The sequence below is a fragment of the Lontra canadensis genome, unplaced genomic scaffold, assembly GCF_010015895.1.
Source record: "Lontra canadensis isolate GAN:19392208 unplaced genomic scaffold, GSC_riverotter_1.0 scaffold83, whole genome shotgun sequence".
Taxonomy (NCBI): domain Eukaryota; kingdom Metazoa; phylum Chordata; class Mammalia; order Carnivora; family Mustelidae; genus Lontra; species Lontra canadensis.
The window spans coordinates 895878-1184235 of record NW_022631077.1 but is presented as its reverse complement, the minus strand read 5'-3'; the positions used below and the strand labels follow the sequence as shown (position 1 = coordinate 1184235).

At 40.9% G+C, this 288358-nt stretch overlaps 4 protein-coding genes and 1 non-coding gene across 8 annotated transcripts; 3 read left to right on the top strand and 2 right to left on the bottom strand.

Annotated features, from left to right (window-relative positions):
• The first annotated feature begins 35795 nt into the window (after positions 1–35795).
• MOS (MOS proto-oncogene, serine/threonine kinase) lies at positions 35796–36845 on the top strand. Its single transcript, XM_032882653.1, has one exon. The coding sequence runs from the start codon at positions 35796–35798 to the stop codon at positions 36843–36845; it is 1050 nt and encodes a 349-aa protein (XP_032738544.1).
• A 35682-nt stretch (positions 36846–72527) lies between these two features.
• On the top strand, positions 72528–73872 carry RPS20 (ribosomal protein S20). The gene is made up of 4 exons (XM_032882583.1): positions 72528–72652; positions 72860–72959; positions 73253–73326; positions 73654–73872. The coding sequence occupies exons 1-4, from the start codon at positions 72650–72652 to the stop codon at positions 73834–73836; spliced, it is 360 nt and encodes a 119-aa protein (XP_032738474.1). The 5' UTR covers positions 72528–72649; the 3' UTR covers positions 73837–73872.
• Positions 73119–73185, top strand: LOC116882355. The gene has a single exon (XR_004385635.1). It is a non-coding gene; the product is annotated as a small nucleolar RNA U54 (small nucleolar RNA).
• Positions 73873–126951: 53079 nt separating the features above from the next.
• LYN (LYN proto-oncogene, Src family tyrosine kinase) lies at positions 126952–243899 on the bottom strand. Of its 4 annotated transcripts, none has more exons than XM_032882578.1 (13): positions 243796–243899; positions 188192–188328; positions 185364–185409; positions 184473–184578; positions 182898–182996; positions 182672–182775; positions 181990–182139; positions 180999–181151; positions 166184–166366; positions 164079–164155; positions 139181–139334; positions 136228–136359; positions 126952–127205 (listed from the first exon to the last, which is right to left on the bottom strand). In XM_032882578.1, exons 2-13 carry the CDS (start codon positions 188321–188323, stop codon positions 127003–127005), a joined length of 1539 nt encoding a protein of 512 aa, XP_032738469.1. In that variant the 5' UTR covers positions 188324–188328; positions 243796–243899; the 3' UTR covers positions 126952–127002. The 4 variants fall into 4 exon arrangements, with proteins under 4 accessions (XP_032738469.1, XP_032738471.1, XP_032738470.1 ...); XM_032882580.1 differs by having other exon boundaries at positions 188255–188328; XM_032882579.1 differs by lacking the exon at positions 243796–243899 and adding an exon at positions 211119–211233.
• LOC116882287 (60S ribosomal protein L17-like) lies at positions 237432–238036 on the bottom strand. The gene has a single exon (XM_032882582.1). It carries the CDS (start codon positions 238006–238008, stop codon positions 237454–237456), a length of 555 nt encoding a protein of 184 aa, XP_032738473.1. The 5' UTR covers positions 238009–238036; the 3' UTR covers positions 237432–237453.
• Positions 243900–288358: the final 44459 nt, after the last annotated feature.

Sequence of the window (288358 nt, the reverse complement as noted above, 5' to 3'; positions counted from 1 at the left end):
ATATTGATGAGAAGCAGCTTATTTATACAGGATTAAAATATCTTCCCACAAAATACTTATTAATTACAAAAAAGAATATCTTTGCAATAGAGAAATCAAGTATACACCAATTTCAACAACTGATCAGAGTTAACCTCATCAGTAATGTAACAAATCAACAGTCTGTAATTGATCAAATTTAAGCTCATCAGTAATGGGACAAATCAATAGACTACACTGAGAAGAACACAAGGCATTTTCCTTCACAGATACTCCTGCCACAATTTTATAACTTGAATTTAGTCATGGGGAAATATCAGACAAACCTGAATTGAGGGATGTTCAACAAAATACCCCCCCAAAAGTGTCAAAGTCAAGAAAGACCGAGAAACTCTTTCAGATTAAGAAAAACTAAAGAGACTTGATAACTGGATTAGTTTTCTATGGCTGCTGTAACAAATTACCACAAAATGAGAGAGAATCAAATCCAAAGTAGGACTCCAAGTCCCTTGTTAATACCTCAGAAAGATCGACAACAGTGCCTCTGAAAAAAGACTTAACCAGACTAAATGCCATCTAAGGATCTTGAGGGTATGCCCCCAAAGAACCTCTGCATTAAACCATAGGGTTTCTAAGAATCTTCAGTGTTTTCTCTCAGCAGCCCAAGTGGAAGCCAACTCAATGACACTTGTGACTGTAATATTTTTAATGGACTGAGTTTTGTAGATTGATTCCCAGGAAATCTATAATGTTTTTAAAAGAATTGTATCAGCATGGAATGAAAGGGGGGGGGTAGTGCAAAAGGAAGAAGGATTTTAAGTGTGTGTCTCACAGATTCTCTCCATTAAATTGTAGGATTTCTAAGAATCTTGAGTCTGTTGTCTCTCAGCAGCTTCGTTTGAAGCCCCGTCAATGAGATTTCTGGGGGTAGATTTCTAAAAGTTGATTCAAAAAAAAAAAAAGTTTTTAAAGGAACTATATCAACATGGACTGAAAGGAACAGAGGCAGTACAAAATGAAGAGACCCTTTTACTCTCAAGACTCTTTGGGCAAGAAGCAGGCTGCCAAAATTCCTCGGCTGCCAACATGGCTCTGTTTATGGAGAAGGAAGTCCAACTCAGAAGGCAGAACCACGACCCAGAGCTATGGTGAATCATGCCACATGGTGGGCTGAGTCTAGTCAAGGCACATGTGCCTAGCTGGGCTTCAGAACTGTACAGACCAGTGAGTCCTGTGTGCTCCTTACTATTCCTTGTTAAGAATGAGAATTAGTTTCTCATGCAGCAGTTATTCTATACCTGTCCCACCATTGTATGTGGGGTGTTTAGTTCCCAGATCTCAGACTGATAGAAGGGGTACTTGAGGTGCTGAGTCAGGAGCAGCATTAAAGCCACCATCCCCAAGGAGCCTCCCCCATACCTGAGCCAGATTTAGAAAACAAGACTCTGGACCTCAAACCTGAGTCTCTTCTATAACAGATAAAACTTTTAGGGAATTTGGGGAGATGACACGCAATTTGCACATGGGGAAAAAGTAAATAAATTGAGGCCAGTGAGTTGACTGGCAGATTTAAAACAAACCCACAAAATCTTTGACATATCTTCTGTCAAAAGATGAGATCTAATTCCCCTTCACTTGAACCATAATGACCTTAGTAAGTCTCAGTGAGTCACTAAGAACGCAGCATAAATGTTGCAGGAAGATCTATAAGGCTAGGGCATAAAAATATAGCCTTCCCTTGGTTCAGTCCCCCTCTTAGGACACACACCTTGGGTGTCCTGAGCTGGCTTGTAGAAATCCAGCTGCCTAGAAATTGCCCTGCATAAAAACCACATGAAGACACTGGAGCACAAAGAGCGCCAGACGTTCCAGTCCCAGTTGTTTGTTCCCAATCCAGATACCTGACATGAAAGTAAGTGGACCTCTAGATGGGACCATTCCTCAGTTTTCCAACCACAAACTGGCCCAATTGCAGACTCATGAAGAAAACAAATACATCGTTGCTGCTATTGTTTTCAGCCACTACATTTAAGGATGCAAGAAATAACCAGAAATGTTGACTACCAATCATCCAGTACATTTAAAGTTTTTGCTAGATTGTTCCATAAAAACAATTTTATTTCTTTCTCCATATTCGATTTCTTCATGTGTTTTGTGATTTGACTAACAGTCTCATTTTGAGTGAGATATTTGAGGTTTGTTCATTTTTCTCTACTTCCCCCCCCCCCTTTTAACCCCCACTGCTAGTTTTACAGTTGTCTCCATCTAAGTTCCCTTCCATCTGACCCCTGGTCCACAACAGTTCTTATATAGTCTTATTGAGCTACTGTCACATGATGCTTAATTGGCAACATCACAGGTTCATCTCTTGAACATGATTTGGTTCCTGGTCCCAAAGATGGTTGTGTTTGCCCATCGCTCTAGGCTCCCCAGTTCCATAAACCCATAGCCCTACATGGTAGCAGCCTTTATGGAGGAGGAGTTATCTCCCCTCTAGCTCCTGACTTTAAGCAGGATCCTGACTTTTATCCCCCAATCTAAGTATTAAATTTTCAGATTCATCCCCAATTTACCTAGGATTCAAATGGCTTATAGACACTGCTAATCTCTGAATCCAAGACCCAGACAACATGTGGTTTCAGCGCCACTCACCGCTTTGCGTTTCTTTACTGTGTATGGTTTTCTAGAGACCTTTATTTTGTCTTTGAGTCAGACCATGTCTATTCTCCCATAGTGTTATCCATCATCATTATGTGTTTGTGGCAGACAGAGTGCATCAAACAATGACATCATTGCCCCAGAGGGACTGGTGGTTCCCTTCCTGTTCCTTCAAGGAGAGCTGGGTCTGGGAATTGGATCATTTGCCATTGAGTGGTTCAAGTCAGGAACTTGTTCATCACATGAAGACCCTAGTTGTTAAAGAAATCAAACAAAGGCCTTACTTGGCTCATCTAGTTAATACTTAAAAACTACATAAATAATTAACACAGCCCAGTGTATCTGTGGGACAAATATTTCTGGTTACTCTCTCTACTGTGCCATAAGTTATTGGAAATAACAAGCTGTGACCTTGATAACCTACCATTATTGACATTGGGGAGCCCATTTCAACTGCAGCATCTTGTATTAGAATTTCTGGCTTAGAAGGAACAGCCAGGAAGGCACTTTCTGAAGATGCCAGCACTTCCCTCACTAGCTTGACACATTCTCTAGCCTTGTTCCAATGTGCAAGGATTCAGAAAATACAAGAGCCATGTAACCTATCTGAGGAAAACACTTGAAAAGGCCCTCTAACTCTAAATTCAAACCAGAGCATGAGATGAGGAGCAGAGAAAAACATGGTGAGCAATAGATCCTATTATGGATGATGTCACTCAGAGGTCATAATATAACTTAGGTTAGTATTCTTGAAAAGGAAGAATAATTTTAGCCTGTGCCTAGATATTTTAAACTGTTTCAGCATGGCCAGAAGTCAGTCAGGGAGAGAAGGCACTGGAAAGGCATCTATAGGTTTTGTTGGTGGGAGGAGGTTAAGAAAGTATCTTAGGGTAACATGTATTATTTTGCTCTATTGTTATAATGAGAAAACATTTTGATTATGATTTCAAGATCAGGGTGGCAACTGTTAGGAGCACTGGAAAGGAAAATAGCTTTTGAAATTAGTGAGGGAGAAACTTGACAAAGTAAATAAGAGTAAGGAAGGGAAAAAAGAAAAGGGAGATACATAGCTGATATTAAAATAAGTTAGAAATATTACATTATCCAGTTATGATATTAAATGTGAATTGTATGAATTACTAAACAAAAGACTTCTTAAAAAAGAATATATTTTCTATTAAAACCTAAGAGAAACAGCTAAAGTTTCTTGTCATAGAACGGTGGTGAAATGGGAGTTGATTCTGAGTGTTGGGAAAGGACTGGCTAAATGGAACTAGTTAATGGAAATGAAACAAATTAATAAGTGAAAAAGAAGGAAATTAATCTTAAGTTCATAAAACCTATAAAAATGAGGAATACATACACTGTCACAAGGGAACTTTTAAAACATATGTTGTTTACAAGAAACACACTTAAAGGGAGCCTGGGTGGTGCAGTTGTTAAACATCTGCCTTCAGCTCAGGTCATGAGTCCAGGTTCCTGGAATTGAGCCCCACGCTGCAGGCTCTGCAGGAGCCTGCTTTTCCCTTGCCCACTCCCCCTGCTTGTGTTCCCTCTCTCTCTGTGTCAAATAAATAAATAAATAAACAAACAAACAAATAAATAAATAAAATAAAATCTTAAGAAAGAAACAAACAAACAAACACACTTAAAACCAAGGGATAAAGCAGGATTAGAAATAAATGGATTTTCCTTTTTTTTTTTTTAAAGACTGATTTATTTTAGAGAGAGGGAGAGAACAGGGAGTGGGGGAGAAGCAGAGGGAGTGGAGAAAGAATCTCAGGCAGATTCCCTGCTGAGTGTGGAGCTTAACATGGGCTCAATCCCACGATCCGGAGATCATGACCTGAGCTGAAATCAAGAGTCTGATGCTTAACTAACTGTGCCATCCAGGCACCCCAGGATTTTCCTTTATTAATATCCAGGAGGATACAGGAAACTAAGAAGGATCTAGGCTGATGATGTAGCAAGAAGTGTCTCTCGACAAGATAGAAACACAGCAAGAAAGAAATGACAAATTTTGAGTCTGCAATTTTACTCATTTTCAAAGGCAGGGGGGTGCCAATGGAAGCTGTGCTCAAAAGTGTTTCATCATGTGACTGCTTGTAAATTTATTGTAATTTCCCACATTTAATCCTCTACCTGAGTATTCTTTATTTGGTGTTTCACAGTAGCTGTTTGTTTTTTTTTTAACTCTGTACCTGTTTTTAGACATTAATAGTAGGAAAATAAAAATTAAGTCAATGTATTTTTTATTCATGGGTTCCATAATAATAATAATGATATAAATATTCTTCCTGGTGTCTGGAATGAAAATTGGGAATTGAGTGGTATAGTTATTTATATATGTTGGGACAACCAGCCCACTGCTTAATAACTAAATTGGTTAGAAAGATAATCAGGATGGACAGATAAAAAGACAAGCGAGTAGGTATAGAAATAGATAGATGATGAATGATAAAGCGGATCCGATCCTCCTAGTAATGTACATTCGAAGTCAGACAACAACAAAGTAGGTGGATTAGTAGGCCCACCAGTAGGGGAAATGATACTCCATATATCTGGTGTTCTTTATGGTTTATAAACAATCCCACAACATTATCTTCCTTCATTCTCACAAAAATACGGCATGTTTTATCATCTTCATTTTACAGATTAGAGCTATAACTCTTAGGAAAAAGAAAAAATGGGATGAGAACTAGATATTAAGTACAAGCAAGAAAGTCATCACAAGTGGCATCATTTTTATCAGAACACATAGATTTAAGATTAAAATCTTCAAAAAGGAAAAACAAGGACATACAGTAATAATACATAATTTTAAGAACAAGATATAGTAGTTATAAAGGTGTTACTCCAAAAAAAATGGTGGCTAAATATATAAATGGCAATTAGAAATGCAAGAGCTTCATTCTAAAGGAGTTTTATTATGAATAAATCTTGAATATTTCCGTTTTTTTTCTGCATCAATTAATGTGCTGATTTGACTTCTTATTCAGCCTGTTGATATGATGGATGACATTGCTCGACTTTCAAATATTGAACTAGCCTTGCATTCCTTGAATAAACATCACTTGGTCATGGTGTACAATTATTTTATATGTTGCTGAATTCTATTTGTTAATATTTTGTTAAGGATTTTTACATCAATGTCCATGAGGAATATTGGTCTATAGTTTGCTTTTCTTGTACTGTCTTTGATTTTGGTATCAATGTAATACTGATTTCATAAATGAATTGGAAATTGTTCCCTCCTCTTGTATTTTCTGGTATAGATTATGCAGATTTTGGTGCTAATTCTTCATTAAACCTTTAGGAGAATTCTCCAAAGAAGCCATCTGTGACAAGATTTCTTTTGGGAAAGTCCTTAAATTAAGAGTTCAATTTCCTTAATACTTATAGAGCAATTCAAATTATGCATTTCATATTGGGTGAAATTATGGTAATTTTTTTTTGAGGAATTGGTCTATTCATTTAATTTGCCAAATTTATACATACATGATTGTTTGTAGTATATCTTATTATGTTTTTTATGTTTATAGGATCTGTAGTAATATTCCTTGTTTCAATCTTGATACTGATAAGTTGTATCTTCTTTTTTACATGTCAGTCTTTCTTGTAGTTTGTCGATCTTTTTGAACTCAGAGAGCTTGATTTTGTTCTGTTGATTTTCTATATTACTTTTTTGCTTATAAGTTCATTGTTTTCTATCTTTTTTATTTCTTTCTTAAGCTTCTTTTGGGTTTATTTTGCTCGTCTTTTTCTAAGTTCTTGAGGGGAATATGTAGACCATTGATCTGAGGTTTTTCTTATTTTATAATGTGAGCATTTAGTGTTACAAATTCCTTCTTAGCACTGTGTTACCTGTGTCTCACAAATTTTGAATATGTTGTATGCATATCGATTCATATCGATTGTTATTTTTTTAATTTCCTTTGAGACTTTTGCCTTTGAAACAGGGATTATTTTCAAGTGTGTAATTTGGTTGCCAAGTGCTTGGAGGTTTTACTGTTATCTTTTTGTTATTCTTTTCTAGTTTAATTATATTATGATCAGAGAACATACTCTATTTGGTTTCAACTTTTTTTACATTTGTTGAAGTTTGTTTTCTGGATTTGGTCTCCTTGATATATTCCATAGACACTTGAAGAGAATGTGTATGGTGTTGTTGTTAAGTGGAATATTCTATCAATGTCAATTTGAAATAATTGGAGCACAAAAAAATATGTTGAACTGTACCATCAGTGTGTAATCAGCAAAATCCAGACCAGGGAAAGTCCACAGATAAAATGGGTCACAGGCTTCAACAGATAATTTGTAAAGAAAAAAAAAATGGGATAGAGAGGAAATCTGCAGATTAAAGACCTTAAAATACAGCACGGTAAAAATAAGGTGTGATATTAACCATAGTGTCTAGGGATGGACACTGAGTGATAAAAACCATTAAACACACACACACATAAACACACACACACACACGGAAGTGATTACTATAAAAGTCAGGGTAGTGGTTACTTTTGGATAGAGAGGGTTATGATGGGGCATACAGAGGGGTTACTGGGATGGCTGGCAACATTTTTTTGTATTAGCTTGTGGTTTTACTTCTTGACTTGGGTGGTAGTTGCAAGCAGTGGTGTGCTGGTATTTAACAACTGGATCTCCAGGGGGAAAAGAAAGCCTGGACTTGTAGCATTTCCTGATTTCCATCATGTAAACACTACCACCATGGCCAATTTTCAAGCTACCAACATGATGTCATTGTCTGTGGAGCTGGGAAGAAATTGCACAAACAGCTCTGAGGGGACTGTGCGAGCCAGCTCCGACACAGCACTGGGAGGCTGTGTTCCTTGTAATAACTCGGTGAGCTGTACATTTATTTCTTGAATATTTTAAAGCTAAAAATATAAAAATAAATATAAAACAATAGCTCTGGATAAATAGCTGTTTCTAGGATGGAACAGGAAATATGTAAAACGACCCTTGAACATCTTTTAGTGTCAGAAAGTAAGGAAGTGCTCAAAATAGAAATAAAGGACCCATAATGATAGGGGTATGTCAGAGACACAGTAATTAATTGAAAGGGTTCCCAATGGTCAAAGCTGGAATGATTTGAGCAATAAGATAAAGTAATATTGGATTATAACCCAATGTATAAAGTAAATATCCATGACTGCATACTGATGTAAATAAATGACTGGAAATGGAGGAGAATAGACACATCTGTTGTGCAGAAGAATCCAAATAACTTATGTATATATGCAACCATATAACTTCCTGCCTCTTAAGTAAGGGTTGCACATAGTGACTTCTTTCCAATGAGTACAGTTTGGAAAGGAGGGTGGTTAAAAGCAGTGACTTCACAGTAAAGAAACATGACAAACACTACTGCATCCAGGTGATCAAAGTCAACATCAATAGAGATAAGTCATATTAATGTTTTATACCTTTGATATATGATGAAAATGGCATTTTACTTCTGTAGTCTTCCTTCCAAAAACCCATAACCCTAGTCTAATCATGGGGAAAACATCAGACAAATCCCAAATGGAGGACATTCTACAAAATATTGGATCAAGACTCCTTAAAACTGTCAAGGTCATCAAAGACAAGGAAAGTCTAAGAAAATCCCATAAGCAAGAGGACTTGCTACATAGACATGACAACTAAATGTGATGTAGTCTAGATGGGATCTTGGAACAGAAAACATATATCAGGTAAAATGATAACAATGATGATGATGTTAATAATAATAATGTCATCTGAATAAAGTATGGACTATTGGTAATAATGTATCCATACTGGCCATTAAATGTACCATCCCAGAGTCAACTGTTAGTAACCGTAGAAACTAAGTGTAGGTTATATGGGAACTCTGTAGTATCTTACAATTTTTCTATATATGTAAAACTGTTCTAAAGTTACAAGTCTAAAATTAAATAAAATTTTAAACTCTGTTTACTCCACATCCTTTCCTTATAAAAGCCACACATTCAGGCTAACTCATCTCACCTAAATTTTGTGACCCCGAACCTCAATTGGGTGCTTGGTGTTGCCTGGCAGTCTTACTATCTCATCCTGAACGAATCTGACTGCCTTTCTCTAAGTCACATTTCCTGGATCCTCACATCTCCTCCATACTGCTCCCCAGCCCAGTCCTAGCTGGTAGTCTTGCTTCATATTTGACCAAGAAAATAGAAGCAAACAAAAGAGAATTTCCACATTTTGACCACGGAATCTAACCATCTGCACTTTGCCCTCCCTCCTGTTAAAATAGATGACCTGTCCACACACCTAAGACCAGCTACTCCATTTCTGCACTGGATCCCCTTCCCCCCTCCACCCCCCACTAAAGGAAAGTCATGACTTTCCCCCTTTGTGTAAGATCATTACCATCAGCAGTGTGGCATGCAAACGTGTTGCCACATCTTTTCCGATATTCCCCTTCAGCTTACCTCCCATTTTTCTATTCTTTACACCAAAATGCCCTAAAGGAGTTATCTATATTCACCATCACTATTGTTTTAAAATATATTATATTCAGGAAGAAAATGTGAGGTATGGTAGGGTCAACAGATCAGGAAATGAGTACCATTGAAAAGTTAGTTTGTTACTCATCGTTCCTAAAGGCAGAGAAATGCCACACCATTGGCAAAGGGAGAGGGAGCCACCATGGACAAAAGCTTTACAGTGGCTTCCACAGGAAGGCACAGGCAAGGCAGGGAAAGCAGGCTTAGGATTGACTACTTTGAATCATTCCAGTGGCCTCTGGGGCACAGGGTATCCCTGGTTGTCTGGTACTTGGCCTGGGTGATCAGAGCAGGGTACAGTGGTCCAGAATGTGAAAGCTGGGGTAGGGGTTCTGGACCGGTTGGTCTGTATTTGAAAAGTGTGCTCAGGGGACGCCTGGGTGGCTCAGTTGGTTGGGCGGCTGCCTTCGGCTCAGGTCATGATCCCAGCGTCCTGGGATCGAGTCCCGCATCGGGCTCCTTGCTCGGCAGGGAGCCTGCTTCTCCCTCTGCCTCTGCCTGCCATTCTGTCTGCCTGTGCTCGCTCTCTCTCCCTCTCTCTCTGACAAATAAATAAAATCTTAAAAAAAAAAAAAAAAAAAAAAAAAAACGAAAAGTGTGCTCAGGAGCGGGTTGTTTAGTATCTCTAGGAACTGATAACCCTGAGAAGGGCAGACCATCCAAGATCAGTAATGTCCCAGATTTCAAAGTATCAGCATAAAGAAAACACACTCAACCAGGCTTGCTTCCTACTACTATTGGCTTCCTCATTCTGGTAATGATACCTTAATCTTCCTGGATGTCTTTCCACCTCACTGGCCACTCCTCACTGTCCTCTGGCAGATTCTCCTCCTCAACCCAACCTCTGAAGGTTGAAATAACCTCACGGCTTAATGCTCTTCTCATTTTCGTCTTCACCAGCAGTTCATGAGGTATACTGACATGGACCCCTGTGGCCTCTGAGAGTCCCCCTCAGGAATTCCATGAAAGAAGAATTGAATTTGCATGTCTCCCTCCATTGGTGTTTGTGTTTATGATGCAAAAGTAAAGATGGGCAAAAGTGCTGGTACCTTAGCATGAGTCAAGGTAATAGGACCAAACCACCTAGTAGGTATTTTTTCCTTCATTGCCTAATATTCACACTAGAATTAAAAAAAAAAAAGAGGTAGTTTCACTTATGAATATCTCCAACACAGTACTAAAAAGTTTCATTTTATGAACTCTTAAACCTTTAATACATATTATGTTACTACTCTGTGTGGTTAAATAGGATGCATGCTTAAGGCTGTACACCAACATATAACTGTCCTGGAGAAAAGCATGTGTACAGTTGTTAAAGTTGTAAGCTGACCAAGCCTCTTTTTTCATGGAACCCCATTTTGCTGGAAAGAACAGACAATGCAGCATTATTTATAATAGTCAGGACCTGAAATAACTTAAACGTCCATCAACAAATGAAAGAGTAAAGATGTGATACATAGATATAGTTACAGGTATAAACAATTAAGCCATTAAAGGGAAGTAATCCTGGGGTGCCTGGGTGGTTCAGTCAGTTAAGCATCTGTCTTTGGCTCAGGTCATGATCCCAGAGTCCCAGGATCCCTGCATCGTGCTCCCTGCTCAGCAGGGAGTTTGCTTCTCCCTCTGCCTTTCACCCCATTCATGCTCTCTCTCTCTCTCTTGCTTGCTAGTTTGCTCTCACTCTCTCTCAAATAAATATCTCTAAAAAAAAAAAAAATAAAGAGAAGTAATCTAAATAAATAAATGGATAGATGGATGGATGGAAGTAATCCTGCCTGCCATCTTAGCATTAGATGGACCCTGAGGGCATTATGCTAAGTGAAATAAGTCAGACAGAGAAAGACAAATGCTGTATGATCTCACTAATTAGTGGAATCCAAAGGCAAAAAACAAAACAAAACAAAACAAAACAAAAAGTCATAGAAAATGAGACCAGATTTGTAGTTACCAGAGGCAGGAGGTAGAGGATGGGGAAAGGAGAACTGGAGGAAGGTAGTCAAAGCTACAAACTTCCAGTTATAAGATAAAAAATAAGCATGAGGGGTGTAATGTACAACATGCCACTGCTATATGGTATGTGGGTCATTCAAATAAATCTTGGAAAATGAAAAATACTTTTTTTCCTTTTTTTTGTATCTATATGAGATGATGGATGTTAACTAAACTATTTTGGTAATCACAATATATGTAAGTTGAATCATTACATTGTACTCCTTATACTTACATAGTGCTGTATGCCAACTGTATCTCAATAAAATGGCAGGGGGAGTACATACTGGAAAAAGAAAAGAGTTTAAGTAAGTTATAACATATCAATATAATGGGTAATATATTGATAAAAACCAATCAGTAGCTATCTGTTCACTGACATGGAAATTTCTCCAAGTTATAATGTAAGTAAAAAATAATATTCAGAACAAAATGCATAGTATGCCACCTTTGGTGTAAAAAATAGAGAAAATAATAAGAAGAAAAATTACACTAATAAGGTTCTGTATCAGTGTGGACTTAAATATATATCAACTCTGAAAAGATATTTAGACTCTAGTAACAGTGGTTTCCATGGCAGACAGGAAGAAATGGACAGACACAAGCAGGAAGGGAGGCAGACTTTTCACTGTGTATCATTTGATACTTACCTATTGGAAAATTAAATTTTAAAAAACTCTTATATTATTGGGGGAGGCAATTAGAGTAGATAGATTCTGAGCCCAAAGAATTTGAGAACCTCTGATCTCACTTACACAAATCCCCTGTGAACCCGGAGATGGTTCCAGAACCAGAGTCTGTCATAATCTCCCATCGCAAAAGTGAAAGAATTCTATTCCCATGAGGATGAGAAAACTCTTACCCCTCAGGATGATGTTTTTAAAAAAAAAAAAACACAGTGGAATAGGTACACATCTGCATCAATACCAACAACAAAATAGTAAATAAAATATCAGCTAGGTGGTTATGAGGGACCACTATTATAACAAGCTTTGCAACCCCTAAACCCTGCAATGAACATAAACATAACATTTCAGCTCTTCCTTTTGAATCTGCATCTTCCCTTCTCCTCCTGTCCTCCCAGGAAATTTTCTTTTTCTTGCCCATCTGCTACAAAGTAGTCAAGAAATCCCTGGTCCTGGGGAGCCTGGGTGGCTCAGTCAGTTAAATACTCTGACTCTTGATTTTGGCTCAGGTCATGATCTCAAGGTCCTGGGATCTAGTCCTGTTGGGCTCTGTGCTAAGTGGGGAGTCTGGATGGGCTTCTCTCTCTCCCTCTCTCTGCCTCTGCCCCCTCTGCTCTCTCTCTCTCTCAAATAAATAAATCTTAAAAAAAAAAAAAAAGAGTGAAAGAAACCCAACTGTGAGTCCAACTGTGTCCAAACTGCGAACTGCCATCTGGCCTTCTGGCTGGTGGGGCCTCCCTGACCTCCTTACCAAGTCAAATCAGCCTCCCAGGCATTCCCAGGGCATAGCTTGCACTTTATTCTTGACCGTCTATGTGTCCCATCTGCTGGAGGGCTTAGCGGATGGGAAGACTGCCTCTGTGATCAAGGTCCCCATCTCTCCTTCAGCCCCACTCTTTTCCAGCTGGGCCTAAAACAACAAAGTTCTAAAATCATCCTAAATCTCTATGAGTGCTTCATGGGCCCAGTAGCCCTGGGCAAGGGCCAGTGGGGGTGGGGTGATGTCCTCTAATTCAAAGCTTGGGGTTAATAGAACGCCCTCCCAGTTGGGTTCCTTCCTCCAGGCTTGCTTGTGTCCGTTTTCCACTAACTACCAAAAGAAACTTGATAAAAATGCAAATCTCATCATATCCTGGAGGCCACAGTATAGAGCAGAGGTGGCCCTTGGGAGGGTCTGCTGCTGCACAGCCTTCATGTGATGACTCTGAGTGAATTTCTGAGCAGTTTAAAAATTGGGGAGTGAGACTTCTTAAATCTCTTATAATTGTTATTAAATCATAAATTCCCTGTAATGAATAGAATGAAAGGACCATGGCAGCACTTTTCAAGTCAGTCCGTGGAGTAGCACTAACACCCAGGCATTCTTTAGATGTCTGACAGAATAGGTGTTTGTCTACGGACAGCTATATACCTAGGGACAACTGTATACCTACTCCACCCACTTCCAGGGATCAAGCCAAACCAACAATTCTAAATGATGAATAACCCCAATTCCTTTTCTATTAACTGCTGGAATTTGGCAGGTGCCCCAGAAATATCTTGAGATGTTCACTCAAAATTTTAAACCACAGAGGACACATGAAGGCAGCTCCCATTCTGCCTTCCCTAGTCCTGCCTATACGTTAATATCTACTTATCAAGTCCAGTTCTGAGAACTAATGGATATGGACAATAGATTAATTCTGTTGTTAGTGCAAGGGTCTACACACAGTTTTCATTTTCCTGATTTCTTGCCCATCACTACAGTATAGGGTGAAGAAGATGGATAAAAGTTTCTAAATTTTACCTGTCTTATCATTAATGGTGTACCCTTTAATAAGATTCCATGAGTCTTGAACTGAATATGCTTTCCTAGACCCTTTCAAAAGTTGTTTGAAATTCATTCAAATGACTGTTGAACAACATTGAGAAAACATGCATTCTATTCACAAGGGAGAAGACGATGCTCCCGGCTTAAGAATTTCATTTACAGTCTCTAGCTACTCCTCAGAAACAGAAGATTTTCTAAAATTGAAGCTCTTGGATTTGGACTTCTGCTCAGCCCCTAACATCCCATAGGCATTTGCTTTCAGAACAGGAAGAGTCTGGGTTGCCAGATATTTGGCACCTGCCTGCTGGCCGCATTATTGAACTACCACTATGAAAAAGTTGAGAATTGTTCCAATTGGTGCCAGCACTGTTCAAATGCCCCCCCCAGCTGGATGAGCAATTGTGGTATTATCTTCTCACTGATCCCTGTTATCCCTTTGGGAAATTCCAATCTAATCACATAATCCAGCAGTTAAGCCCCTGAGACCCAACATTCCCAATCATTATAATGAGAGGTGCTGAGATGCTTCTTATAAAATGAATGTTCTCTTAAGAACGCCCTCTATAACCACTGAGTTTCAAACTTCCTGTTTCCCAGTCACCTCCAGCAAGAGCCCTATCAGCCACCATGAATGGATACCAGCCTAAGCAACCCAGCTAAGCCTACTATGTCAACTCCATGAGAAAACTTGGCTCTTGCACACCTTTCCCATTCTCCTACCTGTTCCTTGTGGGCCTGACCTTACAGGTTGAAGTGGAGCCCCATGAGAATTCTGTGTAATTAGCTCTTGCTGGGGCAAGGGCACCATGGAGTCTCCCCCACTCTATTTCCCAAAGGCCCATAGATCTGCCGTCACATTACGGTGGGGGAATTCACTACTAATGCAAATGCTGTTTTCCATAACTAGAGATAGATACAGAGTAGACACAGAGACAGAGAAACACCAATTTTCTCTATAGGGACTGTTAGCATTTGGAGTATCCTAACCAAGATTTCATATCCCAGAGTTAGAGAACTAACATGTCAAAATTAGGATGAAAAAATGTATATATATATACATACATATATATATATATATATCAAAAGGTCTAAGAGATCTAAGAAATCATTGGTGAAATGGTCTTCAAGACATTACCTAGTTATAGATTCTAGGGACCCCATGTTACTTTGAATGAACGAACAGAATTCAGACAACACGGAAGCCAAGAAGTAGTGCTGAAGAATCCTTCCACTTCCTGAGGACTTGGTGGAATGATGTGACAACCAGGGTGAAAAACATGCATCTTCTGAGGAGGAAATCTGCTATGCAAGATGTCAAGGGGACACTGTGAGGGAGTGCTCATAGCCTTCTTCAGGACTCAAGACTTTTTCCAGGTTTTGGAGTGCTCCCAAGAGAGCCCTACATTGTCACCCTTCTTTCAGAATGGCCTCAGTGAAAGAGCACCACCTTGGCTACAGTCAGACACCATTTCCCCAGGGACAGTCTGCATTCAATAACTGATCAGAGTTGGTGTACAAATGCCCCACCCCCTGCTCTCATTTGGAACACTTCTGAATGGCCATCCCAGTTCTGGAGCAACCACGCAACGGCCTCAGAGCCCATACTATATATCTCTGCACAGCCCTGCTTCCATTGGTCCCCAGACCACTCTTTAATGAACACTGTGCACAACAATCTCCACGTCACACTGTTTTTTTTTTTTCCCCCGGGGAAGCCAATCTGCTATAGTTGAGTCAGTAGCGGTCAAGTGGTTAGGGGCACTGACCCACCCCTATTTGTTGGTAGTTAGGGCTCTTGGCATGAGATAGAGACAGGTGGGTTCTGGCACAAAGTAGCAGAGCACGTGTTACAACTTGAGCTGTGATGAAGTGGGATGGGATGGTGCTATGTACCTGCTAGTCATCCTGTCAAAATATAGGGTGAACAGTAGCTGTAAAAATAGCAGGATCATGAAGGGGCACATGCACCCAAATGTTTATAGCAGCAATGTCCACAACAGCCAAACTATGGAAAAAACCTAGGTGTCCATCAACAGATGAATGGATAAAGAAGATGTGGTATATAAATACAATGGAATACTATGCAGCCGTCAAAAAAAATGAAAACTTGCCATTTGCGACGATGTGGATGGAACTAGAGGGTATTATGCTTAGCGAAATAGTCAATCAGAGAAAGACAACTATCATATGATCTCCCTGATATGAGGAAGTGGAGATGCAACGTGGGGGGTTTGGGGGATAGGAAAAGAATAAATAAACCAAGATGGGATCGAGAGGGAGAAAAACCATAAGAGATTCTTAATCTCACAAAACAAACTGAGGGTTGCTGGGGGAAGGGGGGCGGGAGAAGGTGGTGGGGTTATGGACATTGCGGGATGTGTGTGCTGTGGTGAGTGCCGTGAAGTGTGTAAACCTGGGGCTAAAAATACATTATATGTTTATTTTAAAATTTTTTAAAAATGAAAAAAATAATTAAAAAAATCTCAAAAAAAGTAGCAGGATCAGGCCACAATTGCTACATGCAGTGGGCTCTGTGTCAAAAGCTGAAGAAATTCTGTGAGTGATCAATCAGCATATGAATTAACTGTGGAGGGCAGAGGGCTTCCTTGGTGGCATAAAAAAGACACCTCCTAGAGCCAGAAGGATATCGAATATAGCTATTTGAAAAAAATATTTTTTTCCATGCTATGGCTTGCTTTTTTATTTTCTAAATGGTATCATTTGAATTGATTCATAATTTCTGCATCCCACCTAAAAAAATCTTTGCCTAGCCTAAGATTGTGATTTTTTTTCCTGTTGTTTTCGGTTATGCTGACTTACAATCTTCTCTTTACTATTTCTTGCTTTTTCTAGTTTACAGTGGAAGTAAATCAGTAATTTTAAACTTTCCTTTTTTCTAATGTAAACATTTTAAAACAGTAACATTTCCTCTAAACACTCCCTTAGCTGCATATCAAAAAAGGGGATATGCTGAGTTTTCATTTTCATTCAATTAAAATTAATTTATAATTTCTGTCAGATTTCTTTGGGGGCCCATAGATATTTAGAAGTATATTGTTTAATTTCCATATATTTAGGGATTTTCCAAATCTTTCTTTTATAGATTTTTAATTTAACTTCACTGTGATGTGAGAATGTATTCTATTTGCTATTAATCCTTTCAGATTTACTGAGACACATTTCATGACTTGGTGACTATTTTTCCATGCATACTTGAAAATCATGTGTATTTTGGCAGTTTGGGGTCAACTCAGTTGAGAATTGTGATGGTTAATTTTATGTGTTAACTTGGCTGGACCACCACGTCCAGATGTTTGGCCAATCATTATTCTGGATGTTTTTGTGGTGTTTCCTGAATGAGGTTAATATTTAAATTGATGGACTTTAATAAATCAGATTACTCTCCATAATGTGGGCAGACCTCATCCAATCGAAGTTCTAACAGAACAAGGACTGACCTCCTTTGGATTCTTCCAAAGGAAGCAGGAAGGATTCTTCCAACACATTCCCTTTGGATTAGAACTGCAAATCTTACCTGAGTCTTCAATCAGCCAACCTACTCTGCAGATTCTGGACTTGCCAAAGCCTCTATCATTGCATGACAGAGTTCCTTAAAATAAATCTCTAGATAGATAGATAGATAGATAGATAGATAGATAGATAGATAGATGATGATAGACAGACAGACATCTCATCCATTCTGATTCTCTGGAGAACTGTTGTTCAGTTCTTCTGTATTCCTGATAATTTTTTTAATCCACTTGTTTTATTAATCATTGAGAAAAGAGTATTGATCTCTTCAATTATTTATGGATAGTCTATGTCTTTCAGTTGTCTTTTTTGCTTTGTTAATTTTGAAGTTCTATCATACTCATTTAGAATTATTGTGTTCTCTTGATTCCTTTACCATTAATGAAGTATACTTTGCAATTCCTGTTAATAATTCTTTAATCTAAAGTCTACTTTTTCCTATTATTAATATAGCCATTCTGGTATTCTTTTCGTTAGTCCTTACACAGTATTTCATTTTCCATCTTTTTACTCTTATATGTATCTTGATAGTTAAAATAGGTTTCTTATAGATAACATATAGTTTGTTCTTACTACTTTATCCAGTCTGACAATCTGTGCCTTTTAGTTGGAACAATTGCATTTAATGAAACCACTGATAGAATTAAGTTTAATTTTGTCGTTTTACATTTGCTATTTCATAACTATAATTTGTTCCATTTTTCCTGCCTTATTTTGGGTTGAGTAAGTTTTAAGACATGTTAAAAATCTCCTCTAATGGCTTATTAGCTATGTTTCTTTGTCGTATTGTTTCAGTGGTTTCTCTAAGGTTTCAATATACATCCGCGTTATGATTTATCTTCATATAATATATCACTTCAGTTATAATGTAAACCTTACAACAACAGGTTTCCATTCCCCTTCCTCCCTTTGTGCTACTGTTGTCATGCCTTCTAGTTCTACACATGCTTTAAACCCAACAATGTATTATTTCTATTATTTTAAGTACTCGATTGCACTAAAGACACTTTTTTAAATAAGAATAATATTTAGCTACACATTTACAATTTCTGATAGCCTTTATTCCTTCATATATGTTGATGTTTCCATCTACTATCATCTTCCTTTTGCTTAAAGTACTTCCTCTAGCACTTGTGATAAGGCAGGTCTACAGAGAACAAATTCCTTCGTTTTTGTTTGCCCAAAGAAGTCTACTACATATTCATTTTTGAATGATAGTTTTGGTAAAGTTTAATAGATGGATGCCTAATTGTTATTTGTTTTCCTTTCAAAGTTAAAGGCTGTTCCATTATCTTCTAGATTGGATAGTTTCTGATAAGAAGTCCGTGGAAGCAGGAGAACATAGTAACAGACCTTATCGCGGCCCCAGCTGAAACCTTGATTGCATTGGTCTGGGAGCCTCAAAACTAGATAGCCCAGCTTAACTGCACTTAGATTCCTGACCACACAAAAACTGTGAAATAATACATGTGAGGTACAAACCCCACTAAGTCCTGGGGCAATGTGTTATACAACAAAAGATATCTAATTCAGAGGTTATCCTAAAAACTTTCATAAATGAAAAATTAGTTATATGCAAAGCACCCAGAAAAAAACACTGGACAGCTCATCAGCTGCTTTCAAAACTGGGAAAATCTATTTAAAAAAAAAAGATTTTATTTACTTATTTGATGAAGAGAGATACAGTGAGAGAAGGAACACAAGCAGGGGGAGTGGGAGAGAGAGAAGCAGACTCCCCTGCTGAGCAGGGAGCCTGATACAGGGCTTGATCCCAGGAGCCTAGAATCATGACCTGAGCCAAAGGCAGACGCTTAATGACTGAGCCACCCAGGTGCCCTGAAATTCTATTTCAATATACAATTTGGGCCAGCCAAATCATTAATCACAGGTCAGGATAAGATATATTATCAGAAATGTAGGGACTGAAGAAAATGGATCTCTTGCATACCCTTTCTCAGGAAGTGAGATGTGTTCCACCAAAACAAGAAAATAAACCAGACAAGAGGAACGTGGGGAATGCAAGAAAAAGTGGATCTAAACCAAGAGAGAGGCAAAGAATTCTCTTTGCCAAGAGTAGAAATAAAGGGCCAAACCAGGGGCGCCTGGGTGGCTCAGTGGGTTAAAGCCTCTGCCTTCGGCTCGGGTCATGATCCCAGGGTCCTGGGATAGAGCCCCGCATCAAGCCCCGCATTGAGCTCCGCATCGATCTCTCTGCTCAGCAGGGAGCCTACTTACTCCTCTCTGTCTCTTCCTGCCTCTCTGCCTACTTGTGATCTCTACCTGTCAAATAAATAAATAAAAATCTATTAAAAAAAAAAAAAGGGCCAACCCAGAATGGGAAGCTAGTAATAGACTAGAACAACCGCCCACTTGGAAATAGGAAAGTGGCAGAAGTGTGTGCAAGAATAGGTAAATAACCAGATAAACAGCTTGCAAAGTTGGAAGGGGTTGTGTCTGGGTAACAGGTAAGAAAGACTAGTGAGCATGGCTTGAATCTCACCAACCTGTAGGGAAATTCTATCTCAATCAGCAGGGGGAATTCCTCATACCCACCATTTCCCCAAAGGTAGCTTATTTACTACATCATGTAATTTGATGTGTCCAATGCATCTTGCTTCATGCAGAATTAGTTCTAAGAATTCAAACACTGTTACTACATCTGCATCTCTGACCACATCTTTGATCTGCTTTATTCTGCATTCATTTCTCTCTCAGGTAGAAACTTATGCTAAAGGTACTAGTTCTTCATTGGTCCAGAAAATTCCTGGAACTGTGACTCATTGAACCAGTCATTTTGGCCAAGAGAAAGAGGATATGATATGATTAGCTAGGCCCAAAGTTCATAATAAGTGTAAAGCCCCCTTTCACCACTGAAACTCATGGAGAAGTGAGAGTCCAAAATGACTTAGTTGTGCAAACATTTCAAGTGGGCCAGACAGGCCTGGTGATACTGTTAGTTTTTTGCTTTTCAAGTGTACCATATGGATGCCAAGATTCTCAACAAGATCCTAGCTAATAGGATCCAACAGTACATTAAAAAGGTTACCTACCATCACCAGGTGGGATTTATCCCTGGGATGCAAGGGTGGCTCAACCTTCACAAATCAATCAATGTGATAGAACAAATCAATAAAAGAAGAGAGAAGAACCAAATGGTCCTCTCAATTGATGCAGAAAAAGCTTTTGACAAAATACAGCATCCAATCCTGATTAAAACTCTTTAAAGTATAGTGAAAGAGGGCACATTCTTCAACTTCATAAAATCTATCTATGAAAAACCCACAGCAAATATCATTCTCAATGGGGAAAAGCTGACAGGCTTCTCTTTGAGATCAGGAACATGACAAGGATGCCCACTCTTGCCACTGTTGTTCAACATAGTACTAGAAATCCTAGCAACAGCAATCAGACAACAAAAAGAAATAAAAGGTATTCAAACTGGCAAACAGTCAAACTCTCTCTCTTCACAGATGACATGACACTTTATAAGAAAAACCCAAAAGTCTCCACCCCCTCAACTACTAGAACTCATACAGCAATTCAGTAATGTGGTAGGATACAATGTACAGAAATCAGTTGCTTTCTTATACACTAACAATGAAAATATAGAAAAGGAAATTAGAGAATTGACTCCATTTACTATAGCACCAAGAACCATAAGATACCTAGGAATAAACCTAACCAAAGAAGTAAAGGATCTGTACTGAGGAACTACAGAACACTCATGAAAGAAACTGAAGACAGAAAAAGATGGAAAAGCATTCCATGCTAGGAATTGGAAGAATAAACATTGTTAAAATGTCTTTACTACCTAGATCCATCTATACTTTTAATGCCATCCCAATCAAAATTCCATCGGCATTTTTCAAAGTACTGGAACAAACAATCTTAAAATTTGTATGGAAACAGAAAAGACCCCAAATTGCTAAGGAAATGTTGAAAAAGAAAAACAAAACTGGGGGCATCATGTTGCCTGATTTCAAGCTTTACTACAAAGCTGTGATCACCAAGATAGCATGGTACTGGCACAAAAACAGACATATAGTCCAGTGGAACAGAGTAGAGAGCCCAGATATGGACCTTTAACTCTATGGTCAAATAATCTTCAACAAAGCAGGAAAAAATATGGAAAACAGCTTTTGGCTGTGCAGTGGAAAACAGTCTCTTCAATAAATGGTTCTGGGAAAGTTGGACAGTTATGTGTAGAAGAATGAAACTTGACCATTTTCTCACATCATACACAAAGATAAACTCGAAATGGATAAAAGACTCAATGTGAGGCAGGAATCTATCAAAATCCTAGAGAACATAAACAGTAACATCTTTGACATTGGTCACAGCAACTTCTTTCAAGACATGTCTCCAAAGAAAAGGAAACAAAAGCAAAAATGAACTTTTGGGACTTCATCAAAATCAATAGCTTCCACACAGCAAAGAAAACAGTCAACAAAACAAAGAGGCAACCCATGGAATGGGGGAAGATATTTGCAAATGACACTACAGACAAAGAGCTGATATCCAAGATCTATAAAGAACTCCTCAAAATCAACACTCAAAAAAACAGATAATCACATCAAAAAATGTGCAGAAGACATGAACAGACACTTCTCCAGTGAAGACATACAAATGGCTAACAGACACATGAAAAAATGTTTATCATCATTAGCCATCAGGGAGATTCAAATCAAAACCACATTGAGATACCACCTTACATCAGTTAGAGTGGCCAAAATTAACAGGACAGTAAACAAATGTTGGAGAGGATGCAAGAAAGGGGAACACTTTTATACTGTTGGTGGGAATGCAAGTTGGTGCAGCAACTTTGGAAAACTGTTTTCCAGTTTTTTGATTCCTTTAAAAATTAAAAATAGAGCTACCCTATGATCCTGCAATTGCACTATTGGGTATTTACCCCAAAGATAAAGATACAGTGAAAAGAAGGGCCATATGTACCCCAATGTTCATAGTAGCAATGGCCATAATTGCCAAACTGTGGAAAGATGGAAAGAGCCACGATGCCCTTCAACAGACAAATGGATAAAGAAGATGTGGTCCATATATACAGTGGAATATTAGCCATCAGAAAGGATGAATACTCAACTTTTGTATCAACATGGATGGGACTAGAGGAGATATGCTGAGTGAAATAAGTCAAAAAGAGAAAGAGTCAATTATCATATGGTTTCACTTACTTGTGGGGCATAAGGAATAACATGGAGGGCATTAGGAGAAGGAAAGGAAAAGTGAATTGGGGGAAATCGGAGGGGGAGATGAAGCATGAAAGCATGAAAGACTGTGGATTCTGAGAAACAAACTGAGAGTTTTGGAATGGAGGAGGGTTGAGGGATAGGTGAGCCTGGTGGTGGGTATTAAGGAGGGGATGTATTGCATGGAGCACTGGGTGTGGTACATAAACAATGAATCTTGGAACACTGAAAAAATAAAATAAAATGAAAAAAAAGAGAAAGAAAAATATGAAAACACACACACAGAAAAAAAAAAGAGTAGCATAAGAATTGATTTATTATGGTCCTAAAAAAAGGAAACTATCCTTGAAAAGTTTGAATGTGTGGAGAGCACGTTTGAAAGGTACTGTTATGAGGACATGCAAAGCAGGAGTCTTTGGAATCCTCTACCACCACCCAAACTATAAACCTGAAATAGCATAAGGGTTCTTGAGGATGAAAAATCATCACAGCTGAATGCAGAAATTAGAGGCACTCTGGTAGTTCACACCTCCACATCCCCCTTAATACCTTGGTTTTTGCCAGAGATCCATCCCCTGGTGAGTATAGAATGTATTTGTTACCTTTTGGCTACAAAATATCCAGTCCTTCTCTACACACTTTGGCTTCCTTTTGAAAAACTGCTTCTCCCCCAGTGTTTCATGGTCTTGTTGAAATAGTATATCCAGGCATCTGCTTGCTTCCCACAAATGAAGCCAAAGGGTCATGTCCTCTCTTTCCCTACGCTGGTACAACCAGGAGGACAGAAAAGTGAACCAGATTGACCTTTGTCCTATTCCATCATAAGCTAAAGAAATGGCTGGGGGACATTCAGTCCAGTGGTTGTGTCCTGGTCATACTTTTCTATCCAGCCTGTTACAGTGGTTCGTGCTTCCCAGTTCTGAACAAATGTCTTGGTTCTTATCACTTCTGAGGTTCTTCAAACTCCCACTGAGTCTGTGAACCTATAAAATATTTCCAATAAATTTCTTTGTTTAAGGTTGCTTTAGTTGGTTTCTACCATTTTTTGGGGGGGCGGAACCTAAGAAACCTAACATAATGGTTAACTATGGATTACAGTAAACTTAATGAGGCTGCTCCTGCTGTGTCAATGCTATCCCTAATTTTGTTTCTATATTGAAAGATCACCTTAAAGCCCCCTAATTTTTATAAGCTTTTATGAATCAAGCTAGTGTAGTCTTCCACTTACTTATAACACCTACAAGCAATAATTTGATTTATACACTCCCCAGTTTGTGCCATAATGCAATGCTATGGGATTTAAACTTTTGGCCTGAACTAGATTCAAGAATTTATAATCACCCATTGCATTGATAATACATTGATTAGGGTGGGGGGAGGATGCAAACATGGAAGACAACCCATAGGTTAATAATGCAAAACACAAACCAAACAGTAAAGAAGTGTAAGTTGAGAGCACCGGAAACACAAAGCCATTCAAAATGAAAATTTATAGTTATCTCATATCTTCTAATATGCTTCCCTGACCCTGCTTTCTGACTGTAATTGTTGTTGTTTGAAGTTGGAACCACAATTTTGCTTCACCTGGACTAAAGCTCTTATTAATGTGCTAACTCAACACTATTCCTTTCGGTGGAAAAATGACACAAGCTACAGACTGGCTTCCATGGGGTCATCTGGGACAAATTATTGTGTAGCCAACCCCCTTCCTTGGGTTCAGCTGCATGCAGAGACCTATACAGACTCAAATTATTAATAACATCTGGTTACATAATTAAACATTGTCCGTAGGAGAGCTGGGTCATTAGGGATTACACTCAATTGTGGAAGAGACTAAGCTGTTAAGCTGTTCTTTTTTGGTAATTAGTAAATTAAACATTTTTCAAATGTGTCAATAATAATTGGGATCTATGCACCCCAAATCAACCTCCAGTTGACAGGCCTACAGATATAGTTAAAAATTATACAGTAGTAATTTAATAAGTACAAAGCGTAAATCAAATGTTTCTGTGAATAAGGGGATATATATTTCATAAGCGTCTATTGGTCTCCTAATTCATGCTCCATGGGATCAAAGATTCTACTTATCCCTCCCAGAAGCACCTGCAGCTCCCATATGACATAGGGATCCTTTCCCACATGCCTCACAGGAGACATGTGGGAAATGTGGGTCTTCACAGGAGACCCTTGTGTGTGTACACGTGCACACACACACACAAATTCTGAGATGTTCTCAAGTTGCTTAGGTAAATGGGTTGCTGATGTTGCTAAATGTGTTCCATATAAAAATGATTAAAAGAGCAAATAAAACTTAAAGATTCAAAGACAACCAGGAGGTTAAACCATTGATATGTGTATGCTTTTCTATTTCTTCCTTCTGTGTACAGGTTAGTTTTAAATGACAGAAACAATTTAAAGTTTGAGGGGCGCCTGGGTGGCTCAATGTTAAAGCCTCTGCCTTCAGCTCAGGTCATGATCTCAGGATCCTGGGATTAAGCACTGCATCGGGCTCTCTGTTCAGCAGGGAGCCTGTTTCTCCCTCTCTCTCCGCCTGCTGCTCTACTTGTGATCTCTGTCTGTCAAATAAATAAATAAAATATTTTTTTTAATTTATTTGTCAGAGAGAGAGAGAGAGAGAGCGAGCACAGGCAGGCAGAGTGGTAGGCAGAGGCAGAGGGAGAAGCAGGTTCCCTGCCGAGCAAGGAGCCCGATGTGGGACTCGATCCCTGGACGCTGGGATCATGACCTGAGCCGAAGGCAGCTGCTTAACCAACTGAGCCACCCAGGCGTCCCAATAAATAAAATCTTTAAAAAAATATTTTCAAGTTTGAGACCATGATTTTGATGTCTGTAAGAATCTGTCATGGTCTGCAGAATCTGTTGCAACAGGGAACCTCAGCTCAGCAAAGGAAGCTGCAGAATCATTCACTTGATGTTTATAAGCCCCTTGTTTTCCCCTCTTCGTTTGCCCTTTGTTATCCTGGGTTGCCGTGTTTGGACTCCAGTACTCAACTCTGTTTCAGCAACCTCTAGTTTCAGGTAGGAATCAAACATTAAATCTTTTTGCCAAGCCTCTGTTTCTCAAACACACACACACACACACACACACACACACTCTCTCTCTCTCTCTCTCTCACTCTCACTCACTCACTCTCTCTCTCTCCTTGTATCTTTCCTGTAACAGCAAATACAAGGATTTAATGTCCTGCTTTCTTCCCTAGGCTAGAATGACAAAGCATGGCTACCACCATGTCTAAATGTCAGGAAGGCATGTCCAGCTTTCCTCAGTTAGTACTAGACCATTACAGTACATGGTCTGTAAACTGCAATAGGTGTAGTAGAGATGACCCCAAATTTCAATTTCTCCTTTATGGATCCTGGGACTACGATATCTTGAAACATCTGAAGGAAAACCAGGGTAATCACCATGCCAACCAGATTGATTCATGGTGTGTATGGAAGAGGAAATGAGGATCTGACACAAGTTGCCAAGAAAGCAGCTAAAACATCTTTAAAGATGTTGAGAGAAAAACTGAGGGGAACGCCACCAGAAGGTTCTCTTTCCATTGCCTGCCCAAGTATGAGCCACTGAGACTATACCCCAGCCTCCCATCTCAACGACAGCTAAAAACCTTCTAATAATGAGTTCCTCCTCCTCCACAATCATCCAAAATCTGTGTGGAGTTCCAACAAGTATCCTGATGTTCCGTTTCCAAAGATGTGAGCCAGGGATGCCAGGAACTTCACTATAAAATGCTTTTTAATTTCATGCAAGATTAAGCCTTAAAGTATTAGCACTGAAATCCTCAGCTGGCAAGGAGACACACTCTAGAAATAGTTAGAATATTTTTTTGCCCATTAAAGGTAGAACATATGAGTACTTGAGAAGAGATGAAAATGACATAAATCTCTCCTTAGATTAAGCTCAGATTGCCAAAGGCCAGGTGAGAAATAAATTGTTTGTATTTCAAATTTAAAAAGCCTCAGTCTAACTAGAGGCATTAAGAAGATATACTATATAGACATAGGTTTTTTTTCTTTTAAGATTTTCTTTTTTGTTTATTTGACAGACATAGATCATAAGTAGGCAGAGAGGCAGGCAGAGAGAGGGAAGCAGGCTCCCCGCTGAGCAGAGAGCCTGATGTGGGGCTCCATCCCAGGACACTGGGATCATGACCTGAGCCAAAGGCAGAGTCTTTAAACCACTGAGCCATCCAGGCGCCCCTAGACATAGGTTTAAGTCTTAAATTTTACAAGTCAAGTAAGGCAATTTTTTAATCAATAAAAGGAGAACTACTTATAGTTTTATATACAACCTATCTATCCAGACACACGCATAAAACAATTCTCTTTATACCAATTTAAAAAAATGCCTCACTTCCAAAAAGCACTTGGGGTGCTGTAATTGTCAAGTGGTCTGCTTGAAAACTTCTAAGGGTTCTGTTGCTTTGATTATATATACAACTTTGTGTTTACTTCTTTGGTTGAACATGTATAAGTATATATGTATTTGTATAAAGCTAAAACAAGAATGGGTTTTAAGCAAATACAGCTATTTTTTAAAGCATAGCCTTAACCTCAAAAAGAAATATAACTTATCCAAAGGCTTCTTAAAAACTGGAATTCTACACTGTAATTAAAAATTAGGATAATAATAACTATTATGTACAATGTGACATCAGAATTTTGACCCAAATAGAGAGGCTTTCAGACAAAATCTTTAAAACTTTTATTTTATCCATGGTGGCCATGAAAATGTGTCTCTCAGATCCCTGAATGCAGAAGGTATGACTGGCCAGTGGCCCCAGAGTAAGCTGTGCTTTTTCCAGAATCCACTATGATGTCTGTACTAAATGAAGTCATGTTTCCCTGCACTGCTCCCAGCCAGTAACTCTGTGCAGCAGGGACACAAAAGCCAGTCCATCCCCAGGAGACATGGGATTCCTCTAATGGACAACTTTGGCTTGAGGACTCATCCATCACAATGAACCTTCTTTGGACTATACTACAGGGACTACACTGTGGGCTAAAACTCTCCCACCCCGCCTTCCTTTTCTCCCTTCTCTCCTTCACATCATGGGCTGACAGCTCTCCAGCTGCCTCCAGCTCCCTCCTCATTTCTCTTCAGAGATGTTCCCCCTAAGAAGTCTCTTGCACAGCTAATCCTGTCTTGTTATCTGTTCCTCAGAATAGATTTCTCAATAATTTCTTAATTATTTCTAATTTTTCTAAATATTCTAATTAGAAATATTATTTCTTATTATTCTAATCTAAAATTATTTCCAATTATTCTAATCTAAAAATGCTAAGAAAGAATTTCTTAGTTCTTTCTAATTTCTTAATAATATAGAATTCTAAGAAACTATGTACCCATTAAAATCTTCCTAAAGGAAAGACTTTTTTTTTTTAAAGATTTTATTTATTTATTTGACAGAGATCAAAAGTAGGCAGAGAGGCAGGCAGGCAGAAAGAGAGAGGGGGAAGCAGGCTCCCTGTTGAGCAGAGAGCCCGATGTGGGGCTTGATCCCAGGACCCTGGGATCATGACCTGAGCCGAAGGCAGAGGCTTAACTCACTGAGCCACCCAGGCACCCCATGAAGGAAAGATTTTAAAAGAAGATTAAAATCTTCCTGGACCAAAGATTTTGGTACTGGCTTGTGATAAAACTAAACTAGGGAATCATTTGGATTCTATACATTGTAAGTTCGTGTATAATGTGATATTGAGTTGAAAAATGATGGAAAATTGTTACCTTTTGAAAAATTGGTAGGACAATGTTACCTTTTCTATAAGGAAGCTAAGAAAGAATAATGAATTGTAAAGGTTTTAATATCATCTCATATTTACTAAATTAAATATTAATGGGATATATGAAAACATGTAGGTTCTAATATTGCCAGAAAGTGAACAGAAGACAGAATTAAGCTGCCCAACCAGAACTTGGATGCATATAATATTACATTTGGTAATATTTAGCCAGTAGCTAAATGGAACTCTCATACAGAATTTGGGAAATTCATTTGCTTGATTCGCCCTTTACTCCTCATTTATAAGGTTTCTACCACCCTCCAGAGTTTGAAATCACAGAAGAAAACGTCTTGGCCAAAAACTACCACCTTCAAAGAAAATTGCTGATAAATTTCCAGAACTGAAAGCAAATTAAATCATACTAATCACATATTATTCATATATATATATGTGTGTGTGTGTTATATATGATATATATTATATATGATACATGCAATTACAAATACATATATCTATCATATGTATATGATAGATATATATTACATATATCTATCATATGTATATGATAGATATATATTATATATGATACATGCAATTACAAAGGCTCAGAATGAATTATTATGAATGACTCTACCAGAAAATAATTGGGCTGCACATCCTTAGTGGCATTAAGTATAAGGATAAAAATAACTGCAAAAAAAAATCTTAAACTTTATTTAATATTTTTGTAAGACAACATTAGTAAATATATTAATTTTGTTTAGAATCAAGATTTTAAATATAAGGGAAAGGGTAAGGAAATTATCAAAATGTTTTACCTTTTTAAGGACTTTTTATTTATTTATTTGAGAGAGAGAAAGAGAGAAAGAATACACAAGCAGGGGGAGAGGGAGAAGCAGACTCCCAGCTGAGCAGAAAACCTGACATGGGACTTGATTACTAGGACCCTAGGACCCCATAACCTGAGCCAAAGGCAGACGCTTAACCAACTGAGCCACCTAGGTGCCCCTAATATCTAAATGTTTTAATTAAGAACTATAATGTTAGAGCTGAATTAGAAATATCAATAACTGCAAAAAAATTTAAACTTTATTTAATAGTTTTGTCAGATATTAGTAATTATATTAATTTTGTTTGAAATCAAGATTTTAAGTATAAGAGAAAGGGGAAGGATATTATAAAATCAAATGTTTTAATTAGGAACTCTAATGTTAGAACTGAGTTAGAAACATCAATATGAACCCAGGCTTCAAAAAAAAAATGTTTCCCAATTCTCTCAGCTAAAATGAGCTGGGAAGAAAGGCCCAAGAGAATGAAGCTAATGTGTAAACGTCACTATTATGATTTCTATTCCCATCTTTCTAGGATACCCTGGAGAAATGGCTGAATCCATGTCTGGGATAGGGTAGTGTATAAGCCTGGGGCAATTTGTTGTACTAATAGACAAGAAATAATGCAGATCAATGGGACTGTGTCAAAAGAACACAAGTGTTGTAATTCCCAGGGGTGCCTCAATTTGAACAATTAAAGACAATGACTGTTGCAGTTGGTTAAATCACACTGAATCCCTGAAAAGTCATGAATCCATAATGATATACAGGAGAAAAATTAACATAAAGCTGAATAAAGGTGATGAAAGGAATAGCCTGTATTACTTTTGAATCCTTTATTCAAATATGTTGTTTTGATTTGTTTACTTTAGCAATGAAAAATATAGAATTTAATAAATATTAAATACATTAAATTAAATATTAAATACATTAAAAAGTGTTTTCTGGCTTAAGGGAGGATGCCAATTGAATGATCCCATAAGTTGTGACTGTAAGTTGGACAAAGACATTCAAGTTCACCAAATCTCAATCAGGTACCATTTCAAATATCCATAAGTGTTTTATGGTCTTAAGAATATGGAAAAACTGCAAGATACCATTAAACTCAGTGATCTTTTGGGGCAACTGGGTGGCTCAGTGGGTTGAAGCCTCTGCCTTCGGCTCAGGTCATGATCCCAAGGTCCTGGGATTGAGCCCCACATGGGGCTCTCTGCTTAGCAGGGAGCCTGCTTCCTCCTATCTCTCTCTCTGCCTGCCTCTCTGCCTACTTGTGATCTCTGTCTGTCAAATAAATAAATAAAATCTTTAAAAAAAAAAAAACTCAGTGATCTTTCAAACCAGTCTGAAAGGCATTTGCAAGGGTCTTAAAATCTTATTAATTTAAAAGGTAGAGAAGTTAGAAGTTAAGCATTACAAAAGTAAAATATATTTATGTATCTTAAGAGTCAAAATACAAAATCCAAGTACTCGGTCCAGATAAAAGCCACCAACCTCGTGAATGGACAGAAGCAGGTAGTGTGTGCAGATTTCCACCCAAGGACATGGTCCATGCAATCCACAGCATTACTCTCTGACAAGCAGGAACCTGTGTGTATTTCAGATTTTATATACTTGTAACACGTAAGAGAATTTGGCCTATTAGAGTGCTGGCTTGTATCTCCAGTTTAAAATGTATAGTTCAATAACTTGTGTAGATAGGTGATTTTAAATTAAGATATGGCCATGTACAGTACTCAAACTACTATTAGAAAAAAAAAAAAAAAACTAACTTGAGAGGGTACCTCGGTGCTCAGATGGTTAAGCATCTGCCTTTGACTCAGGTCATGATCTCAGGGTCATGATCTCAGGGTCCTGATCTCAGAGTCCCGTGATCAAGCCCCTCATCCCGCTCCCTGCTCAGCAGGGAGTCTGCTTCTCCCTCTGCCCCTCACACTGCTCATGCTCTCTCTCTCAGATAAATAAATAGATAATACTTTTTTAAAAAAACTTAAGATTCATCCCTTTCATTGTTTAGTTTACTAAATTTATAAGTATTTAATAGTCAGGATAGATTAGGGAGAAATTAGTGACAGCTTAGCATATACCTAATAAAGCCCATGAACTTTTATTACTGACCCAAATTATGAGAGGCTATATCCTAGTCAAATAACCCCTATATGTTCCTTTATTTTCATTTGTATTCTTCTACTGTTTTAAGGAAGCAATTTTACAAACAAAAAATACATAAGGTGATAAGTACTACTACTGACCCAAGTTTGTATATGAATGGAAATATACATAAATATAAAATTAACTAACTCTCTCCACATAGAAGTTTGGCCAAGATGCAGTACGGTACCAACCAAGCAATGAATGATGCCCAGTGAAAATGAAGGTCCTTTAATCTTTGTGTTAACGAAAAGCTAAATACTAATAGTAAAAATCTGGAGGTCACACCAACTTTTCCGAGGAACGATGTACAGACCCACATATTTCAGCAAAAATAAGATAACGGCCAAATATTTTAGAGAAGTGGCAGTTGTTTTGACTTGCCTTGATCACCAGAACTAAATACCTCATCTTATTCTATGGGATGTGCTGTTTGACTGATACTGAATAGAATTAAATATAAGCAACTTCTCCCTAGTGCTCTACACTCTTACAAATTTTGGATTGGTTTAATTTTCCATAAAATAAATCCATAATACTTAAAAAAATTGCTTGTGCTGATATTAATTGAAGTTCTACCTCAAATCAATTTTTGACAGATTCCTTGTCATATGAAGTAGTTTTTTTTTTAAAAAGGGTATCACCCCCAAATGCAGGGGAATGCAGTATATATATGTGCTGGATATTATTCATTAATAAAACTGTTATTTCTCTGAGTTTTGTGATGACTCATGTTGTTAGCTTTCCAAAATGTGTAATTTGTTGCGACTGCTCATCTAAGAAATATTCACTTCCATATCTAATTCTTAAATCTTTTTCTTAAAAGGGGTCCCTCTATTTCTGTAAGTTGTAAGCCCCACAAAACCTGTATCTGCCCCTGACCATATTATTTTAGAAAACCCAAGGTAGTTCTCTATGCTTCTGTAATGACACGGAAACAAGTCCATGATAAACTGCTAAGCATAAAATTCAAACTTCGGAATAATATCAATAGTATAATCCCACTTAAATTAAAAAAAAAGTTTTTCAGGTCTGACTCTATAATCTTTATTTTTTAGCAAAGCACGTCTTCGCTTACTAGTTTTTTACTTCAAAAAAAAGCAAAAGTGAATTTTCCACCTTAATCCATGCTTGTAAACCCCAATACACTTCAACTACTCCCAAACGCCCATTCCTTCCCATTTTAGCATTCTGAAATTGGATTGTAACCTGAGATCGCTGGGAAGCCGTGGTCACTCGGCGCGCATGCGCAGACATGGTCGTGGCCGTTCCGACGTGGTCGTCATCAGTGGGGCTGTGTGCGTAGTCGGTACGACCTTGAGTTTAACGGCCTTTTAGAAATGCCTTCCAGAAGATTACGTGATGATTCTGAATTGAAGTGAAAATGAAATTCGGTGTAGGCAGAGGGGCAGGGAAACACAGCCGCGGGGCGCGCACTCGACCCCGGGCAGCGAACCGCCTCGGGCGTGACGGCCTGGTCCACGTGCTTCTGGGCACCCCAGGAAGCGCCCTGGCCGACGCAGCCGCGCTGCGGTGCCTGAGGGGCTGCGCGCTGACTTCAGGGCCGGGGAGGCCTCGGGACCGTACGTGGTGGAGGGGAGGCGCTGACGTCGTCGTCCCCGCTGCCTGCACGCGAGCCGCGCGGGGAGAGCGCCCTCCGGAGCCCAGGGCCTGGGAGGGGAGGCGCTGCGGAACGCCGGCGCTGCCCGGGAGCCGGAGCGCCCGGCCTGGCCACCGGCGCTGACGCCCTTTAGGAAGGGGAACCTTGCGCGAGCCGCGAGAATCTCTCTCGCAGTCGGGGCCCCTCAGTCTCTCCGACTGAAATCGAATTCAGGGTGCTTTCAATTCCGCTGTCGGTTGTCACAGCTGGTGATGAGTACGCTGTTGTTTGCCTGATACCGAAGCAGCTCTAAACAGAAATGCTTAGATCGGAGCGGAAAATGTAAAGCCTGTACTCTAAAAATTTGAAAGCTCCTCAGTGGGTGCACCCAGTGTCTTTCTCTCCTTTGTTTCGTTTGCATTTCTAAGGTAGACAGTGTCTACCGTGCTATCAACAAATGTTATTCTTTGCCTTTATTTGGGATGGCAAGATTATTGCATTTGATCAACTTAATGTTAAAGCTCTGCATTTTTAGTATATAACAGTAAGGCAATATGCTCTCATATCTTCAACCTCAAATAAAATTTAAGTTGGAAAAACAGTCAAACTTTAGATTGAGTTAGCTTATAATGAGTTACTTCAGCCCTGGCAGGGTGCATTTTAAACCAATATTAACCAATCTGTTTCTTACTGGCATGAACCCATATACACTTTTAAAAAATGAGTTTCATAAATAATTCGCAATTAGGTATTACTTATCAGGTCCTGATCTAAGTATCTGGAATTCTGCCAGTCCTGACAGTAGTCCTGAGGTAGTCAGATTTCCCTCAACTTGCAGATGAGGAAACTGAGGGACAGTAAGAAACCCAGGCCTTCTGGCCCCAGCGGCTGTTTTAAAAATGGATATTCACTGAAATACTCTCTTGAGCGGATTGGAGATGATGGATATAATGAACTTGGGGCTTGTGAATGTAAAGTACCACATTTTCATTGATACCTTATATTCTATGTAAGGAATAAAATCAGCCTTTGGAAAATAAATGGTCTATGCTCTTATCTTTTTTTAAAATATTTATTTATTTGACAGAGAGAGAGATCACAAGTAGGCAGAGAGGCAGGCAGAGAGAGAGAGAGGAGGAGGAAGCAGGCTCCCTGCCAAGCAGAGAGCCCGATGCAGGACTTGATCCCAGGACCCTGAGATCACGACCTGAGCGGATGGCAGAGGCTTAACCCGCTGAGCCACCCAGGTGTCCCTTTATGCTCTTATCTTAACAATAAAGATGATATAATAACAAATCACATCATTTTGCCAAGAAGGTTATGGCATTCTATTATTTGACTAATACTCATTCACAGCATTCCTAATACCATAAAACAATTTCAGAAACCTAAATTATACTGCCATGTGATGACTACTAAATAAATTTTGCAGTATAGACTTACTGTAGAATATAATCTTATTTCTTATTTTACTCTCTTCACTGCTATCCTTTTATATTTTGAGTTTGATTCAACTGCCTTCTACTAAAATGTTTCATAGTATACATTTTTTAGACTTTAGTTATTCATTTGTATAGGGTTCCCCAACTTCTATTCCAAAATTTAAAAAGCTTAATAATTATTATCCTAATTTCTTAAGTGAAAAAACTGATGCTCAAACAGGTTAAATATTATATACAATATCACATACCAAGGCAGATGGGTAGTATAGACTAGAAATCCTATCCTAGGGCTCAACAGACTTCTAATGGTTTATGTAAATGGCTTGTGTTTATTCACATATCTTCTCAGAACCAATATATCTCAGAAGCATAGACCTATCATCATAAAAATGTGGTTAAACATCACTTATGTACTCTAAGTACAATTCAGAACAGAACTTTACCATTTGATTTTTTTAAAGACATAGATCCTAACACTTTCTATGTTTTTTTAATTAACAGGTTAATATTATTGATCTTTCCCCCAAAGATATGGAATGAAAATGAGTGGGAGGTTGGGGAGTTTGTTGTTATAAAAACCAGAAAGGGGAAACTTACAGCTGGATAGCAAGACCCTGACTTAATTTGAACATCTGGTTTTCCACATTATATATAGGCAGTGGTGATTCTGTGCCATTTTTATTCAGATTTTTCCTCTCCTAGGATGCTCTCATCTTTGTTATTATCTATAACTCTGATTGTAGCTCTGAATCTGTTTTTTTTTCTCCCCCAACTCTGTTTCAAAACTTCTGTAATTCATTTGCTGTGCAGTCTAGACTCTCTCTTGCAAGTGAGCTTACTGGGTGGGCCAAACTGCCATGGACCAGGATTGTTAGGAAGTCAATAGGTTGCTAAGAAGTCTTACTAATTTGCTATATAAGCTGAATGGAGTGTCAGAGAATTTTCCTTTCCCCTGATGAACTTAGGAGGTGTATGTTTTGACCTGTATCAGTGATTGTATTTGGATCAATTACTTTAAGATTACAATTTTTTATCCATATATGAATGTTGCACCTAATTATCCCCGTAATCAGTTAAACAAATGTCAGCTGTTCGCATTTCAACTCTTTCTGCCAATAACTGCTGGAAGTAATTTAATGCAGCTGGAGAATAACACTGACAATCATTATAGCCTGCAAAGTGTGAAATAATTTCATTGCACTACTGCGGTCTCTTTGGTGTGAGGACTGATCATGTTTAGGGTATGACACTTGGTGGTGGGGAGCCAGTTTTATTATAATTAAGGAAATAATGGAAAAGGGGGGGTGAGTCTATGGGCAGCTCAGTGTTGTTTATCTGGTGAACTCTTCTCCGCGGAGGGTTTGTTTTTATAAGTCACTTTAAGTGTTGAAGGGAAATATTTTCATCTAAACAGGAGGATTGTGCTTCATTCAGATTATTTCCCCTCATCTGATAAAAACCCTTGCTGAGTAACAGCACAGATGTGGCTTATTTGGAGGAAAATGAAGGAAGAGGAGAAAAACGCTGGGTGGAGCAAAGGAGTAGTCAGCGACTTCCCTTTTTTTGCGGGCCCTTTTCTTTTCCTTTCTTTTCTTTTTTTCACTTACCTGAGCCACTCTGGGGACCACTTTGAAGGCGCGATGCCCTCCCCTCTTCCCTGGTGCAGTTACCTCCCCAGCGAGTTTTCTCCCTCGCTGGACTCTCGGCCCTGCAGCAGCCCTTTGGAGCTCCCAGGTAAGGCAGGGAAGCTCTTCCTGGGCACTCCCCCCAGGGCCCCACGGCTACCACGCCGGCTGGCCTGGTGCTCCATCGACTGGGAACAGGTGTGCCTCCTGCAGAGGCTGGGAACTGGCGGGTTTGGCTCCGTGTACAAGGCGACTTACCACGGTGTTCTGGTGGCCATAAAGCAAGTGAAAAAGTGCACCAAGAACCGACTGGCATCCCAGCGCAGTTTCTGGGCTGAGCTCAACGTCGCAGGGCTTCACCATGATAACATCGTGCGGGTGGTGGCTGCCAGCACACACACACCTGCGCGCTTTAACAGCCTAGGCACCATAATCATGGAGTTTGGTGGCAGTGTCACCTTACACCAAGCCATATACGGTGCGGCCAGCTGCCCCGATGAGGAGGATGTGCAGCCTCACTGCTGTGCAGGAGAGCAATTAAATCTGGAAAAGTGTCTCAGGTATTCCCTAGATATTATGAATGGTCTGCTCTTCCTTCACTCGCAAAACATTGTACACTTGGACCTGAAGCCGGCTAACATTCTGATCAGTGAGCAGGGTGTCTGCAAAATTGGTGACTTTGGTTGCTCAGAGAAGCTGGAAGATCTGCTGTGCTTCCGGACTCCTCCTTACCCCCTAGGGGGCACCTACACCCACCGAGCCCCAGAGCTCCTGAAAGGAGAGACCCTAACGCCTAAAGCTGACATCTATTCCTTTGCCATCACTCTCTGGCAAATGGTGACCAAGGAAGCCCCTTACTCAGGGGAGAGGCACTACGTGCTCTATGCCGTAGTGGCCTATAATCTCCGGCCGTCTCTGTCAGCAGCTGTCTTCACTGACTCCATCTCTGGGAAGAGACTTGAGAAGATCATCCAATGCTGCTGGAGGGCCAGTCCTTTGCAGCGGCCAAGTGCAGAACTCCTCCTGGTTGACCTTAGCTCTTTAAGGGCTGAATTTGACTATTAATCTGTATCGACATAAGCTTTGTCTTTATTTCTATTCGTTTTTAAATTAGTGACTGTGTAGGAAAAAAACATATTTGCAGGACAGATTTTTAGAAAATAAAGTTATTAAAAACTGCTTTTGGTCTAAATACTTTTTCTAAGGAAATAGCACAGCTACAAATCTAGTAGACAGCTTAATATTGTTAGTAAGTAAACTTATGTCCTCACAGAGTTATAGGCTTTGCTTTCGCTGCAAGTGTGCTTACTTCAACAGTTCTCTAGTATTGCACTTGTTCTGATTTGTTATTGATGAAGCCAGCTTGTCCAAGACAGAACTGAATTGTAAAATGCCAAGATGTTCTATAAACTCAAATAATAGGCTCCAAACCCACCACCTAAATGTAAACTATCAACAGTTTACTTACTCCCAAACCAAACACGTAAAAATTTTTTGAAAAATACTAATTTTTTTTCTGCCCCTCCACCCAAAACTTGTTTGTAATGACCCTCAAATGTAAAAATTTACCAACTGAGGTACATTTATTTTTAAAGGAATAATATCTTAAATGATTTCTTGTGATATTTTGAACTTGTACATGCCATGAATAGAAAAATTGTATGCTTCTAAACTGGGTCTCTTTTTCTTATTATTTGGACTCAGAAGTAGATGACAAAGGAAAGATTTATGATATGTGAGGAAAAAAATGACAACACTGAGGAACAGTAAAATTTAACATTTGGATGGAGATCAGACAAGTAAAACCAGACTCCCCATTCTAGAAAGCAAGACAATGGCTGACAGTACATAAGATTTAAAAGAATGAGGTGACTAGATTTTGCCATTAGGACCACTGTGACTTCCATTTAGCAACAGTAGTTTCTGTGAGTGGGCCATTGCAATGGACCAGACTGTTACAGCGAGGACTTGCTGTTGAGGAAAAGGGGGGGAGCAGAAATTTTAAAAGGAATAAGATACACATGTTCTTGGATTTGGGGTTTGGTTTTGTTGTCTTGGGATGAAGGAAATGAGTTTATTTGAGTGTGAAGCAAGAAGAGACAAAGATAACTAATAAAATTTAAAAAGTTATAAAAGAAATGAAAAGTGATACTCAGGAAAAGAGGCTATAGCTTCACAAGGAAAGAGCATCTCTCCCTAGATGTGAGCATTGGAAGACGGGACAACTGCCATGGAAGATAAGTTTTTACATAAGAAAAAGAGACACTGGGAAGATTCACATCTGTGGACTTCTATTTTTTCTGTTAAGAGTGATTGAGAGTAGGAGGTCTACATGGAAATCATGGTTTGGAACTGTTCTTGAGGGAAGCAAAAGGGAGCTGTCCATGGCTACATAAAATACTGGTTCAGTGATGCTAGCTCTGTCCGTGCAGCTTAGAGAACAAACCACCCATATACCAATGACTAATTTCCTCCTCTGTTCATTGTAACAACAGGAGTTCGTGTTGGAAAGTTTAAGATACAATGGCTCACAAACAAAATTACAACAAATCTGTTTGTTCCACCAAGTGTGCTGAAATGAGATTCTGATACTTCATAAACAGACTGTCAGTGAGCTACATGAGGATCCTCTACAAAAAGCATTAAGGTCCAGAATTCACTTCCAGAATGAACATGGCCACAACTTAGATTCAAATATTTTCCCTTCTCCTGAATACCAAAGTGGGAGGTGCTCTGTAAACTCCATAATCGGTGACATGAGAAGACAGAGAAAGTGTACAGACTCTGACATGTATGCAGTGATGCCAGATGACTGGACAGAGCCTGTAGGAAAAGAGGGCACAGAGCAGTGAGAGATAGCTCAGGGGAGGACCTGTCAGTGGCAGATCTCAGAAAGTCTTGGCAAACTTAGATGTCCTGATGAACAGATAGACACTGAAGTGCTGAAGGTGAGGAAAAAACTCTTTGAGGACTGGGCTGAGGTCAAACTGAGCAGAGCTTACAGGAGTTGATACAGAAAGAAGGAACAGAGAGTGTTGAGGAGCGTCTAGCCAGGACAGAGCTCAGAAAGTGGAGCAAATAGTCCCTTCTGGGAGCTCCTGGGTGGCTCAGTCCTTAAGCGTCTGCCTTCAGCTCTGATCATGATCACAGGGTCCTGGGATGGAGCTCTACATCGGGCTCCCTACTCACCGAGGAGCCTGCTTCTCCCTCTCCTCCCCACTGATGCTCTCTCTTGCTATCTCTGTCACTGTCTCAAAGAAACAAATAAAATTTGAAAGAAAGAAAGAAAGAAAGAAAGAAAGAAAGAAAGAGAAAAGAAAAGAAAAGAAAAGAAAAGAAAAGAAAAGAAAAGAAAAGAAAAGAAAAGAAAAGAAAAGAAAAGGAAAAAAAAAACCCTCCTTCTACACAGGAGACAGTCAGTCTGTGGGTGGGGCTAGGCAACGTGAGACAGGCACAGAAGCCTCCTAAGAGAGAGAAAAAGGTGTGGTTGCCTGAAGAAACCCACAGAAATGCCATACTTGAAGGAAACAAATATGGTTTTTGGGGTCACAGAGAAAGGAAGTCTTTGAGCTGTGGGAAGACTGCTCTGATGGGAGGTAGAGTAAGCACGTGGGCTACTTCCCCTGTAATAGTTAATAGTCAAAGGCAATGATTTAAAGTAGACAAATCAAGTCAGAGGTAAAGGCATATTTAATAGTACAAAGATAAGTATTAAATATATACTCTGGACTTAAATTGGGGCAGAGGAGGAGAGAGGAAAAAGGATATAAGCTGTCAATATTATTTATTCATAGAAGTAAACTCACAGATATCATCTAGGATTAAGGAAATTATATACAGTTAAATAATTGTACAAAGATTCAAAGACACCCTTCCTCAAAATCAGAACTACCGAAACAAAATAAAAAGGCTAAAGAACCAAGCACAGAATGCAAGACAACAACATACACTATAGAAACAAAATAACATAAAATATGAGAGTTAAGATCAAACTCATCTGTCATTATCAATAAATATGAGTGGCTTCATTCACCTATTAAAGAAAATCTTTGTCCCGTAAGATATAGTTCCTTTTTTAAAGTATGGACAAAAATAAGCAACTAAATGCAAGCCAAAAATAGGAGCCACAATTTTACGAGAGAAAATGGAATTGAAGCCAAAGAAGGATATTGAACAATGTCAAAGAATATAATTCACACTAAAGAAACAAAAGTTACAAATAACTGTGAACCAAATATTTGTTTTCACAGACCAGAAATAACAAGCAGTGTAAGAACAAATTGAAACATTATCCATAGAAGACTAACAGATTAGATGGGCACAAAATAAGGTATGATGTAGAAGACATTGAGGATTAATAGAATACATTTGGTTGTAACACTGACATTCAAGACCGTAAAAAATAAAGATAGCTCTTTTAAAGTACCTGTGGAAAACTAATCTATACCATTTAGTACAAATTCCAAAACCTAAAAATAGTAAAGTCAAATAAAATTGAATTTTTTTTTTTTTTTGAGAGAGAGAGTGAGTGAGAGAGAGAGAGCATGAGAGGGGAGAGGAGAGGGTTAGAGGGAGAAGCAGACCCCCGCTGAGCAGGGAACCCAATGCAGGACTCAATCCCAGGACTCTGGGATTATTACCTGAGATGAAGGCAGTTGTTTAACCAACTGAGTCACCCAGGCACCCTTAAAATTGAAATTTTAACAAAATTTAAAAGACTCCTTTTTCTAGAAATTTTAATACTCTTAAATAACTGTGCATCTGAAAGAAATGCTAGTCAAAATTGCAGGAACTCCAGAGAGCAACAATAATGAAAACACATATATTAGAACCAAAAGAAAACAATAAAGCCAAAGAAAATTTGTAGTCTCAAGTAGTTAAATTATAATGCCCAGAAGAATATACAATATTTTAGAAAACTACAATTTACCAAATCTGACACCAGTGAAGATAGAAAATCTAAACAGGTCAATTTCTACAGAATAGAGAAGGTTGTCCAATCATTCCCCTCCCCACCCCACAAGGCATAAGACCCAAAGTCCACTGGCTTCTAGAAAACCTTAAGAACCAGGTAATCTTGATGAAACTTAAATTAGAAGAAAAACTTCCAAATTCTTTTTGAGAATAACACACTGAAGCCTGATAAAGATTGCTTTAAAAAGAAACTACAGACCAACCTCATTTATAACTATCAGTGTAAAGGTTCTAAATAAAACATTAGCAAACAGAATCCAACAGCTAATTTTATTTGTATTTATTTATTTGGGAGGAGGGGACAGAGGGAAAAGGAGAGAAAAAGATTTTAATCAGGCTCCATGCCCAGGGCAGAGCCTGATGTGGGGTTCAATCTCACAATTCTGAGATCATGACCTGAGCTGAAATCCAGAGGCAGATGCTTAACCAACTGAGCCACCCAGGCACCCCAACAACAGTTAATTTTAAAAACCATGCACATACACATGATAAACATACATGATAAATAAACATAGATTTATTCCAAGATGGAAGAATGGCTCAATATTTAAAAATCTATTAATTCATTATATTCATTGGTCAAAAGAAAAAAATAAGTATACTGAGAAGACATTTGATAAAATTAGACGTTCATTCCCAATTTTTAAAAACAGACTAAAAAAAGAGGACTCCTTAATATTTTTAAAAACACTCTACATATCAATGTTAATTTCTTAGTGTTTATAAATGTATCATGGTTATATAACATGTTAACATTAAGGGAGGCTGGGTGAAAGGCATACAAGAATTGTCTGTACTATCTTTGAAACTTCTATATTTCTAAACTTATTTCAAAAGAAAGAGTTAAAAATCATAACACACACACACACACACACACACACACACACACACACACACTTCAGCCCAACAGTCATTGTCTTAAGGTGGAGGCATTCCCACTAAAGTCAAGAATAGGGGTGCCTGGGAAGCTCATTTGGTTAAGCAGGTCATGATCCTGGGGTCCTGAGCTCAAGCCTCGCATTGGGCTCCCTGCTCAGTGGGAAGCCAGCTTCTCCGTCTCCCACTACTCCACTTGTGTTCCCTCTCTCTCGCTGCCTCTCTCATTATGTATATCATTACCCTACTATTTAACACTCTATTTGTCAATTAAATTAGAAAAATGCTGGAAACTTAGGGTTTAATAATTGTAAAGACAGAAGGAAAACTAACTCTGTTTACAGATTCTATTTTCAGAATGTGTAACTGAAAATAAAAAGAATTAACAGAAAAACTTATGAGCAATGAAAATACTGTGTATAGTAGCACTATATAAAATTACCATGAAGTATGTCAACTGTATTTCAATAATAAAAAAATTAACATGAGTCAATAGACTTCAAATATGTAAACAGTTAAAAAAATACCAGAATTTATAGAAGAGGATTCCTTTTTCAATAGCAATGAAAAAGAGAAAATATCCTTTCTGACATATCCATGACCTGCTTGGTTGGTGATACTAGGACCAGAAGTTGGGTTATTGGCCAGGATGGGAGGAATATTAGTTGTATACCTGGGGGCTGAAGAAGTAAACATATTGAAGATAATGGGAATCATGCTTCACAACTGTTGGAGAAGGGGGCTATAGGTACAGAAAGGAGGAAGTCTGTAATAAATTGTATTCTGCTGGATTGAAATAAGAGGTATCAGTGTGAACTCACTTGTTAATATAGATAGATGGCTAGAGAGATACAGATAGATACAGAAATAGACAAATGTGTATATGTGTTATATGCACATACATGTATTTCCTAGCTCTGTCCTTTGAGAGGATCTAAAATAATGATTTTTTGAAGCAGACTTTAGCACCAGATCTTATTTTGTGAATTCTGAGTTTTAGTTTCTAACTTCTTAATCATTCACAATAGAAGGAATCCAAGGCTTCTTAGAAAAATGACTGATTCTAGAGCAGGAAAACACAAAATGGACCCAGAACATCTTATGCCCCAAATAAGAAAGTGCTCCAGGAATGAGAGGTACATGTCAAAAGGACACAGGACAGGTCTCCACTGGCCAAACCTAAGGCTATGTGAGCATTAAAAAAACAATAGCAAGAAAAGCAGGAACAAATAATCATAGTGAATGAAATAGGATTTCATACTAATATGAATAATTAACTAAGGGAGAAAGTAAAGTCCTACCTTTCAACAGAATTGCTAATTAGTATAAAATACTTATTTTTTTAAATTTTTTAATTTATTTTCAGCGTAACAGTATTCATTGTTTTTGCACCACACCCAGTGCTCCATGCAATCCGTGCCCTCTCCAATACCCACCACCTGGTTCCCCCAACCTCCCACCCCCCCACCCCTTCAAAACCCTTAGATTGTTTTTCAGAGTCCATAGTCTCTCATGGTTCACCTCCCCTTCCAATTTCCCTCAACTCCCTTCTCTTCTCTAACTCCCCTTGTCCTCTAGGCTATCTGTTACGCTCCACAAATAAGTGAAACCATATGATAATTGACTCTCTCTGCTTGACCTATTTCACTCAGCATAATCTCTTCCAGTCCTGTCCATGTTGCCACAAAAGTTGGGTATTCATCCTTTCTGATGGAGGCATAATGCTCCATAGTGTATATGGACCACATCTTCCTTATCCATTCGTCCGTTGAAGGGCATCTTGGTTCTTTCCACATTTTGGCGACCGTGGCCATTGCTGCTATAAACATTGGGGTACAGATGGCCCTTCTTTTCACTACATCTGTATCATACTTATTAATTACTACCCTTAGAGTGGAGAAGACCTGCTGACACTATTTTACAAGTGATATAGATAGATATAAGCTACTTTAATCAAGTTAATATCACCAGCAATGGGATAAATTGACATTATGTGCCTCCTGATATGGTGCACAGAAAAAAGCATAGTACCATATCTGTGATATTCCTGAGAAAGATATATAACCTGATTCAAATCAAGGAACAACATACAAACCCAAATCGGCCAGTGTAGTTCAAAACTATCAAGGAGAGACTGAGAAGGACATGACAATCCAATATAACACATAATCTTGAATTGGATTATGGTCCCATAAAGGACATTATTAGGACAATTGGCAAAATTTGAATGGAGTCTCTGGAGTAGATGCTCGTGTCATATCAATTTCTTGATTTCCATGGTTATACTGCAGTTATATTAGAGTGTGTCCTTGTTTTTAGGAAATACTTGCTGAGATACTAAAAGGGTAATGAGGTGTCCATGTCTGTAACTTACTCTCAATTGGTTCAGAATAAAAAACAATTGTTTCAGAATAAAGAGAATGATAAGGTAAATGTGATCAAATTTAACAATTGGGGGAATGTTGGTTGAAGAGAATTTGGGAGGCTTTTGTGTCATTCTTGCAATTTTTCTGTAAGTTAGAATTATTTCAAAATAAAACAATTAAAATAAAGGGGAAATGTAAGTGTAAGTTTAATAAAAATGTGCAAAATCTTTATGGGGAAGACTTTAAAACACTTAACATAAGAGGCATCCAACAAAATGAAGACTTACTACGAAGGTGGCTATTCTTCCTAAATTAACTTACAATATTAAAATGATTCCAAATGTCAATATATGTGTGTGTTTATCTCCAACTGAAAATCAGACAAGCTGACTGTAAAATTTATATAAAAAATAAAAAAACAAAAAGAGCCAGAAAAATTCAGAAATAGATAAGCAATAAGGAAGAACTAAACCCACTAAACATTAATATCTAGTATAAAATCTAAGTAATAAAAATATTGTGGTATGATGTATGAATACACAGATCGTTCAAACAGAAAGATTGTCCAAACACCTATGGGAATTTGGTACACGATAAAGATGATTTTTTAAATCTGGAGAAAAGATGAACTTTTCAATGAAATTATGTTGGGACACCTATGTGGCCAACTGAAACCAAAATTGGGACTAGATCTCACAACAAACAGATACATTTTCAATGAGTCAAAGCTTTAGAGTGAAAAATGAACTAATGAGAACTATGGGGCAGTGGGGGACGGGGTGAGTAAATTCCTTTATAACATTAGAATAAGAAAGTCTTTCCAAAGTCATGAAAGGAATAGATGGTATTCTCAACTACAAAAAGAAGGAACATATCTACATGGGAAAAAATCAACAATATAGATAAGGTCAAAAGAGAAATAACAAACTGGGGGAAAAGTATTTGTACTTCAAATCACAGCAAAGAGCTAATCTCCCTAACATAAAAGATGTGCTTAGAATTTGATAAGGAAAAAAAAACAACAAACAAACGATGAACAATCAGTTCACAGAAATAGAAACATGAATAGTCCTTAAACATATGATAATTCCTAATTAAAGCTACTCTGAGATACCATTTTCCGTTACAGAAATTGAAAATAGATCACTATGATGTAAAAAATTAGCAAATATCGTTGGTGAGGCATAGGGAACTAGGTCCTCTTAGCTATTGCTAGTGGAAGTACAAATTGCAATAAACTGTGGAAAGTAATTTGGTTACATCTATTAAAATTACAAAATCATTTCCCTATGATCCAGTAATCCTACTCCTGGAAATGTATCCTGTTGATATACTCATAGATATATGAACAAACTTATTCATTATAGGATTTTTATAATAGCAAAAGATTAGAAGCAAGTCAAGCCCCTTTCAATAAGAACTGGTTAGATTATGATACATCCATATACTAAAACACTCTGCTTGTGAACAAAAAGAATAAACCTTTTACTGTTACTGAGAAATCTGCATAGTGTATTTTTAAATTCAAAGCAAGGTGTAAGACACTAACAAAGGCAATATGGCATGCTATGCTTCCTTTTGTGAAAGAAAGAAGGAAAATAAGAATACATATTCATATTTCTTTGTAATTATATAAGAACTCTAGAAGGAAAAACAAAATAAAAGTTATTCTCTGTGGTAGGAAAAGAGATGGATGGAGCAAGAATGGTAATGAGAGTTTTTGCTGCATATCCATTCTATTAATTTAATATTTGAACTATATGAACACATTGCCTATTCAAAAATAGTACCACTTAATAGTAACAATAAACTTTATTTATTTTTTTAAAGATTTTTTTACTTTATTTTGTCAGAGAGAGAGAGAAAGAGAGAGCGCGAGAGTGCACAGGTAGAGGCAGAGAGAAGCAGGCTTCCCGCCAAGCAAGGAGCCCGATGTGGGACTCGATCCCAGGACGCTGAGATCATGACCTGAGCCAAAGGCAGCCGCTCAACCAACTTAGCCACCCAGGCGTCCCAACAATAAACTTTAAAAATAAAGTCAAACGTCAATCTGTACAAGTTTGCCTTAAACCACCTTGAATCCTCTCACCTAATTGCTCCCTTCATCCAGCTTCCCTTGAGCCAATGAAATCATGGTAAACATGCTTTTAAGTGTGCCAGGAAATTCATTTCTTTCTGACCTTTCTCAGATTCAAAGCAGACAGCAGTTTCCAGGGCCATGGCCTCTGAAGGAAAAAGACTAAAGCTCACCCAGGTGAAGTTACATCCTCTGATAAACATTCCCATCACACTCTGCATCTCCACAGCACCCACCACTCTTATAATTACTATCTTTATGGCTCAGAAGAATCATCAACATCAGAGCTAAACTCTATTGAGAGCATTATGTATCAGGAACTGTAAAGTGCTTTACATAGATATCAAATTAAATCCTCACAACTACTCTTAACATATTTACTATTATTATTTCCTATATTTACTGCTATTTTCTTGTTAAATATTGAGGAGACAGACACAGAGAGATTAAGAACTTATCTAGGGTCATACAGCTAAAGGACAGGGCCAGAAGCCATGTCCTCAACCATTTCACTCCAGCACCTGGGATGGCCGTAGGGGCAGGAAATACCCTACTCTTCGTTTCATTATCTCAAATGTTTCAACAATTTGTTTTATCTAATTCACAGAAATCAACCAAGAAAATTACTATTTAAGGCATTCCTTTGTACAAATAGTAGAACAGTGCACTTGAGGATAATTTTTAAAAGGAAACAGAAAAGACATCTAGAAGTATATGGTGCCCAAGGTTGAAAAAAAGAAAAGAAAATGGTTATAGTCTGTACTTATTCCTTTCCTTCACTTAAATCTGCTCATAAAAATCATTCTTACCCATGTATTCACATATTCAGCAAGGCTATATTTCATCATCCAAAATATCCTAGCAGGCACTGCATGAGAAAACCCAGGCACAAAGACAGAACCAGGATTTGATATTGTGTTCCAGCTGAAGAGGTCATGCAATACTATATTTAAATTAAGATTTTTGTGGATACTGACTTCATTATTGGTATATTAAACACATTTCCAAAATTTAAAACTGCCTGACCATCCTGGAAATTTTGGAACTTCCAATGAATGATAAAGGGCAAAGCATACTCATTTATCTCTCTCTTCTCCTTCCTAGAGCAACGAATTGGCAGCCGATGAATTTTTTAAAGAATGAGTTCATAAGGGCAAAGAGAATGAGAAAACAAATTACGGAAACAAAATCTTGGAAGCTGGAAAGTTCAGTATGCCCCAGAAAGCTTAATCCTGAGCCATTAGGAGAAGAAACTGAGATACAACCTGAGTTGTAGCATAGAATGCCCAAAGGTCTTAGCACTGGTTAAGTTCACAGAATCTGGCAACTGAGCTAATACTCCGTAGGCAAAGAAATATGAATAGTCCAGGAAATATGAATAATCCAACAGTGGAGGTTCCCCAGTAAAACAACCAGAATAACCTATGGTGAGGCTTTCATTCTTAATGGTCCATCCACATGTACAGAGTTACCAGGCAGCTTTTTAGTGCCCTACTATTAAATAGGAGAAGATAGTTCAGCATTTTTTTTTTTTTTGGAAGCTCAGCTTATTTTTAAAGAGAGTCTTGAATATAAAAGAGTAAGATCAAAAAACCTTAACTATCCTCAAAAACATATATATAAAAGTAGCTATTAGAAAAATTAAAAAAAAAACAGGGTTTTATTAAAAAAAAAAACACCTGGAAAATAGTAAAGAGCTCTTGGAAGTTAAAACTATGTTAACATAAATGAAAAATTCACTAGAAAAACTGATACACAAAGATAAGTAAATCTTTCAGAAAATACAGAAAAACATAAAAAATAGAGACAAGACAATGGAGGGTCAGCCTGGAAAGTCTAATATCCAAATAGTAGACATCCCAAGAGAAAATATAGAAAACAGGAGAAGATTATCAACACACAATTTAGGAAACAAAAGTTTCCAGACTGAAAAGATGCAGGATTGACTGCCAATACAAGTGAAAACAAACTAACAAAGGCATATTACCATAGAATTTTAGAACAGTAAGAACAATGAGAAAGTCCTAAAAGTACCCCCCCCCCAAAAAATCACATATAAAAGATAAGGATCCTAAAAGATAACAGAGGCTGCCACCTCCAAACTTCTGATGGAAAACCATTTCCAACTTGGAAATCTATATCCAGCCAAAATATCGAGTGACTGTGCATCTGACTGAAATCCTTTCCAGGCAAGCAAGACCTCAAAAATTTACGCCTGTGTACCCTTTCTCAGGAAACTACTCAAGGAGGTATTCCACCAAAGCACAAGTATAAACTAAAAAAGAAAATATGGGATCCAAGAAATAGTTACAGCCCAGTAGACAAAGGGAATCTCCAAAGATGGTGGTGACTGGAGATCACAAGCTGTCTTGTGATGCAGTGATGCAGATTAGAGCAGATCCGAAGACTCAAGAAGATGAAACTAATGAATATCTGAAAGAACAGTTCCACAGTTTGAGGAGAGTTGGGGGTTAACTGATGAGTATGGAGAAAACAAAGCAAATAAAATGAAAAATTTATTAACCAACACAGGTAGTTGGGCAATACAAGAAAAGCAAATATGGCATAACAAATGGTTCGATTCAAAATAGCCTTATGTAGCTACAATAATGCAACACTCTATGTTGATCTAACCGAAGTTAAAACAATAAAGGAAGGACCGGTGGAGGGGAATTGGGGAAAACACTAAATCCTGATCTTCTGAAGACAGAAGTCAATAGGTATTTCCTTAAACTAAGGGGAAAAAAATCAAGAAATGTCCACATAAGTACACTACTTCCAGGCACAGACACAGATACCAAAACCAACACCAAAAGGGAGTCGAAAATGGTTGCAAGACTCCAAGAGTTGGTGTGGCATCCTACAGGTCTTTTTAAAAAATTTTCGCAATAATTCTAGTGCAACCGTTTGACTCTTTAACTGATGTTCATGTATAACTGATGAAAAGTAAAACTAAATTTGAGAAAGAAAAAGAAAATAAGTCTGTGAGTGTGTCTCAGGAAAACGTGGATGATAGGGAAATATTTTACCATGTTTTTCCTATAAACTGAATTTTAAGAAACAAAAAGTAAGCTAAATATTCTCCTTGATTACTTTGATACATGTGAATCGACTTAACTATGTGAAATCCATACTTTCCTTATAATAGCATGATGAAATAGTACAGGCTCCCTCAAAAGGGAAAAAGCCTAAAAAAAGGAACAAGCCACCCATTCAGCTAAGGAAAGCAGAAGCAGCAGACTAAAGTAAAGCAAGACAGCTTCCTGAACACTGCTGAATAGGGCATCAAATTACAAAGAGGGAAAACCTAAAGGTCTATGGAATAATAGAGTACAGCCAGAAGAAATTTAAAGGGAAAGGACAGAAAAACTTGACAGTATAATGGCAGCCAATGCCAGAGCAAGTCCCCTTACAGCGGAGTCAAGTTACAGAATTTCCCTGGCTTCAGAACTGGAAGTAGATTTCCCCCCTTTCAGGAACAGTGAATCATATTAGAACACACTGTACAGTCAGTCTGACCAAACATTTGTCAAACATTGAGTAATCTTTACTGAAGTCCTTAAGAAATTGTGATGCTGCCACAATCTGAAGAATAAACCACTGGGGAAAAAAAGACAGGAAAATAACCTGTTTTCTCTCCTATTTCTCAAATGAATCTCATGACAGGATCACGCCAGTCTACTATAAGTAGATCAGATAACTCATTAATTGTCTACTGAATTTATTGTTCCGTAATTATTTCAGAAATTCCTGCTATTAATTTGAGCGAGAATTACCCATCACAAGGACAATTACGTTTCTGTGATAGAGTCGGCTGACTGAATTCAGGCTTGAGTATATAACTCGTGGATTGTTCAGGATCTGTCTTCTGGATTTCTTGCTGTCTGTATTTTGGCCATTCTGGCACTCCTTAGCTCCCTGACTAGGGTGTAAGAGAGAAAATGATGGAAATACATTCTATGTTTTGTTTTGTTTTTCCTAACAGGTCTGTTATCCAGCATTGGCTTTAATTAGATTTGAGGACGACTTGTGGATTTCATTTATTTGTATCCTCACCACCTCCTTATTTTATGGATTCCTCCTTAGGCAACAAAAATTCAATTTTAAAGAGTTCGTTGCTTTGGGCTTTGGGAGTTGTTTTTGTTTTTGTTTTTGTTTTACTTTTTAATGGGATCCCAGAGTCAGATCTGTAATTGGAACTCACAATTGCAGGCATCGGTGAAGGCAAGGGAAGGGCCAGACTGGGATTTTGTTGGTACAAAGCCTCAGAGTCTTCATGGAAGAGATCTCTAAGAAGTAAGGGCCAATAGCGGGTCCCCACCCATAATCCCTCCATCTCACCCTATCAAAAAGATAAAAAGACAACCAGGAAATAATAGTATCTCCTTAGCTGAGGAGGAGTTTGTTCAAGTGGAAAAGAAATCTATTCTGAAAACAGTATCAGGGCAAGTAGGTTAGGCAACCTTAGGGATCGAGAAGAAGATCGTTTGAGGTGTCTTCCAGGAAAAATTACCAGTGGGGAGGGTGGACGGTTCTATGAAAAATTGAAATCAGAACAATTAAAATAAAAGTAGGCGCTAGGGGGCGCTGCTGGCTAACAGCTGGGGTAACCTTTTCCCTGATTCTGGGAAGGTAGACGTTTGCAAGAGAGGACAAAGGCAGCAGCCCCTGGGGAGCTGTCATGACACCAGCCAGAGACAAGCAGTTGGCGTCTCTGAGCTGAGGGAAGGAGGAGGGAACCCATCTTTCCTGACTGTAGCGTGGCTGCTGCAGCCAGAGGAAACAGAGGCTGTGTTTAGTGAGTCTTCTCTCTCGCAAAGTGGAGGAAACCAAAGAGTGAGTAAGTCATGCTTTCTGTTTTCAAGGAGCTTCTAGCCTACCACCACCAATAGCTTTACTAAAAGTATATATATCTATAGATATAGATATTTTAAAGATTTTATTTATTTATTTGAGAGAGAGACACTGAAAGAGAACATGAGAGGGCAGAAGGTCAGAGGGAGAAGCTGACACCCTGTAGAGCTGGGTGCCCAATGCAGGACTCCATCCCCGGACTTGATGAGCCGAAGGCAGTCGCTTAACCAACTGAGCCACCCAGGCGCCCCTAAAAGTATATATTTTTTTAAATAAATACTTTACATACCACACACCAAAATCACTTCCAGATGGATTGGAGAGCATCTGTAAGACTGGAGGAAGACAGAACTGAATTGTTAATACATATTCGAAGGAGGAAACAATCTCTAAACTTTTCTACAAGCAAGTGTAAAAACTATAGAGATTGCCACATTTAAATACATAAAAATGATAACTTCTGGATAGTAAAATAAAATAAATAAAATGCAAACAATGAGCTGAGAAAAATATTTGGTCAAAATGTGACCGAGAATGGTTAATACTTTTTCTATAACAAACACATAAAAATAAAAATGAAATATCACCATGTTCTAATAGAGAAATGTACAAATCCTGAAAAGTCGATTTACATTTAGGAGACAAATATGAAATACAGGAAAATGTTAATCTCACAAGTCCTTAAAGAAATGCAAAGGGGAAATAGGGTGTATTAAAAATAGACAATGCATGATATTTTTAATGGTAATGAAGTTGCAATAAAACAGAATCTTCTATACATTGCTGGTGACAGTAGAGATTACTGAAATTTTCTGGCAAGCCCTTGCCATTCACTGACTCACTAATAATGCTTCTGGAACTCCATCATAGCAAATGCTACAAAATAAGTATTTTAATTAATAAAATCTTCACTAAGAGCCATTTATTTTGAGCAAAATTTGAAACAAGGTAAATGTCCAAAATGGTTAAATAAATTACAATAGTTGATTTAAAAATGTTACGGTGATTATAGCAACATAAAAATAGCTATACTACAGTGTTAAGTGAATGGCGCGGGATACAAAATTATCAGTTTTTTTTATCACTTTTTAAATAAACAAATCATTTTCAAAACATGTAGAAAAAGAATGAATTTTTTGTTTGGGGCTGGTTGTCTGGGGAACTGTGGCTGTCTCTTTTTTTATTTTTTAAAAGCTTTTCTTATTTTCCAATTTCAAAATTCTTTATAATGAAATACTTATTTAAAAATAAATGGCCACCAAAATCACTTGCATGTGTATATATCAACAATGAACAATATGGAAAGGAAATTAAGAAAACAATTCCAACTTACAATGGTATCAAAAAGAAAATAGGAATAAATCTAACCAAGGAGGTGAAAGGTTTGTACACTGAAAATGACAAAATAGTGCTGAAAGAAATTAAGGAATAAATAAATGGAAAGACATTTTCTGTTCATTAATTGGAAGACTTTAATATTTTTAAGACTGTCCATACTACCCAAAGCAATCTACAAATTCAACACAATACCTATCAAAATCCCAATGATAATTTTCAGAAAGAGAAAATTTCATTCTAACATTCATATAGAATGTCAAGGGACCCCAAATAACCCAAACAATTTTGATTAAAGCAGAACAAAGTTGAAGGCCTCACAACTTTCTGATTCAAAATGTTTTACAAAGCCACAGTAATCCACATCGTGCTAATGGCATAGATCGACAAATAGACCAATAGAATAAAATAGCCCAGAAATTAACCCTCACATATATGGTCAAATGATCTTTGACAAGAGTGCCAAGACCACTCAATGAGACAAGAACAATCTCTTCAAAAATGGTTCTGAGCAAACTGGATATGCAAAAGAATGAAATTAGACTCTTACCTTACTCTTATGCAAATATTAACTTAAAATGGATTAAGGACCTAAACATAAGACCTAGAACTATAAAACAAGGAGGAGAAAAGCTTCATGACATTGAACTTGGCAATGATTTCTTGCATATGACACCAAAGGCACAGGCAACAAGAGTAAAAATGGACAAATGAGACTACATCAAACTTAAAAGGACTTGTTAATAAATACAGAATTTCAAATTTTCAAGATGAAAAAGTTCTGGAGATCCTTTCCTAACAATGTGAATACACGTAACACTACTGAACTGTACACTTAATGCTTTAAATGGTAAATTTTATGTTTTTATCACAAAAAATTAAGAAGTCAAAAAATATAATAAAATGAAATAAATGGTTTATGTACCCATATGCTTCCATTTAAAGCAAAAGTTTTTCAAAGAGCAGTCCCCACTTCAAACCTTACTAATACTGTCTTGAAATATCTTGTTATCAAGGTCATGCCACTGCTTCCACTTTGAGAAATCAATGGTCTATTTTCTATCTTGTTTTTTAAAACCAGCCTTGTTAAGATATAATTCACATATACAATTCACCTATTTAAAGTACATAATTAAATGGTTTTGAGTATATTCACAAACATCATCATAAATGATGCGAGAATATTTTCAACATCCTCATACCCATTAGCAGTCACTCCACTTTTCTTCCCCTCTCAAACCTCAGTGGAATACTAATCTACTTTCTATCTCTACAAACTTGCTTAGTCTTAATATTTCATGTAAGTGGAATCATATACAATGTGGTCTTTTTGACTGGGTTCTTTCACTTGGCCTCATGTTTTCAAGGTAAATTCCTTTGTAATATGTAACAGTACTTAATTTCATTTTATTGCCAAATAACATTATATATATTATACATATACTACTCTATATTATATTAAAATAACATTATAGACACACACACCATTTTATGTATCTGTTCATCTGTTGTTTCCACTTATTGGCTCTTATGAATAATCCTGCTATGAACATTCACATGCAAGTTTTTGCATGGATATGTTTTCATTTATTTAGGGTATAGATCTAGGAGTGTAATTGTTAAGTCAGATAGTAAATAACCTTTTGAGGAACTGATACACTGTCCTCCAAAGTAGCTGAGCCATTTCACATTCCCACCAGCAGTGTAAGAGGGCTCCCAATTTCTCCACATCTTCACTAATACTTGTTATCAATTGTCTTCTTAATTCTTATGTCATTTCATTGATGGCTAATTATGTAGAGCATCTTTTTATATTTTTATTGGCCATTGTATATCTTTAAGAAGTTTCTATTCATATTTCAATTGGGTTATTTGTCTTGTATTATTGAATTATAAGATTTCTTTATACATTATATATATACCTCCCTTATTAGATTTATGATTTGCAAATATTTTCTCACATTACATTAGGTTATCTTTTCACTTTTTCATAGTGTTCTCTGACGTGCAAGAGTGTTTAATTTTGATGAAGTGTAATTTATCTCTTTTTCTCTTGTTGAATGTGCTTTTGCTGTCATATCTCTGAAACCATTGTCAAATCCAGGGTCACAAACATTTATGTTTTCTTCTAAGAGTTTTAAAGTTTAATCTCTTACATTTTGGTCTTAGATACATTTTGAATTAATTTTTTTGTACATGGTATGAGAAGGGGTCCAATTTCATTCTTTTGCATATCAGTACGCAGCTGTCCCCATACCATTTCTGAAAAGACTATTCCTTCTCCCATTGAATTGAAAGTCCTCTTTTCCTCCTTCCCCAGCCCTTATTAATCATATTCTAATTTCTATTTCAAAAATCGATTTTCTAATAAGTGAGAGCTTTTTCCCAGATTCTCAATTCTATTCCACTGGGTTATAGGTCAGTCCTTATGCCAGTACTACACTGTCTTGATTACTATAGCTTTGAAGCAAGTTTTTAAATCAAGAAGTGCGAGTCCCCCAACTTTGTTTTGCTTTTTCAAGATTGTTTTCAAATTTTCATGTGAGTGTCAGGATCAGCCTGACAATTTCTGCAAAGAAGCCAACTGGGATTTTAATAGGAATTACATTGATTTTATATACTGATTTGAGAAGTGTTGATGTCCTGATAATATTAACTATTCCAACTCATGAACACTGAATGTATTTACACTTACTTAGGCCTTACTTAATTTCCTTCAACAATGTTTTATAATTTTCAGATTATAAGTTTTTGACTTCTTTTGTTAAATTTATTCCGAAGTATTTTATCCCTTTTCACACAATTAGAAATGGAATCTTTTTTAAATTTCATTTTTGGATTATTTATTGCTTCAGTTTAGAAATACAGTTGATTTTCTTATTTTTTTTTAATTTTTATTTTTATTTTATTTTTTTATAAACATATAATATATTTTTATTCCCAGGGGTACAGGTCTGTGAATCGCCAGGTTTACACACTTCACAGCACTCACCATAGCACATACCCTCCCCAATGTCCATAACCCCACCCTCCTCTCCCAACCCCTCCCCCCAGCAACCCTCAGTTTGTTTTGTGAGATTAAGAGTCACTTATGGTTTGTCTCCCTCCCAATCCCATCTTGTTTCATTTACTCTTCTCCTACCCCCTTAACGCCCCATGTTGCATCTCCACTTCCTCATATCAGGGACATCATATGATAGTTGTCTTTCTCTGATTGACTTATTTCGCTAAGCATGATACCCTCTAGTTCCATCCACGTCATCGCAAATGGCAAGATTTCATTTCTTTTGATGGCTGCATAGTATTCCATTGTGTATATATACCACATCTTCTTTATCCATTCATCTGGTGATGGACATCTAGGTTCTTTCCATAGTTTGACTATTGTAGACATTGCTGCTATCAACATTCGGATGCACGTGCCCCTTTGGATCACTACATTTGTGTCTTTAGGGTAAATACCCAGTAGTGCAATCGCTGGGTCATAGGGTAGTTCTATTTTCAACATTTTGAGGAACCTCCATGCTGTTTTCCAGAGTGGTTGCACCAGCTTGCATTCCCACCAACGGTGTAGGAGGGTTCCCCTTTCTCCGCATCCTCGCCAGCATCTGTCATTTCCGGACTTGTTAATTTTAGCCATTCTGACTGGTGTGAGGTGGTATCTCATTGTGGTTTTGATTTGTATTTCCCTGATGCCGAGTGATGTGGAACACTTTTTCATGTGTCTGTTGGCCATCTGGATGTCTTCTTTGCAGAAATGTCTGTTCATGTCTTCTGCCCATTTCTTGATTGGATTATTTGTTCTTTGGGTGTTGAGTTTGCTAAGTTCTTTATAGATTTTGGACACTAGCCCTTTACCTGATATGTCATTTGCAAATATCTTCTCCCATTCTGTCAGTTGTCTTTTGGTTTTGTGAACTGTTTCCTTTGCTGTGCAAAAGCTTTTGATCTTGATAATATCCCAATAGTTCATTTTTGCCCTTGCTTCCCTTGCCTTTGGCGATGTTCCTAGGAAGATGTTGCTGCGGCTGAGGTCGAAGAGGTTGCTGCCTGTGTTCTCCTCAAGGATTTTGATGGATTCCTTTCTCACATTGAGGTCCTTCATCCATTTTGAGTCTATTTTCGTGTGTGGTGTAAGGAAATGACCCAATTTCATTTTTCTGCATGTGGCTGTCCAATTTTCCCAACACCATTTATTGAAGAGGCTGTCTTTTTTCCATTGGACATTCTTTCCTGCTTTGTCGAAGATTAGTTGACCATAGAGTTGAGGGTCTATTTCTGGGCTCTCTATTCTGTTCCATTGATCTATGTGTCTGTTTTTGTGCCAGTACCATGCTGTCTTGATGATGACAGCTTTGGAATAGAGCTTGAAGTCCGGAATTGTGATGCCACCAACTTTGGCTTTCTTTTTCAATATCCCTTTGGCTATTCGAGGTCTTTTCTGGTTCCATATAAATTTTAGCATTATTTGTTCCATTTCTTTGAAAAAAAAATGGATGGTATTTTGATAGGAATTGCATTAAATGTGTAGATTGCTTTAGGTAGCATAGACATTTTCACAATATTTATTCTTCCAATACAGGAGCATGGAACATTTTTCCATTTCTTTGTGTCTTCGTCAATATCTTTCATGAGTACTTTATAGTTTTCTGAGTATAGATTCTTAGCCTCTTTGGTTAGGTTTATTCCTAGGTATCTTATAGTTTTGGGTGCAATTGTAAATGGGGTTGACTCTGTAATTTCTGTTTCTTCTGTCTTGTTGTTGGTGTAGAGAAATGCAACTGATTTCTGTGCATTGATTTTATATCCTGACACTTTACTGAATTCCTGTACCAGTTCTAGCAGTTTTGGAGTGGAGTCTTTTGGGTTTTCCACATAGAGTATCATATCATCTGTGAAGAGTGATAGTTTGACTTCTTCTTTGCCAATTTGGATGCCTTTAATTTCTTTTTGTTGTCTGATTGCTGAGGCTAGGACTTCTAGTACTATGTTGAATAGCAGTGGTGATAACGGACATCCCTGCCGTGTTCCTGACCTTAGCGGAAATGGCTTTCAGTTTTTCTCCATTGAGAATGATATTTGCGATGGGTTTTTCATAGATGGCTTTGATAATATTGAGGTATGTGCCCTCTATCCCTACACTTTGAGGAGTTTTGATCAGGAAGGGATGCTGTACTTTGTCAAATGCTTTTTCAGCATCTATGGAGAGTATCATATGGTTCTTGTCCTTTCTTTTATTAATGTGTTGTATCACATTGATTGATTTGTGGATGTTGAACCAACCTTGCAGCCCTGGAATAAATCCCACTTGGTCGTGGTGAATAATCCTTTTAATGTACTGTTGAATCCTAAAGGCTAGTATTTTGGTGAGAAATTTTGCATCTGTGTTCATCAAGGATATTGGTCTGTAGTTCTCTTTTTTGATGGGATCCTTTTCTGGTTTGGGGATCAAGGTGATGCTGGCCTCATAAAATGAGTTTGGAAGTTTTCCTCCCATTTCTATTTTTTGGAACAGTCTCAGGAGAATAGGAATTAGTTCATCTTTAAATGTTTGGTAGAATTCCCCCGGGAAGCCGTCTGGCCCTGGGCTTTTGTTTGTTTGGAGATTTTTGATGACTGTTTCAATCTCCTTACTGGTTATGGGACTGTTCAGGCTTTCTGTTTCTTCCTGGTTCAGTTGTGGTAGTTTATATGTCTCTAGGAATGCATCCATTTCTTCCAGATCGTCAAATTTGTTGGCGTAGAGTTTCTCATAGTATGTTCTTATAATTGTCTGTATTTCTTTGGTGTTAGTTGTGATCTCTCCTCTTTCATTCATGATTTTATTTATTTGGGTCCTTTCTCTTTTCTTTTTGATAAGTCTGGCCAGGGGTTTATCAATCTTATTAATTCTTTCAAAGAACCAGCTCCTAGTTTCGTTGATTTGTTCTATTGTTTTTTGGTTTCTATTTCATTGATTTCTGCTCTGATCTTTATGATTTCTCTTCTTCTGCTGGGTTTAGGGTTTCTTTCTTGTTATTTCTCCAGCTCCTTTAGGTGTAGGGTTAGGTTGTGTACCTGAGACCTTTCTTGTTTCCTGAGAAAGGCTTGTACTGCTATAGATTTTCCTCTCAGGACTGCCTTTGTTGTGTCCCACAGATTTTGAACCGTTGTGTTTTCATTATCATTTGTTTCCATGAATTTTTTCAATTCTTCTTTTATTTCCTGGTTGACCCATTCATTCTTTAGAAGGATGCTGTTTATTTTGGTTCTTTCCAAATTTCCTCTTGTGATTGAGTTCTAGCTTCAGAGCATTGTGGTCTGAAAATATGCAGGGAATGATCCCAATCTTTTGATACCGGTTGAGACCTGATTTAGGACCCAGGATGTGATCTATTCTGGAGAATGTTCCATGGGCACTAGAGAAGAATGTGTATTCCGTTGCTTTGGGATGAAATGTTCTGAATGTATCTGTGATGTCCATCTGGTCCAGTGTGTCATTTAAGGCCTTTATTTCCTTGCTGATCTTTTGCTTGGATGATCTGTCCATTTCAGTAAGGGGAGTGTTAAAGTCCCCTACGATTATTGTATGATTGTTCATGTGTTTCTTGGATTTTGTTATTAATTGGTTTATGTAGTTGGCTGCTCCCACGTTAGGGGCATAGATATTTAAAATTGTTAGATCTTCTTGTTGGTCAGACCTTTTGAGTATGATATAGTGTTCTTCCTCATCTCTTATTATAGTCTTTGGCTTAAAATCTAATTGATCTGATATAAGGATTGCCACTCCTGCTTTCTTCTGATGTCCATTAGCATGGTAAATTCTTTTCCACCCCCTCACTTTAAATCTGAAGGTGTCTTCGGGTTTAAAATGAGTTTCTTGTAGGCAACATATAGATGGGTTTTGTTTTTTTATCCATTCTGATACCCTGTGTCTTTTGATTGGGGCATTTAGCCCATTAACATTCAGGGAAACTGTTGAGAGATATGAATTTAGTGCCATTGTATTGCCTGTGAGGTGACTGTTACTGTATATTGACTCTGTTCCTTTCTGTTCTACTACTTTAGGCTCTCTCTTTGCTTAGAGGACCCCTTTCAACATTTCCTGTAGAGCTGGTTTGGTGTTTGCAAATTCTTTCAGTTTTTGTTTGTCCTGGAAGCTTTTCATCTCTCCTTCTATTTTCAATGATAGCCTAGCTGGATATAGTATTCTTGGCTGCATGTTTTCCTCGTTTAGTGCTCTGAATATATCATGCCAGTTCTTTCTGGCCTGCCAGGTCTCTGTGGATAAGTCTGCTGCCAACCTAATATTTTTGTATGTTACAGACTTCTTTTCCCGGGCTGCTTTCAGGATTTTCTCTTTGTCACTAAGACTTGTAAGTTTTACTATTAGGTGACGGGGTGTGGACCTATTTTTATTGATTTTGAGGGGGGTTCTCTGCACCTCCTGGATTTTGATGCTTCTTCCCTTTGCCATATTGGGGAAATTCTCTCTAATAATTCTCTCCAATATACCTTCTGCTCCCCTCTCTCTTTCTTCTTCTTCTGGAATCCCAATTATTCTAAATGTTGTTTCATCTTACGGTGTTACTTATTTCTCGAATTCTCCCCTCGTGGTCCAGTAGCTGTTTGTCCCTCTTTTGCTCAGCTTCTTTATTCTCTGTCATTTGGTCTTCTATATCGCTAATTCTTTCTTCTGCTTCATTTATCCTAGCAGTGAGAGCCTCCATTTTTTATTGCACCTCATTAATAGCTTTTTTGATTTCAACTTGGTTAGATTTTAGTTCTTTTATTTCTCCAGAAAGGGCTTTTATATCTCCCGAGAGGGTTTCTCTAATATCTTCCATGCCTTTTTCGAGCCCGGCTAGAACCTTGAGAATCGTCATTCTGAACTCTAGATCTGACATATTACCAATGTCTGTATTGATTAGGTCCCTAGCCTTCGGTGCTGCCTCTTGTTCTTTTTTTTGTGGTGAATTTTTCCACCTTGTAATTTTGTCCAGATATGAGTATATGAAGGAGCAAGTAAAATACTAAAAGGGTGGCAAAGACCCCAGGAAAATATGCTTTAACCAAATCAGAAGAGATCCCAAATCATGAGGGGGGGAGAAAGGGGATAAAAAGAGGTTCAGAAAGAAAAAAAAAAGAAAGAAACAAAAAAAGAAAATGAATAAAGAAAAAATATAAAAAAGACAAGAAGATAAACTAGTTAAAAATGTTAAAAAAGAAAAGGGTAAAAGTTAAAAAAAAATTAGCAGAAGAAGAGAGAAAAAAATTGAAAAAGAAAAAAATAAATTAACTGAAAGACTAAAGAATCATGGGGAGAATGCCATGAGTTCTGTGCTTTGCTTTCTCCTCCTCTGGAAATCCGCCGCTCTCCTTGGTATTGAAACTGCGCTCCTTGGTAGATGAACTTGGTCCTGGCTGGATTTCTTGTTGATCTTCTGGGGGAGGGGACTGTTGTAGTGATTCTCAAGTGTCTTTGCCCCAGGCGGAATTGCACCACCCTTACCAGGGGCTGGGCTGAGTAATCAGCTCGGGTTGCTTTCGGGAGCTTTTGTTCCCTGAATGCTTTCTGCTTTCCGTAGAGTTCCGGAAGACGGGAATGAAGATGGCGGCCTCCTGGTCTCCAGCCCGGAGGAGCCGAGAGCTCGGGGCCCCACTCCTCAGTGTGCCCTCACAGAACAGCGCCCATTTACTCCCGTCTGCCTGGCCTCCAGCCGCGCTCCGAGCTGACCGAGCCTGCGACCGGTTCAAGGTAACCCCGAGCTTAGAGCTCACTCCTCGGCTCTGTCTCTGTAGCCGGCTTCCCTGTTCTAAGACCTGCAAGCTCTGCGACTCTCAGACACCCCCGATCCTTCTGTGACCCTGCGGGACCTGAGGCCACGCTGACCCCGCGTGGGCTTCACCCCGGTTTAGTCTCTGGAGCGATGTCCCTCAGCGGAACAGACTTTTAAAAGTCCTGATTTTGTGCTCCATTGCTCCACCGCTTGCCGGGAGCCGGCCCCTCCCCCTGCGGTCTATCTTCCCGTCGCTTTGGATTCATTTCTCCGCAAGTCCTACCTTTCAGAAAGTGGTTGATTTTCTGTTTCTAGAATTGCTATTCTTCTTCTCTTCAATCTCCTATTGGATTTGTAGGTGTTTGCAATCTTTAGATAAGCTATCTAGCTGATCTCCTGCTACCTGAAATAGTCTCAGGTTGCTACTTCTCCGCCATCTTCGATTTTCTTATATTAATCTTGTATCCTGCAATCCTGTTGGTCTTTCATCATTAGGTAGGATGTTGGTTTTGGGTTTTCCATAGAGGTCCTTTATTATGTTGAGTAGTTTACATTCTAGTCCTAGTTTGTTGAGTGTTTTTATCATTAAGGTATGTTGAACTTTGGGCACCTGGGTGGCTCAGTCCTTAAGCCTCTGCTTTTGGCTCAGGTTATGATTCCCAGGGTCCTGGGATGGGGTCCCAGCATCGCATTCCCTGCTTCTCCCTCTCCTGCTTCCACTCCTTGTGTTCCCTCTCTCGCTGTGTCTCTGTCAAATAAATAAATAAAATCTTTTAAAAAAAAGGTATGTTGAACGTTGTCATATTTTTCTCCCATTTCTGTTGAAATGATCATGTGGTTTTTGTCCTTTATTCTAGTGATATAATGTAATAGATACATTGATTGATTTTTGGATTCTCTCTCCATTCCTACTTGATCTCCAAGCAACATTAACACAGTTTGAGCAGTGCTTTATGAAATACTCTAATTTCTCTTGACTTCATTATTCTATTTTTCTCCTACTTCACAGATTCCTTTCCCTCCATCCTGTTCTAAATGCTGAGTGTCCAGGGCTTTTTCCTGAGCCCTCTTCTCTTGTTTGCATCCTCCTTGCATGATTTTTCCAGAACCATGATCATCTCCAAGCTTATGGCCCCCAATTTATATTTCCAGCCTTGATCTCTTTTTTGAGTTCAGAGCAAGATCCTACTGCCTCCTTCATGTCTTCATTTTCTATTAATGATGCAAACTTAACTTGATTAAAACAAAGTGATTATTTTCCACTGCTTTCCAAGTCTCCTTTAGCTCAGTTAAGGTTTCCAAAATGCACCTATTTGCTAGCCAAGAACTAGAAGTTGTCTTAATTCTTTTTCTCCTCCATCTTCCAAACCCAATCTAGTCATGTCTACTTCAAAATATGTCTCAAATTCAATGACTTCTCATCATCTGTACTGCCAAGGCCCAGTCCAAACCACTAATATCTCTTCTCTGGACAATTATATAGGCTTCCTAATATCTTGCATTCCTATTGTCAATTCTCTATGCAGCAGCCTTGTTTAGGTTTTAAAAACCTAAGTCATATCATACCACGTCCTTACTTAAAAATTTACATTGCCTTCCCATTCCTTCACATAGCTTAAGAGATCCAACATGATCTGGGCCTTGACTCCATCTCAGACTTCACTTTTCACTCTTCTCCCACATTTACCATGCCTAGACACAGCATCTTTCATTCTGTCGTGTAATATACTAAGTCTCTTCCTGCCTGAAGGAATGGCTAGTTCTTTGTCATCATTCAGAATTCGGCTTAAATGTTTTCTACCTTGGATATTCTATCCATTTTTAAAGATTTTATTTATTTATTTTAGAGAGAGAATGAGAAACAGCATGAAAGGGTAGAAGGCCAGAGGGAGAAGCAGCCTCCCAATGGAGCTGGGAGCCTGAAGCAGGATTTAATCCTGGGACTCTGGGAACATGACCTAAGCTGAACGCAGTCACTTAACCAACTGAGCCACACAGGCACCCTTGAATGTTCTATCTTAAGGAGAAACAGTCACAACTTACTCCCCAGTCACTTCCTACTATATACCATTTAACTTTTCTTTCTTTTTTTTTTTTTTTAAGATTTTATTTATTTATTTGACAGTGAGAGAGAGAGATCACAAGTAGGCAGAGAGGCAGGCAGAGAGAGGAGGAAGCAGGCTCACTGCTGAGCAGAGAGCCCGATGCGGGGCTCGATCCCAGGACCCTGTGAGCCAAAGGCAGAGGCTTAACCCACTGAGCCACCCAGGTGCCCCTAACTTTTATTTTCTTTAGGAAAAATAATTATTCTATGAAACCATCCTTTTTATTTGCTTACCTTTCAAAAAATAATCCATCCTCCTTCACTATGTAATCTAATGAATGTAGGCTCCAGGAGAGAAAATGTGGCCTCAATAATATCTGCCCTCAAACAGTATCTGACACACAGTAGGTGATCAATTAATATTTGTTGAAGAAATGAATAGGATATGTGAAAGATACAAAAACCATAAAGACAGAGCACATTTCCCAAAATAACTTGCAGTTTAGACAAAGAAATGTGTATTTACTCATTAAAAGTAGTTCTGAATTCTATTATGTTCAAAACCAGTCATTTTGCTAGGAGTTGGGAACACAAAGCTGTCCCACTATCTTTATCTTAGTTTGGTCCTCATCATTACTTGCTTTAACTTCTAAAATAATCTCAAAATGTTTTTTAATGAACATTTTCAAGCATATACAAAAGTAGAGGGACCAGTACAATCAATCTTCAGACTTAACAATTACCACAGCTTTGCTGAACAGGCTTCACTTAGTTATTTTTTCCTACATTTTCTTTGCTGAAGTATCTTAAAGCAAACACAAAAGTCATGTCATTCCATGCCTACATCCTTCAGTAGCATCTCTAAATATATGAATGTTTCTTACATAGCCATATTGCCATTATCACCTTTAATTAACAACTCCTCACTAATATCTAATAATCTGTCAATAATCAAGTTTTCCTAATTGCCTCAAAAATATGTCTTATGATTGTTTTATTTGAATCAGGAATTAAATAAGGTGTACACATTGCATTTAGGTATTCTTTAATCTAGAGAGCCCACCCTCCTTGTTTGTGTATTTTCAGAAACAGGTCAGAGACATTCAATAGAATGTCTCACATACCAGATTTGCCTTGTGGCTTCCTTGTGGTGTCTCTCTCTGCTGTCCTTCATATTGTTTGTAAGTGGAATTTAGTTTTAGAGCCTTGCCTAAATTCAGGTTCAAATTCTTGAGGAGGAATTCTTCCTATTTGGTGTTGTGTACCTTACCCCAGGAGAAGCACATTACTTTTTCCACCTTTAGAGATTCTAAAATGAATAAGTGGGTTCAGTAAACCTCTCCATTGTGAAGTTCTCCTCAACATTTCTCTCCTGTAATAATTCCATCCATTATATGCTGCGTGATTCAATTATTAAATTTGGAATTTTAAAATGATGCTATCCTAATTTTATCATTTCTATCCTACTTATTACTTGAAAGTTCTGTTTGAAAATAGAACTATTTGGTGGAAATACAGTATGTATAAGAAAGTCAAAATAAATGCTTAATCTTTGTTCCTAATTTCCAATTTTCACATGGCATTAGCACTTTTGTTACTTACTAGGCATTCAATGAGTTCTTAGAGTTATTTTTCTCTTTTCTGTCCATATGGTCTTGTTCTTTCTCTCTCTCTCTCTCTGTATCTCTCTCTCTCTTTCTCTCTCTCTCTCTCTCTCTCACACACACACACACACACACTTTCTTGTTCTCTCTCTTTTTGGTATCACTGTACATCTATTTTTCTTTATATATTTCATGTCTATCAACTCTAGTCATTATTATTCTGATGCTCAAATGGCCACATAACTGACTTAATGGAAGCCTCTCCATATTGGCCCTTGTTCTTTTAACATAATCCATTAATCTTCCTTGCTTTGTGACACAAGTTGTCCCAAGTTCATCTTATAAATTCCTGCCATGTCCAGAATCAGGCATTCCTGCAATGAGCCAGGGATTATTGTAGTGGGGGATGGTATTTAAACATCACAACACAGGCATTAGTTGTGTTCATGGTTATTGGATTGTCATTGCCAGGAAATGAGTATTCTTGAAATTAAGAAAAAATTAATAAACATATGCAGTTTACTGTATGTTAGTTACACGTTAACAAAGCTGTTAAAATGAAAAAAAAATAATGCACATCAATAGGCTTTATTTCCACTATCTAAGTCTCAACATTGGTAAGATAGAGATAAAAATACATAGCACATGGCACACTGCTATATACCATTCACAGTTCAGCAAACGAGTGTTAACAAATTATTTTCCATACAAGATGTCTACAACAGAGATCAAGAAATACTAAGTTTATTTAAGTGCAACAACTAAGTACATCTGGAAAAATAATAAATTCACCTAATATCTTAGATCAGAAAAATCTCAGAACAATCAAAGAAATAAACAATGAAACCTCATAACCATCATTAAAAAGGCATGGGAATTTTTAAAAAGGAAGTTGTGAGAGATGAATATGACTCCAAATCCAAAGGAATAAAAGTGTAATTAATTTGACAACAAAAAATAAAATGTCTACATGGTAAAAACATTAGCCAAATTAGAAGACAACTGACAGCTGAAACATAGTATCTGCAACTGGATCACAGATGAAGAGCTAATTTGCATAAGAGAGCTCAGACCAAATATCTGAATAAAAATCAATAACCTAATAGAAAATGTGAGTACAGGAAATGAACAGACTATTCACAGAAAATAAAATACTCTAAATGGCTCTAAAATATATGAATTAGGCTTAATTCATCCAAGGCAAAAAACAAAAACAAAAACAAAAAAACCCACAATTTTAGATGAATGCTAAAAAAGCAAGTAATACCAAAAAATCTTACTAAATCTCAATCCTTTCCTTTTAATATTCTGTGTGATCAAATTGGAAGTTGACAGAAAGTGGTTTTCATACCCACTGAGGCATGATGTCTGTTTTGAGGAAAAGCTTGTGAGATTGAATCTCAGCCAGCCTCTTTCTTCATGAAACATCATTTTTACTGGGGAAAAAAAAACTTGAAAAACAAACTGTGGTTATGCAGACATGTGTATTTGTTAGACATCTCCTGAGAGATGAACAAAGTGAGCCTGTCACTTAAAGGAGAACCATAAACAGCCAATTGCCAATGATAAAATTTGAGCTTTCGAGAAAAAATTAGAATTTTGGAAAATTTGTGTCTGCCACCATGGAGTTCAAACTTTCCTAATACTTAAAGGACTTTTCTGACAAACTGAGTAGTGATGATAAATATAATTTTTAAAGTATTATATAGTAGAATATGTCAACATTAGAAGGTCTGCATAAGTCCGTGAACCAATATTTCCCAAATGATGAATGCATGATGTTATAAAATCATGTATGAGTAGGGGTAAAAAATCCATTCAAAGTACAAGAAAGACAAATAGATTTTATTATAAGAGTATACAAAAAGGCCACTGATATGGTTTCAGAGCCTCATTTTACCTAATCTTAAGAAACTCCTACTTAGCCAGTGTATCAAAGAAGAATATCCACAAATATCTAAACAGGTTATTAAAATCCTCTCCCTTTTCCAACTTCTAATCTGTTCTCACACAGAATGTCTACACATACTTCAACGACAACAACATATTGTGACAGATGGAGTCCAGAAGCAGATATGAAAATTGAGCTTTCTTCTATTAAGTCAGATATTAAAGAGATTTGTGAACATAAAAAAGTAATAAAAATAGCTATTTTAACAAAATATGTTAGCAATGAATAAGTTTGTTATTATTTTTAAATATTAACAAATGTTTTCAAACTTCTCATTTTTAGCTTCTAATACAGCAAATACCAATAGACACAGGGTCACACAAACAAAAGCTCTTTGGGTTCTTCAAATACTTTTAAGCATGTAAAGAGTCACTACGAATGAAAAGTTTGAGAATCACTGTTCTAAAGAATTATAAATTGCTAAAATTGATCCCAGAACAGAGATATTAAGGCAACTTAATTACTATTGAAGAAATTATAGTTTATAGTTACCTCTCAATAAAACATACATTCTACTAAGTCTAAGACACACATAACCACTCTACTGTATAAACTTTTCACAGCATGAAGGAAAGCTTCCAAATTTGTTTCTTTGATGCCAGCCCATTAATACACACACAGAGACACAAACATACACACACACATCTTTAAAACAATCTAACTGAGGGGCACCTGGGTGGCTCAGTTTGTTAAGCATCTGCCTGTGGCTCAGGTCATGATCCCAGGGTCCTAGGCTTGAGCCCCATGTCAGGCTCTCTGCTCAGCTGGGAGTCTGCTTCTCCCTCTCTTGTCCCTCTCCCTCTGCTTGTCCTCTCTCATATAAATAAAATCTTTAAAAAATATGTTTTTAAAAAGTCATTTGTAATATATTTGTCGAGATTTTTTCCAGAAATACAAAAAAGGCTCAATATTAAGAAATTTATTCACCATATTAATAGATTTTAAAAAATCATATGAACACCCACTTAGTTACTACTGCAAAGGCATTTGATAAAATTCTAAATTCATTCCAAAATGAATTCAGAAAATTCTAAAAGAAACCATAGGACAATTTAGAAAAATAATTTCAGAACATGGAGAGTCCTTCTTAGCAATCAGTTAACTTTTGATGAGCCCCATCCAGTGGGATATAAACATGGAAAAGTTTTTTCTTCTAATTACTGGTTTCAACTACATTGTGTCATTCATCTTTTCCCACCCCTTAATTAAAATCTAGGAAAGAGTCAATGACTTTCCAGTAACTTCAGGTTATTAAAACTCAGTCTAACTCAGTTTGAAACCCTAAATTGATCCAATTCAAAGCTTTGTCCTCGCTATCATCAGGTAGACTTGTGCTTGAGTAAAGAAACTATAACATTTATAATCCAAACTTGAGCACTCTTGAGTGAAAGTTAGCACTAGTAATAATAACATCTTGGTTATGTACTGAGGCTATCATGGCTAAATCAGACGAATGGCCACCTGAGATCAAAGTACTTGAAATGGGGAGAGGGGAGTCTCCTCTGCTATTTCAAGCCTCCTCCCCTGTAGATTCTATAGCTTCTTCAGTGTTGGGGAGCAGAAAGGAGAGAAAAAGGAGGTAGAAGCCATCTTGAATGTCTGGTAATATGTTGGTGGTGAAGAAATATTCTTGGATTTATTTTTTATCTGTTTATTCTTTCAAAGTGGGAAGATCACATAGTCCAGCACCCTCTTTTTACAATTAGAAAACTAATGCTCATGTAGATGGGATGACTTCTGAGAGGTGGCCAACCTAGCAGTGGACTTGAGCATGTCCTCACAACCCCCATCAGTGTCCTCTTTGCTGCACTACAGCTGCCTCTCCTACATGTGCCCATCAGAGCCAGGAACAGGTTGCAAGGCCTTGGGAGGTACTCACCTCGGGTGTAATATTTAAGGAGTGCCAGTGCTGAGGTATCGTCTGAAAACTCGACCAAGTAGACATCTGCTTCCAAAGTAACATGGTTGTTGGTAGAATTTCAGTTCTTTGGGGGCTGTTGGACTGAAAGCCTCAATTCATGCTGGGTGTTGGCCACAGGTTACCCTCATTTCCTTGGTCCTCTCCCTATAGCAGCTCCCAATATGGCAGCTTGCTTTATCAAAACTAGCAAGGGGGAGGGGCGCCTGGGTGGCTCAGTTCATTGGTTAAGCCACTGCCTTCAGCTCAGGTCATGATCCCAGAGTCCTGGAATTGAGTCCTATATTGGGCTTCCCTTGCTCTGCAAGGAGCCTGTTTCTCCCTCTCCCTCTGGCCACTCCCCCTGCTTGTGCTCTTTCCCTGTCTCTCTCTCTCTCTGTCAAATAAATGAATAAAATCTTAAAAAAAAAAACTAGCAAGGGAGAGAGTCTGCTATAGAATCTTATTTAATCTATTCATGGAAGTGAATTGCAGCACATTTGCCAAATTCTAGCATTTACAGCAAGTCGCACATTTCCACATTCAAGAGAAGACCCCACAGGAGCATGAATAACAGGTAGTGGAGATCACTGTGGGCCATATTTGAGGCTGTCCACCACACAAGCAATGCAGCAGAATTAGTGTGTGGTGAAAGCGATAGCTTCCATTAAGGGAGGCAAATGGTATTTTCTAAAAAGTGATACCAATTCTATATAATATGAAAAGCACAACCTCAGGGAAAAAAATGATTGATGGGTAAATCTATCCCTGGCTCCTTTACATGATATCAGGATCACAAATGTGTGACTATGGGAGTCCTCTGCTAAAACTAGGAAATGGCACTATGTGACAGAAGTAGACTAATTTGTCAGATTGCATTTCAAGAAATGTTAGAATCTCTAGGCCTGCAGGCCTGAGAACAGGAGAAGGAAAGGGGGAAAAGAAGTACTATGAGGTCTAGTGGATAAGACATTCAGTCTCTACCCCTATAGAGAATTCTGTGAGCTCTGCAGTTAAACATGATTGAAAATTACCAACTCAAGGCAAGTTCTATAGGAATCATTCTCAATGAAAAGATCTGTGTCCCCAGTTCTGTTCCATTGCTCACTTCAGTTTAACAATTTTAATGAGCAAATAGAGTTAACTGGCCTTGAGTATCTACAGAGCTTCAAACCAAAAAAAAGAGTTAAAAAATAAGGATTCCATTTTACAATGGACACATATTAGTAGCTCAATAAAATTTCTAACCTCAACTAAAGTAAAATAGAGAGTGCCCTGCTATGCTATGTTATTTCACAGAATAGGATTTTATATATCACGGGTAAGTACAGCTACTAATGATAATGGTAAGACCAAATATATAGTGAGAGACACCATAGGAGAGAGAGTAAGAGTGCAAACTCTGGAGTTAGACTGCAGAGCTTCAAACACCAGCTCTTCCTGTGACATTGGGCATGCCACCTAACCTTAGTCTTCCCATGCACAAAATACGAATAACAGCACTTACATTCCAGGGTAGATGTGAGGATCAAAAAAATTGATATTAGTACAGTGCTGGCTAATGTCATGTACCCAGTACTGTTCTAAATCCTCGTATGTAATCCTTGTAAACCACCAGGAATTGCCTCCACATTTCACTTTCCTACCAGTACAACATGAGTAACCATGACAGTAAGTTTTAAACTTCCTGGTTTTTATCCTTAAATTTCAGACTTTATTCTTAAATTTGAACACAGTTATTTAGATTAAAAATTCTGCTAATAAAACTGTGTCTAAACAGACACTTAACACATTCATTTGAAAATTTTCTTTACTGTTTTACCAATAATGTGTACCATGAATTAGGTAGTTTTAAACTTCTGTTAATTTCCTTTTGTAAGTAGTATGATGACACTGTCATTGCAGCAAGAGACCAGTAGATGGCTGTCCACAGACAGGAACAAACACCTATAGTAAGAATCTTTACAAGATCATTTTGAAAGAGCTACAAAAATCAGTAAAGGAAGGCTATGGATAGATATGTTGAAAACACAAAGTTTGCAATGGTACTAAGAATTTTTTTTTAAATTTTAAAATGAAACGGATATTTAATTCCACCTTTTCACAGTAAAATCTTCATTAAACTGCTAGAGGAAATACCTATTTGGGTATAACGTTCCCAAAGACCAACTTGGTTAATACCAAAGTACTTATAATCTTATAATATGCATAATTGATCCAAGGCATTAAGGATGGCAACCTGTATTTTCTTCTTTTGGAGAAATTGTCAATTTTTACTTTTTCTCCAATATCTTACATTATGTTAGAACATTACCTTTTTAATGAAAACGTGGGGCCTATAGGAGCAGTTAACTTTCAAGAGAAAAATAAAAAAAAACAAAATGTCTCAACTAAACACAAATTTGAAAAATAGGCTTTCATGACATTTTTCTGTTATCTCAACCAGCTGTTTCCTGAGTTCTAGTCACATCTACAATTCTTCCCTTACATGCTGGGCCACAATTAGCCTTTTTCTATACTGAAATTCTTTTCTAAGGTCAAGGAAGTTAATTTGTTCACCATTTTCTCAAGTACTTGAAGGGGAAGGGAAACCTCAGAATAAATGTACCAGATTTGTTCCTTTAAAAAAAAAAAATCACAAACACAGTTCTCAAGCATTCCTACTGGAATTCCTACTGGAATTAAAGCCCTGAGTTATGAAGTCTCATTTAGGTTACAGCTAGTAAACTAAGACCACAGATTTTCAGATTTTTTGCTGCAAATTCTCCCAATAATGGTTTTTACAGCCAGATGACACTTTAGAATAACTGAACTAGAAATACACAAACTTTAATATTTAAATTAACTGGTAAATGGCAGAAAAATCTATATCCATATATTTATGAGCCAAAGAAAGCCAGCTATTAGCTATGCCCAATTATCACCAAACAAATAAATTTGTGCTATTATTTGATAAAAGCTTTAAGTATGATTTCCCTCCAAGGAACAGAAGGGAAAGGCTCAAGAAGGAGCCCTAATGGGAGGGATCGGAGGTCTGTCCTTCACCAGTTCTGTGTGTCTGAGCACATTAACTCTTCTGCATTCAGCAGTTCACATGTAAAATAATGAGGTTATTTATTCTTCCTTCTGCCCTGTACCAAAACCAGTCTTACCTATTTCCTTCCATTTAACCACTCTGTCATCCTTAAGTATATGTGTCCTCCTTACGCTTTCTCCTGGCTTCCCAAGACAGTTGACCGCTCTTGGTTTTTCCACTGTACTTTGTCCCATAAACTCAGTATAACGGAGATCTTGAAGGGTCTTATCCGACAGAGAGGCGATAGCATGTTTTAGAGTTCGGAAGACGGCCTAGGTCTCCAGGGTGGGCCTCCGGATGCACAGGATAATCCCGGCAGCCAGGCATTTTTGCCCTCAATTTCCTCCGAAGGAAAGAACCCAAATTCAGTGCTTTCTAGAAACGGATTAGATGGATCTGCCGCTCTGGGAAGCTAGAAGGCGAAATATCCCGAAAATGTGTTTCAGGCTATGAAAAAGGTTTGAAACAACACGACCAGGTGGTCAGTCATTTTCCCCAATATCTACGTGAGTTAAACTCAGAGTAAGTTACCCACCTGCTCATAGAAAGAGTGCTTCGGTTTGTATAGGAAGCAACATTTGCAGTGTAAAAACTACACGAGTCTTTGCAGAGGCCAGGGGTAGGTGCATCAGGAAGAGGAGTTTCTCGGATTTTAGGTCATAGTCTCCCTGTCATCTCTTCCAGGTGGCCAGAGGACCATGGTAACTGCAGGGGCGGGGACGCCGCCTCCCGGGGCTCCAAGTCCTCCCGGCCGAAAGGGGGCACCCACAGCCACTCCTTTCCCGCCAACTCCACGAGTGCTCCAGCCCCGACTCGAGCAGCCGTCTCGGGAGCCCTCAGGGAAATTCCTCTTCCGGGGCAGCGCGGAGGCGCGTGCGGGACCCGGATGCAGACGGGAGCGCAGCTATATAAGCGCCACGCAGGCCTCACGGCTTCCTCTTTGAGGAAGACGCGGTCGCAGGTCCAGCGGTGCTTTGGAAGCCCCGCTTCTGCTCCTGACTCACCGCTGTTCGCTCTCGCCGAGGAACAAGTCGGTCAGGAAGCCGCGCCGCAGTCATGGTGAGGCGGGGGTCGGCACTGCGTGGTTGGGGACGCGGAGGGACACGGTCCCTTCTGGGGACGGATTCCGGGATGGGAGGAAGCGGTGGGAATTCGAGCCCCACTTACTCTGTGGAGGAGGTCGTGAGATGGTAGAGTGAGCCTGGGAAGTCCCTTAAGGTCGTTTCCAGGCTTTTAAGTAATCTGTTTTTGTTTGTGTAATGATAGGCTTTTAAAGACACCGGGAAGACACCCGTGGAACCGGAGGTGGCGATTCACCGAATTAGAATTACTCTCACCAGCCGCAACGTAAAATCTTTGGAAAAGGGTCAGTATGGTATCTTCAGGGTGAGACCTTTGGGCAAAAAATAGAACGAATTTGTTTTTGTTGCTGTACAGGATTGACTCAGGGCCAAGTGACAAGTTGCTTAACTTAGAAAAGGCAAAGAACTATGCTTAACTGTTAATGTGTTTCTTAAACCCTTGTTGGCGATGAGGAGACAATTACTGTGTTGAACGATGATGATAGTTTTATACGCTATTCTGAGCCAGCATCAGCTAAAATTACTAACGCTCTGACTGTTTTGAAAGAACTGAAAAGATGCTTTTATTTTTCTGTAGTATGTGCTGATTTGATCAGAGGCGCAAAAGAAAAGAATCTCAAAGTGAAAGGACCAGTTCGGATGCCTACCAAGGTGAAGTAAATCGGGGGGGAGGGGAGGAACACAAACTAAAAGAAAAATTGTTGGTAAAATATGGTTCATGTCCAGTGCCTGATTTTCACAGCTAACTGTTGAAGTCTTTGCTGCTGTTTCTCTTGGGTGGGGTATGGTGTTTTTATAAGGGCACTGTTTTGGCTGAGGAAAACTAATTTGCAGTCATAGATAGATGGTGATTTCCGTAAAAAGGAATGATGCTCTGGGACGTATTTACAAATGAAATAAGGAAGTAGTGGTTTTGTAGGTGTTGTAGGGATAAGCATAAAACCATAAATGCTTGGTTTCCTTTGTCTTTTGTTGCAGACTCTGAGAATCACTACGAGAAAAACTCCTTGTGGTGAAGGCTCTAAGACTTGGGATCGTTTTCAGATGAGGATCCACAAGCGGCTCATTGATTTGCACAGTCCTTCTGAGATTGTTAAGCAGATTACATCCATCAGTATCGAGCCAGGAGTTGAGGTTGAAGTCACCATTGCAGATGCTTAAATCAATCTTTTTAATAAATTGATAATCCGTTGTTAAGGCTTGTTGACTTTTTTCCTAAATACCCACGTATTTTAGGAGCACAGAGTTGTACTACAAAATCCTTGTCCACCTTTTGTGTAGTGAAAATTAGGTTAATATTCTAGGGATGGGTGGTCTGTCCTGTTTTCATTGTATCTCTTAAGAGGCCACTAAAGCAATTGGTTCTTGACATCACCTGAAAACTAAGTTGTATTAACTAAATACATGGAGACCTTAGCGTTGATGAATGTATACAATGTGGTGGTTCATAACTGGCTGCGTATTAGAGCTTTTCCAAAAGACATCTGGGTTTTAATCCCAAAAATTCTGATTTTAAGTAGATACAGGGTGCTTTTGTAGGCCGGTAACTAACATGGGAAATACTAAGTTCTGCCAATTAATACATCCTTTCTCTTGACATTACACTAGAGTAAACTTAGCAAATTGTTAAATATTTTGGAAATATTGGCCTTTATATTAAGCAGTTTTGCAGAGAAATGTTGTAATTAACAGGTCAAAAATAGACCCAGTATTTAGATTATATTTATAGAACTGTATATACAGGCCTTGGAGTTTCTTTTAATGTGGAGCTATACTAATGTGTAGTTTATATATAAACATTTAATAGATGTGTGTTAAGAGAAAAGCGTGTCATTAGTAGAGCAAATTTATTTAGGTGGACCCCTATGACACAGTAATGGATAACATTGTTTAGCTACTAGACTCTGCTTTTTTATATTTTTAAAAATTTAGAGAGCAGGACTGCTTGGGGGGCAGGGTAGGGGGAGAATCCCAAGCAGACCCCACTGAATGTGGGAGTCTGACAGGGCTTAATCTCAACGCCAAGATCTTGACCTGAGGAAAATCAAGAGTCAGACGTTCAGTCGCCTGAGTCACCCAGGCAGTCCACTGTTTATGCTTTATTTTCTTAAATGCTGTTCTTGAGCAAATCTGGAAGCTGGCTGTGAGGTTTGGCTTGCCTGATGACTGGAGCATTATTAGTAGCATAGATGAGATTTAAATGGGCTCATGGAATGAACATCCTCTTGATGTCCCATAAAAGTATTGAAATGTTTGCTTTTTAGGTTGTATAATCCTCTGGATATCCTCAATAGGCCTAATTTTCTACTAGAGAAAATTTTGTAGAAATAACAATTTTTGCAAATTACAAAGTTGACCAGAAAAAGTCATTGTGATTAGAATTAACAGTCATGAAACATGCCTTTTTCCTGGGTTTGGACTTAGATCTTCACTTCTTTGTACTACGTTGTCCACTGTCCTCAGTTACCATGTGTGTTCAGACCAGCTGAGATTGCTCTGTACATCTGCTTGTGTACTAGACAGCCTGCACCTCACGCAGCTCAAACCTGACATGATTAAGATGAAAATCCTCTTCCCTCCTGCAAACTTGGGTTCTTTCTCAATCCATGGTCCACCACACAGCCACGTGGGTCACTGAAACATTGATTTCACATCTATCTCTTCCAGTATCCAAGTCCTTGATTCTACTTGTTTTAGACTTCAAAAAATAATTCAGACATCAGGGATTCGAGTGGGACTGAATCTGGAAAGAACTATGCCAAGTTGATAAACTCAAAATCCCAGGTATTTTTTAACTAATAAATTATAATTTAATGAACCAATTAGCTTGGGAAACTAAAAGATTTTATTGTAACTGTTCAATAAACACTGCCATAAGCATAGTACTTGAAAAATTCCACAATATGAGTCTAGTTAAGGTAAGCATATAGATAAGCTGTATGACGTAAGCAGTGATCCATTCTTAGAAGCTAGTGTTCTTGGTTTACACATAAAAGAATTATTAATCAGAAGCCAGGTAGTGAGCTACTAGCCTGTTTTCCTGTTTTCTAGGCTGAAGAGAGCTGTTCAGGTAGTGTTAAAAGCATTTTAAAACAAGTACCTGGTATGTGGCCCACAGATAGAAGTACTTAAAAGCTTGTTTGATGATCCAAATGTACTCCCAACACAGAAATCTGGAATACACTCAGTACCCAGAGAATTGGTTGAGAAAATGCCAGTCCTGTGAAAACATGGCCACTTAGGACTAAAGAATAGGGAAAGGGGTGCTTCAGTAAATCAGAAAATTTGAACAGTTTTGTGGCCTTAACACTTGTGAATTTTAGCTGATATGTGCCAAAGTAACTAATATATCAGCAATTGTAATTTTCCCCTTAAGATTGTTGGAGTTGTATTTAAACTATAGGTAATATTTAGAGCTTGTAATAAACCCAAAATGTAACACTTAAAATATTAAAACTACTATTATCTTTGATTCTTCAAACATTTAAAAACTACTTGGAAACAAAAGCCCTGCAGGATCTTGGGATACATAGAAAACAACTAAAGGTAGGTTAAATAGTGCTAATGGTGCCAATGATTCAGAGTTAAAGGCCAGCTTGTATGGATTAGAGATGTAAAGAAATATTGGAAGTAATATGGGAGGTCTCCAGTCCTCCCCATGGCTGTGCCATTTGCTGATCCCATTTCCTCACCTGACAGGGATACCTAAGTGCAAATGTGCAAACACTAGATACAGGGCGAACAGGCAAGAGAAGTAAAAATTCATGGCCGTGCTGTCAGATCTGCTCAAAAGGTTATTTGGGTATGTGAGCTTGATACAATACTTCTTTGGGCCTCAGTTCTCGTGTGTAAAATACTTAAAAGTATCCGAGTATATATGCGTGTTCCTTTGTCTGTCTCTGGGACATATTCCTACCAAACCAAGACTGGCTTGCTAAGGGCATAGGTTTCTCACACCAGGACCTCAGTTCCCACAGGATAGGGTACACTGCTAGCCAGTGGTATTAGGTCAAATGACATTTGCAGAAGTATACATGAATCCTTGGGGGCATGGCCTTTCTGTGTCCTTCACCCAAAAAGTGACCATGTAGGTCTAACTATGCTGGAGAACCTGGCAAAGCCAGTTTTATCTTTTGAAAGTAAGATGAATTATTTCCTTCATCCTAGGAATAGTATATTTCACTTTTATAGCAAGTTAAACTCTGAGAGAAGTGAATCCTTCCATATATTTTGTTCTGTAAACTTTTTCTTTACATAGAACCCAACCTAAGAAATAGTTAATATTGTATTATTTGAAACTTCATATACATAAAACTAATTATAGTCTTCCTTTAGCTATATAAAATTTGTATCTTTTTAAATATAATTGAGAATATTCATTCTGTAAATTATTTTTATCATTAATTATGTATCTGGGAGATAGTTTTATATTTGCACACGCTTCATTTCTTTCAGTGAATTTTACCTTACATGGATATACCTGAATTTAAATAACCAGAATTTATTTAGTAATTAGTTAATTTCAAGAATTAGTCATTTATTTAAGAACATTTACTATATGCAGCTCTTATTCTAGGGTAGGTAGAAGAGATTTCAGTCATAGAATATCAATTTTCAATTTTAAGATACTAAAATTGATGCCTTGCATATTTCTGCCCATTTATATTCCTACCAGTAATGAAAGTGCAATAACATCCATCTGATAAAAAATATTTTATCCCTGCCCTCCATTTGTTTATTTTTTCTTTCTGGTGCTCCTATTGATTGGATGACCTGGAGGTCCTGCATGTCTCTTAGCTTTCTTTCACATGCTCTTTTAGTCTTTTTTCATTATTGAATGTGAGATATTTCCTTGAATTTCTCATCTAGCACTTTTATTGATTTAATTTTTCATTTTGATACCCTTTTCTATTTTAACTCCATTCTGGAAAATTTCAAACATACATAGTTGTAGAAGGGATGGTATAATGAACCCACTCAACTTTAAGAATTGTCAACTGATGCCAGTTGACCCAACTTTCACCCTCTCCCCCAAGCAACCTTCAGATTATTTTGAAGTTAATCCCAGACATCATAATATTTCATACACAAATTTTTCACTGTCTAAATTGAAAAGATAGGACTCTATTTTTTTTTCATTTTAGTAGTGTTAAGTATGTTCACAATACTATGCAATAGATCTCCAGAAATTTTCCATCTTGCTTAATAAAATCTATACCCATTGAAAAACTCCTCATTCTCCCCTCCCCCCAGCCCTTGGCAACCACCTTTCTAGTTTGTTCCTAAACTTTGACAACTTTAGGTACCTCATAGAAGTGGAGTCATAGAGTATTTCTTTTTGTGACTGACTGGCTTATTTCATTTAGCATAATGTCCTTACGCTTCATCCTCGTCCCATAGAAGATTTCTTTCTTCTTGAAGTCTGAATAATATTTCATGTATATGCCACATTTATTCATTCTTTATTCATTTATCCCTCCATGAACATTTGAGTGGCTTCTACCTCTTGACTATTGTGAACAATACTGCGGTGAACCACAGGAGTACTACTATCTCTCAAGACCCAGCTTTCAAATTCTTTTAGGTAAACACCCAGAAGTGGGATTGCTGGATCATATGGTATAACTGTATTTTTAATTTTTTGATTTTTCCATAGTGGCAGCACTATTTTACATTCCCACAAGGATTCCAATGTTTCCACCTCCTCAAAAATACATTTACTGGGTTTTTTTTTTTTTTTTGATAGTAGACATCCTAATGGATGTGAGGCAGTATTACACTATGTTTTGATTTGCATTTCTCTAATGATTAGCGAAGTTGAGCAACTTTTCTTAGACTTGTTAGCCATTTCTGTATCTTTTTTGGAGAAATGTCTGTATAAGTTCTTTGCCCATGTTTTCGTCAGGTTATTTTGTTCTTGTTGGGTAGTAGGAGTTTTTTCTATATTCTGAATATTTAACTCATTATTAGATATGTAATTTGCAAATATTTTCCTCCCATTCCGTAGGTTGCCTTTTCACTGTTGATTGTTTCCTTTGATGCGCAGGCCTTTTAAAGTTTGATATAGTCCCATTTGTCTATTTTTACTTTTGTTTCCTATGCTTTTGGTGTCATATCCAAGAAATCATTGCCAAATCCTATGCCATGAAGCTTTTCATTGGTGTTTTCTTCTGGGATTTTTGTTGTTTAGGCATTAGTTTAAGTCTGATCAATTTTGAGTTAGTTTTTGTAAAAAGATATAAGGAAATTTTTGTATATGGCTTCATTCTTTTGCATTTGATATCCAGTTTTTCCACCACCGTTTGTTAAGGAGGCTCTCCTTTCCCCTACTGAAGGGTCTTGGCACCCTGATTGAAAACCATTTGACCCAATATGTGAGGGTCGAGGCATCTTTGCATTCCAGGAAAAAATCCCACTTGTCATAGTGTATAATTCTTTTCATGTGCTGATGAACTTGTATTTTGCTGAGGATTTTTGCATCAATATTTATCAAGGATATTGGTCTATAGTTTTATTTTTTTATTGAGGTATAATTGACCTTTAACTTCTTAAATGTGTTTTAGGTGTACCAGGTAATGATTCAATTTTGTATAGAGTCTGTAGTTTTCTTACGGTGTTTTTGGCTTTGGTATTGGGATGATTCTGTCCTCACAGAAGGAGTATGGAAGTGTTCACTTCTCCAGTTTTTTAGAGAAGTTTAAGAAGGATTGGTGTTAATTCTTTAAATGTTTGATAGCATTCCCCAGTGAAGCCGTCTGATCCTGGGGTTTTGTTTGTTGGCAGATTTTTTATTACAGAGTCAATCTCTTTACTAGTCTGTTCAAATTTTTTATTTCTTCATGATTCAGTCTTAGCAGGTTGTATATTTCTAGGAATTGATCCATTTCTTATAGTTCATTCAATTTGTTGGCATATAAGTGTTTGTAGTATTCTCTTACAATCCTTTTCATTTCTGTGGGATTAGTTGTAATGTCCCATATTTCAATTCTAATTTTAGTTATTGAAGTAGTCTCTTTTTTTTTTTTCAAGTGATCTAGCTCAGGGTTTTTCAATTTTGTTGATCATTTCAACCATCCAACTCTTCTTAGTTTTATCGATATCCCTATTGTTTTGTTTTGTTTTTTCTGTTCTCTATTTTGTTTATGCTCTGATCTTTGGTATTATTTTCCTCATGCTAACTTTGAGTTTCTTCTTCTTTCTCTAGTTGATATAAAATTAGGATACTGATATGAGACTTTCTTATTTCTAAATGTAAGCATTTACACCTATAATATTCCCTGTGGTACTGCATTCACTTCATCTCATAACTTTTGACTTACCGTTTTCCCATTCTCCTTTGTCTCACAATAGTTTCTAATTTCCCCTGTGAATTCCTTGACCAAAGAATTTGGCCAAAATGGTTTTTCTGAATTCCAGAAAGTTGTTGAACTCACAAATCTGTTTCCATTTTCTATTTTGTTATTTATTTATTCCTTGGTTTTCCTCTATGATAATTTTAGTGAGGTCTCTAGGCAGAGTTGAAGCAACTCTCTTTGCTCATTCTGCAATCCTGGCTGAGAGTTAACTGATTCTTAAACTTTCTTGAACATCTATTTTATACAGATAACCCATCTAGGATAGTTCTCATTAAGAAGAAAGAATAGCATTGTGCTGAAGGGTAGGGGCTCCTGAACCAGATCATCTGGGTTCCAAATTTGGCTGAGCTCTTTTCTAACTGAGATTTTGAGTATGTTACTTACACTCTTGTATCTTAATTTTCTCATTAGTCAAATGAGAATAAAAATAATAAATGCCTCACACAGTTATTGGAAGGTGAAATGAGGTAATATTTTTCATGTGCTTAGGTCAGTGCTTGGCATAGCTATTTCAATATTTGGAAATTAATAAATTTGAATTTCAGAAAATGAAATGTATCTGAAAATGTGGCCCCTTGAATTTGTCTCACTCATATCTGCTGCAGAGTACCCTGAATACAACTGCATTTAAGAAATTTTTTTTTCTGCTTAGGAATCGACTAAAATTCAGTGGTGACCACTTTCACAGTTAAGTAGATAGTTAATAAAAAGCAAATATATAAGTTTAAATGACTGTGTGTATGCCTGACAAGATACACAGGCATCATAGTCACAAGTGAAATAAATTCGTAGAAAGTCCAATTCTTGCCTTAGAGGCAAGAGGAACAACTTGGCAAAAGAAACACTCAAGGAAACAGATTCCAAACATTTGTTTCCTTTTATTTTTATTAATTATTGCATTCTCACAGAAAAGCTTGAGGAGAGTAAGATCTCTACCTAGTTAAAGCCCAACCAAAAGACCATAATAAATAGTGAAAAATATAGTTCTACAAAATTGCAGTATTTTTTAGAAAGAACTTTTGACACTGTTTTCCTATAAGCATTTTGACAGGTGTTTTTAATCATATAATATTCATTATCTGTTCACTTACAATTTAGCACATTGTACATTATCAAGTCTCAAGTGTTTTCATTTCTTCAAGAGTCAACACCGTGAGCTTAAGTGTTTTCCAAAGGCAAATCCCATTAAACTTTTCTTTAAAGAAAATGAGGGACGGCCCACAAGAGCAGAAAGTATTTTTGTCTCTTAAAACTGAGAAAGAAGGAAAACAGTACACTGAAACCAGTAAGCCTGATTTATCACAGTTCAGTCAATAGCTGCCATAATGCCAGAAAATGAGGTGGACATATGATTCCTCATCTTGTTTTTCTTTTGAAATAATCTCAAATTTACATAAAATCTACAAGAACAGTACAAAGACCATTTTGTCAACCATTTGGGTAAAAGTCAACAGGACACTCCATCACCCCCAAACACTTCGATGTATTATTTCCCACACAAAAATGCATTCCGCAACACAATCATAATACACCCATCAAAATTAGGATATTCACACTGATACATTAGTTCCATCTAATCCTCATATCTCATTCAAATTTTGTCAGTTGTCCTAGTGTTACAAGGATCCAAAGAGAATCAGGCACCCCCTTGAGTTAAAAAGGTCTTGTTAGTCTCATTTAGACCACGACAGTTCCTTGGTGTTCCCTTGACCTTCATGACCTTGATGTTTCTGAAAGTTACAGGCACTGAAATTAGGATACCTTTCTTACCCAACTCAGGATGCAGCACCACATGCAGAGCTGACTCTACTGAGGACCTTGCACTTGGGCTGGATGCCCTAAGTTGTGCCACTGTTGCCACTGCCACCACAGTGACATTACCTCATCTTGCTTAGGCTTCAACACCCTTGCACTGGGCCCCCCACCCATGCAGGCACCCCTCTCACTCTACTGAGGCACTAGTACCCTGCACTTGGATGTCCCACTACAGATACCCACCTCACCCTGCTCAGGCACTGATACCCTGCAATGGGAGCATTGCAGCTCCCAACCCCCTAGGTGGGGTGGTCTCACACAAATGCTGAATTGCTCAGGGAGAGAGGGATAATGGGAAAAAGAAGAGGAGAGCTTTAGACAGTATTAAGAAACATGTTTTAGGGAGGAGGAGTCAAGATGGCGGAGAAGTAGAAGGCTGAGACTACTTCAGGTAGCAGGAGATCAGCTAGATAGCTTATCTAAAGATTGCAAACACCTACAAATCCAATGGGAGATCAAAGAGAAGAAGAACAGCAATTCTAAAAACAAAAAATCAACCACGTTCTGAAAGGTAGGACTCGCGGAGAAGTGAATCCAAAGCACAGGAAGATAGACCGCAGTGGGGAGGGGCCGGCTCCCGGCAAGGGGCAGAGCAACAGAGCACAAAATCAGGCCTTTTAAAAGTCTGTTCCGTGAGGGACATCGCTCCAGAGGCTTAACTGGGGTGAAGCCCACGCGGGGTCAGCGTGACCTCAGGTCCCGCAGGGTCACAGAAGGATCGGGGCGTCTGAGTGTCTCAGAGCTTACAGGTATTAGAACGGTGAAGCTGGCTAAGAGACAGAGCTGAGGAGTGAGCTCTCAGCTCGGGGTTACCTTGAACCGGTCGCAGGCTCCGTAAGCTCGGAGCGGGGCCGGAGGACAGGGTGACGGGAGTAATTGGGCGCTGTTCTCTGAGGGCGCACTGAGGAGTGGGGCCCCGGGCTCTCGGCTCCTTCAGGCCAGAGACTGGGAGGCCGCCATCTTCATTCCCATCCTCCGGAACTCTACGGAAAGCGCTCAGGGAACAAAAGCTCCAGAAAGCAAACCTGAGCGGATTACTCAGCCCGGCCCCTGGTAAGGCGGTGCAATTCCACCTGGGGCAAAGACACTTGAGAATCACTACAACAGGCCCCTCCCCCAGAAGATCAACAAGACATCCAGCCAGGACCAAGTTCACTTACCAAGGAGTGCAGTTTCAAAACCAAGGAGAGCAGTGGAATTCCAGAGGAGGAGAAAGCAAACCACAGAACTCATGGCTTTCTCCCCATGATTCTTTAGCCTTGCAGTTAATTTATTTTTTTTTTCTTTTTCAATTTTTTTTCTCTTCTTCTGCCACATTTTTTTTAACTTTTACCCTTTTCTTTTTTAACATTTTTAACTAGTTTATCTAATATATATATATATATATATATATATATATATATCTTTCTTATATTTTTTCTTTATTCGTTTTCTTTTCTTTTTTTTTTTTTTTTTCTTTCTGAACCTCTTTTTATCCCCTTTCTCCCCCCTCACAATTTGGGATCTCTTCTGATTGGATTAAAGCGTATTTTCCTGGGGTTGTAGCCACACTTTTAGTATTTTACTTGCTCCTTCATATACTCATATCTGGACAAAATGACAAGGCAGAAAAATTCACCACAAAAAAAAGAACAAGAGGCAGTACCAAAGGCTAGAGACCTAATCAATACAGAAATTCGTAATATGTCAGATCTAGAGTTCAGAATGACGATTCTCAAGGTTCTAGCAGGGCTCGAAAGAGGCATGGAAGAAATTAGAGAAACGCTCTCGGGAGATATAAAAGCCCTTTCTGGAGAAATAAAAGAACTAAAATCTAACCAAGTTGAAATCAAAAAAGCTATTAATGAGGTGCAATCAAAAATGGAGGCTCTCACTGCTAGGATAAATGAGGCAGAAGAAAGAATTAGCGATATAGAAGACCAAATGACAGAGAATAAAGAAGCTGAGCAAAAGAGGGACAAACAGCTACTGGACCACGAGGGGAGAATTGGAGAGATAAGTGACACCGTAAGATGAAACAACATTTAGAATAATTGGGATTCCAGAAGAAGAAGAAAGAGAGAGGGGAGCAGAAGGTATATTGGAGAGAATTATTGGAGAGAATTTCCCCAATATGGCAAAGGGAAGAAGCATCAAAATCCAGGAGGTGCAGAGAACCCCCCTCAAAATCAATAAGAATAGGTCCACACCCCGTCACCTAATAGTAAAACTTACAAGTCTTAGTGACAAAGCAAAATCCTGAAAGCAGCGCGGGAGAAGAAGTCTGTAACATACAATGGTAAAAATATTAGATTGGCAGCAGACTTATCCACAGAGACCTGGCAGGCCAGAAAGAGCTGGCATGATATATTCAGAGCACTAAACGAGAAAAACATGCAGCCAAGAATACTCTATCCAGCTAGGCTATCGTTGAAAATAGAAGGAGAGATTAAAAGATTCCAGGACAAACAAAAACTGAAAGAATTTGCAAACACCAAACCAGCTCTACAGGAAATATTGAAAGGGGTCCTCTAAGCAAAGAGAGAGCCTAAAAGTAGTAGATCAGAAAGGAACAGAGACAATATACAGTAACAGTCACCTTACAGGCAATACAATGGCACTAAATTCATATCTCTCAACAGTTTCCCTGAATGTTAATGGGCTAAATGCCCCAATCAAAAGACACAGGGTACCAGAATGGATAAAAAAACAAAACCCATCTATATGTTGCCTACAAGAAACTCATTTTAAACCCGAAGACACCTTCAGACTTAAAGTGAGGGGGTGGAAAAGAATTTACCATGCTAATGGACATCAGAAGAAAGCAGGAGTGGCAATCCTTATATCAGATCAATTAGATTTTAAGCCAAAGACTATAATAAGAGATGAGGAAGAACACTATATCATACTCAAAAGGTCTGACCAACAAGAAGATCTAACAATTTTAAATATCTATGCCCCTAACGTGGGAGCAGCCAACTACATAAACCAATTAATAACAAAATCCAAGAAACACATGAACAATCATACAATAATCGTAGGGGACTTTAACACTCCCCTCACTGAAATGGACAAATCATCCAAGCAAAAGATCAGCAAGGAAATAAAGGCCTTAAATGACACACTGGACCAGATGGACATCACAGATACATTCAGAACATTTCATCCCAAAGCAATGGAATACACATTCTTCTCTAGTGCACATGGAACATTCTCCAGAATAGATCACATCCTGGGTCCTAAATCAGGTCTCAACCGGCATCAAAAGATTGGGATCATTCCCTGCATATTTTCAGACCACAATGCTCTGAAGCTAGAACTCAATCACAAGAGGAAATTTGGAAAGAACCCAAATACATGGAGACTAAACAGCATCCTTCTAAAGAATGAACGTGTCAACCAGGAAATTAAAGAAGAATTGAAAAAATTCATGGAAACAAATGATAATGAAAACACAACGGTTCAAAATCTGTGGGACACAACAAAGACAGTCCTGAGAGGAAAATCTATAGCGGTACAAGCCTTTCTCAGGAAACAAGAAAGGTCTCAGGTACACAACCTAACCCTACACCTAAAGGAGCTGGAGAAATAACAAGAAAGAAACCCTAAACCCAGCAGAAGAAGAGAAATCATAAAGATCAGAGCAGAAATCAATGAAATAGAAACCAAAAAACAATAGAACAAATCAACGAAACTAGGAGCTGGTTCTTTGAAAGAATTAATAAGATTGATAAACCCCTGGCCAGACTTATCAAAAAGAAAAGAGAAAGGACCCAAATAAATAAAATCATGAATGAAAGAGGAGAGATCACAACTAACACCAAAGAAATACAGACAATTATAAGAACGTACTATGAGCAACTCTACGCCAACAAATTTGACGATCTGGAAGAAATGGATGCATTCCTAGAGACATATAAACTACCACAACTGAACCAGGAAGAAACAGAAAGCCTGAACAGTCCCATAACCAGTAAGGAGATTGAAACAGTCATCAAAAATCTCCCAACAAACAAAAGCCCAGGGCCAGACGGCTTCCCAGGAGAATTCTACCAAACATTTAAAGAAGAACTAATTCCTATTCTCCTGAGACTGTTCCAAAAAATAGAAATGGGAGGAAAACTTCCAAACTCATTTTATGAGGCCAGCATCACCTTGATCCCCAAACCAGACAAGGATCCCATCAAAAAAGAGAACTACAGACCAATATCCTTGATGAACACAGATGCAAAAATTCTCACCAAAATACTAGCCTTTAGGATTCAACAGTACATTAAAAGGATTATTCACCACGACCAAGTGGGATTTATTCCAGGGCTGCAAGGTTGGTTCAACATCCGCAAATCAATCAATGTGATACAACACATTAATAAAAGAAAGAACAAGAACCATATGATACTCTCCATAGATGCTGAAAAAGCATTTGACAAAGTACAGCATCCCTTCCTGATCAAAACTCTTCAAAGTGTAGGGATAGAGGGCACATACCTCAATATTATCAAAGCCATCTATGAAAAACCCATCGCAAATATCATTCTCAACGGAGAAAAACTGAAAGCTTTTCCGCTAAGGTCAGGAACACGGCAGGGATGTCCGTTATCACCACTGCTATTCAACATAGTACTAGAAGTCCTAGCCTCAGCAATCAGACAACAAAAGGAAATTAAAGGCATCCAAATTGGCAAAGAAGAAGTCAAACTATCACTCTTCACAGATGATATGATACTCTATGTGGAAAACCCAAAAGACTCCACTCCAAAACTGCTAGAACTGGTACAGGAATTCAGTAAAGTGTCAGGATATAAAATCAATGCACAGAAATCAGTTGCATTTCTCTACACCAACAACAAGACAGAAGAAACAGAAATTACAGAGTCAACCCCATTTACAATTGCACCCAAAACTATAAGATACCTAGGAATAAACCTAACCAAAGAGGCTAAGAATCTATACTCAGAAAACTATAAAGTACTCATGAAAGAAATTGACGAAGACACAAAGAAATGGAAAAATGTTCCATGCTCCTGGATTGGAAGAATAAATATTGTGAAAATGTCTATGCTACCTAAAGCAATCTACACATTTAATGCAATTCCTATCAAAATACCATCCATTTTTTTTTCAAAGAAATGGAACAAATAATGCTAAAATTTATATGGAACCAGAAAAGACCTCGAATAGCCAAAGGAATATTGAAAAAGAAAGCCAAAGTTGGTGGCATCACAATTCCGGACTTCAAGCTCTATTCCAAAGCTGTCATCATCAAGACAGCATGGTACTGGCACAAAAACAGACACATAGATCAATGGAACAGAATAGAGAGCCCAGAAATAGACCCTCAACTCTATGGTCAACTCATCTTCGACAAAGCAGGAAAGAATGTCCAATGGAAAAAAGACAGCCTCTTCAATAAATGGTGTTGGGAACATTGGACAGCCTCATGCAGAAAAATGAAATTGGGTCATTTCCTTACACCACACACGAAAATAGACTCAAAATGGATGAAGGACCTCAATGTGAGAAAGGAATCCATCAAAATCCTTGAGGAGAACACAGGCAGCAACCTCTTTGACCTCAGCCGCAGCAACATCTTCCTAGGAACATCGCCAAAGGCAAGGGAAGCAAGGGCAAAAATGAACTATTGGGATATTATCAAGATCAAAAGCTTTTGCACAGCAAAGGAAACAGTTCACAAAACCAAAAGACAACTGACAGAATGGGAGAAGATATTTGCAAATGACATATCAGGTAAAGGGCTAGTGTCCAAAATCTATAAAGAACTTAGCAAACTCAACACCCAAAGAACAAAGAATCCAATCAAGAAATGGGCAGAAGACATGAACAGACATTTCTGCAAAGAAGACATCCAGATGGCCAACAGACACATGAAAAAGTGTTCCACATCACTCGGCATCAGGGAAATACAAATCAAAACCACAATGAGATACCACCTCACACCAGTCAGAATGGCTAAAATTAACAAGTCCGGAAATGACAGATGCTGGCGAGGATGCGGAGAAAGGGGAACCCTCCTACACCGTTGGTGGGAATGCAGGCTGGTGCAACCACTCTGGAAAACAGCATGGAGGTTCCTCAAAATGTTGAAAATAGAACTACCCTATGACCCAGCGATTGCACTACTGGGTATTTACCCTAAAGACACAAAAGTAGTGATCCGAAGGGGCACATGCACCCGAATGTTTATAGCAGCAATGTCTACAATAGCCAAACTATGGAAAGAACCTAGATGTCCATCACCAGATGAATGGATAAAGAAGATGTGGTATATATACACAATGTAATACTATGCAGCCATCAAAAGAAATGAAATCTTGCCATTTGCGACGACGTGGATGGAACTAGAGGGTATCATGCTTAGCGAAATAAGTCAATCGGAGAAAGACAAGTATCATATGATGTCCCTGATATGAGGGAGAGGAGATGCAACATGGGGGGTTAAGGGGGTAGGAGAAGAGTAAATGAAACAAGGTGGGATTGGGAGGGAGACAAACCATAAGTGACTCTTAATCTCACAAAACAAACTGAGGGTTGCTGGGAGGAGGGGGGTTTGGAGAAGGGGGGTGGGGTTATGGACATTGGGGAGGGTATGTGCTATGGTGAGTGCTGTGAAGTGTACAAACCTGGTGATTGACAGACCTGTACCCCTGGGGATAAAAATATATTATATGGTTATAAAAAATAAAATTTTAAAAAAAAGAAACATGTTTTAGTATCTGTCTAAAGGTGAATTGTAGTAGACAAAAATCTGAACCAGTTGATGAGCTGAAGTTATTTTACTAAGCAGAAATCACAAATTTTAAAACAAAAATCTTTTAGTTTATATCAGGAATCCCAAAGGATTATTTTGGGATATTAAAATGGATGATTACATTTGACTACAATTATTGTAAGAACATGCACAGAGAATTCACTCAGCCTTAAACATTTTACGTGTATATACAGAAAATGATATTCAATCTACTCGCTCAAACTAAAAAATGAAATCAATAAAAATTATTACATAAACCATTGAAATTAGTATGATATAAAATTTGGTTTCTTGTTTTATAATGACATGTTAGTGTTCTCTAGAGAAACAGAACCAATAACATATATATGTGAAATTTATTGAAATATATGAAATTTACTGTAAGGAATTGGCTCATGTTATTATGAATGCTGAGAAGTCCCAAGATCTGCTATGTGAGTCAGCAAGCACAGACCCAGGAGAGCCAATGGTTTAGTTCTAGTCTTAGTCCAAAGGCCTGAGATCCAGGAGATTCTATGGTATTAGTTCCCGTCTGTAGGCCAACAGGTTCGAAAATAGGCCAGGAAGAGGCTCAAGTCTGAAGGCAGGAAGAAGACAATGTCCGTACTCAAAAGCAGTCAGGAGGGAGGAGGTCCTTCTTACTCCTAGGAAGGTCAGCATTTTTGTTCTATTTGGGCATTCCACTGTTTGGATGAGGCCCACATATATTGGGGTGAGGGGCAATCTGTTTTACTCAGTGTACTGATTTAAATGTTAATCTCATTCAAAACCAGCCTTGTAGGGGCCTGGGTGGCTCAGTGGGTTAAAGCCTCTGCCTTTGGCTTAGGTCATGATCTCAGGGTCCTGGGATGGAGCCCCACATAGGGCTTTCTGCTCAGCTGGGTCCCTGCTTCCCCCTCTCTCTCTGCCTGCCTCTCTGTCTACTTGTGATCTCTCTGTCAAATAAATAAATAAATAAATAAATAAATAAAATCTTTAAAAACAAAGTAATGCAAAACAAAACAAAAAAACAGCCTTGTAGAAGCACCCAGAATAATATTAAGCCAAATATCTGAGCCCCTCATGGTCTAGTCAAGTTGACATATGAAATTAGCCATCACAGGGACACCTGGTTGTTTCAGTCTGATTCTTGATTTCGGTTCAGTCCCAGTCTCAGGGTTGTGAGATCAAAATTAACCAGTAGAAATGGCAACCTGAATGTTCCTACTGGAAGCCCTCTTTCCTACAGGAAACTGCTAGTCCATGCCACCATCACTTCCTTTTTTTCTCTTGCACCTATAACATAAAATTTAACATCTTAACTGCTTTTAAGTGTACAGCTCAGTAGTGTCAAATATATGCACATTGTGGTGAAGCAGATCTCCAGAACTGTCATTTTGCAAAACTGAAATTCTACAGTCCTTAAACAACTCCCTTTTCCCCTGCCCCTAACCTCTTGATCACCATGCTACTTTCTGTTTCTCAGAGTATAACGATGTCACATACCTCACAGTAGTGGAATCATAATACTATTTGTCATTTTGTGACTGGCTTATGTCACTTAACAGAATGTCCTCAAGGTCCACCCATGTTGTAGTATTTGACAGGATTTTCTTTCTTGTTAAGACTGGGTAATATTCCACTGCATACATACCACATTTTCTTTATCTGTTTATCTATTAATGGACATTTAGGTTGTTTCCACCTCTTGGCTATGAACATGCATGTTCAAAACCCTACTTTCAATTCTTTGGGGTAAATTTTCAGAAGTGGGATTGCTGGATTTTGTGGTCTATCATCATTTCTTACCTAGGCTATTGCAAGAGCCTCCCTGCTTTCCCTTTGCCCCAGGCTCATTCTATTTTTTTTCCATAAGTGCCAAAATTATCTTTCAAATATTTAAATCAGGCCATGTCATTTCTTTCTGTTTAAATTTCTCCAAGAGAGACATCTAGTTTCTGCTTAGAATGTACAGAACTAGAAGAAGTGCCATTCCCAATCTTACAACAATAACAAAGAAAAAACCTCAAGTTCATGGCTTTTATTGAACTCATCAAGCTGCTGAGGTCTTAACACAACCAGTTATCTAAGGAGAGACAGGCATTTTCTGGGAGAGACCAGATGCAAGCATTTGCTTATCTGGGGAAAGACACAGCTGCTAAGAAGAATCAAATATTTTTCACCCTTTGTAATTTATCAGTTTCAGAAAAATCTCCTTTAGGGAATATTACATTCTGAAAAATAATTTTACAGATAATTAAAATGTAATGCTTAAGTTATTTTTTAAGATTTTATTTATTTATTTGACAGAGAGAGACAGCCAGAGAGGAAATATAAGGAAGGGAAGTGGGAGAGGAAGAAGCAGGCTTTCTTCCTTCCTGATGGGGGGCTGGATCCCAGGACCCAGGGATCATGACCTGAGCCGAAGGCAGTTGCTTAATGACTGAGCCACCCAGGCACCCCTAATGCTTGAATTTCTAAAGCTCTTCTTTTATCCATTTGCAATGAAACCTTTCTAAAATGTGCTCTACTTTACCCCGCTTTATTAAATAGAGTATACATACCATTATCGGTCTTTTTTTAGGCTAGAGGATCACTCTGAAACTCAGGTGTTACATTGTGCTAGAAGACCATCATGTTCTCAAGGTCCATCACATCAGGAGAGGCCCTTGAGTTCATTTAAAGAGATGCTCCTCTAACTGATCTTCTGTTCCTTCAGGAAAGTCCTTCAAGGCTGTCCTTTCCAGTGGCATAATGCCTACTGAAAAACCTTCTCTTTGGAAAGAGCAAGGCAAATGTCCAATTACCTTAGCTCTCAGATGAAAGCTACCAGTAGACCCAATAGGAATGGAGTGGACTGGAATCTATCTAGGTCCCTGGTCAATCTTATACCCATATGATTGAACTCACCTGCCCTTTCAAGGCTTTGAGAACGTATCTGAGGAGCAACATGCCCACTAAACTCAAGAGAGTGTGCAAGCCTATCCAGATCTAGTTATAATGCTTTACTAGAATTCACACGAGTTATAATGCTCCCCACACAGTGTCCTTCACCTTTCTTTTCTTCACTAGTATATCATGGGCATCATTTTAGACATTTTATTTTTGTGTTTATGGAACTACACTAATCTTTTTAATGATTACGTGGGATTCTGCTGTGTAGCTATACCACAATTTACTTATTTGGCACCCCTTTGATAGATACTTAGATTTTTTTATTCTAGTTTTTGTTGCTGCTGTTGTTGTTGTGAACAATGCAGCACTGTATATCTTTGTACTTTTGACTTTGCATAATGTACCGCAGTGCCTTTTTGCTCATTCCCCTCTTACACAGGGCATTCTTATTATCTTTGGGGCATTTTCCAGAATGAAAGGTGAAAATTGTATCTTGTACTTTTGCTTTTTATTTATTCCCTTAAAGATTTCCATATATTTATGGAGTATTTTTATTTGTTTTTCCATGAAATATATGTTTCCATTTGCCTCAATAAATATATATTTACAGTCTTAAGTGTTATAAAAGTGAGAAGCCCAGAGTGCTAAGGGCTACAGCCCCTACCCGCCAATGGATATGTAATTTGATCCTACTCTAGAATAAATTACTCATGTCTCTATTTTCACTCCTCAATTTTTTTTTAAGATTTATTTGAGAGAGAGTGCACAGGAAAAAAAGTGGGGCTGGGGAAAGGCAGGGGGAGAGGTAGAGAGAATCTCAAGCAAACTCCCCACCAAGTGCAGAACCTGACAGCAGGGCCCCATCTTACAACCCCAAGATCATGACCTGAGCTGAAATCAAAAGTTGGATGCTCAACCATCTGAGCCACCCAGGTGCCTCCCTTTTCAATTATTTTTTGCAGGATCAGTTAAGGGTAGCTAGAAATCTGATAGAAAAGTCATTGCCAAAAAAGTAATGAGGCACTGGATGCACTGAGTAAATGTGTATTAATATCCAAGGTGACATTTCTGGATATACTGGGAACAGAGGAAATTAGGAGATAAAAATTTCTATAAAATGACTTCAACTTAAGTATGAGCCTACTTAAGGAAATATTCATAGTGATTGCCTATTTCTGTTTTCTTTTTTTTAAGGCAAAGAATGCTTTCTTGTACACTTTCATCATTATCTATAGAAAAATAATTTTATGTCCCACACTGAAAACTTATAAAACGTTGAAAAGGTTGTGATTTTTAAATGTAAACTTTGAAGTTTTATTCTCGAAGTAATCTTTCTGCAAGTTTTTGGCAGTTGTACTATTTCTTTTAATATTTTACTTGATTCTTTGAGAGTATATTAAGAATGTGGCTCCATATGCAGGAGACAGTCAAGCTCTGTGATGAAGGCAATGCCCAGTAGATCATGTTTTTCTGCGAATTTCAATATGGTTTTGATAAAATCATGGTTTCGATTCAAGGAGTATTTGTTTTATTATCTGCACAGCTCTAAGCTAGATGTTTCACCTAACTCACTTGGAGTTTGCCAAGGACCCATTACCAATGTGAAATATAAGTAGGAATATATCACATAGAGGGCCTAGAGGTGGGGCCAAGGAGGTGCCAAGGAAGAGGAATTAAACAGGTAAAGGAGTGTTCTAGGCAGAAGGACCAGCTCATAGGTGAGAAAGAGCCTGGCATGTGAAAGGGTCTGAGAGAAGTTGAGAGTAGATGAAATATCTAGCCAGGGATTCATGTGAGAAGAGAGATAGGGCTGGAGAGTTAAGACAGATTGGGTCATGCAGGGGCTTTATTCTATGCTAAGGACTATGGACTATCTTCAGAGAAAGAAGAGAGCATAAGAGGGATCTGGTCAGAGAAGTAAGATGATGAGATACCGTATAAAAATGGATTGGAGGGGAGGGGGAAGCCCAAAGACTGGAAGACCATTTCAAGAGCCCAGATGAGACATGATTGCAACTTTAACTAAAATAGTGGAAATTGGAATGGAGAGAGTTCTATCACTGTGAGAAGTTTTCAGAAGGTAAAATCTACCATATTTGTAAATAGGGTGAGTAGGAGGAAGAAGGTAAGTGAAGAACGATGTGGAGTCTCCAGCATCAGAGAGCTGATAGAGCTTTTACAAAGAATACTAGAGAAGGCTTGGAGGGCTGAACTGACAGGTTTGAGGCGGCCATGTGACATCCATATGCAGATACTCGGTAGAGGCTAGATAAAGTGGATTGGAAGATTAACAGAGAAATCTGGAGTGGAGATCAAACATGGGAGCATCAACGCAAAGATAACTGCAGTCATAGAAACAGATAAGATAGCCCAGGGCATGTGTCAAGTGAGATAAGATGGGCTGGATGGAACCCTGGAGATGCCAAATCCTGATCAAGAAAACCAAGGGACTGTGGAATAAGGGAAGCCAAGGAAACACTGTAAGAATGAGGGAGATACCAACTGGGTCAAATAAGATACAAGTCAAATAAGATGAGTCCATTAGATTTAGCAGAAACTTACACAACAATAGCTTCAAAAAGCTAGTGGAAATGGGAGGGAGGTTGGGGGTGGAGGATGAGAAGTGGGAGGAGGGTGAGACAATGGTGGCAGTGAGCACAAATAGTTCTGGAAAGTCTGAATGTAATGGAGATAAAGGTCTAGAGGCCAGCAGCATGTGGTTGAGCAGGCCTTGTGTTCTTCAGGTGAACTTAGGTGTGTTTAAAGACCAATGGGAAGAGAGACAAGAGTTGAACACATGAGAGAAACGGGCAGCAAGTGAAGGAGAAAGTGATAAAGGATGACATCATCATGGGAGAAGGCGATGGTGCATCGTGAGAAGGTGGGAGGGATGGAATCCAGAGACAGGTAGAGGGATTAGCTTGAAGAAGAGGAGGGGCACCTTACCCTTTTCTATTGTAAGTAGAAGGAAAGAGGTAAGGACAAGGCCTATTGGCTGCTAAGGGCATTTGTTCAGTACATGAAGTTCAGTAATTGCTCATACATCAATTCCTAGTGTCTCTGGGAATAAGAAAGAGTCATGAGCACGTAAGAAGGAAACTGTGGAATCTAAGACTTGAAGAGAGTGGGGAAAGTATGAGAAAGCTTAAAGGAGACCAGGAGAGAGAGAGAGCCTATCAGAAAACAGAATCTGGACATGGTAAAGCTGATTTTGTAATGGCACCAATTCAAGCCATTTTATTACTTTTTCTGTAGTTGCATCCTCAAGATTTAGAAATGGGGAAAGCAAATGGTTGTGTTGATCCAGGATTAGGGTTTTCCAGAACACAACAATGGTGGGAGATATGACAAGAGACTGGAGAATATTATCAAGAATATTACCAATAGTAAAAACACCCCAAAAAATTCCACTAAAAAATAAGCCAAGAACTTAAATAGACATTTTTCCAAAGAATACATATAAATGATCAGCAGGTATATGAAAATATACTCAACATCCTTAATCATCTGGGAAATGTAAGTTAAAACCACAGTAAGACATTATCTCATATCTGTTAGGATGGCTAATGATCAAAAATATCAAAGACACCAGTGTTGGTGAGAGTGTGGAGAATTGATACCTTTATGCACTATTGGTGGGAATGCAAACAGGGAAAGCCACTATGAAAAACAGTATGGAAGCATCTCAAAAAATTAAAAATAAGATTACCATATGATCCAGCAATCCCACTTCTTGATATTTATCTAAAAGAATTGAAATCAGGATCTCAAAGAGATATTGGTACTTACATGTTCATTGTAGCACTGCTTGTAGTAGCCAAGATGAGGAAACATCCTAAATTTTCTTGATGATGAGTGAATGGATTTTTTAAAATGCAGTATATGTACACACAATGGAATATTATTCAGCCTTAAAAAAGAAGGAAATCCTGAGATACGTGACAACATAGCTGAATCTGAAGGATGCTGTGCTAAGTGAAGTAAGCCAGTCATAGAAGGATAAATACTGTATGATTTCACTTATCCTACACAGTCAAACTTGTTAACAGATACATGAAAAAGTGTTCAAGTTCATTAATCATCAGGGAAATGTAAATCAAAACTACAATGAGCTATCACCTCACACCTGTCAGAATGGCAAAAATCAAAAACACAAGGAACAAGTGTTTACAAGGATGTGGAGAAAAAGGAACCCTCGTGTACTGTTGGTGGGAATAGGAACTGGTGCAATTACTATGAAAAACAGTATGGAGTTTCCTCAAAAAGTCAAAAAATGGAGCCACCTTATGATCCAGCACTCACGCTACGGGATATTTACCTAAAAAATCTATAGGAACACTAATTCAAAGGTACCTGCACCCCTTTGTTTAAAGCAGCATTATTTATAATAGGCAAGATATGGAAGCAGCCCATTAACAAATGGATAAAGAAGATGCAGTATATAAATAATGGAATATTATTTAGCCATAAAAGCATAAAATCTTGCCACTTACAAGGACATGGATGGAGTTAGAGAGTATAATGCTAAGTGAAATAAGTCAGAGAAAGACAACATATGATTTAACTCTGTAGAATTTAAGAAACAAAACAATCAGCAAAGGAAAATAGAGAGAAAGACAAATCAAGCAACAGAATCTTAACTATTGGAGAACAAACTTATGGTTACCAGAGGGGAGGAGGTGGGGGGATGGGGTGAATATGTGATGGGGATTAAAGAGGGTGCTTGTGATGAGCACTGGTGATGTCTGGAAGTGGTGAATCACTATATATTACACGTGAAACTAATATAACACCATATTTTTGTTTGTTTGTTTGTTCTTTAAAGATTTTATTTATTTATTTGACAGAGAAACCACAAGTAGGCAGAGAGGCAGGCAGAGAGAAGAAGGGAAGCAGGCTCCCTGCTGAGCAGAGTCTGATGTGGGGCTCGATCCCAGGACCCTGAGATCATGACTTGAGCCGAAGGCAGAGGCTTTAACCCACTGAGCCACCCAGGTGCCCCCACCATATGTTAACTATATTGGAATTAAAATAAAAACTTTAAAAAATTTTAAAAAGGGAAATGCAAATTAAAACCACATAATCTGTCACCTAACACCTGTTAGAATGGCTGTTATCAAAAAGACAAGAAATAACAAGTGTTGGCAAGATTGTTAGAGCAAAAGAATCCTCATACACTGTTGATGGGACTGTAAATTGGTGTAGCTATTATTCAAAAAATTAAAAATAGAACTACCATATTACCCAGAAATTCCACTTCTGGGTATTTATTCCAAGAGTGCAAAAACATTGAGATGGAAACATGTGCACACCCCCACGTTCACTGCAGCATTATCTACAATAGTCAAGACATGGGAACAGCCTAAATTTCCACTGATGGATGAAAGGATAAAGAAAATGAGATATATATATATTATATATAATATATATAAGCTATATATAGCTTTTATTTTATTTTATATATGTAATATGTATATACATTATATATATATATATATATTTATATATATATATATATATATTCCACAATTGAATATTATTCAGCCATTAAAAAGAATGAAATCTTGGCATTTGGGATAAAATGGACAGAACTTGAGGGCATTATGCTAAGTGAAATAAGTCAGACAGAGAAAGATAAATACCATATGATCTTATTTACATGTGAACATAAGTAACAAAGAAGCAAACAAAAACAAAAACCAAACAGAGAATAGATTGGTGGTTGCCAGAGGCAGGGGTAGGGAGTGGGCAAAATGGATGAAGTGGTCAAAAGGTACAAACTTCGAGCTATAAAATAAATAAGTCCTGTGAATGTCATGAGCAGCATGTGACTATAGTTAACAAAACTCTATTGTATATTTGAAAGTTGCTAAGAGAGTAGAACTTGCAAGTTCAAATCACAAGAAAAAAAAATTCTTAACTATGTATGATGATGGATGTTAATAAGACTTGCTGTGATTAGTTTGAGATATTTACATATATTGAATAATTATGTCATACACCTGAAACTAATATAATGTTATAGGTTAATTATATGTCAGTGAAAAAAGAAAATACTTTTGGAATAAAATCGACAAATTCAATTAAACCTTACACTTCATCTGTAGAAGGACTTCTAAAATTTTGCCTTCATAAGTCACATGGTTTGTTTTTACATATGGAAAGTTACATATCAAGTCACAAACATCCCATGTGAGGAAATAATTAGTGAAAAATTCTGTTAGAAGAATAAATGGATTTTCATATTTATAGAGGTGACAAAAGAAATAACATCTGAAGAATACAGTGGTTTAAAATGGAGAAGCTAAAAAATAATAAAAATAAAATTAAAAAAATAAAAATAAAAATAAAATGGAGCAGCTAGGAGCACCTGGATGGCTCAGTCAGTTAAGCGGGTCCCTGCTCAGTGAGGAGCCTCCTTCTCCCTTGCCCTCTCCTTTTGCAGCTCTCCCTGCTTGTGCTCTCTTAAATAAATAAACAAACAAACAAATAAATACAATTTTAAAATGGAAACACTATTCACTCCGCTGAGTTAGAAAGGAGCTCTCTGACCCTTCTTCCTTCCCTGAAACCCTAACCTGCTCTTCTTTCCAAACACCAGTCCCTCACCACCACCCACCCGATCTGTCTCAATAGCCACACATACAAACATACATGCTTCTCCTCTGTGGCAAGTGAGGTCTCAGCTAGGATTCAACTAGGATAGAGGGGGCGGTCTCTCCAGTAGATTATTTTCATCTACTGCTAAGATGTACCACTAAGGTGGGGGAAGGAGAACCCCATCCAAAACCCAGAGCTGGTGCCAGAGAAAAATGATTTTTAAGTACGGCACAGAATTTGATGTTAAGTTTCTCAACTGCCCAGCTTCCTCAAACACCTGGATTGCAGTGAAAAGGGAGATTGCTATAAAAAGCTGAAGAGAAATCTCAGTAGGACATTGAGAACAAAGGGAAGACTTGTTTCCTAAATCAGATAACCATTGGGAGTGAGGCGTGCTCCCCACTTGAGGATACAGCTGCCTTAGTGGCAAGCGAGTCCTGCCCATGTGGGCGCCTCTGATTGGCAGCAGCAGCCTTGGCTGTTGCTCAGCACCTGTGCCAAGTTCTGCAGCATCTGCTTACTCACCTGGCAGCACCAGAGGAGGGAAGAATTTGAAAGCACTGCGGGTCGTAGAACAGTTGATGGGGAGGACAAAAACATATCTATTATTTTGTTATTGTTGTTTTCATCCTATTTTTTTTTCCTAGGCTGGTATATTCTAGGGAACTATGGATTATAAGAACTTCAGACGCCATCCCTTCTATTTCTTTCTCCATGTCACTGCTCAAGACTTCTTGAGCTGTCATTTGGACTATTGCAGTAGCGTCCCAACTGGTCTGCCTGCCTCCCCCATTTCTAACCCACCAAATGCACCTTCACCAGATTGTCTTCCTGACAAATCAGTGTCGCCATGTCACCACATGATCAGATGAAGTACAAACAGCTCCGTCTCCCTGGTAATTTGGTTGCAGCCCACCTCTCCGCCTTGAGCTCTGAATAAACAGCCTCTTTACCAGGCTCCATGTATCCTACCCCTAAGTCTCTGCCTCTTCCCCATCTGGTTGCATTATGATCCTGCCACTTCTTCAAGGTTTGTCTCAAAGAGCACCATGGAGCTCTTCCCGACTCCCAGCATTGCTCTGTTCTCACCCGCTTGCGTCCCCACAGCACATTGCTCACACCTCTCCTCTAGCAATGAGAATTTATAGAGCATCCCCTCTGTGCCAGGCAAGATTGGATAGGAATGACCTCGAGGAGTTTGTGTCTAGAAAAGGAGACAGACACTGCGACAGACATTATGTATAATGATCTGGTAACTGATGCATCAGAACTGAAACACACTTTTTTTCTTTTTTAAAGATTTTATTTATTTATTTGTCAGAGAAAGAGAGAGAGAGAGCAGCTTGGCAGGGAGCCCGAGGCAGGACTCGATCGCAGGACCCCAGGATCACAACCTGAGCAGATGCCCAACTGACTGAGCCACCCAGGCACCCCTGAAACAAACTTTTATCAACACCTGATAACACTTATAGGCAAATGGCAAATTTAGTCTGGTACTGAGTTATCTGTGTATCTCCCACACCTCCCATCACCAATTGATTGCACTTTGCCTAAGAAGGTATCTTACTCTGTCTAGATCCAGAGAAGTAATTCATACACTCCTGGCATACAGACATTTTTTCCCCCACCCAAATGAATTTCAATTTGAAAGAAGAAGCAGAAAGTCTTGTTCATCTCCAGTCCACATCTTTCTGTCATCCTCAATGGATCAGGCCTGGGATACCTACATTCACCTTACTCTCCCAGGAGAAGAAACAATAGAGTTTGACCATTTACAGGGATACTGAGTAACCTCAACCCCCAACTACATCCCTGACTAAATTTGAAAAGCCATTATCAAAATCTTCCCTGGAAACTATTTTCCCCAGTCTCCAATATCTTCAAGGTCTTTGAAATAGGAACAAGAAACAAAACATAAAACATAGCAAACAAGAAACAAAACTAAATAATTACAACAGAGACAGAACATAACCTATTTAAATTCCAGTGCTGGTATTAAGTAAAATAAGAGGATTATAAAAAAGAGTTAAAATAGTTAAGGTCATGGGAGCAAAGAATTTTGGTAGCTAGGGATGGGAGGATGGGGAAATACAGAAGTGCTAATCAATGGGTATAAAAGTTCAATTACACAAGGTAAGTTAGTTCTAGATATCTGTTGTACAACATTGTGTCTATCAATGACAATACTGTGTTGTGCACTTTAAAATCTGGTAAGAGGGTTGATCTCATGTTAAGTGCTTTCACTATAATTAAAAGAAATTACCAAGAGCTACATTATGAAATCCATGAATGAAAGGGAAAGTGTGAAACAAAAGCAGATTCTGATAATTACATTCTGGCAGAAAGAAAGAAAGTCAGAGTATGGCTGATAATCTCACAGCAGCATTCAAGTTATACACACATGTACACAGACACACAGTGTACAGTTGAAAAGGGTACTGGACTTGATGTCAGAAGATGTGGATTCCAATTCCTGTTTTTCCCTCTTTCTTGACCTTGAGCAAGTAATCTGACCTCTCTGGGACTCAGATACCTTCTGTATAAAGTTTTAGACTAAAATGAGCTTAGAAGTCCCCTTCAGCTTTGAAATTCTAGAATTCTGGGATTATATTGAAAAGAAATTATTTTCCCATGATTCTACATGGATGTGATGCTAACTTCCAGCTATGGCTATAAACCACAACTAGTAGGAATGATGTTACACTCCACAATCACTAGAGGACTTTCTGTTGTTTAATTATTTTTTTAAGATTTTATTTATTTATTTGACAGATCACAAGTAGGCAGAGAGACAGGCAGAGAGAGTGGGGGAAGCAGGCTCACTGCTGAGCTGAGAGCCAGATGGGGGGCTCGATCCCAGGACCCTGAGATCATGACCTGAGCCAAAGGTAGAGGCTTAACCCACTGAGCCACCTGGAGCCCCTTTCTGTTGTTTTAATTCAGACTAGAGATCTGAGAATACTGGCATGAGAAGTTTAGAGAAGTATGAGGATTTTTATTTTAAAGTAGCTATAGCAAAGACTCTAGTAACATTCCATAACACAAAGTTTTTTGTTCTAAGGGAGTGCTACAAAATAATAACTGCTAACTCATTTTTCATTTTTAAATAAATGCACGCATCACTGAAAATCCAAGGAGATATGCAAAACTATAAACATAATAAGAAGTCAGTGTGAAGAGAAAAAATAATTATTTTAAACTGATCTCCTGACCTCTATTGTCTTTTATGATATGACTGTGGCTGTTAGTAAGGTTACCCATATAGCATAGCTTGTCTGGGACAGTCCTGGTTTATATTTTTGTTCTTATGTAATTCAGGGTATTTCTCCCTTTTACTCTCGAAAAAGTCCTAGTTTGGATACTAAGTTATAAGGTCACCCTATTGTTAGTAGATTTGTTTCTGCTTTGCTTAATTCCTAAAACCACTTCAAAGATATTCTTCATCTGGTTCTCAAATGTTTCTTCAGATCGGCCTTATGAAAACTGATTGCAGCCAGAAGAGTTGGTTTTCCCCTTTCTTTTTCATTTCCTCACTGCAGCATTATGAAGAGCCACACTTGTCACAGTGATTTAAATTGCTGATGTTATAATGATTTCTCTCTGACATATAAAGAGCTCAGAAGTCATTGCTCCTTGTCTTATGACAAGAAAAAGCTGGTCAAACTGAAAATCAAAGAATTTTCTTGTACCCATTAGAGAACTGAGGTCACAGGGCAAACCACCTCCCCTAAATCTGGAAAGTCATTAACAGCCAGAAAGATACCTGGAGCAGGAGCTGCCAGATGCCAAGCTGGTCAGAATATTTAAATAATAATTTTGGCAAATTTACTGGAGGCTGAGAATAGACTAGCAAAGCAGTGAAAAAACTCCTGGGGCTACAGTTGTGGAGTGGGGCCCACACACTCACAGGCCTCTCCTCCAGGGACCCCACCAGGTTCTCACAAACAGGATTCCAAAAAGCTCCCCAAGTGAATTATTAGGAGTAGAGAAAGAGTTGCCACAATGAAACCCTCTCAGGTTCTTCTCCTTGACAAAAGCCTGACCTCCAAGGGAAGGATTGAAAAGACAATTCTGAAACCTTATCCTCACTGAAGAAGGAAATGAGCCACTCCCACCTACTGCAGCCTTTCCGTCTCACCTAAGGAAAAACAGGCATAAAAACCCATAGTCAAAAGGGCAGAGGATTTCATGGAAAGTACCTGGAGATGCTAAAGCCAAGAAAAGAACAGGGGGCAAAGAAGGGGGAGAGCTCGGCTTGGGAGAAGGGAAAGAAACACTTCTGAGTTGCTCCTGAGCTGAGACAACTAAAACATGGAGACTTAATTACAAAATTAGAGAATGTCCTCTTCCCCACAGCCTCTTATGATGTTAACAGCAATAGTAACTGTAGTCATAATGTAGCTGAGAGAGCTTCAGGACATAGCAGGTCAAAAGAAACCCCCAAAAGCAAGAAGGGAGGAAAAGACAAACCCACTAGCAGAATGTGAAGCCTCTAGTGTTTATAACTGAAACAAACATTAAACCCAGTCTAAATCCTAGCCAGAGTAACATAGATCCTTACCCAAATAGCCTTTACCTCAGTTCTTATTACCAGATAAAACATAGCTAACTTACAAAAAAAATTTTTTGAAGGTGTGCCAAAAGACAAGAAAAACAGGTATAGAGACAAAGCAAGCATCAGAATCAGACTCAGATAGGACCAATTTTCATAAGGGTAAATAAAAATAATTATGATGAATATGTGAAATGCTCAATAGAAAAAGTAGATAACATGTATGAATGGATGGGTAATGTAAACAGAGATATGGAAACCCTAATGAAAAATCAAAAGGAGGTGCCAGAAGTCAAAAGCACAGAAACATAAAATAAAGAATTTCTTTGATGGGCTCATTAGTGGACTAGATACAGCTGATGGAAGAGTGACCTTGCAGGTAGGTCAATGAATAGTTCTTAAGCTGAAATTCAAAGAGAAAAAAAAAAAAAAAAGAAAGAAAAAACAGAGCAGAACATCCAAGAACCATGGGGAAATTATAAAAGGTGTAAGTAACATGCATAATTGGAATATCAGAGATAAAATTAAAGAGTGGATTAGAAGAGATATTTGAGGGAATGTCTGACAATTTTCCAAAATTATTGACAGACACGAAAGCACAAATCCAGTAATTTCAGGAGACACCGTGTCAGTTAAATACCAAGAAATCTAGAGGAAGACATTATCATATTCAAACTGCAGAAAACCAAAAACAAAGAGAAAACTGGAAGACATCATAGTAAGGATAAACATTTTGCCTCTGGAAGAATAAAGATAAGAATGACAGCTGAGGGACACCTGTGTGTCTCAGTCAGTTAAGCATCTGCCTTTGGCTCAGGTCATGATCCCAGGGTCCTGGGATTGGGCCCCACTTCAGGCTCCCTACTCAACAGGGAGTCTGCTTCTCCCTTTCCCTTTGCAGCTTCCCCTGCTTGTGCTCTCTCTCTCTGTCCAATAAATAAATAGAATCTTTTAAAAAATTAAAGAAAAAAAGAATGACAGCTGACTTCTCCTCAGAAACCATGCAAGCAAGAACAGAGTGGAGCAAAATCTTTAAAGTGCTGAAGATTGAATTCTACATCCCGAATATGCAAGAATTCTATATCTAGTAAGATTAGCCTTCAAAAATGAAGGAGAAATAAAGACTTTTGAAGATGAAGAAAAACTGAGGGAACTCACTGCCAACAGGCCTAACCTGTAAAGTCTTCAGGCAGAAGGAAAATGATATAAGTCAGAAACTCAGATCTACAAAAGAAAGGAAGAATATTAGAAAAGGTATAAATAAAGGTAAATAAATCTTTACTTTTTCTTATTTTTAACTGGTATAAAATGGAACTGTTTAAAGGAGTTAAAACAACAAGGTGTTGGTTGTTTATAACATATAGATAAGTAAGATGAATGCTGGTGATGTCATAGGGATGGAGAAAGGACTTGGAATATTCTAATATAAGGTAACCACATTACATGAGGCGATAGAGTATTATATGAGGGTAGACTTAGAGTAATTGTGGCATATGTTGCAAAGTCTAGAACCACCACTAAAATGTGTTTAAAAGAGGTATAAATGATATAAGAGATAAAATGGGATCAAATAAAGTGCTCAGTTAAAACCAGAGAAGGTAAAAAGTGGAACGGAGAAAAAAAAAAAGTGTAAATGCAGCAAATAGAAAATGTTTACAAAGATGGGAGGTTTTCACCCAGCTAAATATTGACAATCAATTTAAATGGGACTGGCCTAAACATACCAGTTAAAAACCAGAGACTGTCAGATTGGATTAAAAAAATAAAAAGATCCAACTCAGTTTAAAAATTAGGACTCAGTATATTAACCATGTTTCTAGCTTCAGTAAACTCTGTGTTTTAACATCTGTTCTACATATATATGTTAACATGTCTTTTTCTAGGCAACCCAGTAATACGCTTTAGTTCCTTTCCTTGACTTCCTGCCTCCCACATTGCCCTCTCCCCAGTGGAGTGTGCTTTTCTTTCTTTTCTTTTCTTTTTTTTTTTTTTGTTGTTTTTTAAGATTTTGTTTATTTATTTGAGAGAAAGACAGAGAGAGAGAGACAGAGAGAGAGAAAGAGCACAAGCAGGAGAAAGGGAGAAGCAGACTCGAGTCTGATGTGGGGCTTAGTCCCAGGATCTTAGGATCATGACCTGAGCCAAAGGCAGATGCTTAACCAACTGAGTGACCCAGGCATCCCTGGAGTGTGCTTTTCAAATACAAGCTAATCAATCCAGAGTCTATACTCCCAACCACACTGAGTCATTAACCTCTGGCTCGAAACTACCAGAGCTGGGGGCCCACTGGAATTACACAAACTAGCCAACCCTAAGCCTACTTGTCTTTCCTTTTCCATCCTGAAGAAAGCACAATAAAGACTCTTGCCAACAGTTGCCCTCTCTCTCTGCCTCCTGACTGACCCTGATGCTTCCCCATGTGGCCCCCTGTGGCATGGTGTGTCTCCACCTCTTAGAAACTGTGAATAATAAACTATCTTTTTAATGACCTTACTATACCTCAGGTTTTCTTTTTTTTTTAATTAAAGATTTTATTTATTTATTTGACAGAGAGAGATCACAAGTAGACAGAGAGGCAGGCAGAGCGAGAGAGAGAGGGAAGCAGGCTCCCTGCTGAGCAGAGAGCCCGATGCGGGACTCGATCCCAGGACCCTGAGATCATGACCTGAGCCGAAGACAGCGGCTTAACCCACTGAGCCACCCAGGCGCCCTATACCTCAGGTTTTCTATCAATGCATTATACCTGAAACAATCAGATACATAAAAAGTAAAAAGATGGAGAAAGGTATATCATACTAACACTAATTTTGAAAAAGCTGGAATTACTATAGGAATTTTAGACAAATTGTAGTTACCTTGCGATACAATGACATTTTCCTAAGCCATTGCACAAGTACCACAATGTGGCAAGTTTTCTGTAATCCCTTGTTATTAAAAAAAAAAAAAAAAACCTTTGTCATTTAAGGTGTCTATCACCAGCATAAGGCATTAGGCTGAAAAGATAATGTGATTCTATTTTGCATTTGGATCTGACAAATGTGCCACACACAGAAGTGTTAAGGGTGAGTGAAGACAGAGACGTTTTGTGGACTTGCTCAGAGACTAATGGGCTCTGGAGGACTAATGATGAGAAAGAACAACAGCTGGAGAAAGGTGGGCACCCAACAAATGGATGGCCTGCTGGGCTGGATGGGAACATACTTGCTTTCATGTGGAAATAGCTGGTAAAAGCAATCCGCACTTCACCACTTCCACGAACAAAGATACAGATATAGAAACAGGATTGGGGATCAGCACTGTCATTTCTGTGCTGTTTTATTGTCCTGAAATGCTATTTGACATCAGGCTGGAATCTGAGCCAGGTTAAGAGGATGTCAAAGAAGAAATATTCTCTTCTGGTGGAAGCTACATATAGAGGAAAGTTTTATGACTTAGAACCCAGGAGTTCTAAATCCTTTATAGAAGATCTGTATCTTGGTGCACCTGGGTGGCTCAGTCATTAGGCTTCTGCCTTTAGCTCAGGTCATGATCCCAGGGTGCTGGGATCAAGCCCCAAATCAGGCTCCCTGCTCAGCAGGAAGTCTGTTTTTTTCTCTTCCTCTCTCCCTGCTTGTATTCCTTCTCTCACTGTCTCTCTCTCTCTTTCTCTCTGTGTCAAATAAAATATAAAATCTTCAAAAAAAATTATAGAAGGTCTATATCCTCTGGACCAGTCCACAAATAACCATGCCATTTGTGATCCACTCCAGTGAGAATAAGAAACTATACATTTTATATAGTGGGTTGTCAAAAAGAAGATTATGTATGTTATGTGCAAGGACACCAGCTGTTGCAATTAATTATTATTCCCATGAAAAATGAGTATTAACCAATGTCTTGACTCCTTACTCCCTTTCCCTTGCATGTGAAGACCCTCAGCCTTCTCAGATCTCTCTTTTCTTGACTTGTTTGGCTTTCTCTGCCTCTCTCTTTGAGTGACAATGATTAGCTCAGCTACTCTTTGACACTGTTTCTATTTTTTTTTTCTACAATTACCCTGAAAAAACTCAACCTTCCTTGAATTGGATCTAAAAATTCTATCATTCATCAGTAGATCCTACTGAATTAATTTGGCCAACACATAGAGGAGCATCAGCACATACTTGCCCTGATAATCTGTAAACTTTATACATGTATAAACACTTATCATTTTTCATTCTCTTCTTACTCTTCTGTTACTTTTCTTTAAAAGATCCCTTTTCTTTTCATTCCCATGTCAGCTTCTCCCTTTTTAAAAAAGACTGGAAAAAAGTTTATAATTTGTTCTTTCTTCTTCATGAGAACATGGATCTAAAGCACTTAACATGGTACCCGACACTGACTGGATGGACGAGAAACACTGACTTTCATGTCCTTCCCTAGGAAAGATTCAAACAAACACCCTCTTACTTTCTGGCTTTCTTTATTGATGCCTTTTTGGAAGAAGGTGCATCTGTAGGAGTCTGAATGATCTGATTTTATCAAGGGAACCTTCTCTCTCCTTTTTTTTAGGCCTTCATGTAGTTCCTTACCTCCAGCCCCTAGGTTGAACCCATCTCAGCCCAGGGATGTTTTGTTCTTTTCTGAGGACCCAACCAGTGGTGCTGAGTATGGGGCCTACACTGGCTGAGTCTGAAGAAATACTCTTGTTCAGATGACATCACTCTTCTCCTCTCCCCCAGTAGCCCCTCACAGACTTAGTCCTAAGCAAGAATTTTCTTTCCACTCTTTTGGTCCAGGACAAGTCTTTGAAAAAGTGTATTATTTGAAGAAAATTCAAGTGACATGGGATTTGGGGGAAAACAAACAAATAAACCCAATTTATTTGGTGGGATTTTATTCTCTCCCCTACCACATACACACACCACAATCTCAACCTTATCATGACTTTCAGTGTCTCTTCCCACCAGTGGGAGACACTTGTGTCAGGACTCTCCCACCTCATGCTTGGTTGGAAAGTGAGACCTTTAAAAGGCATGATGAAGAAATGTCCAAGTTATGCTATGATAGTCCTAGAAACTCTTCTAGTTGCTTCCTTCTGACAAATATGCAAGACCCCCGTCTACTTTCTGGTGCACAGTAAGGGTCCATTACTGACCTTGCAAGATGGTCAGCTGTCAACCTGACCAGAAGGCTTTTGCAGCCACATAGGTGGAGTTGCCAGAAACCCAGTGACTACTGAGGGCAAAAGGGAACCAGGGAGGGACAGGTTAGCCCACAAGGTAATTCATCTTCTGAAAGCAAAGCAAAAAGTCTTTATGCCACATGATTCCATTTATATGAGATGGTAGAAAGGGTGAACCTATGGTGACAGAAGGTGCATTGACAGTTGACTGGGACAGGGGTAGGTGCTGAGGTGCAAAGGAACATGAGGGAACTTTCTGAGATGATAGACATGTTCTACATATTGATTGTGGTGGTAGTTAGATGACGTGTCAAAGCTCATTGAAGTGTACCTTTGAAATTACACTGCAATAAGAAGCTAATAAAAAAAATATTGTAAGATACCCTCATTTAAAATGGGTGAGAAGGCCAAAGGTACAAGCTAAACCAGTCCCCTCCATTTCTTTGTTCCCCGAATCTCCCAGGGGACCTCCTCCATTGGAGATCCATGGTCTGCATGTCCTGATTATTGTCCTGTAGAGAAGGAACCCCACCAAGTGGTACAGATTACCTTACTTATTTTCTCTTTCTCATTCTCCTTGAGGCTCCAAGGGTACTGTGGTGGATGATGGCAGTACATGGTGATAATGAAATAAATCTGGAGTCATGTTCAAATCTTTTCCCCTCCTAACTGGAACTTCTTGAGAACCCAGGGTAATCATGCCTAAATCCCCAGCTTCTATTTCTTCATGTCCATCTCAACAGAGGTGCTATAGCGTTCCTTCTTTGCCGTTATGCTGGGACTGAAGAATATGGCGTTTCCTCTGATACTGCTTGATCCTTTATAGAAAGTGGTACCATTAGACCAGCTCTCAGGACCGTCTTCAGCCTGTAATGCCCAGCTCTTTTCTTTAAGAATGTCTCTTCAGTTCTTCAGGAAGTTCCAGAACTCACAGCATAATATATGTCTATATGGTTTTATTAATCCCAGGGACTCAGGATTAGGCTGAAATTTATAAGAGAAAATTTAAATCATTGCACAATTTAACCGCAACTTTGAAGAGATTCCTGAGGGACGTTTATTTTAACTTTTACTTGAAAATTTAATGAAATAACCCTTTGGTCATTAATCTGCCTGGGTAGTTTGTGGGGAATGTGTTCACACTTGCAGTGACATATACTCTAGACTTCACTCAATTATAAATCTCTGTGACCTCTCACTGAAAGTCATTAAAATATTTTAAATCCACTCAAGCCCAAGGGATATCTTTATATTACAGTTATGTATACAATTTTGTGAAGTAGGTGAAAAATTCTGAAGTCGCTATCCAACAAACATCAAAATGGTGAAGAGGTGCATTAAAACTGAAATCCTATTTCCTTCAATCAACAAGGAAATGCATTTATTGCCTATAACTTTTATTTCTTTTTTTTTAATTTAAAGATTTTTATTTATTTGACAGATCACAAGCAGGCAGAGAGGCAGGCAGAGAGAGAGAGAGAGGAGGAGGCAGGCTCCCTGCTGAGCAGAGAGCCTGACGTGAGGCTCCATCCCAGGACCCCGGGACCATGACCTGAGCCGAAGGCAAAGGCTTTAACCACTGAGCCACCCAGGCGCCCTAACTTTTATTTCTTTTTAAATAAATTTATAACCATTATGAAAAGACATTTCTCAAAGAAAATCCTACCAAATCTATCATCTCTTTTGATATTGAGGGTGGGCATGGTTATTCACCGAAACCTCACTCCCTCAGAAGAAACTGAAGGGAGAGCAGGAGCACATTGGGGCTTCTATTTGTTGAGTCAGGTTTTGGATGCTAGAGGACCAGGTGCCACTATGGCTGGACTTTGTGACTTCTTATCTCATAATGTCTGTTTCTCTCTGAAAAATTCTTGAAGTGGAAGGGGCTTATATTCATCTTTGAAGAGAGCAAGAAAGCGAGAACTGAAGAGAATCCTGTTTTGGAGACAAAAATCCCAACAGATAGGGCCAGCGGTGGCCGCCATTGAGAGGAAAGCATCCTTGGGACCCTCAGCAAAGAAGAAAGGAGTGTATGGGAGCTGGCTTGCCTCTAAGGTAACAGGAGTAGAAAGTGACCCCCATGCCATGGCCTGAGGGCTCCTGGTTGTCCCATAGGGGAGTGGGGAAGTCTTATGTCACTTGGTGGTAGCCCCACCCAATACCTGGAATATGCCTAACGAATGCCCAGCATTTCTTTTTCTTCTTCTTCTTTTTTTTTTAAGATTTTATTTATTTGGCAGCAACAGAGAGAGATCACAGGTAGGCAGATAGGAAGGGATTGGGGGGGGGGAAGCAGGCTCCCTGCTGAGCAGAGAGCCCAATGCAGAGCTTGATCCCAGGACCCTGAAATCATGACCTGAGCTGAAGGCAGAGGCTTAACCCACTGAGCCACTCAGGTGTCCCGAATGCCCAGCATTTCTAACTTGCAAGTATTCTTAATGTTATTTTTGAGAGATGAAAAATAAAATCATTATTGAGTGCTCATTCTGTGTCAGACACTGTGGTAAACATCTTCATGCATATCGACTCATTGATTCTTAAATATAGCCTCGTGAAGCAGATGGCATTTCCCTCAGTTTACAGATGGTGTTTGCCTAATGAAGTCCAGTAGGAACAACTGTCATTTTGCCTTCCATTGACAGCAGGGGGAGAGTCCACAGAGTCTGCAGGTCACTGCAGCTGAGCCCCCTTCCACCAGGGGCTTGTTCCCATGACTCATCCTGATGGGGCAGCTCTCCTGGCTCTTTGTGGGTGCTCCTCTGCTGTCTAGGGGATGAATTCTGCCTTCCTCAGCCAAGGACATATTAATGTTCATGAGAACATATCAGCACAGAAGAAAGCTATTGCTTCCCAGCACCACTAGATTCCACACCCTCCTCATAAGGTTCTGGCTACTGATTTGTTTTGTTTTCTATTTTTGTTGGAATTGGTGGTGGCATATCGCTTCTCCTCACGGTGCTTTGTCTTTGGTAAAACTGCCTCTCCTTCACATGCCTTGGAGGCTAGTTGCCTGTTCTCCTTTCCAAGTACCAATACATTGTGCTAAGAAATCTGAAGATAAAGCTCTAAATCTGTGAAAACTATCACAGTACAGAACATTTATGATACAGACTTGTAAAGAAACGCACCATGTCCCAAGCTTTTTAGACTGATAACAATAATTCCATTCTTTGTCATGTCCTAGATTTTGAGAGGAAAAAAAGTAACATTTGCAGAATCATAAAACCTTCACTGCCGTAAAATAAAAATCTGTCTGTCTTTGGTCATCGTAAAATGCAGGCTTTTCTTCTTCCAGAGCACAGAGGGTCATGTAAGTGATCTCTTGAAACACAGGCTAGTTTCTGTCTATGCTGAACATTTGCTCTAGTTGGTCCTTGCTCTGCTTCAGCTCAGGAAGGAAAGCAACATGATAATTATCCTGGTAAGCTCATGTTGTGAAAGGGAAAATATTTCCAGAGTATCTGACATAATTGTGCCCAGTATATGTTGGCAGGAGGAAGACCCTAGCTAGCTGTCCTGAGGACCTCTCCAACCTTGTGCTTGACCGCTCTGTTGTAGATCATCTACTTCTTGTGCACATCTTCTACAGAAGTTTCCCCATTGTTTAGAGCCTCTGTTTAGAGCCTTGAGGGCAAAGGTTTATGAACTGCTGCTTCTTATTCCCGAAGATTCCTAGCACAGATGAGAGCCACTGTCGGATGACTGTTGACTCTGTCCCAAACTCTTATTTTTCTGTTCCAGTGTCATCATTTCCTTAGATGATTTCTGTTTGTTTTTATCACAGAAAAAGTACTTGTTTTTTTCTCGCTGTACCGGGGCAAACCAATTCTGTTTTATCTCCTAAGCGTCAAGAGGCGACCTGGGAACAACAAAGCATGGCTGAGCCGGGACTGCTGGACGATGGAAAGGCACCTGGCTTACGCCTCTTTGCAGCCATGATCCCAGGTTAGAGCTGCACAGGGCAGGTGTGGTGGTGAATGTGGGGAGGGAGTCACCTGCTCCAGGGAAGAAGGGGTAACCATTTCTGGTTACCACAATGCTTATTGTCAGAATCAATTTTTTCCAAATTCTTGTGCTGTGGTTTATTACCACATAGTTCTCTAGAGGCTAACCCTTGTAGGAGAAAATACCCTACACCTCTCTGTTTTGTGTCTTACATTTCAGACATTTTCTGTTTTCTAGCTGTCACTGCTTTGTTTTATAGCTGGGCAGTTTTGGTATTTCCAGAGCAAAGACGTCAACCAATAAAATGCGGTGAATCCTCTGTAGGCACATCGTAACACAGATATCATCATTGAAGTTGGATAATAATTTGCTTGCTTTCAGGAATACTTTGAAGGCCCAAACCTAAGAGAAGTTCTTATATGAAAAAGCAAACCAAAGCACTAGAAAAAAATTCTCACCTAGCCAAGTTGTTATCAGTGCTTTATGCTTTCTACTAACTATGAAGTCTGAAAAACAAAACCCAGAACCAATCTTACCTGAGAGGTGACTTCTTCTTACAAGGACACACCTCTTAATTCAAGGGATGTTGGAGATAATTGCTTTTTAGGCCTATCTTAATATGTTTCCATGGCTAGAAGAGAATAAGAAGCATCATTCAAATTAATAACTTGAGTGGGATTTTGCCCCCCACCTATCCTATATGTCAAGCACAGAGGAAATTAAGGGTGGAAAGTAAATTTTTGCCATTTATATAATAGACAACCTACCTTTTAGGTTATTTGCAATTGGAAGGTGCCAGTTATTTCAGCTGTGTTCCTTTTTTTTTGTGACACATTTTGAAAAATCATTCAGGCTCAAAAAATATATATACTAACTAATCATTTGAGTCTTTTCACTTGAGACATTTAAGACCTTAATTGATCCCATTTTTCCTTTGTTACTGCTTATTCTTAATTAAGACATAACAGTATGAAAAACAGTCTCATTAAAATAGGCATGGACTTATTAAGCAAGGGGACTTGATGTAAGGGTTGGATTAAAGTTAACACAATAGGAATTTGTCACAGCTTTGCAGTTTTTAGAACTAACAGCTGGAAAGGAGATCTGTTGTTTTATAAGGCATAAGTCATTTTATAACTTTTAAACAGTGACTACATTAGTAGACACTTTCATTAGTTTGTACTTCTGATAAAATCTCTTTCATACACATTATTTTTGGACTGTCTGGAAATAGCTGTACACATTTTATAAACTGAAAGATTCAAGGCTGAAGTTGTAAATGTAACCAGGTTATTTCAGTTGGATTACTCAGGTCATTTGAGCTTATGAACACTCTCTGGGAGTGTGGGGTAGAAATATATTTCCAGTTCATTGTTCCTTTCAGCTTTGAAATAGGACTTAAGGTTAATGTATAGCCTCCCACAGAGAAAGAACCAGAACCGCGATTGGTTCATTTATATAACTAAACACTAGATGGCGCTGTCCTCCGAAGGAATTAACTGGAATAGTAATTTTTTAAAAAGTCTACACTGTTAGGGGTTGGTTTGTTATTTTGTTTTCCAGAAGTCAGATAAAAAATTCTCTTTCCTTTTTGTTCTTAATGAAGCTTTAACTTTATGAATAAGCATCTACACTTGAAATAAACATGGACTTCTTGAGCAATGGAACTCTAAGTAAGGTGTTAGGTATAGGTAAATGACAGGATGGTAACTCTTACAGCTTCACGGGACCAATAACACACTCAAGGAAATTACTTATCTTTCTGTTGATGTTATTAATAAAATTTTTAAAAAATTAAAAATTTTATTTACTTGAGAGAGAGCATGAGCGGGGTGAGGGGCAGTGGGAAAAGCGACTCTCCTCTGAGTGGGGAGCCAGACATGGAGCTTTATCCCAGGACCCTTTGAATCATGACCTGAGACCAAGGCAGATGCTTAACTGACTGAGCCACCCAGACACACCACAAACTTCATTTGTAGAACAGTTTTAGATTTACAGAAAAATTTCATAGTTAGTACAACAATGGGTTCCCATATTCCTTGCATCCAGTTTCCCCTACTATGGTACATTAGTTACAACTAATGAATTGATATTGACACATTATTATTAAGCTGAGTCTGCACTTTATTCAGATTTCCTTAGTTTTTACGTAATGTCCTTTTTCTGCTCCAGGATCCCATTCAGGATACCGTGTTAGATTTAGACCTCATGTCTCCGTAGGCTCCTTGGCTGTGACAGTTTCTCCGGCTGTCTTCATTTTTGATGACCATGAAATTTTGAAGTGTTACTGGTTGGGTATCTTATAAGATGCTCCTGCATTGGAATGTGCCCAATGTTTCCTAAAGATTAGTTTGGAGTGATATTTGGGGGAGGAAGACCATAGACGTTAAGTGCCATTTTATCCTATCAAGGATACATACTATCAAAGAGACTAATCACTGTTGCTAATGTTGACTTTATCACCTGGCTGAGGCAGTCTTTGTCAGGTTTCTTCACTCTCAAATTACCTTTTCCCTCTCTTTCTATACTGTCCTCCTTGGAAGGAAGTTGCTTTGTACAGTGGCCACTTCAAAAGTGAGGTGCAATGCCTCACCTCTTTGAAGGTGAAATAGTTACATAAATTATTTGGAATTCTTCTGCATGGGAAAATTTTCTCTTCTCCACTTATTTGTTGAATTGTTTATTTATCCCAGTATAGACTCATGAAGTTTTATTTTACCATCTGGTTTATAATCCAATATTTCTTGATTTATTTGGTACTCAAATTGTTCCAGCGTCGACCCCTGGGAGCTCTTTCAGTTGGCTCCTGTGTCCCTTTAACATGTCCCCATTCCTGTGGGTTTTGTTTTGTTTTGTTTTTAAGCAATCTGTTTGCTTTTTAATAGATTTTGTTTGGTCTACAAATAGTATTTAGCTCCATTATTCTTTGAGCATTTCTCTCTCCCATTATTAATAATAATAATAATAATAATAGATGATAATGAAAATTGAGAGGTAAAAGAAAAAACAAAGCACAATTCAATCTTTATTACTTGAGTGTATTCTCCTGAAGAGCCTTCTTTTCCTTCTTTCTTACTTTACATACCTTTCACCATTTCTTTTATTACAAACAGGTCTAATCGTTCTTTGTAAATAATTCATCCTTAGGTTATTTCTAGTTGACATACATTACGAACATTTTCCTACCTCATTAATATATATCACTTAAAGTGTTCTACATAGATCAATTAACCTTTCTTTTTAATTGATTAAAATTGGCCCATAAATATCCTCAGTGTATTGCATAATTCTGGATACATAGCAGGTCTTTAATACATGGGGACTGAATAAATTAGCTCTTTAGAGAGTTTCGATACTTTTGAACTATAAATAGTGCTGAAAGGAGTGTGTTTGAGTCTATGAGTTACTTAAGTACTTTTACATATTTAAGAATTCTAGAAGTGGAGCTTAGTCCAATCATAGCATCAATATTTTTGAAGCTCTTAATTCACGATTAGATTTTGCAAACTGGGCAAATTGCATGAGGCTAATCATTGAAAGAAAGGGAAAAATATTGTCAAGACTATCCCAATAAGCAAGGGGTCACTGGTTGAGAATCTCAACATAACGGGCTGACTAATGAGACAGAAGACTTAGCATGTCTATGATGTCTAATTCAGAGTCCGGGAGCTGCCCTTTTCTACACATACTCTCATTGCTATGCTGAAACTCAGGGAAGTTGCGTAATCAGCTTTTTTTTTCAACTTTCAACAGAAGGCAGTAGGAGAGGAATCCATATCCTGGATAGCACTGGCCACATAACCCTCTCAGCACCCTCGTAAGTGGGCAGACCACTGAGAATTTGTATTTCTCCTTAAGGTCTCTATTTATACACTACGGTGCTACCCACAGTGTTCATTAAGAAGTTAACACAGTAGCCTGAAAACCCCAGAAAATACCAGAAACCAGACTCTTACATTTGATCCATTAAAAGAATGAAACGAGATTTCCTTCTGTCCTTTTAAAAAAGTTTTACAATTATTATTTTTATTTCCACAGGACAGAGTTCAGTCCTTGTTTTGCATCACTGGGTGCAATAACACGGGAGTTTCTTTGTGGGGTTGCACATTCAGCATTTTTTTTTTTTTTAAGATCTTATTTATTTATTTGAGAGAGAGAGAGAGAGAGACTAGGGAGGAGCAGAGGGAGAGGGACAAGCTGACTCTCCACTGAGCACAGAGCCCAATGTAGGGCTTGATCCCAGAAGCCTGAGATCATGACCTGAGCTGAAAACCAGAGTCGGACGCTTCACTGTCTGAGTCACCCGGATGCCCCTACACACTCAGATTTTAAGCCTCATGCCTATTGTTGAATGTTGGTTTGGGGATATGTGTCTGGTGCGGATTCACCATTTCCAAGTTCTGCTCTGTGAGGAGCCTGAGGTGCTCTCACATCTTCCTTTGCTGCGAGTTTAGTCTTCTGGACAGAGAACGTTATTTTCTAATCCACAGCACGCCTCCCAGAGGCTTGCATATGGGGGAATTCTCTCCTTAAAGGGACTCTTTGTTACATTATTAATAAAGACAGAAAGTCTTTCTTTCTTTTTTTTTTTTTTAAGATTTTATTTATCCATTTGACAGAGATCACAAGTAGGCAGAGAGGCAGGCAGAGAGAGAGGGGGAAGCAGGCTCCCTGCTGAGCAGAGAGCCTGATGTAGGGCTCGAACCCAGGACCCTGAGATCATGACCTGAGCCGAAGGCAGAGGCTTTAACACACTGAGCCACCCAGGCACCCCAAGTCTTTCTTTTTTATCTGACTCTTTGGAGTTGAAAGTTTTAAGCTGATTCTTAAGTTTTTCATTCTCTTCTTTTCTTCATCTCCTCTTCAGCTCTCTGCAATATGGTTTGGCTATTTTTAAAGCTGTTGACAGATGGGAAGCTGCTGTTGAGAGAGAAAAGTGATAACAGAATCGCTCTGGGGTGTGTGTGTGCACGCGTGTGTGTGTGCAATGGGGGTGAGGTGTGTGTCTAGGTGTTCTTTAATATGAACTACACTCTAGCTAGTCCAGCACCTAGCATAGCCTGTGATCCATAATATTAGTGGTTGGAATACATGGGTGAACAGCTGGTATCTTATTGTTACACATTTTCCATAGTTGAGATCAACTCCTATTTCTTAACTGCAAGTTCTGGTTTCTTTAGGGATAAACGTCATTTAAAATGACATTGACAACAAAATACCACAACCGTTGAAGATTCTGGCAAGTAATAATAGGAAAGCATCCTGTCTCTGAAATAATTTTATGTTTAAAAACATCAAAGCTTGGCACACGTACATGTCCCTTGGAATAAAGATATGGTGGAAGATGAACGCCACTGATGATGATTACCACCTGTGCACGTGTGCGTGTGCCTACCCCGGACTGTGGCTGCAATCACACCGCCCAACATGTTTTCCCATCCTAAGAATCAGAGATTACTCTGGCCTGCTGCTGCTCCAGAGCTCTCCATCCAGTGCAATCCCCCTTCTGGTGCAGCCTTCAGAAGCTTGGGGTGGGGGGGTTGAGAGTAGGGAGTTGGTCCCAGAGGCAGGTTCAGCAAGGCCATTGCTCTGTGCTCCCGGTGGGGCGCTTCTTTGCAGCCCTGACAAGTCATTGAAGCATGGCAGCTTTTCACTGCTTATGCTCCAATTCTCACCTCTCCTTTTTCTCTCTGGCTCCCACTGTCCTTCTTTTAAGCACCATCCAGCCGCCATTTGGAAACCACACCCTGCACCTCATGTCTCAGTAAACTCAGCTTCCAGCACAAGGTCTGTTTCTGCACAAGGCAGCCTTCCCCACCTCCCAGCCCGGGTCATCTGCTGCAGACAGGGAGGCACTTCCAAATAGATTTCTTCCCTGATTACTTAACCACCATGTGCACTGGGCACAGGAGGCTTGAGCAAACTAAGGCTGGGGAGGTTCAAAGGGTCTTAGGGTGGGGCAAGCCAAGGCCTGGGCCAGGGAGTGGGGCCCCTGTCTGGAGCCCTGAGGCTGCAAGAAGGGGCCGGAAGCAGTGTGTGGGCTTTGATGCTTTCTATAAGGGAACGGGGACATCATAACTGCTCTCCGCCCTTGATGCAGCTTGATGTCATCTGGTTACCTCCTTACTCCATATTCTCCACGAACAGACTGAGTGTTGCAGTTGAATTGTGTCCCCCTCAAAGTACATTGACTATAACCTCCAGTAACTCAAAACCGGAGTGTTATTGGAGAGAAGGTCTTTACCGAAGAAATTAAGGTATGATGAGCTCATGAGGTGGGCCCTATTCCAATATAACTAGTATCTTTATAAGCAAAGGAGATTGGGTCACAGACGCATGCAGAGAAAGACTGCTTAAGGACACAGGGAGAAGACGGGCATCTGCCAGCCAAGGAGAGGGGCCTCAGAAGGAACCAGACCTACAACACCTTGATCTTGGATGTTTAGCCTCCAGAATGGTAAGCCATAAATTTCTGTTGCTCAAGCCCCCAGTTGGTGGTGCTTTGTGATGGCAGCTCTCGCGGACTCATGCATACAGCTTTAACAACAGTCCTCAGTTGCTTTGCATTCTTTAGACCAGAAGCATACCTTGGGCTGGAGCAGGAGCTCTGTCTTGTAGGTGGAGCAGAGCACAGCAGCCAGGATCCGAGGGCCAGGTGGCTCAGAGTGCTGCGGGGCTTTCTCCTGGGTGAGCCAGGATGCATGGCGGCTCTGTAGGGCAGGACATCCTCTTGGCCCTCTCCTTCTTTGCACTCACCTCAGCTCTTCTGAACCCTGCTTACTGTCTTCATCGCTCACTTGCATCAGCCAGGACATTGCACTGCTGCCTCTTTGGCTGGATTAACCAAGCCATGAGCTGGGCCCCTACCACATGCCCCAGCTGCTTCACCCTCTGTCTCCTTCCCTGTTAGCTCATGGGGAACATCCTTTCACCCCTTCTCTTTAACTCTTTGCAATCCTTTCTCCCCCACCACTTTCCAGATGAAGCTGGAGTTTAAAAGGGCTCTTCTGGGCACTCGGGATGGGGTACCAGTGGGGCATGAGTCTTGCACTCAGGGAGCTTCTGCTCCTGTTGAGACAAAACACCTACCTGCTCTGTCCTCTTTTTTTATCTTCCTCCATTTTTTTTTAAAAAGATATATTTATTTATTTGATAGAGAGCGTGAGAATGTGTGAGTTGGGGGAGGGGCAGAGGGGAAGAATCTCAAGCAGATTCTGCACTGAATGTGGAGCCTGACATGGGGCTCGATATCACATCCCTGAGCAGAAACCCAGAGTCGACGCTCAACCAACTGAGACCCCACCCCAACTATCTTTTCAATGGCAATTGTCTCCTCATCTGTTGGCCTCACTACACTGGAGTACACTAACTAAAAAACCTACATTTTGAAACAAACTGCTGCTGGGTTTCTGGACTCTGGACGGCATACCAGGTTAACTCTCCTACTTCCTGCCTTAGCAGACACTTCTTTGTCTGGTTTGCTGGCCTAGCTCTCCTCTCCCTGACTACAGATTTTCCCCATTTATGTTTTCCAGTTTTCCCTTTTATCAGCCACTCTTATAATTTCACAAGACTGATACATTAATTTTCTAGGGTTGTGATAACAAGGGGCCACAGACTGGGTTTCGACAAGAGAAAGGTATCACCTCCCAGTGCTGGAGGTCAGAATTCTGAGATTAAGGTGTTGGCAGGTGGGTTCCTTCAGACAGTGTGAGGGGAGGAGCTGTTCCAGGCCTCTCTCCTGGGCTTCTGGATGGTCTTATCCCCCAGGCTGCTGACACAATCCTCCCTCTATGTGTGATCTATTTCTTCCCAGGATGTTCTTTTTGTAAGGATGGCTATTCTATTGATTTAGGGACCTACCGATAAAGCCCTCTTGGCTTGACTAACTACGCCTGTAACAACCCTATTTTTTAATCAGATCGGGTTCTGAGGTACTGGAAGTTAGGACTTTGACACACCAGTTTGGAAGGACACAATTCGACCCGTAACAGTTACCACCTCCAAAATCCAAATCCCTACTTGAGTTGATCAAGGTTATAATTTGAATGCTGAAATCAGATCTCACAGTTGAGGGAGGTTGTTAAAAAATAAGAGCCACATGAACAGATCCCTGCACCCCATTCCACATCAGAAACCCAGTCTCAGGGTGCCAGGCAAGGCCCTCAGAGGGTCTGCATCTGCATTGTCTTCCAAAGCACACCAGTCATAGCCAGCGAGGTTTATTCCCCACCACTGGGACAGCCATACCAGCCTCCTCGTTGGTTTCCCATCCACCCGTCCCCCACTGGATTTCATGCTCTGCTTTTCTGACATTGCATTTTATTTAACATCTTTTTTTAAAAAATTATTATTTATTTGAGAGAGAAAGCAGAGCAAGCAAGAGAGAACAGGAGTGCGGGGGAGGGGTAGAGGGAGAGGGACAAGCAGACTCCCTGCAGAGCAGGGAGCCTGATGAAGATGTGGGACTCGATCCCAGGACTCAGGGATCATGACCTGAGCTAAAGGCAGACGCTCAACCGACTGAGCCACCCAGGTGCTCCTTTATTTAATGTCTTGATCACCAACCATCTTGACTTCATATTGTATTTTCACAAACATATCGGCTTGACTCGGTGCCTCACTCATAAAGAAATATTACATCATTTATTCCCCATAACAACCCTACACAATAAACAGAGCTGGGCTAGGAAGCCAGGCAATGTGGCTCCGCAGTCTCTGGGCCACCGGCTCCGTGCTGCTCTGCCTCCTGTGAGGCTCCCCCAAATGTGTAGGGCAGCCACAAGCATGCTCAAGTAAAAGCCATACTCCTCACCTGGGACTCCGTATGTTCTCCACATTGTGGCCTCGTCCTGATTCACCAGGTTCCCCAGCAGCTGAGAACCTGCATTTCCAGTGGGTCTCAAAGAGTGGTCCAGACCCAGGTAGATCAGCTGCTGTTCTTGGGTCTCTCTCCAGATCTACCAAGACCCCAGAATCAGAAACTCAGGCGGAGGGCAGTGATCTGTTATGGGGAACCTTCCAGGTGACTCTGATGCAATCTCAAGTTTGAGTATGAGCTCCCAACTGTTACCAGTCTGGGGGGCTCTGTCATTCGCTGCTTCCCACGCTGCTCTCGCCCTGCTGCACCCTCTCTCTGAAACTTCTCCCTGCAGACTCTTTTCCACCTGCCAGCACCCTGCAGCACTCCCCACAAAGCCCCTCTCAGAGGTTGCTTATTTAAAGAACGAAGGCTTCTTTTCTTTACCTCCATGCCTGTTCCTGTAACCAGCTTTGCCATCTCTCCTCAGAATGATCCTCTTCCTATTCTGAACCTATTTTTCCCTCTTATGATGGTTTTCTTGCACTCCCTGTATCATCCCTGTACTTGCCCCCTTAAAGCTGTCAATCTGAGACTAACAGTCTGTGTCCCGCGCACGTCTACTACCTTCTCTGTCCTCAGGGAAGTGTTCAGTAAAGCGCTGTATTGAATGACTACTATTAACCCACAAAACATCTTACTTAAGGTGAAGTACGTTGACAAAAAAGAGAGGAGGAGTGATGAGTTCCTTTCAGAATGTCTTACAAAGTAGGATTCAAAATATAATTCTTGGACAGAGCAAATGTTTTAAAATGACTCCATTTCTCTCTCCCATCAAAACATCTGTGCTGTGGCTTCCCCTCCCCCGACTGCCCGAAGACTTCCACACTTGACATGCTCCCAGTTCTTTCACGCATACCCCTTTGCCCACATCAAAATGACTTTTCCAGAGCAGTGAGGATTTGAGAATTTGCCATCAGGCATTCAGAATTAAATGTAATGCTTCCACATGGTCTCAGTTGTGTATGATGAAGAAAGAACATCTTTCTTTTTTTGTTGTTGTTTGGAGCTCTTTTTGAGCTCCCAACAGAACTCACTCCTACACTCCTTAACTAGTTTAGCCACCACACCACCTTTGGTAGCTCTTGTGGTCAACTAAAACCACTAGGTATTTTTCCTCCCTGGAACTGCTAAGTGTCAGACCTCCCTGAGGTGAATTGGAGCAGAGATTATTTTCATAACTGTATTGTTTCAAAGAGACTCAAAATTATGCTGCATCTTGGAACATGGCTGCAGGAAATGGGCTCTGAGTACCCACAGTCCCAAAGTCCTCCATCCAAATGGGACATACCACTGATACTCAAAGGTCCTGTGGTCTTATACATTCTTTAAGATCTCGGAGTACAGGACTATCCCCTACCTACAATTCCAAAGTCCAAAAAACTCTGAAAACCAAATTGGTTCTTTTTGTTTTTGTTGTTTGATTTTCTTTTCTTAAGAAATCATTTGATGGCAGAACTTGACCTGAAGCTATTTACAGTCTATATTCTTCCCACCTAGTGTGAGTTCAGGCATTTTTCTGCAGAAATGTTTTATTTGACTAAAGGTTTTTTCTCCAATGTTCATTGAAGGTTTACTGCCAAATATTCAATCTGTTTATTGCAGTAAACTTTTTTTAAAAGGTTTTATTTATTTGAGAGAGAGAGAGAGCATGAGAGAGAGAGATATCTTGAGCAGGGGGGAGGGGTAGAGGGAGAAGCAGACTTCCCACTGAGCAGGGAGCCCAATGTGGTACTCAACCCCAGGACTCCTGGTTCATGATCTGTGCTGAAGGCAGATACTTAACTGACTGAGCCACCCAGGTGCCCCATTGCATTAACCTTTTAAATAAAAAACAAAATCAAATCTGAAATCAGAAACACATCTGACCTTAAGGGTAGCAGATGAGGGATTAAGAACTTTTGTCCAAGCCCTACATAAATGTGAAAACAAAACAAAACAAAACAATTTGGGTATTGTTTTTCTGTTTTGTGACATGGTATCTACTTTGAGTGCTGTAAATAAAGCCACCTTTGATTGGAGAAGTCTTGTGTTAACATTGAACACTGCCAATCCCGATTATTTCTAACTAATCTTTCCAATGACCTAGAGACGGAGGCGACCAAGAGTGCCCCTATTATTTCCAAATGTAAGTGAAATCCCCAAGATCACGTCGTGGCCATCTTGGGAACCTGGTGACGCTTCTGGCACTTACTTCCATCTAAAGTATTTAGATTCATAAAAACACAGGAAATTAAATTAGAAGGCTTTCCTCTTATACATCTGTCACATTAGAACTTTCTGGAGTAAAATTTTACCCGTTTAATACAACTTCATGTTATAAAATGAAGCATAAATGATATCAAAGCCTTTTTATTCTAAAGTGTGGTCTCAGGGGGCCTGGCTGGTTCAGGTGGTATAGCATGCAATCTTGATCTCAGGGTCATGAGTTTGAGCTCCACATTGGGCACAGAGATTACTTAAAAAAAAAAAAAAAGAAAAGAAAAGGAAAAAAGGTATAGTCTCTACAAATTGTCTTTTTATTTTTTATTTTTAAATTATTTGACAGAGTTAGAGAGAGGGAGAGAGAGAGTGCAAGAGCACACAAGTGGGGCAGAGAGAGAGGGAGAAGCGACTCACCACTGAGCAGGGAGCCCAAGGTGGGGCTTGATCCCAGGACTCTGGGATCATGACCTGAGCTGAAAGCAGACGCTGAACCGACTGAGCCATCCAGGGGCCCTATACATTGTCTTTTTAAAACGTGTGAGTGGTGAGTTGAATTCTTACATGACTTTTTTTCCAAAATTAAAATTATATCTGATTTTTCAGCCATGAAATAGTCGTAGCACTGTCCATACCTTCAAGGGTTGTGGTGTGCATTACAGTTTCAGGTTTTTTTTTAAGATTTTTTCTTTTTAATTTGACAGAGAGAGAGAGATCACAAGTAGGTAGAGAGGCGGGCAGAGAGGGAGGGAGGAAGCAGGATCCCTGCTGAGCAGAAAGCCTGATGCGGGACTCGACCCCAGGACCCTGAGATCATGACCTGAGCCGAAGGCAGAGGCTTAACCCACTGAGTCACCTGGCGCCCCTACAGGTTCAGTTTTATAAAGTGCCGAAGTGCAAAAGAGAGCACTGAGCAAATGGTGGGTGTGTAGTTGGCTTTATGTATTTATAACCACCGGTTCCATCAGGAAAAATGTCACGGCTCTTCTCTTAATCTAGTAACTTCAGGTAGTCAAAATGTAGTTAGTAGAGAACTGGAACCTCCATCCAACCAGGCAGACGTAGAAAACAAAGACACAGAGAGGAGAGGTGGGTCGGGTGATCACCTCTGAGAAGGCAGGAAGCTAACTGGCCATGGAGGGTTGCCATTATAATGGTGAAGGTTGCCTGAGCTCAGCGAGGGGAAGAGCATCTGCTTTACTTCCATCCAGAGTACTAGATGCTGGTGTTTCAGGGCTGACTGCTTTTCCAGCAGCTACTTCCCCAATGAGGCAGTTTCAGCAAAGGGAACTGCCTTTGGCAACATTGGAAAGGAGTTTATACTTAGATTTCAGTGCCCTTAATCTGTCCCACTGTGTAAGTAAATAAATACGGTCCCTTCTTCTATTGACATCTTTTATGTTTTGGGGACAGGAATTGAAGTTTCTGCAGTATAATATCTTCCATAGGAGAAGGCCTGGACTTTCTCGGTGTGATTCTGACAGAACTCAGGGAGGTCTGCATAGAGGGGCTGTGGAGTGTCCCTCCTACTGAGGACACCTTGTCAAGCCTATGAGTTTTACCTCAGATTTAGTGAGCTTCATGGTTGTAAGAAAGGAAAAAGGCAACTTTTCTCCTTTTCCTTCCTCCTGGACTCTTCCACCTTCCAGTGGCAACCAAACCATCTGAGGAAAGAGAGGACTGGCCTTTCCTTGAGCAGTTAACTTTGCAATGTTGGGTCAAAGCGAGGAAGTGACTCTCAAGCCTGGGCACACAGTATATCCATGGGAAAGCTTTTTCGTAGTGACACAAACACCTCACAGCAGAACCACAAAGGCAGGGAGGGTCTGAGAGGGTAGAGGAGCAGCCATTCTACCTTTCAACTCCTCCATAACGATCAGGGATGTGACAATATCAAGCATTCTGCACTCCACTGGCGACCCTATTGTGACACAAACACCTACCCAGCCTCTCATTCTGACCACCAGTCATGAGGAAGCTGGAATCCTCCTGATGAGGAAAGAGACTGAGCTTGCTGTCCCTTGGGTATGACGTGGCTGGAACACATCCTGGGAGTGACGAGGCCCAAGGTGACAGAGGAAAGGCTCACAGACTTGAGAGGAAAAGCTGAATGAAAATGGCAGGGGCGCCTGGGTGGCTCAGTGGGTTAAGCCTCTGCCTTCGGCTTAGGTCCTGGGATCGAGCTCCGCATCGGGCTCTGCTCAGTGGTGAGCCTGCTTCCCCCTCTCTCTGCCTGCCTCTCTGCCTACTTGTGATCTCTCTCTCTCTCTGTGTCAAAATAAATAAATAAATAAATAAATAAATATGGCAAAAGAAAGCAGAATTGAGAGAAGAAAAACAAGGTGAAGATAAACTTACTAATTTTCTACAGACTTCTTTTTGCCTTAGGGATTCTTTACACTCTCTCTCCACATAACATGCTGGGTCATATGCGTGATTCTGAAATGAAATGTGAGCAGGTGGGTGTGTGCAGAAGACTGACTGTTGTGAATCAAGTTAGCAGCTGTGCAGACATCATATGGTGATAATATTCCACCTTCGTGAGCGTGGCACTTGTGAATCAAGTACTTCAGAATATTTTAAGGAAGGGCATTTTAAAAAATGCACAGGAAAATAGGTGAAAATCTAGGGAACAGTAGAATATTTTATCCCTTCCTCTAGGTACCCACACCTAGGCAACACACATAAAATGAAATCCTAATGATGCCTGCTAAGCCTATTTGAAAACAAATCCTATTTGGCCCTATTAAGGGATATTCAGGCTGTCAACTCCTGGTTTTCACTTTTGTTCTTTCTTTCTTTCTTTCTTTCTTTTTTTTATCAAAGGATGGAGGTAGAACTTGTACAAGTTCTTTAAACAGTGTAACAGTGTAACTATATGGAATCTCCTCCCATTTCCCCCCAAACGATATTCATTTTTATGATGATGATAACTGAAAATGTTAAACACAAGGAAAAAGCTCGAGATGTTATTGGGCCAGGTGTATTAAAATAAAATCAAAAAATAGAAATATTAGGCATATACACAAGAGCATAAGTGAAACATTATGAGGTGACATAGCATTTTCTATTCAAAACTTACAGTAGAAAACTTTAGTAAACAGAACCTCTCGTATCCTGTGTTACGGGGGCTCTTTCCAGCTTCATTAGTCACTTATTCTGCTTTCATATCTTTGTATAAATAATCTCACACATGCCTTACACAATTTAGAAAAGATTGCTGAATCACAAAAATAGACCCAAAGATCGCATTTTTACTTTTCTCAAGTACAACTAAAATTAACATTTCATCATTAAAATAACGTTCAAATCATTGGAAGCAATAAAGAAAATTCTTACATTTTTAAGGACCCAAGAGGCCCTGCAGAGATTAAAATCTTATTACTCTCCCAAAGTGAACTGTCAAGAAAGTGTCTATATAAGAAGTTGTGGAATTGAAAAGGTGGACTGTTAAAGATATTCCTTCTTAGGGTAGAGCCGTACCCGAGGCCCTGGTCCCTGTCCTGAGAGATCTGGGCCAGCCCTGGCCGTCGGTGGGGTCCACGCTGGGACACACAGCAGCTCTGCATGCTCACAAGGGACATTTCTACAAGGACAGACCAGAAAGAGCCCTGTGGCTGTTCTGCTTCATGTGTGGGGGTCCTGAGCAGTCTCCACGGAAGGAAAATGTTTAACAGTCTCAGATTTCAGGGGGAGGGGACCTCACCGAAATCTGGGAGAGACCATTTTAAGGTTCGGACTTCATCTGCAAAATTAACAGATTGGATTAGTAATTTTTTTAACAGATAAGCCAAAGCATAGAGAAAATGCAAAGAAGGGTCATGATTTGCATCTGGTTATTTGACTTTTATAAATGAGTTTAAGTCTGTTACTATTTGAGATTCACTGCAATGGCCTCTGAACCTCAGAGTCACACATTGAGCTGTAAACAAGATGCCAGAGTGGATGCATTTTGGACAGAACAAGTGTTTTCTTCTCAGAAGGCTGTCTGCAGATGTGGTCGAGAAAAGCAAGATTGCCAGCTGGGACGGGTCCAAGTGGCAATCAGTGGGCATCAGCCAATGAGAACGAGAATACTTTTCTTCCATGTCGAGAGTGTCCTTCCTGAGTAACCTAGCCTCACTTTCAGGAAGCAGGGACGGTGTGTGAGATCCTAGCGCAACCAGGGATTGTCCTGTCTTCTTTTTGTAGGAGGCAGCCGTCCCAGCGAATGGCCATGAGTCTTCCTGTGCTTTAAGGCTGCTGCTGATACTGCCCTTCCGTGGCGGTGTAGAAATCATCCAGGACGCTCTGCAAGTAATCGAATGTTGGCCTCTCTTCTGCCTTTTCCTTCCAGCACATTTTCATGATGTCATAGAGCTCGTCTGGGCAGTTCTCCATGCGGGGCATCCTGTAGCCCTGGGACAGGGCGGTCATCACATCGGCATTAGTTCTCCCTAAAGCAAAAGAAATGTACATTGAGAAATCTGACCCAATCTGAGAAATCAGAGCGTTGCAGTGGGCTTTCTGATCCTCACATCCCGAATTTTTTTTTTTTTTTTATTTTACTTATTTGAGAGAGAGCGAGAGTGAGCACAGAAGGAGAAGCAGACTCTCTGAGGAGGGACTCAATCCCAGGACCCTGAGATCAGGGCCAAAGCTGACAGCAGACGCTTAACCAACTGAGCCACTCAGGCACCCCATCTGGCATCCATACTTGAAGCAAGCTTTAGAGGTGGTTATGGGCTGAATGGTGCTCCGCCCCCCATAAATTCATTTGTTGGGAGTCCTCAGAACTGTGAACTCCTCAGTCCTCAGCCTTGGAGCATGACTGCCTGTAGAGATAGGGTTTTTTAAGAGGTAATCAAGTTAAAATGAGGCCTTGAGGGTGGACCCTAACCCAATCTGACTGATGTCCATAGAAGAAGAGATTAGGACACAGAGACCTGGGATGTGTGGGCATTGTGTGGGCACCGAGGAAATGCCCGTGTGAAGACACAGACAGAAGGTGGCCATCTATAGGCCAACAAGGAGCCTCAGGAAAAGCCAAACTTGCCAACAACTTGTCGCAGATGTCTGGCCTCCAAAACTGTGAGAAAATTAATTTCAACTTTTCAGTCTGTGGTATTTTGTTATGACAGTCCTCACAAATGGATAGGGAGGCTAAGGAGACATCTGTGAGCAACTAAATAATGTAAATTTTAGTATGAAGGGGATCAAGACAGTATTGTTTGTCTGAGTGAGAACAGGCCAAATGGGAAGTAGAAGACAGAGCAGGTTCGTAATGGCAGAAGCATAATGAACTTGACTGACTCAGATGAACTACTCAAACCCAATCCTAACCCTCAGTCTAATTCTTTTTGTAGTATTGTTTCCAGCTTCTACCTGCAATACATATACCAAAAAATCATCTTCACATACGTTATCTCATACAAATATATATATATTTTAAATCAGCTTCTCCCTGTAAGTTTACTAGAAGAAGTCAAAATATTTAAATCAGCTAGTCCAATGGATTATGTCCCAATCATTAAACTGTCCCCTACAAAGTCTTCAATACAGGCCAGAGTCAGAGCTCACACTGATTCTGGATATGAGTGTTCTCAACACCCAGTGAGGGAAGTAGGGTGTTCATTATTCTTACTGAGCTCTACAAGAGGACTGGTAATGAAGGGCAGCTTTTAATATGGTCAAATGACTCAGGGTAGTTCAGAAGCTGAAATGTCCACCTTTGATATCAAGAACAGGTTTAAGGGGAAAAAAAGATCATTTTCCTCCATGATTAAAATGGGACAGAGGAATATGCTCATTTAGTGGTTCAGCAGGACCTATCCACATCTGCATGTTTTGTGGATACCTCATTCTGTAGGGAAAAAGGTATTACATGCAGCGTATTTTCAGGCAGAATATGTCTGATGCCTGGCACATGGAGAATTCCATTTATCACAATCAATTTCCTTTCCACAGCCGTAGATTTTTACTACTGGTGGTCACTGGGAAGATTCTAAAAGATAGCTATTTTACTAGATTTGAAACAGAGCCTTCTTTTGAATTTATCCTCTAATCTGTGTTTCTCAAATTGTGGGTCACTACCCATTTGAGATCAACAAATTGATTTTTTAGGCAGCCACCAGTATTCTTTTTCTTTTTTTTAATATTTCATTCATTTATTTGATAGAGAGAGAGATCATGAGTAGGCAGAGTGGCAGGCAGAGAGAGAGGGAAGAAGCAGGCTCCCCACTGAGCAGAGAGGCCGATGCGGGGCTCGATCCCAGGACCCTGAGATCATGACCTGAGCTGAAGGCAGAGGCTTTAACCCACTGAGCCACCCAGGTGCCCCAGCTACCAGTATTCTTAAAAATAAATCAAAACAAAATGAAATAGCAAAGACCAGAATGCACCGCACATAGTGAGAGTTAGTGAGATTTTGTGAAACTTTTATTCTATTTGTGGAGTGGGGTTTCTGTTTATTTCTTAACCATGGGGCATGATCAGTGACCTTTGAACTCCTCTGCCCTTAACTAAGCTTTCTTTTTCTAAGAACAGGGACTGAAGGCCCTGCCTAGATTTAAACCCTTGAAAGAAGACCTGATTACTTCTGTCTTGGAAGAGTCCTTCTTTTTTGAAATGGAAAGTTCCAAGCAAACTTGATAAATGAGGAAATCTCTTGAAAGTTGTTTACATGGTGAATTAATTTTGCTGAAGTCTTCTGAACCACAATCTTCAGATATTTGTGTAACTGGAATGTTCTAATGAAAAGACTTCAATTTACTCTCATAAAGAGAATAAATTGAATAATAAATCTTGAAGCCAAGAGACTGATTTGCAGCCCTTTCTTCATTTGGGGTTCCAGTCTCCAGAAAGTATGTGGTTTCAGCATAGCTCTGGCTCTTGCCATGAACCCTGCTCACTTGGATAAATGTCAGGTGAAATCCCTCTATTTGCTTTTACATGGGCACTGGGTGAAGCTCTGGGATCCTGGGAGGAGGACTAACATTCAGGATGACAGAAAATGGCAGCTCGATGGCCAACTTCTGGAATATCTCTTTCACTTTCTGCCTGGAGAACCCCCAGCTGAGATGATTTTTCTAGCCCCATCCCGGCCTTGTCCCACTGCAGATTTCTTCTTCCTCATTCTCATATGTTTTCCTAACTCTGCAGGACTCTCCATGGTGCAGATAAAGGCCAGGTGTGCTCCATCCTGTCTGGGGGAATCTGACTTGGTAAGAGGACTAGAAAGAAAGAAATCTGAATGCCTGAGTAAATAAGGCTATTAAGTGACAAGTCTTATGGAAGAAAGAAAGAGAAGGGGAGGGAGACCTCAACCAAACCCTAAGATTAAACCTGATACTTGGTCATTGCTCTGTTGCTAGATTAAAGAAAGCAAACACCCACTGGCCAGTGATCAGAAAAGCAAGCAGTTTCATGTTCCAGCCCCCGTTCTCTCCACAAGCATTTCCTGAGCGTTTACTATGGGACACAGGCTAACACTAAGCTCTGACAGATACAAAGACAATGAAGACTGAGCGTTGTCCACAAATGGCTCACAGCCCAATGGGGGAGATACCCCAGAAGAGGGAGGTTGGTGGGGAGCAGGAAGTGAAATCTGGAGTGGATAGGAATTAGCAGAGACTAGAGGTTGGTGACGGAGCACAGGGAGGAGAAAAGTGCAGTCCGGCAGAGAAGAGAAAAGAAATAGAGAGTGAGCAACTCTCCTCTGGATGGGAATCCAGCAGCTCCAGAAAGAAAGTCTTTAGAGACAAGGGGCCTTTTTGTGTGTGAGAGCAAGAAGTAGGGGCTGCCATGAGACATAGTCTCCCATCTGGTAGTACTTCCAAAAAGGTGATTTTTTCAATGTTGTTTTGAGTACTGCCTGTGATCAAAGTAAGCATTTACAGAAGATGAGTTCCCTGATTCCAATTTACACGTGTTACTAAGATGCTGGACACGTCTGGGAAGAAACAGCCAGAGAAGACCTGAAGCTTCAGAAAATTGTGTCACTTTCAAGCCTCCTTTTTCTCTGTAAGAGCAAAGCAAAACAAACCCCCAACCACAAAGATCCCCTCTATAGTCCTCAGAAAATTCATATATGGACATTATCATAGTTTGCTTTTAAGCTAGTGAGGTAAGGATCTTTGGCCTCCCCTCCTTTTCCCCCTTTAATTCATCCTAAAACAATGAGAACAAAAATCAAAAACTTAAACTCCATCTTTGGTGTCATGCAGAGGTAGAAGTGGGTTGAGCCAAGAAGAGGAACGTGAAACTGAAGTGCCATTAAGAGAGGAACCCAGCAACGGGCCGCATGTTTCACCCCGCCCTGGGAAGGGTCCCCATGAAGCCACACCATGGAGTGAAGGGAGAGGTTGGTGGCTGCAGACAGACTGTACCCAGAACCCACCTGGCAGGTGCCCCAGGTTAACGCCGGGGAACCTGCAGGAGACGAACCCCACCCCCCCACCCCACCCCCGCTCAGGAATGCCAGTGGAGGGTGGAGTCAAGTGTGGGATGGAAAAAAGTCAAATGTGGGATGGAGAAAGGCAGAACATGGAAAAAATGAGACCCTTCTAACACACACCACAACCTGAATGAACCTTGAGGACACCACCTTCAGGGACAGAAGTCAAACATGAAAGGACAAATACTGTATGATTCCACTTAGAGGAGCTGCCTAGAGTTGTCAAATTCACAGAAGCAAAAAATAAAATAGAAGGTACCAGCGGCTGGAGGGTAAGGAATGGGGAGTAATTGATTTATGGTTATAGTTTAAGGTTGTGATGATGAGAAAGTTGGGGAAACTAGGGGTGAGGATGGTTGTGTACCAATGTGAGTATGTTTACTGCTACTGAACCATACATTTTACTCTGTGTATATTTTACAATAAAAAAATACAATGACAACAACGAAAGACACCGACGCCCCTTCCCTAGTGCACCTCCAGATTGCTGACAGCCAGGTTCGTCCCCCCACAGGCAGGACCTGGAAGACGCTGACCCAGGAGGGTGCTAACAAGGATGCCAGGAACCACCACAGACCCTCATTCCCATAAAACATCTCATCAAAGGAAGGGTGAGGAGATAAGCCTTCGAGCAGTACTAAGGGCAGAGTGAGAGAAACAGAAGAGCAGACAGGAGACTCAGAGCGGCTTCCACCTTCCAGCATGGGACTCAGAGAACAGAAAATGGAGAAGAAGATATCTTCAAACTTCCCAGAATTCATGGCTACAGGTTTCCAAACAGAAGGGACAAAACAAGTACCCAGCCTAACATAACAACGACCAGTGAAAGTTCAGGCATAAAGAGAGATGCTGAGTTCTTCCACAGAAGAAACAGGATCCAAGACACAGGACAGGATTCAGAAGCCATCCGCTTTGGCCCAGCTGCACAAGAAGCCAGATCCAGGGCAGGAATTTATTTAAAATTCTAGGCGAAAGGTTGGTGTACTAGTATTCACAACATAAGCAAAATTGATAATGGTACCTACTTAGCAATTTAATTTTATCTAGGTCATGAGTCTCTCAAGAAAAATTCCTATTTGGACAAAGTCCCAAGTATGAATTAGAAGCAGAATACTAACTCTGATGCCTCAAATTTTCATGAGGACCAACTCCAAAGTCATGTACAGCAGCAACCATGATGAACTGTCTTTACTCATTCTGTGCTCACTTATCAGTGAGAACAAGAGAAGCCTTAAGGATTCCTCATAGCTTTGAGCCTGGGTGGGGGAAAACTAAAGATTTTAAAACTCAACAGAAAATTATTGAAATGGACTATAGTAGTTGAAAACAAAGTGTTTGGGGCATTTGCCCAAATTATGATTGATAGGTACAGGCCTCTTTCTAAAAAATGTGTTAAGAAAAAGACTTCTCCTGAATTACATTTGGTGTGCACAGAAGCTCAGGATATTAGATGTACCTGTTTGACTAATCTATTTCAACACAGAGGACTGCAAATGGGAAATGACACTCCTACCCTCTACTGTCCCATATTTAGTATTTGACTACTAGAATTTTGACAGGTAACTTTCACTGACAAAATTGTGTATTTTACTATCTTATTCCCAGAAGTTTGCTCTCCATTGGAGATATCAGTTTTGGCAACCAGCAAACATGTGTATTTGGTATACCTCTAGTTGTGCCTCCATGGATATTTCTAGAATGTTTCTGTTCAATTCGCCATAAAGTGATAATAATGGTTCCAATGGGGGAAAGGGGAGGAGGGGTGAGTGGAGATGAGGAATAAAAGACACACCACTTCCACCATATATTTCTTTGTATCTCTTGAATTAGAACCATGGGATCATACTCTTAATGATACATAAAATGGGAAATTTTTTTACTGAAGAGATAATAGTATAATGTTTTGAATTCTGAGCAACAAATATTAAAACAAATAACTAAAATTCCTGAAAGTAAATGCCTTTGAGGAGCATGAAGCCAGGGAGGCAATTTTTCATTAAAAGTAATTTCGTACTGATTTTTTTGAAACATGTATATTACTTAAAGATGAACTGAAATATTTAATAAAGACATAATTTTTTAAAAATTATAAAAAAATTAAAACTGGAAGCTTCAGAAGCTTATCAAAAAGAAAATTAATAAAACCTATCATCTTATTGCCCAAGGATAGTAACATCTTGGTATATTTCATTTTTAGTCTTTTATTTCCTTTAAAAAATACATGTTCACTTTATATTTGCTTTCCTTATTTCCTCTTTGTTTTGTCCCCTCCTCTCTCTTATTTCCATTATTTTGCAAAGCTAGGCATATGGTTTCTAAACCACTTAAAAAAAAAACAAACCAAACTTAACATATCCAGCACTCTTCTGGGTAAAGAAAATATGCCCAGATAACTCAATTATCAGTGGGGTCTCTCCCACTTGCAGCTTTCTAACTGATGGAAATGGCCTGTGTTGGCATCATTCACCAATTTCTGTGGTACCTGTGAATCAAATCCTCTGATATTTATGTAAGTAGGATTGTTCAGTTCTGTTTGCCTCTCCTAAAGCTACAGGCTTTTCTCATGACCAGAACACATCACCAATCTAGAGCTCCCGATGGTATCTTAAAAGACAAAGCTACCAGGGTAGCTAGTAGATTGTATTACTTATTACGTTATGTTAGTCACCATACAGTACATCATTAGTTTTTTAAAAAATATTTTGTTTATTTATTTGAGAGAGAGAGAGATCACAAGTAGGCAGAGAGGCAGACAGAGAGGGGGGATGCAGGCTTCCCCCTGAGCAGAGAGCCCAACGCGGGGCTCAATCCCAGGACCCTGAGATCATGACCTGAGACAGAGGCAGAGGCTTAACCCACTGAGCCACCCAGGTGCCCCCCCATCATTAGTTTTTGATGTAGTGTATCATGATTCATTGTTTACTTATAATGCCCAGTGCTCCACGCAATATGTGCCCTCCTTAATACCCATCACTAGGTTCACTCACCCCCCCACCCCCCAAAACCCTCAGTTTGTTTCTCAGAGTCAATAGTCTCTCCTGCTTCATCTCCCCCTCCAATTTCCCTCCCTTCACTTTTCCCTTCCTTCTCCTAATTGTCCTCCACATTATTCCTTATGTTCCACAAATAAGTGAAACCTTATGATAACTGACTTTCTCTGCTTGACTTATTTCACTCAGCATAATCTCCTCCAGTCCCATCCATGTTGATGCAAAAGTTGGGTATTCGTCCTTTCTGATGGCTGAGTAATATTCCACTGTATGTATGGACCACATCTTCTTTACCCATTTTATTTATTTATTTATTTTTACCATTTTTCTACTGCTTTTTTCTTTTTTTAAACAATTTTTTTTACCCTGAACATTTTAAAATCCTGGACATTGAGCACAGTGGATAAGAATAAAGTTTTTGGGAGGCACAAGGGCCTGGAGTTCAGAAGCAGCTCTACCAGGAGCTAGTGGTTTTCAGTTCTGGGCAAGAGTCTCCTTCTCTGAGCCTCATGGGTATCATTTGTGTGTCATTCTGGAGCATGTCAGAAATATCACAGATCATCTGATGAAGTTAAATGCTTATCTGATCCAATATCGGATTATATATGTAATCTGAACAGACAATCATTGTAGACAGATATAGGTCATAAACATAGATGCATAATATCAGGTATCAGGACTGATCAAGAAATATTTTCCCTATTTTACAGATAGAGATTATAGATATAGATATATAATGTCAGATTCATCAGGATTGATCAAGAAAGTATTTCTTTTTCCTGATTTTCCCTATTTTCCAGTAATGTTTCCATTCATTTCAGCATCCAGAGCAGAGTGGCAGTCAGATTATGAAGTGTTGGCACAAGGGGGATTTCAAGGCACAGTTGACTCACTGTGTAGGTGCCACCCAAAGGCTCTCCCCTCCCCGCTGGCCCCTGGTCCCCGACTTCCCTATGGCTCCTCCCCAAACAGCACTGAGGGTGATCAGGGGCATGAAGGCCACACTGAGGCTCTCTCCACAAGTTTTTAACCACGTCATTCATTCATCCAGCAAATTCTCATTGAGACCCAAATCACAGGGCCTCGGGATCCCATACAGTGGCTGTTTCCTCTACAGGACGCTCAGCCCCACAGACAGCCCTGTGGCTCTCTCCTCAAACCTACTGCTGCCAGGATCACAGCAGAAAACCAGCAACACCCCCCTCCTCCTCGCTAATCTCTAACCCACTCGATAGGGCACTGTGCCATCTCACAACCTGTCGCCTCACTGTTACCAGCCTCCTCCTACTCTTTAGAATATCAGCTCTCAAAGGCAGCAGCTGGGACCCCTTGGAGGTGCCCAGCAACCTCAGATATTTTTCGAAAGAGAGAATGAGTTGGCCATTAAAGATTTAATTTTAAATTCATCGTGTCCATCAATTTAGTAAAAAGCCTAACATTAACGAGAAGACTTTGGGAGGAATCCTCCTTCTTGCAAATTGAGGCACAGACAATCTGGCTCCAAGGGCTCTCGGTGTTTGAAATCTAGAGACACTGAATGGACGTCCTCACATTTGTTAAGTAACGGATGGGAAAGACCTTTCACTGATTAACAGAGGTGGTTATTTCCCAAAGAGGCAGAGGCTCCAAAGTACTTTGTATAAAACTCAGTTTCAAAACTAATCCAAAAGCACTGGGAATCCTCATTTCTGTGTCTGTTTCCTCCCTCATCAGGTGCCCTGCTTTGGAGAAGCACGTGTGTCTAACCTTGAAATCCCGCCTCGTATATGCAACAACTATGACGGGGCCAGGCACCTTCTGGGCACTAAGAGGTAGAATTCGTTAGGGGAGGAAAAAGAAGATGCACTCAATCAAATAAGAAGGCAGAGAAATGTCTAAGCATTTTTAGAACACTTTCCACTCAAGACGGTCTTTTGGAACAAAGGGCTTATTACTCTTAGCTTTTGGATATGGGTTTATGTCTTTAAGCCTCCTGCCACTTTCCTTTTTTTCTCCTGCAGACCTCTTGAATGGAAATAGGTAAGAAAACAGTACCTGGGTAGGGAATTTTCCCATAGGTGACGATTTCATACAGGAGAATTCCGAAGGACCACACATCAGACTTAATGGTGAAACATCCAAAGTTGATGGCTTCTGGAGCTGTCCACTTAATGGGGAATTTGGCACCTAAGGGAGAAGACATGTCTTACTTGGGCCTCTGAGCCGAACCAAAAAAGTCATGGGTATGTGGGTTTCATACTTTCTTTCTTTTGGGGAAAATTTTAACTATTTCTTTCGAATAGGTAGTGCACACACATAACACAGAACAGAGATGGCACAAAAATGCCATACTGAAAATAGTTCCCTCCCTCCCCTGTTTCCCTTTTGGGCATTCCCCCTATAAGAAGCAAAGTTTCTTATGTATCCTCCCAGAGACATCATAATGAGCCCACTTTAAACAAAAGAATATGGCACAGAATGTAAAGGCATTTGTTCTTAGCTTGTGTATTTGTCCCTCAGCAGCAGCCCCTAAAACATGTATCTTCAGTGTTCAAATGTTCTCCAATGAGCCCATACTATGTTTATATGGAATATAAATTATCTCTTGATGCACACATTCTTTTGGACATCTCTGTAAGCCCATACCAATAGGAAATTTAGATACTACTTCACAGGTTAAGGTATCTCCTGCTTTCACTTGCTGAGCCCAGACATTACTACTTTTAGGAATTGGGTAGCATCATGATCTGCACAGAGAGAGAGAGTGATGACACCAAGATTCACACAAGAAGCTAGGGCTAAGGGACAAACCTGGCTCAGGGGTAATTTGCAGGGACAGAATGCCATCCCTATATGCTGGAAAGGTTAGGCTCCCACCAATCATTTTTAAAGATTTTAAACACGCTTGCCTTTATTAGGTCTTTGCTTTAGAATTTCTTGTGGTGTTAGACCCAAACTGGAAATCTGAACAAGATCAATAAGGACAGCAGACAGCCTCATGGGCCTGCTAGGTACAGCATGTAGGGTACTCACTGTTGCACGATCTGGGGATTGACCCTGCATGGGTGGGTGGCAGCAGGGGGCAGGGTGGGGGGATGGGGCAGGGTGGCTCCAGGGTGGCCCTAGTTGGGGGGCGGGTGGTCACACAACTTGGTGTTGAACCTGGAAGGCCACTCACTACTGTCTCTGGGGGTTCTCAGCACCTTCATCTATAAAACGTGGAGACATAACTTCCCTAAAGTTGGTGCCAGAGTTAAGTGGGTTTACCTGCATGCGTGGCAGGGGTAAATACCAACATAAGGTAATTATTATGGTGGGCCTGAAATGGCTACTATTTAATTCTAGAACCCAGGATCTCTGCACTAAGCCACCTGTCTCATCCAAGAAGAGTTAGTTATGGGGTGCCTGGGCGGCTCAGTCAGTTGGGTGTCTGCCTTCGGCTCAGGTCATGATCCCAGGGTCCTAGGATGGAGCCCCACATCAGGCTTCCTGCTCAGCAGAGAGCCTGCTTCTCCCTCTTCCTCTGTCTGTGCTCACTCTGCCTACTTGTGCTCTCTCTGTGTGTCAAGTAAATAAATAAAATCTTCGGAAAAAAAAGAATAGTTAAGTTATTTTTCTGAGGCACCAGGCTTCTCTAATTCAACAGAGCCAGTGGACTATGTTCCAGCTGGTGAACTTTCAGGCTACATCTCCTGGGTTTGGTTCTTGGCTCTCCCTCTTACTATCGGACCTTAGAAGCTGCTGAACCTCTCTGTGGCCTCACCTATAGGGTGGGAATGATAATAATAATAGCAACAACAATAGGGCTTATTACATAGGGTTATTGAAAACATAAATGAGATAACGTATAAAAACTACTTAGAGGGGCACCTGGGTGGCACAGTCAGTTAAGCATCTGACTCCTGATTTTGGCTCAAGGCATGATTTCAGGGTCCTGGGATTGAGCCCCATGTTGGGTTCCACGATTAGTGGGCAGCCTGCTTGAGATTCTCTCTCTCCCTCTCCCTCTGCCCCTCCCTGCTTTGTGCTCTCTTCCTCTATCTAAAATAAATAAATAAATCTTTAAAATTAAAAAGAGAGAAAAGCACTTAGAATAGTGACCGCCATACTGCAACTACTCACTACATTTTAGCTATTATTTTTCACTCCCCCTCCTCAAACTGTTTTCCTTCACCTGCCTTTTTGCTGAGAACAAGCTGTCACCCACCTAAGAGAATGCAATCTTGAGGCAGGAGGAGAACTGCCTGAAACATGATGGGCACAAGAGATGCTAAACAAATCAAAATGATGTTCTCAAGCTGCCATCTTATTTATTTATATTTTAGTCACTTATTTGTCAGAGAGCAAGAGAGAGGTCACAGGCAGGGGGAGCAGCAGGGGGAGAAGCCGACTCCCTGCTGAGCAGGGAGCCCAACGTGGGACCCAATCCCAGGACCCTGGGATCATGACCTGAACCGAAGGCAGACGCCCAACCTACTGAGCCACCCAGGCGCCCTCTCTGTGTGTTTTAATATGTGTGGAATATGGAACATGGTTAAATAAAGGAGTGCATTACATTTACTTCTCTGTATGTGATAATTTCCGAGTTTTAATTTGCAATAAAAAGGCCAGAATACAGGATACAGAATTATTGTTGCAAATGTCTTCTCTACAGTTAGAACAGTGTACTTCATTGTTTGGGTAAAAACATTGAACATACAATATAAACAAAGAATTCTGAACTTGCCAAACCTCTTTTTGTTTTCCTTTGCTTAAGTGAAATACAAATGACAACATCTGTAAACTTTACAAACAGTATGTGGAGTTAATCAGGAGAGTAATTTCTAAGAACAGATATGAGAACAAACCCACAAACAGCAACTATGGTCCATTGTGAACATTTTGCCAAATGAGTTCTTTTTAAGGATGACTACTGTAACTGCTTTGTAAAAAAACAAAAAAGAACAGACAAAAACAAAACTAAGTAACAAAACATGTAAAGATAGTAAAGACGGTGAGGACACCATACCTTCCCTTGCTGTGTACTCATTGTCTTCGATTACTCGAGCAAGGCCAAAATCTGCAATTTTGCACATGAGTGACTCAGAGACCAGAACGTTAGCCGCTCGTAGGTCTCGGTGAATGTAGTTCTTCCTCTCGATGTATGCCATTCCCTCTGCAATCTGAAACCAGAAAGAGGCTCTCATTTTCAGTTTAGGGTCGGCTATCATGGAGGACCACCAAGGAAAACCAAAATATGTACGAGTTCCTGAAACCTTTCATGGATTGTTCATCCCAAGTTTTAAGCACAGTAGGTACATTACAATTAATATTTTGAGTCCTTTTTAAAAGAGCTGCCCTCACCCCAAATCTCCAATATAGGGGTCACATCTCAATGTGATTTTTCACACAGCTGCATGCCTTGACATTTTCTAACTGAGGGGGCTCTTTTTAAGACCCTACTAAATTCTTGCACGGAGATACACAGGTATCATGATCCCAGTGTTTCAAATGAGAAAACAGAGCTGGAGAAGGCGACATGCTAATATGAATTAAGTGACTGGGGTATCAAGAACAGGATGTCCTTGGTCAGCAGCATCCAGGCGGGCTGGTTAATCAACAGCAGCCCGCAGAACCGGTTCTCTGAGTTCTCCCTCCTCCATGTTCCAGAAGGAACAGATTCACCCTGACCACAAAGCAGGACAGCAGGAAAGCATCCAAGATTTAAACAGAACCATAAAGTAGGGGAGGTGAGACTCCTCCTTCATTGCATGCTAGAAAATTGGGTTTTTAAGGAAATCAAAAAGCCATGTTTAGGAGCACATTACCCAATTATAAAGATAAAGATCTGGAAGGAAGGAAGGAAAGAATGATGTCCCCAGCTCTGGTGAGCAGTGACAAGGCAGCTCTAATTAGGATTCTGTCACAGAGGAATTAAGTGTATTCATCTGGATTCTACCTCAAATTCCGGCAGTCTCAGCTCGGAGGACCTGACTTCCCCCACTGGTGCCCTCCTTTCACACCCCTTCAGCAAGGCCCTGCTGCTTTGCTTCGTAGGGAGCTCGGCTTCCTGGCTGTGCTTCTCCTGGACCCTCCCCCAGACCGCCTTTCTCACCTCCCCTTGGCCAATCCCTACATTTACCTTCTGCCCACAAGGCCTTCCCTGAACTCCTCTTGGCTGATTTCTCTTCGCTCTCTGCCCACCCTCAATGGTGGATTCGTAAGAAAACCATCCACCCCCACTGATCAGAGCCCCGTCGTATTTTCCTGTTGTTCCCCGGGCTCACTGCTGTCACGCCTGCCTCCAGGGCAGAGGCCGCCCCTTGGACCTTGTCAGTCTTCACGTGTACCTATCGGAACCCTCAACCTTGTCACCAGACTGCTTCTCAGAAAGTTCTTCAGGAAATGCGCTGGGTTTTCAGTGCTACCAGAGTACTACGTTGCCAACACACTGGCTGCAGGAATTGGGCAGATGGGATTTTCACGGCCACAAAAGTCTGGCGTGTAATCATCAGCACACACGAGGGCAGTCTCTCAGTGTCCCTTCAGCCCGGCAGCTTGCATCTGACCGACCCCGAGGAACACCGTTTTGAACCGAGGAAATCGTACATCAGGAAGAACAACGGAGGTCAGATCTTTTGTTTCTGCAGAATGACAACTTAATAATGTACGGTGTTTCCAAGCAAGAGTAGCACGCGTGGCCCTTGAACAGTGCTGGTCAAGTGCAGAAGACCCAGGCTGTGTGACCCCGACCAGTGATGCTGGAGTCCGGTCCCTGCCCTCACCCTGGGCCACGGCATCCCTCGGCAAGAATACTTTAATCCTCTGTGCGAGTCCCACCAGGTCACTCCCTGCTTAAAACTAGCTTCAAGATAAGTCTGAACCTTTTTTAAACGATTTTACTTAATTATTTGTAGAGAGAGAGAGTGAGCACAAGCAGGGGAAGCTGGAGAGGGAGAAGCAGAGCAGGGAGCCCCACCTGGGGCTTGGTCCCAGGACCCTGGGATCACAACCTGAGCCAAAGGCAGACGCTTAATTGACTAAGCCACCAGGCGTCCAGCGTCTGAACTCCTTACCACTGCTCTGCAGCCCTGTGTGACCCGGGCCCTGCTCAGCCCTCCCGCCTCCTCCCGGGTGACCAGCTCCTGTCCTGTATCCTGTAACCTGGTTCCAGAGCTGCCTCTGCTTGGAACATTCAGTCTTGGCCCTTGGGCTGGGCCAACTCATTCTGTAGGCCTCAGTGGAGATGTCACTTCCTCCAGGGAGCCTTCCTGGACACCCCTCCACTAATCTGCCTGGTCCCAGGACGCCCCCCCCCCGCCCCCACTCCTCCTGTTTACCTGCAGGAATGTAAATCCCTCAGAGCAGGTGTAATGCGTGCACATTCCTGTCCTTGGGCCCTTAGGTCACATTCCAATAGCTATATATAGATGGGGGCAGGAACCCCAAAGAGCCAAAGCTGGCCACCATCTCAGGTGGGGCCTGCACCTGCATTTGGCTGTAGCCGTGAGGGACCTGTGCTGGGCCCCTCTCTAGGGATGCAGACTGACCCACACAGATGCGTGATGGTGGCACGGACGGAGCCTCTAGGACACGCCACCAACTATCCACGTCTCACTTATTCTTGCTGGTGGATTTTAATGACCTACCTATTATATCTGTCATTCCTCTCAGAACTCTGAAGAGGCTGAAAGGAAATTTCTTTCCCAGAGTCCCACCACAGGTTAGTGCAGTGGTTTGAAGTCAGCTGAATTACCCTTCTGTGCATTTAGCAGTTAAGTCTCAATCCTATGCTAGTATTTCTTAACTTTGGCTCGCCTAGGCCTCACTCTCACTCAATTAAACCTGAACTATGGGAGTGGGGCCTCCCCAGGTGATTTCAACAGACAACCCAGGTGCAGAACTGCTCTAGACCCTTGTGATACAAAGTGTGGCCTTCGGGCCAGGAGCAGCCTTAACATCAAGTGGGAGCTTGGCAGAAGTGTGGCATTTTGGACTTGGACCCAGATGTGTTCATTCAGAATCCGAATTTTAACAAGATTCCTAGGTGATGTGCCTGCACATTAAAGTTTCAGAAGCACCACACTAGATCATACGCTTTTAAACTTAAGCTATTTTATGATTCAAAGTTCTACATGGGGGGGTGCCTGGGTGGTTCAGTCGGGTAAGGATCTGCCTTTGGCTCAGGTCATGATCCCCGGGTTCTGGCATCAAGCCCTCCATCAGACTCCCTGCTCAGTGGGGAGCCTGCTTCTCCCTCTCCCCTGCTTGTGTTCTTTTTCGCTCTCTCTTTTAAGATCTAAAAGAAAAAAAAATTCTACTTACACTGGAAGGAGCTCTTGGTCTCAACACATTACCTACAACCTCATAATGCCTGGGAAAGGAAGCTCACACAACTCAGCTTAAGCCACAGAATGAGCAGGGTGAGCACAGATGGCAGTAAGGAGCCTGGGCCAGGAGGGAGCAGGCTGAGGTTCGGGGCCTGATGACAGAGGTGCTGGGAATGCCCTGGCTGAAGACCTAGTCCATCGACAGCTCAACATGTGTGTCTTGAGCCTCTGTGTTTCCTATCACTCAGGGAGAGACTCCTCCAGTCTACGGCTTGGGGACAGGGGACCGTGGCCTCCCTCTCTCTGTATCATGCTTCTGGGGCTGGGCCATTACCTCGAGGACTTGGAAATGATTTGATCTTCATGTTTTGAATCATATGAAGAGATGCTCTTCATCCTGGACCACAGTGGCCTCACACGGCCAGGCCCGGAGAGGTACAAACTCGAGAAGACCTCAACTCTCGTAAACTCCCTGATGAGGCTACCAAAGGAATGAAACAAGTCTCTCATGATCGTGTGCTCATTCCTAACTCAGTAGGAGAGAGTCTGCGTGTGATGCTACTGGAAAGTTGAAATAAAAAGTGCCCCCCCCATTACTCAAGACAAGAGCACTCGTGTAAGAAGACAACGTTAGTGGGGGCGCCTGGGTGGCTCAGTGGGTTAAAGCCTCTGCCTTCGGCTCAGGTCATGATCCCAGGGTCCTGGGATCGAGCCCCGCATCGGGCTCTCTGCTCAGCAGGAAGCCTGCTTCCTCCTCTCTCTCTGCCTGCCTCTCTGCCTACTTGTGATCGGTCTGTCAAATAAATAAATAAAATCTTTAAAAAAAAAAAAAAAAAGAAGACAACGTTAGTGATGTTTTCCGACTCCGGGTTTAAAGCTGATTTACGTTTAGGTGTGCTTTGCATTTCTCAGGTCCTTCAGCTCACAGACATGGCGAATGTACATTTCCTGGTTCCTCTTTTTGCCCCTTCAGTGGAATATATGATGAGGACATTTCTCCCTTGGGTGTGTGTGTGTGTGTGTGTGTGTTGTGTTCTGCCATCCTGGGAGGGCCGAGAGGAATTATTAAGATGGTGTCTCTGAGCCAGTAACCCCACATGGGTTCTGGTGAACTTTTAGGCATCTACTACCTGGTGCAAGTTCTAGGCACAGGGGCCATATTAAAAATGCTACTCCCCAAGATAAAGGACAGTCTTCTTGTCAGGGGCTCCAGGAGCAGACTTCCAGGCCCATGCGCTGCAAGTTTTTCAGAGGCCGTTTGGATGCTGTGTCAGAAGAAAAGGAATTGCTCATCTGGTCCTAGCAGATGTACTCTCCACGGCCCACAACAAGGTCGAGGGCGCCATGTCCTCTGGGGGTGGGGAGTGACCCAGCTGTCTTGGCTGGTGGGATAGCTGGATCAGGGGTGGATTTCAGACCCTCCTCAGCCTCTCAGAGGGCCCCTACCGGCACACTCCACACGGTAGTGTTGCCAGCATGTGTCTATTTCCTGATATATTCGTATCTACAGATGCTATTTTACACACACGCAAATACGTAGATGTACACGGCCAGCTTTCAGAACACCAACATTCTGTAAAGCACTGAGGCCTCTGCGTCCTCTGCTTATCACGTTTGACGACACAAACATGCATACACCCATCACGCCTGTGTGCACGCTGACAATGCCCAAAGTGGGGACAGAACACAAAATCTAGAGTTCTATTTACTTTGCAAATACATTTCTTTCCCCAGAGTACAAGGTCAGAAATCAGACCAAAGTTTTCAGACGCATGTGAGCTGAACTAACAAATTTGAATTCCTTCTTCCGCATGAACGTTCAGATGAAAGGTCTGTGTTCCTCTTCCTAAAATGAGAAGTAAACATGGTGGGCAGCTCCGCAGACCCACTTCACACATCCCTGCTTGGGCTGCTCTGAGGAAGGCAACAGGGCTCCCGCTCTCTGAGTGACATACAGCTTCCCTCGTCAAATACGGTGACTGAGAAATGAGTTGCCAGTGGCCAACTGGGGACCTCAGTACAGTTCTGCTTGGGGCAGGAAATACCTAAGGACTCCAGCTTCTGGATAAATGCCCAATGGGCTTATTTTATGGGGAATACAACTCTAGAGGGAAAAAAAATCTCAGTTATGTTTTTACATACCAAAGCAGAGCTCAAATAATTCTCCTCGCAAGTGACCTTCCTTGCTAGCAATGACCACAAAGGTCACTCATCTCTTCCTGTTTTTCTCAGAGGACCAATCAGAAGTGTGTCAACCCAGCATCTCACACAGTGCACACGATCCAGTTTCTAGCAGGCTCTCTCCCATTCAGATGCTCGGGCTCCGAGCCTTCAGTGGCCTGTCCCAAGCCTGTGCTCTGTGGATGGGTTGCTTGGCACCCACACTGGGTTGCTTTCCCCAGAGAATCTGAGTGATGATTTGGACAAATAACAAAATGTTTGTGTGGACTGCCTTGCTCTGGAAGTCTTGCTCTGGTGTTCTTATGATTCATCCTAATTACTATCACTTTTCTGAGAAATTGGCAAATAACAAGCTATCTTGCTTAGTGAGTTATTTATTATTTTAATGAGCAGAAGCCCACATTTGAGTCAGACGACGGAGGGAATAAAGGAATGAAAAGAACCTAATTGAGGGACTCAATGTGATCTCTCAAGCAAAGCTAAAATCTGCCCCAGGAAATTCCAGCCTAAATGAGAATCTGGAACTGAAAATACAACCTGTCTTAGAATTGGCTGGTTGGAAAACATTTGTCATCTCGACAAGCAATAAGAGAAATTAAACAAGAAAAGCGCCAAAAGGCAGGAAAGAATAAAAATCTGGTTTAATTGCTTTACCTGTTCTAGTAGGCATCAATAACTTTATTCTTTAGATATGTATTACCTTCCTACACTTTGGAAAAATAGAATTTAAATACTTAATCCCTTTCAAAAATCCTAGGAAGTGTGTGAAATAATTAATGATAATATTATAAGCTGGAAGGGACCAATGAAAAGAAATTGGGTAAAACCTACAGTCTCTGTGAAGGACCCTTTGTATCAGGGAGCCCCCTGGGGTCAGTCTGACCTAAAGACCACTTAATGACCACAGTAAAACAGAATGTAAAGACAATAGGGAACTTTCAAAAAAAAAACCTAAGTAAGAACACATCTCCCCTGTACTACAAATACGACAGCATTTGTTTTATAGCCCTTGATAGTTTTTGCAGAAACACTTTTCTATTTATATTCATTGATCTTTCCGTACTGGAGTCCTACGCTCTTCAATCTGTAATTTGGTAGAGGAAGGGATGGGACAGAGAGCTCATTCCTTGCTGTGTTTGGGGTGAAAATTCCTTAGAAATGTTTTAGCTTTATTTGGTTATTATGGTTTTTTTTACTCTTCTCTTTCAAGTGAAACTGCTAAGAAACAGTGAAGTGTATCACTTTGATTGGGGTGGTGACAGTGATGATTATAGCTAGCACCCTAACTCTGCCCAGGCATTTATAATCCCTAAAACAAGCCTATGAGGCAGGCAATATTCACAGATAAGGAAGCTGAGTCTTGGAGAAGGTAATTTTTTTTTTTCCTGGATAAACTTGGACTTGAATCCAAGTTTGGCTGGTCTCACCATCTGTGTTCTTAACCACTCATCCAAACTGGCTTCTTTCTTTACAAAGAGGTACAAATAGTAGAATGCTCACAGGAAGGTACAAGGAGGGAAAAGAGAAATTAAGAAACAGGATAATTTATAGAGTGGCCAAGTTAAAGTTTGCAGTCTGACAGACTACCTTCAAAGCTCAAAGATGAGGGCAGTTTCCTACATGCAAACTTAGGGCTGATGAGGTTCCTATGACTGGACAACATTTAATTCATCCAACAGTATGCAAGGATGTCTCAGGGGGACACTGACAGTATTAATGAATATCATATTCAAATCAGTAAGTTTCCATGAAGGAAACTTCTTTTGCTTCTTTAGCAAAAAAGGAAAACACGTTTTTCAACTAATATCCATAGATGTTCTCTTACAGAAACTTGTTGGAGTACTTCACACACATTAGGATGGCTATTACAAAGACAAACAAACAAGCAAAAAACAAACAAAAAAGCAGAAAATAAGTGTTGGTGAGTATGTGGAGAAACTGGAACCCTTGTGTAATGCTGGTGAGAATGTAAAATGATGCAGCCATATGGAAGTCAGAATGGGTATTCTTAAAAAAAAAATTACCATACAAACATGGAATTACCCTGTGATCCATCAATTCCACTTCTGGGTATATCCCCCCCACCACCAAAATTAAAAGCAGGTGTTTGTATAATATGTAACAGATATTTGTACACCTCTGTTCATAGTAGCATTTTTCACAAAAGCCAAAAGGTGGAAACAACCTAAGTATCCACTGATGAAAGAATGGATAACCAAAATGTGATCTATTATTATTTAGCTTTAAAAAGGAGTTATTTAGCCTTAAAAAGAAATGGAACTTTGACATGTGCATGGATGAAAATTAAGGACATTATATTAAAGGAAATAAGCCAGTCACAAAATGGCAAATACTGTACGATCTACTCATAGTACATACTTCGAGCAATCAAATTCATAGAAACAGAAGAGAATGGTTGTCAAAGGGCAGTGGGAGGGAGAATGGGAAGGTGTTTAGTGGGTATAGAGTTTTATTTTTGCCAGATGAAGAGAATTCTGGAGATGGACGATGGTAATGATTGCACAACAACGTGAATGTACTTATTGCCATTGAACTGGGCCCCTAAAAATGATGAAAATGGTGAATTTTATGTTCTGTATATTTTAGCCCCCCTCCCCTCTCAAACACACACACATAAAACTGTCCTGGAAGCCTCCCACTGTAGGAAAGCAGGATGAGCACCCAGCAAAGGCTCTTTGTCTTTGGCAGCTCATGGTGGCACACCAGATGGGCGCACGCATGTACACTGGGGTGGGACCAGACCAAAGTGCGAAGCAGCCACAGCTCCTCCCATGTCACTTCTTCCCCCTTGGCAGTTCCTCAGTCCAGTCTCAGCTAAACCTGGCTACAACGAGAATGCGTAACTAGGGATTGGCAGGAAGCAGAGGGATTACCGATGATGCCTCAGGAGAGTGGGACAGTTGTGATGAGGGTTCTGAAACCTTAGAATGACTCAGCTTGGGTTTATATAAAACAGGGGTGAGTTTCTTCTTGAAGCCTCAAGCTTTCCACCCTGTAAAATGGTGCTAATAGTAGCAACCTGGTAAAGCCCAGATGAGAATGACAAGGAGTATGGAAAAATGCTTGATGAGAGATTATTACTCTCATGACTACTCCTGCTGCTAATCTTAATCACAGAAAGACCCAAATCCAGATTTGGCTCATAATGGTGAACTGACAAACAGTAGAGCTGATCTTGATCTTGGAGAGCCACGGGGCCAGTGGCGGAAAGCTGCCAGCACGGTACGCCAGGGCAGCCCTGAGCACGCCAGCTGGCAGTCCTCCGCCGGCCAGCTCCCTCTGGCTGCGAGGCTGCCACCAACCTTGGCAGAAGCTGACTTCTGGACTCTGCATGACCAGCTAGCTCCCTTCTACCAAATGCCTGAGAAGGTAAAGGAATGATCTGCCAAAGATCACAACCTGCCCTGGCCGTTGTCAAAGAGACTCACCAGTTCTGTACAATGGATAAATGGCACGCGGGGATTGGAAATAGCCTTTGCTTATTGTCCCCTCTGCTGCATTAATTTTGCTGTTACTACGACAATCTAAGTGAACTATTCCTTGATCTGTGGCTAATGAGCCACGCTACTGCTCATCACCTTGAAAAGAGAAGGAACCAAATAGTTCACGGCTTCTCCCACTGAGGGAGGAAAAGAAAGAGAGAAAAAAAAAATTGCTCTGCTCTCATTTCTGAGCTTGAATGTGGATAGCCTCTGAGGTGGAATGTGAACCAACCCAGATATTTCCCCCCAAAAATCTCAAACTGAAAAACAATTCACTCCACTCATATGCCAAATTTTGCTCAGTGAAAACAAGTTGGGAATATGAAGAGACTTACAAACATTCATGTTCTGATCTGGTTATCTGGTTACTGGGGGCAGGGAAAGGACGGGGGAAATAAAATAAAGTAAATTTGTACCAGTGAACACTGGAGACTCTTCTTATGTTATCTGTAAGGGACTGTTAAGGAAATCACAATACAATCACAGGAGTAGAATAGTGTACTATAAAGATACAGACGTATTAGTGAAGGATTTTTCATAACATGAAAAATTATAATATTCAGTCCAATACATATAAAACAGCACATACAGAACAAATCAAATGTGTAATTAGAAATACTTAAAATGGATGGTGATGAGCTAACTGAAAAAATGAGCAAAAGTTTAAAGAAAGAGTTTCCAGAAAAACGAACTGCAAAGAATAAATATAGAAAAAGCTGTCTGACCTCATCTATGTTAAATAAACACAAGTTGTAATAAAGACTGCTAAATCTGACTTATCGGACTGGATCAGAAATGCTCACAAAACCAGTTTGGGCAAGGGGATGAAGCTAAAGATACCCTCATGTTTTTGGAAAGACGTTCAGAGATAACTATTAAAGCTGAAAATGTATACACACTTTTGGCAGATCTATAACCTACAACTTATCATCCAAGCACACTTGCACAAGTATACAAACATGCAGAGAAGGCTCTTCCCCATATACATTTTCCTACAGTAAAAACAAAAACAAGAAAGCCCCAGAAAATAACACAAATGTCCATCAATAAGGCAATAGTTAAATAAATCACAGGACATCTAGAGAGGAACAGAAATAAATGGCTTTAAAAGAATGAGAGGGATCATTCTACACTGATACAAAAAAAAAATATTTCAGATATGTTACAGAACTGCAGCATGGTACATATGGTGGATTTCCATGGGGGCTGGGGAGGAATGGCCATAATCTATGTGGGTACCTGGAAAGATGCATTTGAGTTGTTAAAATTAGGACCAAGGAATCGGGGTATAAGGCTTTTAGTTTCTAAGCTATAGTATAATTCGACTTTTGTTTTTTAACCCACTATCGGTATGATATTTAAGAAGTCATTGAACAAATAAAACAAAACTGAAATATAGCGTAAGAACACACAAAAATGCTTACAAGAGAATAATAAGATCTGAACACTATTTTTTCATTTTTTTCAATAATTCTATCATAAGTATGTATTGACTTAAAAAAAAAAGATTTTATTTATTTATTTGAGAGAGGGGAAAAGTGAGAGAGATCACAGGGAGAGAGCGGAGAAGCAATTCACCACTAAGCAGAGAGCTCAATGTGGAACTTGATCCCAGGACCCTGAGATCATGACCTGAGCAGAAGGCAGACAGATGCTTAACCTGCTGAGCCACCCAAGCACCCCTGCATTGACTTCTAAAAGGAAAAAAACCTGTATGTAAAAAGAAAAAAAAATGAGATCTGATATAGATCACATTTTCTCAGAATATCCCAGAGCATAAATACCTGTTTTGTGATATAGGAACCTTGAAAGACCTCCAGGGTTATTCACTAAGTACGTATTCATTTATATGATCATGTCATACATACAGATGCCACAAGTTGACAGAGAGCAGCTAGGGGTGTAACTGAGTGTCTAGTCACTTGTAGCTTCACAGGACACTCTTAGTATGTTAAAAGACTGAAGATCACTGTCATTCTGAGGCAGGGTCTTCCATTAAACAATCTTGAGACCAACTTCCATTTATTTGCACCCTGTCCAGGCTGCCCTCTGGGAGCCTCATCCTGTTCCAGGTGCTGTGGGCAACTGAACATAGTCCCTAATCTCGTGGAGTTGACTTCCCAGTGGGGCCAACAGACATACCCTATGTCCGACAGCCAAGAACTAAAGAAAATATATAGTCATAGGTGCCTTATTTCAACTCCAACAAAATACTTAAGAGAACTTGTGTTTCACTGGGTGGAAAGAACTCCCAGGCAAAGCCTGAGTTCTAGCTCTGAAATTAATCCCTGACTTATTTTTCCTGTGACCCATTTAAAGAAGTCCAACATGAGATCTGATAAATTCCAATATACCCGAGACAGATTTGCCATAATCTTTGTATTTCAACCCTCTTGAAATAAGTTTCCAAAATATCATGCGTTTATGAACGGAACCCATGAAAGTTGCCTCTCATGTTGTCTTCCCTTTCCTGAGGGTATGGGAGCAGGAGGGGAAGCCAGAATGACTAAATCTGGGGGAAAAGCACTGTCAAGTATTTTGTTTACCAGGTAGAATTCCTCTGCGCCTAATGACTGGAAGAAAGAGTGACTTGTCTTCATGATCTCAAAGGAGGGAGAGAAATTCAATCCTCCCTATTGGCTACAGGAAAAGCTGCAGTACATTTTACCCTTGAACAGCACAGGTTCTAATTGCATGGGATCATATGTGAATTTCTGTGGATAAATACAAGACAGTACTACAAATATATCCTCAGTATGATTTTCTTAAAAAAAAAAAAAGATTTATTTATTTATTTATTTATCTATTTTGTCAGAGAGAGAGAGAGGGACAGAGCGAGCACAGGCAGAGTGGCAGGCAGAGGCAGAGGGAGAAGCAGGCTCCCTGCTGAGCAAGGAGCCCGATGTGGGACTTGATCCCTGGATGCTGGGATCATGACCTGAGCCGAAGGCAGCCGCTTAACCAACTGAGCCACCCAGGCATCCCTATTTATTTATTTATTTATTTAAGAGAGTGAGCACACAGAGGGAGAGGGAGTGGGGGAAACAGGCCTCCCCCTTGAGCAGGGAGCTAGATGTGGTACTCTATCCCAAGACCCTGGGATCGTGACTTGAGTTGAAGGGAGATGCTTAACTGACTGAGTCACCCAGCTGCCCCCTCCTTATGATTTTCTTAATAACATTTTTTTTTCTCTTTAGCTTACTTTATCGTAATACAGTATGTAATATGTATAACATAACAAAATATGTGTTAATCAACTTTATGTTATCAGTAAGGCTTTGATCTAGTAGTTACATCTGGGGGGAGTCACAAGTTATACACCAATTTTCAGGGGCCTGGGGGGTCGTCAGTGGCCATAATGCCTGTGTTGTCCAAGGGTCAACTTTTCAAGATGTATGACCCTGAAAAACGATCGCTCGCTTAGTTCAGCAAATTCTCAAGGGCAACGCTTTCTAGACATATCCAAGCCCCCAAGACATCTACAGCTTGTCCCGGGCCCTGCTTCTTAATTACTGATCTCGAAGAGAAGGACCCAGAAACCTACAGATTTTAAACAAGGGCCCAAGGGAGTCTTACAATAAGGCAAGTCCAGGAAGGCCTGTCACACAGACTTCCACACAAATAAAAGAATAAAACATTTATTAAATGATGGAACTTCTGAAAGACAGTCTATGGCAAGACTACCACTGCAGGCAGATAGCCCCTGTGGGGTCTTTGGCCCATTTTCCAGTGAGGCAAAGAGCAACTGGAGGCTGAGAAGAGGAGGATGTTGATCTGATTTAGGTTTTGAGGGCAGTGCTCTGGCTGCTGCATCACACGTGGACTCTGGAGGAAGCAAGAGCTGAAGGACAAGACCAGTCAGGCAGCTCGTCAGTAATTTGTTTTGAGAGAGAGTGTGGGACTTGGGTCAGTGTGACAGCGGTGGAGGAGTTAGGAATATGAATCTGTGGTAAAGATAGAATCACCCAATTTGCAGAAGGATTGGATGTGCAACGTAGGAGAAGAGGGTCAACAATGACTTCAAGTCTGGGCCCTAGAAGGATGAAGTTACCTCCACCAGAAGGAAGAAAGCTCTGGATGGGTAGGTTCTGGAGGGGGAAAGACAGGTGCTCAGTTCAGGCTGTGCTGAGTTGGACATGCCTGATACACATCCAAGTGGAGATGCTGAGTAAGCACTCAGCTTGGGGAGCAGATCGAGCTAGAGAGGAGTGCTTCAGAGTGCTCAGAGTATAGCCAACTGTGTTGGGTCAGGTAGAGCTCCCCCCTCAAATTCATGACCACCTGGACCCTCAGAACATGATTTACTTGGCAACAGAGTCTTTATGGATTCAATTAGTTAAGGATCTCACCATGGAGTCCCACCCTGGGTTTAGATCAGGTCCTAAATCCAATGACTGGTGTCCAAGACCAGTGTCTTACAAGGTAATGGCAGAGGGGGATTTGAGACATGGATGCAGAGAGCCAAGCCTGTGAGGAAAGAGACAGACTGAAGCACTATTGCTACAAGCCAGGGAGCACAAGGAACCAGGAGGTGGACAGGCAAGGAAGGGTTCTCCCCTAGAACCTTCAGAATGAGTGGAGTCGGACCGACATCTTTATTTACAACTTCTGGCGCTCAGAACTGTGAGAGAATAAATTTCTTATGTTTTAGGCTACCCGGTGGGGGGACTTATTATGGAGGCTCCAGGAAAGTAACACAACACTTTCAGTGAGATCACTTAGAAGGTCAATATGGAGAAAAAGAAGGTCCTAGGGCTGAGCTCTGGGACCCTCCCATGTTTAAATGTTGGGAGATGAGGAAGAAATGGCTAGTGGGAATGGCATCCCAGAAGCCAAATGAAGAGAGCATGTCTGGGAGGAGGGAAGGACCAGCTGCACCAACCACTGCCAATGGGCCACAAGAGAAGAGGCAGAGGAATGCCCTTGAACTCAGTCTGGTGGGATCACCTACGACTTGCCAGGACCTGTTTGGTTGAACGGTGCTGAGTTCAAGAGTAGGGCGAAGGAAAAGAATTGGGGGAAATGAGTACGACCTTCCAGGGCTTTTGATCCTACAAAAAGGGAGGAGAAAAACGGAAGTGGAGCTAGCTGGAGAGAGAGATGGAGGAAAGGGAGAACTTCTTTCAATTCCCTGAGAATGGCACAGAAATGAGGTGGAAATGCTAATGCAGAATTTCTAGAACAATGTCTTGAAATGGCAAGAGGGGATGGGACCTGGTGCCTGATGCAGGGTGCTGTCACACCAGGAAGGAGGAGTTAGGGGCGGCTTTCTGCTGCTGGTGAAAAAGACAGCAAGGAAATCCACTGAGGGAGGGAAGGGGTTGGAGGTAAGGCTTGGGGGTGGAGGAGAAGGAGAAGGTGAGAAACAGTTGTCTAGAAGCCCGAGGAGGCACCTCCATCACTGGCCTTGAATTACACATGTGAAAAGCCAGCATGTCACATCAGCGCTGGTGACAGCTGTGAGATATGGGGCCAAAACAGGTAAAGAGTTGAACTTACAGCACATATGACAAATGGAGAGGCCTAAGTGGGTCTACAGAAGTCAGCTCAGGACAGAAGAGATACACGAGGGTAATGGAGATGTGGGGAAGAGTTGGAGGCTCTGACGGGCCAAGAGTGCTGGGAAGCAATTGCTGGAGGTGGAGTCCCAGGGGGGCAGGGTGGGGAGCCAGATGGGGCTGGTGGACCAGCTGGGACTTGAGAGGTGCAGCTATTGGTCGTCAGCATGGAGTGGGCTGCATGGGACAGTGGAGGAGAGAGGACAGAGTCCTGGAGGAGAAAAGTCAAGAGACAGAGTGGCCTGAGTCTGAAGGCCTAGATTCATACAAACAATGGCAGGGTCTCCAGGGGCTGGAGCGAGAAAGTGCTGAAGCATGGCAGTGACAAGTGTCCAGGGGTCCGAGGACAGCTACAATGAGGAGGGAGGGTGGACCTCAAAGCTGGGGTCCTGGCAGTGGGTGGGGGTGGTGAGGGCAGGGAGATAGAAGATCTAGATCTTCCATAGGGAGAAGGTATGAAAATGATTTTCATTAGCAAATGTGCAAGCAGTCGGTTCTGTAACATAAAGCCTCGCCTAGACAATTATGTTCTGGACACAGGAGGAGATGTGGATAGAATGCTTAACAGGAGCTGGAAATCCTGATGTTGGAAGAAGAATCAGCCAGCTCCACTGCCACTTGAATTCCAGCATACTCACCTCTGCCAGCTGCTGCAGGCCCAGACACAGGGCTCTCCCCAGCCCCAGGGAAAGGCCACCAAAGGACCTAAAAGGCACCTTGGGAGGAAAGCCTTACTCGGTGTTCCCCCTCCCCAAGTTAAACGCATCTGCCTCTGCTCTACTGGCTTCAGTGTTAAATGTTTCGCTGATACTTCTCATTCCTCCTGGCATTCTTCTCTATTCCACTGACAAGCAGAAACAAAGCAGCTCTTTGTCTTTGCATCAAGGCCCAGATATTTGTATTCTACTTCCTTCTTTTCTCACTTCTATTTAGGCCAACAAGGTAAGTCCTGGGCAGGAAAGTAAACATACTTGGAGGAAGAGGAAGAATAAATGTATCAGGAAAATATTTTACGGTTAAATACAGCTGCATTGTGACCCAGAGCTTATAAAGCAGAGAATAAAGAGTTTATTGTCTTCAACTGATTAGAGGCAGTCCCCACCTGGGTCGATATAGTCATTCAACATGTATTACTGAGCACCTACTACTTACATGGCACCAAGTGCTGCGGATACAAAAGGTAAACATGAACTTATCAAAACATTCAAATTGCTGTAAGTGTTCTGAAAAAAAGGAACAAGAGGCCAAGATGGAGAAGAATGGAGTGAACAGGGGCTTGGGATGGAATTGTTTTAGGAGGGATGGTTGGGGAAGGTGTCCTTGAACTGGAGGTGGGGGGAGGCATGGAGCAGAAGGGGTAGCTTCTGGGAGGGGGGCTAGGAGAGGCAATAAGATAGGACAGAGCATGGTGGGTGCCCGGTGGGAGTAAGGCAAGATGCTAGGGAGCTGAGCTCAGAGGCCATCGGGACATTTTACAAATGGGATGGGAATCCATGGAAAGTGTGAAGCAGGGATGCAAAATCATCGTACTGGTGAGACCCCTCAAATGGTCTACTGCATAGGGAAAGAGAAGAAATGGACGGGGAGAGAAGGCAATGGGGAGTCAGTGTTCAATGGGTGGGGACTTCCAGTTCAAAGATGGAAAAGTTCTGGGGATGGATACTGGGCACAGGTGCCTAACAGTGTGGAAGCATTTCATGCCACTGAACTGTACACTTCAAAATGGTTAAAATGGTAAAATTTTATGTGTACCTGACCGCAAAACAAAATGCACACATACGTTTATCTAACTGGCCTTGCCTCCTCTGTACAGCTTGGGAGGAGGAAGCCAGAAAGACCTTGAGAAGAGGTTGCCAGGTAAAATACAAAGGGAACACTGCTCCTAAAACATTGTTCCTTATTTACCAGAAAGTCACATGTCCCCAGGAGCCCTGCATTTCTACTCGCTCAGTCCAGCAACACAGTTAACAGGCAACCATCATTGTTCAGAAGAGACTTGATGGTGAGTGTGGCGGAGGGAGATACATTTCAGAAGAAGGAATGAGAGGGTTTGTTTACCAGCTGTCTATCAGGGCAGGGGTGGAAAGAAGAGAGGATCCAGGAGTTGCCCCCAGAGTGAGGGAGGTATGGCTGGAAGAAGCCTGGCTGGGAGGCCCCTAAAGGCCCACATCCTAGGGACTGCAACCTCGCGGCTGCCTGAGGGCAGGAGTTCTGGGGGCTGCAGGAGGGGAACAGCAAGGGGTTTCCTAGAAAGGGGTGTCCTCCTGAGACGAGGGTGAGACCACACAGCGGCACCTGAGGCTCAGCTGCCCTCTAGAGGCCCCTTGCTTGCTGCGGCAACCTGGGCCCTCTGTTCCTGGGGCAGAAACTCAGTCCTGCTTCTGAGCTGCACCGGGGGGATCAGGAATGCCGTTTCCTGGGTGGGAGACAGCGAATCAGGCCTCTGGTTTTGCTGGCCAGAGGCTGTGAAGCCACCACAATGAAACTGGGGAAATGCATTTCAGCTGCCAAACTGACCGCAGAATCAACTCTGAAGACACCAAACCGTTCTTAAGTTGGGGAGGGGGGATGACTTTTGATGACACAATTTAAAACAATTTTTATATTTTACGAAACCCCATGAGCAACGTTAACAGTCTTAAGGCCCACATTCCAAGGATAGGGGAAGAAAGTTTTTCGTTTTTTTTTTTGTTTTGTTTTTTTGTTTTTGGTATAGTACCCTACAAAAGCATTTTTTTTTAATAAAAAGATCAATCATTTAAAAATCTCTCTTTAAGTAATTTTATTTCCTCTTTTTTACCTTCATAGAAAAAAAATCAGTAGGAACTTACTTTTGAAAATAAGGACTATCCAACTGCATTGAAGTAATGACAGAAATTGGCTGTTTCTAGAGTATGGCTGGGGAATGGTGGGGGAGGACTGAGAGAGAAGGGTGAGAGGGTGATGAGCCAATCAAGTTGTGAGAGGAAGCTGTAGAGACAAAGGAAAGGATGCAAAGAACTGGGAGCTGTGGGGGAGAAGCAGGAATAGAGAGGGGTGATGAGGCCAGGCTTCTGGCTTCCACCTAAACTGCTATACTCACAGGGTGCAACCAAGTTCCAAGTTCTCCAAGGACTTCCTCTTTGCAAAATCCAATGGAAGTCTCCCCACCACCCCTTACAGGGCTGTCTCCCAGGATGACGCTCCTGCTGTCCCCAGGCTGGACTCTGCTGTCTCCCTGGGGCTCTGCTCCCTTCACCCATTCTCCCTGGAAGTCATCAAATCCCCATTGAAAGGTTGGTCTCCAGCTCCTGTCCATCCTCCAGCTCCCGGCTACAGCAAGCGCCTTGAGGACATGTGGGTAGTGGGTGTGGAGGCACAAATATATCTTTCTAGAGTCAACCAGAAAACAGTTAACTGTGCCTCCTATGTAACTCAAGAGAGGACGGTACTTCCAGTCTCTCTCAACTCCCATTCTTACCACACACCCCATTTGCTCCCCCTCATGCCCCTTTTCTGTGTCCTTCTGCATCAAATTCCCTCAAAGACGCCTCCCTGCATCCAACCCCTTCCAGGTTAGCAGGGCCAACACTGGCTCTTAGGGTCACCTCCTCCAGGAAGCCTATCTCTTCCTGTGACCTTGTGCCCTGGGTTCCATTCTGTTGCACGTGCTCGAAAGCAGCCTGTGGCGCCCATCCCAGAAAGCGCTGTCCTATTCCTTGTGCAGTGATCTGCCAGGCTGCTCTCTCTACATGCTCATAGGTGAAAAAGGGGGGAGGTGTCCCAAGAGGATGAGGGGAACATGCGGAAAGCAAGCCAAGGGCTTCTGACAAAGATCAACTGGAATTCACACTCTGCAGCTCCTTTCAAAGTGCTCCCGTCTCCATTCTTAAACTGTGAGCAGTTGGTAATAAACTCTGCCCTCTTCTAAACTACTTCAATTTAATTCTGGCCTTGCAGGCTTCTGAGATGAGTCCCTAAAGAGGAAATTATTCTGTGACTTACAGTAGCACTGACCAGAAATTGCCACTCCTGGACAAAATATTTGAGCTAAGAGAAAGATCTGGCATGCAGACCAGAAGTACCATTTACATTAGCTTAATGCTTGTCACTGCTGCTAGAAAGTCTTCCAATCAAAATTGAAACAAGAGGGGTGCCTGGGTGGCTCAGTGGGTTAAAGCCTCTGCCTTCAGCTCAGGTCATGATCCCAGGGTCCTGGAATCGAGCCCCACATCGGGCTTTCTTCTCAGCAGGGAGCCTGCTTCCCCCTCTCTCTCTGTCTGCCTCTCTGCCTAATTGTGATATCTGTCAAATAAATAAATAAAATCTTTAAAAAAAAATTGAAACAAGAGTAACATTGTCTGCCTTCCTTGCTATTTTGAACAACCAGTAATGTAGTTCCTCCATGTAAAGCCACCAAACATCCCCACCCCCACCTAGCAAAGTGGGGAAAAAAGAGAGTTCTCGTTTTATACTATTTTTAAATGACAGTTTCCCATTCTTTCAACTTTTTCAGAAGGAAACTGCATACGGTCCAGTTTTGCAATTCTCACAGGACCTCTGGTTTCATTTGCCCACTTTGCAAGTTTTCTTTTTTTTTTTTCCCCCAAAGATCCTTATTTATTTATTTGATACACAGAGAGAGAGAGAGAGAGAGAGAGAGAGCACAAATGGGAGCAGCAGGCAGAGGGAGAACAGGCTTCCCGCTGAGCAGGGAGTCTGATTCAGGGCTCATCCTAGGACTGGGATCATGACCTGAGACGAAGGCAGACACTTAAGTGACTAAGCCACCCTGGTGTCCCTTTGCAAGTTTTCATAGTCAAAGTTTAAGTCTCAGACATAAAACTCACAATGAAAAACAGATCCAGAGCATTTGTAGGCCCCAGAGTACTATATCCCTGTGATACATTCATCGTCCTTTATGTACAGCCATGTCAAAATCTTACATCAGTGGCATCTGAACACACCCCAAAATCATTCATTTCACTTTGGGTCATGATTCACACAGATAGTCTCTGGAGATTTTCTTAGTCGTGGAATTTTACAGTTGGAGCATCAGGCTGTGGGAGACCTAACCTGTGCCTCTCATTTTAGAGATGAGGACCGGGCCTATGAAATGACTGCCCCCAGGCAGCAGCAAGTTCCCCAACCCTCCGCTTAATGCCTTCCTCTCTATTCACATCATTTCACATTATCGTCAGCTCCATTTACAAAATGAGAGCAATGCTTCTCCTATTCAGTACAAAGAGTTAGCCACCATCTCCATATTTTGTCTTGGGATTTACACTCTAAGCCATGGCTCCTTGGGAAGGCCTCCCGGGTGACAACCATGCCCCATCAGCCAGCGCAGCGTGATGCTCAGATTATTTTGTAGAGTTAATGATCTCTTCCACGCCAGCCTTTCCCGCCCGAGGAGGCTTCCGCGCTAAAGAACCGGCAACGTGGGGCCTCAATGCTGAGTCATGCAGGATAATCCCAGGATAACAAAGGGAGACCAAATACAGAGTGGAAAGGACATCTGGACTCCCGGATGCCAGGCGAAACAAGTCTGTGACCTGAGGCTTTCCCTTGCCCCTGGATCTGATTCATTATCTCCACACAATTTTTCTTCCAGTTTAAGTAAATTAAATGGGATGACACTATCAAGCAGGGGTTGATTAATAAAGGTTTGGGAAATAAAGTAGTTGCTTCCTTATATTTCGTGGGGGGCGAGGGGGTGAAGGGTAGCCATGCGCTGCAGAATGAGAACCTATCTTTTAGGTTCTTAATGAAGAGGGAAAATGAACAGACACATTACCTGTTGGTATTTGCAAATAGTCTACAAACTTCTGGGGCAAATTCCCTCCAGACACTCCAGACACCCAACAGACAAGTGGGTCCCAACCCAGAGTTACTGCAAGGGATTCCCGTCTATGTCTTGTTTTCTCAGTCAGCAGACACTATAATGAGCAGGTACTTAAAAAGCTCTGATGGCAAGTGGCCTTCCTTCTCAAAAAGGTTGAGATTTACACAGAAAGAGATTTCCAACCTTCCTCAGTTTGCCAAATTCCAACTTAAAATGTGTGTTAAATGTAATGTAGGAGGAAATATAGTTGAGCATAATTACTATGTGAAAGAAAGATCTATGTTTGGCAATAGAGATTTTTTGGGGGTGGGGGAGGAGCTAGATATCCTTAATTCTGACAAGCAAAACCCATCAAGGGGTAAAAATGCGTTATCAGCACGGTGTCAGGTACAAAACGATACTAGGAGCAACTCCAACCTTGGAATACAAGTGTGAAACAGGGCAGAGGAAAGAACAAGTTATCTGAAGTCAGAAGACCCAGGACTGAGTGCAGCAATTCCAGCCACTAGCTCTGTAAGCTTAGACAAACCCAAGGTCACCTCCTCATTTGTAGAATGTAGTAAATAAAGACATAAATGCTTTCAAAGTAGTCGGGCTCAAATTAGATAATGGACGGAGAAGTGCTTTACCAACTGGAAGGAGTTAAAGAAAGGGTACTCGTTATCACGATTGTAATAAAAACTGACTTTTCTGTTTCTACTGCAGTTTTACTCACACACAATTGTCCATTGCATTTCTGGTAACTCTTGCCCTTCAGTGATGTTGCCACCAAAGAGCAATAAAACGTTTTGGTTCACTTGGCAGGAATTACAAGATGATTTCTCCGACTATCCATCTTGCAACTGTGAATTTCCCCCTTCTGTCCTCTCAGTTGTACAAGTCTATGATTCCACTTCCACTTCCCTTGAAGGGAATTCCCACAGATGTCAACCCCTGGCCTTTACAAGTTCATTTTTCTTCTCCTGCAGGAGGCAAAGGCTAGGAGGGAATGAGGTGGTCTCTCTGCTCTCAAAGTATCAGACTTCCTCCACAAAGGGGTAATTTTCCAATTGTAGCATGAAGAGCACAATATCACTTCATCTCACACCAGAGGGAAAGGACTGGTAAAACTACTTTAGTTGGGATTTCTTCATCTCCACTAAATGCCCAGGAAGGCGAGTGAGCTGAGAGACAGGGTGCACAGAGTGAATTACACTTGGGCTCAGAAGACCTTTTTAGGACTCATCCTGAGACAGGAAGTGATGAAATCAGCTGTCACATGAACTGAGAGGCTGTCATGTGCACTTACCCACTTCCTGTCTCGACTGGTTTAAGAGGAGGATGGTGAGGGGAAAGCAGAGCTTGGGGAAGTAGGTTGTGGGGAGAGGGAAGAAGAGGCTCATGAGAGGCTGTGGGAAAAGTCCCAGTGCTGTCCCTTACCCCTGTTCCCTCATCCTTCTGGGGCTGAGATAAGTAAGCTGGTTTCTTTCTACTCTCCACCCCTTATTGTGAAAAGCAGCTGAGTTGAATTACATCCTCTTGTGCTACTGAAAATGCTAACAGAAGAAAGTACAAACTACAGCCTGCTTGTTGTTTAGTTTAGAGTCCAAGTGTGGACGTTTACGAATCTTCTGCTTTACCCTAAGTCCACTCCGAAGAGTCAAGTGGAAGAAGGTATAGAAAGGGTGGGTGATTCCAGTAGGCAGGCTCCAGGTTTCCTCTATCTCCCTGGGCCAACCTTATTAATAGTTATTATTCTCATCTCATCCATTAGGGAGAAGTGACAGAGTTAACGGAGAGATAATTTCAGAGGAATGTTGGTAGTACCGTCCCAAAGGCAACGGACAGTATCACAGTGGGAATGCATACTGGGTGTGGTCAACAGGAAGCCAGTGTGTAAGGTACATGATTTCAGGCCTGTAGGCCCTACTCATTCTTGCCAAGGTTCAGGCCCTCTTCTCGTGGTATCAATATCATAACAAGAAAAGCCACAGGCAAACGAAGCAGATGGTAAGCAAAGGTGGGGCAACATGGGGTCTCAGGAGGGAAGGATTGGGGAAGAGTCTGAGTGAGATTTGCACTGTGAACAAAGATGGACTCAAAAGATTCTATTTGGTTGCAAAAAAAATTTTGAATTTTGTGAAGAAACACGTGCTTAGTGACATCCTGGGTGATGCTGACCGGCTGACCCTCCCACTGTCACTTCACCCCCTGTGCACTTTGGATGTCCCACCAGTCCTACCCAGTGGCCACTGCTGGGAAAGAGACCCTGGCAGGGAAACAAGAGCTTATCCAGCAGGAGCTGGATTTGGAACACTGGTTTGGTGGTGGCCTTGATTATCCCAGGCCCCTCCTGTCACTGCCAGAGGTGTGTGCTCAGCCCCACCACAATTGACAGAGGAGTCAACTGAAGCCACCTGGAACCTACAATTTGAAAGTCATGGACAATGCCAGGCTCTGGGATAATCTTCCTGGCAAACTACAAAGTTGTAGAAAGCAACTTTTTTCCCCAGCTCATTTATAAGTTAGACAAAGTTACTTTTTTTAGCACAGTAGTAAAGTAGAAAGTTAAAGAATAGATACAGAGACCCCAAGTTGGACCTTAAAAACTTGGACTATGTCAAGATAAGGCTTTATGAGGTAAGCCACGCAAAATCAAATAAAAAATACCCATGTGACAAATTAAAGTCCTTCTCCAGGTATGGTACACACCCCGATGGGCATAATTTCCATATAACCGTAGACCCTATACAACGCTATAGAACTGCAGGCACACACAGATCCGACCCTCCGCCGCACTGGAACTAGGACCACTCAGGCTTCCAGGCCACATGGCCCACTTTTCCGTATTTCTATCAGCCCCCTTCCCTTTCTGAGAAGTGGATACAACCAACCTTCACTACATTCCTCAAGTGTCTCATCCACGGGGGATGCCGAACTTGCCGTCCCAATCAAGGGCCTTCTTGATCAATGTCAAGTGTGACAATTTCTGCTTTCTCCATTTCTGACCCCCTATCTACATAGGATCTAGAGCTGCATCCATCCAAGTAATCATCCTCTTACTATAGAGCAGTGGTTTTCAAACTATGGTCTTGGAACATTTGGAGTCTACAGATCTTCTCAGGGGCCAGTGTAGAGAGTCTGAGAAAAGTCAGGGCTGTTGGACTCTTTCCCTTCCCCCAGTTCTACCATAGCAATCTTATTTCATTCCACATTAGAGGTTGGGGTTCCAGACCACCTTTGAATTTCTTACTCAGATAAGGAACCTATGAAAGCTTGCCAGGTTTGGGTAGATGAGCTGGGGGCTGAGCTGGGGGACTTCATCACACACCTTTACCAGAATGATAAAGGTGGGGACTGTCATCCCCAAGATTCCCTCAGCTTCCACCAAGAGGCTCTGAAGTGCTTGTGTCCATGCCAGTCTGAGATCAGATTAGACCCCCAACAACATCTCCTAAAAACAGGAATTACCATTCCAATATTTGATGTGTGAATAAACGGACTTCCTAAGTGGTTATGGCTATCGAGTCAGAGCCACGAGCCACGACACAACGCCAGTTTTCGGACACTGATCCCCAACTCAGCCCAAGATACGCTACTGTAGAACATGGGTTCTGATCCTCTCTTTCTTGAAGAACTTTACCGCGTACTAATTCTTTCCTTTGAGCTCATCTTCCCAAGAAGGCCTTATCAATTTCCCAACTTAAAGAGGGTCTGAGGGAAGAAATGGGAGTAAGATATGAAGATCATAAAGGCAACCCTTTCCTGGAACTTCTGGAAATCTCTTGGGCCACTTCAGGCTTTATGGCACATGCCCTTCCCAACATGAACTACCCATGGCTGGTATCGAGAAACAAAACAAGCAAATTACTGAAAATGACTAACAGATACAATTAGACTATTAATATTCAGTAGCTGGCATCCTTCAAATGCACATTTCTTTGACACACCAGGTAAATTGCTGGGTTTCTGGGTAACTTCCCTCTGCCCTTAAATGTGCTTTAGGAAATGTGTGGTTCCAAATGAAACAAACTTGCAACTTCTGGGTTAGCACTAGAAATAATATAAATGAATATTTCTTAGAACCCAAAAAACGTATCCAGCAAGAAGAATAAGGGAAAGAATACAGTTCCTCTGTTTTCAAGAATACTAAGGACTTAAAAGTACCTGTACCTTAGGTTAGTAACTTACTACTGCATGCACATCACTTAGAATGTGCTGTGCTCAGACCGCTTGGGACTGCGTCTCCAAAAAGCAGCAACAAGTGACCCCTTCCCTCGCACTGTCTCTCTAGCTGGTGCAGACGTGAACCTAAGAGACTGCCTTGTTTTAGGGAAGGTGACAGCCAAGCCAGAGCCGGACACATGCACACACACGTGCCTTCAGTGTGAAACATCCATCATTCTCTCCAAGGAAGTGCACTTTGCAAGGCCTTTTTCTGGGAACCACTACTGGGAAACAGCCAGTACAAATGCCTTCTCCCTGGAACATCGTGACTCGGAAGCGGGAGTCTCCACGAACTTACATGCACCCTGGGTTTTTAATACTTCACCTGGGCAGAAAAGTCAATTAGCTTGGGAAGCAGCACCTTGCCCCCTTCGTCACTCTTCAGGAAATCCAGCAAACTGCCTGTTGGTAGAGGAGGGACCGGTGAGTGTAGTTCAAACACACAAGACCAAAATCCAAACAAAAGTCAAAGGACCATGACTATTAGTGAGGGAGTGCACACAATGATTGCCTTTGCGATTCTGTATGGCCATAGTGCCTTTTCCTGAAGTTGGTCAAATCCAGGCCCCTCTAACCTGTTACCTTCGACCTGATGTGAAATGTAGCGTATGGGCCAGGTAAGAAAGGGTGATGGCGGCGGGGTGGGGGAACAGTGTTTCTCTAGCTCTGCATTTCAGGGCACTTTGCACCTGCCACCACAATCCACCTAGAGCAGCTGTCTGATCTTCAGAGCTGCCCAGAGACAGAAACCAGCAGGTCCTTCCAGGGGGCCTGCCTGCAGCGGCACTGGGAGAGGCTCTCTCCTATCTGTGTCCAGCCAAAGCACAGAAGCTAGCGCCTGCGACAGGGGCTCAATGAGTAGCTGGTGAACATACTGTGCTTTGTACCTAAAAGAAAGTGTGTCGATAAGCCCTCCTACTTCCTACGGCTTCATCGCTAAAACAAGCCCTGCTTTTTCTCCTAGAATTTAAAGTGTCAACCTTGGACAAGCTGCTTACCCATAATGCCTTAGTCCCTGTAAAGAGGGCATGTCCTACCAGCTATTGTCAGAGGTCTTGTGAGGACAGATTTAAGAAGCACGCGCCAGGGTGCCTGGCGAGTGGTTAAGTACCCAGTAAGTGTTCTGCTCCTTCATCCTCAACACAGAACAATGGCACTTAGCTCTGAGACTGCTAAGAAGATTAAGAGATATCACCCAAGGAACACATCAAGAACACTCTGGTATACAGGAAGTACTCAGTAAAAGCTAAGTGATGTTATGAGGAGAAATTTGTATTTACATTTATGATTCAAATACTTCCAGCCGCTTAATACAACAAGTACTTACTGAACCACAAAGTTCAGTTTCTGGGTTATGGCAACCTAAGCCACAGGGGTAGTTTTTTTGTTTGTTTTTAAACAACATCCTTTTTTTGGAAGGACTCTCAGTGACTAATACTCTGAAATATTTACATATATTAAATAAGAAAATGTTATGTTCATCTTTCTAATCTACTCAGCGGAGACATCACAGTATGATCTCCATGATGCAGGATTCTTAATTTGGTACTATTGTTTATTTTATTTTATTTTTTTTTCCTTTCTTCCTTCATTCCTTCTAAAGAATTTTAAAGAACCATTTGGTAGTTTGGTAGTATGTCTAACTGATCTGGAGGAAGAAGGGTAGTAATTCACACCCTGTTATCTAAAGGTAATATCAGCCAGAGAAAACATGGTTGCTGGACACCTCTTGGTTAGTGATTCTGATTACAGAGGAATATAACCTCCAACAGTTTCAAAAATGTTCCCATTTTAAAGTGACACCCTGAACACGTAGATAATATTAGAGAGGGAAATGAATGCATTTTAGAATCCTGAGAACTCCCATTTTAAAGATATAACAAAAATATTCTTATTTGAGATACATATTTTTTGGACAAATATTTATTAGGGGGCTTCTACATTTTGCATGCAATTCTTATGGCTAATATGACTAAGAAGACAAACACAGAGAATATAGAAAGATCATGTATTATTTCTATAATATAGATAACACTTAACAATATTTCTGGTGAGGTGGTTTATTAAAATGCTTGGTTTCCCCATGGGTTCTGATTTTTCACTAGTGAGCATGCTGTTTTGGAATTAAAATTATTGGAATATTCTGTGAACATTTAAACTTTTTACTTTGGGACACCGGAGTGGCTAGGTCTGTTAAGCATCTGCTTTTGGCTCCGGTCAGGATCCCAGCGTCCTGGGATCGAGGCCCACATGGGGCTCTCTGCTTAGCGGGGAGTCTGCTTCTCCTTCTACTCCTCCCCTCACCCCCTGTTCGTGATCTCTCTCTCTTTCAAATAAATAAAGATCTTTAAAAAAAATTTTTTTAAATAAACGTTTTACTTTTGGAGCCTGAAGCCTTTCAAAAGCCCTGGGTTTGGAGGATGTGCTTACCCTTGGCCATGTACTCAGTGATGATATAGATAGGCTCTTCTCTGGTAACCACGGCATAGAGCCTCACCAGCTTGTCATGCTGAAGGGTTTTCATGAGGTTGGCTTCCTCCAGGAATGCTTGCACAGACATAGTGCCCGGTTTCAGGGTTTTCACAGCCACTTTGGTACTATTGTTATAGTAACCTAGCAAGACAGCAGAAGAGAGGATATGTTTGATCCAACTGAAAACCAAAAAGTTCATGCAGGGTTAAAAGATAGAGAAAAAAACTGACATAAAACTCTAGACAGTGTTAACATGAGGGGAGGCCAAGTCAAGGGTGTATGAGAATTCTCTGTACCATCTTTACAAAAAAATCTAAAATTATTGCAAAATCAACAAGGTTTCATAAAGCATTATTTTGGAAAAATAAAACCCCACAAGCTTCTGTATGCAATCCATCATGGGGACAAAGATTTTCCTCTAATGAATAAAATGTTCTTTATCCAAAAACAAACAAACAAAAAAATGCATAGCACAGCTCTCTTACACACACACACACACACACACACACACACACTCACAGGTCTGGAAGAAAACACTAAAATATGCCAAGTGCCAGCCATCTCCAGTGGCACAATTAAAGTGCCTTCATTTGTGTTCACGATACTTTTAACTACCAAATTTTCTACATTGAATATGTATTATTTTTGTAATCAGGAAAAAAAAGGTTTGCATTTTAAGAAATTGTATATACTAACTTTGAAGTATAATATACTAGAGTCAAATAAGCGTCTCCTCAAGCTTCCCAAGAGAACTGGACTTGAGTGACTCTCCATGAGCAAAGGCTTCTGTATCAAAATGTCTGGGACCCACCGCTTGCCACCCCCTCCCATGCCCAGAAGCAGAGAGTCCTGCAGTAAAGAAACCTGTCAGCCCTGGCTAACCTCAGTGCTTTCCACACCTTCTTGACCACAGGACACACTGTCATGTACCTTTTCACACCCTGCGAAATGCACTTTGGGAAATACTAACACCTTCATATAGTTTCCCCAAGGTCCCTTTTTCTGGAACCTGCCCCAATGGTGTGCTTAATTCTGAACCTCATTTTCTCCTGGAGCCCCCTCTTCTCAGTGGTTTGACAAAGCAGAAATAGAGATAATCACATTCCCCTTTCCTTTCCTCTCTTTCTGTACTTCTCTTGGAAGTGCAAGAAAAAGGTGAGGGGGGAGTGGCAGCAGGTTCCCTGCGGGTTGTTCTACCCCTATTACAGTTTTTGTTTTGTTTAACTTGCCCTACGAAATGGTGATGTCTAGGGTCTAGTGTCTAGTCTCTTTGTTAGATCATATAACTATCTGTGTCTGTACAGAGCACACAGATGACTGGAAGCATGCTCAATAAAACATCAACAGCGATGAGGATCTCTGGGTGGCAGAAATTGGAGTGACTTGTACTTTCTTTTGTTCTGTCCCATTTTGATTCATTTTGTGAATGAGTATGTATCTTTCTTTACAAAGGGAATTTTTTTTAAGGAAATTACGTCTCTATTTCCACACTTCCAAATGTGTCAGAAAAAGTATTAGTTTATAGCTAACAGTTGACCATACTTACTAACTTTTCTTCTGATCATTGATACTTATTACTCCATTAGAACTTTTCCCTTGATATTTTACTTTGATTTGTATTTAATAGTAGCTTATAGTGTTGTACAGGAAAATGAAAAAATGTAACATGTGAAGTAAAGTAAGTGTTAGAATTATGGAGAAGCCAGTAATAGAAAGTTGACAAAATAGAAAACTGTACTAGGTTATTTTCAAAAGCCACAACCTATAAAAAATAATGGAATCATCAATCTATTAAATTGATTTTCCATTTAAATGCATAATTACACACAATATGATCTTTCTTATAGATCTTAAGTGTAAATTTAGAGTAAATGCCACCAATAAAAGTCCTTTAACATTGCATTTGAACCAACAAAAGTCATTATCTCAAAACTACAATGAGATTCACCTCACACTTGTCAGAATGGCTAAAATAAAAAAGAAAAAACATTAAGCATTGGCCAGGATGTGGGGAAAAGGGAACCCTATTGCACAGTTGGTGGGAATGCAAACTGGTATAGCCACTGTGGAAAATGGTATGGGGGTTCCTCAAAAAAAAAAAAAAATTAAAAATGAAACTACCCCATGATCCAGGAATCGCACTATTGGGTATCTACCCCTAAAATATAAAAACACTAATTCAAAGGGAAACATGCACCCCTACGTCCATAGTAGCATTATTTAAACAGCCAAACAATGGAAGCAGCCCAATTGATAGATTAATGGGTAAAGAAGATATGAGGTATCTTCTTTACACACACACACACACACACACACACACACACACACACACTGGAATACTATTCAGTCATAAAAAAGAATGCAATCTTGCCATCTGCAACAACATGGTTGGAGCTAGAGGGTATAATGCTAACTGAAATAAGTCAGAGAGAGACAAATAGCATATGATTTCACTCATATGTGGAATTTAGGAAACAAAACAAACAAGCAAAGAAAAAAAAAGAGAGAGAGACAAACCAAGAAATAGACTCTTAACTGTTGAGAACAAACTGAGGGTTACCAGAGGGGAGACGGAGGGTGGGAAGGGTGAAATAGGTGATGGGGATTAAGAGCACACTCATCATAAAAAAATTAAAAATTAAAAAAATTAAAATAAAAAAGATTCATTATAAATTTAAAGGTTTATATGCAGGTATTCAGTTACAGGAATAAATCTAATAAATGAATTTAGGAAGTCAGAGGATACAAAGTTAATAAACAGAAATCTGTTGTATCTCTATATACTAATAGTGAAGTAGCAGGAAGAGTAGTTAAGGAAATAATCCCATTTATAATTGTACCAAAAAGAATAAAATATCTAGGAATAAATTTAACCAAGAAGGTAAAAGACCTATACTCTGAATACTATAAAACACTGATGAAAGAAATTAAAGATGATATAAACCAACAGAAAGATACACTGTGCTCATGGGTTAGAAGAATTAATATTGTTAAAATGAACTTACTATGCAAAGCAATCTATAGATTCAATGTAATCTCAATCAAAATGCCAATAGCATTTTTTACAGAACTAGAACAAATAACTTGAAAATTTGTATGGAACCACAAAAGACCCTGAATAGCCAAAGCAATCCTGAGAAAGAACAAAGCTGGAGGCATCACAATCCCAGGTTTCAAGGTATAGCACGAAGTTATAGTAATCAAAACAGTATGGTACTGGCACAAAAACAGACATACACATCAACAGAACAGAATAGAGAGCCCAGAAATAAACTCATACTTGGATGGTCAATTAATCTATGACAAGGCAAGAATATATACAACGGGGAAAAGATAGATTTTATAATAAATGGAGTTAAGAGAATTGGACAGCTACAGGCAAAACAATGAAACTGGACTACTTTCTTATACCATACACAAAAATAAACTCAAAATGGATTAAAGACTTAGATATAAGACCTAAAACTATAAAACTCCTAAAAGAAAACATAGCCAGTAAACACTTGGACATCAGCCTTCACAACATATTTATAAATATGTCTCCTCAGGAAAGGAAAACAAAAGCAAAACTAATCTACTGGGACTACATCAAAATAAACAGCTTTTGCATAGCAAAGGAAACCATCAACAAAATGAAAAGACAACTACTCAGTGGGAGAAGATATTTGCAAGTGATATATCCAATAAGGGGTTAATATTCAAATATATAAGGAACTTCTATAGCTAAACACCAGAAAAAACAAATAATCTGATTAAAAATGGGTAGGGGACCTGAACAGACATTTTTCCAAAGAGAACTACAGACATATGAAAAGATGCTCAACATCACTAATTATCAGGAAAATGCAAATCAAAACTACAGTGAGATCTCACTTCACACCTGTCAGAAAGGCTAGTATCAAAAAGACAAGAAACAATAAGTGTTGGTGAGGATGTGGAGAAAAAGGAACCCTCATGCACTGTTGGTAGGGATGTAAATTTGTGCAGCCACTGTGGAAAACAGTATGGAGGTTTCTCAAAAAATTAAAAATAGAAATAACCATATGATCCAGCAATTCCACTTTTGGGTATTTACTCAGAGAAAATGAAACACGAATTGTGAAAGATAAATGCACGCCTATGTTTCTCACAGCATTATTTACAATAGCCAAGATATGGAAGCAACCTAAGTGTCCATCAGTAGATGAATAGATTAGGAAGTGGTAGACACACGTACACACACACACGTACACACACACAGGAATTTACTCGGCCATAAAAAAGATGAGATCTTGCCATCAGCGACAGCATGAATGGACCTAGAGACCATTATGCTAAGTGAAATATGTCAGACAAAGAAAGACAAATACTATATGATTTCACTTTGATGTGGAATCTAAAAAAAAACAAATGAAGAAACAGCAACAACAAAAAATAGACTCAACAGAGAACAAACTGATGGTTGCCAGAGGGGAAGGGGGTGTGAGGAAGGGCAAAATAAGTGTAGAGAATAAAGAGGTACAATGTCCAGTTATAAAATAAATAAGTCACGGAGATGAAAAGGAGAGCACAGGGAATATTGTCAATAATATTGTAACTACATTACGTGGTGACAGATGGTGACTGCACTTACCAGGGTGAGCAGTGAGTAATACACAGAATGGTCAAATCACTATTTTGTGCATCTAAAAGCAATATAACATTGTGTGCCAACTATCCTCCAATAACAAATACAAGAAATAAATTACATAAAATGGAAAAAAAAAAGGTTTATACATAGGTCCTCAGTTACATGATTGTACCAGTGGCAAAACAGCAAGAAAATACATTCTTTGACACATGTAAATGACAAAGGACTAGTGTCCAGAATATATAAAGAATTCCTATGAATCAATAAGAAAAATTGGAAAATAGGCAAAGACTTGCATAGATATTTTAGAAAGAAGTCCACTGGGTGATGGACCTTAAGTAGGGCAAGTGATGTAATGGACACTGGCTGTTATATAAGACTGATGAATCACGAACTCTAACTCTGCAACTAACAATACACTATATGTTAATTAATTGAATTTAAATTAAAAAAAAAAAAGAAGTCCCAATGGCTAAGAAACATGTAAAAAGATCTCAATCTTATTAGTAATCAGAGACATACAAACAAAGCCATAGGAAGACACACCACCACCCAGATATCAACCACTGACAATGTGAGTGCTGGTGAGCACACGACCCTAGCGGGGAAACTGGGACAGCTCCCCAAGCCGCCTTCATCTGTGCTCTTTTCTGAACATCAGTGAAATTCAGCTGGTAAGCTTTTATCTTTACCAACATTCCCAGGGGCCCATGACGGATGTTGACAGAGCAGCCTTCTTTCAAGTGCAATTACCTTGAGTGACACCACACACACACACACACACACACACACACACACACACACCCCAAAGGCTGTGCTGACCTGCAGCCCACCTCCTTCTAGATACAATTCTGTTGATCAGGAAATGGCACACTGAGATCTCTTGAACATTTTGCTGGGACAAGCACTTTGGAAACAGAGTTGGCAGTATTTAGGAGAGCTGAAGATTCATACTCCCATGACCCAGCAAAAGAACTCCTGGCCACCCTAGAGAAAACCACGTACCCTCGCACCAGTACGAAAATGTTCCTGGCAGAATTGTTCATAGAGGTTTAAAACTGGGAACATGTCCAGTTCCATCAATAAACAGTGAAATCAATGGATAAGCCATCATACCATGTATGTACAGATATAACACAGCCCTATAGAACAATGAAGGTAAATGAACTCTAGCGACACCCCCAAAACATGGATGACTCTCATAAGGATAATGCTGAACATAAGAGGCACGTCTAATACAAGAGTCCATTTGGTAAGATTCATTCACACCAAGTTTAAAAACAGGCAAAACTAAACTACATTGTTTGAGGATGCACACTCCCACATACAAAAGTAGCAGAAGTGTAAAGAAAAGGAAATTACCACAAAAGTCAGAATGGCAGCTGCCTTTGGGGGATGGCGAGGTTGGGGTTGGGAAGGGGTTGGGAAGGGATAGGCAGGGTCTTTTGGGTGCTGGCAAGTTTCCAGCCTGTGATCTCAGTCAGTATCTACCGCACCAGTTTTCCTTTTGTGATTATTTGTGATATTGAGTATTTGTGTTGTATATACTTTCCAGTCTGCTTGTTATATTACACAGCAATAAAAGCGAAAGAAACAAAACTGTTCTCTCTCTCTCTCTGTCATCAAACAATGGAATTCACCGAGACTTTTGCATCATATAAAATTATGGGTAAAGGATGAAGGAAAAAATGAATTCCAAGGGTAGGGGAAAAGTTATCAGGAAACAGCACTGCTGCTAAAGATATTAAAAGTGCTGATAAGGAATTTGAGATGAACAGTGACTAAAACAGCTGTGTCGAGTAGAGCTCAAGAATGGCAACAGCTCCCCTTTACTGGTGTCTCGGGGCTGTGGGATTTAAACAACAGGGCAGGTTTCCAACTTGCACTAAAGGTATGATTTTTATTTGGCGCTACGGATTGAGTCGTACTTTCCCAAGGTATTCTCCAGTAGAGTGTAGGTTCAATTAACCTAGTCATGGAGATTTGGGTTGGCATTACAGACTGCAAAAATTTTTTTTTTTAAATAATTTGAAAGTAAAGAATATCTTGAAGAGTGCCACTTTGGCACAGTTGAAGAAAGTTGGGGTGACAATTTGAGAAAGCTCTCAAATTTTCAGGGATCACTAATTTGCTAAAGAGCACCTAAGTACCACAAAATGGAAGCTGTTTTTTAAAAAAGATGCACAGGGTTGATTTTGCAAGTTGGCTGGTGATTAATTTCAATGTAGTTGGTTCAAATGACAATATATCAAGCAAAATTCAATTGAAAACAAGTTCCCTTTCTTCTATAAAGTCTCTTCATAGACCAAGTGGTAACAGGAAACATCATCCTTGGCTTCACTGACCAGTCAGTTCCCTTGGAATCCAATAATCCACGGGGGGAAAACGTGTCACCAAGCCAGATGTCAAGAGGATTACATGAACGAGAGGAAACAGCTTGAGGGAGAAACTCCTTTCTTTTATCCCCACCCCTCCTCTCCCAGAACAGGTCACTTCCTAGTATTTTTCACTGCATTTCAGACCAAAAAAATCTGGGCCATAAATGTGACTGGTGGTCTATGAACCATTCCTCAAGCTTCACAAAAACATTAATTTACTTGGTTAACAGGAATATCATTTTTAATTTGTTCTTCTTTTTCTATCATTGAGAAAAACTGTCCTGCCCATCTCTTGAGAAATAAAAAGAGAAATAAAAACAAAATTCAGGCAGTTCTAAATGGCGGACTTTGCTATTACACCAGCCCTCACACAGCTGGACTGAGATACACAGACACACCTAGAAGAGGGGGCATCTTTGACCTCTGATGCATAATATAATGTCACCAGTCATTATTCTTTTGGTTTTATTCCCAGTATTCTTCTGCTAAATGCACTCAACATATTGACGCTATTTCAAGAGCTAAGGAAGAGCTCCCTGACAGCCAAATTCCCAGAACTGTATCTACAAAACAGCCCAGATCAAAATTTCTGTTTTGTTCTTTTCTTTCTTTTCCTTTCTTCCTTCTTTCCTTCCTTACTGCCCACCCTGTTACTACCTCCTCTTCCTTCCTTTCTTTAATACAAGACTAGAAAGAGAAAAGCACAACTAAAAATAATCATCAATGTCAGTACCCTGGCTATGATATCATACTGCAGTTTTGCAAGATGTTAGTACTGGGGAAATGGATAAAGGTTACAAGGGATCTCTCTATATCATATATATATATAATATATATATGAAAGCTTTGTTGAAATATAATCCATATACCATACCACTGGCCCGTTTAAATTATATAATTCATTGGTTTCCATATACTCAGAGTTGTGAGCCCAAGAGCACAATTATTGAAACATTTGCATCACCCCCAAAAGAAACCCCATATCCACTGACAGTCACACCCCCATCCTTCCAGCCTCTCACTTGAGGCAACCACTCATTTCCTTTGTCTTTACAGATTTGCCTATTCACAACATTTCACATACATGGAATCACACAATATGTGGTCCTCTGTGTCTCTCTGGCCTCTGTCATCCAACATAGTGTTTTCAAGGGTTATCCACATTGTAGCACGTGTCAATACTTTATTTCTTTTTATTGCTGAATAATATTCCATGGTATGGATACATCACATTTTGTCTATCCATTCAACTGATGGACATGTGGGTTGTTTACATTCTTTTTTTTTTTTTTTAAGATTTTATTTACTTGACAGATAGAGATCACAAGTAGGCAGAAAGGCAGGCAGGGGGGTGGGGTGGGGAACAGGAACCCTGCTGAGCAGGGACACCCCCCCCACAACGTAGGGCTCCATCCCAGGGATCAGGACCTGAGCCGAAGGCAGAGACTTAACCCACTGAGCCACCCAGGCACCCCTTTTTACACTCCTTAACTATTATGAATAATAAGGTTCTCACAAATATTCATATAAAAGTATTTGAATGGACCTGTTTTAATTTCTGTATCATTTCTTACAATTGCATATAAATCTACAATTATCTCAAAATAAAAAGTTTAATTAAAAAACCCCAAGAAACAGGGGTGCCTGGGTTGCTCAGTCAGTTATATGTCCGACTCTTGGTTTCAGCTCAGGTTAAGATCTCTTTCGTTGTGTGATTGAGCCCTACATCGGGCTCCACACTCAGCAGGGAGTCTGCTTGAAGATTCTCTCCCACTACCTCTCCCCACACTTGTGCACACATACATGCACGTGTGAGCTTGCTCTCTCTCTCAAATAAATAAATAAATCTTAAAAAAAAACAAAAAACAAGAAACTTTGTTGAGTGAGGAAATCCTGGGTAATCTTTCCTATTTCAGTCTTTGCACTAATGTTACCATACTTTCTTTATAAAAAAATTCAGTATTTAATAATAACAATAGTTCTCTGAATGCTGTTGACTAAGCACTTACCTGAATCACCTCATTTGATCCTCACATGATACCTACAAAAGCTAGGTTGTATTATAACCTTTTAGATGAGCTTCTGCTGCCTGTCTTGTAAAACATTATTAGCAAATCAAACAACCCGACTGAAACCTGAGCAAAGGACTTGAAAAGATATTTTACCAAAGATATATAAATGGCCAGTAAACACATGAAAAGATAAACACATATGCTCAACATAACTAATCACTAGGGAAATGCAAATCAAAACCACAATAAGATACAACCTAACACCCATTAGGATGGCTACCTTAGAAAAGAAGGAAGGAAGGAGGGAAGGAAGGAAGGGAAAGAGAGAGAGAGAAGTAAAGGGTAAGTGCTGGTGAGGGTGTGGAGAGATCAGAATCCTTGTGCACTGTTGGTAGGAATGTAAAGTGTAGCCACCATGGAAAACAGTATGGCAGTTCCTCAAAAAAATTAAATACAGAATTTCCCTGTGATCCAGCGATCCCACTCCTGGGTATATACCCAAAAGAATTGGGAGCAGGGTCTCAAAGAGACTTTTGTGCATGCATGTACATAGCAGCATTATTCACAATAGCCAAAAAGGTGGAATCAACCCCGTGTCTACCAGTGGATGAATGCATCAACAAAACATGGCATATACATACAGTGGAATGTAAGTCAGCTTTAGAATGGAAAGAAATTCTGTCACAGGCTCCAACATGGATGAACGTGGAGGATGCGCTAAGTGAAAGAAGCCAGTCACACGAAATACATGCTTTATGATTCTGCTTATTTGAGGTACTGAGGCTGGCCATATTTATAAAGACAGAAAGTAGAATGGTGGTTGACAGGGTCTGTGAAAAGCATTAAGGGGAACTGTTGTTTAAAGAGTAAAGAAGCTCAATTTTGCAAGATAAAAAGAGCTTTGGAAATTGGCTGTCTAATGGGAAAGTCTGTAACAGTACTGAAATTGTACACTTAAAAATGACTGAGATGGAAATTTTTATATTATATGCATTTTACCACACACACACACACACACACAATTAGTAATCTATTCAAATGATGATTTTTCACCAGATATTTACCTCTTTCAAACAGTTTAAATCCAAATAACACTCTGGAGAGAACAATTACGTATTTTCCAATGCCACATTTCTCCTCTCCTCTAAAGTTCAGTTTCTCCCACCACCTGGGCACATGCTAAAAAATGTTCTCTAAAATCGGTGTCAAGATTTAGCAGGTGGCCAGTGGAAGCTCAGGAACAGGAAAAGGTGAGAAACAGGCAGGAGGATCTAGTATATCTGGAATTGGACATTGAGGTTTTTCCTAATCTCAGAAGGACCAATGAGCTTGATCTGCAGGTGATGATGCTTGGGCCACTCAGGACCCAAATGTACTGTGAGCCGGTGACTCAGGCTTGTGCCCTCCCTCACCCCCATGCTATGCTAGCTCACGCCCTCGTCAGTTTCCCTGGCTGAGCTGGGCTGGCAAATGGCACCTGTGACCACCACCATGGCAAAGGTGGCAAACAGATTACCATTGTACTTGCTAGTAGCGCTCAAGAAAATTTTAAGAAGGGGCGCCTGGGTGGCTCAGTGGGTTATGCATCTGCCTTCAGCTCAGGTCGTGATCCCAGGGTCCTGGGACTGAGTCCCGAGTCCAGGGGGTGAAGGTGGGGGGTGGTCCTTGCTCAGCAGGGAGTCTGCTTCTCCCTCTGCCTGCCACTCCCTCTGCTTGTGCTCTCTATCTCTCTCTCTCTGAGAAATAAATAAATAATAAGATCTTTAATATTTAAAAAAGAAGAAAATTTTAAGAAAACACAAAAGGACTAGCATAATCTCTTCCCCTCAAAGCAATAACTTCCCAGACTAGCAGTTCTTATCCTTATCTCTCCAGTGCAAATAGCATGTAGTTTGATGCCTTTATCCTAGCTTCACAGCTGAACACAAGGAGGTTGGAACAAAACTCCAAACCATCATTTCATATGCAGGGTTACTGTTTTACAGCAGATGAATATACCCCCTTAAGCTCCCTCTACTTTTCTCTTCATGACAGGTATGCAGTTCCTTTGCTGGCAAATATTCACAGGCAGGTCTAACTGGGTTATTCATAGTATGAACTCATGACTGAAATTGGGGAAAATCCACTGAAATATAGCTTCCAGTGACTATGGTCAAATAGAGTAAAATAAAGAAAATAAAACTAGAGTGCACAGAACCATATTGTATAAGAAACACAACAGCTATATAAATCTCATTCTCTTTTCAGCAACTGAGAAGATGGCTGCTTACCCATTTTACTGATGAGGAAAGTGATCAGGTCAAATTAATTTGTGTAAATAGCTTATTAGCAAGCGAGAGAGTCCAGGTCTCTGGGATGCCAAAGCAGCTGGCTTCTTCACTGCCTTGAATGACTTTGGGCAAGATACCTGTCTGAATCTAGAGTCCTTGCTTGTCAAATGATGACAATAATTCCTATCTTACAGTGTTACTGTGATGACTATGAGAGATAATCGATGAGTATATACCTAGGAGGGGGCCAGTGAACACTGTACAGCTTGGATATTCCTTCCTCTTCTCCTCCTGTCCTTCTTCCTCGTCCCCCACTTCATCACCTCCTCCCACTCAAAGTCATGGTAAATACAGGGAGGAAATAGCACTCAGATGGCCGGAGGGAGAAGGCAGGTATCTGGTTCCCTCAGTGAGCCAGTGGGCTGGAGAAGACATGTTTGGGGGGAGAATGAAGAAACACAGAGGCAGCTTCACCTTAGAGAAGTGATAGCATCTAAGAAGAAAGAGAACGCAACATGAGCAGATAATGCTGAAACCATTTGATGAAAGTTCTTTTGGAGCAGAGGATATTTATATGATCTTAAACGATCTCCCCACAGACTATTAATTAATCATGAAAAGGAACTAAAAAGTAATATATACAATGGAGAAATCTGGCAGACCTCCTTAAAACCAAACAGACCATGAGCAATAATGGGACCAACTAATATTTCGTGCCTCCTGGTAGATGCCCTGAGGACAGAGCATCGCTTACTACTCAGATACTAATCATACACAAAGGCATCGCCTGAGCCAAACCATGGAGAAATCCAAACGAGGAACATTCTACAGAGCAACTGACCCATGTTCTGCAAAATGTCAGTGTCATAAAGGATGAAGAAGGACCGAGGAACTGTTCCAGATTAGAGGATAGAGAAGACATGTCAACTCGATGCAAATACATGATCCTAGGAGCTCAGGGGCATTACTGGGACAACTAAAGGGAATTCTAGACTCTGTATTGGTAATAGTATGTATCCATGTTAGATTGCTAAACGTGGCCAATGCATCGTCTAAGATAATGGTCCTGCTCTTAGGAGACACATATTTCAGTATTTAGGGGTGAAAAGTCATCACATCTGCAACTTGCTCTCAAGTGGTTCAACAACAACGAGAAAAATAAAATACGTGTGTGTATGTGTGTGTATGTAGAAAAGAGAAAAAGCAAATAGAGCAAACTACTAACTGGTGAATTCAGGTGAAGGGTCTGCAATGTTTATTATACAATTCCAACCCCTCCCCTGTGGATTTGCAAAAAAAAAAAAAAAGAAAGAAAGAAAGAAATACAAATACCTCAGAGGAATAAAGAAGGTGGCTTTTTTTTTTAATGAGCAGATAACAGCTTGATGATCCCTCAAAAATTTAATGATAGAATTACTGTACGACTCAGCAATTTCACTTCTACAAGAACATACATACCCAAGAGAAATAAAACCATTTGTCTACACAACTTGTACATGAATATTTGCAGCAGCACTATTCACAATAGCCAAAAGGTAGAAACAACCCAAATATCCAATGGCAGATAAATAAAGGAAGTGTGGTGTAGCCATACGGTAGGACATTATTCAGCCAGAAAAAAGGATGAAATTCTGACATATGCTACAACATGGATGAGCCTCAACGATATTCTGTTAAGTGACATAAGCCAGTCACAAGAAGGGCAAATGAAGTATGATTCCACTTACATGAGGGACCTAGACTAGTCAAGTTCATTGAGACAGAAAGTAGAACGGTGGTTGCCAGGGTCTGGGGGAGCGGGGGAGGGAAGATGGGGAATTACTGCTTCACGGGTACAGTGCTTCCTTTTGGGGCGATGAACGTATTCTGGAACTAGATGGAGGTGGTGGTCACACAACCATGCGAATGTAGTAAATGTCACTGAATCGTTTACTTTAAAATTACTGATTTTATGTGACGCAAATGTTACCTCAATAAAAAGCAAAAGGGCAGGCAGGTAAAGGGGGAGTTTGATTCTATGACCTGGGCCACAGAGTGTGAATGAGAAGCGGCCGCGTCCGGAGTGCACACTCACACCGACGAATCTGCTGACTGGGATGGAAATGGTGTGCCTGACGGGGGCTACTGACTGGTTCTGGAATATGCCTAGCAAAATGATGACTGTCCAATTGTGTAATAATCATTTACCTGAATTCCACAGCAAGTTCACAGAACGACAGTGCGGCGAGAACTCATTCTCGTCTGGGTCAGTATCTGCCGTATTTAAAAGATGCTTCAGCTAAAGCAACAGCAACAGGACAAAGGAGGCAATACGGCAATCCCAGAGGCAAACATGTTAGAGGAGAAACCTCTCCCTCGACAGACCCCTGGATGCAGGTGCCTACATGGTGACAGCAGGCTGAATCTCTAGTTTCTGCTTGGCTGGGACTGCACAGGGTTAAAAGCTGCTACCCATTCATCTCTCTGGAAATCACAGCTGCTTTTCACTCAAAGCTGGCACAGAAAAGGTGATCCAGTAAGATGTGTGCAACCCCGCAAGTTATCCTTCACAAGAGCAACGGCGTTTTCAGTTAGAACCTCGAGGAGAGCATGACTTTTTAAAAAAGGGTTTTAAAAATTCCATCACAAAAGAAAAAGAAAATCACATTCACTATAAAAACTTTAGAAAAGGCACAGGGGGAAAAAAATCCCCTGGAGAAGTCACTGCTCTAATTTCGTCATTACCTCTCGTCAGCCTGAGAAGGCAGGACTTAACCTAAGGAATGATTCATTAACGGCGACACCTGGAGCATCTTTAGAAGCTTTCTTGGTGAGAAAGTGCAATAAATTGATGCTTCCTATTATGCCCACTAGTAAGGACAATCCTCACCCTGAATATAATTTTCCCTGAGATGGAAACCCATTTCCTGCCCTTAAAATATGTGTACTGGGAATCTGGTGATGAGAGAATCATGAACAAGTAGACAGAACATCAGGATAAAAACCCACTGTCCTCTTCCTTATAAACGTTCATTCTAAAAGAGCTACTATGAGGGGGGGTAGGCAGGGAGGAGAATTGAAGCAGGAGACAGGGAGAAAGAGGTATGAACATCCAGTTATAAAACAATTAAGTTCCGGGGATGAAAAGTACAGCACGGAAGACAGAGTCAGTAATACTGTAATAATGTCATATGGTGACAGATGGCTACTACACTTCTCGGGGTGAGCAAAGCACAACATACAGAATTGTCAAATCTCTGTTATACATCTGAAACAAATATAACATTGTGTGTCAACTGTAATTCACTAAAAATTTTAAAAAGTTGTTTTAAAAAAATTTTTAAGAGGAGAGTTACAAGGAAGAGAGTCTGATCAAACCATTTTGCAGCCCTTGGTGCCACGTGGGCAGAGCAAAACAAAAGAAGTGATGCTTCTGACATGGTTTAATGTTTGGCTGAGAACATGGATGGACATTGGCTTGAGCCCTTATTTCTCTGGTTGCCTCCTCCAGAGCCCCACACTCACCCATCCAGACTTCCCCGAATTGCCCGGCACCAAGCCTTTTCACCAACTTGATGGAATCCCGTGGGATCTCCCAGGCATCTTTGTCCCATGGCTTTTGTGGTTTGGGGCTAATGCATGCCTTTTCCAATCTTCTGCATAAGCCATCCGACTGCTCTAATGTGAAACAGGGGGAAAAAAAGGTTACAAAGTGTCCTACTTTGTAATTTACCAGTATCTATGAAGAAATTTTGGCTACTAATGGGAACAGCTCCAGCTCAATGTAGTCTGTGAACCTAAACTCTATGGGGGTATCTTTTGTATAATCATGATTTTGGAAACAGTTACCTGAAAGACAATTCTGAACATACTTGATTTTATCCATTAGTACTGTTTGCAAACCTACAATGTGTATCCCTTCAGAGTGGGTGGCAGAAGTAAACAGTACCAGCAGCTACCCACCACAACCGACTTCAATCACACAGGGAATGAACCTAAAGGCCACCCATGGGTTGGGCTAACTGAGAGGGCTAACTGAGAGGTGCTGGAGACATAGGACCACTGACTTGCCACTTCTAAATATTTTCCTGTCATTGTTATTTGTTTTCTTTTACCCAGACTATGGATTACTTTTACACACATATATACACACACACATATATATAAAGACACAGATCTGCAAATCTGCATTCTGATTCCAAATATTTAAAGATGTGTTGTAAAAATATGCACTACATGAAAAGAATATTCATTTTTCTCTTCTCAGTTTTGGAACATTAACTGTCAAACAGCACGGATTGGGTGGGAAGAACTGGGATAATTATTCACTAAGATCCATTCTGATTTCACATGCATATGTAATTATAGATTAATTTAGAATCAATTACAGAATACGATCCTCCAACTTCATCCAAAAGAAATGTACGGTAGAAGAATTTTAATATAAAAAAGTGTTTGAACCCTGCATTTCATAATAAATCTGTTTTGTCTTGTCCGACCTTTAGTTTTTACTTACTTTGGTAATGTTTAATCATGTCACTGATACAAGGGAAAGTGATTCGTGGAGAAATGTAATACCCTCCATTGTCCAGACTTCTAATTTTGTAGTGCTTAATAACATCACCATGCACAGGGTCATAATCTCTGACAGAAAGAGAGTAGCTTCCTGTGGGGGAAAGCACAAGGAAAGATTATGCTTATATTTTACAAGTAAGATCTGCCTTATAAACTCCATGGTACACAATTTGTAATAAAATATGCAAAATGTAAATTAAGTATGTGTATAGTGCATAATTTAAGTCCTGTAAGAAGTCTACTTGACAAATGAAGCTACCATTTTGTTGCTATGAAGCTTACCAACACACCGTTTTCCTTCTTCGTGCTAGTTTTTTTTTTTTTAATTTCACTGAATTGAAAAGTCATTTTGATTTTCTTTCTCTTAAAATTTCAAGATTTACTCTCAATCATAATGGAAGAGGTTCCGCAAACAAACTAAAAGCATGGTGAGAAATGGCCGTAATTATGTCTGCTATGGTACTTTTCATAGCAAAACTATTAAGTTTATTTGTTATCAAGCCATTAAAGCTTTCACTACTAGAATATAATATATATTTTTCTTAAAAAAAGATATATTATGCTAGTTTCTAAGAATGAATTTCTAAATAGTGATTTAGAGGGGGACTTAAACCACTTCCTACCTTTTAAGGTTTCACTTTCTCTGATAAGAAAAGCTCCAGGACCATTCCCTGGTGCCAGCAGCTGCCTTTCTGCATCCTTCCTGGTTATGTCCTTGAAAAACCACCTGAGAAGACATTGTTACATTTCATGGATGTTATGCTCCAGGGAAGGAAAAAGGTACGAATGCATTAAGAAAGCCCAGGCAACAAGCAAAACCATCCAAGATGGCAACGGGTAAGGACTCACTCTTCTGTTTCCAGGGTGTTGACTTTGGCGACGTAGTTGCTGGGGATGAACCCTTCTCTCTTCGTTGAAAGGGATTTAGCTTTCCACCATTCTCCATGCCTGGAAGAGAAACAGACATCAAAAAGTGTTTGTATCCAGGGGCACCAGGCTGGCTCTATTGGTAAAGCATGGGACTCTTGTCCTTGGGCTTGTGGGTAGATTACTTTTTTTTTTTTTAAGTTTTTAAAGAAATAAGTGTGTGTATCCGATGAGTCAAGAGCTGTAATAGCAATTGTCTGAAGGTGTCTGTTTTGGGGGGTGAGGGAAGATGGGAAGATCCCTGGAACCCCAGAATCCAGCAGAAAAATTCACTTCTTTTGCTGAAATAAAACTATGTTTAGAGACTAAGGCAAAGGAAAACAGCCTCACAACTGAGTCCCTGTGCTCAGTGCTGCACACACAAGAGTTGGTAAAAATGGTTCCTATCTTGCAGAAGCAACATGTTTGTAATTTCCCCCAGGATCTCTAAGAAATGCTGTGGGATCCTTATAGAAACGGGATTCAAGGGAACAACGAGGCATAGCTCTCATATTATAAACTCCTTTGTTAAAACATCTAATTTCAATAGAGAGATGCTATGAAGAAAAGAAATGGAAAACCAAAAATAATCCCAAGGAGGAAGGCTCATCCCCACGTTCTTGCCCTCAGCATGGAGCTGAGGAGGAGGCTGGGGCTGAGGCAGGAGGCAGGAATGGAAGGTCCCCATGAGCCTCAACTATGATGTTCAAATTCCCACAGACAGTCGGGCTTCTCGTTTGCAAGACGTGAAGGACAGCCACACGGACACAGAGCTGCTGCCTAAGTGAAAAAATGAAGGCACAGAGATGAAGTGACTTGTCAAGATCACACAGCTATCAAGAGGCAGGGCCAGGATTAGGCCGGAGTTCACACTCACCAGTAAGCATCAACTGCTCTTAACCACTTAGTACCTTGTACTTACTAAGGAGTCTCCCTCCTCCAACCCTAGCGGGTGGGGCCAGTGTGACAACGTATGCAAGATTAGGGGGAAATACTTGGGAAACCCTTGTTCTCAGTACCAATTCCCTGTGGTCTGAGCCACAGATCTATGAGTCAGTAAGGCAGGGGGAAGGGTGGACCAAGGACATGATGATGTCTAAGCGTCTTGCAGAACAACTACAACTGCTGAGTAGGGGCTTTTCCAAAATGACAGCTGCTTCAGCACAGTGCCCTTAAAAATCAAACTAAGTCAGACCCATAAACCCAGTCTGAATTTGAGCAATATAACTAGATAAACATGGCATTAAAATAACACGCAAATTCCCACAGACACAAACTTCTTAAGCTGGCACAGATGGATAAAGAAAGAAACCAGTGTCTCTATTCAAAGGGAAAACTGGAGAACGTAAGAGAAGATTCCCGTGGTGGCCCCACTCCTTGCACTCCCAAAGCACTGCTATCAGCAAGAGGCTGGGAGGCTACTTGTTGCTGCTATGCTGCTGGGAGCAGAAGGAAGGGGCCAGGACTCAGGAGCCCAAGTAAAGGGCCAGCAGGCACAGGGTGTATGGGCATACTTACTCCTCCAGGACCTTCATCTTCTCTCCTTTCTTGAAAGACAAGTCGTCTGGGTGGATGCCATCATAGGGGTACAAGGCTATCACGATGTCTCCTTGCTCCTCCGGATCTATAAGGAAGGACGAAAGGGAAGACCTTCAAGAATCCATCAATGGAAATGTTTTAACAAGTCTTTACCTGGCACAAAAGCTGGATGATGACTTGTGTTTCCTGCGTAGTGGGGCTCACAGCACACATGGTCTACAGTAAGCAACATATTATCCACACTGGATACAGTTTATGTTATCCCCAGTCATACAGACCTACAACGATAATTAATTCCCCCCCTCCCCGGTATTTCAGAAATGATATAGCCATGTTCAGAGCAGCATTATTTTCAAGAGCTGAAAGGAAAAGTCCAAATGTTCAGTGACGAATGAGGATAAGCAAAATATGGTGTGTCCACACAACAGGATATTATTCAACATGGATGAACACTGAAGACATTATGAGGAGTGAAATACACCAGACACAAAAGGACAAACACTTTATGAATCCACTTATTTGAGGTACCTAAAGTGGCCAAACGCATTGAGACGGAAAGTGGAATGGTGGCTGGCAGGGGCTGAGGGGAGTAGGGGGACGGGGAGTTCGTGTTAAACTTGGACAGAGTTTCAGCTCAGGGAGATGAAGAAGTTGGAGATGGATGGGGAGATGGATGGGGGTGCTGGCTGTCCAGTAATGGGAATGTACTTAACTACTCAACTGGACACGTAAAAATGGTTACAATGATAAATTTTATATTACATGTATTTTTTGGCAATGAAAGTATAAATAAAAACACCCAAGCTGACTCCCTTATAGCATCTGTAACAGTAAAGAAAGGAAAACTACCATGTTGCTATGGAAACATACCTTTAGTCTGAAACCTCTGTCCTGGTAAAAGCTGAGATTCTGGAACCTAGGAGAGAATATTGGTTAGGAAAAGGATTTTGACGTTTAGCTTTTCTTACTCACAGTCATGTTGTGTGTTATATCATTTTTCTCACAGTAGCAAATGAGGTTTAGAATGGCTAATTTAGGAAGCTGGAAAGAAGAGAAGAACTGAGAAAACATTTTGCAGAGCTATGTCCCATCCTACACAGCTCAGCGGAACAGCTCTCCCTTCTAAAAAGCAGTCATTTGTCGGTGGTAACAGGAAGTGAACAGGTGAAGGCTGGAGTCTCAGCATGGAAACCCAGAGCAAAATATGGAAATGGCTTGAGCCCCTGCTGGCTTGGTAGGACTTTGGCCAGAACTGCTGATCTCCGTGTTTCCCAGACTTGTTCAGAAAACGAGTCAGGGCTCTGTCACTAGACCCTGAGAACAGGTCCTAACGGATCCAGGTTTCCTAAGGCTGACCCTGCTCCTGTCATGGGACAGATGGCGTCCCGTTACTTCAGCTTTGAGGTGGATTAGCAAGAAGGGTCTGTGGGACAAAAGGCCACCTCAATGACCTTTCAAATGAAATTCCTTTTTCTCTCAGTGACCATGAGGAGGATAAGACCTCGTGGGCCCTTTCTCAGGAAAGTACTGTCCAAGGCCTATATCCACAAATCATGCAACTTTTCCCTTTGATTCAGTGGCTCAAAGGAATGGACCTTTGCACTGAAATTTAAAATTTTTTTTAATTTAAATTTCGGGTGAAAGCCCATAAAATCTCCAATTTGAGGCTGGGCCAGTGGGGGAGGGAACATTACTTTGTGTCCTGCTATCTGAAAATTGGGGGTCCGTGTTATCCTTGAATACTTACTTTAAGAAGTCCTACACTGATTTTTTAATCATGGGGATTTCCATAATTAGGATTGCATGATCAATTATAAATGTTTAATGGAAATAATCAGAAGATGAGAAACTAATTAAATCACTTTGAAAGCAGCAAGCTGATTGTCAAATATCAAAGAGTCCTTAATTTATAAATGTTTTAATAGACTTTCTAGAAGACCAAAACACATATAGGCCAATTCATCTGCCATTTAACTCTTTCCTTAAAATGTCTTTTCCTCGAGGCGTTGCTGAATTTCATCAATTCCACCTCACCATCACAGTTCTTCTGTCACGGAGCCAGGGCATCCAATTTTGGCACATCTGGCCACACCTTGGACTGTTATCTATGGCCATGGGATAAGGCAACCCTCCGGGCTCAGGAAACAAGGGCAGCCAGAGAAGGCACAGACTAACAGACAGAATCCAGGAGGGAATTGTCATATTGCAAACCTGTTTACTACTTCACCTTCCAACCCCATGTTTAACCTCTTTCACTCTTAGGAGGAGGAAAAATGGCACGTTTATGTGATTTGCCTTTGTTTTTCTGAATCAAGGCATCTTCGTTGATCATTTCATAAAGAGAACTTGGGTTCTAAGCAAGTAAAATACCTAGCATGTGATATCAGGAAAAGCCAGATTCTTTTCATGAGAGCTCATCAAGTCTATAATGAGGAAACTACCTGTGACTCCAATTCTTTCATTCGTTTTCTTTTCTATTAAGCATTTTTATGTAATATAGTCCTATACTTATACTGGTTTATATAATGTTATTAAATACTATATTTATATGTATATCACTAAATTATTAAAGTGATAGTCTTATACCTTTTGAGTTTCTTTCTATATAACATTAATTTATCTATCTAGAAACATCATGTACAATAATTAACAGCAATAATATATTCACTCTTCATCTCCACTGTTTGAGAATGCCAATAGTAACTTCTCAATTTCAGCAATGGCATGAGACTTTGACAGACATCAAACCTCCAGGATACTATAAAAATTCTTAATAAAGGCATTGGGACTATATATGTGTGTGTGTGTGTGTGTGTGTGTGTGTACATATATATATATGTACATATATATCATATATACATACATACATACATATATATATGTATATATATATGGGATGGGAAGGATAAAAGATCGGAAGTAAAGTGCATTTAACGTAGCAACTATCCAAAGCTCTGGTCCTCTTCTCCATGAAATTAGAGTATTAGGTCTTCCTTGGCCAAGCAGTTCCCAACTGCATCGAATAGCACATCACTCATATGAAATTTCTGGTACAGATATTTGTCCAAGGTTAGGGGGCAGAATTAGCTGTGTACTTTTTTAATCATTTAATTCTCTATAATAAGTCATGACAACTTCAGAATCTACTGTTTGGAGTTAACTGAAGAATGACAAGATATGGGATAAAATATGATACACTACAAGGGGCATATCAGCATTTATTTTAGCTTCTGACTCAAATCCAAAATTTCCTTTGCCTCCAGACCACTGCGCTAATCTCACTACCTATCCTAAGTCACAGAAGTTCGGATAGACAGATCAATTTAACTTTATATATAAAATATCTTTATATTTATCTCACTACCTATCCTAAGTCACAGAAGTTCAAATAGATCAATTTATCTTTATATATCTATATATATAAACTGGGTCTTTGCACCAGTGATATGAAAGATTATTTTCTTTACACATGAGAAGGTGATCAAAGGCCATTAATTGTACAACAAGTGGTCTGGTAAAATCTCTAAAATGTTTACAAACTCTTTAAAAGATTAAGTTATAAAGCAAATCAAAAATTATTTGAGGCCCAAGTAATGGATGTGATTTTTTTGCATGCACATGTTACAGATTTGGTGTTTAAATTAAGCAGCCATGCGTTGATCCTGCTGTGGGAATTCTTCCTGAGACTATCTACTTACTGGCCTTTGCTGTTTATTGGACGTTGGATCTCTCACATAAATAGTTCGGTCAGTATTACGTACTGGTTGAGTCTTCAAATCTATTCCATCGTCATTCAGATTGTCTTTCCTTTTTGATTTTATACATCCCATATTTCCTGTGGGAATATAAAGGCAATGACATTGTTTTACCATTTTAGAAATGGCTTCAAGCGGCCAAAATATCTCCATTCACGAAGAATAAAAACAATACATTTTTATTTTTTTATTATAGATAGCTTAACAAACTCAAATGTGAATACAGTTCACATACCCATTTGCTTGTTCATTCATTCATTCAACAACTATTAATTGAGCACCAATCTTATGTCAGAAGACATCATTCACACCCTAAAGATGCTCCTATTCTCGTGACAGAGATTCGAGAATTAAAATTATAGTAGAGTCAATGACAAAGGATGCACAGGGCCTAGGAAAGAGTACCTAACTCAGGCAAGTGGAAAAAGAGGTAGTGAGGGGAAATGTCCCCAAGAAAATCTCTGTAAGTCACAAAAGGAGGGATGTCAATCCTGGGCAGAGGCAGTAAAGGGATTCCAGGAAGGAGGAACTTCATATGCAAAATACTGATCCAGAGATAAGAAGGCTCATTCAGGGAACTAGTTCATCACAGGCCTATAGGGAACTGGTTCATCTCACTTCTTTGGGGAACAGGTTCAAGCTGATCCCTTCAGGGAACTAGGTCTATGATGAGAAACCCGGAGCAGCTAGGGAAGGCCAGGAGCTGGGATGCAAACAGAAGCACACCTTGTGTGCCATGCTGGGGAGCTGTTTTTCTTACTTTGTCATTTCACGAGGACACAATGGACAAGATCAAGTGAGGGGGCTGAGGCGTCAAAGGCAAGCATGACTAATCAAGAGCTAGATGGCGCAGAACCTGCCTCCAAATGAATGTGGCTTGGGGCCTAGGAAAATGGTAGTGGCCCTCCACCAAGACTGGAAATAAATGAGGAGATGCTGATGTGGGAGAGACGATGCCTGGAGGAACATTCAGCTGATCAGCTCCTGTGGGCTTCCCAGTAAGGTATGTGACTGTGGAAACCGGGAGAGATGGTGGAGCTAGAGGCACAAATGAAGGCATCAGCACACCGTGACTGTGCCTAATACCCCAGAGGAAGAACCGTGGACAGCAGGGGCTGGCGCCTGACCGGCTGGCGCCTGACCGGGGCAGAACAACATAACCGTGCTTCGGAATGTTAAACTCCTTTATTTGTTTCTCCGGTTAATACTAGGATGCGTAGAGCACTGCACCAAGCCCTCTGGGGACTAAAGAGATGAATTTAAAAACTAAAATCAGGTTATGAATCTTGCCTTACAGCATAGTCTCATGGTTAAATCTATACATTAAAAACAAAAAATCTGTTTGAGCTCCATTAGAAGATCTCGCAAGGCAGTGGTTCTAAAAGCTGAAGGAACACCAGGATCACCAAACTCAACATATTTCCTGGATGCATACCAGTTAATTCCTTGGGGCCCAATCATGTCCCCTCCCCCTGGGAGGGGCGTAATCTGTGGAATTCCAAAGCACTGCCACTGGGGGACCACTGCTTAGAACTTTAGAGGAGGGAGAGATGATTTGGAGTTTGGGGATGCGGTGGTGGGAATCAAGAAATAACTCCCGGAGGAGGAATTGTTCTAGGAAACCTCAAGATCTCCAAACTGTCAAACTGTCAACCACAGGCCACAGCTGGATTCTGCACCTTGTCCTGCAGGATTCCAGTGGGCCTGCAGCCTTCAACTTGTTTATCTTCTCATCACGGAGATACGCTGCCTCTAAACGACAGTCACACCTCTTTCCGAAACTAGCAAGCTGCAGTTCCCAAAATAAAGGGGAAGCAAGTACTTCTTTGATTCAAAACAGCTTTTTTTTTTTTTTTTTAAATAGGCTAAAGTTTCTGCAATGGAGAAGGGCTTTAAGTTGATCTGTAAAGAAGCGAGATGGGCTTTAGAGCTGATCTGTAACTAAACAGACAAGCTCTTTTTCACTAGTCTCAACCCCCACCCACTCCCCAAACAGCTGTGTTTCACTGATCATTCAATAAGATGCTGCTGTTCAAGAAGGGAAAATGGAACTCGCTGCTGAGCGCACAGCCGGCTCCAAGAGGAGGCCCTGGAGGGTCCACCTGACTGCCACTGCTCTTTGGTCTTCACAGTACCCTGCCTCCCCCTCACACTGATGCACCCCCACTCTGGGGGTTCACTCTCTTGTTGCCTGGCCAGCTGCTCCACTGCAGAGCACACTCCTTATCTCTCTTTCTTTGTCTCCATCTCTCTGTCTCTCTCTGTGTCTCTGTCTCTTCCTGTCTCTCTCTCCCTCTTTCCCTCTCAGTGTCTCTCTGTCTCTGCATCTCTGTCCCTCTCTCCCACCCTCATCTAGATACAATGTTATTTGCCCAGACTGGTCTTCACTAAGGATCCTACTGAAAAGATCACCCCTCTGCCCATGCTGCAGGCTTTTCACTCTTCTTTTTCTAATTGTGACCGACATCCCATAACATTTTGGCTAATTCCTGGTCAGTCCCTACCAGAATTGAGGCAGACGGGGAAACCCCCAGCCTGTTTCTTCTGGGCAGTATTCCCAGCAACTGCATAGCGCCCACGGAGAGCAGGTGCTCAGGGGACATGCGGGGCGAGAATGAAGGGATGGACCTGCTCTGGCCGCTGCCCTCCGCCTTCCCACACGCTCATCCTGAGCCCCCCTTGCAAAACGTGGACAAGAAAAAGGAAAGGCGGTGAAACCCACCTTAGTTGTTTTAAAAGACACAGAAACCTCTAGAACTAACTTCTAGTTTATAGGAAACACAGAGGTCAGAGGAACAAAATCATCAGACAAGCCCATAATGTGTAACTAGTCTGGATACTTTGAAAAGGGGGTTGGGGGTTAGGACAGAACTATTCAAAATTAAGAGATTAAAGAAACGCAATGGGCGAACCTTGAATGAATCCTGGATGGGGGTGGGGTGGGGGTAGAGGAGGACACAAGTTGGGATAATTGGGGACATCTGAATATATTTGAACATGGTGTTAGGGAATTGCTGGGTTTCATAGGTGATATGATGATAGATAGCACTGTGGTTATACAGAAGAATGTCCTTATTTTAGGAGATGCCTACAGTCGTGTGCATGGATGGAGTCTCATGGTGTCTGCCAGTTACAACACTTTGGCCAAAGATGAAAAAGACAAGGGAGTGGGGAGACAAAAGTGGCATAACATTAAAAAAATCAGTGAATAAAAAAAAAAAAATCAGTGAATCTAGGTGAGGATGTTCTTTCATCTCTGCCCCCCACCCCAACCGGGGCTTTGTTATTTTCAAAATAAAATGTTGGAGTGGGGAGAAAATAAAGAAATATACTACTTTTTTCATAAAATTGTTCAAAATGTTAGAAACCCCTGCAGTGTGCGTGTGTGTGTATATGCGCGTGCACGGGTACACAGGGACACAGGGGATGAGGTAAGAAAAGTACTCTGAGGGGTGTTATTTCTAGATCATGCCAAGGAGTGCAGACTTTATTTCAGTAGGAAGCCGTGGAGAGTTTGTTACCCAGGGAAATGATACAATGAGATCACTCCTTCCCAGAGAGAACTCTGTAAGAGCAAGAGGGGAGAAGAGAACTGGATGGGGACATCTGCGACGCAGACCTCTGAGAGAACTAAAAAAAGAGACAGTGGTCACTGTCCAAGGGCAGGGTCCCTGGGAAGAAGACGAAGGACAGAAATAGAAAGCAGGTAGATGTGTGAGGGGTGGAGACAGTCCATGGATTATCATTTCTTTATGCTTATTTCATATTTCCCCTTCCCCACCACCATGGATCTCTGAGAACGAATGCATGGGCCATAGACGGAAATAATTACAACACAACTCCACATGGAGAAACCGTCCTTGGTTGCTCAGGCTGAGCCACCCTCTGCTGACTGCCCACCCAGCAGGGAGCTCTGGGTTGGGGCCCTACAGTTGCTCACAATACAGCAAGAAAGCTCACAGAGCTCCTTGCTGTGACACGGGGATGAACTCAGACCAGGTTTACCAATGCCTTCTACTCTGGGAAGGTACCAGAAAGAAAATGCACCCCCAACAAAAAACAAGAAAGTGGTTACACCTTTGCAAATGATATGAGCTACAATGTACAATGACTCACCACTTAGTATTTTTTAATTAGACATTAATCATTTTCTAAGCACTTCATTTATGACTTGAAGAAACCCTCTGACTCAGGTATTACTAACCCCACTCTACAGAGGAGTACACTGAGGCCTACAGAGGTCATATGACCAGTTCTCAAGCCACAGCACTGGGGAATGCTGGCTCTGGGACACACACAGCTTTAGCTCAAAGTCCATGCTCCACCCTCCATTTTGCTATATGGTGGCTATTTTGAAACTTGTGCTTTATCTGTGTATTAACGATGCTCAATGAAGGGGTTATTTTTGTGGCTTGCTTCTTTCTCAAAAGGACTTGAAATGCTTTCACCAAAAAAGGACAATAATGAGTTTTTTAAAAATGAAAACAGAAAAAACTGAGCCCAGGAAAAGAAGGGAATGGAGATGGGGTAACATGGTGGGCACCAGATTTGCTAGAATAGGTTTCCTGTCAGGAACAGCTAGAGTGCAGGGTGGGTGACGGTGCTTTCATGAAGGGAAGAGGAAGTGGACCCGAACTTGTCAGAGGAGGGCAAGGCCCCGGCACAAATGCTTAAGGTTTCTTATGACGGGCTTTACATCAAGTCCTTCAGATGTAAATATCTTCAAGTCCTATGGCAAGATCTTCAGTTTTTTTTAGCAGTGAATGAAGGCACATTTCCCATGTGGAGATCTTCATTGAATAACGATAATAACAGGGGGTTTGACATGCAAATACAGTCCTGGGATATTCATTTCATGAGCTCCAATACACCGCCTGAAGAGACACAAACAGTTGGGCAACCATTCGCTCACAAAGGGACTTCCACCCACACATCCAGGAAATGGGAGGCAGGTAACTTTTCTTGCCCAAAAATGTCTGTTGGTCACTGGAACAAATATCCACTGGGTGGCTTATCCTCACAGAAGGGCCTTAGAATACCAAAATCCTTAATTAAAAAAAAAAAAAGATTTTGGAGAAAAGACTAAGTATGAGTCTTCATTCATCACCCCGGCTGCCTGTGGTCAGATCCGATAAAGCCTTACAATTACCCACGTGCTCAAAAAAGGAGGAAGAGTCCATTCAGACTTCTACTTCCGGGGATCGATTTGTTCTTTTTTCCCCCTCCAGCTTTATGGAGATAAAACTGACACATGCCTTTGTGTAAGTTTAAGGTACAAGACATGATTTCGTAAACTGTGTATTGTGAAGTGCTGGCCACAGTAAAGTTAGCTAACACATTCATCACTTCATGCGATTGAGGTTTAGTTTATTTGTTTTATGGTAAGGAGTTTTCAAGGTTTTGTTCTTGAGATACACTTGAATAGGGCACAAGGATGTTCACATGAATGTTATTTGTATTACACAGAGAGACAATCTAGACATCCATAAATAGGGGAAAGTTCATTAGATTGGATCAAACTGACATATTCTATTCCGAGACCAGGGTGAATTAAAAAGAGATTTGTATCATTTGGGCATTCTTGACCATTAATCATTATTGTCTGGAAAAATGCACATATACATAGTTACACACACATATCCACATGAAAGCAATCCACATATCCACAGAAAAAGACAGGATTCCCACCACCCTGGTGGTTAGGTTCTAAAATCCACTTATAAGCCACAAGATCCTATACAGAAATTTTCTCTTAAAAACTGTTAAGGAAGACACTACAATTTACAACGTATTTTGGAGTAAGGACTATAGACCTCAAATCCTGGGTCCATTAATAATTAACTGTATGATCTTTGGCAAATTGCCAAACCTCTCCCTCTCTCAATATCCTTCTGAACAATGGAGATGACCTTGTCTGGCTTGTTGCATTGTTATGATGATTAAATGAATTAAATTAGCTGATATTTGTAAAGTGCTTAAAAGTACGCTTTAAACAGCACACAGTAAGAGCTATATACATGTTTGTTAAACACATAAATAAACGAAGTCTAAGTACTAGTTTTCCCTCCAACATTGCAAGAGAAACACTCCCATTGTTGAGAAGAACACGTATAACCCCATCCCACCCAAAGAGAGAATAGTAGGAGCACATCTCCCATCCCACCCTCAGGGGGGCACCCAGGCCACTTGGACCATCTAAAGGGAAGTTTTCTTCCATCCCCCCCAACCCCCCACCCTCCCTCCTCACTTCTGGGCAGGCACTTGCTACTCTGTTGTATACTTTGGTATTGCAGGATGACCTGAATGTGAATGTATGCATTACTCTGTAACTGAAATGGGGGTGGGAAGCTGTGCAGTGAGAGAGGTTCCTGAGTTCCTATATTACATACATTTTGGGTAATACTTTGTCATAGATTTCCTAAGCTTGAAAAGTATTACATCCCACCGTATGCATCCTCCCCCTATGAAAGCTGAATCCATGTGTTGACAATTCCACACAATCATAGATCTTAAAATTTAAAAACAAAGTTACTAGAATTTAACCTCTCAGAACCTCAATTTCTAGCCTTTACAAAATGCTACAAAGAAACTGTGTTGGTATCATATTTGGTTCTTCTTATGACTTGTAAATTTTCTCTTTATTCTAGCAGCCACCAAAAAGAAACTAGAAACTTTTTTTTGGCATTGAATGTCACCACCACTTCCCAAACTGACGGCTTCAATTTGCATTGAGTTTGCCGGCAACAAGCCAATTACTCATCCAAAGACTCACTGGGAGCTCTGAAATCTTCCTCTTGTTAGCGACTTTTTGCCTGACCTTGCAATATCAAGTGTTCCTTCTGGAGTTACTGGAAGTATCTATGTGGGTGGGGAAAAAAGAGAAGAACATGTAATTACTTACTTTGGCCCTGGCATTGCCCAGATAAGATAAGCAAGCCCTGATGTGAACCTGTGCCAGGTTATCAAAGGTCTTAGGTAAAAGTGAAACTTGATCCATCAGCTTCTTCTTCTTCTTCTTTTTTTTTAAGATTATATTTATTTATTTGTCAGAGAGTGTACAAGCAGGGTGAGCAGCAGGCAGAGGGAGAAGCAGACTCCCTGCTGAGCAAGGAGCCCTATGCATGCTCCATCCCAGGACCCTGGGATCATGACCTGAGCTGAAAGCGGACACATAACCAACTGAGCCACCCAAGCATTCCCAAAGCTGCATTTCTTTACTCACCCAAAGCTTTGCAACCTCTCCATGGAGTGAGTTTTATCTCGGAATTAGGGAGCTTAGAAAAACAGGAGCAAGGGAAAGGAAGTCCCAAGGACTTAGAGATGGGTGGTAACAATCCCAAACAAAAGTGATCTTGAGCTTCCAAAGTAGGCTGAGTTTGATTCAAGGGTCCTTCAGAGGAATGTATCCCTAAAACAATGTCCACACCTCATGCTTGCATTCCAAGACCAGCTAGTTAACTTAAGAACCTTACTTTGACTGCCCAAATAGAAGACTGTTTGACACCCTTTGATTGTTTTCCTTCTTTCTTTACTTTCAAGAAAGAGACCTCAGAGAAGCAAGTCTAGTACGGAAGAGTTGCAATGTTTCTCCAAATAACCTATCAGAGAGGAAAGGTGTCTGAGAAGCCTCAGAAGCAGCCTCAGGACAGCAGAGAAGGAGAAAACTCTAGAACTAAACTCCACAATCAATTCCCTCGGTTCCTGCCTTAAGTGACTTTCTTTTCTTTTGCCCAATTTCCTAAATATTTTTTTTTTTTTGAAAAAGATAAAACTGAAAAGGGTATTGCCAGGCTCTCTTTACTTAGACAACTAAGATTTCTCTCCTGTGTATGTCATGGTAATCATTTTCAAATGTTCTTGGTCTTCTTCTTCTGTGAAATCTCCCAGAAAACCATTGTGGACACAGTTAGTAAGCTGATAACCCAGGTCCACCTGGGTCCAGACCCTGGCTTTGACCAGCTTCCAACATGATGTCCCTAAGGTTTAAATACCATATGTAACAGGAACAGTATCTTGGGGGCAATTAAGTCAATGTCATTTTGGTATCTGGTAATCCTAGCTCCTGGTGTTCCTCTGGGTTCCATATTAAGAGCAAATCCTTGACAACTCAGATTCTGGGACTCCTCTATGGTACGGATATCATCTCTAGTCTGAGAGGAAGGTTGGGTGCCCCCTAGAAGGGAGGGTGGTGTGCTTTACAAGTACTTCTTGAGTTAGAAAATGTGACCAAGAGGAGCCCGAAGGAGCATTAGAAAGAGCATGAATGGATAGAATGTGTGTCCAAGGGTGCCACCCCCAACAATGTTGAATAGGAAGTGTCAATTGGGAAAGTGAGGGTGGGGTGGGAAGTGGCTTGAAGAACATTTATTTACTAGTTTTAGGTCCACACACCTAGACCCAGCCAGCAGGAGGCTATAGATAAATCTCAAAGAGTCGCTGCCTCCCTCTTTGCTTCCCACCTCACATGGAGTAAAGCAAACAGGGCGGCTGTCTCCAGGCTCCCCTCACTCAGCCTATTCAAGGTATACGGGGCCTCTGGAACTTTCCAAGTGTCCTGATACGATCCATTGGCTTTGGGGGCGCTGTTAGGGTAACACTCCCCACAATCAGCAGTGCCCAGTCATATGTCAGCAGACATATAAAGAACATGGAGAGAATGTGTGGCTTTTTCTCTGCAAACAGCACAACAGAATCCCTTTATCTACTTAGGTACCATCTTAGAGGGGAGCAGAAGACACGTGAAGGACGAAGCTCCTAGGTTAAAGAAGCGGTGGCATGATGGAAAAAAGATTAAATGGGAAAAAATTCAAACCCTGTTGGCAAACTTAAGGCTGTTTTCCCACCTGCCGCTATTCAGAGGGATGAAGAGAGATAGTTAGAAGAATGTGAAAGTTTTTTTCACCTTTGCTTTTGCACAGCTGAATTGCAGTGTGTACATTCTGCAAGCACGCTCCACACGAGATGCAGAGGATTGTGGAATTAGAGAGTGGTGATGGCGTTACAACCGTGTGAGTACACTAAAACCCACTGAACTGTACACTTTGAAAGCATGAATTTATGGCATGTATATGAATAAAAAATTAATTCAAAAATATGCTCCCTCCCCCCACCCCTCAGAGAGATGTAGTGCAGTAAGGCTGGCTTCCTCCTCATTACATTTTGTTTTTGTGATATGATCAGATGAATCTGATACATTTTAATTTACCTTGTGTTTGCCAATGTCTTTACCTGGTTTGAAAGCATTTTTTTTTTCCTCTATTATATGCTGTAGGACATATGCATAATAGCAGGAAGACCTGGGTACTATGTGCTTGGCTGTAACAGGAATGGTAGCATAACTAATGCTAAGCCGATACTGAGATATTCTGAAATAATGATGCATAAAAAGAGCAAACTGACTGCATTTATCAGCACCCTAATAAGCCAGTACAGTTTTAGTCATGGATTTTATTACAGTGAGTCCGTAAAAGACAATTAAGAGGTAGGTGAGGGTTCAAATACCTGACCGTTTGGAATGTAGAGCACAGAAGTTGAAGGGTAATTTGACTCCTGCTTGGAAAAGGGCAGTGGATAATGACAGATGCAGCAAATTAGGAATTGGGAAGCAGGGCTTCTAGGTCCAGCACGACAGTCCTATAATTATGGACAAAACCACTTTCTTCTCTTGGCTCTAATTTCCTCACCATAAAATGAAATGGTTGAGCTTGGCATGAGAGAGTAAGTGACACTATCTTTAACTTGACAATACATATTAAAGTCCTTTAACATGTGTGCACTTCTTAACATTTCACTTCTAGCAATACATTGTTTCTACAAAAATAACTGGTCAGTTACACAAAGCTCTGTAGAAAAAGGTATTTATTGTGGGACTGCTTATGTTTACAACTGTGTATTAGTTGAAGTGGTTTAATAGCTTAAGGATGTAACAATTCTTATCAAACGTAATTGTTTTAAAAGCTTTTGAAAGTTTCTATGATGCCTTTTATTTATTTATTTATTTATTTATTTATTTAAAGATTTTATTTATTCGACAGAGAGAGATCACAAGTAGGCAGAGAGGCAGGCAGAGAGAGAGAAGAGGAAACAGGCTCCCCACCAAGGAGAGAGCCCGATGCGGGGCTCGATCCCAGGACTCTGGGATCATGACCTGAGCCGAAGGCAGAGGCTTTAACCCTCTGAGCCACCCAGGCGCCCCTTCTATGATGCCTTTTAAAAAAAAATTTATTTATTTATTTGACAGAGAGAGAGAGAGAGATCACAAGAAGCAGAGAGGCAGGCAGAGGGAGAGGGGGAATCAGGCTCCCTGCTGAGCAGAGAGCTGGATGGGCTCGATCCCAGGACATTGAGACCAAGACCTGAGCCCAAGGCAGAGGCTTAACCCACTGAGCCACCCAGGTGTTCCATCTCTGATGCCTTTTAAGAAATGTTCTTTTTTTTTTTTAAGGAGGAGAGGGGCAGAGGAAGAAGGAAAGAGAATGTTCAGCAGGCTTCATGCCCAGCGCAGACCCTGACTTGGGGCTCAATCTCACAACCCTGAGATCATGACCTGAGCTGAAATCAAAAGTTGGATGCTTAACCGACTGAGCCACCCAGGCACCTCAAAATGTTCTCTTTTTAAAAACAAGACTGTTGAATCTTCTTAGGACTATGTTAACATTAGTTGATAGTAATAAGTAGCTTAATTATTAAAAATAACTCTAAGATAACTGGATAAACTAGATCATTTACTGGTTACTTGATGATAAGGAATTATTATCACTTTTATGTTTAATATGTTGGTATTAAATTTATATTTAAAATGAGCTTTTTCTTTTTGAGATTAAAATGAAAATATTTATAGACATAATTGTTCAAATTTTAACAAGTAGCTTAAGTGTCTTCTGAGATATGGTTGTTTCTTTAGTTTCCTAGTTCATTCCTTACTTTACTCATCCTTACATTTTTAGGATTTTAAACTAATTTCTAAAAATTCATCAACCCTGGTGACATGTTTTTGTTACATCTGAGGTGCAAATCTCCTGCTTCCGCCTAGAAATTCCTCTACACATCCTCACTTTTCCTTCCACATCTCAGGCCAGTGTTATCCTTCTGTGTCAAATGGTTTTGCAAACAGTTTCTGGGTCAACACATCCTCATTTCTTTTTAGAAACTACAGCGTTAGCATGTCATATGTGGTGGGAATGTTTTGGTCACTTGTAATTTCTTACGAATGCTTCTAAATTTAAATTTAAGCTTAAAATAAAATTTTATTCTTTTAAGTACAGAAACAACAAGGTAAATATGCCATTTGAAAACTAGCAAGAGAAACATTAAAAAGTGAATATACTTTTTTTTAAAAATGGACATAATATTCGAGAAGTTAAAAAAACAAGTCTTCTGGTAAATTGGAAAATCTGATAAGTATATCAGACTGGCCTTTAGGCAACTGAATTTTGGAAAACTGACCTAGAAGATGATACATTAACACAAAAGAATACTATATAGTTATTAAAATAATGTGTGTGTGTGTGTATAGGCAGAGAGAGAGAGAAAGACAAAAAGATATTCACATTACGGTGCACTTGGGTGGTGGGCGGTGCAGTTGGTTAAGAGCCTGACTCTGGCTCAGGTCATTCTAGCCTTGTCTCGGATTCTGAGCCCAGCTTGGAGTCTGCTTAAGACTCTCTCTCTCTCCGGGGTCTCTGGGTGGCTCAGTGGATTAAAGCCTCTGCCTTCAGCTCAGGTCATGATCCCAAGCTCCTGGGATTGAGTCCTGCATCGGGCTCTTTGCTTGCCAGGGAACCTGCTTGCTCCCCTCTCTCTCTGCCTGCCTCTCTGCCTATTTGTGATCTCTCTCTGTCAAATAAATAAAAATCTTAAAAAAAAAAAAAAGACTCTTTCTGCCTCTCCCTCTCCTCTGTGCGCACTCTCTCTCTCTCTCAAATAAATAAATCTTTAAAAAAAAGATATTCACATATATACAGCATGACAGCATTTTTGTTGGTGGAAATTGAGCAGAAAAATGTCTAGGAAGAAATACCCTAAAATATCACAATGTTCCCAATGATAGGACTGCAAGCATTTTTGGTTTTGCCTTTCCAAGTTTTAAATTTTATATACATACACACACACACACACAAAAAATATGATTTTCCGAATATATATACATATATATGAGTTTGAAGGACCTTAGGTCATGTATTCAGTTACCCTTATTCAAAAATTTTTAAAGCTGTTTCTGTTTTATATAAATTATATACATATAATTATATATACACACCCAATGCATTTTTATTATACATATATGTGTATTTTTATATTTTTATTATACATCTATAATATGTAATATATGTACATATATAAACTTGTACAAAAATGGAAAACATTTTTTAGAAATTTAAAACAAAATACACATAGGTCAATGGAACAGAGCAGAGAGCCCAGAAATAAACCCATGCTTATATGGTCAATTTATCTATGACAAAGAAGGCAAGAAAATACAATGAAGAAAATACAGTCTCTTCAACAAATGCTGTTGGGAAAACTGGACAGCTATGTGCAGAAGAATAAAATCAGACCCCTTTCCTACACCATGCACAAATATAAACTCAAAATGAATTAGAGACCTAAATTAAGAGAAAACATAGGCAATAAACTCTTGGACATCAGAATTAGCATTATTTTTCTGTCTTTCCAAGGAAGTGAAACAAAAGCAAAAATAAACAATTGGGACTGCACAAAGCTAAAAAGTTTTGGTACAGTGAAAGAAATCATCAACAAAATGAAAAGGCAACCTACTGAATGGAAGAAGTATTTGTAAATGATATAGCCAGTGAGGGTTTAATATCCAAAATATATAAAGAATTCCTACAACTCAACACCAAAAAAATAAACAATCTGATTTAAAAAGGGGCAGGGGACTAGACATTTTTCCAAAGAAGACATCCAGATGGCTAACAACAGACACATGAAAAGATGCTCAACATCACTCATAATATCAGGGGAATGGAAATCAGAAGCCCAACGAGATATCACCTTATACCAGTCAGAATGGCTAAAATCAAAAATGCAAGAAATAACAAGTGTTGGTGAGGATGTTGAGAAAAAGGAATGCTTGTGTACTATTGGTGGAATGTAAATTTGTGGAGCCTCTGTGGAAAACAGTATGGGAATTCCTCAAATAATTTAAAATAGAAATACCATATGATTCAACAATTCCTCTTCTGGATATTTACCCAAAGAAAATGAAAACACTAATTCAAAAAGATACATGCACCCCTCCGTTTACTGCTTCATTATTTACAATAGCCAAGATATGAAAGCAACTGAAATGTCCATCAGTGGATAAATGGATAAAGAAGTGGTGTGTACACACACACACACACACACACACACACACACACACACAGGAATATTACTCAGCCATAAAAAAGAATGAGACCTTGCTATTCGCAACAGCATAGATGGACCTAGAAGGTATTATGTTAAGCGAAGTAAGTCAGACAGAAAGACGAATACCATATGACTTCACTTACATCTGGATTCTAAAATATAAAACAAATGAACAAACAGATACAGACTCATAAATTCAGAAAACTGGTGGTTAACAGAGAAGGGGGGTCAGGGGATAGGCAAAATAAGTGAAGAAGGTTAACAGGTACAAAATTCCAATTATAATTTGCACAAGCCACAGGGATGAAAAGTACAGCATAGGAAATAAACAGATGAACAAACAAGAGAATCTGAACCCATGGCCTAAGATCTTTCAAACTCTGAAAATCTGTGGGAATAAAGAATTTGGAGAGGTTGCAGCTGGAATCACAGTCTTTGCTAAGAATTCAAACAGAAATAAACTGTCAATCATGAAGATTTTTACTAGACATAAAGAAAACTGCTCAACGTCCAGGAGATGCACCTAAGTGGACCCTGAAGAGACAGCAAGGGCTCTCTCAGGTGTCTCAAGAGGTGACAGCCACTCAGGCCCCCATGTGAACAGGAGAAGCAATGCCCCTTCTCCTTGACTTCTAGCAAAGTTGGGAGGTCTCAGAGAAGGGAGCGGGAGGCCATGCAAAGGTCTTGTGGCTGGAATGAGGTGGGGTGCAGAAAAGGAAGCTGGTATGGCTATAGGGAAGCAAGCAAGGGGCTGAGTGGTCAGAGGGAATGTCTGGGTCCTGATCCTCTTATGACCAGTGTGTGGCTGATGGCAAATACACAGAGACTGGTGACATTCCCCTGGATCAATGTGCACTAAGAAGCCTCACTTACCGGGCTCATCCCGATTTGCATAACTCTTAGTTGAGCAATTTCACACAAAGGAAGGCAATAGGGGATTGCTGAAACAATGGGGTTTTTGGTTTTGTTTCTCTTAACAATAAAAGGGAACACACTGAAAACAAGATGAGCTAATGGAAACTTATGTATCATAGAAACTTATGTATCAAACGTGTCATTTAAAGGACCAGAAGAGGAAATGAGAAGCAGAGTCTGAATTATGTATGTACAACCAGCTAAGAAGCAGTAGAAACATCAACTTTGTGTCTAGCATCAGATTTCTGTGATCAAGAATTCTGCCACATATATTCAAAATTATATAAAATTACGTATTTATATTCCACTTTCAGAGTTAAGGCAGCTTTATGTAAATGCATGCAACATAATTCAGGCTACTTTGAAATCAGAAAAAAAGTGAAACTAAGCCCAAGACATCTGAAGGCAGCTGAATGCTACAGCACACCATTAAGTTTTGGTACAATAGTAAATCTACAAAAATGTAGGTTTTCTAGAGGTTAATGCAAAGAAAACATGCCACGGATATAAATAAATCAGCTACTCTTCAACAGAATTTCTCAACCTCGGCACTACTGACATTTTGAGCCCAGAAAATTATTTGTTGTGGGGTCTGTCCTGTGCACTGTAGGGCAGTTCTCCGCATCCTTGGCCTCTACCCAAGAAGCTAGTAACACCCTTTTCCCCCACCTCCTCACGAGCGGCGAGAACCAAAAATGTCTCCAGACATTGCCAAATGTCCCCAGTGAAAGCTGAATGGACAGGAAATCAGATGTTTTAATTACTGGCAATGACCTTAAGTATATTTTCTGTTACAGATTGAGGTAGATCAAAATGCTTTGTTAGTCAACAGTGCAAGACAGGTTTAACAACCCATTATAAAACTTCAGGGGCATCCCCAGAAATCTTGTGCAGTTCATGTCTGTCACTCGGCCTAGACACACAGACAAAGACATACACACACAGATGTGGAGTTTGTTGGAACCAACCCAGAAACTTTTTACAAGAAAATCACTGGCCTGATTTTGTACTTCAGTGGAAACTAGTCTCATGAGATAAAGCTAGAACAATAAGAATGACCTATTCTACCTACCCCCCTCTTATGAAAATGTATTTTATTTTCACTGAAGTTAACACAAAACTTCCTTTAAAAGTTTACTGTGAACAGAATAGAGAGTCCAGAAATAGACCTACAGATATATGGTCAACTGATCTTTAACAGAGGGACACATACAATTCAATGGAGAAATGAACCTTTTCAGAAAATGGTGCTGAACAACTGGACATCTGCATGAAAAAGAAATTAACCTACACCCAGATCTTAAATCTTTTACAAAAATTAGCTCAACATGAATAACAGAACTAAATGTAAAATGCAAAAGCATCAGACTCCTTAGACGATAACACAGGAGAAAATCTAGATGTCCTTGGGTTTGGTGATGACTTTTAGATACAACACCCAAAACACAATCCATGAAAAAAAAATGGTAAGTTGGATTTCTTTAAATTTAAAACTTCTGCTCTGTAAAAGACATGGGAGAAAATAAAAAGGCAAACTACAGACTGGGAGGAAATCTTTGCAAAATGCAAACAAAGAACTGGTAGCCAAAAGTTACAAAAACTCTTAAAACTCAATAATAAGAAAAAATCCAATTTAAAAACGTGCAAATGATCTGAATAGACACGACTGAAGCAGATATAGTCAATAAGCATCTGAAAAGATGCTGAACAACACACGTCATGAAGGAATTGCAAATTAAAACAATAATGATATGTACCAGCACACACCTATTCAAATGGCAAAAATCCAAAACACTGACAACACCAAATGCTGTTGAAGATGTAAAGTGACAGGAACTCTCACTCACAGCTGGGGGAATGTAAAATGGTACAACCATTTACAAAACTAAAAATTTTCCCTTAACATATGATTCAATAATTGTACTTCTTTGCATTTACCCAAATGAATTGAAAACTTAAGTTCACACAAGAAATTGCACATGGATGCTTAAAGCAACTCTATTCACAATTGCCAAGCAGGAATGATGCAACCAGGAAGTACTTCATTGTGGGAATGGATAAAGAAACGATGGTACATCCATGCAGAAAATATTACTCATAAATTAAAAGAAATGGACCATCAAACCACAAAAAGACATGGAGAAATGGTAAATGCATATTGATACACGAAAGAAGCCGATCTGAAAAGGCTACGTATTGCATGATTGCAGCTATACAACATTCTGAAAAAGGCAAAACAGCACTGTTTACTGGAAATAGGAAGATCAGTGCTTACCCAGAGTTAAGAGGGAGGAAGGAATAACTAGGTGGACCACAGGGGATTTTTAGGGCAGTGAACTATGCCATACAGTGCTGTAATGATGGATACATGTCATTAGATATTGGTCAAAACCCACAGAACGCACAATGCAAAGAACGAACCTAATGAAAACTAGACTTTCATTAATAACAATGTATCAATATTGGCTCATTATTTGTAATAAACATACCACACAAATGCAAGATGTTCATAATTTGGGGAAGCTGGGGAGTGGTGAGTGCTATATGGGAAAGTCTCTGTACTTTCCATTCAATAAACCACTCTGTAAGTCTAAAACTGCCTGAAAAAAAGTAATCTATTAATTTGTTAAGTATATTGTAACAGAATAGGTACCATTTTGAGTCAGTATTTCAGAAAACAGATCCTCAATTTTGAAAAGATGATTGCCTTAAAATATGGAAGTCTAGTTGAGAAAATGTGCACATATCCATATACTATGCTCCTTCCTAACACCCCAAATTTTTCAATTACCAAGGGCAGGCTGTTACCTGCTTAATAAGTATGGTGTAAAATGCAATAGAATTTCATTAAATCTTCTCAGCTGAATTCCTAAACTCCTACATTAACTTGGGAAAATAACTGGTAAAAGATGGGAGCTCTGATAATGTTTAATAACAAAGCCGTGAATCCTAACAACATGCCTATGGCCAGTGATGATAAATGAAAGGTGAAACTGAGTTAGGCTTATAAAAAAGGCAGGGCAAAGTACATATGATAATTATGTACATATGATATGAGTTTACCCATATACATTTGCACAGTGAACAGGATTTTATCAGCAATTAGTAATCCTGAAGAATCACTGTCAATTGATAGTTCAGTAAGTCAAAAAAAGTAAAAATGGGCCAGGTAGCAGGTACATAAATGATGTGGTCCATTTAAGGGACTATTACAGAGCCACTGAAATCGAGGACAAGAAAATGGTTGGATCTATCCAGTAAAACTGGATCGGGGACGTTAGGAAGGAGGGGTAGGAGTCTGCGTTTTTTGTTAAAGCTTTTTAGCCATTTTGGTTTTCAAACTATGTGCAAGTATCACCTTGATAGTGATTTCAGAATTTTTTTAGGATAGCTAAAGAATTATGTACCTAAACTAAAAAAAAATTGTTTATAATGTAACTTTTTTAAAAAGCAAGATTGGTGTTATATATGTTATGATTTCATATGTAGAAAAAAGTTTGGAAAGAATATTAAAATCAAATTAAAATAGAACTAAAAACACTTTAACGCTTCTATGGTTGGTCAGTTTTTAATCTTCTCTTTCTCCATTGACAAAATGTCTACAAAAAGCTAGTGTTGGGTTGCCTGAGTGGCGCAGTCAGTTAAGCATCAACTTTTGATTTCCGTTGAGGTCATGATCTCAGGGTTGTGGGATAGAGCCCCTCATAGGGCTCCGTGCTCCGTGGGGAGTCTGCTTAATATTTTCTCTCTCCCTCTGCCCCTCTTCCACCCCCACTCGTGTGTGCTCTCTCTCTAAAATAAATTAATAAACATCTTAATTAGGGGCGCCTGGGTGGCTCAATGGGTTAAGCCGCTGCCTTCAGCTCGGGTCGTGGTCGCAGGGTCCTGGGATCGAGTCCCGCATTGGTCTCTCTGCTCGGCAGGGAGCCTGCTTCCCTCTCTCTCTCTCTGCCTGCCTCTCTGTCTACTTGTGATCTCTCTCTGTCAAATAAATAAATAAAATCTTTAAAAAAAATAAAATAAAGAAAAATAAACATCTTAATTAAAAAAAAAAAAAAAAGCTACAGTGGGGACACCTGGGTGGCCCCGTCGGTTAAGCATCTGCCCTCGGCTCCCAGGTCATAATTCCAGGGTCCTGGGATGGAGTTCCGCATCCGGCTCCTTGCTCAGCAGGGAGTGTGCTTCTCCCTCTGTCTGCCACTCCCCTGGCTTGTGCTTGATCTTTCTCTCTCTCTCTGACAAATAAATAAAATCTTTAAAAAAAAAAACAAAACAAAACACTACAGAGTTCTACTTTTATAAAAATAAAGCTATAAAATTAAAAATCAAACATGGCGAGCCACTCATTTGTACTAGTTACCTCCACCCAGAGTGACCTCTGGGGCTTTCTCATTACCTGGGAGACAAGCAACATCCATGTGATGTTCTGTCCTGCTACAATGCCTTGATGTCAGCCTGCCTCAGTTTCCTCAGATAGGAATGGACTGGTAACGGCACTCATCCCCATAGCGTTGTGGTGGACTCTCAATGTTTTTAAGAGAGCTAAAGGTACTGGAAGCCCATCTTCCCTATGGCCTGGCACCCATGTGAGCCTGTGGTCAGTAGAGTATGATGGTTCAAAGCCAGGCTTTTATGAATCATGGTTAAAAGAATTGGTTCAAAGCCATGATTCTAAGCCAGAAAACCAGAGGTCACAAGGTCACGATTTTATTTACAAAAGATGTGAGGAAGAATTGGAAACAATTCCTTGGACTAAACTTGAAGACAAAGCAATGACTTATCAAGTGTGGTATAAGATACCAGGAATGGACTAGAGAGAGTGACTTTAAGCTCACGCCTGGAGTCGGCAAGTGAAAAAGAGGAGATGAGGCCATGGCTGGGTCTAAAGTTACTTTCTTGGGCACCTGGGTGGCTCAGTTGGTTAAGCGACTGCCTTCGGCTCAGGTCATGATCCTGAAGTCCCAGGATCGAGTCCCACATCGAGCTCCCTGCTCGGCAGGGAGTCTGCTTCTCCCACTGACCTCTCTCCTCTCATGCTCTCTCTCTCATTCTTTCTCTCTCTCTTTCTCTCTCTCAAATAAATAAAATCTTAAAAACAAATAAATAAAGTTACTTTCTTAATTAAAATGGATATGGCCAAGAAGTGTCATAAGGGTGGGGAAAAGATAAAGAGATGCTAGAGAACAGGCCTGTACCACAGTTCTCAAACTGTGTGCCAAAGCACCCAGGGTGCATTAGCAAACTCAAGGGGTGCCTGCGGATACTTCAGATTTTCAAGGGAAACATAATGACATCTGTTGGACACCAGGAGAGCTAATAGCTCAAGGTAGCTCACTTTCAACACTAGATTGTACTGTATTCCTTTCAACAACTTTGTATCTGTGTGAAACAGGGTTTTCTGTGGTCACTGTGATAAAAAGGAAGTATCACATGGAACAGAAATATGAAGATAAACATGGAACAGAAAGTAAGGGTGGTGGTGTCCAAATATATTTCCAAAACTTGAGAGGCTTCACGACACAGGTATACACATCTTAAATGAGCACACACTTGTGTTCATTGAAGAGTAACATAAAAATAATATTTTTTGCTTTCAGTGTGTGTACTGTTTTTTCAAATGGTACTAAGTTGTTACAACAAATATGTATTAAGTTCTTTAGACCCAACAACCCAACAAATGGAACTCTGGGGTGTTTCTTCTGCTCTAGGATGGCCATGTAAAAATTACCATCAGTCAGGGTCAGTAATCTTTAAAACATGAGCAGCAACAGATGGCGGGTTAAGACAGACTAGGTGGGTGGCGTCGGGCTGAGCAGCGAGGCAGAAAGACAGCTGAGGGTGGGGCGGCTGGCCAGGGCACCGTGGAGGAGAGGCAAGGTCTCTTGGCACCGGAACCCACCACCCTGAACTTCATCTTGCCTACCCCGTTATAAGGAGAAGCCACTGACTCTTAGTTTGAATACACCAGAGGATGCCCCAATTAATCTCATAAATTTTCAAATCATGGAAACAGCATGACAGATATTCTGTTGAATTTCCATTTTCCTTAATGAAATCTCCTTTTTCTGTGCATCCTATTCACCCAGGCTGAGAACCTCTGTCATCTTTGTGACCTCCATGTCACACTTTATGCAGCAGAAACAACTCCCCACCAAGCCCTGTCCCTTTTGCAATATACATTGTGCTTGGTTTCAAAGCTTAGGAAAAGGCGTGGATCAGAAAAACTGTGTATTCCGGGGGTTTTTCCTACATGAGTCTTCTTTCTCTACGAAAACCTACATGATGTTAATTACTAACATCATAGCATTTTAGGGAAAACTGACTAGTCCCTACAGCATCAGTCCATCCCCTACTCCCTGCTCATCTTTGCAAATGACATCATCTTTGTGTCCCTCTCTATTCAACGTTCCTCAGACCACCTTCTAACATTTCACCATTTCAATGAGTTAATACATATCTGCAGGGCTCAGTTTTACAATGGCGATGTCCTATCAGTCATCCCCACCCTGCCCACTTCCCCATTTCCGTTTCTCTGCAGCATTATTACAAGAATTCAGATTACAAGATCTATTTTATCATCTGTCTCTCCTCTCAGGAGAGCAGGGATTTTTATTAATTCTGGACACTGGCATATTGCCAGAACAGAGAACAGGGCTGGGCACTTGGGAGTGTTCTATAAATGTTCATTTGTTGAATAGAGCACCCCACAGAACAAACACTCAACAAATGTTAGATGTGGGTTTAGTTACTGGTGGTACACCACCACCTCTAATACTGCCATCCGCCCCACTGCCAATGCCAACAAGATAAAGTCTCAAATATTTAATTTGCCACGCAGCGCCCAGCAGCCTGGCAACAGTCTACCTTGCCAGCACCTGTGTTACTCCCAACGGAAGGCTCCCTGATGGACACAGGTATGTATTGGCATGGCAGCCTGAGCCTGCCTTGATTGGCATCTTGGCTCTTACCCATACGAGCAAATCCTGTGTACCCTCCAAACCCTAACTCTCGCCCCATCTTGCCTGATCCCCTCAGAACACATCCTTCTCTTCCTCTTCCAGTTTGGAACTTAGGCGCAAGCCCCAAGACATCTCTTATAGTACTATTTGATATTGTTACCTAACTCTTAAATTGCCTGTCTGTCAATGTGTGTAGAGCTCTCCTTGCTAGACTAGAGACTCCTTGAGGGCAGAAACTCCATATTCTGTTGTAGACACCTTGCTTCCACCACCCAAACTCACACAGAACCACTACCCAGTTACTGAGTGAGCAATAAAACACCATTTACTGAATTAAAGCTGAACTTAGAAATCCCAATCAGAAGCAGTTCTCTAAGTAAGACTAATTACCCGTATTTTTTTTAGTTTTTAATAGGTGATCAGTAAATGTTAGTCCCCAAAACTGTTCCAATTTCAGACCTATCTAGACCGTGAAAACAACCAAAATGCTCTCATTAACTGGGAGTCTGTGACCATTCAAAGAATTTGGACTGTAAATCTCTCCATTAAAAAAAGAATTTTTCTGAAGTGAAGTAGCAAAGGGCTTTGGGATGAGGAAACCTGGGTCCAATCTGGTTCCTCTATTTATTAATAGCCATATAAACATCAGCAAGTTACTCAATTTTTTTTTTTTTAAGATTTTACTTACTTATTTGACAGACAGATCACAAGTAGGCAGAGAGGCAGGCAGAGAGAGAGAGAGGAGGAAGCAGGCTCCCTGCTGAGCAGAAAGCCCAATGCGGGGTTTGATCCCAGGACCCTGGGATCATGACCTGAGCTGAAGGCAGAGGCTTTAACCCACTGAGTCTCCCAGGCGCCCCAAGTTACTCAATTTTTAAACTTCATTTTCACTTTACTCATCTATAAAATGTAAATAATATTCCTCCTTCAAGGGTTGCTGTGAGGATTAAACGAAATAGCATCTGTTGAATGCTTCTCCCAAAACAAGTAAACAATGTGTTACTTCCCGTTTTCCCTCCCTGTCCCCTAAAACAAGGAGGGCCAGATTATAGTGACATTATCATACTTAAGCGAAGAACACCTCCTGCAACCTTTGGCACAAACAAAATTGTTAAATAAAAATTGCTACGGAGTCTTCTTGAGTGTGGATTCCACTCACAACTAAAGCCACTCCAAGTTTCACAGTACCCCAGATAACTTCTAATGAACCCCCTCATCTCCACCTCAATTCTTACCCTCTGTGTGCTTTACTGAAATCTAAGTGGCCCAGACTGCAGACCTGTCCCCAGCTCACACGGGGCTCCCCTCAATTAACCTGCTAAATCGCTTTACTGGACTTAACAGCACACACTGACATATTTGGCAGGAAAATGAGTTCTGTGTTAGCGGATATTTCTTTTTCACTTGGCCTTGGCTCTTCTTGGATTTTGTCACCAAGCAAGTAAGAAATGAAGAATTCGATTTTTCGGCTTCAAGGTGTGTTAGACGGAAGGGCAGAAGAGGCAGGGGAGCAAAGAGGGGGCACTCAGCCGTCACTCACGTCCTTCATTCCCCCAGCAGCACACAGAGTTAGAAGGGCGCCTCTCACCAGTTTCTTTGCCTTGAGAACCGCGTTCCAAACCTACCTCTCAGCCAAAGTGTATTCAGTTACTTATCCAAGCTGGCGCGCTCTCTCTCCTCACTCCCCGTTGCCTCTTGGATGCCTCCCCAACCAGCCTCATGCTGAGCAGGAAAGGGACTCATGACAGGCAGATTAGGGTTTTCAAGCAGCCCCAGGAGGAGGAAGTTACTTGTTCCCACGGGCCTGGGTTTTTCTTTTTGTGGGTGTGTTTTCTCTTTCTGAAACCAGGAAGCTAAATTTGCCTAATGGTTAAACCCAAAAGGATTATAGATTCTTTCTTCAAGAACCCTCAGAGGCCTGTTGTCCATCCCTGGGTATTAAAAGCAGTCCATTTCCAAATCACCCAGGCAGAGGGGAGGCTGTCTAGCCTCTCCAGTGAAGTCTCTTCTATTCCGTTATTTTTATGACAGGCACTATAGCAACAGACCATTCATATTTATGTTTCCCATTCTCCTCACCAAACACTACACAACATCTCAATTTCCTAAAATGGACAAAATTCAAAATTTCATCCCCCCACCCCACTCCCACGACTTCTTTCTCTTCTTTGAACTAAACTACTTTTAGGTTCAGGCTCTCCCTCACTCACATTCTTCACATTTCCATTAATGAGCCTTGAACGCCCAGCATGTTCTGCTTTTCTTGCAATAATTGAGATCCTCTTTCTCGCCTAGCATTTTTACTAAAGATGTGTTCTCCCTTGACAACGTATCCCAACACTCAGCCGCCATCCTGTCAGAGATGTGTCATGGTTGGCTGTTTGAACCTCCAGACGGGTGGAGGATCCTCACCACCGCCCCTGTGTGGTCCCACAGGGGAACACAGGAGAGAGGCCCTCAGGATCTCGGCGCTCTCAGCATAATGGTCGCCTTTGTCCAAGAACTGTGGGTACAGGCTGAGCTTGAATCCCAAGCTACTGGTCGACCTTGGGACGTTCTTCAACCCCTCGGTCTCCATTCAGTCATTTGGAAAATGAGAATATTGCCACTGTAGGTAAGGCCACTGTTAAGGACCACCTAGCAGGCACTCAGGAGGAGAGGGCTCTTGTCAATTTCATTCAAGTGTGGTTATCTACAAGTAACTTCCTCGCTATTCCTTAATAATCCTTAATTCTTTTAAGCATATTTTCAGCAGCAGTGGTTAGTTAGGGCAACAAAGACAGGTTAGAGCACTCTGTCTTTGGTCTAAAAATGTGTTAAGGCCACGATTCTTATTAACCTTGTCTGTGCCTTAGAACACAATGTGGGGGCTTTAAAAAATAGTGCCCAGATCAGGTATGTCAGAATCTTTGGGGGTTAGGCCTGGGCATCAGTATCTGAAAATCTCCAAAGGCAGACATGTAAATGGAAGACTGGTAGGTGATGGTACATACAGTGAAGAAAAGACAGGGTCACAGGAGAGGGAGAGTTGGGATGGTTGGTGAGCAAGGCCCATGTGAGCAGACGACGCTCAAGGTAAGGCCAGCCTTGTGAAGTCTCACATCTGGATCAGAGGCAGAAGAGTGGCCAGGGAGCAGGGCTGAGGCAGCAGCAGCAGGAGATCATGAGCTGGGCTGTCCAGAGGCCACCCAGGTTCCTTCCCACTGCAGCTCTGTTTGCTCAGCGTTTCCTTCGGTTCTGGGCAATTTTGGGCAATGTCTCTCAGCTTCCTTCCAATAATTCCCCATTTCTGCTTAAGCCAGCCAAAGGAGGTCTCCATGGAAACCCAACAAACTTCTACTAAGACAACAGGTTATTCAGTTTAAGTCAGTCTTTTTTATGTAACCATCTCTGACAAACATGGAACTTCAAATCAAGATATTTGGGAGGAATTCGTTAAAGTCTCGACCACTGAGCATCTCAAATACATTCCTTAACTGTTTCTGGACCTACACCATCTCCTCATTTGTAAAACACATGGGTCAAACAAAATAGCCATCTCTTCCAGCTCGAGTTTTACCCATCCATGAATCTGGTATCTTTTTCATTTGTTGAACACATTAGAAGAGAGACACTGGAGGCATAAATATTGTAAGACATGGCCATCTCCTAGGAATCGAGTACATCTTCATATTAATGGAGGTTAATTACCCAGTGTGTGCATACTTAGGAAACTCTTTTCCTTTCCTTCTTTCTTTAGTTCACATCATCAGTCCATTAACACCAGCTTCTCCTTTCTCACTCCCGCAACTTCGCATGTTTGACAAAATGTTATTATTAGTGTCTCCAGCATATCAAACGTTTAAAAGGGCAGTTTCAAAATAACAACTCTCCCTGACCTTAACCATCACCCCAAGTTAAATTTTTATTTTTAAATTTTCTCTGATAATTTGTAAGTCTTCTCTCTGATATAACACACACACACATGCCTGCACACACACCACCTGAGGCCGCATTTAATCATTCTGCACAGTCTCCAGAAGGGTCACTATACCCACATTCCCAGGATAGAGCCAGAGAGAGGTCGGTCTGTGCTCTTCTCTCAGGGGTGGGGCATTGGGAAATTCAGCACATGATGAGGGATTTATATCTTCCTTCACATCTGGTGCTCAGGAATCATCATCAAAGACAGGATACCCATCCAGAACAATTGTTCCAGGGTAAGAGTCTACAACATTGCCCTGTGATGTAAATACAGGTCTCCACTGCTCTGTGATCTACATTTTGCCTACATCCTTCCACACTGGTCTTATGTTTGGAAATCAGGTCCTGTGTTTGGAAATCTTATGTTTGGAAATCAAATTCACCCAAAGTAATCTGATGAAGTCTAGAAGAAATAGATTTAGCCTTAGAAGCACTATTTTTAAATGAAATAGGACTGTTTAATAGTATACATTGGAAACATAGCCTCATCAGCTGCAATTTGCTGATATTAAAAGCACATTAATGTTCAACACACCCAATATTTCTCTCCAACATTTTCCCTTTCTGCCCTCAAAAACCAAAATAAAATGTTTCTTTAAAACCAGTACTTCTTTAGCCAATGATTGACTCGATAAAATCTTTTCTCAAGACTTAGCTAACAAATGGGAGTATCACAGAAATAATTTCCATAAAATAGAATTACCAAATTGATTTGCTCAAAGTGTTATGTTTTCCTGAACCTAAAACACTGTCGATTTTTACATGATTATATTATGTACTGTTAAAGAAAACAAAATAGGGGCACCTGAGTCTCTCAGTTTGGTAAGCATCTGACTCTTGATTTCGGCTCAGGTCATGATGTCAGGGTTGTGGGATTGAGCCCCGTGTGAGGCTCCACACTTCCTGTGGAGTCTGCTTGAGATTCTCTCTCTCCCTCGCCCTCTGCTCCTCCCCCTGCTTGTGTGGTCTCTCTCTCTCTCCCTCCCTCCCTCTCAAAATAAATAAAATCTTAAAAAACAAAACAAAACAGAATGGCTACCCTTCAAATTATTAAGATGCCTTTAACTGAGATTTCAGAGGTATTAAAATGTAAAAATATGCTTGCCTTAGAGCTTGTGAGATATAGTAAGTATGTGCTTACTGAATATCCACTTATTTTAGAAATCATAATCCATGTTCTGCTTTACCCTTACATTTTTCTGGTAGTGCTGCTTCACATTCTTTTTAAGTACAGAGAATTTAATTATTATTAAAGTAAATTTTAATAAACTTAAGCAAGAAGTTCTCTTTTTTTCCCATTTAATGGTGAAATGAGTAGTATTTCAAAAGCCTGCTGCCTGGTTCATGCAGGGTAATGGTATTATCATCATCTCCAATCCATGAGGAACTTGTTTTCCCACCTAAACATTGCTGCTGACCACACCTGAGAAAAGTTAACATCTACCTAACGCTTGCTAGGTACCTGGTACTGCGTCAAGCACTTTACGTGGTTTCCACTCAATCCTTAGAACAATCCTGCGGATACTATTATTCATCCCATTTAACAGATGAGAAAGTTGCAGCTCAGAGAGGTAAAGAGACTTTTTCAAGGTGACCAAAACAGTAAGCAACGGAGCCAGAGTTGAGACGTGAGCTGTTAGGTAAGCACCATCTGCTCTCCGGGGTGTACTGCAAAAAAACTCCAAGAGTCCTCACTTCAGACTACAGAAGTGAGGGCCACTGGGTGCCACCATCCTCCCCAGGATGGATGCACACTGTGAATAGGGTGTGCCTTGGCCTCTGGGTGCTGACAGGTAAAGGGTATTTTAGGGGCTGGAGGGAGCTGTTGGAGCAGAGACCCAGGGCCCCAGGCCTGTGACTGGCAGATGTCTGCAGGAGAAAGAAGGAGAAATTAGAGAAAACACCCGTGAAGTTGAGGGCAGAAATGGGAAGACACCATCACCCATTTGAGAAATGTTACCAGGCCCCCCTTGATGCTTTATAGAGGAAAACAGAATCAAAATTCTTGAGCTGGAGAAGACCTCTGAAAGGTCAGTAGAGACCAGCAAGCTCAGGACCTCCTGGGAATGGGCAAAAAATGCAAATACTCTGGCCCAACTGGGACCTTTGGAATCAGACTCTCTGGGTGGAGCCACAATCTGGGTTGGGAAGTCCGGGTGGCTCAGTCATTAATCCGCCTTCGGCTCGGCTCAGGATCCCAGGGCCCAGGGATAGAGCCCCTCATCGGACCCCACATCAGGCTCCCTGCTCAGTGGGGAGCATGCTTCTCCCTCTCCCACTCCCCTTGCTTTGCTCCCTCTCTCGCTCTGTCAAATAAATAAATAAAATCTAAAAAAAAAAAAAAAAAAAAAAAGGGCCTTGAGGACATCTGGAATCACAGAGCGAAACTTCACAGAAGATCCAGCAAAGACTGTAAGAGTTACAGCACCCAATTCTAGAATGCCAGAGACTACACAGCCCCAACACAGCATGATAGAAATTAAATAAGACACAGACAGAAGGACAGCTAATAGATAGTGCTTTAAGACAGGGTATGGTCTCAGCCATCAACCTGCGGTTAGCATAAGTATCATAAAGTATAATTTTTTTATCTAATTAACAAACCCATTAGTACTCTCCCAGTCTAATTGGACTTTATTACATTATCCTAATTCAAAGCAGGTGAAACCTCAGGCATACAAGCAGATGGCGAAAAGCCCACGTTAAGTTTAACTGGCCCTGATCCCACTGGAAACAAATCCATTAGCATTGTTCACCTTTTCTGCATTTGTTTGAAACTTGGCTTCACTGTTACAAACAAAATGAACAGGGATGGGGGAGTTCACAGAATAGCAACTTCCTGGATTCTTCTTATTTTACCAAGTAGGTCAGTCTACCGGATTTTGTTCTGAAACAGTGTATCCTTGTGTCTGGAACGGGAGACTGAGGCTGACGGGAAGGAGGTACAAGGAACACAACTGCCATGATGATTCCATTGTCTGGATGGCCACCAAAAGTCCTGGCAACCTCAAGTTAAGGTCCCAGAGCTCAGGCTACTCCTGGGAGTGCATGCAGATAGCTGGAAGGGCAGCGGTCTCCCCAGGGCCGTCTGGGGACAGCTGATGGGGCCTGATCCACCCATGCAGTCAGTCCCTCCTTGAACTCCAAGGGAACTGAGCACATCTTACATCAGGAAATCAGAACATTCCCGCCTTCGCTTTCTCACTCTCATCTTAAGGAAACACTTGTACCCAAAAGTTTGGGGTCATCTCAGCATACTTCACGTTAAATACATAAAATGCTCATGGAGGCAGCAGGGTTGCCTGGGAGCACACACACAGGGTTCCCCCAATCCCGTTAGAATGAGTGCCTGAATCCTGCTGGCTTACTTCAGGACCCCCTTTGACCTCACTCAACTGTACTAAAAACTCTCCGACCCAGCTTTCCTTCCTCCTGCATTCCCGTTCCTGTTCTCCCCAGTGTCCCCTACACACACAGACACACACACACACTTTTTCACACTCCATCACCACCACCTTCCATTCCCCACACTACATGCTCCTGGGCTGCCCCAAGCATCTTTCCAAAAACAACTACAATTCTTTCCTGCCCCTCTGCCTCCTCGTTCCTCAGAGCCTGGCAAGAAGCTCCTTCCACAGTGACCTACCTTCCTGGTTTTACAGGCCACTCTTCCCCTTCCCATCCATCCCACACACCAGCCACCTCCAGTACCCTGCAGCCTTTGATCCCTTGTCCTCCTCCACTTCCTCCTCCATGCCTGGGCACCTGCCCCTCCCTGCAGTACCACCCTTAAAGGGCACCTCCGTCCTTCCCTCTCCCCAGCCATCTCAGGCCCAGCCCTTGCTTCACTGTTCATTCCACTGGAGTGTCCTCAGTGCCCGAGATGCTGCCAAGCCCATGAGAAGACACGGATAAACTTGGCTAAACCCCATAACTAATGAAATCATTTGGGTCCAATTATTTCTCCTCCAGCCTCTCCAAAGGCTTCTCCACTCATACCTCTACCCTAGCTGGAATTCAACTGTGACACCTGTAATCCCCTCACGCAAGCCAGTGCATTCCAGACTTGCCTGTTCACAGGAATGACCGGCACATTGGTGAGAAAGATTCTTGGGCCCTGCACTTGACAGACCATGGAAGTAGCATCCGTAGGGGGGTTGAGGGCATAGGTAGCAAACAATACAGGTAATTCTTACAGTGATTTGACTTAGGTGATACTGAGTCCCCTACTAAAATGTGAGATTCTTTGGAAAGAGAATGACATAGTAAACTTCATTAACTCTTTGTACTTTAATGTGAATTTTTGGTAAAATTCCTATCTAAAAGATTTAAATAGAAGGGGTAGGGGGGAAAGAAAGAGAGACAGAGAGAGAAAAGAGTGGGTAGGGAAAAAAGAAAAAGTCATGGAATACATCCAATTTTGATTTAAAACATTCTCTGGGGGCGCCTGGGTGGCTCAGTCGGTTAAGTCTCTGCCTTCAGCTCATATCATGATCGTGGGGTCCTGGAATGGGGCCAGGCTTTGGACTCCCTGCTCAGCAGGGAGTCTGCTTGAGGCTCCCACTCTGCTCAAATAAATAAAGAAAAAAATTCTTAAAAAAAAAAACCAGAAACAAAACATTCTCTGGATACGAAGCCATCTTACATCCAAATCCTCTCTAATAAAATGCTTATATGCTAAAGTGCTATTATACTATATAAGAATAAAGTCAAGGGGTGCCTGGGTGGCTCAGAGGATTAGGCCTCTGCCTTCGGCTCAGGTCATGGTCCCAGGTCCTGGGATCAAGCCCCGCACAGGAAAAAAATAATAATAGTAATAATAAAGTCAAGGTCAATGAACTTTTTACAACGGCCACCTTAAAGGAAATTATGATATTTATAGTCCATTTTTTCAAAAGATATTTTTTATCAGGAAATTCAATTTTCCAGCTGTGCTTATGAACTCTTGCTTTTTATTCCAAACGAAAGAATTTCTTATTTGAGCTACCGTTTCAGAAAGTACTTAAGTGCAACCATGGTCGGGTCTAGTTAGAACGCTGGATTTTGTAAATGTTGTAACTCAGACACTTTGAGCCTGGTTTATCTTCTCTGTCTTTCGCCGCCCACATAACCTCTTTGTTGCAAAAATCATTTTCCTTCGTTAAGCCTATCAAGGTACCCATAAAGGTACATGACAAGAGAGGCACACAGAAATCTGTTACACAATGAAACGTAAGTATTCTTTAGGCTCCTATGAGGTGCACTGACTTTTCCCATTTTGGGTTCGTTTAGGAAGTGGCTTGTGCCCGTCATGCTATTCTCTGAATAGAAGTAGATGGGGAGAGGGAAGAGAGGGTGCTGGAGGAGATGAGGACGGACGGGGAACAAATCACAATGACGTTCAGCTCACTCAGAATCAGGCTTCCGTGTCTCCACTTCCTGTTTGCTATACCCTTAAATAAGACACGTCCTCATCACACACACACAAGACCACTCCCACCATCTCCACCTCAGTGAAGGGCACCCTCAGCTCTTGAGGATGAAAACCAAGTCACCCCGCTTCTTCTTTTTCTCACTCCCCAAACCCAACTCAGCGGCAAGGTTTTGTCATCGACAAGCATAAACTGTCCCCGGTCTGACCCTCCTCGGCTCCAAGGGCACAGGTGCCCCAACCACCAGATAAAACACAAGACACCCAGTGACATCGGAATTTCACAGATACGGTAATTCATTTTTGCCCGGGACACACTTACACTAAAACATGATTCATCGTTTACCTGATATGTGAATTGAATCTGGCATCCTGTATTTTTCTTTGCTCAATCACCCAGCCCTGTCTGCCCCTGTATTCCCCACATAGCTAAATCTTTACAGAGTAAAACCCTCCCACAGCTTTCTTCAGAATTTAGAATAAAAACTAAGTTCTTTACCAAAGTCTTGAAGGCCTGTGATCGGAGATGGTGGGATCAGAGGGCCCTCTGCTTGCCTCTCCAAAGTCTCCCACCCCCTGGCTTCAGCCATAGGAGACGTCCTTCTTCCCTGCAGACACTCAAGTTCATCTGCACCTCAGGACCTTTGCACTTGCCATCCCCTCTGTCTAAAATCCTCTACCTCTCCTTGTCTTCCATATCATGCAGATCACAACTCAAAAGAGATCCTCCCCCCACCAACCTAGCTAAACTAGTGCCCCTCTCAACATGCCCTCTGTCACATTACCCAGTCTTACTTTCCTCAGAGCCCCTTTATCCAGCCTGAAAGCATTTATTAGCATACTGTCTTTCCATCCTACTGGCAATGTATGCATCATTAGAGCAGAGCCCTATGTCTTTTGTTCACTGTCTCCAGATCACCTAGAACTGAACCTGGCATTTAACAATCTTTCTTTATGTATTTGCTGATGAATAAATAAATGAGATGAAATAAATGAGATGAATAAATAAATGAAACAAAATTTCCTTAAATTCCAAATGGTCTTCACTTTCACATGTTCAACGTCTATGGTAAAATGGTGGCATCCCTGAATGACCTTTCCTGCACCAAATGCAGACTTTCTCCTAACAGCCAGCAAATACGCCTTTCCACCAATGATTGCACGGTGGTGCTGCCCACCGGTCCAAGTTCAGAGTCATCAGGAGCAGTGTCTTACTCAGTACACTATGATAGTGGATGCAGGGACTGTAGTGTTTCATTATATTTTAAATCTATGATTCAAAAAATTTAGGAGCAAGCCAAAAGACCCAAGTGTTGATATGAATGCTATAAAAAGCAGAGATACCATAAGCCTAATTCAAAGGTAACAAGATGAAAATCACAAGATAGGTTGAAAACAAGGACGCTCTGAGCCCTAAGCAAATCACTTTTTTAAAATCTAAGCTGATAGCCTTATTGTGAAGAAAATGCATAAAATTGGAGACCAAGGATAAAATGCTGAATCTATATTGAAAATTGTATCCAAACGGGAATGCACAATTAGAAATGGTACAAGTTGTTCAGCTGTCTGGGGATGGAAGCCCTTATCACATTTAACCCTATTTTTGGCTTTTAGGCTCTGAAGAGGAAGAAGGGGCTGCCAGTGGACCATCTGTGGCACAGCCCAAAAGCACTGTGGCCGTGGCCTTAAACAGCAGCGTATGGTTACCCTCCCACGAGTTTATGCTCCTCCTTATTCCTGGGAAATTGTAGAGTTTCTAAAGAAGAAAAACCTTAACTTTTAGTTTCAACTCTTCTGAGCTGCTAGGAGGATAAAATATTTTCAGTGGTTGCTCAGGCTCTTTTGTGTTGTTTAGATAGATGATTTGGAGGCAGGACAGGAAACCACAGGGCACAGGAGAAAGGGAAGTTCCTAAGTCATGGTGTTGGGTGTGGGAGTCCAGAAGCAGACTCCAGCAAGAAGGAAGAAAAGAGATAAAACACACATGTTAAACAGAATCAAGCAGTTCCAGGAAGTCCTACTAAATATTCCCCATTTCAAAACTCTAAATTCTCACAGTTTCTTTAACCATTTTACAGAGGGAGTTGTGGAAAATACAGGCTCGTATTTTCTTTAAGAGCGTGGAGAGGGCACCTGTGTGGCTCAGTCGGTTAAGCGTCTGCCTTTGGCTCGGGTCAGGATCTCAGGTCCTGGGATCAAAGCCCTGCGTTGGGCTCCCTGCTCAGTGGGAAGCCTGTTTCTCCCTCTCCCTCTGCCTGCCACTCCACCTGCTTGTGCTCTCTCTCTCTCTCTCTCTCTGCCTGTCAAATAAGTAAATAAAATCTTAAAAAGAAGAAGAGCGTGGAAGTGTACCAAGCCGAAATCTGACATTGGGACCATTTGGCGTTCAGCACACTTTCACGAAAACCTCACTTACGTGGATGCCGGGGAAAAGAGGATGAGCAAGACACTCTCCACCCTCGGGAATTCAGGGACCAGCAGGAGAAACAGGCAAATCAATGCTAATGCTGGTAAAATATGACAGGTACCACAGCAGACATACGTTCGACACGCTTCGGGACCACAGACAAAAGTAGCGTCAGGGTTGGCTTCACCCAGGCACCAGGTTAATACCTCAGTTAGAGCTTAATTGGACCTAACCACATGACGTTATCTTTAGTTTGCTTTTCTTATTGAAGCAAAATGTATTCATATCATGTTCTGGAGATGAACGGTGGTGATGGGTGCCCAAGAGTATGAATGAACTTAATGCCACAGCACACTTAAAAATGGTCACGATGCTAAATGTTACATTATGTATATTCTACCACAATTGTAAAAAATCAAGAAAAATAAATTCTGATGATCCACCCAAACAAGTATGTATATCTAATGAAATGCACAGTTCTTCAATGCTATCTGAGATTGATATCAGTGTATGTCCACATCCACCTACTCAGCTTCCAAAACAAGATACAAAACATTCCTATCTCCTCAGACAGTCCCCTCTGTCCTTTCCAAAGTCACACTCTCCCTGGGAGCACTTCTCTTGAACTTCACAGGATGTGCATTTCTTTCCCTTAACATGTTTGTAAACCTCACCCAGTTCTTGCATGTGTCAGTATCTTTTTTTTTTTTTTTTTTGTCTAGTCGTACTCCATGTTATGAGTCTGCCATCCAAATGTATTGAACCACTCTTCTGATGATGGGTATTCAAGACATTTCCAGGGTTTTTGTTTTTTTTAGATATATTATGAAAAAGGGTGCTATATACATCTTTGCACGTGTCATTTTGCGGACGTATGTTTTCATTCCTCCTGCATAAATACCTAGGCGTGGAAATGCTGGATTGTGAGGCAGATGGATGTTGAATTTTATATGAAGCTGCCAAAGGGTGTCTGGCAGTAGCTGTCCCATTTTTTACTATTGTGTCCCCACATCCTTGCTAGCATTTTGGTATGGTCTTTTTTTTTTTTAAATGGACACTGATGGCTCACTGAACCACCACGAATGCTGCAGAAAGAGGAAAGTACCTCTTGGACAGGGTTACTGGTTTCCCAGAGGACTGTCCTTCTCTCTCAGGCAGGAGGTTTCTTACCACAGCTCAGCTGGAGATTAAATAGGATTTATTTCATTCCTTACTTTTTCAACAAAGCGCTTTCATATACTCTTTCAGAATGAATCCTGAGGGGCGCCTGGGTGGCTCAGTTGGTAGGGTGTCTGCCTTCAGCTCAGGTCACGATCCTGGGGTCTGGGGACTGAGTCCCACATCAGGATCCCTGCTCATCACAGAGTCTGTTTCTCCCTCTACCCCTCCCCCTGGTCATGCTCACTCTCTCTCTCTCTCTCAAATACTTAAATAAAATCTTAAAAACAAAAATGAATCTTGATAATGAATTCTAACATCTGACAAAAGAGCAGCTCTGAGATGGGGTAATGTGCCCTGGCTTCACAGGGCAGACCCTGCCATCCCAGCCCTCTGACTAAACAGGTTCCCTATTTCTGAGCCCATCAGTCAACCTGTTGCATGTGGAAAGAGAAGAAAAAAAAAAATCCTACTGAATGATGATTTCTGATGGAACTACGCTTTTGTAGTTTCCTACACATACTCTCTTCTCACTCATGGGTCACTTTGACAGAAGTCAAGACCGGTGGATAACCTTCAGGACTGATGGAGCCATGTCCTGGGGAAAGGGGAGCGAGCCCCTTGCACATGGGAGAAACTCCATGCCTGAATGTGAGGTCCCTGAGTGACAGAAGCTCTGTGGACCCCATACACCTTAAAACACAGCCAGGACAAAGCTGTTTTGGTGAATAAGTTTGTCCCAGCAGGTGGTATGTCTCTGTCCCATTCCAGATGCTTCTAAGTGTGTGGGGGAGATAGTGGAACAAGCACTCTGAACCCCGGAAACTGTCCACCCTCCTAACTGGTGCCCACTGCAGTTACTTTCCACGAAGGGGGAACTCCTAGCTAGGCAGCTTTCCTGGGCATGTCTCCACACTCCAGGACATTTGCCATTCATCTGGAAAATGACCAGGTATTAACAGTTCCACCCTAATTCATTGATCTGAAATGTTTTCTTACAATAGCCCCAAAATTCCATGATGGCTAGATCTAGTGAAATGGTTCTCAACCTTGATACGTAAGCAGAATCTTGAGGAGAGCTCTCAAAAGCACTGAACCTGGGTTTCCCACTATTCCCATCTAATTGGAGGTCCAACTTGGCATGGGAAGGTTTAAATGCTTCCCCACTGATTCCCATGAGCAGCCAGGATTGAGAACTAACTACAAAAAACCCACACTACAACCTCACTTGCTTTTTTTTTTTTTTTAAATCTTATTTATTTATTTGACAGAGAGAGAGATCACAGGTAGGCGGAGAGAGGGGGGGGGAAGCAGTCTCCCTGCTGAGCAGAGAGCCCCATGCGGGGCTTGATCCCAGGACCCTGAGATCATGACTTGAGCCGAAGGCAGAGGCTTAACCCACTGAGCCACCCAGGCACCCCCTTCACCTGCTTTTGAAAAGAAAGGCACCATCCAATTTTGTTAGGAACTTTAGCAAATCCTGAACTCCATGCCAGGACTGAAATCACAGCAATGGGAATGCCATGGATGATTTAATTTCAGTTGCCCTGCTGGTTAACTACAACAGTAACGATCCCAAATGGCATTACAATTCCCTGCCCTTATTCAGGAATGGGGATTAGGATTTATCTACCGCCAATCTGACCCCATACCTGAATGCAAAACAGAAAACAGTGCTCAGGAAAGAAAGTAAAGCTCTAATTGATCTACAGAGTCCATAATTGTGATGTATTTGCTGGCATGCTGGAGAGTTGTCTTTCGTATCATATTTTTGCTGCTGTGAACTTTATCTCTGTTCTTATAAACCTGACAGCCAACAGTTAAGGTTACACTATAGCCATTAAAAAAAATAAAATGGTAGAATTTACAAAGGATTAGCTTTGGAGTACATTTTAGGAAAAACAGAAGTTTTATACTTATCTCAGATCTATCTATTATAAAATTATTGCTATCATTTTCCTTTATGTCAAGAGTCATTCAACCTCGTTGTTTATAATCAGTCAGAGAACAAATACTTTTACGACTGATAAAACAAAGCCACTTCACGTTTGGGACCTCAAAATCTGTGTAAAGGATAAAACACTCTACATTCCACATAAGCAAACAATGGGCTAATCATAAATAGGTAGAAATCACTTTCAAAGGGGAGGGTCTCAATAAACCCCAATGTCCTTACATTAAAACTATCAACACAGAAATAAAAAGAAGCTTCCAGGGAAATAACTTCTCCCCTGACCTTAAAAATAAAATGTAGAACAGTAGAAAATTTCCAACCTGTTCATTTCCTGAAGCACAGGCAGTCAAAAGCAGAAGTAATTCAGTGCATCACTGTTCTCTTGTTAGTTTACTTCATCTTTTTCCACTTTGTCCCACAAGTCTTGCACGCAGAAGCCTTACCATTTTCACTCTTTGCCACAAGGTCACGTAGTTCTTCCGACGGCTTGAAAGAAATACCTCAAAGTAGGGCTCTACTTTTCTCTTCGCTCCAAAATGAAGACACCTTCCTATCCATATCAATACAAGACACTTTTTAAATCATGATATGTAATCAGTGACTCATCTGGCTTTTCTAACCCCAGATTCCCCGCTGTGTCTGTCCCGGAATGAATCCATCATTGCCCCGGGGAAGTATATTAACCCAAATCACAGTCTTCATGCCTGTTTTGGCTTTGGCTGTTCTCATTTGTTGTCTTGGTTGAGTCAGGAACCCAGATAAGGACTCAGCACGAGCTATTAGGCTGGGAGCTCCCTCCTTGCTGCCTCCAACTCAGGTTCAGGATGGCACAGTGGTTTTACGGCCGGAAGGTTCCCGACGGTCCAGCAGGGATTCCGAACCGTCAGTCGACGGAGTTTATTTAAATGTATGCCCTGTGTTTCTTCTGTATTGGCATGAAAAATGTTGGCACAAGACTCCCTCTGCAACACCTTCACCCCACAGAAAACAAGCATAACATGGCACCTTTACTCAACATCAAGCCCGAAGCTGCTATATTTAGAGACTGTTAGTCCAGGGAAATCACCAGAAGTGTTTCCGGTTAGCCACAAGGTGTACCAAGAAAGGATCCTGCATGAGTCCAAGAATGAGCACAAGGCTGGCCTTGAGAGTTAAGAGCTCCGCTTCTGTTAAAGTCAATGTCAAAGCACTTCTACTTAGACCGACTTTCTCAAGATAAGAGAAATCTGGGGTTTACTCAACGAACCAGCTGACACCCCAGCAGTGAAAGAAAGCAAAAAGAGTCTAATAAGTTTTCCTTTTTTAAAGGAAAAGGAAGTCTTATCCATATTTATTAACTTCTTTTCAGAGAGCCACCATTCAGAAATGGAAAAAGCCATGTAGGGGACAGTCCACCATGGTGTGCCCAAGTGATGAGCAAATGTACTGGCCCTTTAGTTCACACAGACTCCCAGGGAATAAAGCAGCTTGGCTCAGGCATCTAGACCCATGGCATAAATGCCACAAAGATAAGCGAAGGGGAACGAGCTGGAGATGGTCGTACAACTCCCCTCGTCTGAAGTTCTCTATTATCCCACCCATTGCCACTAGTAATCTATTAACTACAGTCTTAACCTTCCTAACTGTGAGGATTTGCAGCAGCATTTCCAGGTATAGAGTTAGCAAGTAAGTGTATGATACTGAAGAGTTACTGCTTAATGGGAAGAAAAACGCAAGCTACGGAAGTAATTAGCAAAAGAAAAATGTGAGCTAAGTACTGAAGAAAAGCCTTAATCCAATCATGGTTCAACAAATTATTTGCTTTGCTTTGGTGGAAGAGGAAAATTATTCTTTCCCAGCAAAGGGTGGCAACTCTAATAGATCTGAATGAGTTGCCAGCTGAAGTTAATGTGGATAAATTTGACTGGCTTAATCTTGATGGAGCTTTTTTTTTCTTAATTTTTTATTCATGTATTTGACAGAGATCACAAGTAGGCAGATACGGGGGCTTGATCCCAGGACCCTGAGATCATGACCTGAGCTGAAGGCAGAGGCTTTAACCCACTGAGCCACCCAGGAGCCCCCTGATGGAGCTTTAAACTCCTAATGTGATGTTCATGTAAAGTTTCAGTGCAATTTCAACACATTTTTTGCTCTTCGTCATTTCAAGCGGTGGCCATAGTAAAAGCCACACCAGACTGGCAGAACTGGGGGTGGGGGGGGCTCTCTCTTGCTCTGGCTGGTTTCTAGTGTCCAGGCTTCTGTCTTCTGCAAGACCAAATAGTTAGACGTTAGATTCAGCCGCAGCGCTGAGCTTGACAGCCAGACTTTCTGGGTTCAAGTTCCAGCTCCAGCCGGCAGAGCCATGTGACGCTGTGGTTAATTAATCTTTATTTGTCTGCAAAAATGGGACGATAACTGCACCGATTTCAAAAGGTTTTTTGAGGATTAAATGAAGAAGAACTTAGCAAGTGTTAATGACGCACCGTGTGTGCTCAAAAAATGTCTGCCATGTCATTTTTATTATTAATCTCTCAGGAGCAATCATGTTCTTCTATTTTCATTTAAGTAAATGTATAAAGCCCACTTGATAAGCTAAAGTGAACATTACCTTCTACATGTTATAGTCACGATTTAAAAAAAAAAAATAACCCTTCAGGCGTGGCGGGGTGGCTCAGTTAAGCATCTGCCTTTGGCTCAAGCAATGATCCCAGAGCTGCCCGGCTCCCTGCTCAGCAGGGAGTCTGCTTCTCCCTCTCTCTCTCTCTCTCTCTGAACTAAATAAATAAAATCTTTAAAAAATAAATAAATAAAAATAAACTTTCAAAATTAAATACAGGTATCTCATTTTACTGCACTTTGCCTTTTTCTGACAACATTTTCTGATTCCATGCCCCTGTGTCACACTTTGGTAATTCTCACAATATTTTAAACTTTTTCATTATGATTACACCTGTTAGGGCAATCTGTGAACAGTGATTATAACTCACTGAAAGCTCAGATGATGGTTAGCATTTTTTTAACAATAAGTATTCTTTCACTAAGGTATGTACATTCTTTTTAGACATATGCTATTACACGGTATAATGTGAACAGAACTTTTTTATGCACTGAGAAACCAAAAAATTCATTTGACTCTCTTGATTGCAATTTGCGCTTTGTTGCGGTGGTTGGGAACTGAACTTGGAGTATCTCCGAGGTACGCCTGCGAAACATACCAACTTGGGAGTCAAGCTGGCTCAGGTTCAATTTACTTAGTAGCTAAAGGAGCTAACAAAGATAATTTGTTACCTCTGAGCCTTGGTTTCCTTATCAATAACAAGAATATCAATAACACACCTTGTAAGGAATCAGTCACCTAAAAGAGGACACATTGTCAATAAAATTGCTATTTCCATTATATTTTCTGTGAAAGGCAAATATTGTTTGATACAAAAGTAAAACAAGTCATAACTGTGCTGGCATAATTATAAAACTATTGCAATTAAGAACCCTTCTGCACCAAAACTAATCATTTCCAGCTACTTTTCCTCCCTGATTCTGATAGGTCAGTCTTTTGTCTAAAAAAAACAATTGCAAATTGGGTCCTGTGTCTCATCATTAGCTCTTGTTCAGTAAGACAGTCTGGATTTGAAGACCTAAAGGCCAGAAAGTTCCTTTTGCTCCCTACAGACACTAAGCAATGCATGGAAAACTTTAAGTCATCCTGGTATGGGTTTCTCCTTTGTCCATCGTTCATCCAAACATTCTTTCCCTTTTGGCAACACACTGTGCTTCTAAGCTTCAACAAACATTTCAAAACGCAGTGCTGGCTCAAGTCCAAGCATGCATCTAAGTTCAGACTGCCACGGCCTTTGCAAAATCTTTTCAGTAATTTACATAGAGTTGCAAGGAATAAGCTCCCTGAAGACTCTGATGGCCAAAAATGATTACTTTACTAAAAGAAAAGCAATATTAAATATTGTTACGACTCTATTATGTTTTGAGTATATCCACATAAATGATCACAGCTAAACTTCCAAAGACCATCTATAATTAATCGTCACAGAACAGATGGCCACATGGAGATGACCAGAAGTCAAGTGCCTTGCCCAAGATTATACCTCCCACAGTGAGAATTTATACGTGCAAATGTAGAGCCAGGTCATGTGACCGGGTCCTCTGTCCACTGTCCCTACATGCCATTACCTCTCACTAAGAAGCATTGGCTCAAATGATCGTATTTCACTTGATGCTTCTGAGAGTCTGTGAGAAGCGACCGTCATGGCCATTCTCCAGGTGGGGGAGCTGGGGCTTCCAGAGACCACCTCCCCACAAAGTAAACCTGGTAGTTAAATGCATCGCCATAGCCCTCGGGCAGCAGGGAGGGCTGGACAGCAGAATGCGGCAGGGCAAAATGCCCAGTTTACCCTCAGAATTTAAAGCTCAGCTTTCCAGGATTCCCTCCCAAATGATTTATGTTCCAGTGTTAATAACACTGCCCTTTACAATCTTAGAGTCTCCTCTTGGAGAGGAACTTTATTTATTTTAGGTTGAAGATCTAAAAGGGAAAAAACTACTGTGAGTATCCTTCTTGATAAAAGACAGAATAAAGCTTCTCACCCAGCTAACAATGTTGAGCTTTATAGAAACTGCATTATGAATTACACCTAGAAATTCTGCAATGTTAAATTAATAAAACTGGAAACAGTTCAGTCTGGGAAACATCAAAAGCCATGCACAAAATAGCATTAAAAACAGTTGCCTGGAATCTATATGAAAAGAAAGTGGATGAGTGGTGGCTAGCTGCCCAGAGCAAGGGAGGTTCGGGGGGTTGGGGGGAAATGGACAGTGACTGTTCATGGGTACAGTATTTCTCTAAGGTGTTATCAAAATGTTCTTCAGTCGACTGTAGTAATGGTTACTCACTTCTGTGAATGAATTAAAACTCCCTGAATTGCATACCTTAAATGGGTAAATTATACGGTACATGAATTATATCTCAATAAGGCCATCTGTAAAAAAGGTCACAGACGTTAGGATTCTATTTCTATTACATTCTGAAAAAGGCAAAAAACAGTGACAGAGGGCAGATCAACAGTTGCCAGACACCGGGGGCTGATAGAACATTCCGCATCCTTATTAAGATGGTGGTTGAATGAATCTATACATTTATTTAAAATCACAGAACTACAGCAAAATTTTAAAAGTCAACTTAAAAAAAAAAACAACAAAAAAACTTCAATTGTTTCTTAAAAGCAAATCTGCTTTCATTTAAATTTGTCACTCTTAAAAAAATGTTTATTGATCTTAAAAGTTATTCTGATGGCTTAGAGTGCTGTATCTCTCTACCAAAGGGATTTCTGAAATATTTTGGAGCACATATTAAGTAGTACATTTTTTATTACATGGGGAGAAAGCCAAAGTAGTAAGGTGGGGTGGGGGATTACCAGCCCTCCTACTGTTAGAACTGGAGGGTCCCATGCAGTCAAGCCCCTCCTGAATGCCACAGGTGAATTCAGAGGTCTGCTTAGCATCTGAGAAGCTTATTCTTGATCTCAAGGTGTTTTTAATTCAGCAAAATGTCAAGCATCATGTAACCTATTATTAGAAAGAGAAAAAGTATCTTTTAAGATACAATAGAGAAGACCATTTTCCTTAGCCTAAAATCTGGATTTTCATTTATATGGCATGATAGGAGTCACATGAATCAAGGCCAATGTACTAACATTTGTCCCTCATCTCCTTGTCAGGAGGGAATAGGTCAAGGTTGCTCCAAGGTCAGTGAGAAGGTTTGCATGGAGGGAGAGCCTGCATGGAATCCCCTCTCCAGCCAGGGCACAGGGCTCCCTGGAACTACTCACACCAATGATTTCACTGGGGTCCTGCAACCAGGGCATTTAAATTGAGATGAGGGAGCCTAAGGACGAACTCGACCATATTTGGCAAGGTTTTCATTCCCTGTTTCTTTACCCATAAAACTAGCTCTTTTTTTTTTTTTTAACTGCTTTACTTCCCATGCTTAAGGACAGCCTAATAATAAAAGAAAATGTTTTCCCTTTGCTTTTTGCCTGAAAGAAAGAAAGAAAGAAAGAAAGAAAGAAAGAAAAGGCCAGGGGTAGTGAAGTTGAGCCCCCAAACAACAGCCACAAGTGTGTGGTGAGTTAGATTTAGCCCAGGCCTTTCAGGTCTATTACCCCATTTCATCTCTGCAACAGTGGGCTGGAGTAGGAGATAAGCGTATCATTACTGACTTGGGAATGGAAAGGGGTTTCAGCTCTGGCCTTGAGCCAAGAGCAGAAGATCTGTGGATTAGAGCCCAAGTCCTGATTCCTGAATCCATGAAACCATGACATCACCCTGTTCCTCAGACACTCCAAAGTTCATGCCATCGCCATCCCATTCCTCGCAAGTGACCATACTTCCACTGGTGCACACCCCTAGTTCTTCAGTTGGGTAAGTAAGGAATCCTGTTACATTGCTTCTCCACTTTTTTGTCCTCAACTGAAGAATGCACGTCTCACCCAAAAATGTTCCTGCTGTGGTCAGATGCCTGGGCCTAGCCCTGCCCTCCCTCCGTTTCCAGGCTCAGTCTGTCTTCAAATCTTCTGTAGTGCCCGCAGTTGCCAAGAGATGTACATGGTGAGAGCACTGAGAGGCCATGCTCAGACGCTGTGGCCAAAGGCTGTGGGCTGCAGGCAGTCAAACCTAGGGCTCCTCCTGCCCTCCCGGTGTGTGGTTCCCCCGGACCTTGACCCGGACCACAGCCCGTGACCTTCTCACAGGAAGACCTCACTTCAGTACCGCATGTGTTCTTCCTTTTTCACATGAACTAGAAACTTGTACTCCTCACTGTAGTTTTTAAAATATTTGTACTTCTTGCATCTATATGGCACGATTCCGCCATTTAGAGCAAAATGGATGTGACCATGGGTCACACGCTTACATCCCCATGAGTGCTGAATGTCCAATAACGGGCTTCTGAATGATGGATAAAGGAAGCACTCCTTCATGGGTTCATATATTCCACAGGTCAAATCTTGGCTCTCTCTCCCCTCCAACAAAAATAAATGTCAAAACTACGTGAGCCAGAACAGTCAGTAAAAAGGGTACTGTGCACCTTCATGTCAGGAAAAAGAAGTCCTATTTTCCTGAGGAATAGCATCATGGAATTCCCAAAGCTATTAGTTCCTTCCAATGTCTGTGCACAGGTTGGCTTTGTGGCCACACAGCAGGATGTGTGATTACATGAGAGTCACTGGAAACCACGTTTATCCCACCCACATTTACATCTTTGCATTTATAAATTCTCTTAGCTGGGCAGAGATGGGCAGAAAAGCAAGCTGGACGTGGCTGGGGCCGCCTAATTTTACTAGCTAATGGTTGAATAAAAAGGTCTTTAAATGAGGCTCTGATCAAACTTCCCTGTGAGAATTTTTGCAGCTGAATAGCCAGGGTCTGAAACAGGACGAGGACTTGCTCTCTGATTGAACTGCAGTCATTCCACACACGGGGGAGAGAGGCCAGTGCCTGCCAAACCCACAGCTTGAAAATCTGTTTATCTGCCAAACCAAATGGCTTTGTACCGCTTTTCAGTTGCTTACACCTTATTGTTTAAAAGCCGACACTGGAAACTAAATTAAAACTAGGAGCGGGACGAGAGATGCCTTTGAGAGAAGCGAGTATTGTCTGGGGGTGCTACAGGAAGACGCTGGGCTGGGCACCGATCTGCTTTTTGAGCTGGGGTGTGAGGTTGGTTACACAAGGGTTGGCTTTAAGCTGCTTTGCTACATGTACGTTAATCTCCAATTAAAAGAAAAAGACCACTCCTGCCTGGGGAAAGCTTTTAAAAAAGCTCCCCTTTGAACCTAGGAGGAAAAATTCCAACAGCAATAGTCCTCCCTACAATATGGCATCGGTGAGTACGTGGCCAGAAATAAACAGCATGATCAAATCAGAAAGCACCTTTTAAAGCCATCTAGTCCAACCTGTTCTAAAAGGTCCTGCAGGGGACCCAATGAGGGTCCTGGGTGGCTCAGTCGGGTAACGGTCTACCTTCTGTTCAGGCCATGATCCCAGAGTTTCAGGATCAAGCCCTGTGTTGGGCTCCCCACTCCCCAGAGAGTCTGCTTCTCCCTCAGACCCTCTCCCCTCTTGTGCTCTCTCTCTCTCAAATACATAAATAAAAGATCTTTAAAAAATTTTGTTCATTTTTTAAATTGTGATAAAATACACACATTGACATCTTAACAGTTCTTGAGTATACAATTCAGCAGCATTAAGCTCATTCCTCTCATGTTACTATGACCACCATCTACTTCCAGAACTCTTTTCATCTTGCAAAACTAAAACTCTAAAGCTGTTAAACATGTACTCCTGTGTCCTCCTCCCTCAGCCTCTGATAACCACCATTCTACTTTCTGTCTCTATGAATCTGACTTCTCCAGGAGGACCTCAGGTGAGTGAAATCATACAATACAGCTGGTCCCTGACCTATGATTTTTTTTACTCTACAATGGTGCAAAAATGATATGCATTCAGTAGAAACCGCACCTAGAATCGTGAACTGGGATCATTTCACAGGCTAGCAACAAGCAGTACGTTATTCAATACATAACATGAGATATTCAACACCTTATTATGAAAGAGACTTTCATTAGATGATATCGGCCAACGTTAAGTGTTCTGAGTACATTTCAGGCAGGCGAGGCTCAGCTCCGACGTTCAGCAGGTTAGTGCATATGAAATGCATGGGTTTATTTGGATGTAACTCTAACTTAAGTCAGAGAAATCTGTCTTTGTCCTTTTGTGACTGCCTCTTACCCTCTCTTACCCTCCTATTCTATTCTCGCAAGGTTCATCCACCATTTAGCACGTGTCAGAATGTTCTTTTTAAGGCTGAATAATATTCCAGTGTTATGTACATCCCACATTTTGTTTGTCCACGCACCTGCTGATGGACACTTGGGTTGCTTCCACCCCTCAGCTCTTGAGAATAATGCTGCTATGAACACAGGTGTACAAATAATCCTTTGAGCCCCTGCTTTCAATTTTGGGGGGTATATACCAAAATAGAATTGCTGGATCATATGGTAATTCTATGTTTAATTTTTTGAGGAACTGCCGCCATGTTTTCCACAGTGGCTGCACTGACCCACATTCCCACTAGCAGTGCACAAGAGTTCCAGTTTTTCCACATCCTCACTGACACTTGGATCTTCTGGTTTCTGTTTTTGTTGTTCTGATAGCAGCTAGGTAATTTCTTTTGATACTAACGATTTCACAACAACCACTGACTCTGTGCTTCACGTGTAGCTAGTTCTGAATCCATTGCATCTTGGAATCATCACAACCAGGGGGGGCCCTGGAGCTAACAAGGCCAGCAGCTTGTCAGCAGTCCCACAGCTAGGAAGGGACAGAACTGGAATTTGAGCCCAAACGTGATAATTCCACGTCCTGTGTTCTATCCACCTCATATGCTGCCTTCTTTCTTCCCAAAGGTAGTGGTTTCTGGGCACTGATTAAGATGCCCAGGGACCTCCTGAGCAAGGTTCCTGTCCTGCCTATGGCATATTAATTTGTCAGCCTTGTGATTGGTGAACAAGCCAGAGAGAAAAGAGTACAATAAACTCTTAAGGATAGGAATTTCACACATCCAATGTTTGTTTTCCCCAGAGCACCCACTAAAATGTTCAACACACAATACTCAATAAATAGACATTTGAAAAATAAATTGTAGTTACAGAAACCCAGTAATTACTAATAATCCCATGCCAGTCTGTGTGACTAGAGAAAAAAAGAATACAGAGTGGACAACCACATACTGTGCACATTACAAATTAGTAATCAAGATAACTTACAGTATTTTTCTTCCAATTTCTTGACTCTCACATGAGGTTTATTTTGTTTCTTTATTCCCCATTTATCTCTCACTTCTCTTCTCTTCCCCCCTTCCACTCCTTTTCTATTTATATCTTGGGACCATCTATGGAAATTACTTTGCTTTACTGATTTTATCCAAGCCAAAGTATACCCATTTATGAACCAACCAGAGTAGGAGCCTCTGACCAGTTAGGGCCACCCTATCAATGGGGACGGAGAAAACTTCTGCTGAGCCTTCCACAGAGAAGATGGATCCTGAAACAATCTGGGTTCTGTTAGTAAGAGAGGTAGAGTGATGGCGCTGGGTGGACAGGCAATTGATAACGTCCTTCCATATCCCAAAGTGACAGCCACAGCTTCAAATGTATCAAAACAGTGCTAGAAAGCAGAACTAGAAGCAGAAGGCAGAAATTATGGAGATGAAATATTATAGCATGATAGAGAAAGCTTTCTAATACCCACAGCTGTCCACAAATGAAATGGGCCACTTTGAGCACCTTATCCTGGTCCTGGTGCTTCTCATTATGTGGCTTCCACCACCTGCATTAGGATAAACCTGGGAAGAAACTAACATTTGAGACCTTAGGTTCAAGGGAAAGTGACTACCTGCTAAGGGTTATCTTAAGACACACCACCAGAATCTCCTCCTTCTACAAGATTCTATGATTCAACTATCAAATACCAAGGCAGAGTGGTGGCGTCAATAGCCCAAGGGTTGACATTTGACACCAGATGGGCCGTGTCATTTGTTTAATTGTATAGTCCTATCTTTGCTGAAGACTTATAACCATAGCAACAAAGTAACATTTGAGGGTCATTCACTAAAGTATTCAGAAATTTTTTTTCTACTAGACTTTAGAAAGATTATCCACATGTAAACAAATTTAAGGAAAATTACAATTCTCATTTAGTGGTTATATTAATTCATTTGGTAATATATTCATAATAATTCATTTAAAACTTTAAAAAATAACTGAACTCCATAAAGTAAAAGATACACAGGCAGTTAGGAGATTTAACTTGTTAAGAGTTTCTTTTTTATATATATATTTTAATCCATTAAGTTTGGAACAATTCAAAAAGCCAATGTGGCCCATTATCCAGAGAGACAACAACCAGGCTTTTGTTTAGAGAGACAAAAACCAACTCTTACAGTGCTCATTTGATTATATTGAGGACCATGAACTCCGTATTAAAATTTCATTTGAAGCCAGGGACTGTGTCTATAATGCTGTATGTCTGTCACTCTCTCATGAAGCCTCTCATTATTTAAGGAGGCAGTCCCTTTTATTCTGTACCTACTGTGTACCAGAAACTGCATTAAGAGATTAGAGCTCTGCCAATCACCACCACAGACTTGGGTATTACTAAATGGTGAGCTTAAGTAACTTACCTAAAGTCATAAGCAGGGGAACCAAGACAGGCACTCAGATCTGTTTAACTTGGAAGCCCATTTTCTTTTTACCATTTTATATTATATCCCGTCAAATTAATCATCCCTCAAAGGCACTGAATACAACAGATGATCAGTCTGATGTATCTGATTATGCAAGGTAGTTGCTGGCATCATTGCCAAATCATGCCATTCGACCAAATACTGCCATTCCTAGTTATGGTAATTCTTTCGATAAACTAATTTATATATCATAAACATGATCCCAATACCAAGCTGCTGCTTTACAACATATTCTCCTTTTAAATACCACAGAAACTTAGACCTTAACTCCAAATTAACTGCTTATTTCTTCAACAGTGCTACCATTACCAAGAGTATGTTGGGTAAGAAGACCATTTAGGACAGGGATCAAGTACCTACGTGTTAGTGACTATAAGCTTAAGCCTTCCGATGTCATGTAAAGCAACAATAAATGTTACTTTTCAACTCCAAATTAATCTCCGTGGAAGCACCTGTTAGCTCCTGGGCAAATCATCCACCTAATTCCGAGCAGTCAACAAGTGCTTACTATCTCTTCATCATTTGGCAGTACCATATGCAGCCAAGAGTTTGGCAGTAAGTTGATTGTGATGGAAACAAAATTGGCTTCTCACCAAAAGGCTCCAATGAGTCTCCCTTTTATACAATAAAATCCAACATTTCGTATTCTGGGCAATAATTTTCCACGCCATCCGCCACCTTACTAGAACAAGTTCTTGGGCCTTGGAATGATTCCTGCACAAGTTACTCAAGAACTAAGTTCCATACTAAATACAACTAAACATAAGAAGTGGACATTCCCTTAAGAAAATGTTATATCTGGGGCACCTGGGTGGCTCAGTGGGTTAGGCGTCTGCCATCAGCTCAGGTGGTGATCCAGGGATGGAGCCCCACCTCTCCCTCTCCCTCTGTCCCATTATGCACACACACTCTTTCTTTGTTTCAGATAAATAAATAAAATCTTTTTAAAAAGTAAGAAAGTAAAAGAAAATGTTGTATCTATTTACAACATTCATAGTGCATAAATTCCTCCAGGGGCAGGTCTGCTTACAATTATATCCACACAAGGGCCATAACGGCCACTTTTGCCCCAGTGTTTTCTGATTGCTCTTCCCTTTCCCTTGCACTCACACTGGCTTTGTGTCATCACTCATTATACTGCTATTTTCAAATCATGTAAGTGATTCTCTTTTTAAAAAAATAAGATGTGGGCACCTGGGTGGCTCACTCAGTTAAGTGGCTGCCTTCAGCTCAGGTCATGGTCCCAGGATGCTGGGGTCTTGGGGTCAAGTCTTACATCAGGCTCCCTTTTCCCTCTTTCTGTTCCTGCCCCCACTCATGCTCTCTCTCTCTCTCTCTGTCTGAAATACATACATACATAAATACATACACACATAAAATATTTTTTAAAATAAATAAAAATTTTAAAAATTTAAAAATAAAGATGTACAAAGGTACAAAAAAACCAGCATTCACCCATAATGCAGAAATAATCACTAAATAATCACCCATAATGCAGAAATAATCATTAAAACTTTAGTATAATTACTGATATACATAGCTTACAGATTAGTGTCCCACCAATGCATATTTTATTTCAGAAATAGTATCATAGTTACCTACACATATGTGTTAAGCCTTTTATTTTTTTTTTAATTTGTCAATTTGTTTATTTTTATTTTTTAAATTTTAATTCTAGTAGAGTTAACATACAATGTTATATTATTTTCTGGTGTACAATATAGTGATTCAACTTTTTTTTTTTTTTTTTTTTGCATTTATTCTGTGCAAATTTACTCCCGGGCCATAAGTTTTTGTTTCTTCAGTTTCTTCTGGGATATCTTTTTCTTCTGTGCAACCTCCTCTTCTGGTTTAGGAACAATCTGCTCTTTTTCAGTAAGGATCATCTCAATGTGGCAGGGAGAGCTCATGTATGGGTTAATGCGACCATGAGCCCTGTAAGTCCTACGCCGCATCTTGGGGGCTTTGTTCACCTGAATGTGCTCAATGACCAAAGAATCGACATCTAAACCCTTAAGTTCATCATTACTCTCTGCGTTTTTAAGCATGTGCAGTAAAAATTCAGCACTCTTCTTGGGCCACCGACCTTGTGTCCAGCCCCACTGTCTGGCCTGGGCACACCTACCAACTCCACCACTGTAGTGACAGAATGGCACACACTGTTTCTGCAAAGTGACATCTTTCAGATACTTGATGGCTTTTCGGATATGCATATCCTTGATGGCCTGGGCAGTTTCACGTGTGTTCTTCAAGTGAACACGGAGATTTGAACCTCTTGACTTGCATGATTTCATAGGGTTTTCCGGGTCAAGCGAATAGCGAACCATGTTCAGAGGTCACTCACCCCAGGCCGCTGAGAGGAAGAGTGATTCAACTTTTTAAAAACACCTTTCATTTTAGTAATGTAATTTAATACTATGTTTAAAGATATATTCAAGGTGTTCCATTGTTATGGATGTATCTTAATTTGTATTTGCTTAATAAGCCTCCTATCAGACTGGAGCTTGTGGAATTCTGGGCTCCCCCATGGGTTTATTTATTTATTTTTTAAATATTTTATTTATTTATTAGAGACAGGCAGAGAGAAAGGGGAAGCAGGCTCCCTGCTGAGCAGAGAGCCCACAGGATGCAGGGCTCCATCCCAGGACCCTGAGATCATGACCTGAGAGGAAGGCAGAGGCTTAACTCACTGAGACACCCAGGCGCCCCTCCCCCATGGGTTTTAAACTCTAATAGACTCTTCCATGCTGCTGGTCTCAAAGGGACTGCTCTGGGTCATAGTACCCAATGAGTTAGAAGGAGGCATTCTTTACCAAATTGTGTTTCTTTCTTTCTCTTTTCTTCTTTGCATTCAGGCACAAGATAAAACATATTTTTTGATGTGGGGTGTGGTCAAAGAAGCATGAAAGTCACTGTTCTATCCCCAAAAATTAGAGGATAGAGCTTAAATAATTTTAAAAATAGAACTGAACCATTGTAACTAGATTAAGAAATTATTTTATTGCCTGAACATTAAAAGATTTCAAAACACCCACTAAGATTTTCACAATGGTTTCCATGATGATGAATATCAAAAGGTACATCTTTCTGATGTTGAAAAATCAAGTATGGCCACCATGGGCTTCACCTCAGAAGGCTCTCCAGTGATGACTACATTCATTCTTTTCCTCCCTCCCCCTCTCTCAGGGGCAAACTGAAAATGAACAGAGTAGAAGGTGGTAGAAAGAACCCTGAGGAAAAAGCCGTGTTCTATGGTAAGGAAGGTGGGGCTACAGGCAAATGACTGGGTCTGGGGCCTTTGAAGCAGGAGGAAGTATCACTTCCTTGCCGGCCCCCTCCCTTGGGCCTCCTGTCAGGCCGCTGGCTACAGTTCTGCTCTCCGTGACACAGCTTCCCCATGGAAAGCAGAAGTGGTCCTCCCTCTCCAGAGGGTCTCTCTGAGACGAGCTTCTCTGTTCCCCTCACCCCCGTGGGGGTTAACATTTACAGGAAGAGCAGAGGCACCCCGAAGGCCCAAAAGCCAAGAAGACGTCATTGCATTAGTTGGAGGCAGAATGGATGCAGATCACCTCACCAATGCTGAAAAGTGGGCCCAAGGAAGTCGTGACAGCTCCCCACCAGATGTTGTACCAAGAGATAGAGGAAGGAGGGCTGGAGCGACATGTTGGCAAAGACCTTTCAATCAGCATGGCTTGGGATCAAGAGTGAGTTCGGATGTTCACGGAATGGTGGGAGTGTGGGCACACACTGCATTATTTGACTTGCCTGAGGTGTGAACTGTCAAAAGGAGAGAAGACAGATTTAAAAGACCCTCTGAGCTACAGGAATAGCTCAGACTTCTGCCCAGTGTTCTACAAGCCAATGGGGGCAGAGCCTAGAACGTTAAGAAACACCCTCTCAAGTGGATTCTGTAAAGGTATCCTTATTCATATAATTTTACCGGACATCATTTATATAAGTCAGCATCACAAGTAATGAACAGTTACAACAACACAAACCAATAATCTCTTCCCATAAATGCTCAGCTCCTATTGTGTCAACTCATGGTTTGGGGACCTTGAAAGGGGACAGGCAGAGAGCTGACGAGAGGGGCCAGAGAAGGGAGACTGGAATATGTGAAGGCTAACAAAGACAGCCGAATAATAAAACTCTGAAACAATTCTACATAAATGAAAATGACATCCCGATGGCAAATAGAACTTTCAAGAAATATTTTGTGACAGGTAAGGAACGTTGACAGTACTAAGAGAAAGTGAAGCACAGAACAAGGTTGAGGAAAAAGTCCAAGAATAAAGAACAAAGGCTATATTCTCTGGCCCTGCAACTTGTCAGCATGGACGTACCTTTTTAACACATCATCCCAAGTCATTATTTGAACTTGCTCTTCTAAATTACAAGACAGCCCTTCCAGTTAATTTAAGCCAAAGATATCCAAAAGAAGGTCCAAGTCTTGAAATGGGGCTGTTCCAAAAATTCTAATTCCTCAACTGGCAGATTCCCATACATTGTCTACACTTGGGCTTCTCCCCTAAATGGGAACTTACTCAAAATAAATTTCAGAAATGATGATAGAGTCAACTCAACATTTCACCATTTAAGTATCAGGAAACTGGACAGCTGTAAGAAATCTTTCAATAGTTCTGACTGGGGGAAAAAAAAAAAAAAAGAAACTTCCTCTTGTATGTCCTTCTCTTCATCACCAATCTTTAGAGATGGTAGGCAATGTGTGTCCATTGTAAAAGTGTGGGCTTTAAGGGCGCCTGGCTCATAGAAGGTGCTCAGTAAAGGAGTGCATATTTTAATGAGCATCTTATGGATCCTGTCTCCCCTACTTTATATTTTCACTACAAATGATGCTCTCACTGTTCTAACAACCACACAAGGAAGCTTGTAAGGTTCAGGGAAGGAACTTCTAGTAGTGGCTGCAGGTAACCCTTTGGTAAAGTGTTACCTGGGTGTTTCTTTTTGAACCAATAAGCCCCGATAGCCCCAAGACAGTCACTAGAGCTGTTTGGGCAATAGCCCATATAGCTGTCACCTTGGTCGTTACCAGGGCTACCCCCTCCCCAAGCAGGAAGCAGTGCTGAAAGGCACAGAAACTCACCTCCCTGAGTATGCCTTTAAGTGCCCTGCTTGATGGTACAATTACCAAGTCATAGAAGAAAATTACCTTGTGGCTCCCCGTTTAAAAATGTTTATTAAGTGATAATTTCTTTTATGTAATTGAGTACCTACTACAGAAGCAAAGGCAGAAAAGTGGGGAACACTCTAAAGTTAGAGCCAGAAAACATACCTACTCTGCCCAGTGGTGCCACTTAACCAAGTCTGTAACCTTGGACATGACACTAAACCTCTTTTTTTTTGTATCTGTCCCTGCCTACCCTGGGATCCATGGCAGGTTCAAATGAAATCAGAGCTCAGTAAGGCTTTTGACACTGGAATCAGCAACTCTCAGGAATTGCTTCCAACAAGCAAAAGGTGTGAGCATAGTCACTGCCGGGTAGAGCCCAAGAGTGATCTGAGGCCACCTCTGTCATCAATGAGTCATTGGTCAGTGTCCCAACTAATAACTGTAGTGACCTTTCAATGTTAATACTATCCATGCCTGAAGACATGGAGGTCATTGGGATCAGAAGTGTGAGCAAGATGTAACAACTTTTCATACTGTAAACATGTGCAAATTGTATTCTTATTTATACGGATTTACATTTGTATGGGTTTATGGACAATATCCCTTGAAGGTTGTTAAATTACATCTCTGTGTATTCATTTGAACCAACTGACATCTCAGATGTTTTGGTGATTTATTTTTTAATACAAATAGAATGGAACTAGGGGGCTTAGAGAGTCATAGCTTCACAAAACTGTGGACCACTTTTCTACTAAAACAACAACAACAACAACAATAACACCCTGGTGTTTGGCGGTGGGGCGATATTGCAAAGTCTTCATATATCTTGGCAACATCTATGACTCTAAAAAAAAGTCTTTTTGATTGGACAGACTACTTTTGCAAGCTATATCTCACCACTCCCGGTCAAGCCCTTAGCCCCAGGAAAACAGCAGAGTAAATTGTCCTGCGTAGAGATTACCACTTAGAGCACTGACACTGGGTTAACTAGACAGTCAAAAATCCCTGTTTTAGAAACCAGGAGAGAGACCAGAGGGCTTCAAATGCCTAAGGAACCAGCCTTGTTCCTTGGCCTTGCACAGAGCCAAACTCAGAGCCAACCTTCATTCCCTCTTCCAAGTAATCCTGACTGCATGATAGGCATTGGGGTTAGCTAGTGTTTTGGACAAGACAGAGCTGTTTGCAGAGAGCTTTCACTGCAGTGGTGAAAACAGACTAGACACACACGGACAAATCTGTAACTCTGGTTACTGCTGTGAAGGAAATGTTGGCTGCATAAATGACCCAAGTCATTAACCCAACCTATTCCATATCACAGCTCTGGTCAATGATGGGAGAGACCTAAATTTAGGTTTTCCAGCCCCTGTTTTCTCTTTCCTTACATAGGCTGACCTCTACCCTTCACTCAGGAAGAGGGTTTTACCCTACTCTGCAACCAAAGAGGCCTGGTCACCAAAAGTCCCTTGGGATCAAATTAAATTTCTTCAAGCCTCAAGACATTTATCTCCTTACCTCAGAAGGAAAACCCAGGACTAACTAAATCCTACCCTTTTTCCAGCAAAGTTAGCTTACTCAGGAAGGACTTCTGGGGACTTAGGAAATTCCTATACTCCTTCAGTGCCTGTTCCCCTTAGCTTTCACCTATACAGGGACAAATAGGCCTGCCCTCCTAAACCCTACAGGCAGCGTGGGGAGCAGCCAACAAATCAGAAGAAAGCCAAACATCCTTAAGAGCTAGTGCTCAGGGTGAGTGAAGTTCCCAGAGGTAGCTTCGCAGACAGCAAATCTCTGGTGTATTTATTAAGCAGCTTTACTAGGAAGGTCAGATGGCTGAATCAGACATGAAGTTCCAGCTTTAAAATCAACAAACTGCAAAGAACCAGGGAACCCTGCTTTAATGGATAGAATTATTTGCAATGCATTAATAACAGCGCCATTTATGGAAAGCCTGTGTATGCGCTTGGGGCATTACATGCAATAAATAGCTCCGAAGGTAAACATGTTCTCCCAGAGATGAAAAAAACCCACAAAGGTAATTTCAATAATAGGCCCAAGTTGACACGCAGTTAGGAAACTGCAAGGCCCAGACTCAACTGGGGTTTCTGGCAAAGAAGCTGGGTGGGTTTGGGATAATTCAAACACACACACATACACACACTCAAGGAAATACAACCAGACGACCACGTCAGCTATTAGTAGGAACGTTACAAACGCACAGCTTGGAGAAGATGCCGCACTGGGCCGAGATAACGCCGGAAAGCGGGAACTGACGCTTACACCCTTCCCCCAGGGCGAAGGAAAGGCAACCCCTGAATTCTTAAAATAACTCCCGCTTCCTCTCCTCCGGCTAAGGCACGGGACTGCTGGTCTGCAGGCCAGGAGGCGCCGGGCTCAGCGGGAGGGTGCGCACGAGCCTTTGCCGCAACCCCTCGACGTCACGCTCCCTCCCGGGGCTCCCGAGGAGTGCAGCTGCCCGCGGGCCTGGCAAACAGCCCGATTCGAGTCCCATCCCTCATCTCAGGGAGCCCGGGGCCCAGCGGGAGACCGGATTGTGCAACCCGAGGAGTCCCCGCCAGGATCCCCGCCAGGATCCCCGCCGCGCGCCGGCTCTGCGCGGAGATGGGCTTCCCCGAGGCGCACCGATAGTGGCCAGAACTGGGACCGCAACCAGCCCTCTGGTCGGCGCCCACACCTCCCACCGCCCCCGAGTGCGCCGCCGCGGGAAGGACACCTGCGGAGCTACCCGCCCCCGTGTACCCCCGCTCCCCAGGGCCCGGCCACCCACAGGCCGGAGGCACTGGGTGCCCTCACCGCCCGGGCCCGCGCCCTTGCTGCCAGGAGGCGGCGCGCGCCGGCAGCCACCCCCAACCCCCGGCCCAGGGCCGCCGGGGCACACGGGACTCCGGCCAGTGCCACGGCCGCGGCTCCTGCCCGCCCCGCCCCGGCGCCGGCGCCCACCCCAGGGCTCGCCCTTGGGACTCACCAGCTCCGGGTGAAAGTTGCGGGGCGGCGGCGGCGGCGCTCCACGGTGACTCGAGTTCAGAGCGGGGGGCGCGACGGGGCGGCCCCGTGGGGCCCGCGCAGGGCAGGCTGCGGGCTCGGGGCCCTCGGTGGCGCGGCCGCCCCGCCTGCCGCGGGCTGGAGGCTGCAGCGCGTCGGGCCCGGAGGCGCCACGGCAGGGGATCGAGCGGCGGACTGCCCGGAGCGGCGGGAGAGGAACTGGCTGTCGCTGGGCTCGGCCGAGAGGTCCCAGCTACTTCCTGGTGCTCGGATTTGCATACTGCGCCGGGAGGGCGGGGAAGTGACCGTTTGGCCCCTGCCCAAGGTTTGGGTCTTTGGTGTGGCCGTCGCGCGAGCTTTGATGGCAGAGAGACTTAGCCTCTCATTGTGGTGCTCGAGAATGTGGAGCCGCTGGGGCCCAGGATCCTCCTGTGACGGGGACAGAAGGATCTTCCAAGGAGATCTCCGCAGCCTGGACGTGGTAGCCTGGCGAGAAAACCTCTCGCGTCTCCTTTGCTTCTTTTCCATCCTACTCCGTATTGTCAGGAAGTGAGGTGGCCCTGGCAGCAGAGGGGGCGCGCTCTGATCCCCCGCATCTGGAGTTCTCAAGCAAGAGGGATGAGTTGTGCCGAATGGGTGTTCAGGGTCTCACTGAGTTCTTAGTAATCAGTACAGAATAAGCTCCTTAAGGTTGTGCACGGGGATGTTCCGCGTGTAGAGTTGGGGCGGAGGGTGACTATGGAGTTGAATGGCCTGTCAAATTACTCAGTTCCTCAAAACTTCGATGTCCTCCCAGGAAAATGGAGATGAGGGTGCCTACCTCGGAGGGCCACTGGGAGGATGAAATGCGTTGTGTAAAGGGTTCTCACTGTGCCTAGAACACAGTGATGGTAGCTCTTACCCGTTCATTCCTGCCCTCTCTCCCTCCCGGCATGGAGCACAGTGCTTGGCACACAGCAAGCGCATAATCAATGTTTGTGGAAAGAATGATTGCATCTTCAAGCCCATGTTCCAACTCGGTAAATGCCACATAGAAATCCAAAATTATAATATTAGTCCCAGTCACAGCGGATGACCAATTGTTCTAAGCGAGATTCACTAGGATCCCAACATTACACTGCAGTGTAGAATTTACAGGGAAATAAACAGTGCCCTGTAGGAGATTTCCTCTTTGTATTAATAACAGCAAACACATAGGGCCTATCAGGTGCCAGACATTTCGCTAAGCCCTTTAGATTGATTACCTTTCATTAATATGTTCTTTCTTTAAATTATTATTCTTTTAAGTCAAAGTATAGGGGCGCCTGGGTGGCCAAGTCGGTTAAGTGTCTGCCTTCAGCTCGGGTCTTGATCCCAGGGTCCTGGGATTGAGCCCCTCCTAGGGCTCCCTGCTCAGCGGGGAATCTGCTTCTTCCTCTCCCCTCTGCCCCTCCCCCCTGCTTGTGCGCCACCCACCTGCAAGCGTGCTCTCTCTGTCTCAAATAATTGAATAAATAATCTTAAAAATTTTGTTAAATTAAAAATCAAACTGTAGTTGACACACAATGTTACATTAATGGTAATTCAACAAGTCTATACATTAATGCTATGCTCACCACTAGTGTAGTTACAATCTGCTATCATACAACACTATTACAATAACATTGACTATATTCCCTATGCTGTACTTTTCATTCCCATGACTTATTCATTCCATAACTTGAAGCCTGTTCGTTCCCACTCCCCTTCACCTCTTTTGCCCAACACCACCCATCTCCGCTGGCAACCATCAGTTTGTCCTCTGTATTTAGGGGTATGTTTCTGCTTTGTTTGTTCATTTGTTTTATTTTTTAGATTCCACATATAAGTGAAATCATATGGTATTTGTCTTTCTCAGTCTGACTTATTTCACTTAGCACAATGCCTTATAGATCCATCCATGTTGTCACAAATGACAAGATCTTATCCTATTTTTATGGCTGAATAATGTTCTATTGTGTGTGTGCACACACAAACTATTTTTAATTTTTTGAGGAACCTCCATACTGTTTTCCACAGTGGGTGCATCAGTTTACATTCCCACCAACAGTGTATGAAGGTTCCTTTTTCTCCACATCCTCATCTGTTATTTCTTGCTTTTTTGATTTTAGCCATTCTTACAGGTGTGAGGTGCTCTCGTTGGGGTTTTAATTTTATTTCCCCGAAGGTTAGTGATGTTGAGCATCTTTTCATGTGTCTGCTGGCCATCTGTATGTCTTCTTTGGAAAAATACCTGTTCAGGTTTCCTGTCCATTTTTTTAAATTTTTACTTTTTCAGTGTTCCAAGATTCATTGTTTATGTACGATACCCAGTGCTCCATGCAATACGCACCCTCCTTAATACCCACCACCAGGCTCACCCCTGCCCATTTTTTAATCAGATCATTTGGGGTGTTTTGTTTTGTTTTGTTTTGGGTTTTTTTGGTGTTGAGTTGTATAAGTTCTTTATATATTTTGAATCAGATATATCATCTGCAAATATCCTTTTCTATTCAAGAGGTTGCCTTTTCATCATGATGATGGTTTCCTATGCTGTGCAGAGGTTTTTTATTTTGATGAAGTCCTAATAGTTTATTTTTGCTTTTGTTTCCCTTGCCTCAGAAGACATATCTAGAAAAACAGCTCTAGGTGATGTCCAAGAGTTTACTGCCTATGTTTTCTCCTAGGAGTTTTATGGTTTCAGGTCTTACATTTAGGTCTTTAATCCATTTTGAGTTTATTTTTGTGTATGATGTAAGAAAGTGGACCAGTTTCATTCTTTTGCATGTAGCTGGGTTTTTTCCCCAGCACAATTTATTGAAGAGAATGTCTTTTCCCGCAATGGATATTCTTACTCTCTTTACTGTAGCTTAAATGACCATTTAAGTGTGGGTTATTAACAACATTCTTAGGAGGCTTGTTTCCCCCCGAGGCTAAGGCCATGGTCACGTAACCACCATAACAGAATCCTCTGCAGCAGTAGTTGATTACTGGTAACAGACAGCGAAGGTTTGCAAAGCATTGCCTCAGGCAACAAGAAGAGGTAGGATGGTTTATACCTGTGATGTTCACTAGTATGTAGCTGCTTAGTTTCTTGCTAAAGAGGAGGGGGTGGGTTACGTGTTGGAAAGTATTGAATGTGTGAATGAAATCTGTTACGGATCCTATGGAGTAATGCACTACCTGAGACCCCATTTCTTGGACCTTTCTTCAGGATGACCTCTCAAATATATTGGCCCTAAATTAAAATAGCTACTATTACCAATGAGCCCTTGAGATCCTGACAAAAGACATGTGGTTGGGACACAAAATATTTGGTGCTGGTTCATCCATCTGGAGTGTCCTGTCAGGGGTTTGGGGAATGTCTGACAGAACAAGTAATAAAGCATCATCAGGCAGAGCTGGGCTTACACTCAGCTCTATCACTTCTAACTCCTTACATCACGCATATATGTAGGTTCCTGTTCCTAGGTTCCTGTCATTATTCTTCTTTGGGGTGGGGGGAGAAATCAATATCCATTCCCACTTCTCAGGCTGCATTCATATATCCTGAAAATTTCCCCACCTACTCTCCGTATTTGTCTTTCTTAAGTCCCATGAAAGTTCTAGGGGCTCCTGGGTTGTTCAGATGGTCAGGCGTTTGCCTTCAGCTCAGGTCATGATCTCAGGGTCCTGGGATCGAGTCCTGCATCGGGTTCCCTGCTCAGCGGGAGTCTGCTCCTTCTCCCTCTGGTGTTCTCCCAGCTTGTGCTCTCTCGCTCTCTTTGTCAAATAAATAAAATATATATATTTTTAAAAGTACCATGAAAGTTCCATGTCTTGGAAAAGCTTTATTTAAAGACCTCATTGGTATCTTTCTTTTCTAGACATCTAGAGCACCTGTAGTGTGCAACATTCACTGTAAACTAGACGAAGGTCCTTTCCGACATGGTTTGCCTTTGTTTCACATGGTAACTTTCTCTCCTCAACTGCTAGTAAAAAGCAAACCTCTCCTTGGAAGTCGTTGCTTCTTGTATTTATCTTCCTCCCACCACACTTCTCAAAAGTTCTATTAGGGAATTTAGGGGATGCCTGGCTGTCTCAGACAGTAAAGTATGCGACTGTAAGTATGCGACTGTTGTTCTCGGAATTGTGAGCTCAAGCCTCACATCAGGTGTAGAGATTACTTAAAAATAAAATCTTGAAACAGAAAAGTTCTGTTTGGTGCTTTAAAATACTTCATTAGTATCAGTTGGTTCAGTGACTGACAGACTGAGTTTTCTCTAGGGTATTCTCAGATGGGAATTGAACACAGGCAAATGATCAGAGGAAGGTTGTAAATCAACAAAGATTCCTCTTGGTGGGGAAAGCAGACTTTTGAAGAAAGTGAGGGATATGACTGAGCAGGACAAGAGGAGGATGTAGTGGAAATGGCACCAAGTATGGATAGGCAATCCTCGTTCTTTCAAATTCCATATCTGCAAATTCACCCACTCACGAACACTCAAGCATAACCCCAAAATCAATACTCCCAGTGCTCTCACAGCCAGGCATGGACATGAGCACAGCAGTGAGAATCTGCATCTCCTCATGCACATGTACCCCGCAGAAGTCAAGGCGATGCTCTGCCTTCTTGTTCAAGCTCTTGTACCATAAACCCATATCCTCTGAGGATTTGTTTAGTGCCAGGTTTTTTGCATTTTTGTGCTTTGTGTTGATTTCACTGTTTAAAATGTCTCCTGAGGGTAGTGCCGAAATGCTGTCTAGTGTTCTGAGCACAAGAAAGCTGGGATGTATCTTATGGACGAAAGGCATGTGTTAGGTAAGCTTTGTTCGGGTGTGAGTTATGGTGCTGTTGGCCATGAGTTCAATGTCAGTGAGTCAACAGTATACATTAAATAAAGTGTCTTTTAACAGAACCACACAAAACGAGGTCATTTATCCATGAATTGATGAACATGCGATGGCCAGAGGCTCTCAGCAACTGAACCCTGTCTTCCTCCCAGGAACAGTGGTTCAATATTAGCTAAATCACTGTGTGTGGCAACTTTATAGACTGTGATTACCACAAACAATGAGAATCGACTGTGCATAATCCAGCGATAGGAAAATGAAATGTCTGACTTCAAGGAAATGTTCCTCCAACACAATTTTCATCTTCATGTGCCTGATTGTGGCACTTAAGGGCTGATGAGGAATGACAATCTCAGCCCATACCCTCATGCCATCCTACCCATCCTGCCATCTGACCTGCCGCTCATCCCATTGCCATGGCGTGGACTGTCCCAATGCCCCTTTTACTTTTCTGGGAGCTGCCCTCCAGGAGCTCAGACTCCTCCCAACAACTCAGGGAGTCTTACCGATTTTCTCCACAAGCCCCCTCCCTGGTTGGCTTTGCAGAGAGGAACAGAGTGGAGGCTAAGACTCATCATCTGACTCTCGCAAAGATGGCCACAGACTGAGGCCCAAGTTGCAAATCATACAGAGCAGTGGTCCCTCACCCTGGTGGCACATGAGAATCACCTACCCAGGCCCTACTCAGATAACTGAATCAAAGTCCCGGGATGGAGTGAAAGGGACTCGATCATCAGAGCTCCCCAGCTTGTGCTGATGAGCAACAAAGATGAGGAACCACTGGGAAGGAGCCCAGTCAACATCCTCGGTGAATACAGGGTACTTGTACATGCCAAAAAAATGGTTTCTACCTACCAGCAGGGTTCCTAATAAAATACATCAGAAGGCCTTTCATCTAATGTGGAGTAAGGGACTAATTAGTCTAAGGGACTAATGAATCAAAAAGCTGTTTAAAGGGGGGGAAATTTTAAAAAAGTGATGTAAATGTGCCTTAGATATTTGACTTGAACTTCAACCTAAAATTGCATTCACATTCCTTCCCTCACTGCCCATCTCTCAGGTGATACCCCTGAGTATGAATCCCCAGCTTGGCCTTCTATGTCATCTTTCTTACCTAAACCACACCCATGAACCCTCCTCTCTGATTTACAGTTATAGCTTTGTGGAAGCAGAGGAAGGGTTCCCAAAGCCATCTCTCCCACAGTCTCTTACCAGAGCCTCTTCACCCCCACCTAAATAATTCCTAAATCAGCAGAATTATTATTTTTACCATTTTACCTGTGACTCTTTCCAAATATTCAGCTTAGTTTACATAGAAACAACTCTTTCACTCATTTTTCTAAGTTTCTTTTTATTTAATTAAACTGTCTATTTATCGTATCAGGCATCCACTGACCTAAAAACAGCTGGAAAGGTTGCAGGCTGGAGAGGGTTCATTTTGCTGGAGGGATCCTGCAGTTGTTTACAGAGGCAAGCTTGAGTGCTGACTCATCCAGAGTTCGCTGGGAAGAGGGTGATTTCCAGGCATTTCTGTCACAACTACCAGTGAAGAACAGGACAGGTTGGGTTGTTTTATGTTAACGCTTACCTACCAGTACTCACAACAACTGGGCTTTCTTTTCTGTGTTTGATAGATAAGAAGAGAGCGTCAAAAAAGGAAGATGACCCACCCAACTTCACCTTGAAGTGGTACACACTGGATTTGAACCCCATTCTCTCCACCTGACATCATAGCTCAAGCTCTAACCCTTGGCTTACAATGCCTTCTGGAAAGTCCCAGCTTCTCAGCCTGGAATACCACAGAAGCAATGCAACGTGCCTGAGCTGAATCTTCATCAATCCTTGGACGTTGTAAAGGAATAACCAAACTACCTGAACGAGCAGTTATTTAAAAAACTGAGTTAAATAATAATGGCAAGCATACCAATAACCTAATTGAAGTTCGAATCTTGTCAAATTTATAATAAAATTATTTGTCACTTGATGATACACAAGATTGTGATACATGACAATTAGATCACAATAGTAAACTATGTGTACAAAAAAGTCTTGTGTGGTCAGATTGGGGGTCTGGGGGTTTACTGGGGAATGTCCAGAAGGTAAGAGGGAGAATTGCCTGTGACTTCATTTCTGTTTTCTTTTGGAGGGTGGAGGCTCCAGTGCCACATTCCCCTCCTTCCAGACGTTTGATCTTTAGGAACGGTGCCTAGCCCCTCAAACCAAGCTGGTCTCCCAATCTGGGATATGCCCTGTCCCCAGTTCTTATTCTAGAGAGGCCAAACTTCCTTTCTAGGTGCTCTTATGGTATCTAGGTATTTGTCTATTTAGCTTTTCATAACCGCAGACTTAAAGAAAAGTTCCAAAATGAGCACAAAGAATCACGATCTGTCCTTCAGTCAGATTCTCCAAATGATTTGTGCTCTTTATCAATCAGTAAGTTTTTCTGAACTGTTGTTTGAGAGTAAGTTACAGGCCTGATGCCCTTTTACTCCTAAATCCTTTGGTGAGTATTTCCTTAAAACATTCTCTTATCAGGAAACTAACATTGATAAGACACTATTAATTAATCTGCAGCCATTCAAATCTCAGCAATTGCCCCACAAATACACTTCATAGCAGAAGAACATCCCGGATCACACTTTGTTTCGGATTTATGTGGTATTTCCTCATAATTAGGTTCAGGCTATGCATATCTGGCAGAAGCATCCCTCAAATGAAGGGCTGCTCGTTCTTGTCAGTGCAGCTATCGGGAGTCACAGAGGGCTCATTTCTGTCTTTGCCAGTGAGGTGAAGTTTGGTCACTTAGTTAAGGTGGTATCTGCCTAGTTTTTCCACTCTAAAGTTACTATTTTTCCCTTTATAATGAGTCAGTATCTTGTAGGGAAATACCTTGATAATTGTATAAATTTCCTATTTTTCATCAAACTTTTACCCACTAGCTTAGCATCACCCATTGATGATTCTTGCCTGAGTCAGTAACTGTTGTGATGGTTGCCAAATGATGGAACTTATGACTTTCGAACAGAAAGAACTTTCTGGAATTGGATTGTGTCTGTCAAAGGAGGTAGAGAGCTTTGAAAAAATAAGCAGCAAGTATCAAACAAAAAAGCATAAAAACTACTTAATTTTCAGAGCAGCCTCATGAGGTAGTTTGTTTGTTTATTTATTTATTTGTTTATTTTTGGTAATCTCTATACTTGGTGTGGGGCTTGAACTCACAACCCCGAGATCAAGAGTCACATGCTCTACCGACTGAGCCAACCAAGGTACCCCATGATGTAGTTGAATCAGAAAGTTCTTAGGATGTTTTGGGCATTAAGCCCTGACAGTTTGGATGAAGGTGGTGGTGGGAGGACTGATGGTAAGGGGTCACATGGCGCCCAGGACATCATGCAGGAAGAGGAGGGCTTTGAGGGAAGAAGAGTCTAGAAGCAGGGCTGGAGCCTGGGGGAGGTGCTGGGTAGGAAAGAGCTGCAGAAAGAGACTCCCTCTCCCCAACCTCCTGACCCAGGGCAAATGTGGCCTGTCGCTTTGGAAGTCCAGGGGAGCAACATAGAGATACCAAGCTTGAAAGCTTGGTTGTATAACTTAGTTTCCTCTGGAAGATCCAGCTCTCCTAATCACCTTTAATGTTAGAGCAACAAACAAGCCAGTAACAAAGGGGGCAGATGTTGGGGTGCTGGTCTCAAAGGGCGAGTAGAGGCCAGCAAGCCCACTGTCAGAAACGGGGCAGCGTCCGGCTCAAGTGGGTTGAGCTGTGGGTACAGACAAAGCGTAGCAGTCAGTGTTCAGCTGCGGTGCTTTTAGGCCCTCCCACTGTTTCTACACCATCTTCTTTTAAGTTCTTCTCCTCATCCAGAAAGCACAGGCTACCTAAGTGGGGTTGGGAACCACCATGACGTGAGTGTGCCTGAAAGAGGGCTGGCCCGGTAGGCTCGATTCCGGCCCCAGAACTGTGGGTGTAGGCTTTGGTCCAGGCTTAGGACCTGAATTTTCCTCCTTCCTGGTTACACGGCTCTGCCGGTTCCATCCTTTGTCCCTTTGTCTCTTCTCTATGTCTCAGAGGCTCACTTCTATTCTTGTAGTGGGCTCCACCATACTCCCCACCTGAAAACAGGCCATCCTCATAGCAACAACTTCACCCAGGGCCTCCCCCTACCCCAGCGCCTCCGTCTGTAACAGAATTGCTTGTAGACATAAAAATGGGTGAGTAAAATGGTAAGCTTTTAAAAAAAATCAAGCCTGTGTTACCAGGAAAAAAAAAAAAAGAAGAAGAAGTGACTTTAGCACAAATGCTTCTTAATAAAAAGGGAATCAATAAAGAAAAAAGAAAAATAATAAAAACCCTTTCAGGTTACAAAAAATTTTCATAAAATATTGTTTATGCATAAATTACCACAAAGCAGAATTTCTCAAACTGTTCATCAAATATTAATAGGTGTTACACGTAGAAAGTTGTCATGGTAAATTATTTGGGGGATCTTGAGATGAACCCAGCCTCACAGGCTGCAAGTAGCACAGTGATGTCACTGTGGGTCTCTCGGAAGGGGCCCAAGTATGCCTGTGTCCCAACTCATGGGCGTAGGGGATGCGTGTGCTGAGAACTGCACTTGGGACCAGCTGTCAGAGAGAACACAGCTGCTCCTGATCATCAAGAGCCCTCACTGTCGCCTGGTGCGAGCAGCGCAATGTGTCTGAGGCAGGACCCTGGGACTATGCTGCTGCCTTGCCCACAATCATAGACGTGACAGTGAACTAGTTTAAATCGTGAGCACAAATGACATGCCTGTGGATATTTGCACTCCTTTCGCAGTATGAGAACAAACCCAGCCTTCTTCCCAGAACTCTATGTCACTCTGTGTTGACAGAATTGCCCCTCAGAAACTTCGATGATGTGCTGGTCCCCCGGGGTCTAGCTATTGCTATCACCTGTCATTCATCGCCCTACCATTTCAGTCCCCTCCCATATTTCTGTTCACCAAGTACTCGTCACGGACCAGAAAGAAGACATATGCTGAATACAGTTCCCCCCAAAGGGCTGTCATGTGAAGACATAGGCAGATGAAGATATTTGTGTCAAGTTGATCATGATTTCATATTCTGGTTACATTCTTTATCTGCATTGACCAATGTTGTGTCATTTTTATGGAAATTATGGATGTAGTTTGGTGACCGCCTTGGATGTTGTCTCTCTGTCTGTGCTGCCTTTGAATGAATTTAGTTCCAAAGGCTACTTCTGTCCTTTGCCCTGATAGGAGGCATCAGCTGAGTCCTCCTAGCTCTCTGGAGAGCCTGCCTGATAACATGATTTGGTTATTACCACTGCTGTGAGAAGGGAAGTATTTCAGAGGACTCTAAGATTCTAACTCTGTGGAAAGAGGTGTTGGTGTGCTTTATTTTTTATTTGTTTGGGGCTTTTTAGAAATGATTTAATTAATTTATTTGACAGAGAGAGAGAGCAAGAGCATGAGTGGGGTGGGGGCGGAGGGAGAGGCAGAAGCAGGCTCCCCACTGAGCAGGGAGATCAATGTGGAGCTTGATCCCAAGACCCTGAGATCATGACCGGAGCTGAAGACAGACGCTTAACCCACTGAGCCACCCAGGCGCTCCTATTGGTGTGCCTTAATTTAAACCCCATTGACTTGTCTTCACAGAACAGCACAGACCAACAAGCTAGTGATAGCGGAAGTGTTATGGGGGACCTCCATGGCCTCACTGTGGTCATTACCCAACTGCACCTCCAGAAATGTCCACAAAATGCAGAGGATTCCTACAGGTCCCTCGGGAAAATCTCAACCACCCTCTAAAGGTAGAGTTCATTCCAGGGTGGGTTTATGATTTTCTCTGACACTGGGTGTGACTTTTTGTTGATCTAAATAATGTATGTGTGTCTGTTCCTCTCAAGTCTTGTTTATTTTGATTCGCTATTGTTAAGCTCTGAGAAAACCACTGTCCGAAAAATATACTGTCCTATGAAATATAATATTTGGTTCTTACTTAAGGATTCTTCGGATCTGATTGTAGATAAGATTCAAAGTCATAAGAGAAAAAAAATCACATTAATTCGGGATTTAAGAGTATATGTATTTGTCTTACTACCCACTGGGAGAGTTTTGATTAAAAGATATGATTCTGAGCCTGAATTGCTCATTTACATGACCCAAGGATATCAAAAGAGGTCCTTTGTGATTACTGGGTAGACTATACTTAATTTGATTTGGTTTGCACATCTATAAAGTGAGTCATATCTAGCTCATCTAGGTCCTGTGAAAGCTGGCAAATGACTCGATTTTCCTAGTCTCTGCATAAAGTGATGGTATGAGGGGAAGAGGTGGGAAGGAGGAACAGAAGCCCAACTAATACTTTAAGTACACAAGATACTGAGGATATTTTTATGTCACACTGACATACAACTTTATGTCCTCCTTTTCACGTGTTGCCTTTTCCCTCCATCTTTACCTGGCCAATTTATAGCCATCTTTCAAGGACCAGTTCATATACCACCTCATCAAAAATTCCCTAAAGCTTCTTTAGATTCATTGCATCATTTCAGACCTTAGAATCCTATGGGAAGTCACCTCTAGCTCTGTTGACACTTGTCACTTTATGCCTTTCTTCTAATATTGTTATTTATCTACATGGAGCTCCTACACCAGAAGGCGAGCTCCTGATGGAGGGTCCAGGTCTGTTTCTTATTTTTTGATTTTGTGTGCTGTTACCCTTAGCACTGAGCACAGCGCATAGAAGCAGCAGGTCTTGAGAGCGAGTTTGCCAAATGAAGAGTTAATATGGCAGGAGAGACTACCGCTGCTCTGTTGGAACCCAGAAGCAGTATTTTACTTTGGCTCATAGGTAACAGCTGCTAGTAGTTGTTGTTCTGGGTTGAATTATGTTCTCCAAAAGATGTTGAAGTCCTTATCTCCAGTGCCCATGGGTGTGACGTTATTTGGAAACAGGATCTTTGCAGATAATCAAGTTAAGAGAGGTCCCTAGGGTGGGCCCCAATTCAATATGACTGTCCTTATAATTAAAAAAAAAAAGGAAAATGTGAATAGATAGCCATGCCTGCACACAGGGAGAATGCTGCATAAAGATGAAGCCAAGGATCACCAGATGTTGCCAGGAAGCCAGCAGAAGCTAGGAAGGAGGCACCGTGCAGACTCTTCCTCACAGCCTCAGAAGGAATCAAGCCTGTCAACACCTTGATCTTGGACTTCTGGCCTCCAGAACTGTGAGCCAGCAGATTTCTGCTATTTAAGCCACTAGTTTGTAGGCCTTTGTCACAGCAGCCCTAGCAAAGTATCTAGTTCTTCAGTCCCTACTCTGCTTCAGGACCTGGGCAAGTCACTTACAGATATCGCATATGTAGTTTTCACAGCAATCTTTGAGACCCATGTTGTTTCCTCTGTCTTCTACGTGATGAAAACGATGCCACAGAGGAGTTACAAGCCATTTTCCAAGATCACGTGGATCATTCACTCACACCTTGTGGATAATAGAAGCAAAATTTGGCTCTAGGTTTAATTAGCCAAGTCTATGGCCTTTCCACTGCACCCTACTACTTCTTCCTATTGCCTTCTTTCCTTGATTCTTCTGTAGATTTAATGTCAAGGTTTGACCATCTGGTAGCAATGGGGATCTATACAGCACTCGCTGCACTTAGCTAAAGCACACATATTTAGGACCTCTGTATTCACAATGTGGGAACTGCAGACATATTCAGGCTCAGCCCTAATATTTGTGGGACCATTTGTGAGCAGCCCAAATAATACATGTCTAATATATCTAGTCTCTATAAATTCAGTACTGGATAAAATATGATCTATCCTCTCACCTTGAAAAGTAAACCTTCGTATTAGATATTTCAGAGAAACAGAATCAATATCATATAGTATGAGAGCAGAAGAGAGAAATTTATTTTAGGGAAATCAGCTCATGCAGTTATGGAAGATAGCAAGTCCCAAATCTCCAGTTGCAGCTCAAGTTCAAAGGCAGTGTAGGAGCAGAATTCCTCCTTTCTAAGGGGACCACAGTCTTTGCCGTTAAGGACTTCAACTGCTTGGATAAGGCCCACCCATGGCAGAAAGGGTAATCTACTTTACTCAAAATCCACTAATTGAAATTGTCATCACATCTTAAAAATGCCCTCACAGCAACATCTACACTGGTGTGTGACCAGATATCTGGATACATGGCCTAGCCAAGTTCACACATGAGAACCTTCAGAAGGACTTAGGACATTAGAATTCTCAGACCTCTAGAAGGAGTGCATCAGAGTGTGGCAGTACCAGGGCTGGCTGAAGGCCCTTCCTGTGAGCTGCCACTCACCCCTGCTCCTCTCCCCTCTGGCCCTCACTCTGGGCAGTCTTCATGTAGCAGTGTGGTCTTTCTAACCCACACATCCACATGCCGTCTGTGTCTCCGCAGACAATGATCTCAGCCACCTCTCCACATAGGGTAGTGCGTGCTGCCATGATCTGTTCCCTGGGGGTGGAGATCTGAGCAGGGACTCTGTGGTTTGTGGTACTTGGAACATGGGTTGGGAGGAGGCACAAGCTCCAGGAAGGCATGAATTCACAGACTCCTCTTGGGAGGGACAAGGTGTGCCAGGGGCAGGGCCTCTACCATGTAGGGCATCAGGTCAGGCTCTTCTTGCCCAACTCTAAGAAATAGGCAGAGCCACGCAGTCAAGGTTTCTTCTGCTGGGTGTGAGGACCTGTGATTCAGAGAGCTTCCATGATATGCCTCAGGGATTCAACTCATCCAGTGCATGGCAGGCACTTCTACCTGCATATCCTAATTCGCTACTAGTACAACCTCCATTATTCCACTTAGCATTCCACTCTAGACACTGGGCTTAGTTTCATCCCAAATGGATTGCTTGGGAGATCCCTATAAGCTGCCCTCAGGTATGTGTTATGAAACCATCTTATAGATAAATGTTTATCAAGGGAGTGTCTTTCTTTTTAAAGATTTTATTTATTTATTTGAGAGAGAGACCATAAGCCAGCAGAGGGGCAGAGGGTGAGGAAGAAACAGACTCTCCACCGAGCAGGGAACCTGATGTGGAACTTGATCCTGGAATCCTGAGATCATGACCTGAGCGAAAGGCAGACACTCAACTGACTGAGCCACCTAGGCACCCCAAGAGAGAGTCTTTCTAATATTCCTATGATCACTGCTCTTGAATAAATATTGGGTTTGAGGGGCCCCTGGGTGGCTCAGTGGGTTAAGCCTCTGCCTTCAGCTCAAGTCATGATCTCAGTGTCCTGGGATGGAGCCCCACATCGGGCTCTCTGCTCAGTGGGAAGTCTGCTTCCCCCTCTCTCTGCCTGCCTCTCTGCTTACTTGTGATCTCTCTCTCTGTCAAATAAATAAATAAAATCTTAAAAAAAAAATTGGGTTTGACCACATGAAACTGCCATTTTTACATATCCAAACGTGGTTGAATATTGGCAATTTTACATGGTTCAACACGTTACAAAAGTATTAATATCTTTATTAATCCTTAATATCTTATTATCCTTAATATATTTATGACAAATATAGATTAGTCTTTCAGTAAACTCCACAGAGATAAAACAAAAAAACAAAAACAAAATCTTGATACGATCAAAGACTGGAATTACCACCTAAAAATTCTCTGGGAGCTTAGTGAATGCAAAAGTAACTTTGAACCAATAGCAATGAGGTCAGGCACACAGAAACACAACTTCTTCCTTAAATTATTCTCTCCTTATTCTGCTCTTTGTGGTTTTTGGAAGGTGGACAGATGGATTTTGGTTAAGTGGTTGGAATGCTTGAATTGGAAAGAAACAAGGAGTAAGCTAACAGTCATGATAATATTGGGGTAAAAGAAACATAACAATAATATTTTACAAATTATTTTGGAACACATTGTTTCATTCAACTTAAAAACAGAGAGAGGCTAACCATAAGAGACTCTTAACTCTGAGGAACAAACTGAGGTTTGTTGGGGGGTGGTACTTCCTGGTGGAAGGTTGGGATAACTGGGTGATGGGCATTAAGGAGGGCATTTGATGTGATGGGCACTGGGCGTTAAATGCAACTGATGAATCACTAAATTTTACCTCTGAAACTAATAATACACTATATGTTAACTAACTTGAAATGTTTAAAAAATCTTTCAAGTACAGAAGGTAGATGTGATTTCTACATCTGCTTTTCAACAACAGGGAATGTAAGTAACAATTATTGAGTTCAAGGTACATTGCATGTATTATATCATTTAGCCCTCAAAATCACTCTGGCTGCTCTGACCCTTATTCTACAAATGAAGGAAGTGTGACACAGAAAGATTAAAGAGTCTTGCTCCAAGTCATGTAACTCATGAATGGGAGACTGGGACTCAACTCATGTCTTCTAAACCAGAACAGGGTGCATTCCATTGCTTTCCATGATCCACTAGTCTTAACAACAACCTACCTTACCTGTCTGTTTCTAGCTTCAAATGAAGATGGACGTGAACATCCCAAGTCGTGTTCAACAGGTATATCCAGGAGGACCCTGAGCTTCTTTCAGTTGAGGACAGTGTCTTCCAAACCTTTCTGTCCCCGTGCCTGGTACAATGCCAGACATGTGAAGCTGCTCAATGAATAGATCTTAGATATGATTTTTCCAGTGTATTAAAAATTAATTTTATAAACAAAATTATTTTATGTTTCTGTGTATCAATAAATCCTAAGTTCTCTGGGATTTAAGCTGGTGATAAAAATAACCTGTCTTTGAGTGCCTGGGTGGCTCAGTTGGTTAAGTGCCTGTCTTTGGCTCACGTCATGATCTGGGGTCTTGGGATAGAGTCCTGCATCAGGCTCCTTGCTCAGTGGGGAGTCTGCTTCTCCCTCTCCCTCTGTCCCCAAGCCCCCTACCCCTGCACACTCTCTCTCATAAATAAATTTAAAAATCTTAAAAAAAATAACCTTTCTTTGAAAGAAAGGGCATTGCATAGGACTTGTAAGATTTCTGTTTCAGCTCTGGCTTCACCATTCATTCGCTATGAAACCTTGGTTTCCTCACTTAAGCTAAGAGGCTGGTCTGCATGGCATCTGTAGGAACTTCCAGGTTTCAGAGTCTATGCCTCTGATAGCAAGACATGGTCAGAGGACTTCTCTCACCTGTTCAGGGCATTATTCCCTGAAAAGATAATTCCAGGAGACCAACCTGCAGCAATTATGTGAGCAGCATAAAACCCCATTTTTGCCTAGGCCAATCAGAAGCAGCTTTTTGCTTCAATAAGGAAAATCATTTGAGGGGAATCTGCACGCAAAAGAGGTGGTAAGAAGATCACTTGTATTAGGGAGAGTAAATCTTCACTAACTATTATGAATTCGTATAAACTAGTCCACCTAGATGCTTCTATTAAATGGAAACAAAGAAAACCTTACGGGATGACTGGAAAACTAAGGCTACATCTTCTCAAGTTCCTTTACATGTGAATGTTTTTGTGATCTGAACTTGAAAGTTTAGAATACTGCTCAAGTACATGGTTGATTAGGGCATATTCCCAAGAGAACAAAAATGACAAGAGATCAGGCTTAATGTTTACTTATTCCTTCGTCAGTATGCCTGGCTTTCAGCCCTGAGAGAAGGGGGCTGCAAAGAAACAGGCTCAGGAAATGATTGAGACCCAATCAAGCTAGAGCCATCAAGTATGTTAGGCTAACAGACAGATGGCGAGGTGGAATTCAAATTTTAGGAATATTTATTAAATGAGGTTTAAGAGACTGTAAGTGTATATCTGCGTACATATGTGTGTATGGCCTGTATTATGACATATGTGCGGTATAAGACTGGAAACAGAAATAAGAAGTGCCCCACAGACCCCCATTCCCCACCCTGACCCCCAGGAAGAGGTTCCATTGGAAGTGGCCAGAAGGTTCAGCCGGTCTTAAGTCTAAGACCCTCACTGGCACAACTCTGTTGGAAGTGAGAAATTCAAGGATGTGATGAGATTTCTGAAAACTGGATTCTGTTTCCAGACTTTTTTTACTTACTTTTTCTTTTCTTTTTAAGATTTTATTTATTTATTTGGCAGAAAGAGAGAGAGAGAGAGCGCACACGTGCATGCACAGAGGGAGAAGCAGACTGCCCTCTGAGCAAGAAGCCTGATGAGGGACTTGATCCCAGGACCCAGGAATCATGACCTGAGCGGAAGGCAGATGCTTAACTGACTGAGCCACCCAGGCATGCCGGTTTCCAGCTTTAGAATCAGTGTATACATCTTGCATCCCTCACATTGCACTAACCAGGGAATAGTGACCCAATTCACATAAGTGAGGCTAAGTCCGTTAAATGAGCTAGCTATGGGATCAGCGGTGGCGTGGATGTGCAAGCCGTAACTACCGTTCCCTCTCGCTAGGGTGATTGTTCTGCATTTGCCACACACATCCTCTCAGGCAGCTCTGAGATGCCACCTATTTTCCACACAGGCTTCATCTGTGTAAAACTGTGATCTGTCTCGGGGAATACCGCCATTCTTACAGTCTGAAATCACCTATATACGCTGACGACGCTACTTATTTCCTCTCCTCAGTAGAAATCTGTCAAGCTTTTTGCTATTGTCCCCTTGAATTTTATAGTAAATAGTCAGAGAGCCAGGAGGGATCAGGAAATGGAATCCGGTAGCTGCCTACCAACGGCCAGCTGTACGCAGGGGACTTCACGTGTTCGTTTTTGTTTCATCTCAACGTAAGAAAGCTGGGAGTCAGGAAAGAGAAAATCCTTGCCCAGTATCAAACTTGTAAATTGGTGGTTCCCGGCCAGAACACAGGTTTTCTCTGACTCCAGAACTTGCTGGTCATTTGACCTGCCGTGATTACTTTGTTTTCATTCTGTGCTAAGCAGGGCACATGCTGGATGTTGTTTTATTTACCTCTCAAAGCAATGATTTGCTGTTGGTATTGTTAATCCCTAGGTTGCCGAGTGGGAAAGTAAGGCTCAGAGAAACTAAGTAACTTGCCCACTATCCCACAGCCAGTAAATGTCAGAAAGAATAATTATCAAAGTCATGTTGTACTTAAGTATAAATATGTTAATATTTATAGTTAAATGTTGCATGAAGCTCAACTAATTGCATGTTTATCTTTTGGGTTAGATTGATGATTATCACTTTTTGATATGAAATAAAATACTTCAGATATTTGAGGACATTTGCAAAAACCAAATACAATTCAATTTGTTAATGTTTACTAAGGGTCATTCTTGCTAAAGAAACCCCAAAGTTTATTCTTTAAGGAAAACCTAAATAATAAACTTATTAATTTCCTAATTGTTCATCTTGTTTATACGTATTAGCTGGCTTTTGTTCTATTCTGGTGAAGCCTACACCATTTTCATTGGTGGCCCATGGTCTACTGTCTACTTGATCTGAGGAGTCTGTCAGCATTCTTTTGGGAAGAAATGTAAAATAATTTCAAAGTAGATGTGAGAACTCTGTAGAAAACAGCTTGTTACCAAAACAAAATTATCTCCCCTTTAGCCTTTTAGAGAAGTCTTTTATTTTTGAGTAAAAGCCAAAACAAAACAAAACAAAAAGGTAGCCAATACCAAGCACATGGGAAGGCAAGAGTAGAAGTAAGGGTAGAAAAAGTACAAATGAATAAACATCACCAGAAAGAGGATTTGTGCTCTAAAATAAAAATCTGCTTTGCAGAGATGTTATCAAACACAAAGTTCTTCCAGAGTATCTTTACAATTCTTTCTTTTTGTACATAATTGCAGCTATCATTATCACATATTTTAGTATTCCGTTAAATTTGGGTTGCCTTTGTGTCTCATGCAGAGCCAGAAAAAAAAAAAATAAGGAAAGAAAAAAAAAGAAAAAAAGAAAAACTTAGAAGAATTGGAAAAACTGCATGGTGCCTACAGGATGTCCTGTTAACATTTATCTGGTTAGACAGACCCATGACTCACTATAAAACTTGACACATCGGAAATGGTTTTATTGTGCAGAGTTCTTTTCTCCTCATAAATATTAATACATAGATTTGAGGATAACAGAGTATATTTGTCCTAATATAAAAGTATCTACTCTAATTCTTTTACAAATGAAAGAAATTGAACCTCACACATATAGTTGATGAGAACCCAGAATGTATAAAGAGCATGAAGTCAAGCCTGCTGTCTGAACTTTCGAAAGCTCTCATAGTTCTACCTCTGTGAATGGTTGATAGTAAGTGGTCTGAGGAAGATATCTCTCAATGGAATCTCTGTGTTTCATCATTGCTTTGCAAAGCTAGGATAGCACTTGCTCTACTAAAAAACTTCTTAATCCTGGAGCCATATGAAAGTGACATATTGCAAAAACTCATCAGTAACTGAATAAGAAGAAAAGCAGCCTCACATCATAAGGAATGGCAATACTTTCTCATTGTGATGAAGAAGAACAAATTCTATATACTATTCAGTCATCGAAAAGAAAGAAATCTTGTCATATCAATGATATGGATAGACTTAGAGAGAATTATGCTAAGGGAAATAACTCAGTCAGAGAAAGACAAAATACCACGTGATTTCACTTACATGTGAAATTTAAGAAAAAAAATAGATGAACATTCCCGGAGGGGGACAAAGAGAGTGAGAGGGAAATAAATCACAGGAGACTCTTAACTATAGAGAATAAACTGGGAGTATGCTGGAGGGGAGGTGGGCAGGGAGATGGGCTAGATGGGTGATGAGCATTAAGAAGGGCGCTTGTGATGATGAACACTGGATGTTATATGTAAATGATGAAACACTGAACTCTACTCCTGAAACCAAAATTGAACTATATGTCAATTAACTAGAATTTAAATAAAAAAAATAAAATGAAGAAATTTTACATATTTTATTTATTAATTTATTGGAGAGAAAGAAAGAGAATGGGGGGAAGAACAGAGGAAGAGAGACAAGCAGACTCCATGTTAAGCCTGGAGCCTGATGCGGAGCTCGATCTCACGATCCTGAGATCATGACCTGAGCAGAAATCAAGAGTGAGATGCTTAACCAACTGAGCCACCCAGGCATCCCAAAATAAAATTTTAAATTAAAAAATTCAGTTCCATAATCTTTTTAAAAAGAAAAACAAAATGAAAACATACAAAGGTGTCTTCTTCTTCCTCTTTTTTTAAATGCAGTTATTTACACCATCTTACTTAGGTGGCCTAAAATGTCTCCATTGCACAAAAACTTCTTGACTACATTCCCTGAAGTGATCTTTCTCCTCTTAGTATATATTAATTGCCAAATAACACTATGAAAATAATTTAACAAAGAGAGAAAATTTCCCTTAGTCCCATCACTGGAAATGTAAATGATAACATGTAATCCTAGTTTCTTCCACTTCCATCTGTTTTCAGATAGTGGCCGAGTGCATGTATGTGTGTCGGGTGTCTATGTGCTTGCAAGTACATGTGTGTCTATAGAGTATGTATTTAGGTGTATATGTATGGGAATGCTATTTGTATGTGTATAAGGGTGTGTGTATGCAGGGGAAAGTGTGTGTACCGAGGAATGCATGTACATAGATGAGTGTGCAAGGTGTGAGTATGTGCAAAGACATTAGTGTGTGTAGGATGTCTGTTGTGCTTAGGGATGTGTGGGTAAGGACGTGTATGTAAGAGTGTGTTGTAAGGATGTCTGTGTCTGTTTATGTAGGAGTACACACACATACACAGATGTGTGTGTATGGTGTGTTATATTGCATATGTATGTTTGCATGCATGTATATACATGCGTACGTGTGTGTGTGCATGGAGTGTCATATCTGGGGAAGAAATATTGAAATGTGGGTCGACCATGGGGAGGCATTGAGGGAAGTTTGAGGGATGGTTGAGGTCTGATTACGCTGTCTTGAATACTAAGGCAAGGAGTTGTGACTTCATTTAGTGGACAGTAGAGAGTCACTGACCAATGCTAGGAATATAGGGAGGGGATGACATAAAGCAGCTTTGGGAATTACTGCAGCCCTGATGCTTCTTATGGGTTAAGGGGCTGGAATTTGATGGCAGGGTTGGGAAGCTAGGGTGAAGGAAGGTGGACACTGCTCATCGTATCTGAGTGCTCACATCATGGGGGGGGCAGGGGCAGGGGCTCTGTTATGTCTCAGCCAGAACTTTGAACTTGCTAAACTTCAGTATCTTTTGTATCTTGGCTCATGGGAAATTCTCAGTAGATGATCTCAAAAGAGAAGGAGAAGAGGTAGAAGAGGAAGAAGAAATTTCAGGGAAATGCAAGGAATGTTTTATTTTGGTACCGAAAGGGGAACAGTTCTGTTTTCGACCTTTCAAACTCTTTCTGCTGTGTCTAATTCAGAGTCCATGGATGAATGGCTCCAGATCATGGGGAGGAAAACTTACAACATAGCTCAGATAGGAGTTACTGGAGAAGGGTAGGAGAACAGGGGGGAGTTCAGTGCACTTTTATTCACGCAGGAAGGTGCACACTGGCCATCCTGGGGGAGCGTGCCCCCCAAAATACTTCTTACTGGTGTGGCAGGGTAGATGTGACTCACAAGGGAATTAGTAGGAACTGGAAATGCATCTCCAGGAGGAAGAGCTGGATCTGAAGACTAGATGTCTGTCCAGTGTGTGAAATAGGATAAAAGAAAAGGGTGAAGGTTTGTTTAATCTGCCCAATCAATATAAAGATACAGGAGGGCTTATCTAAAGAAAATAAGTTGCAGTTCCCCTAATTTTTGACTGACGTTCTTCCGCACCGATTACTTCATCCTTCATCCTATAGATCGACCGATAGAAATAATTAAACTTGCCCTGTATTTCTCTTTTTCTACTGCCTTTTTTCTAGATTCTTCTCTTGGGCTAAGAAGTACTGTTGCAGAGGATTTTGCACACATTATCTCTTTTACATTCCCACATTTGTTCGACATTGTTGTTGTCAAGCATTTTCCATGTGCAAGGAGCCCTACTGATAGTGGCAATGATCCCATTTTACAGCAGAGGATACCAACTCTTAACATGATCATTGAGTCTTGCCCCAAAGGGTCCAGCTGGAAGGTGGGGGAGCCCAGCTCTGCTGTTTGAGCCCTAACACTGTACACTCATCCTCCCCAAGCTTGTTCAACGGAGCCTGACACTGAGAAGCTTTCTGAAAATCCCTTGTGAAAAACATACATTACTGTTGGCCAGAGGAAGATCAGGTAACACATCAGTGATATCCAGCATAAAATGCCTATGGGTGTGGGGACCACTCTAGACAACCCCCTCACTACCTTTATTTCCCACCTTCTGTGCCAAATGCTGCCTGATTAGAAAACTGAAACCCAAGTGGGAGGGAATATCCTCTGGTCTTTTTCAAACATCGTGCCACATTAAGGAAAAAAGAGACTGGGAAAGAAAAGGAACAAACAATGTGGTTAACCAGAAAATCAAGTTTTAAATTAATTGTAAGATGAAATTACTTTTTTCCCTAAAAATCACATTCTGGTTGACTTTGAGGTTGCTGGCACATTTCAGATTAATGAATACTAATTTGTGAAAAAAGTAAGATGGAAATAAGTAGAGAAGAAATCTGTTTCTGCTCTAATCCAGTTTAGACGTTAAGAAAAAAAAGTGGATTCTTTAAAAAGATTTTATTTCTTTATTTATTTGACAGAGAGAGAGAGAGAGACCACAAGTAGGCAGAGCAGCAGAGGGAGAGAAAGAAACAGGCTCTCTGCTGAGCAGGGAACCTGTTGTGGGGCTCAATCACAGGATGCTGGGATCATGACCTGAGCCAAGGGCAGCCGCTCAACTGAGCCACCCAGGCATCCCCTCAGAAGTGGATCTTTTGGCTAAATGTAGAACCAATGCTACTGTAAAACAAAGAATGGGATTTTTGAGAAATAGGAAGATCTCAATGTTGTTTTTGCTTAGCTTGAGAGTCAACCTTAAAAAAACAACTTTTTAACAAATTAGCAAACTCTAAAAGGACTTTTTTTTCAGGGCATTACAAGTAAAATTAAAATTAAAAATTGAATATAACTGCATGACAGATATTATGAAGAATAGAGCCCCCACAGGCCTATGGGAATGGCCTAAAAGGAAAGGTCATTAACTGAGGGCAGATGTGGACCATTGCAATTTATACAGTCTTTCCACTAAAGAGGGGGACCTTTGATGTTTTTTATTATTTTTTTAAATCTTCATTACTGTTTGTTTTGTTTAAGCTTGACTTCTCTAGATTTAGAACATACATACCTTTGCCAAGTTGCATGCTGATTTTTCTGGCAAATTAACTTTTATAGGGTAAATTGTATCCCTTCCCTCTCAAATTCATATGTTGAAGCCCAAACTGTTAGTACCTCAGAATGTGACTGTATTTGGGGATAGGGTCCTTAAAGAGGTATTTAAGTTAAAATAAAGTTATGGGGGTGGGCCTTCATCTGATTTATAAGAGGATTAGGACACAGACACGAACAGAGGGAAAACCAAGTGAGGACACAGGAGAAGGCGGCCATCTTCTAGCCAGGGAGAGAGGTCTTGGGAGAAACCAACCCTGCCAACACCTTGATCTCAAACTTTAGCCTCCACAACTGTGAGAACATAAAATGCCATTGTAGAAACCACCCAGTCTGTGGTATTTTGTTATGGTAGCCCAAAGAGATTAGTATACCAACCAACAAATATACAAACGAAAACCAGGAAAGAACCAAATTTTCAGGATCCCACACCTGTTGGCAGCATCCACCCTATCACATCCTTCACCAAAGATAGAACCTCAGGTTAGAGAGATATGGAGAGAGAAACAATTTATAAACATAGTGTGTGTGTGTGTGTGTGTGTGTGTGTGTGCATGTGCACATATGTATATGTGCATTTAGACACCTCACAATGCTTCCTATTCTGCTCACCAAGAAGGCCTAGGAGCAGCAACACCCCCATAAAAATTAACACATCCAGTGCCAAGATTTTGACTTCTAAATAACATTATCCTCTAAAAAGATATGGGACTCCTCAGAGAGAAGGTCAACTCCTGGGCTGGGGCAAGGGAAGTACAAAACAGGGCTGGAATATTGTGTTGAGAGAGCAAGCCAGGAAGTACTGGAAACAATTATGGGGGCATGGCAAATGGATATTGAGGCCACTTTTTAAAAGCACACACTTGCTACATTTTGGTCAATCTGTATATAAAATGAATAATGAGAGTAACAAGTTATAATGGACTTGAGGTATAAATTATAACCTATTAAATAAAATAGAAAGCAAGAGTTTGTGCAGATATGTAAATGGGAAGTTTGATGAGGAACAGGATATTTACATAGTTTCAAAGTTTTCTTCTCCACAAAATACTGATTAATTATAAAGGGAAGAAGAGTAACTGTTTCATGGAAAAGCCTGGCAGACAGCAGTTTCATCAAGTGACCAAAGTCATCGGGCAAGCTGAGGCTGTCGTGACCCTGCCGGGACACACTGAGGACATGGCATTACTTCTGTGATATTTCACCAGAGATGCAGACCCTGAGTCTAGTCAGGAGGACAAACAGCTGATAGGTCCAAAGGAAGGACTTCCTATAAAATAACTGGCTTATAATCTTCTAAAAGGTCAAAGTCATGAAAGCCAAAGAAAGAATGAGGAACTGCTCTGGTCTAAATGATACTAAAGAGGCCTGATAACTAAATGTGACGTCTGATTCTGGTCTGGATCCTTTGGCTCTAAAGGACATGACTGGGATGACTGGCAAAACACCTCAAAAGGAGTCTGAAGATTAGATGGTAGTAATGTTATCGATGTTAAATTCAAAATTTTAAGTGTAGTTTTGGGGGTGCCTGGGTGGCTCAATCAGTTAAGCATCTGCCTTTGGCTCAGGTCATGATCCCAGGGTCCTGGGATTGAGGGGGACATCAGGTTCCCTGGTCAGCAGGGAGTCTGCTTTTCCCTCTCCCTCTACCACCACCCCCCTCATGCTCTCTTCCCCTCTCTCTCTCACTTGCTCTCTCTCAAATAAATAAATAAAATCTTTTTAAATACAAAAGTAGTTTTGTAATTATATAGGAATTATATACAAAGTATTCACAGATGATTGTGGTTTAATAGGTTTTATTATTATTATTTAAGTATGGTAACAGTAACAATCAGGAAATGACTGCCATTGAAAAGATAGTTTGTTACCATTTCCGGAAGGCCAGGCTGCCACACCACATAGGCCCACAGGAGAAGGACCCCAGGGTGTAAGGCGGCGGAGGGAGCAAAGGGGAAATGTCAGCAAAAGGTTTTAATGTGGTTTCCATGGGCAAAACAGGTAAGGAAGGGCAAGCAGTTGTGGGATTAGCTATTTTGAATTATTTTAGTGGGCTCCAGGGCATAGGAGAAGTCCTTGCTTGTCTAGTACCTGCCCTGGAGAGATCAGGGTAGGTGTTTAGTGGCCCAGAGTATAGGAGTTGTGGGTGTGGAGTCTGGCTTGGTTGGTTTGCATTGAAAAGCATGCTGGATGGCAAGTTGTTTGTTATCTTGAGGAAGGAGGCTACCCTGATAGGGCCAGTCCCTCTAAGGTCAGCAAGACCCCAGCTGTCAAAACATCGGAATACACAGGGCACCTGAGTGGCTCAGTGGGTTAAGCCTCTGCCTTCTGCTCAGGGCATGGTCTCAGGGTCCTGGGATTGAGCCCTGCATTGGGCTCTCTGTTCAGCGGGGATCCTGCTTCGCCCTCTCTCTCTGCCTGCCTCTCTGCCTACTTGTGATCTCTCTCTCTCTGTCAGATAAATAAATAAAATCTTTAAAAAGAAAAACACATCAGAATACAGAAGATAAGAGACATGGTTATTACAGATGGGACAACAGATCAGCAACTTAGTGTAAACCAATGGAAGAAAAATGTCTTCCTATGGTACCTGAAACATTTCTGTAAGATTCCGATTATTTTGAAATTAAAAAAAGAGAGAGAGAGAGAGAGAGAAAGAAAATGATGTACAGATGTGTCCACCTTCTCTACTGTGAATTTTTGGAGGGCAAAAGAAATGTTTTACTGACTTGGCATTCCCAAGGTGCCCAGAACAGTCTAGCAGTTAGCCAGTGTTCAACTAAAGAGTAGATGCACTAATGAATGAAACAAAAAGGTCTTGACACTTCCCTTTGTGTGTTCCCTCCTCTGATGCCTCACATTAAATAATCTGTCCTCTTCATTTAGGTGGAGGACAGTTTGAAGTTAAAAATTGTGCTTGCCTCCAAAATCAAAGTCTGCCACTTTCTTAAGATTCTCAAGCAAGGACAAGAACGCACATGTAAAATCATTGCACCTTAACTTTGTTACTCCCTCCTTCTTCTTTTGCTCAACATTTACTTAAACCCTTAAAAGTACAAAATCAGAATTACTCTTACAGGTGCTAACAACAGGCTTCCATTATTTTCTGTATTAGACAAGTGGTTGTATTTTCTCAAAGGGGAGTTAGGTCTTGGCAAACAGAAAATTTTAAATTAGAACTTTCTGGAAAATCTGTTCATTGTATTTACATGAGATGGAGACAATTTTTGGTCAGATTTTTTAGCATAATAACACCAACCATCATAACACCAACCGTGGTGTTCTCATGGGTATTCTCACGGTCCAGCTGTTTGGTATCATGTGGCTGCATCCTAAGATCTTATTGTTTACATCTGTCTTTCATCATTTACCAGGTACTGTAACCCCTACGAGGTAGGGAGAGTCTTATCCCATGGGAAAGAGGATTGCTCTTTATGCATCAAAATGATGCAAAGTCTGTTTTCCTCTTTTATAGGCACCAAAGGAATATGAAGCAGATAGAAATCTAGACAAGATTTGAGCCAAGAGACTGGTTGGTGGAGTCCGTGTTTCTTTTCCTCAGCCCTGGGGTGCTGGGCAAGCCACAGCCTCCATTGGTCAAAGGAAAGTTTATGCCATGAGATCTGTGATTCTTCTGGGTAGAAATGGTCAGATGCAAAGACCGACTCAGGGAAGTGGGGCTCTTACCTGTTTAGCAATAAATACTCATTCTGGATATTACATTATCTTTGGAAAAGACCTGAGATGGATGTGAAGTTACGATGGAGGGAGATAATATTATTCTCATGATAAGGCCTGAAACTATTATTGCACAGTGAAGTTGGCAAGTCCATTCCTCCTCGCTATAGGAGAGGGTCCTATCTGACTACGACGGACCGTTTGGTTGGCTGTGGATGAAGTAGGTGACTGATTCATACTGAAGAGCAGATTGAATGGGAGGAATATGGGAGGTGAGAGACTCAGAGAACTTTTGTCCCAGATTGGTGCAAGGGGGTAAGCAAGTCCCCTGGAGAAGGCTCCCGCAAGGCAGGAAAGAAGGCCGTTATTTGAGAAGCCACATCTAATGGAAATACAATGGTGGTCATACACATCATCGTGAATGTTCTAATAGCCACCTTAAGGAAGGCACAAAGAAGCAGGTGAAATTAATTTTAACCATATATTTTGGTTATCTTCAAATATCCAAAATATTATCATTAAACATGTAATTAATATAAAAAAGTATTTATATATTTTGGATTCTTTTTTGGTACTGTTTCAAAATCATGCGGGTATCTTCCACTCAGAGTTCTGATCACCCACATTTTCTCATTGTCCTCAGCCACGTGCATACCAGACAGGGAAGCACTGCAGACTTGCACAAGCTGAGTTAGTGACCCTGGGAACCTGAGCTTGTCCCTTGGAAGCAGAGACTGTATCATCGCCACTTTCAGCAGTCTGGGTGTTGGTGGGTTTTTTTGTTTGTTTGTTTGTTTGTTCTTGGTAGTCATTCCTACTTTGGTCGTCCTTCCCTTTGTTTTCAAAATGCCAGGCTGCTGTGTTACACTAAGTAGAATTCTGAAAATTCATCTGTTTGAGACCCCAATGGGAATATTTAAGGTAATGTAAAGAGAAGGAAAGAGAAGTGGGTGAGGAGGGAGTCACAGAGATACCCTGCTTTTCCTGGTCACTAGGAGCTCTTCCCGAATTTTCTGCGGCTGTGGCCAGGACAGCAGCGGAACCAGTGCTTTGCTAGGGGTCCGTTAACTGGGGTCTGGAAATAGATGAAGATGTCAGGAAGAGAACACGAAATAAATGGTCGCAGATGGAAGATACAGATACAGAAACATCAAGCTGTGGGTTGTGACTCGAAGCCACATGCTGGAACTGCCCTGCCCGTGGCACAAATAATACAGTGTGTGTTGTTAGCCTTTGGGAAATAAGGAGAAGAACAGACCCATCGTTACAAAAGATCCCGTCCTGGGTCAGCGCAGGCAGGAGCAGCCCCGGGTGCCTTTCATCAGCCATTCAGTATGAGAGAATCTGGGGGGTGGGGTGGGGATTAAAGCCCAAAGGATTATCATTGTCAGTAATAAAGGAAATAATTATAGGACTCAGCTGGTTTGGGGCAAGACTTTTGACATGCCTCTGGTAATCAAAAATAGTATCATGGGCAATTGAATGGATAGAATACAAACAATGACAAAATACAATCCCGTTGAGAAAGAAAATCCTTTTCATCCAAACTTCACTGCAGCCAGGTAGTTTTTTAAAAAACGTCCTGAGCCACATAAGCAGTCATTTAAAGCGCTCCTGGGGAGCAGGCCTTGGGATTAGAATGCTTCTTAGCAAACCAGCTTGTTAGGGCTGAGGCTCCTCCTGGAGAAGTTCCGCTCCCGCCTAGAGCCCTCCCGCGGCTGGTGCGCGGACACTTGCGGACTTTCAGAGAGAGACAGAGAGAGAGAGAGACAGAGAGAGAGAGACAGAGAGAGAAAGTGTGTGTGTGTGTGTGTGTGTGTGTGTGTGTGTGTGTAGAGTCCAGTGAGGTCCTGCTGCTGGTGCGGAGAAGGTCTCCTGGCTGTGCCAAGTACTCCCTCTCCGGAGTTCACATTCTTGGGGAACAACAGAGCCTTGTTGGGCGGGTCACAATGGGAGCTTGTAGGGATGACAGGGATACCGTTGACACCTCATTGGGGTTTCCCTTTGAAATCCCTCTAGGATCGGAGTCTGAAAGTGAAACTGCAAGATGGTGGGGTAGGGGTGGGGTGTAAGGGGGAGGCTTAGGTGGGCACACAAGGGTGCCACAGGGGAGGCTTTCGGAAAGCCAAGCTTAACTTCACTGGCCTCCACCCTCTCCCTGGAAGCCCGTGTGAGCGGCAGTTGGAGCCACTGTCTTCCCCTGTACTATCTCTCCATCCCTGCCCTGGATGCTTCTCTACTCCTCCTGAGGCTGTGAGATTAACACTATGAACTGAGCTATTACCCCTGCCTTTAAAGTGCATTTTTGCATATTTCAGATATGTGTGCAGAGAAAGGCAGATCATAGAGACAGATGCTGAGTGGGAAGGGCCTATGGTAGCTGCTGCTGTTTTTTGTTTGTTTGTTCATTTTTTAACAATCTCCCTTTCCGTCCCTGCCATACTTCACACAGAAATCTTGCTCAGACTTCATTCATTCAGCAGCCTTTCAGGAGATCGACCTTATTGGAGGGACTAGGCCTGTGCTAGGCTTTGGGGACACAAAGACACTCGCTAGTCCTACCTGGAGGGGAGCCAGCTCTTCTCTGAATAAAGTCCACGAGTGATAGGACTCAAGGTGCCTGTGCGTTACGGTAGACATGCGGTCCTCACGGCTGCCCTATTACAGGTGCAGTGTCATAGCTGGGCAACATATTTTTGGTGGGTGACTAGGTTAGGAAAATAAAGGTAGAGCCCTAATTATGGAACAGAGTGGAAGTGTTCAGCTGGAAGTTCCACAGTGTTGGGCTTTTATTTTGAAGAAACTTGCAAGGCCCTTCATATTAGATCCTAGAGACAGAAGGCTGCAATGGGAAAGGTAATTTATTGATAAACTACATGCCTTCATCCAAATTGGGAACAAACCCAAGAAGTCAAGGCTGGGGAGGGGGAGGGCATTGACTGTGATAATCTTGAAGAGCATGGGAGCCTTCCTGGAGTTCCCTGCCTGTTCCTCATGGCTTGCATTTTACATCTCCGGGAGTGGGGAGGGCATTAGGTTTTCTCAGCACCTTGGGCGGCTCTGAGGTCTCCCTCACCCCACAACTTGGAGCAGAGATCTAATTTTCATTCATTTTCCCAAACAGTTCACTAATATTTGGAGGAACTCTCCAAATATTAGTGAATTCCTATTAGTGAATTAGTGAATTCCTCCACCAGCGTGTCAGTCCTTCCCTGCTGCACGCGTTTAGCAGCTTCTGGCCATCTGTTTACAGTTTGTGGAGGGAGGAAAGCTTGCCGCCAAGCAGAAAGGGTGGACAGACCCGCAGGAGCCAGGGGCTTCGGTGCCTTCCCACCATCCCAGAGGTAGAGCATCATTAAGTCGGATAAGGCCTCCTGCCCGGAGGGCCTTATCAAGTCGACAGAGAAAGGGCCAGCTGTTAGCCAGCTGGTCAGCCAGGAGGAAGCCCAGTGAATGGAGAAGTGAGAAGTTTCAGCGCTGTAACTAAGGGCACAGCTCCTCTGACCGTGGCCGGAAAACCACAAATGGAAAAAGAAAAATTGCCCTGAGAAAACTTTGAGAACTTGCACGAAGTGGGCACCAGCAGTGCCTGGGCTGCATTTCCTTACCAGAATTCGACCAGGCAACCACACACTTTTCTTTTGGACTGCGGAGACCCCTCTGCCTGCCTAGTCCCAGCTTCTGAATCACCCGACAATGGGCTTCCATGAGAAGAACTGGACTTGTGGGTCATCCTCAGCTCGGTTCCCAGGAGGGCGTTCGGACCTGTGGCTTAGCTGAGGCCCTGACTGGGACCCTCCAGCTCTGTGCTGGAGCCCGGCTGCCCTTCCAGGCCCCCAGCCCCCCAGCCCCCCAGCCCCCTGTTTTTTTGTGACCTGCCAAGTTCTGTGCCAGCTCTGAGCTCAGTTTCCTCGTCTGTGGAGCGTAGCTGCTGCTGGTGCTTCTGTCCCAGGCTGTTGTGAAGAATACAGGAGATTAGGTCTAAGAAAATCATTTTGGAAAGCCTTAAAGCAGGATTTCAATCTTTGGGTTAACTATTACACTAAACAAATCACTCACATAGAAATGTCAGTGTCTACCCCAAACTAACTTTCCCCACTCTTTTCTCACTTCTTCTTTTTCATAGAATCGTTACACATTTTGTTATTAGATGAAGTCAGTAAACATCAACTGAGTTCTGCAAAGGACACTGGACTATATAGGTTTGGTTAAAGTGCCCCCCCAAGAACCTTACCGTCTAGTTTGGAAAAAACACAAACACCCTAGAATTTTTATTTATTTTTTAAAGATTTTATTTATTTATTTGACAGATAGATCACAAGTGGGCAGAGAGGCAGGGGGAGACAGAGACGGGGGGAGGCAGGCTCCCCGCTGAGCAGAGAGCCCGATGCGGGGCTCGATCCCAGGACCCTGGGATCATGACTTGAGCTGAAGGCAGAGGCTTTAACCCACTAAGCCACCCAGGTGCCCCCACACTAGATGTTTTAAATGGTAGTCATGACCAATTACATAAAAATGGGTAAAATGTAAAAAAAATATTAAAATTATGTTTTAAAAAACTCCCTAATGCATGATGAATTAGTCTATTAGTTTGCTAAAACTATCATAACCAAAGTACTGGGGGGCTTTGAGACTACAGAAATTAATTTTCTCTTGGTACCGGAGGTTAGAAGTCCAAGGTTTAAGTGTTGGCAGTTTCTTCTGAGGCCTCTCTCCTTGGCTTGTAGATGACTTTCTTCTCCTTGTGTCTTCACCTGCTCTGTCATCTGTGGGTGTCTATGCCCTAATCTTTTCATGTAAGGACACTAGTCTTCTGAAATTAGGGCCCACCCTAATGATCTCATGGCTACTTAATTACCACTTTAAAGACCCTATCTCCAAATACAGTTACAGTCTGAGGTACTGGGGACTAGTATTTCAAAATAATGATTGTGGGGACACAGTTTAGGTTATAGCAATAGCTAAGTAAATGGTGTAAATGAGAGAACCAGATGCTACCAGGGGAGTCTCAATGAGCCACAAATGGACTTCCGACAGCAAGCGCGGACAAACCCAAATGCACAAACCCTTCTTTGGTTCTCTTGGTGATAGACTGCCTGCAAATTAGTGCTATTGAAATAAATTGCTGTCTTCTAGTTCAATATGTTTGATAAAATTTGTAATATATTTTTATCTCTACAAAATATTGTATCAAATATTCAAATCCAAGGAGGAAGTTCAAATAATCATTTGAATACATGACTTTGCTTGTGGAAAACAGTAAATAAGTTTATTGCAATATAATTATTTTTGTCTCTCCCCCCCTTGTTCTTTTTCTTTTAAAGATTTGTTTATTTATTTGAGAGAGAGAAATAGAGAGAGAGAGAGTGAGCACAGAGGGAAGGTGCAGAGGGAGAGAGGGAGAGTTTCAAGCAGACTCCCTGGCAAGTGCAGACCCTGAAATGGGCCTTGATCTCACGACTCTGAGATCATGACCTGAGCTGAAAGCAAGAGTCAGATGTTGGCTTAACTGGCTGGGCCACCCAGGGACCCTCTCCCTTATTCTTTGGAATGAGGATGGTCCACAGGCTGTGGAGACTTTTCTGGAAGCAGGCCATGGTTACAAAGGTGGCAGGCAGTAAAACCAATGTGGGGCAGGAGAGATCTGGGGAAACTCAGTGGAGGGGTGGGAGCCTCCTTATAGAGGAGGTACCCCTGACCTGGGGACCGGAGGGGACCCATGTATCAGTAGATCCTGTTCCACCAGCTTGTCACAAGGTAGCACAGAACTTCTCTACCAAGTTTTACAGACTACTCCTACAATAGCTCTACATGGTTCTAAATTGTGTTTTTCTATGTGTATGTACCACGATCTATTTAAAAATTCACCGTTTTTTAGATTTTTTTTGATATCTAAACTGTTTTCAACTGTTTACTCAGAAGATCACTGCAGTAAATGTCTACATGATGAGTTTGATTTGCATTTAAATTCTTACTCTCATGTAGCCGGACTTTTTTGTTAGTACAAGCAAAGTTTTCTGTTCTCTGGACCTATGATGGCTTGCTTCTGGTACTGAGTCATCAAGGGTATACTCAGTTACTGAGCTGGTGTGGCTCTTACACTCTTTTCTCTCCTGATACACACACACACACACACACACATGTGCACGTGCGCATGCACACACACTTCACTGACTACTTTCTTCTGCAGGGGAACACAAGGAGAAGGAAGGAACAGCAAAATCAAGGCTAAAGTCTCCACCCCAGAGACTGGAGCACTGCAGTAAGCCCCAGGAGACTTGTAAAGGAAAGGCTTTGAAAGTCTAGATTAGATTTAATAATCAACTGTAGTCTGCAATAAGGCTTGCCTTGCCACCAAAGTAAAATAGAGAATTAAGGGATTATTTCAGCAGCTGCTAAAATCTTAAATAACTTAGCCAAAGCCCCTAATTTCAAAAGCATCCATTTCAGCTTAATGTCTATCCTAGAACAATTGTTTTGTTTTTTGTTTTCGCATAAGTATTTCAGAGACAACCATGGGACAGCGTATGTATGTTTGGCACTTGGGTTAGAGAATAAAGATTAAATACCATACTTTTTGACACAGTTTCCCCCTTTGTTTGAGCCAGTTCCTAAATATTTCTAGATTAAAGTCTGAAATTAATTTCTAACTTCTAGCACTACTAGAAAATCAGAATTTGTCATATCCAAAGGCAATTATTTCTTGTTTTACTCATTCATGCTGTTTTTGTTCAACTAAAATGTAATGGGAACTTCCCCACTAATAGAGCTCTGCCCCTGTAGCGTGAAAAGTTCTCATAAACAGTGTGTAAATGAATGGTTTGTGTTCCAATAAAGCTTTATTTATAGACACTGCAGTTTGAATTTCATTTCATTTTCATTTGTCATGAAATAAAATACTTTTCTCCTTTAAGAACTCATTTATAAATGTAAAAACTACTCTTCTCTGACAAGCCTTACAAAAAAAGGTGCTGGGCCAGATTTGGCTGATGGAGCATAGTTTGCTGACCCCTGACCTAGAAGAACTGAGAAATTTCGAATATTCACCACTGTCCTTTGGTTAGTTATAGGAAATATTGAAGGACGGTTGCTGTAAGATAAGTGAGATGAGGTGTATGAGCCAGGGAGTGAAGTTTTCTTGCTTTCAGTACTTCTAGAGACTGTCTAGAGCCCTAGGAAGTCCACAGTTGTCATGTCCCTCCCAGGCTGCACTGGTTACTTGTTGCATGGTAGCTCTCAACAAGGGCCACAACATGTTTTGAATGAAAAAACACCTGCTTACAATGCTAACCAGACTCAAAGGCAGAAAGCATAGCAAATGAAATTTTTCCATCCAAGCAGGCTTTTCCGGTAGTGAAACTAAAAGCGCAGCAGCAGATACTGGTGAATCTGTTTTCACATTTGTACTTAGGGCACAACACGGTGACCCCACCTGGGAACTCTGCTGTTCTGAGTGGCTGTGCAGTAGAAACTGCCAGACTTCCCAAACAGGGAAACTAGCTCAAGATTGTATCATGTGGTGGGCCCACAATTGACTTGAACCTTGAATCTTTTTTAAAATAGGATTTTAAGTTGCATTACTTTAGGAAGTAACAGAAATAATAACCTGTACTTTCTTAGCACCTTCACAACACACAGCATCATTTCATCAATATCCCCCTAACAGTTCCAATATTTCAAGACAATACTGTTTGTGGAGAAGTTACGTGCTGAGCCCTACACCACCTATGAGAACCTCTGAAGCCAAGGGCCTTCAGTATGAATGACTCTATGATCTTAGCCACTCTGTGACACCATCTCTTCATTTCGTTTCCCAATTATTTTATTAACCTGCAACTGTTAGTTCCACTTTAATATGTGAAGAGTCAGAGACGCTGAATCGCTTGTCCAAACTGGATCACATTACCGTCTTATAACTTCAAGTCCAATATCGTCACTTCTTTATGATTAAAACAATGTGATCAGGAAGGTGAGGGTTTTAGGTTAAAAAATGGGAAGCCCTAATGACCTTAATGTTCATGCCTCTAACTTTACTCATTTGCAAAAAGGAGAAAATTGAAATTTACAAAATTCTTAAGAAGGTAGTTTTCATGTAACAAAAATAAAAGTTTCTCATCAACATCCTGACAACCATTTTTTTTATATTGAGATATAACTGATATATAATATTGTATTAGGTGGACAACATGATGATCTGATAGATAAATATATTGCGAAATGATCACCAAAATGATTTCCATCGCCACACATGGATACGACTCTTTCCTTGTGACGAAACTTAAGTCTACTCTCTTAGCAACTTTTTTTCGCATTTTGTTCTTTTCTTAAATTGAGATTTAATTGATATAGCCCATGATATTTATTTCAGGTACTCAACATAATGATTTGATATTTGTATACATTGTGCAACCATCACAATGAGTCTCATTACCATGTCACCATTGTTACAAAATTTTTTTCCAGATTTATTCTCATAGTAATTTTCAAATATACAATATGGTATTGTTATCTATAGTCAATATACTGTACATTACTATATCTCTGGGACTTCTTTATCTTACAACTGGAAGTTTGTACCTTTTGACCACCTTCCTCATTTTGCTCACCCCCTATCTCTGGCACAATCTGTTTTTTGCATCTATGAATTTGGTTTATTTTTAGATTGCACGTATAAGCAACGAGCATATAGTTTTATATTTTTCTGCACAATTTCACTTAGCATAATGCCCTCAAAGTTCATCCATATAAATGGCTGAATAATATGGCATTATCTATAGCTATCTATAGATATATATATCTAGCTATATCATCTACCTATCTCATGCTTTTTTTGGTCCATTTATCTGTTGATGTATCCTTAGGTTTTTTTCCATATCCTGGTTATTGTGAATAAAACTGCAATGAACCTGAGGGTACAGGTCTTTTTGATATGTTGATCTTGTTTCCTACAGATAGATACCCAGAAGTAGAAAGGCTGGATCATATGTTAGTTCTACTCTAAAATTTCTGAGGAATCTCCATATTGTTTTCTAGATGTAATTGGTTGCTCCAATTTACATTCTCACAATGGTCCACAAGTGTTCCCTTTACTCCAAATCCTCACAGATACTTGCTAATTCTTGACTTTTTGATAATAGCCATTCTAACAGGTATGAAGTGATATCTCATTGTGGTTTTGATTTTCATTTCCCAGATGATTAGTGATGTTGAGCACAATTTCATGTACATGTTGGCCATTTGGATGTTTTCTTTGGAAAATATCTATTCAGATTCTTTGCTCATTTTCTTATTGGATTTTTTTTCTTTGAGTTTTATGAGTTCTTTATATATTTGCATATCAAGTACTTACCAGAAATACTCTTTGCAAATATTTTCTCCCATTCAGTGGGTTGCCTTTTCATTTTATTGGTTTCTTTTGCTGTGCAGAAGCTTTTTGTTTTGTTGTAGTTCCTCCTGTATATTTTTGCTTTTGACCTCAGGTCCAAAAAATCATTGCCAAGACCTGTCAACAAGCTTACCCTTATGTTTGTGTCTGCTTTTATGTTTTCAGGTCTTATGTTTAAGTCTTTAATCTGTTTTGAGTTGATTTTTGTGTACGATGTAAGAAAGTGATTTTGTTTCATTCTTTTTTTTTTGCATGTGGCTATCAAGTTTTACCAATCAAGCTTTCCCACTGTTTGAGAAGACTGTCTTTAGGATGACTGGGTGTCTCAGTTGGTAGGGCATCAGCCTTCGGCTCAGGTCATGATCTCAGGGTTCTAGGATTGAGCCCTGCGCTGGGCTCCCTGCTCAGTGGAGAGACTGTTTCTCTTTTTCCCTCTGCTGCTCCCTTTGCTTGTGTGTTTGCACTCTCTCACTCTTTCTCTGTCAAATAAATAAATAAAACATCTTTAAAAAAAAACTTTAAAAAAAGAAGAGACTGTCCTTTCCCTGGTGTATATTCTTGGCTCCTTTGTTGTAAATAAACTGACCACATGTGTGGACTTCTTTCTGGGTTCTTATGCTGTTCCATTGATCTATGTATCTGTTTTTATGCCAATAACATACTGTTTTGACTACTATAACTTTATAGTATAGTTCAAAATCACAAAGTATGATGCCTCTAGCTCTGTTCTTCCTTCTCAAGATCGCTTTGGCTATTCAGGGTCATTTGTAGTTCCACCAAATTTTAGGATTATTTGTTCTATTTCTGTGAAAAATGCCATTGAAATTTTGATAGGGATTGCATTCAATCTGTACATTGCTTTGAATAGTATGGACATTTTAATGGTATTAATTCTTCCGGTCCACAAGTATTTCCACTTATTTGTGTCTTCTTCATTTTCTTTCATCAGGCTCTTGTAGTTGTCAGTGTACAGGTGTTTTACCTCCTTGCCTAATTTATTCCTAGGTATTTTATTCTTTTGATTCTTTTATTCTTTTTGATGCAAGTATAAATAAAATTGTTTTCTTGGTATTTCTTGGTATCTTCTGATATTTCCTTATTGGTATATAGAAATGCAACTGATTCTTGCATATTGATTTTGTATCTTGCAACTTTACTGAATTTATTAGTTCTAACAGTTTTTTATAGGGTTTTGGGGGTTTTCTACATATGATAACATAATATCTACAAATAGAAACAGTTTCATTTCTTCCTTCCCGATTTGGATGTCTTTTATTTCTTCTCGTCAAATGTTCTGCCTGGATTTCCAGTAGTATGTTGAATAGAAGTGGCAAGAGTGGACATCCTTGTCATGTTCTTGATCTTAGAGGAAAAGTTTTCAGCACTTTATTGTTGAATATAATGTTACCTGTGGGCTTGTCGTATATGGCCTAACTTTGTTGAGGTACACTCTTTGTATACCCAGTTTGTTGAGAGTCTTTATCATGACAACCATCTTTGATTCCTAAATACATCTTTGATTTTTCCTTAAGAACAATGACTAATACTAGCTAGTCCTTACTGCATGCGAGACATACAGAGTACTTTACAAAGTCATGTCCATTAACTCATGTTATCTTCATGACAACTCTATGAGATAGGTGTCATTATTATCTGTTTTTCAGGTGGAGAAACCAAGGCACAGAGAAGGAAGGTCCATTTCTAGACACATCTCTGTATTCTTATAGGCCTGGGGCATAGAGAGATCCCTGGTTTGTTAAGTTTCATTTGAGCAGAAGAGTGTAATAATTCTGGAGACAGAATACCTGGGTTTGAATTTCAGCTACCTTGTTTACTAGTTCTCTGAACGTGGGAGAAGTTACTTAGTCTTCCAGTACTTCAGTTTCTTGATCTACAAAATGGGCAAAATACTACCTATATCATAGAATTCTTATATGTGTTAATGAGTTAATATACACAGAGTTTTTACAAAGCTGTAATCATCAAGACAGTTTGGTACTGGCACAAAATCAGACACATAGGTCAATGGAACAGAACAGAAAACCCAGAAATGGACCCTCAATTTTATTTTCAACTAATCTTTGATAAAGCAGAAAATAATATCTAATAGAAAAAAGACAGTCTCTTCAATGAATGGTGTTGGGAAAATTGGACAGCCCCATGCAGTAGAATGAAACTGGACCATTTTTATTACACCATAGACTAAAATAAACTAAAAATGGATGGAAGACCTAAATATGAGACAGAAATCCATCAAAATCTTGAAGGAGAACACAGGCAACAACTTCTTGCTAGACACATTTTCAAAAGCAAGGGAAACAAAGCAAAAATGAACTATTGGGACTTCATCAAGATTAAAAGCTTTTGCATAGCAAAGGAAACAGTTGTCAAAATCAAAACACAACCTACTTAATGGGAGAAGATATTTGCAAATGTCTTATCAGATAAAGGGCCAGTATCCAGAATCTATAAAGAACTTATAAATCTCAATGCAAAAAAAAAAAAAAAAAAAATAATCCAGTCAAGAAATGGGCAGAAGACAGGAACAGACATTTCTCTGGAGAAGACATATAAATGGCCCACAGACACATGAAAAAATGCTCAATATCAGTCGGCATCAGGGAAATATAAATCAAAACCACTGTGTGATACCACCTCACATCAGTCAGAATGGCTGAAATTAACAAGTCAGGAGATGATAGGTGTTGGTGAGGATCCAGAGAAAGGGGAACCCTCTTACATTGCTGGTAGGAATACAAGGTAGTACAGTTACTCTGGAAAACAGTATAGAGGTTCCTCATGAAGTTAAAAATAGAGCTATCCTGGAAAGAGCTCTGTTGTCTGTTGACAGATGGATGAAGAAGATATGGTGTATATATATATACAACAAAATATTATTTAGCTATCAAAAAATGAATATTTACCATTTGCAACGACATGGATGGAACTAGAGGGTATTATGTATGCTAAGCAAAATAAGTCAATCAGAGAAAGAATTATTATATGATTTCACTCATATGTGGAATTTAAGAAACAAAATACAGGATCAAGAGGAAGGGAGGAAAAAATAAAGTAAGACAAAATCAGAAAGAGAAAGAAACCATAAGACATTCTTTACTATAGGAAATAAATTGAGAGTTGCTGGAAGGGAGGTGGGTGAGAGTATGGGGTAACTGGGTGATAGGCATTGAAGAGGGTACTTGGTGTAATGAGCACTGGGTGTTATATGCAACTGATGAGCCACTAAATTTTACCTCTGAAACTAATAATACAGTATATGTTAATTTAATTTAAATAATAATAGTAATATGGGGCGCCTAGGTCTCAGTAGGTTAAGCATCTGTCTTTGGCTCAGGTCATGATCCCAGGGTCAACCTTCCTGCTCAGCGGGGAGCCTGCTTCTCCCTCTCCATCTACCTGCAGCTCCCCCTGCTTGCGCTCTTTCTGTCAAATAAATAAAGAAAATCTTAAAAAATATATATATATATAAACACAGAGCTTTTGGAGCAGTCTCTGCCCATTGTGAGTACTGCATTATTTCCTTTACCATGGTAAGGGTTGGCTCTGTGGAGCTGTTTCCCAGCTCCCACAAGATGACTTGTGTTGATGTCATTTTGAATCTGCTCTCTGGAATGATTAAGGGCTGGGCTGGCAAATAGCTTAATGAGGAAGTGAGATAGATAAAGCCACATTAAAAATGATAGTTATATAATTATGCAACAAATAGTACATATTTATGTATACATAATTATGTAATAAACACCACATATTGATGTATGATATATATACACACAAACACACTTTTTCATTTTTTATTGTGGTAAAGTATACATAAAACTTACCATTTAAAATATGCAGTTCAGTGGCATTAAGTACATTCACATTGTTGTATAGTCAACACAATTGTCCATCTCCAGGTTTTTTTCCTCATCTCCATCATCCAGTATTTATATATAATATAAAGATAAATATATTACAGTATGTAATATAAATATACAGTATTTATAAACAGTAACTCTCCATTTCCTCCCTTCTCCTAGCCCCCAGTAACCATCATTCTACTTCCTGTCTCTATGAATTTGACTGCTCTAAGTGCCTCACATAAGTGGAATCATTAAATATTTTATATTTAGATACATAGATTGAGTACCAAGAACTGTGTACATGAGTTAGAGATTATCCATATGCTACACACCCATTTTTTTTTCCTTTCTTCTTTTTCTTCCTCTTCTACATTATAAAAATAAACCATCTTTCTTTTTTTGTGTGTGAAAAAAAGATCCCTCACATCTGGGGAGGAGACACATAGACTTTGGGGCAGGGAAACTGTGGCAGAGGAGAAACATGAGCCTCACAGAAGAGGAGGAACAGGAAATCATTGACATGAAAGTTATCCCTCTAAAAAGAGTAGTAACTCTCTAGAGTCTTACCTTTTTGAAGTGACTTAGACTGGGAGTCCACTTCTAATCCAGTTGTTGTGACAGGGCAGATGTGACCATACTGATTTGCTTTGGCTACTCTCACCCTACCCCTAGAACAAAGGCTGGGGCCATCTACCCAAATCCCATGACAGGGAAATTGCGGATCCTTCCAGAATGGGAGATTGGTAACCATTAATAAAATTCTTTATGATAGTTCATGGGTTATGAACATGAGAGAGTGTGTATTATACTTCATAGGCCAATTTAGGGGATAAGAGCTTAAAATACCACAAGTCCAACTGGCCCTGTTTTGATTCAAGTGCTGACTTGAGATCCTTCCCTTGGCTATGATGTGACTCTGATAATTGAATGTTGGATCTGGTTTTAAAAGGTCCATGTTGTGGCTCTAGTTCTTAATAACAAATCTGTTCTTGGAACCATTCCATAGCCCCCAAGCTTTAGAGACATCATATATCACCAACACCAAAAGACACACAGTATGTGGACCTTCACTGGTACTCTTAGCCTGGGTCCTGAAAATGGTAGTTGGGGCAAGCCGTGAATTCACTGAAACTCTCTTGACTTATGCTCATGTATAAGACAGGGATGATCACAGCTGTCATACATCATCCCAGGGTGTCAGGCAGACCAACTGAGGCAGTAGCTATCTGGAGGTACATGATGAACTGTGAAAGCACTACACACAGATATGAATTGCTACAACATACAGTTGTTGCTATATTCTCTGGAAGGATATAGATTGCTTTACAGGTTTTGTTTTTACCGAGTGCCCAAATATTTAGTTTTGAATACAGATTTAAAAAAAAAAATGACTTATGGCTCATTTTTTCTGCTGGAGTTGGTTTCTTTCCTCTAAGGTGAGTGAGAGAGAAGTAATTTTTAAAACTTGTCACATTGCAGGCTTCCAAATTAAAAAGCTAAAAAATTATTTTAAAAAGAAATTAAAATAAAAAATGTTAATGTAAGTTTAAAATTATTTAAAAAGCAGCAAATAGTAAAATTTGATCTTTAAAACTCTCCTTTCATGTACAGACAGTAAATAAATCTGACAGAGCTAGGCTAGAAAGTAAACTCAAAATTGACATTTAGTATCGATCACATGGTGATGTGAAAAAAAATCTAATTTTTTATTATCATTTTCATCAATAGAATAGAAAAAGTGAGTTTATCATTCAGATAAACTTGGATGGATATGAGTTTTCCAGATATGGTAAAATGTTTATGTAAAGACTTCCGTGAGCAAATGTATTTGGGGCATATGTAGTGTTTTGTAATGCTGGCTGGGTGTTGCCTTTCTCATAGGCAGAAAGGAGAAGTCAATGGATTTGAGAGCATGAGAGATAGAGGAAGTGTTCATAAGAGCTCAGGGCAGAAGTCAGAGATTCAAGAATTGTATGTGCTCTTCTTGATTTTGAAACTAACTGATCACGTGATTGTGGGTCAGTCTCAATTTCTATAAATGGAAAGATTAGATGATGCTATAAATCCTTACCATATATTGGATGGAGTAATTTGTAAGAAGAATTTTTTGCCATCTTCCCACAGAAGTAAAAGGACAATGACGACCTAACTATTTTAGCTGAGAACACAAAATTCTGTGATTAATATAGGGTATTTTATGTTTTCATAGAGGTTTTCTGCTCAATGCCTCAACTCAATCTGTCCTAGGAAAGTGCCAGGGGTCTGCAGTTGAGTAGGACAGAGAGTCACAGGAGTTCAGGGAAGGGACTTGTCCACAGAAGTGGCAAGAGGCGACTGGAAGGCCAGGGGATGACAAGGTAGGCCTCTGAGCTTAGATTGCTCAGTTGACTTGGTTTTAGTCAGATGACTATTGTGAGTTGAGGGGATGTCTTAGCCAAAGGAATGGCCTGTGCAAAAGCTGGAACTGAACAGTAGGATCAGGGCTGGATGGTAGGGTGAGTGGAGAGTGAATGGTGTGGCTGGGAGATGAGCAAGAGTGGGCTGGCCATGCTGGCCTTTAGGCCACAGGAAGGCATTTGAGCTTTATTCGGAGGGCAGCCCGAGGGAGGGTTCAGGAATGATACAGGGTTTTCTTTCGGATAGAATAGTCACTAAAGAGTTTTAAGTTTAAGTTAATCAGATTTGGAATTTGGAAATCCTTGCTCTGGCTGTAGAGTTAGAAGACAGATGGATGGTAACAGCCCTGGAGCCAGAAATAACTGTTAGGGGGCCATTGTAAAAGTTGATGCTAAAGATGAGGGTGGCCTAAACTAGGATATTTTTCATAAGAATCAGTAGAGAAAAGGTGATTCACTGGTTATTTAGAAATTTGGAATTCTTGCTTATAAGCCATGAACAAAAAGTCAAAAGGCATTTGGTCAACCACGTGGCCATAGCAACCTTCATTGCTTGTTTACTGTGTTAGTATCTATCACCTTGTAACTAATTTTCCCAAACTCAGCAGGTTTAAACAACATACATATTTACCTCTCAGTTTCTGTGGGCTGAGAAGCTGAGTGTAGCTGGCTGTCTCTGATTCAGGGTGTCTCCTGAGATCACAGTTAAGCCACAGGCTATGGCTGTGGTCTCACTGGAAGGCTCTGCTGGGGAAGGATGTGCTTCCAAGCTTGGCAGGCCTCAGTGGCTTGCCACAACCGCCTCTCAATATGGCTTCTGGTTTCTCTCAGGGTGAGCAAACCAAGAGTGAAAAACAGTGCCCAAATGGAAGCATGTTTTTTTTTCAACCTAATCTTAGAAACAGATTTTTTCAGTTCTGCCAAATTCTATTTATCCCCTCACACTAAAGGGGAGGGTATTTACACAAGGGTGTGAATGCCAGGCAGGGATCACTAGGAGGCCATCATAGAGGCTGCTTACTAGTTAGCAATTATACTTTACATTAAAGACATCACTTTAGGGGTGCCTGGGTGGTTTAGTCAGTTAAGTATGTGCCTTTGGCTCAGGTCATGATCCCAGGGTCCTTGCTCAGTGGGAAGCCTGTTTCTCCCTCTCCCTTTGCCCCTCCTACCTTCTTGTTCTTTCTCTCTCTCTCTCTGTCAAATACATAAATAAAATCTTAAAAAGAATTAAGACATCATTTTAGGTTGTCCAACAGTAAAAATTTTAGAAGGTACTACTTTAAAGTGATGCAAAATTCCAAAGAGAAGTAATTATAAAGATGCAAGTCAGTTTTTAATGTCTCATTATTGTTGTTACTAAGAAGCACTAATGATTATCTGATGACAGTGCAAAGCTCTACCTCTCATACTCTTTACAGCCTTTTATCTATGTTTTCTATGTCTTTTCCTGCTACACTGCTTGCCTGATTTATTATCATATGTTATAGTATAAAATCTCAGAACAGATGGTGTCTCAACTGTTATAGCTGTCTGGTAAAATGCAACTAGAAACCACTTTACTCTAGAGAGAATCCTGATACCAAATGGTGAGACGGTCGGTAGAACCTGATGAAAAATTTAAAAAAAAAATTAAAAACTTTTTTGTGCAATTCCATCCTGGGGAAGTGCTTTAAGCTGTGCTTTCCATTTTCTCCAAGAGAAGGGCATGGGACTCTCCTGAGGAATGCTATCTTCTCTAGCCCAGGTGTTCACTTTGTGGATGTAAATCAGTACATACAATGGGGCACAGAGAATCCATGGTGTGGGGCACAGAGAGAAGAACAAATGGCCCAAATGGGCTTCAGTCCCAAAGAGTAGAACTTGAAATACCCTTTACAGCCCACTCTCAGTTTTCTAGGGCTTGTCTTGAGGTTGAACCAGAACAGAGCAAGACAATATAGTTGTGCTGGCTCCTGCGAGGCTGAGCAGACAGGACTCCTGGGATCCACTCTGATCAATGGAGAGAGGGTAGCAAGACCTAAGAAGGGGGCATCAAAGTGCATTATTTTTTGTCAGAGAGTATGCTGTAGAGAGTCTCTTGAGCTGTAAATGCATTTATGTACTTTCATAGTCTTAATAGGCATGGCGTCAATAACCATTCCTCTTTACGGAATATT

Coding starts and splice junctions, on each gene's coding strand:
- MOS (XM_032882653.1), top strand. CDS start 35,796: ATGCCCTCCCCTCTTCCCTGGTGCAGTTACCTCCCCAGCGAGTTTTCT.
- RPS20 (XM_032882583.1), top strand. Junction 72,960..73,252: donor CGTAAAATCTTTGGAAAAGG/GTCAGTATGGTA, acceptor ATTTTTCTGTAG/TATGTGCTGATTTGATCAGA. Junction 73,327..73,653: donor CAGTTCGGATGCCTACCAAG/GTGAAGTAAATC, acceptor CTTTTGTTGCAG/ACTCTGAGAATCACTACGAG.
- LYN (XM_032882578.1), bottom strand. CDS start 188,323: ATGGGATGTATAAAATCAAAAAGGAAAGACAATCTGAATGACGATGGA. Junction 184,579..185,363: donor ACAGAGGTTTCAGACTAAAG/GTATGTTTCCAT, acceptor CCTTCCTTATAG/ATCCGGAGGAGCAAGGAGAC. Junction 182,997..184,472: donor AAGATGAAGGTCCTGGAGGA/GTAAGTATGCCC, acceptor TTTCTCTTCCAG/GCATGGAGAATGGTGGAAAG.
- LOC116882287 (XM_032882582.1), bottom strand. CDS start 238,008: ATGGTTCGCTATTCGCTTGACCCGGAAAACCCTATGAAATCATGCAAG.